Source organism: Catharus ustulatus, chromosome 33, assembly GCF_009819885.2.
Source record: "Catharus ustulatus isolate bCatUst1 chromosome 33, bCatUst1.pri.v2, whole genome shotgun sequence".
Taxonomy (NCBI): domain Eukaryota; kingdom Metazoa; phylum Chordata; class Aves; order Passeriformes; family Turdidae; genus Catharus; species Catharus ustulatus.
In genome coordinates, this window is record NC_046253.1 from 1 (window position 1) to 264,604 (window position 264,604).

At 64.2% G+C, this 264,604-nt stretch overlaps 23 protein-coding genes and 2 long non-coding RNA genes across 34 annotated transcripts in view; 10 read left to right on the top strand and 15 right to left on the bottom strand.

The window, feature by feature from the left end:
* Positions 1-2,102: 2,102 nt before the first annotated feature.
* LOC117009422 lies at positions 2,103-4,891 on the bottom strand. Its single transcript, XM_033083661.1, has 2 exons — positions 2,497-4,891; positions 2,103-2,151 (listed from the first exon to the last, which is right to left on the bottom strand). Exon 1 carries the CDS (start codon positions 3,911-3,913, stop codon positions 2,789-2,791), a length of 1,125 nt encoding a protein of 374 aa, XP_032939552.1. The 5' UTR covers positions 3,914-4,891; the 3' UTR covers positions 2,103-2,151; positions 2,497-2,788.
* Positions 4,892-5,608: 717 nt separating this feature from the next.
* Positions 5,609-8,924, bottom strand: LOC117009423. 3 transcript variants are annotated; one of them, XR_004420483.2, is made up of 6 exons: positions 8,014-8,924; positions 7,871-7,912; positions 7,609-7,776; positions 7,449-7,525; positions 6,186-6,302; positions 5,609-5,714 (listed from the first exon to the last, which is right to left on the bottom strand). It is a non-coding gene; the product is annotated as an uncharacterized LOC117009423 (long non-coding RNA). The 3 variants fall into 3 exon arrangements; XR_004420484.2 differs by having other exon boundaries at positions 5,792-6,302; XR_004420482.1 differs by lacking the exons at positions 5,609-5,714; positions 6,186-6,302 and adding an exon at positions 6,309-7,371.
* A 6-nt stretch (positions 8,925-8,930) lies between these two features.
* Positions 8,931-14,282, bottom strand: LOC117009425. The gene is made up of 11 exons (XR_004420485.1): positions 14,195-14,282; positions 13,500-13,615; positions 12,749-13,313; positions 11,378-11,520; positions 10,917-11,034; positions 10,731-10,808; positions 9,657-10,653; positions 9,528-9,555; positions 9,266-9,429; positions 9,103-9,182; positions 8,931-9,032 (listed from the first exon to the last, which is right to left on the bottom strand). It is a non-coding gene; the product is annotated as an uncharacterized LOC117009425 (long non-coding RNA).
* Positions 14,283-15,774: 1,492 nt separating this feature from the next.
* On the top strand, positions 15,775-38,556 carry SMARCA4 (SWI/SNF related, matrix associated, actin dependent regulator of chromatin, subfamily a, member 4). 4 transcript variants are annotated; one of them, XM_033083657.1, is made up of 36 exons: positions 15,775-15,915; positions 17,253-17,305; positions 18,456-18,683; positions 19,245-19,377; positions 19,681-20,055; positions 20,608-20,706; positions 21,236-21,476; positions 21,987-22,113; positions 22,207-22,380; positions 22,676-22,849; positions 23,028-23,195; positions 23,512-23,562; positions 23,786-23,916; positions 24,102-24,159; positions 24,673-24,791; positions 25,379-25,529; positions 25,924-26,087; positions 26,169-26,235; positions 26,491-26,601; positions 27,180-27,422; positions 27,971-28,084; positions 28,473-28,580; positions 28,995-29,081; positions 29,475-29,521; positions 29,709-29,875; positions 31,222-31,385; positions 32,661-32,888; positions 33,106-33,192; positions 34,505-34,582; positions 35,756-35,974; positions 36,308-36,558; positions 36,750-36,858; positions 36,940-37,041; positions 37,223-37,355; positions 37,455-37,594; positions 37,908-38,556. In XM_033083657.1, exons 3-36 carry the CDS (start codon positions 18,495-18,497, stop codon positions 37,938-37,940), a joined length of 4,842 nt encoding a protein of 1,613 aa, XP_032939548.1. In that variant the 5' UTR covers positions 15,775-15,915; positions 17,253-17,305; positions 18,456-18,494; the 3' UTR covers positions 37,941-38,556. The 4 variants fall into 4 exon arrangements, with proteins under 4 accessions (XP_032939548.1, XP_032939549.1, XP_032939550.1 ...); XM_033083658.1 differs by having other exon boundaries at positions 36,753-36,858; XM_033083659.1 differs by lacking the exon at positions 33,106-33,192.
* Positions 38,557-39,195: 639 nt separating this feature from the next.
* Positions 39,196-46,578, top strand: LOC117009589 (low-density lipoprotein receptor-like). Of its 3 annotated transcripts, XM_033083852.1 has the most exons (15): positions 39,196-39,744; positions 40,884-41,258; positions 41,382-41,507; positions 41,858-41,980; positions 42,319-42,441; positions 42,800-42,965; positions 43,117-43,335; positions 43,997-44,115; positions 44,201-44,340; positions 44,497-44,641; positions 44,725-44,868; positions 45,031-45,093; positions 45,181-45,255; positions 45,715-45,860; positions 46,000-46,578. In XM_033083852.1, the coding sequence occupies exons 1-15, from the start codon at positions 39,588-39,590 to the stop codon at positions 46,030-46,032; spliced, it is 2,154 nt and encodes a 717-aa protein (XP_032939743.1). In that variant the 5' UTR covers positions 39,196-39,587; the 3' UTR covers positions 46,033-46,578. The 3 variants fall into 3 exon arrangements, with proteins under 3 accessions (XP_032939743.1, XP_032939742.1, XP_032939744.1); XM_033083851.1 differs by having other exon boundaries at positions 45,031-45,255; XM_033083853.1 differs by lacking the exon at positions 45,031-45,093.
* A 907-nt stretch (positions 46,579-47,485) lies between these two features.
* LOC117009574 (KH-type splicing regulatory protein) lies at positions 47,486-56,217 on the top strand (the record flags this gene model as incomplete). Its single annotated transcript, XM_033083827.1, has 20 exons — positions 47,486-47,578; positions 48,710-48,818; positions 48,938-48,976; positions 49,424-49,463; positions 49,797-49,846; positions 49,941-50,012; positions 50,125-50,182; positions 50,568-50,739; positions 50,934-51,032; positions 51,126-51,224; positions 51,789-51,891; positions 51,984-52,084; positions 52,771-52,912; positions 53,461-53,621; positions 53,822-53,940; positions 54,018-54,106; positions 54,654-54,845; positions 55,142-55,219; positions 55,299-55,459; positions 55,653-56,217. Coding segments are annotated over 20 exons (1,986 nt in total), but the record flags the coding sequence as incomplete, so codon positions are not given.
* Positions 56,218-56,603: 386 nt separating this feature from the next.
* GTF2F1 (general transcription factor IIF subunit 1) lies at positions 56,604-63,334 on the top strand. Of its 2 annotated transcripts, none has more exons than XM_033083793.2 (14): positions 56,604-56,719; positions 56,853-56,913; positions 57,131-57,177; positions 57,531-57,603; positions 57,689-57,882; positions 59,999-60,169; positions 60,594-60,778; positions 61,077-61,227; positions 61,556-61,620; positions 61,723-61,839; positions 61,923-61,996; positions 62,091-62,226; positions 62,490-62,613; positions 62,712-63,334. In XM_033083793.2, the coding sequence occupies exons 1-14, from the start codon at positions 56,616-56,618 to the stop codon at positions 62,914-62,916; spliced, it is 1,707 nt and encodes a 568-aa protein (XP_032939684.2). In that variant the 5' UTR covers positions 56,604-56,615; the 3' UTR covers positions 62,917-63,334. The 2 variants fall into 2 exon arrangements, with proteins under 2 accessions (XP_032939684.2, XP_032939685.2); XM_033083794.2 differs by having other exon boundaries at positions 61,559-61,620.
* Positions 63,335-63,768: 434 nt separating this feature from the next.
* On the top strand, positions 63,769-64,511 carry PSPN (persephin). The gene has a single exon (XM_033083796.1). It carries the CDS (start codon positions 63,831-63,833, stop codon positions 64,206-64,208), a length of 378 nt encoding a protein of 125 aa, XP_032939687.1. The 5' UTR covers positions 63,769-63,830; the 3' UTR covers positions 64,209-64,511.
* Positions 64,426-65,837, bottom strand: ALKBH7 (alkB homolog 7). The gene is made up of 5 exons (XM_033083662.1): positions 65,523-65,837; positions 65,234-65,404; positions 64,998-65,122; positions 64,787-64,905; positions 64,426-64,529 (listed from the first exon to the last, which is right to left on the bottom strand). Exons 1-5 carry the CDS (start codon positions 65,835-65,837, stop codon positions 64,456-64,458), a joined length of 804 nt encoding a protein of 267 aa, XP_032939553.1. The 3' UTR covers positions 64,426-64,455.
* Positions 65,838-66,335: 498 nt separating this feature from the next.
* On the bottom strand, positions 66,336-68,629 carry LOC117009550 (caseinolytic mitochondrial matrix peptidase proteolytic subunit). Its single transcript, XM_033083795.2, has 7 exons — positions 68,609-68,629; positions 68,208-68,306; positions 67,856-67,927; positions 67,674-67,770; positions 67,151-67,338; positions 66,683-66,788; positions 66,336-66,607 (listed from the first exon to the last, which is right to left on the bottom strand). Exons 1-7 carry the CDS (start codon positions 68,624-68,626, stop codon positions 66,435-66,437), a joined length of 753 nt encoding a protein of 250 aa, XP_032939686.1. The 5' UTR covers positions 68,627-68,629; the 3' UTR covers positions 66,336-66,434.
* A 1,772-nt stretch (positions 68,630-70,401) lies between these two features.
* LOC117009427 (MHC class II regulatory factor RFX1-like) lies at positions 70,402-71,219 on the top strand (the record flags this gene model as incomplete). Its single annotated transcript, XM_033083663.1, has 3 exons — positions 70,402-70,796; positions 70,883-70,971; positions 71,072-71,219. Coding segments are annotated over exons 1-3 (411 nt in total), but the record flags the coding sequence as incomplete, so codon positions are not given.
* Positions 71,220-71,228: 9 nt separating this feature from the next.
* RFX1 (regulatory factor X1) lies at positions 71,229-76,865 on the top strand. Its single transcript, XM_033083792.1, is given in 14 exon segments — positions 71,229-71,270; positions 71,272-71,400; positions 73,373-73,554; positions 73,652-73,771; positions 73,846-73,961; positions 74,049-74,167; positions 74,246-74,334; positions 74,611-74,762; positions 75,009-75,106; positions 75,302-75,451; positions 75,641-75,849; positions 75,959-76,112; positions 76,274-76,319; positions 76,517-76,865. Coding segments are annotated over 14 exon segments (1,791 nt in total). The 3' UTR covers positions 76,702-76,865.
* A 545-nt stretch (positions 76,866-77,410) lies between these two features.
* DCAF15 (DDB1 and CUL4 associated factor 15) lies at positions 77,411-81,617 on the bottom strand. The gene is made up of 13 exons (XM_033083664.1): positions 81,489-81,617; positions 80,754-80,851; positions 80,448-80,583; positions 80,251-80,357; positions 80,052-80,173; positions 79,789-79,959; positions 79,260-79,700; positions 79,067-79,158; positions 78,854-78,982; positions 78,692-78,777; positions 78,520-78,624; positions 77,943-78,058; positions 77,411-77,685 (listed from the first exon to the last, which is right to left on the bottom strand). The coding sequence occupies exons 1-13, from the start codon at positions 81,615-81,617 to the stop codon at positions 77,630-77,632; spliced, it is 1,788 nt and encodes a 595-aa protein (XP_032939555.1). The 3' UTR covers positions 77,411-77,629.
* Positions 81,618-81,943: 326 nt separating this feature from the next.
* Positions 81,944-97,759, bottom strand: CC2D1A (coiled-coil and C2 domain containing 1A). The gene is made up of 29 exons (XM_033083826.2): positions 97,607-97,759; positions 97,234-97,298; positions 96,995-97,124; positions 96,813-96,916; positions 96,668-96,730; positions 95,143-95,265; positions 94,421-94,759; positions 94,278-94,332; positions 94,110-94,190; positions 93,899-94,029; positions 90,808-90,880; positions 90,582-90,724; positions 90,402-90,495; positions 90,159-90,331; positions 89,947-90,069; positions 88,149-88,207; positions 87,922-88,038; positions 87,774-87,847; positions 87,632-87,690; positions 85,831-85,882; positions 85,658-85,757; positions 85,130-85,220; positions 84,054-84,188; positions 83,924-83,973; positions 83,693-83,756; positions 83,481-83,607; positions 83,315-83,391; positions 82,583-82,630; positions 81,944-82,494 (listed from the first exon to the last, which is right to left on the bottom strand). Exons 2-29 carry the CDS (start codon positions 97,282-97,284, stop codon positions 82,474-82,476), a joined length of 2,757 nt encoding a protein of 918 aa, XP_032939717.1. The 5' UTR covers positions 97,285-97,298; positions 97,607-97,759; the 3' UTR covers positions 81,944-82,473.
* Positions 97,760-100,243: 2,484 nt separating this feature from the next.
* On the top strand, positions 100,244-103,612 carry BRME1 (break repair meiotic recombinase recruitment factor 1). The gene is made up of 4 exons (XM_042780100.1): positions 100,244-100,300; positions 101,416-101,507; positions 101,598-101,669; positions 101,747-103,612. The coding sequence occupies exons 1-4, from the start codon at positions 100,244-100,246 to the stop codon at positions 101,850-101,852; spliced, it is 327 nt and encodes a 108-aa protein (XP_042636034.1). The 3' UTR covers positions 101,853-103,612.
* Positions 103,613-103,637: 25 nt separating this feature from the next.
* Positions 103,638-113,316, bottom strand: NANOS3 (nanos C2HC-type zinc finger 3). Its single transcript, XM_033083665.1, has 4 exons — positions 113,173-113,316; positions 111,049-111,193; positions 104,548-104,994; positions 103,638-104,090 (listed from the first exon to the last, which is right to left on the bottom strand). Exons 1-3 carry the CDS (start codon positions 113,314-113,316, stop codon positions 104,582-104,584), a joined length of 702 nt encoding a protein of 233 aa, XP_032939556.1. The 3' UTR covers positions 103,638-104,090; positions 104,548-104,581.
* A 5,478-nt stretch (positions 113,317-118,794) lies between these two features.
* Positions 118,795-119,546, bottom strand: C33H19orf53 (chromosome 33 C19orf53 homolog). Its single transcript, XM_033083797.2, has 3 exons — positions 119,360-119,546; positions 119,129-119,184; positions 118,795-119,028 (listed from the first exon to the last, which is right to left on the bottom strand). Exons 1-3 carry the CDS (start codon positions 119,442-119,444, stop codon positions 118,897-118,899), a joined length of 273 nt encoding a protein of 90 aa, XP_032939688.1. The 5' UTR covers positions 119,445-119,546; the 3' UTR covers positions 118,795-118,896.
* Positions 119,547-120,717: 1,171 nt separating this feature from the next.
* On the bottom strand, positions 120,718-124,726 carry MRI1 (methylthioribose-1-phosphate isomerase 1). Its single transcript, XM_033083765.1, has 6 exons — positions 124,542-124,726; positions 123,425-123,666; positions 122,582-122,754; positions 121,518-121,694; positions 121,167-121,391; positions 120,718-120,927 (listed from the first exon to the last, which is right to left on the bottom strand). Exons 1-6 carry the CDS (start codon positions 124,671-124,673, stop codon positions 120,797-120,799), a joined length of 1,080 nt encoding a protein of 359 aa, XP_032939656.1. The 5' UTR covers positions 124,674-124,726; the 3' UTR covers positions 120,718-120,796.
* Positions 124,727-124,918: 192 nt separating this feature from the next.
* YJU2B (YJU2 splicing factor homolog B) lies at positions 124,919-131,071 on the bottom strand. The gene is made up of 9 exons (XM_033083666.1): positions 130,991-131,071; positions 129,614-129,667; positions 128,508-128,590; positions 128,347-128,402; positions 128,144-128,204; positions 127,902-128,044; positions 125,773-125,945; positions 125,407-125,545; positions 124,919-125,322 (listed from the first exon to the last, which is right to left on the bottom strand). Exons 1-9 carry the CDS (start codon positions 130,991-130,993, stop codon positions 124,919-124,921), a joined length of 1,116 nt encoding a protein of 371 aa, XP_032939557.1. The 5' UTR covers positions 130,994-131,071.
* LOC117009431 lies at positions 131,012-132,872 on the bottom strand. Its single transcript, XM_033083667.1, has 3 exons — positions 132,236-132,872; positions 132,069-132,144; positions 131,012-131,035 (listed from the first exon to the last, which is right to left on the bottom strand). Exons 1-3 carry the CDS (start codon positions 132,793-132,795, stop codon positions 131,012-131,014), a joined length of 660 nt encoding a protein of 219 aa, XP_032939558.1. The 5' UTR covers positions 132,796-132,872.
* Positions 132,873-139,656: 6,784 nt separating this feature from the next.
* Positions 139,657-213,492, top strand: CACNA1A (calcium voltage-gated channel subunit alpha1 A). Its single transcript, XM_033083753.2, is given in 47 exon segments — positions 139,657-140,102; positions 145,825-145,930; positions 147,019-147,158; positions 150,769-150,860; positions 151,802-151,954; positions 153,323-153,510; positions 156,921-157,024; positions 157,101-157,216; positions 158,367-158,423; positions 158,549-158,641; positions 161,740-161,949; positions 163,924-164,036; positions 166,720-166,832; positions 169,588-169,719; positions 169,811-169,883; positions 169,977-170,094; positions 170,184-170,251; positions 170,345-170,451; positions 172,253-172,966; positions 173,054-173,415; positions 176,568-176,709; positions 177,508-177,637; positions 178,820-178,879; positions 178,959-179,065; positions 183,782-183,881; positions 183,967-184,127; positions 184,197-184,337; positions 184,413-184,614; positions 186,124-186,288; positions 188,638-188,748; positions 189,425-189,508; positions 189,603-189,719; positions 189,805-189,870; positions 191,080-191,180; positions 193,084-193,234; positions 194,866-194,993; positions 201,783-201,879; positions 203,700-203,805; positions 205,000-205,107; positions 205,188-205,288; positions 207,116-207,207; positions 207,291-207,429; positions 207,511-207,621; positions 208,062-208,097; positions 210,546-210,644; positions 210,646-210,745; positions 213,096-213,492. Coding segments are annotated over 47 exon segments (6,612 nt in total). The 5' UTR covers positions 139,657-139,815; the 3' UTR covers positions 213,407-213,492.
* Positions 213,493-219,455: 5,963 nt separating this feature from the next.
* On the bottom strand, positions 219,456-220,664 carry IER2 (immediate early response 2). The gene has a single exon (XM_033083668.1). The coding sequence runs from the start codon at positions 220,632-220,634 to the stop codon at positions 219,456-219,458; it is 1,179 nt and encodes a 392-aa protein (XP_032939559.1). The 5' UTR covers positions 220,635-220,664.
* Positions 220,665-226,431: 5,767 nt separating this feature from the next.
* Positions 226,432-238,776, bottom strand: NACC1 (nucleus accumbens associated 1). The gene is made up of 6 exons (XM_033083756.1): positions 238,757-238,776; positions 234,668-235,620; positions 232,670-232,846; positions 230,651-230,756; positions 230,468-230,565; positions 226,432-226,726 (listed from the first exon to the last, which is right to left on the bottom strand). The coding sequence occupies exons 2-6, from the start codon at positions 235,599-235,601 to the stop codon at positions 226,461-226,463; spliced, it is 1,581 nt and encodes a 526-aa protein (XP_032939647.1). The 5' UTR covers positions 235,602-235,620; positions 238,757-238,776; the 3' UTR covers positions 226,432-226,460.
* Positions 238,777-238,917: 141 nt separating this feature from the next.
* On the top strand, positions 238,918-250,194 carry TRMT1 (tRNA methyltransferase 1). 2 transcript variants are annotated; one of them, XM_033083807.1, is made up of 17 exons: positions 238,918-238,988; positions 240,191-240,485; positions 241,537-241,592; positions 241,698-241,783; positions 243,002-243,189; positions 244,735-244,850; positions 244,929-245,041; positions 245,116-245,264; positions 245,699-245,782; positions 245,913-245,982; positions 246,468-246,602; positions 247,533-247,618; positions 248,636-248,744; positions 248,848-248,924; positions 249,032-249,151; positions 249,363-249,459; positions 250,126-250,194. In XM_033083807.1, exons 2-17 carry the CDS (start codon positions 240,229-240,231, stop codon positions 250,174-250,176), a joined length of 1,794 nt encoding a protein of 597 aa, XP_032939698.1. In that variant the 5' UTR covers positions 238,918-238,988; positions 240,191-240,228; the 3' UTR covers positions 250,177-250,194. The 2 variants fall into 2 exon arrangements, with proteins under 2 accessions (XP_032939698.1, XP_032939697.1); XM_033083806.2 differs by lacking the exon at positions 238,918-238,988 and adding an exon at positions 239,671-239,824.
* A 9-nt stretch (positions 250,195-250,203) lies between these two features.
* MAN2B1 (mannosidase alpha class 2B member 1) overlaps positions 250,204-264,604 on the bottom strand; it is a 23,578-nt gene continuing 9,177 nt past the window's right edge. The window contains exons 13-24 of the mRNA XM_033083669.1: positions 263,769-263,885; positions 262,614-262,865; positions 260,841-260,938; positions 260,650-260,767; positions 260,461-260,579; positions 260,274-260,375; positions 260,100-260,187; positions 258,409-258,489; positions 257,090-257,305; positions 254,933-255,082; positions 250,448-250,550; positions 250,204-250,364 (exon numbers count right to left, since the gene is read on the bottom strand). Of these exons, the coding sequence (XP_032939560.1) occupies positions 250,267-250,364; positions 250,448-250,550; positions 254,933-255,082; positions 257,090-257,305; positions 258,409-258,489; positions 260,100-260,187; positions 260,274-260,375; positions 260,461-260,579; positions 260,650-260,767; positions 260,841-260,938; positions 262,614-262,865; positions 263,769-263,885 (1,542 nt within the window). The 3' untranslated portion in view covers positions 250,204-250,266. The remainder of the gene's footprint in view (positions 250,365-250,447; positions 250,551-254,932; positions 255,083-257,089; positions 257,306-258,408; positions 258,490-260,099; positions 260,188-260,273; positions 260,376-260,460; positions 260,580-260,649; positions 260,768-260,840; positions 260,939-262,613; positions 262,866-263,768; positions 263,886-264,604) is intronic.

A 264,604-nucleotide genomic window follows, 5' to 3' on the forward strand; every position in this document is an offset into this window, starting at 1 on the left:
GGGACAGGAGTGGGGACACGAGTGGGGACAGGAGAGGGGACAGGAGAGGGGACAGGAGTGGGGACACGAGAGGGGACACGAGTGGGGACACGAGTGGGGACAGGAGAGGGGACAGGAGAGGGGACACGAGTGGGGACAGGAGAGGGGACACGAGTGGGGACAGGAGTGGGGACACGAGTGGGAACACGAGAGGGGACAGGAGTGGGGACAGGAGTGGGGACAGGAGAGGGGACACGAAAGGGGACAGGAGTGGGGACAGGAGAGGGGACAGGAGAGGGGACAGGAGTGGGGACAGGAGAGGGGACAGGAGTGGGGACAGGAGAGGGGGACACGAGTGGGGACAGGAGAGGGGACAGGAGAGGGGACAGGAGTGGGGACAGGAGTGGGGACAGGAGAGGGGACAGGAGTGGGGACAGGAGAGGGGACACGAGTGGGGACAGGAGAGGGGACACGAAAGGGGACAGGAGAGGGGACACGAGAGGGGGACAGGAGTGGGGACAGGAGAGGGGACAGGAGTGGGGACAGGAGAGGGGACACGAGTGGGGACACGAGTGGGGACAGGAGAGGAGACAGGAGTGGGGACACGAGAGGGGACACGAGTGGGGACACGAGTGGGGACAGGAGAGGGGACAGGAGAGGGGACACGAGTGGGGACAGGAGAGGGGACACGAGTGGGGACAGGAGTGGGGACAGGAGTGGGAACACGAGAGGGGACAGGAGTGGGGACAGGAGTGGGGACAGGAGTGGGGACACGAAAGGGGACAGGAGTGGGGACAGGAGAGGGGACAGGAGAGGGGACAGGAGTGGGGACAGGAGAGGGGACAGGAGTGGGGACAGGAGAGGGGGACACGAGTGGGGACAGGAGAGGGGACAGGAGAGGGGACAGGAGTGGGGACAGGAGTGGGGACAGGAGAGGGGACAGGAGTGGGGACAGGAGAGGGGACACGAGTGGGGACAGGAGAGGAGACACGAAAGGGGACAGGAGAGGGGACACGAGAGGGGGACAGGAGTGGGGACAGGAGAGGGGACAGGAGTGGGGACAGGAGAGGGGACACGAGTGGGGACACGAGTGGGGACAGGAGAGGGGACAGGAGTGGGGACACGAGAGGGGACAGGAGTGGAGACAGGAGAGGGGACACGAAAGGGGACAGGAGTGGGGACAGGAGAGGGGACAGGAGTGGGGACAGGAGAGGGGACAGGAGTGGGGACAGGAGAGGGGGACACGAGTGGGGACAGGAGAGGGGACAGGAGAGGAGACAGGAGTGGGGACACGAGAGGGGACAGGAGTGGGGACAGGAGTGGGGACAGGAGAGGGGACACGAGTGGGGACAGGAGAGGGGACAGGAGAGGGGACACGAGTGGGGACACGAGTGGGGACAGGAGAGGGGACAGGTTGTTCACACCTGGGTGGTTCACACGTGGGTTGTTCACGCGTGGGTTGTTCACGCCTGGGTTGTTCACGCCTGGGTGGTTCAAGCGTGGTTTTTTCACACGTGGGTGATCCACACGTGGGTTTTCCTCGAGTGGGTTTTCCACGCGAGTTTTTTTCCACGCGAGTTTTTTCCACGCTTGGGAAACCCACGCGAGTTTTCCCCGCGAGTTTTTCCACGCGAGTTTTTTTCCACGCGAGTTTTTTCCACGCGTGGAAAACCCACGCGAGTTTTTCCACGCGAGTTTTTTCCACGCGTGGAAAACCCACGCGAGTTTTTTCCACGCGAGTTTTTCCACGCGTGGAAAACCCACGCGAGTTTTTTCCACGCGAGTTTTTTCCACGCGTGGAAAACCCACGCGAGTTTTTTCCACGCGAGTTTTTTCCACGCGTGGAAAACCCACGCGAGTTTTTTCCACGCGAGTTTTTTCCACGCGTGGAAAACCCACGCGAGTTTTTTCCACGCGAGTTTTTTCCACGCGTGGAAAACCCACGCGAGTTTTTTCCACGCGAGTTTTTTCCACGCGTGGAAAACCCACGCGAGTTTTTTCCACGCGAGTTTTTTCCACGCGAGTTTTTTTTCCACCCGAGTTTTTTCACATGTGTGGGTGGTTCACACATGGGTGGCTCACCCGTGGGCAGCTCACCCGTGGGTGGTTCACCCGTGGGCAGCTCACCTGTGGGCGGTTCACCCGTGGGCAGCTCACCTGTGGGTGGCTCACCTGTGGGTGGTTCACACGTGGGCAGCTCACCTGTGGGCGGCTCACCTGTGGGTGGCTCACCTGTGGGCGGCTCACCTGCGTGCAGCTCACCTGTGGGTGGCTCACCCGTGGGCGGTTCACCCGTGGGCAGCTCACACGTGGGTCGCTCACCTGCGTGCAGCTCACCCGTGGGCAGCTCACCTGTGGGCAGCTCACCCGTGGGTGGTTCACCCGTGGGCGGCTCACACCTGGGCAGCTCACCTGTGGGTGGTTCACCCGTGGGCGGCTCACCCGTGGGCACCTCACCCGTGGGTGGTTCACCTGTGGGCAGCTCACCTGTGGGTGGCTCACCTGTGGGCGGCTCACCTGTGGGTGGTTCACGCGTGGGCGGGGCATTGCTGGAAAAGCGCCCGAGTTCCCGGCAGCCCCATCCCCTCCTCCTGCTGCCAGCGCCTGCCAGCTTTGTCTTGCCGACGCTGCCGAGCCAGCGCGGAGCTCTCCCTGAACGCTGGGGATCGCTGTCCGGACACCCCAGGGTGCCAGAACAAAGCACACCCCCAAAATCCCCCATCCCCAGCGCTGGCTGCTGCCAGAAACTTCCCCAGTAACCCCAGAGACCCCCAGGCACAGCCGAGGGGTTCAGCCCCTTCCCCGAAGTTCACCCAGGGCGGAGCATTACCCAGAGGATCCCGGCTGGATGCTCTGCCCGCCCCCGCCCTGGCCAGGTGGGCACCGGGACACGCTGGGTGCCGTGGACAGGATCTCCCTGCAGCTTCCTCACCGCACCGGCAGTGTCACCTCCCAGCACAGCACCAGCCCCAAACCTGCCTCGGGTGTGGCTGCAGCCTCGGGCTCCTCCTGGCAGCCAGGGATGAGCTGGGTCAGGGCAGGTGAGCAGCGCCTGGGCTGTCCCAAAGCGCACACAGATCCCTCGCGGATGGGATCCAGGGCTGCATGCCCCCATTCCCAGGATGGGAGATGTGTCTGAGCTCACAGCCCTCAGCCAGGGATCGGCCCCGACACCAGGAGCCTGCCTGGCACACGGAATGTCCCTTGCACGGGTGCCATCCCTTGCACAAGGAGCATTCCTTGCTCTGGGAACTCCCCTGTGCTGCTTAACTCCCCCGAGCTGCTCTGCCCCGTGTCTCCGGCCGCTCCGTGTCCCAGCCCCGAGGGAGGAAGGTCCCTCTTGCACAAGCAGGGATGGCTGGGGCTGCAGTTGTGCTGCACACGAGGAGCAGGGTTTGTCCAGCCAGGCACAGAATCCCCTCTGTGCCCGTGAGTGGGGTCTGGGGGCTCCCCAGGAGGGGACGGCAGCCCTGGGTGCTGTGCTGCCCAGGTGCGTCAGAGGAGTCACCCACCTGCAGTGCCAGCTGCTCTGGGGACACTGTGAGGGGTCAGAGAGTGACTGTGGCTCAGCAGCAAGGCCACCAGTGCAGCCCAACCCTCCCAGTGCAAGGGGGAGCGGCAGGGACCCCAAAACCTGCACAACGCTCCCCTGGCAGCCCCTGGCCTGGGATGTGGCTCCCAGGTGCTGTGACAGGGACTGTGCAGCCCCTGGCACTGACCTGGTGTTGTGCTGAGCCCTCCCCACCCCCAGCCCCAGCTGGTGAAACCTGAACGCCTCACCTGGATTTTCCTGCCAGGCCTGAAGGGCAGAGCAGGAGAGGGCGGCTGTGACCCAGCCCAGGAGAATCCCCAGTGCCAGGGCTGCTGCTGGCAGGGCTGTCCTGTCCCACCCCCCATTTCCCAGCAGCTCCAGCCCCCTCTGCGACGGGGACATGCAGGACACGGCCAGCACAGCTCCCTGCACCCTTCTGGGCTCCACCCAGCACCTCTGGCACCCCAGGTCCTTCCCTGGTGCCACAGGGCTGCCACGAGCCCAGTGGGGCAGCAGGACACACGGACACGGGGCACTGGCCCTTTCTGGGGCAGAGCAAGGTGACAGAGAGGGGACACTCTTGTCCTCAGGATGGTCATTGGCATCTCCCTCGGCTCAGGCCGGGTGCCACGGCCCTGCCAGGCTGGTGCTGGCTCACCCATAGGCACTGTGGGGGCTGTGCTGTGCAGAAACCCCAAAATGGCCACGGACCACCCCGGGCATCCACACCCCCGAATGCCCTCAGGCCTCTGCACAAAACCCCACTGAAAACCCCCAAACCCCCAGAAACGCCAAGGGGAGGCTCCAATTGCTTCATCCGAGTCCTCCCCAGAGCCCCCGAGGTGCAAAGTCAGAGGGGATGAGCACCACGTGCACCCACTGGGGCTCTTGGGGGTTTCAGTCCTGGGTTCTCCTGGGGGGGCTGTGCTGGGCCAGGCACCAAGGAGGGGGGGAATGAATTGTGCCCTGGGATCCTTCCCCCAAAGGCTGTGGGGGTGCCAAGTGCAGGGTTCAAGTCCAGAGGTTTGAGATCAGCAGAGTTCCTCTCGCCCTCTTTAGTTTGGGGTCTCTGTGTCACCGCTTGTCCCCATGTCCTGGGGGAGCCACGAGTGGAGGGGCCGAGGTTTGGCACGGCAGGAGCCCCTCACCCAGCCCCCAGCACCCACTGGAGTCCAGCAGCAGGTCCGGGGTGGCCCCCATGGGTGCCAAGGGTGATGTCAGCACAGCCCGAGCCCCCCCCGAGGAGTCTGTGACACTTTGGCCAAGGAGGGGACCTGACCTTGGCATCCAGCTCCGGTGCTGCCCAGAAAGCAGAAAACCCCTGGGGCTGCTCCCCTTCCTCCTCCTTGCTGCTTTTTCCTTTTCTCTTACTTTCTTGGGGTTTTTTGTTTCTTTTTTTTCCCTAATTTTTCCCCCCTCTCCTGTTGTTTTTTTTTTTCCCCTTCTGTTTAAATATCAAACGAAAGAGGAAAACCCAGTGAGGGGAGCTCTGGAGCCAGGGGCCAGGCTGCTGGGAGGGCGGTACAGGGTCCCGGGCTGGCTGCTGGGGGCGTTGCCGGGGGTCTGGGGGGTGGGAGTCCTGCTGGCTTTGGGGCGGAACAGGCTGCCCTGCTGCGTGGAGGTGCTGTTGGAGAGCGGGGTGTGCTCGGGCTCGCCCGAATCGCTCGCGGTGTAGCTGTAAGCCTGTGCCCGGGAGATGCCCTTCTGGTGCCCCGGGTCCACCTCGTACTCACTGTCACTGCCCTGAAAAGCAGGATGGAGGATATGGTGACAGCCCCAAAATTCAATAGGGTCAGGCTCTGATCCAGCAATGGGATGGGAGCTGGACCAGGGGAGTTCGGGAGGAATTCCCACATGAAAAGGGAGGCCGGGCACTGGAAGGGGCTGCCCGGGGAGGTTTGGGGTCCCTGGAGCTGTCCTGGACTCAGGGCTCTGGGCTGGGGACAAGGTGGGGATGGGCACAGCTTGGATTCGGTGATGTCAGAGCTCTTTTCCAGCCTAAACGGTTCTGTGATTTCCTGGTGCTTTCCCAGTGCTCTTTCAGGAATGCTGGCAAGCACATCCCCAAAGTATTTAAAGGCAGGGACGGCTGCAGCATCACTGGGGGGTTTCTGCCTCTTGCTAACACAAAATAAAACCTCATACATAGTAACAGAACATAATCGTCCTTCTGGACCACAACAGTTGATGACAGTTCGATTTCCTGCATAAATAAAATGAGAAGAAAATCAGAACCCATAAAACATAACCCTTATCCACTGCACACAACTTTCGGCTCACCTGCCACCGCTCTTGTCTCGAGCGCCCAATTACACCACAGCTCTCTGTGCTCCCCAGGACCCTCAAACATCGCCCTGCCTGACGAAAACCCCGGTCCCTGGCCGTTCTGCGCCCAAACTTTGGTGATGAACTTCACCGCGCAGACCGGCCGGGACCCGGGAAAAAAAACTCCAGCCAGGGAGGAAATTTAAAAAAAAAAACCCTGGCTGGGGAATTTTTATTCTAAATTTAAAATTGGTTGAAAAGCCTGGAAGGCAAAACACACTCGCACAAAATTACAACTGGTCACCACGCACACTCGCACAGGCATACGCTAGCGGTGGCAGACGGACACAAACTCTCACACACAGACGGTCACACAATCTTCAGCTGGTAAGCGGACTGCAACCCTTACCTGAAACGGTACGCTGAATGGGATGCTTGACCGCATCCTCTGGCTGCTGGTCCTCAACATCGAGGGATAGGTTCCGTGAAAGGTGGCAGCTGAGAACTGGAAATCTGCCTCGGGGACCTGCGAGACAGAAGCGGGAGGTCAGTGAGTGGTTACCTGAGAGCCAAGAGACATCCCCACACATTTTCTACCCAAAACCCCAGGTAAACTGCAGGTAAAAAGAACTTAGAACAAAATTTAAAGCCCAGCACAATAGCTGGGCAGCCCCAGACATCTTGAGTGAATCTGCAGATCTCATCTAGAGTCCAACACCACCCCACATTACAAAACCCAAGTCCCTGCACACCTTGTCCTATCTTTACTAGGCATCAGGGCAGAGCAGCTCCAGACCAAATGCGTGCAGGCACCCGTGACACAGGACATGACAAACGAGGGGAGGACAGGGGGACAAAAAAAAACCTGGCGAGAAGGAACCACGAGGACTGAGAGAATGCAAAATGAGATGACTGAGGGAAGACTGACAGCAAGCTGACAAGGCTGGAAAAAGATGCCAGCAGAATGATTTGCTTCAAGAACTGCAGAGATGGATGCCTGAGAATCCTCTTCTTATCTTCCATTCTTCCAAGCTCCAATCTGAGATAAGGGATCCTTCAAGTGCACAGCTCAGAAGAAGACCTTAAAAGACATCAGAATGGATGCTTTCCAAAAGAGAAGAGAGTCAGATGCCTGCCCAAGTGCCTGAGACCAAGGTTTGATGGCACCAGAGCCAGGCTGAGGAATGCAGAGAGCACAAGATGCTATGGATGACCTAAGGGTTTCTGACAGGCCCCTCAAAGGGCTAAGGCAAGAGACATACAACACACACAGAAGACACACACAGCACAAGAGACAAGTGACATGACACCCAGAGGAACTGCTCTGCCCTGTGCAACTCAGCATTGAGATCAAATTGAGACTTTTCCTTTTATGGGGCCTGAGGGGCTGCTTCTTGGACACCCCCAGCTCCAAAGCTGCCTCAAAAATCCCTCCTGACAATTCCAGATCCAGCATCCCGCTCCCATCCCCTCTGTGGGTTAGAGCCCAGCACTTATCTGTCAGAGATCCAGGTCTGAGAATCCATGACACATGAGGAGTAAAAAAGCTTAGTCCTCTGGGAAATTCCTGCCATTATGAGGCTGTTGTCTCTTAACTACAATAAAAAGAGCCAAACATCAGTGCATGCTCTCGGTAGGATACAGGCCAAAACCTGATAATTTCACTACTCACCATCTCCCAGGAATGCCCAGTGCCTCAGTCACACACTTCAGCTGCACTCAGTCTGATGCCATCGTCACAAAATAGACCTGGTTTAAGAAGATACAAGGTGATGTGGCATGGCTGAAACTTGACTGGACCCAAACTCCATCTCCCAAACTCCCAGACTCACCCCAACTGCTTGGCTCTCACCAAAGGTCACCCTGCTGGCATCTCCAAATAGGAGAAGGTGAAGGCTTCATCAGAGTCCTGTACTGCTGCTGCAGGGCTCACAGGAGCAGTGAACTGGGTCTCTTGGTCAGCTGGGCAGAGCCACCTCAGGGTAGTTCAAGGGCACTGCCTAAAAAACACAAAGAACAACAAATGCTGAGAGTAGCACCACAGATTGAGACCTGAGCAATAACAACTGATTCAGACCATCAGAAACTGCTCACCTGGCCTGCTTCCCCTTGACTGTGGATATCCTGCTTCATTTCCTAAAAATAAAAGGCAAAGAAAAGTGTTGTAACACAGTCACCATTAACACATCCCCTGCAAAGGCAAACTGTGACTGACATGCTCAGAGCAAAACCCTTACCTAGGATGGGCCCACAGCCTCAGATTTGATCCATCTGCATCTGAAAGGAAGATAGGACAGAAGTCAAATGTGCTGCAGGATAACTTTATACCTCCAGATTTCATCTAGGGTCCAACACCACCCCACATTACAAAAAGCAAGTCCCCAGGACTGGTCCTAGCACACCTATGCCCAGACTACACAGTAGGGCAGAGCAGCTCCGACCCAAATGCATGCAGGCACCCGTGACACAGGACATGACAAATGAGGGGATGACAAGAGAGGGGAAAAAAATATCTCAGCAAGAGGAAGGACCACAAGGACTGAGGGAATGCAAAATGAGATGACCGAGGGAAGTCTGAGAGCAAGCTGACAAGGCTGGAAAAAGATGCTAGGAGAATGATTTGCTCCAAGAACTGCAGAGATGGATGCCTGGGAATCCTCTTCTTATCTTCCATTCTTCCAAGCTCCAATCTGACATAATGGATCCTTCAGGTGCACAGCTCTGAACAAGACCTTAATAGAGACCAGACTGGATGCTTTCCAAAAGAGAAGAGATTCAGATGCCTGTCCAAGCTCCTGAGACCAAGGTTTGATGGCACCAGAGCCAGGCTGAGGAATGCAGAGATCACAAGATGCTATGGATGACCTCAGGGTTTCTGACAGGCCCCTCAAAGGGCTAAAGGTAAGAGACATGCAATGCAACACACACAGAAGACACACACAGCACAAGAGACAAGTGACATGACACCCAGAGGAACTGCTCTGCCCTGTGCAAATCAGCATTGAGATCAAATTGAGACTCTTCCCCTTATGCGGCCTGAGGGGCTGCTTCTTGGACATCCCCAGCTCCAAAGCTGCCTCAAAAATCCCTCCTGACAATTCCAGACACAGCATCCCGCTCCCGTCCCCTCTGTGGGTTGGAGCCCTGCACTTATCTGTCAGAGATCCAGGTATGAGAATCCATGCCAGGTGTGCAGTAAAAAAGCTTCAACATCTGGGAAATTCCTGCCATCGCTGGGCTGTTGTCCCTTAGTCACCTACAATAAAGAAAACCAAACATCAGTGCATGTAGCATACAGAGCAAAACCTGATAATTTCACTACTCACCATCTCCCAGGAATGCCCAGGAGCTCAGGTCACAGGCTTTGGCCACACTCAGAAGCTGACACTGTTGTAGCAGGGCATGCCTGGTTTAAGAAGAGATAAAGTGATGTGGCATAGCTGAAACTTGACTGCACTCACATACCTTCTCCCAAACTCCCAGACTCACCCCAACTCCTTGGCTCTCACCAAAGGCTGCCCAGCTGGCATCTTCAAATAGGAGAAGGTGAAGGCTTCATCAGAGTCCTGGAATACTGCTGGAGGGCTCACAGGAGCAGTGAACTGGGTCTCTTGGCCAGCTGGGCAGAGCCATCTCAGGGCAATTCAAGGGTACTGCAAAAAACACACAAAAAACAATGAATGCTGACAGTCGCACCAGAGATTGAGACCTGAGCAAAAACAACTGATTCAGACCACCAGAAACTGCTCACCTGGCTTGCTGATATCCTGCTTCATTTCCTAAAAGCAAAAGGCAAAGAAAAGTGTTGTAACACAGTCACCATTAACACATCCCCTGCAAAGGCAAACTGTGACTGACATGCTCAGAGCAAAACCCTTACCTAGGATGGGCCCACAGCCTCCGATTTGATCCATCTGCATCTGAAAGGAAGATAGGACAGAAGTCAAATGTGCTGCAGAATAACTTTATACCTCCAGATTTCATCTAGGGTCCAAAACCACCCCACATTACAAAAAGCAAGTCCCCAGGACTGGTCCTAGCACACCTATGCCCAGACTACACAGCAGGGCAGAGCAGCTCCGACCCAAATGCATGCAGGCACCCGTGACACAAGATGTGACAAATGAGGGGATGACAAGAGAGGGAAAAAATATCTCAGCAAGAGGAAGGACAACAAGGACTGAGGGAAGTCTTAGAGCAAGCTAACAAGGTGGGAAAAAAGATGCTAGCAGAATGATTTCCTTCAAGAAGATGCTGCAGAGATGGATGCCTGAGAATCTCTTCTTATCTTCTATTATTCCAAGTTCCAGACTGATGTAAGAGATCTTTCAGGTACACAGCTCAGAAGAAGACCTTGAAAGAGATCAGAATGGATGTTTTCCAAAAGAGAAGAGAGTCAGATGCCTGTCCAAGCTCCTGAGACCAAGGTTTGATGGCACCAGAGCCAGGCTGAGGAATGCAGAGATCACAAGATGCTATGGATGACCTCAGGGTTTCTGACAGGCCCCTCAAAGGGCTAAAGGTAAGAGACATACAATACAACACACACAGAAGACACAGACTGCACAAGAGACAAGTGACATGACACCCAGAGGAACTGCTCTGCCCTGTGCAACTCAGCATTGAGATCAAATTGAGACTCTTCCCCTTATGCGGCCTGAGGGGCTGCTTCTTGGACATCCCCAGCTCCAAAGCTGCCTCAAAAATCCCTCCTGACAATTCCAGACACAGCATCCCACTCCCATCCCCTCTGTGGGTTGGAGCCCAGCACTTATCTGTCAGAGATCCAGGTATGAGAATCCATGCCAGGTGTGCAGTAAAAAAGCTTTACCCTCGGGGAAATTCCTGCCACCACTGAGCTGTTGTCCCTTAGTCACCTACAATAAAGAAAACCAAACATCAGTGCATGCTCTGAGCAGCAAACAGGGCACACCCTGATAATTTCACTACTCACCATCTCCCAGGAATGCCCAGGGGCTCAGGTCACTCATTCCAGCTGCACTCCGTCTGATGCCATCATCGCAAAATAGACCTGAGACAAGATGAAACAGCCTCAGTATTGAAATGAGAGGAGAACCCTTATCCCAGCTGATTCCAGAGAGGGAATAGAGGCCCTTGGCAAAGGCTGCGGTTAATATACCCGTGATTGGGACCACCCCTCATTTGCAGGAAAAGGAGGAGCAAATCCAAGGTATAAAAGGCCTCAGAATAACTGTGGCTGTTTGGCTCCTCAGACTTGAATTTGAGGTGAGGAAATTCTGCAAGAGAAAGGTGAGTCATTTTTCAATACAAAAAATTTTATACGAAATGCAAATACTTCCCTTTTTGCAATAAGTGTGTTCAGAAAAAGGGGCAAAAATTGCATCAGAAATAAAACTTTGTGTTTCAGCAGCATAGCTAGATAACAGAGAGAATTTATTAGGTGATCTAATTAGTCTTTAGTAAATGCAAAAACTTACTATGTGTGTAACTAACTAGGATGGACGAGAATAGGAATGAGAACAACGGTATAAGTGTCACAGAGACCTCTATTCAGGGCTATCTATGTTTTAAAAAAAACAAGGAAAAGAGTAAATTCTCTGTGAAGTAATTCTCACCCACCCAGTTCTGTGACATCAGTAGGGAAGAGCTGTTTTGCACTGCAAAGGCAGCCGGGGTTCCAAGTGCTAGCAGCTTGTGTCTGGGATAAATCCTGATCTGTCTGGCGTTGTAGCAGATGGAAGCCCCGTCTGGGGAACAGGACCCTGGACAAGAACATTGGCACTTTGCCCTCTAAACCAAAACTCCCCCTCCCAGAAGCATAATAGCAGTTTAAAAGAGGTATTTGGTACTGCAAAGGCAGTCAGGACTCTATATGGAGCCCGCTTGAAGCCGCGATAAATCCTGATCCGTTTGAAATTACAGCGGGTAGAGCACAGTCACCGTGACAGGGCCCTAGATGCAAAAGGTGGCCTCTTTCCCTGTGAATGAAAATTCACCCTTCCAGTGTCCTGATATCATTTTGAATGAGGTATTTGGCACTCCAAAGGCAGTCAGAATTCTAAGTGCTGGCAGGTTGGATCCGGGAGAAATCCCGATCCGTTTGGACTTGTAGCAGGCGGAAACTTGGTCTAAGGCCTGGGACACTGGATCCAAAAGGTAGCCAAATTTGTCCTGAAAGAAAAGTTGCCTGCCCAGTTTCCTGACAGTAGTTTAAATGAGGCATTTTGCACTCCAAAGGCAGTCAGGGTTCTAAGTGGTGGCAGCTTGCGTCTGGGAGAAATCCTGATCCGTTCGGAACTCCGGCAGGCAGAAGCTCGGTCCCAGGCATGGGGCTGTGGGTGAGAACATTGGCCCTTTTTCCCTTAGAAAAAAACCTCGACTTTCCAGTTTCCTAACAGCAGTCTGTCACTCCAAAGGTAGTCAGAGTTCTTAGTGGTGGCAGCATGGGTGCGGAAGAAATCCTAATCCGTTTGGAATTTTAGCGAGCCGAAGCCCGCTCCTAGGACACAGACTGTGACCTATTTCCTTGTGAAACAAAACTCAACTCCCCTGGTATATACATAGAAATTTGGAGGAGGCATTTGTCACTCCAAAGACAGCCAGGGTTGTAAATGGCGGCAGCTTGGATCTGGGAGATATCCTGATACATTCTGAATTTTAGCAGGCAGAAGCCAGCTCCTGGCTACTGACCTCGAAACACAAACTTTGGCCCTTTCACAGGTGAAACAAAACTCACTGTCCCAGTTTCCAGATAATCACTTTGGAGGAGGCCTTTGTAGCTCCAAAGGTACCCAGGACTTGTGAAGTCAGTAAAGAGCAGGTGTTTGCAAATCAGGAAGCAGCCAGGGTCCTAAGTGGCGACACACTGGGTCTGGGAGATATCCTGATCCATTTGGAATTTTAGCATGCAGAGCCCAAGTCCCAGGCACAGGGCTATGGACACGAAAGGTGGCCCTTTTCCCTCTAAAAAAATGCTCACTCCCCACTTACCTGATACCCGGTTGGAGAAGGCAGTTGTCACTCCAAGGGCACCCAGGGTTCTAAGTCGTGGCAGCTTGTGTCCGGCAGAAATCCTGAGCCGTTTGGCATTTTAGCAGGTAGAATCCCAGTCCCAGGGCCCTGGACAAGAACATTGGCCCTTTTCCCTTGTATAATCCTCACCCCTCTTAGTCTCCTGATAGCAGTTTGCAGGAAGTGTTTGTTACCCCAAAGGCCGCCAGGGATCTGGGAGATATCCTGCCGCATTCTGAATTTTAGGAGGCAGAAGCCGTCGCCAGCTACGGACCCCAAAACACAAACATTGGCCCTTTCACAGGTGAAACAAAAGTCACCCTTCCAGTTTCCAGATCATCAGTTTGAAGGAGGCCTTGGTCACTCCAAAGGCACGAGGGCTCCTAATGTCAGTTTAAAGCGTGTGTTTGGCACTCAGAGAACAGCCAGGGTTCCAAGTGGTGGCAGATTGGGTCTGGGAGCAATCCCGATCCCTTTGCAATTGGGGCAGGCAGAAGCCACGTCTCAGGTCCAGGGCACTGGACACGAATAGTGGTCCTTTAACCTGTGAAACAGAAATCCTGTCCCCACTTTCCTAATGTCAGTTTAGAGGAGGCAATGGCACTCCGTGCTCCCAGTCCCGGTGGGGCGGGCAGGGCGCGTCCCCCCGCAGCTGCGGAGGGCAGGACTGGCAGCTGCGGCGGCCCAGGTGGGAGAGGGATGGAGGAGGGACCCCCCCCCAGCCGCTCACCTGTGGCTCGGCGGGGTGTCCGGAGGTGGCAGGCTGGTCGGGGAACAGCGGCAGGGCGGCGGCGAACGTGGCTCCCCGCTCTGGGCTGGCCAAGGGTCACAGCCCCGCGCATCTTCCTTCCCCGAGCACCGAGAGAGAGCGAGAGGTTCCCCAGGGCAATTCGTTCTCCCCGTCCCTCCCCCACCTCGCCCCTGCTCTCCGGTGTCCTCCCCGCCTCTCTTTGTGTCATTAAGCACCGTCCTAGGGTGTAGCCAACGACTTTCTTAACATTACAATGGGGACGATTGCTCAGAGAAAGGAAGAGGACAACCCAACCCCCAAGACCCTGACTTCTGAGGACCCAGGGGCACTCATACGCACTGCTAGTGCAGACATCTTTATAGTCCATCTTTGACCAAACCAACCCCAGGATATTTCTGCCTTCCTGAGAGACTGGGTCAATTTCATTCCCGTTTATGAAGGCAAACGACCCTGTATGGCTCTGGGGTCAGAGCCCCTCTGGCACAGGAACCTGAGAGAAGAATCCAAGAGCAAGCTGAAATCCCAGCAATACTTTAAAAAGCAACTCCCACCCCCTTCCATCTTCCGTTTTAAGAGTCCTGTTAAGAACATGTTAAAGAAAGGAGCTTCCCCTCCTGCCTCATTCTCCCCTCTCTGCCTTTCCGCGGCTCCTGCACGCACAGTCTGAAACTCACCAGGCGTCCTCCAGCGCTCCGGGGCCGGCGCCGCTCCGCGCTGCAGAGGGGCCGGGGGAACCACGGCAGCAGCGCCGCTCGGAGCCCGGCACGGCCGGCGGGGCTCGGCGGGCGGGGCGGCAGCAGCGGGGCGGTGGCAGAGGGCGGGACGGGGCGGGGCGGCAGCGGGCGGGGCTCGGAGAGCGGGGCAGGAGCGGGCGGGGCAGGAGCGGGCGGGGCAGGAGCGAGCGGGGCAGGAGCGGGCGGGGCTCGGAGAGCGGGGCAGGAGCGGGCGGGGACCCGACGCACTAACCCTAACCCAAGTCCTCACTCTGACCCGAACCTAACCCTAAGCCTGCCCTTCTTTTGTGACATTACAGTGATGTGGTGGGAGTGGGGTTAGGGGTGAGATTTGGGGCTGGGAGAGGGGCTAGGGTTAGGTGTGGTTCTGGGCGGTGGTGCTGCAGTTGGTGGGGGGAGCTTCATGATGGCATTGGGGAAACAGGGGTTTTCCTCACTTTAAATCTCCCAATGATGGAAAAATGGGGATTGCTTCCCCTCAACTCATACTGTTAAAAAGGGTAAACTGGGCTTCCCCCTCAATTGAAACCGTAGGTTGATGAAAATGCAGGAGTTATCTTCAATTCAAACCCATAAAAGAGCATTTTTAAGATTCTCTTCCATTTGAACTGGAAAAGCATGGAAAATGAGGATTCCCCTTTAGTTGATACCCCTGACATCATGGAAAAAGTAGGATTTTCTTCAATTGGTACCGTTAAAATGGTAGGAAGGAGGTTCCCTTTCAATTTAAACACAGAAAATTATGGAAAATATTTTTTTTCCCTCAGCATAAAATTATTTACTCCAAATAATGCAGGTCAATTCCCAGACCAGCCTGCCACCACTCAGAAACCTGGCTGCTGTTTGAGTGCCAACTGCCTCCTACAAACTACCGTAAGGAAACCGGGAGGGTGAGTTTTGTTTCACAGGGAAAAGGGCCACTGTTCGTGTCCAGGGACTGGGCTCCTGCCTGCTAAAATTCCGAACAGATCAGGATTTCTCCCAGACCCAAGCTGCCTTCAGAGTGCCAAACACCTCCTCCAAACTGATCTCTCAGCCAATGGGGAAAGCGAGAAGGAAAAGCGGTTGGGATTTTAGGATGAAAAGGGGCGAACCTCCGAACCCCGCCCCGCGCCGCAGTGCCGCGCGCTCCGCGCACGCGCGGCCTCCACGCCCTGCCGACCCCGCCTCCCCGGTCCCTTCCCCGCTATCTCATTGGCCGCGGCGGAAGAACGCTGTGCTGATTGGTAGGGAGGGGGAATGACTGACAGGTCAGTCAGGACAGGGACGGGGAGACATCGGCGAACGCGCCTGCTATTGGCTGCTGCGCCGCGGGTGGGCGCGGCCTCTCCCCATCCCCCGCCTTCCCTCATTGGGGCAGCGCGCCGCCTTCCCATTGGCTGCTTTGGCGGGGGGCGCGGGCGGGGCCGCCGCGCGCGCTCCCCTCTGGTCGCCTGTCATTGGCAGCGCTGGCGCTGGGGCGCCGCGCCATTGGCCGAGCGCGCGCAGTGGTCGGGGCTCGGCGCGGGGCGGGGCGCGCAGGCGCGGGCCCGGCGCTCCCTGAGGCGGCGGCGGCGGCTCCGGCGGCTCCTTTGTTCCCCCGCTGGGACCGGGATCGGGATCGCGTCTGGATCGGGCCAGGATGAGCCCCGAGAAGGGCTCCGGGAAGTGCCCTGGCCCCGGTAAGCCCGGCCGGGGGGGACGTGAGGCGGGTACGGCGGCCCTCGAGGGTCACGGGCCCTTTGTTCGGGACCGGTGGCGACCTCAGCCCGGGCTGCTCGGCCTTGGGGATCCACCTCTCCCCCAGGATCGGTCCCCCATTCAACCCCCACAGGATCGATCGTCCCTCAGCATTTCTCCCCTCCATATCCTCCCATTTCTGCTTTTTGTGTCCATATCCCCGCATATCCACTTTTTCCACACCCCCTATATCCCCCTTTCCCTTCTTTTCCCACTATTATCCCAAATATCTCCCTTTCCCCCTCCAAATCCTCCCGATTATTTCCGTCTTTGTCCTTCCCGAGCGCACCAGGCCCCCCCCGGCCCCCCACCCATCCGATCCCGGGGGTTTTTCCCGCCCCCCCCGCCAGGCCCTCCCGGTTCTGTGGGAATCCCGTTTTTCACACCCCCGCTTTTCCAGCCTCCTTTTCCCCGTCCTTTCCCATCTCACTCTCTCCCCCAAATTACCCGAATTTTCCCCGTTTTTGAGGGGAGGGTCGCGCGATTCCGAGTCTCCTCGGATGAGCTCCCTGATTTCTCGCTAGGAATTTGGCCCCTTCCTGGAGGATTCTGTGCGGATCCGGTGGGGGGGGCGGGTGGAGTTGGAAATCAGGTCGCAGCAAGACCCCCGATTTTGGAGGAAGGGGGGGGATTTATCCCGATCCATTTATTCCCCGTTTCAGCCCCGCCTCCTTTTCACCTCCGCGAATTCCCACTGCTGGAATTGCCCGTTTTCCTCCTCCGGAGGTGGAAGAAGACGGGAAGAGGAGGATAAGCAAGGCATTTAATTAAAATCAAAGAGCTGCACCCGCAGCCCATTTCCATTTACTCTCCCCCTTCCCGGCTTATTTTCCACTCCACTAAATGTCTCCCCAGTTCGCTTCAAAAATGGGGCAAAAAAACTCAGGAATGGGAAAACCCTCCCTGCACCTCTGCTGTTCTTTCAGTAATCCAGAGGTTTCTTTCCTGGATTTCAGGATTTAATGACATTTCCCCACCTAGAATCCAGAGGGTTTTAATAAAAAATCCAGGAAAAATCAAATTGTGCTGTGGGAATGATTTTTGTGGCTGGAGCAGGTGGAACCCACTGCCTCCAGGAATTATTAAGAGGAATTTTTTAATGGATTTTGGAATGTTTCCTCACTGGAAGTCAGCAAATTCCCCAAACATACACCGAATTGGGCTCATCCATGAGAAAATCGCTATTTTTTAGGAGTCTTGTGCTCTGTTAATGCTCCGGTGCTGCTGAATAATGGCATTTCCGACTGAATTCCCAGTTACTTCCCTGTTTCTTCCCCAGCCCAGCATTAGGAGCTCGTCCCTCCAGAGCATCGAAGAATACCATGCCCGTAGGTAGGTGCCGGAATTTCTGGAACCCCCTCTCCCCAGGTTCTGGGAATTGACATCCCATGGGAATATTTCCCTTGGAAATGACAGGTTTCCTTGGAATTATGCATAAAATTCCTGTGGGTGGGAGGGAATGATGGTAACAGGACTGGAAAAGAGCAGTAATAGAGCTTAATTAAAAATTCATTCCCCGGTTTCCCTGGAATAGCAGTGGATTTCCTGGGTGAATTGCCAGATCCAGCAGAAATTAATCCCTCTCTTTCCTGGAAAACCACTTTTTCAATCCCTGTTTCCTGGTCAGAAGAGGGGCAGGAACAGCTCTGCCTATGGGAGGTGAGAGATTCCCAAGGCCTGGAATGACTTAAATTGGGATAAATCCCTTCATGTAGGGGGAAGCAGATGCTGGGAAATTTGAGTTTTTCACTGTGCCAGAGCAACCTGAAAGAGTGATATGCCTGGGAAAAGGGATTTTTTCTGGAAAATTAATTTTTTTCTCTCAAAAGAGAAGGGATTTACCTGGAAAAGGAACATCTCCCATAAGAATTCTGGTGGCTTTGGGTGGAATCTCTCCCTCTTTGGGACTGGAGAGTGAGCATCCCAACTCTTCATGGACCTTCTGAATTACCAGAAATTCCCAGATCTTGTGCAAGAGCGGTACTTATCCCTCTGCAGCCATCTAGGGTGGATCAGGATGGGGCATTCCCCTTCCTCGTTCCTTGATAATGGATTTGGAAGCAGATTCCATGTTCTTCCTTCCTCAGCAGTGGACTGGGAAGGGGATTCCCTGTTTTTGAGACCTTGGTGATGGATTGCAAAAGGGGTTTCCTATTCCTTATCCGTCCGTGATGGTTTGGGAAGCAGATTTCCCATCCCTCCTGCTTCGAGGACAGATTGGGAATCAGATTCCCATTGTTTGTTCCCAAATTATGGATTGGGAAGGGGATTCCTTGCTCCTTATTCCTGGCTAACAGGTTTGGAAGCGGATTTTCCATTCCAATGGCCCCAAGAATGGATTGGGAAGAGAACTCCTCGTGCCTGAGCATGCACTGTGGACAGGGTTTCTTGCTCATTCCTCGATCGTGGGCTGGAAAGGGTGTTTCCCACCTGGTGGTCCGTCAGGTTCATTCTGAGAATTAACCCGGGTCCCCCATTCCAGGTGCAACTCCAGGCACCCATTCCCAGCTCCTGATGTGAGATGGCGACTCCGGAGCCTCCGCTGGGAGGGACGCCCCGGCCCGGCCCCTCTCCCGGTCCTGGCCCTTCCCCAGGGTCCATGCTGGGCCCCTCTCCTGGCCCTTCGCCCGGGTCCGGACACTCGGGACACTCGGGACATGCGCTCCCGACGCCAGGATACGCCCCGGACACCATCCACCCCCTGCACAAGGTGAGGCATCCATCTTGTCACCTCTGCAAATTCCCCCTGCTGGAATGATCCATTGTCTTCCTCTAGCGTCAGAAGGAGATGGGGAGAGGGGAGTAACTACTAAGGGATTTATATCAAGTCCATGAACTGCACCTGCAGCCCCTTCCCATTCCTCTCTTCTCTCCCTTTTCAACTTATTTCACCTCCCCTCCCACCCAAATCCTTCCTGAACTTTCCCAGTTCAAAAATGCATTGAAAAATCTCAGGAATGGGAAAATCCCCCGCCCCAGCCCCATTAATTAATTCATTAATTGAGAGGTTTTTTTCTCCTGGATTTTGGGCTTTAACAACAATTCCTCGCCTGTAATCCGGGGAGGTTTTAATCAAAAAATTCAGGAAATGGTGCTGCAGGGAGGATTCTCGTGGTCAGAAGAGGTGGAATCTGGCATCTCTGGGAATAATGAAATGGAGCTTCAGCTCCAATCCCTGGGAACTCTGTAGGCTGGGTGGGTTGGGAGCATCACAGTTATCTTCAGGAATACTCTGCCAGTGTCTGATTTCCTGGGATGTTTCTTCCTCCAGCCCCTTGATCCGATGCACGAGAAGGGAATGTCAGAGGATCCGCGCTACGGGCAGATGAAGGGAATGGGAATGCGGCCAGGGGGGCATGCTGGAATGGGCCCCCCTCCCAGCCCCATGGATCAGCATTCCCAAGGTTGGGAGCATGGCAAGAGACATGATGGAGGGAAGGGGAGGAGCTGTGTCTAAATCCTGGATTTGGAGCGGGGGAGAGTTCCATTATTCCGTGCTTAAATCCTGGATACCAGGGTATAAATCCTGGATTCCGGTAGCATTCCCGGTTATTTCCAGGTCCACATGCTGGATTTTGGGGAGGAATGATAAAATCCTGTGGGGTTTAAAGAGATAATCCTTAATTTTGAGGGCAGACACAGCTCTCCAGGGATTGGAATTCAACCCCTTGCACCGCTCCCAAGCGCATCCCTCTGTTCTCTGGCAGGCTATCCATCCCCTCTGGGCGGCTCAGAGCACGCCTCCAGCCCAGTGCCGTCCAACGGCCCCTCCAGTGGCTCCGCGGGTGGCTCTGGCGCGGCGCTGGATGGCTCCGGCTCGGACTCGCCGGCGCTGGGCCGGGGCCCGTCCCCGTTCAACGCGGCCCAGCTGCACCAGCTCCGCGCCCAGATCATGGCCTACAAGCTGCTGGCGCGGGGGCAGCCGCTCCCAGAGCACCTCCAGGTCGCTGTCCAGGGAAAGCGGCCCCTGCCCGGGATGCAACCGCAGATTCCTGCTCTACCTCCGCCCGCCGGCGCCGCGCAGGGCCCGGGACAAGCACCCGGAGCAGGGCCAGCGCCGCCCGGGTATTCCAGACCTCACGGTGAGGAGGGGCTGGGGAGAAGGGGGGGCCTGGGACCACCTGTCCGGTTGTGTCCTGGGGAATCCAAGGGGAGCTCATCCTATTCCATCCTGAAAAATCTGTGGGGAGCTTGTCCCATTCTGTCCTGGGATCTGTGGGGAACTTACCCGATTCCATCTCACGCTGTCCTGGAAAATCCAGGGGAGCTTGTCTTGAGATACTCATGGAGAGCTTGTCCCATTCTATCCCAGGGGTTCCTTCGAAAGGGGCCACATCCCATTCCTTCCTGGATGATCCGTGGGAATCATTTGGTCCCAGTTTGCCCCAGTATCCCCCAGCTGTTTGGGTTTCCCACATTTCTCCCATCCGTGTCTGTGGGTGTTCCAGCGGCTGGGATTTTGGATCCATCCAGACTCTGGCAGTTCAGGGCAAAGGGGGCTGTACTTGCAGATTCTCATCTTCAGCCAGAGCAGGCCAGCCTTTCTACTGGGACTCTCCCACAGGAGTCAGCATCCTCATGAGATTTCCCTCTTTTTTTTTTCCCTTTTCTGCCTGATTTTGGGGAAATCCCAGGAATTGGAGGGCCCAACATGCCCCCTCCCGGACCCTCAGGAGTTCCCCCTGGCATGCCAGGACAGCCCCCCGGGGGCCCCCCCAAGCCCTGGCCAGAAGGTAAGACCTGGATCACAAAATTTCTGGGAATTCATCCCAGATCTATGAACAAGGGATGCTTTGGGGGGTTGGAATGGAAGAAAGTTACTAGTTAAAATCCTGGAATTGGGGCTGGGGTTCTGTGAATGGCTGGTTTAACTCCTGTACTGGAGCTTTGCAGGGATGCCTGTACTTGTTCCAATACAGATACTTGGAGTTTCTTCAGGAATTGTAGTTAACTTTCCATTACACAGCTGGAGTTTTGGGGGATTTGTGGCTGATATCCACCGAAACAATTGGACTTTTTTGGGGATTTAGGGTTGATTTCCAGGTAAATAATAGGAGTTTTAGGGGGAATCAGCATGAATTTCCCTTTAAATCTCTGCAGTTAGTTCACGAGCTCATTCTGAGTCAGATATTCAAGTTTTTAGGGAATTTAACTTCATTTCAGGCCAAATAATTAGGGGTTTTTGTGGGAATTGAGATCCACTTCCCCTGCGAAGCTGCGCTCATGCCTGGACCAGTATTCCCAGACTCCCTGTTCCCACAGGGCCGCTGTCGGCGGCGGCTCCAGGCGGGGCCCCCCAGAAGCTGCTGCCGCCTCCTCCTGCGGGCCGGCCCTCCCCTGTGCCCCCGGCCGTGCCCCCGGCGTCCCCTGGGCCTCCCCCGCCCTCGCCGGGGCAGCCGGCACCACCCGCGCTCCCGATCCATCCCAAACAGAACCGGATCACCCCCATCCAGAAACCCCGCGGCCTCGATCCTGTTGAGATCCTGCAGGAGCGCGAGTACAGGTATAGCCCCACCTGGATTTCCTGGGAATTCGTGGGGTTCCCCACAGTCCCGGATGCCCACGTCCCATGTTCCTTCTTCCTGTGACCCCTCTGGATGAGCAAGAGGACACATTCCTTGGAATTCCCAAGGCTACCTCCAACCCCAACTTCCCCCCATCCTCTTTTCTCGCTTCCCGATGTCCAGAGGTTCAGAGGGGTGAGTGGGAGCATGTTTTCCTTGGAGACCCCCAGGGTTTCTCCCATCCCCAACTGCCTGCATCCCATTTTTCCTCTTTCCAAGATCCAGAGGGATGAGCTGGAGAACATTCTCCTTGGAGATTCTTCCTGACCCTTCCCAGCTCCGTCGCCCTTCCCTGGCCACACTGTGTCCTTGTTCCCATGGGGGTCCCCAAAAATTGTCCCAGGATTGTGGAAGCGACTTCCCAATGCCCTTGCCCTGCTCCCATGCTCTTCCCAATGGGAGCTAGCTTGGGAGTGAGCTGAACTCGTCCTGAAATCCCTCCTCTGCAGACTCCAAGCCCGCATTGCCCACCGCATCCAAGAGCTGGAGAACCTTCCTGGCTCTTTGGCCGGAGACCTGCGGACCAAAGCAACCATCGAGCTCAAGGCTCTGCGGCTGCTCAACTTCCAGCGCCAGGTGAGTGCTGGGAACACCAGGATTTGGGAGCAGGAACGTTGCGGGGTCGCGTTTCCCAGGGGCTGATTGCACGCGGTTTTTCCGGGATCGCAGCTGCGGCAGGAGGTGGTGGTGTGCATGCGGCGGGACACGGCGCTGGAGACGGCGCTCAACGCCAAGGCCTACAAGCGCAGCAAGCGGCAGTCGCTGCGTGAGGCCCGGATCACGGAGAAACTGGAGAAGCAGCAGAAGATCGAGCAGGAGCGGAAGCGCCGGCAGAAGCACCAGGTCAGGGAATTCCCAGGAACTGGACAAGGAGGTGACAGGGATGGAAGTTTTAAGGGAGTCACCTGGTTTGGGGATTGGGGGAGGTTGACTCTGGATCATGGTGTCCAAGGGTTTGGTGATGGCTGCTGAGATGACTCAATGGCCCTTGGGACACCTCGATGGCCATTGGGACCCTTCAATTCCCATTGCTCTCTTCCAACGACCACCAATCCCTCCCAACTCCACCATTCCAACTTCCCGTGAAATCCCTGCACACCGAGCCCTGCGATCTGACGGCTGTGTTCTGTTCCCACAGGAATACCTCAACAGCATCCTGCAGCATGCCAAGGACTTCAAGGAATACCACCGTAGCGTGAGTGGGAAGATCCAGAAGCTGACCAAGGCAGTGGCCACGTACCACGCCAACACTGAACGTGAGCAGAAGAAGGAGAACGAGCGCATCGAGAAGGAGCGGATGCGCCGGCTCATGGTGAGCCAGATGCAGGAAAAAGACGGCCAAGAGACAGGAGGGGCGGGATGGGAGTGGATGCAGTGGGATTTTTGTCCTCACTGAGGGTGAGGAGGGGCACTGAGGGCTGTGTGGGGTGGGGTCAGGGTGTTCCCAGCTGCCCCCAGGTGATCCCAAGTGTGTTGTTCACCCCGGGCAGGCAGAGGATGAGGAAGGCTACCGGAAGCTCATCGACCAGAAGAAGGACAAGCGCCTGGCCTACCTGCTGCAGCAGACGGACGAGTACGTGGCCAACCTAACAGAGCTCGTGCGGCAGCACAAGGCAGCCCAGGTGGCCAAGGAGAAGAAGAAGAAAAAAAAGAAGAAGGTGGGAGAGAGGAGAAATTCCAGGAATGGCACTGGGAATGGATCATGGAGGGAGTGCCAGGGCTGGACTGCCCAGGCTCACTCGCGTCTCCTTCCACCTGCTCCTCTTCTCCCTTTCTCTCTTTCCTCCCCTTCTTTTCACTCTCTTTCTCTTGCTGTCTTCTCTTTCATTTTCTCCTCTCCTTTTCTTGCTTCCCAACCTTCGTCTCCTTCCCTTTCTTCTTCTCCTTCCTATCCTTTTCTTCCTCTTCCTTTTTTCCTCCCTACTCCTTCCTCTCTTTCCTTTTCCTTCTCCTCCTGCCCTGTTGCTCCTGCAGAAGGCGGAGAACGCTGAAGGACAGGCTCCAGCCATCGGCCCCGATGGGGAGGTGAGTCCAGGCTCATCCCATGGATTTTGGGATGGCTGGGAAGGGGCCACAGGGATCATCCCACTCCAGCCCACTGGAGAGCCACTGGGCAAAGAGCGCAGGCCATGTCCCACTGGGTCCATCAGGATTCTCCCTCCAACCCTTTCCCCCAACTTTTCCCAGTGGGTTCAGGGGGTGTTGGGGCCGAGAATTCCCAATCCTGATCCATGGGCTCCTCCCACAGCCACTGGACGAGACAAGTCAGATGAGTGACCTCCCGGTGAAGGTGATCCATGTGGAGAGTGGGAAGATCCTCACTGGCACCGATGCACCTAAAGCTGGGCAGCTCGAGGCCTGGCTGGAAATGAACCCTGGGTATGTCAGAAATAGTGGGAATGGGGGCTGGGAATGCTGCAACTGGGCATACCAGCGCTGGGAGTGGAGGACTGGGAATGGCAATGGACAGCTCAGACCCGGGAGGAAATCGGAGGCTGGGAATGAGAGGAGCCAGGAGGGAACAGGGAGCACTGGAATTCCTTGTTCCTCTGTTTTCCCCCCAGGTACGAGGTGGCTCCACGCTCTGACAGCGAGGAGAGTGGCTCCGAGGAGGAGGAGGAGGTGAGAGAGGTCCCGCCACATTTCCACTGAGAATGTGGTGGGCAGAGCAGGAAAGGGCTGACCTTGGCAATGGCTGTTTGTCAGATCAGAAAAAATGGGATAAAAGGGAATGAAACAGGAGGAAAACATGGATTAAAATGAGACAGAGTAGTAGGACAACATGAAATAAAGGTATAGGGCAAAATAGGACAAAACAATAGGATAAAGCAGGATAAAATTACTTGGAATAGAATAAAAAATATGGGGAAAAGGTATTTTAAAATGGGATAAACTAATATTTAACAAAATGGTGAGATAAAATGGAATCTCTGTGTTGAACAAGCACTGGGAAGCTGGGAACACTTGGAAAATTCCCTTTTGGAGACCTCAGTTTTCATCCTGAATAATCCCGGCATGTTTCCAAACGGAATGGCAGGGAGTCTCCCATCTCTGGGAGCTGTGGGTGGGAGGGGGTGGGTGCTTCCCAGGTTGTTCCTGAGGGTGTTTACCCTGGAATTCCTGGGAATCCCGCAGGAGGAGGAGGAGGAGCAGCCACAGCCGGCGCAGCCAGCACTGCCTGTGGAGGAGAAGAAGAAGATTCCAGATCCGGACAGTGATGATGTCTCAGAAGTGGACGCCCGACACATCATCGAGTGAGCCCTTCCCTCCCTCTTCCCATTTTCCTGTTCCAGCTTCGTCTTCCCAATCACTTCCGTGCCCCAGGAGTGGGGCTTCACAAGCAGCATTCCTCCAAGTGCATTTGTATTTCCAAATCTTCCCAAAATGAGCCATAACATGATATTTTATCTGTAAATTCAGTGGGAAAACCACCTTGTACCGGACTAAAAGTGCTTCCCAGGAATTCCCCCAACAGCATCATCCTTCATACATACCTTTTTCCACCCCAAAAGTGCAAATCGTCTCCCTTTTTCCTCCTTTATTTTCCCATTTCTGCCCATGAGGAACAGGGAAACCCCTGTCATCCATGTTTGTCCATTTCAAGATCATTCACTCTTCTGTTATTCCTTGTTTTCTCTCCAGTTTCCTCCTCTCCCCCTGTTTATCCAATATTTTCCTCCATATCCCTCCCCTCACCCATTATTCCAGTTTTCCCCCCATTTCCCCCTCTCACCCCATTTATTCCCCCCATACTCCCTCCCACCCCGTTCCCCGGTCTTTATCCCCGCTCTGATCCCATTCCCTGGTGTGGCGTGACACGTTATCCCGGTTCTTGGGGCAGGAACGCCAAGCAGGATGTGGATGACGAGTACGGGGTGTCGCAGGCGCTGGCGCGGGGGCTCCAGTCCTACTACGCCGTGGCTCACGCTGTGACCGAGCGCGTGGACAAGCAGTCAGCCCTGATGGTCAACGGAGTCCTCAAGCAGTACCAGGTCTGGGAACGTTAGAGAAACGGGGGTGCCAGGGGAGGTAACGGAGATTGTGCTGGTCTGGGAATGGGATAGTGGGATAAGGAGCTGGATGCGGTGTGGGATGGAGACCTGCGTTGGGATAATGGCTGTAGCAGGATAAGGAGCCAGAGCTGAGAAGGAATAAGGAGATGGGGAAGGATAATGAATCTGAGGTGGTGTGGGATAATACATGGAATGGTGTAGGTTAATGAGGTGAAGCCAGAGCAGGATAATGAGCTGGATTCACTCCCTGCTGAAAGCCAAACCCATAGAGTTCAGTGTGAATCCATGGAATATCCCAATTCCTTCAACTGTCTCTGAATTAATAACCTGACCTCGTTATCCCCCATTCCCACCCCCATCCACATTCCTGCAGATCAAAGGCCTGGAATGGCTCGTGTCCCTGTACAACAACAACCTCAATGGGATTCTGGCGGATGAGATGGGTTTGGGGAAAACCATCCAGACCATCGCCCTCATCACGTACCTCATGGAGCATAAGCGGATCAACGGCCCCTTCCTCATCATCGTCCCACTGTCGTGAGTGCTGGAGCACCTCACCCAGCTGCCGCTCCAGCCCCACATTCCCAGATTCCCACCCTTTCTGTGTCTTTCCTGCAGGACTTTGTCCAACTGGGCCTACGAGTTCGACAAATGGGCTCCTTCCGTGGTCAAGGTCTCCTACAAGGTAAGTACCGCATTCCTTGGATTCCAGCTTCCATTTTGCTCTTCCCGCTCTGTTACCATTATGCTGAGGAAGCTGCGCTAGGTCCCAGCTCCAGATCCGTGAAAATCCATCAAATCCCGTCTTTGGTTGTTCCTCAGCAGCAGGAAACCCCAAACCTCCTCACTTTGCTGTTCCCTGTGGATAACAGCCCCTCCTGTCCCCTCTTCTGGGAATTCCCTCCTCACCTGACATGTCGGGTTGGAATTCTCCCTGCAGGGCTCTCCAGCGGCACGACGCGCCTTCGTCCCTCAGCTCCGGAGCGGGAAATTCAACGTCCTGCTCACAACGTACGAGTACATCATCAAGGACAAGCACATCCTGGCCAAGGTGAGGCGAGGAAGCACTGGAGGTTTTCACAGTCTCACCACAAATGCTACAGACAGGAAAATCCCTGCCTTGTTAATACCAAAACCTGGTGTTTTATTCCCTGGAGCCTCTGCACGAGCTGCTCCCCCTCGGCGTCCGAAGCTGAGGTGGAATCCCTTCTCCTGATTTTTGGTGATGTGTCCCATGATCCATCAGATACGTGGTTCCATTTTCATGAAAAGTTCCTTACATAATTGATATTAATTCGATCCCTACAAGACCCTTGTAGCCACAGGGGGAGGATAAGTGAGGTGGAGCATTGTGCCAATGGAACAACACTTGGATAATGCTCCAAATCCCAGATTTTGGGATTGACGGATTAGGGCCTTCTCTTTAGTGGAGCTGGAATCAACCATCCTGGCAGGGATCCCCTGGACTCCCATCCCACTGCAGGTCTCCTGGTGTGGGGGAACACTCTCACCATATTCCCCTCTCAGAACCTCTTTGAGCTGCTCCAGCATCACGGAGCCATTGCAGGCTGCTCTGGGCACATCCACACCCCCTAGTTCCCACCATCCCTGCCCTTCCTGCTCCCTCAGATCCGCTGGAAGTACATGATCGTGGACGAGGGGCACCGGATGAAGAACCACCACTGCAAACTGACGCAGGTGCTCAACACCCACTACGTGGCCCCGCGGCGGCTGCTCCTCACTGGTACCCCGCTCCAGAACAAGCTCCCGGAGCTCTGGGCTCTCCTCAACTTCCTGCTCCCAACCATCTTCAAGAGCTGCAGCACCTTTGAGCAGTGGTTCAACGCGCCATTTGCCATGACTGGGGAGAAGGTGCAGGAAAGGGGAAATGCAGGAGCGGGTGGCGGGCTGTTGGCAGTGGGGATGGGCTTGGGGTCAATGTTAATGGATAGGGAGAGGTTGGAAGTGTCCCTGGAGCTCTGGGATGTAGATCAGTGTCTTAAATGGATCTGGAAAAATTTGAAGTGGCTCTGTAACTGTAGACGTGCTGTCACCACGCATGGCTCCAGAGGGATAGAATTGACTCTGGAGCTGTGGCATGTGGTTTAGTGTCACTGTTGATGGCTCCTGAGGGGTTGGGAGTGTCCCTGGGTCTGTGGGAGGTGACTCAGTGAGGGCTCTGTTCCCTTCACTGGTGACAATTCTCTGCCTTCCCCCATCCTGGGGTGCACTCGTGGAGCTTCATCCCACTCCGGACTCGCTGTTGGGTCGAGCAGGCAACTTGATCAATCCCACCAGGAGTGGAGGGTCAGGGGGTTCTTGAAGCAGAGGGACCTGGTGTTTTGGGATGTTGGGGGTCCATCCAGTTCCATTTCAGATGACAATTCCTGTTCCTGGTGACAATTCTCTTCCCTGGCCAGGTGGACTTGAACGAGGAGGAGACGATCCTCATTATCCGCCGCCTGCACAAGGTGCTCCGGCCCTTCCTGCTCCGGCGCCTCAAGAAGGAGGTGGAAGCTCAGCTCCCAGAAAAGGTGACACTGGAGGGCCCCCTCACCTTTCCCCATTCCAGGATATGGCTGGGGGGTGGTCCATTCTGCTCTTACCCATCCTGGAGCTTCGTTCCCACTCCAGAATCATTGCTGGGTTGGGTTGAACAGGTGTTTGGGTTGATCCTTCTGGGAACTGAGGACTTGGGGAGTTCTTAGAGTGGGGTTTTGGGGTCCATCCCAGTCTTCTCAATCCTGGACTACACTTGGAGGGCTACACCTGCTCTTCCCCATCCTGCAATGTGCAGGTGGAGTTTCATCCTGCTCCGCAGTCGTTGCTGGGTTGGTTTGAGCAGGTTGTTGGGTTTGATTCCTCTGGGAATTGGTGGCTTCCCAGAGGGGCTGGGTGTGACTCCCCGTTGGGTCCTGGCAGGTCGAGTATGTGATCAAGTGCGACATGTCGGCGCTGCAGCGGGTCCTGTACCGGCACATGCAGGCCAAGGGTGTCCTCCTCACGGATGGCTCCGAGAAGGACAAGAAGGTCTGGATTTGGGAATCGGTGCTGGGAGTGCTGGGCATGGGCGAGTTGTCTCCCCTACAGGGTGGGTTGAGCTTGGGGCCCCAGCATATTTGGGTGATCCACAGAGGCTCCTCAAAGCCATCAGTGGGTCTGTGAGTAGAATAATAACACGAAATAATTGGAAAAAGACACTTTTATCCCGGCTAAAAGCTGGGGGTGAGAGATTCCCTGTTTTCCAGCTCCATTTCCCCGAAACAGCCAGGTAGGCGCGGCCTTGCCTCAAGTGGACTTGGAGCTTCCTTAGAACCTTTAATTTATTTTAATGTCTCTGAGCCCCTTTTTCAGGGGAAACATTCCTGGGAATGCTGGACTGATGAATAAAGATGGAACCCGGCATTAATATGGGTTTTTAACCTCCTGGATGGTTCCTGGCAGGGCAAAGGCGGCACGAAGACGCTGATGAACACAATCATGCAGCTGCGCAAGATCTGCAACCACCCCTACATGTTCCAGCACATCGAGGTGGGGCTGACCGGCAGAAATGGAGATAAATCCTGGGGGATGAGCCCCAGCAGGCATAAACTGAACAGGGTTAAACCCAGGAAAGCCAGGGATGAGCCAAAAAAAGGGATAAGCCCAGCAAAACCAGGATAAACCAAAACCGGGGTAACTCCAATGGGGATAAACCAAAACAGGGATAAACCAAAACAGAGATAAACCCAACAAGAAGGAGCCAAATCAGGTCATCAGGCCCACCCACCTTCCATCACTGTTTTCCACCCAAACCAATCCATTCCCTCCCCGGCTTCCTGAGGGAATTGGGGAAGTACAAGGGGCTTGGTTCTTTAAGGCAGATCCAGATTTTTTGGGCCACTTTGTGCTGGTTTCTGACACTATTTTTTCTCTTGATTTCAGGAATCCTTCTCAGAGCACTTGGGGTTCACTGGCGGGATTGTGCAGGGGTGAGTCACTAATTTTGGGTTTTCCAGTGGAGAAATTTGAGAATTTACAAACTCAAATGGTTTCTAGGGGTGAAGGATGAACCACCTTCATCCCAGGAAGCCAGATGATCCCACAAGGGGAAGGCAGCACACTTTTGGCCTCAAATCCCGGTTTTCCTCTCATTGTGCCCATTTTTATCCATCCCAGGCTGGATTTATACCGTGCCTCCGGGAAGTTTGAGCTCCTGGACCGGATCCTGCCCAAGCTGCGGGCCACCAACCACAAGGTGCTGCTCTTCTGCCAGATGACCTCCCTGATGACCATCATGGAGGACTATTTTGCTTACCGTGGCTTCAAATACCTCAGGCTGGATGGTGAGTGCCCCTGGCGGGGTGAGGGGTCAGTGGTGCCCCCAGGAGGTGGGGGGACAGTGGGTGCCCTGGCCAAGGGGGAGCTCAAGGTCAAGACATCAAGGAAGATACCAAGATGTAAAGAAATGAAGATATTGGGCTTGACAGAAAGATACTGGGGAATATCAAGATGCAAAAATACAAAACCATCAAGATACAAAGATAAATCTCTTAGGTAAAGCTGTGAAGATAACAAAATAGATGTAAAGATGTGGAGATCAATTTTACTGTGTCAAAACAGGTATCAAGGGAGAAAGTGACATAAGATATCAAAAAATGTAAAGACCAATGTCTTGATGTCCTGATTGTGTAAGACTGATATCAAGGTTTATATCAGGATTGGCATCAAGATTTTAAATATCAGTATCTTGATATCCAGATTGCAAGAGCAATATCAAGACATTGAGATAGCAAGATTGATATCAGTATTTATATAAAGATTAACATCAGAGACATCCATATTGATATCGAGATTGATAACAAGATACCAAGATTGATAATTTGATATGCATGTTGCAAGATGCATATTGAGACATTGATATTGACATACCAATAGAAGGATCAATATCAAGGTTTGTATCAAGATCAGCATTAAACATTAACAAGATCAAGGTTTTTATCAAGACTGATATGAAGATATCAGAGATTGATATCAATATCTTTTCTTTTGATATCAAGATATTGAAGATTATATCAATATATCAAAGATTAATATCAAGTTGTAGAAGATTAATGTCAAGTTGCCAAATATCCATGTCAAGCTCGATATCAAGATACCAGAGATGGATATCAAGACATCATGCCCTCAGTGCCTGCTGCTGTTTTTCCCATTTATTCCAGCTGATCTCCTGATTAATCCCGGGATCCTGTCGGGTTGGGTGAGGGCCCTGGGGACTCCCATGTGACTAAAACAAATATGCATTAATTGGTTGAGATTGCATGGTTGAATCAGAGCAGGATGGGCTTTAAGGTCCCTCCCAACCCAATTGTTCCGTGATTCTGAAATGAACACAAATTAAGAGCACAACATGTGACCCGTGGCCCCCACATATCCCTGATAATTGTCCCAAAATGGCCTCAACGCTGCCAGAATTCTGGCTGCTGTGATCCCAACTTCTGGGAGACCTCCCACCCCACCTCGGAGCAGGATTCACCCCTTTTCCCCTACTTTTCCCAGTCTTTCTACCAAAATCAGCCCAGCCTTTCACAGGATCCCCGTCCAGGGGGAAAGGGCTCCCCATTCCCAATGAAACCACCCTCTGGGCCCCCCAGTGCTGGGGGTCAGGAATGACGCCCGTGTGGGATTCCAGGGACCACGAAGGCAGAGGACCGGGGAATGTTGCTGAAGACATTCAATGAGCCGGGCTCTGAGTATTTCATCTTCCTGCTGAGCACACGGGCCGGGGGGCTGGGCCTCAACCTCCAGTCAGCCGACACCGTCATCATCTTCGACAGCGACTGGAACCCGCACCAGGTATGGCCAGGATCCACCCGCCCGGAGACCCGGAGAGAGCTGCGGAACGGATCCATGGTGTCAAAAATTGACCCGAAAATCAACTTAAAAATTGGCCTATTGATCCAAAAAAGCACCCAAACCCCACTCCATTGACCAGAAAATCAACCCAAAACCCACTGTCTGACCCAGAGGGCAACCCAAAAGCCAACAACCCCAAAGCAGCTGGCTAACCCAAAGCCCAACCAACCGACCTAAAATTCAATCAGACAAAAATCCAGGCAACATCATTGATGTGACCCAAAACCCAATGAACCAGTCCCAAACCCAACTGACCCAAAGAGGAGCCGTGGGGTTGGACTTCTGTCATTCTCTGAGTCCCACCAGTGCTGTCCTGGAGAGCCACCCCCAAATCCCAGGGCTGCAGCTGGGTTTTCCCTGCACCCTCTGTCTCCAAAGGAAAGAGCAGTCAATGATCCCACTCTGGAATTCCTGTAATCCTCTGGGATTGCTGAGGGCACATCCCGTGTCTTTGGGGATAAAAAGGTGGTTTTCAGGACCCCTCATCTAATGCTCCTCCTTCCCACAAGAATCCTGTTCCTGGGGTCCTGGTGATCCCGTTACCCAAATTCCTGTAATCCTTGGGGATCCCTGAACTCCTCATGGTGCATCCCACATCTCTCTGGTTAATACCAGGTTTTTTGGCACCTCTTGGCCAATGTGGCCATTTCCTCCAGGACCTACATGGTCCCAACAATCCCATTACCCAAATTCCCGTAATCATTCGGGATCTTTGAGAGCCCTTGTGGTGCATCCCATGTTTTCCCCAGTAAGGCTAAAAGTGGAGTTTGGCACCTTTTGGCCAACATTGCCCCTTCCCACAGGACCTCCATAATCCCATTATGGAATCCCTGTGATCCTTGGGGATCCCTGAGCTCTCTCAGGGCTCATCCCACATCTTCCCCATGGATTTGGAAGACAAAAGTTGGATGTTTGGCACTCCTCTTGCAACACTTGCCCTATCCCACAGGACTTACACAGTCCTGGTGATCCCATTCCCACATCCACATCATCCTTGGGAATCCCTGCAGATCTGGAGGACAAAACCAGGGGTTATGGGACCCTTTGGCCAACGTGGCCCCATCCCACAGGACTTACACAGTCCTGGTGATCCTGTTGCCACATCCCAGTCATCCTGAATCCCTGAATGCCCTCATCCCGCATCTCCCCTCCCATGGATTTTGAGGACAAGTGGGATTTTTTGGGAGCCCGGTGCTATCACTGCCCCTTCCCCAGGACCTGCAGGCCCAGGACCGGGCCCACCGCATCGGGCAGCAGAACGAGGTTCGCGTGCTCCGGCTCTGCACCGTCAACAGCGTGGAGGAGAAGATCCTGGCGGCCGCCAAGTACAAGCTCAACGTGGACCAGAAGGTGATCCAGGCCGGAATGTTCGACCAGAAATCCTCCAGCCACGAGCGCCGGGCGTTCCTTCAGGCCATCCTGGAGCACGAGGAGCAGGATGAGGTGAGGGCCGGAGCGGAGTTCCCGTGGGAATTTGGGGGTCAGGAGCCAGAGAGAAGTGAAGTTTAAAAAAAAAAAAAAAAAAGGAAAAAAAAAGAAACAACAAACCAACCCCAGAGCAGGAGCATGGCGGCTTGTTTGGAATTTTTTGGGAGTAGCATCGGGAACAAAGGCGCCGGATTGACAGCCCTGGAGACTGAATCCCTGTGTTTATCCACAGAGCAGACAGAGCGCGGGCAGTGGCAGCTTCCCCCACGCTGCCTCCTCCCTGTGCCTGGGCGCTGAGTCGGAGGAAGCACCTCTAAAGGTGAGCGGGGTCGTTCAGTCTCCACTGCCCATTCAATCCTCCCGCCAGCACTGCCCGGCACCGCCGCGCCACAGGCAGGGATCGGCCCGTCAGGAGCCTCAGTCGGTCAGGGAGGGACAGAACCCAGAGAGAAATGGGCTGGGTAGAGCCAGAAATGAGATAGAAATGGCTTGGAAGGGCCAAATGTCAGACTTAAATGGCCTGAGAGTGCCAAAAATGAGACTTAAATGGCCTGAAACAGCCAAAAGGGTGTTAGGACTGGCCTGAAAATGCCAAAAAGTAAATGGTAATGGCCTGAAAAAGTCAAAAACTAGTTAAAACCAGCCTGAAAGTGCCAAAAATAAGATGAAAATGGCTTGAAAGTGTCAGAACTGGGGAAAAAAACAGCCTGAAGACAGCCAAAAATGAGCTAAAACTGGCATGAAAGTGCCAGAAGAGAGTGCTAGAGTTAGTTAGAGGGAGCCGGAAAACAGCCAAATATGAGTTTAAATCCTCCTGAAAAGGCCAAAAGCGAGAAAACACGGCCTGAAAGTTCCAAAAGTGAGTGAAAACGTGACTGAAAGGGCTGAAAGTGAGGGAAAACCAGCCTGAAAGTGCCAGAAGTGAGTTAAAAGCAGCCTGAAAGTGCCAAAGGTGAGACAAACTGCCCCAAAACGAGGCAAAATGAGCTAGACAGCACAAAAACAGCCACAAAAGACTTACAATGGCCTGAATTGAGCCAAAAATGAGAAGAAACTGCCTGAAAGCCAAAATGAGCTGAAAACAAAAATGAATAAACACGAAAATGAGAAAACTTTAAAAACAAAACACACTGAAACCCCCCAAATGAACTAAAAACCGCCTAAAACCACCCTGAAAACAGCGAAAAGTTGAGTTGAAACCACCCAAAGATGAGGGAAAACAACACAGAAACATCGAAAATCCAGCTAAAAATGCCCCAAACTGAGCTAGAACCACCCTGAAATGAGCTGAACTACCAAAAAATGAGCAAATAGATATTAAAACACCCCAAAATGAGCAAAAACACAGGAACAGCCCACAACCAAGCAGAACACACTGAAACCACCCAAAAGCAAGAAAAATAAAAAAAAAACAGAAAACAAACAAAGATTGAAACCACCAAACAATGAGCAAAACGAGCCTGAAGTGCCCCAAAACGGGGTCAAACGCCAGCGAAAAATCCAAAGGGGAGCGCAAGCCCCCGAACCCTGAGGAAGGTCCCCGATCCGTGGGAAGCCAACGAGCGTCGGAGGGGTCTCGGGAGGGCGGCGCTGGGGACAGCGGCTGAATCCCTGGATTTGGGTTTTCCCAGGAGGAAGACGAGGTGCCCGACGACGAGACCGTGAACCAGATGATCGCCCGGCACGAGGAGGAGTTCGATCTGTTCATGGTGAGGAGGAGGAGGAGGGGGAGAGGGAGAGGGAGGAGGGGCAGGACAGAAAGAGGAGGAGGAAGGAGAGGAGGAGATTGGGAAAAGTCTCACAAGGAAGAAAAAGGAGCAGGGGGAGAAGGAGGAGGAAGAAGAGCAGGAGATGAGGATCTTGTGAGGAAGGAGAGGAGGGAAAGAGGAAGAGCTCACAAGGAGGGAGCAGGACAGAAGGAGGGGGAGGAGGAGGAAGATCTCACAAGGAGGAAGCAGGACAGAAGGAGGGGGAGGAGGAGGGAGATCTCACAAGGAGGAAGAAAAAGCAGGGAGGAAGCAGAGAGCAAGAGACAAGGAGAGAAAGATCCCCCACAGAAGAGGAGGAGAGAGGAGAGAAGAGAAAAAGGAGTGGCAAGAGGGCTTGGGGTCTCCATGAGGGAGAGAGAAGAGTGAGGAATTGAGGTATCAATGAGCAGGAGGAGGGAGAGGAAGAGGATGAAGGGGGAGGAGGATGAAGGAGGGCAGGAGTCTCCCAACTCGGGTACGGGGTGAGCTCAGGAGGAGGAGGAGATGTGGCCAGGAGTGTGGTAAAAGCAGCCTGCGTTTTCCTGCAGCCCAGGGAAGGGAGGGGGATGAAGAGTGAGAGCTTGTCCTGGTACAGAAGCCTTGATGCCAGCGACATTCCCAGTCTGGGGACCCCCTCAGGGACCCTGTCCCAGTGTTTAGGGAGTGTCCATGCCTGGAATGCCAGCGATGCTGGACCCGTGGCTCCTGGAACATCCCTAATTCCCCAAACTCTTCTCAGTTCCCAAAACTCTTCCCGATGCTTCAGCTGTGCAGCCTGTGCTGTTCCAAGGCTTCCTCTGGGAGTTCACAAATCACTCCCAGTTCCTGAAACACCCCCAGCTCCCAGTGTGGCTCCTCCAGGTCCCGATTCCCAGCTCATGATGTGCTTCCTGCAGTTCCCAGAGTTGTTTCCTTCAACTCCCAAAATGTTTTCCATTCCAAAGTTCCTCCAGTTCCCAAAGCTGCCCCTGGCTCTGAGCGTGGCTCCTCTGTCCGTGTTCTCCAGCAGCATCCCCTCATCCCATCCCACCTCAGATCCCCCTGATCCCCTTTGCATCCATCCCTCATCCCCATCCCGGCTGTGACCCCCAGGACCCCTGCCCAGATCCCCTGTGACCATTTCTGCCCTGGCAGCGCATGGACCTGGACCGGCGGCGGGAGGAGGCGCGGAACCCCAAGCGGAAGCCGCGGCTGATGGAGGAGGACGAGCTCCCATCCTGGATCCTGAAGGACGACGCCGAGGTGGAGCGGCTCACCTGTGAGGAAGAGGAGGAGAAGATGTTCGGCCGCGGCTCCCGGCACCGCAAGGAAGTGGATTACAGTGATTCCCTCACGGAAAAACAATGGCTTAAGGTATTCCCAGGGTGTGAGGGCTGGGAATGAGCCTCTGGGGGCTGGAAAAGGTCTGAGGTCCTGGAAAATCTCTAGGATCTCTGCAAAAACACCTGCAGGACCTGAAAAATGCCTGTGGGATATGGAAAAACACTCACAGGTCCTGGCAAAATGTCCACAAGTGCCAGGAAAAGACCCACAGATCCCAGAAAAACACCCCTGGAAGGGTCCCTGGAAATGGGAGCCCTGGTCCGTTTGTAAATCCCCATCTTTCCAGGACCCCCCAGTCCCTGTGGGCCCACCCCATCCCTGAGGATCCCCAATCCCAAGGATCTCCACCCCCATTTCCTGCAGGCCATCGAGGAGGGGACGCTGGAGGAGATCGAGGAGGAAGTCCGGCAGAAGAAATCCTCTCGGAAGCGGAAGCGGGAGCCCGAGGGTCCCGCAGGGCCCCCCCCAAGTGCCCGGAGCCGGGACAAGGACGAGGAGAGCAGGAAGCAGAAGAAACGAGGACGGCCCCCAGCTGAAAAACTGTCCCCAAATCCACCCCCCCTCACCCGGAAAATGCGGAAAATCGTGGATGCTGTCATCAAGTACAAGGACAGGTGAGGGGGGCCAGGTGCTGCTGGGGGTTCCTGGCACTCCAGGCATTCCCAGGGAACCGCGTTCCCATGGGTGATGCAGCGTGGCTGGGATGGCATGAGATTGGGATGAGGTGGGGATGAGGAGGATGAGGATGATGGGATGAAGAGGATGAGGAAGGTGTGGATGAGGAAGGCCATTTTCCCCCCCGCAGCAGCAGCGGGCGACAGCTGAGCGAGGTTTTCATCCAGCTCCCATCCCGCAAGGAGCTGCCAGAGTACTACGAGCTCATCCGGAAACCTGTGGACTTCAAGAAGATCAAGGTACTGGGACCCACTGGGATCTGTTGGCATCCACTGGGATCCACCCTCTGGGCTCCCCCTCATCCCTTTTCCCGCTTCCAGGAGCGGATCCGAAACCACAAGTACCGGAGCCTCAATGACCTGGAGAAGGACGTGATGCTGCTGTGCCAGAACGCCCAGACCTTCAACCTGGAGGGGTCCCTGGTACGAAAAACCAGGACAGTGCCCAGCATACCCAGGAATGGCCTGGAATGGTGCCTGGGAAGGGCTGGGAATGGCCAGAAGTGGCCTGGAACAGCTTGGAATAACAGCCACGATGGCTTGGGATGGCCTGGCGTGACCAGGAATGTCCAGGAATGACCTTGAATGCCCTGTTTTCCCTCAGATCTATGAGGATTCCATTGTGCTCCAATCTGTGTTCACCAGCGTCCGGCAGAAGGTGGAAAAGGAGGAGGAAAGCGATGGAGAGGAGAGCGAGGAGGAGGAGGAGGGAGAGGAGGAAGGATCTGAGTCCGAGGGTGGGCACTGGGGGAGAGGGGATGGGAGGGGAAGGGAGGGAAGGGAAGGGGAGGGGAGGAGAGGGTCAGGATCATCTGGAGGGTCTGTATTCCCCCCAGCTCGCTCAGTGAAGGTGAAGATCCGTCTGGGCCGAAAGGAGAAGGTTCCGGAGCGTGGCAAGGGCCGGCGCAGGGGGGGAAGGGGGGGACGCCCCAAACCCCTCCTGAGCGACGATGAGAGCGAGGACGAGCAGGAGGAGGTGAGAGAACCTGGGAATGGCACCAGATCCTTGAAAGAGCCTGGACCCTGAGAGAGACCCCCAAATCCGGGGGGTGACTCCTGACCCTTCACCCTTACCCTGAATCCAGATCTGAATTCCCCAAATCCCAGGAGTGACCTTGGATCCTGGCAGTGACACCAAATCCTTTGTCCTGATCCCAAAATCCTGGGAATGTCCCTAAATCCCTCATTCTGATGTCTGAATTCTGGGCTGGACCCCCAGATCCTATTCTGGACCTCCCAAATGCCTCATCCTGGCCTCCAGTTCCTCACCCCTTTTCCCCCCTTTCCAGGATCGCTCCGGCAGCGGCACTGAGGATGACTGACCCCAGCATTCCACGGCTCCAGAATTCTGCGAAACCCCAGAGCCCCCCACCCCCTTTCCCCCCTGTAGCTCCAACGGCAGCGACACCGGAATTCCCAAAGTCCTGAAAATCCCCAAAAACCACGTCCAACCTTGTCCGTATTTATACCAGAATCGGCACTGCCACAGCCACCAGAGCTCCTGGACCATCCCAGATCTGGGTGGCCCTGGATGATCCAACTGGGTTTATCCTAGGTTATTTCAGATAGTCCCAAGTTGTCCCTGCTCATCCCAGATCCAGATTATCCTGAGTTGTCCTGGACCGTCCCAAGTGGTCCTGGAGTATCCCAGATTCAGATGGTCCTAGATTGTCCAGGGTGATCCAGACCATCCTGGCTAGTCTTGGATCCTCGTGGATCATCTGAGATCAGCCCAGGTTGTCCTTGGATTGTCCTGGATCATCCCAGCCTGTCCTGAGTGGTCCCAGTCTGGATCTTCCTGGTTGGTCGCAGGTTGTCCCAGACCACCTTCCATCCCTTGGGATCCTCCTGGCCAATCCCAATCCCATCCCCCTGTGCTGTCGCTGTCCCTGGATTCCCAGCAGTCGATAATTAATTAATAAATTAATCCAACGGGAACTGAGTCGCCTCCAGGGGAGAGCTGGGGAGGTCCTGGGGAGGAATTGGTGGCTTCCAGAGAAGTCTGGGGGAGGTATTGTTGGGGTGACTCTGGGATTGGGGCTCTCTGGGGGCATTGGGGAAGTCCCTGGGGGATTGGGGTGTCCCCGGGGTGACCCAGTGGGGCATCTCAGAGGGTCCCGCAGTGGAATTCATGTCATTGCCAGCGGCGCCGAAGCAACGACCCCTCCCCTGGGAATTGGGAGGGTGGGGAGGGGGGGAGAGTTGAACCCCCTTGTGCCCCCTTACCCCCTGATCCGGCTCCAACCTCCCTGGGAATCACCTCCAGTAGAAAATCTACGATTAATCCCATGTGAAAAGAGGGAAAACACTTCAAAAGCGGCTTTTGGAAGGGAGAATGGACCCCCGCGCCGCGCCCTTTCTCCTTCCTGCTTTCCCCTCCTTCCCTCACGGATTTCCTGTCTTTTTCCTGGTTTTCCTCCCTCCCTCCTGGTTTCCCTGCCCCATGCGATCGTCTACCCCGATCCTGCATTTTCCCTCCCTCATTCCCGGTTTTCCCGCCCCACCCTCCACCTTTTTGAACGCCCCGAGCTCCTCCCCCGCCCGTTAAATGGGGCTCGACGGGACCCGCGGCCACGGGCGGCGCCGCCGGGAACGCCAGGACGGACCGGGGTCAGCACCGGGGCTAGCACAGGCACTGGGATCAACTCCGGGACTGACCGGTACCGGGATCGGCACCGGGGCTAGCACAGGCACTGGGATCAACTCCGGGACTGACCGGTACCGGGATCGGCACCGCGGCTAGCACAGGCACTGGGATCAACTCCGGGACTGACCGGTACCGGGATCGGCACCGCGGCTAGCACAGGCACTGGGATCAACTCCGGGACTGACCGGTACCGGGATCGGCACAGAGCGCTCGGATCCCTCCAAGCCCCGGCTCCGCTCCCGGGCAGCTCCAGGAGACGAACCCCGATTGGAAAACCGGGATAGAGCCCAAGACAGAGCCCAGAGCCAACGGAAACACCGGCATGGGACCCGGCAGCACCGGGATAAGAGCGGGAACAGCCGGGAGCGGATCTGGGACCACCGGGCGTAGACCGGGAAGCACCGGGACGAGCTCTGGAAACACTGGGATTCTCCTGCTCCTACTGGGAGCGGCGACGGTGACGGCGACACCGACCACAGGTGGGGGATCCCCCCCAAGCCCAGACCCACTTTGGGGGCGGGGGAGGGCACCGGGAATCACGGAGAGGGTTGGGAAGGGGGTGAAGGAAACCGGGAGGGACTTGGGGGACACCGGGGGTCGTCCCCCGGCGCGCTATTTGTTCCCACCGAAGCCGGGACGCCCTCCCCGCCCTCACGGGGGTGTCCCACGGGTGGGGAAGCCGGGGCAGGGTCGGTTTCGGGGCTCGCCCGTGACCTCCTCGTGGGGCCCCAAGACCCCTGAAGCCCCTCCGGGCCCCCCCACGTGTCACGCCCCGCCCCACGGGCGGGGAGGCCCCGCCCCCCGGACCGAGCTTGACCTATCAGCGCGCGAGGCCCGGCCCGCCCCGCGACGGACGCGGCTCCCATTGGCTGAGCCCAGACTGGCCACCCGCAGGGGCGGGGCCTGTCCAGCCAATCAGAGCGCGGCGCGCGGGGAGGGCGCGCCCGGGTGGGGCCGGGGAGGAAGTTGGGACCCTCCAAAATGGGGCTAAACCAGACAAAAATGGGACCAAAACAGACAAAAATGGGACCAGGACCCTCCGAAATGGGACCGGGAGCCCCAAAAATATGATCGGGACCCAAAAAACGGGACTAAAGCTCGCCGAAAATGTGACCGGAGCGTCCGCAAATGGGATCAGAACGCCCCCAAAGTGGGGTCAAACTCCAAAATGGGATCGGAACTCTCAGTGTTGGAGCGGAACCCTTAAAGTGGCGCTAAAACACGCCTAAATGGGGCTCAAACCTTCCAAAACGGGACAAGACCCCACGAAATGGGACTGGAAGCCAGAAAATTAAAATAAAAATGGGACACCCCCCCCGGATTAACACCCCCCTGCCTCACTCCGGGCTGGAACTTTTCCCGCTTGGGCCCCCGAGTTCTGGGAGGGTTTGGAGGGTCCCTGAGGATGTTTGGGGGTCCTTGCGGAACGGGGGAAGCTGTGAGGGTCTCTGGGGGGTTTGGGGGGGAACCTGGGTGGGGGAATGGGGACCTGGGGGAGGTCAGAGGTCCCAGGGGACATTTTGTCTTCCTGGCGGTATTTTGGGGGCTCCTGGGGGTGTTTTGTGCTCTTTTTAAGGCTGTTTTGCGGGTCCCTGACTCGGTTCTCTCCCGTCCCCAGCGCCCTCGCCGTGCGCCTCGGACCAGCTGCGCTGCGGAGACGGATCGTGCCTATCGCGATCCTTCGCCTGCGACGGGGACCGCGACTGTCCCGACGGCGAGGACGAGCTGGGCTGCCCCTCCCCGCCCCCGTCGTGGCCCTGCGACCCCTCCTTCTTCACCTGTCGCGACGGGAGCTGCATCGCGTGGCTCTGGCGCTGCGACGGCGATCCCGACTGTCGCGATGGGAACGATGAAGAGAATTGCGGAACCCCCCCGCCCCCCCGCCCCTGCCCCTCCCTGCAGTTCCCCTGCGGGTCCGGCGAGTGCGTCCACAGGCGGTGGCGCTGCGACGGGACCCCCGACTGTCGCGACGGCTCCGACGAGGAGGGGTGTGGTGCGTGCGATGGGAGGGACTGGGAGGGCACTGGGATGGACTGGGAGGGCACTGGAGGGGGCTGGGACAGTTTGGGACGTCCGCGGGGGTCGCTGCCCCGCTGACGCCCCCGCGTCCCCCCAGGCACGGCCCCCCCGTGCCCCTCCGGGCAGCTCCGCTGTCGCGACGGGCGCTGCATCCCCGGGGCCCGGGCCTGTGACGGGACCCCCGACTGTCGCGATGGTGACGACGAGGAGGAGTGTCCCGACGGTATGGGGAGGAGGCGCTGGGGAAGGGGGTGGTTGAGGCGGTCTGGCGGGGTTTGGGGGTGTTTGAGGGGGCTCAGAGGAGTCTGGGGGGGGGTCGAAGGAGGGTCTCGGGGGATCTGCAGAGGTTTGAGGGGATTTTGAGCGAGGTTCGAGGCCGTTTGGGGGACTTGAGGGGGTCTGGAAGGGCTTGGGGAGGTTTAGGGAGAGTTTTGGGGCAGGTTTAGGGGTGGTTGGGGCCGTGCGAGGGGGTTTTGAGAGGATGTGGGGGAGGTCCGGGGGGTATTTAAGGGACCTTGGGGGGGAGTTTTGGGGATGTTTCACAGCGATCTCAGTCTCTGAACGCCCCCGCAGCACCGTCGTGTTCCCCCCCGCACCGGTTCCGCTGCCGCTCGGGCGAGTGTATCGCGACAGCGCAGGTCTGCGACGGGCAGCGCCACTGTCGCGACTGGTCCGACGAGCCGCTCAAGGAGTGTGGTGAGGAGGGGCCCCAAAACCGCCCCGTGAGACCCCCAAAACCCCCCAGTCCCCTCCCAGAACCTTCTAACACCCCCCCACCCTGAGCAGCCCAAACCCCCCCACGCCCCCTGCAATTCCCTGGAAACCCCCAGAAAAATCAAATCCCCCCAATACTCCCAACCCCAAACACTCTAAAACCCCTCAAGACCCCTCAGACCATCCCAAAACCTCCCTGAGCCCCCAGCCCCCGCTTGTACACACCCCCCCCACCCCAGCTCCTCCTCCCTGGGACTCTGGGGGTATCCACCACTTTCGGGGGGCATTTTGGGGTGTCTGACTCCCCTCGTGCCTCCCAGGGGTCAATGAGTGCCTGGCGGGGAACGGGGGCTGCTCCCACGGCTGCCGGGACCTGCGAGTGGGCTTCGAGTGTCTGTGCCCCCCTGGATTCAGCCTGAACCCCGACAACCGGACGTGCCACAGTGGGTGACATCCCCCAAATACCTGAGCATCCTCCCTGGGCCCCTCAAAATACCCCAAAATACCCCAACCCCCACTGGGACACCACAGGAGAACCCTGACACCCCCAAATCTGCCCCAGGGGAGGTGTTGGGGTCTTTAAGAGGGAAATGGGGGTCCTGGGGGAATTTTGGAGGGTCTCAGAGGGGTTGGGGGTCAGAGGGGTGGTGGACCAGGGGGTTCCTGAGTGGAGGTCAAGGGGAATTTGGGGGTCCAGAGGGTTTGAGAGTGTCAAGGGTTTCAGGGGCCGTGTGGGGATTTTGAGTGTTTTGGGGGGCTGGGGGGCTCCCTGCCAGGTGGTGACTGCCATGCTCCCCCCAGGCCCCCCCGGGACCCTCCTGGTGAGCACCAGGCACGAGGTGCTGGCGCTGGGGGGCCCCGAACCCCAAACCCTGCAGAGGTCCCTCAAGCACGTGGCTGCACTGGACATTGGCGTCGAGGAGGGGTCTCTGTTCTGGGGGGACCCCAGCGAGGGGCTCATCTACAGGTAAGGAGCCCTCTGGGGCTTCCCAGGACCCCCCAGTGACCCTCCCATGTCCCAGCAGGACCCCAATCCTCCCCCAGTCTCCATCAAACCTAACCCCCAACTCCCCCCAAGGACCCCCCCAGTTCCCCCCACTGACCCCAGTGCCCCGCAGAGCCCCCCTGGCCCCGGGCCCAGCGGTGCCCCTGGGGGTGGTCCCAGGGCCGGGGTCCCCAGCTGGGATCGCCCTGGACTGGATCCACCGGCTCCTGTACTGGACCGAGCCCGGCTCCGGCCGCGTGGCCGTCAGTGACCGCTCGGGGACGCGCCACCGGACCCTGCACCGGGACCCCGACGCACGGCCCTGGGGAGTGGTCGTGGACCCGCTGAACGGGTACGGGGGACACGGAGGGGACAGGGGGAAGGACACGGGGGTGAGGAGGGACACGGAGGGGACAGGGGGGACAGGGGGAGGGACACGGGGGTGAGGGGGGACATGGGGGGACAGGGGGGACGTGGGGAGGGACACGGGGGTGAGAGGGGACACGGAGGGGACAGGGGATGTGGGGGCAGGGGGGATGTGGGGAGGGACACGGGGGTGAGGGGGGACATGGGGGGACAGGGGGGACAGGGGGAGGGACACGGGGGTGAGGGGGGACACGGAGGGGACAGGGGGGACGTGGGGAGGGACACGGGGGTGAGGGGGGACATGGGGGGACAGGGGGAGGGACACGGGGGTGAGGGGGGACACGGAGGGGACAGGGGGACGTGGGGAGGGACACGGGGGTGAGGGGGGACACGGAGGGGACAGGGGGAGGGACACGGGGGTGAGGGGGGACACGGAGGGGACAGGGGATGTGGGGGCAGGGGGGATGTGGGGAGGGACACGGGGGTGAGGGCAGACATGGGGGGACAGGGGGAGGGACACGGGGGTGACAGGGGACAGGGCGGGACAGGGGGATTGGGGCAGTGATGGTGACACAGAATGGGATGGACAGGGGAGCATGGGGGGAACAGGAGACACCAGTGGCACTGGTGACACTGGTGTCCCCCAGGTACCTGTACTGGTCGGACTGGGGATCCCGCCCCCACATCGCCCAGGGGGCCCAGGATGGAGCCCCCCCCAAACTCCTGGTGACCGAGGACATGGAGCGGCCCCAGGGGCTGGCCCTGGGTGAGGGTCCCACACCTGTCCCCAAACGTGTCCCCCACGTTCTCCCAGACCCCCAATGCCCCTCTGACCCCTCCGTGCCCCACAGACCAGTCCTCCCAGCGCCTGTACTGGACCGATGGCCGCCTCCACACCGTGTCCAGCGTGGCCCTGGATGGGAGCGGCCGCCGGACGCACCTGAGGGACCCCCAGCACCTGGCGCAGCCCTTTGGCCTCGCTGTCTTCCAGGTGAGACCCCCAGACCTCCCCCAGCGTGCCACCCACGGCCCCTCCTGTCCCTGTCCCCCTTGACCTTCCCTGTGTCCCTCAGGACCACTCAGTGTCCCCCAGGACCACTCAGTATCCCCCTCGTGTCCCTCTGACTGTCCCCATGTCACCCCCCAGGACTGGGCCTTCTGGACCGACCCCCACCAGGGCTCCCTGGTGGCCGCACGGCTCCAGGGGGGCTCCCCCACGCCCCAGGTGGTGGCCCAGGAGCTCTTCAGCCCCGAGGCCGTTGTGGTTCTGCATCCGGGGAGGCAGCCGGCAGGTAAAACCCCCAAAACACCCCTGGGACCCCCGGTAGCCCCAAATTCCCCCGGGGACCCCCCCTCATCTGTGCGGTGCCCCCAGGCCCCAACCTCTGTGAGGGTCCCGGAGGTCTCTGCTCCTTCCTGTGCCTCCCCTCCCCTGCCCGCGGCCCCGGCTCCCCCCGGTTCAGATGCGCCTGCCCAGACGGGGAGCACCTGGACACTGACGGACACACCTGTGTCACAGGTAAGCCCCGAGACCCCCCTGAACCCCCCAGACCCCTCCGGACACAGGTGTCCCACAGGTCACCGTGAGGTCACCCCCAGCTCCCCTGAGACACCCCGAAACTCCCCCAAACCCCTCCCCGGGTTCACCTTTGCCCAGGTGACTCTCCCTACATCTCCCCAGAGCCCCCCGGGACCCCTGAGCTCCTCCCCCGGAACTTCAGCAGGGAGGGAAATGCCTCGAGAGGTAACGGCGCTGCTCCCGACCACGCCCACCGGCCACACCCATCGACCACACCCACTGGACACACGCTGACCACTCCTGTCCCCACAGGTGCCCTCGGCCAGACGGGGGGACCTGGGGGGGCCCGGCCAGGAGTGACAGCACTTGGGGTCCTGCTGCCACTCGGTACGGGCCTGGCTGGGGGGAGGCCGGGGTCGAAATTCGGGGGCTTGGGGCGCCCAAAGGGAGGGTGGGGCAGTGGCTGAGAGGGGGGCAGAATGAGAGTCCAAAGGTGGGGGGGCGGGGGGAGATTCAAAACAGGGGTGCCAGAAATGGTGGGGTGGAGGCCCAGAATGGGGTGGAGGCGGAATTCGGGAGGAGCCGGGATGGGCGGGGTCCCAAAGTGGGGGCCTCAAAGTTGGGGGGGGGGGGTCCCAAAGTGGGGGCCCCAAACTTGGGGGGGTCCCAAAGAGAGGGGTCCCCATTCCATCCTGCAGTTCCCGCCTGTGGCCACCAGGGGGCTCCGGGGTTGGTCGCATTGGGGTCCGGCCGTTGGGGGGGGGGCGATTTTGGGGGTGAAGTCACTTTGAGGGGGTGTCCCGGATTTGGAGACCCCCCCATGACCCACCCCCTCATGCCTCCTAGGGCTGGTGCTGTGCCTGGGGGTGGCAGCAAGGGCGCTGTGGCAGGGATGGCACCGTCGCAACACCAAGAGCATCAGCTTCACCAATGCCACCTTCCGGAAAGGGCCCGCGGACCCCCTTGATGGGGGGGGGCTCGGGGACCCCCTGGTGAGTGAAAGGGGGGCGGGGGGAGGCTCTGGGACAGCCTGGATGGGGGGGCAGGTATAGGGGACCCCTGGTTGAGGGGGGCTCTGAGGCAGGAGGGGTTCAGGGCCCCCCATCACTGACTCCCCCTTCCCTCCCACAGCGGCCGCTGACATCAGAGGACGACGAGCCCTGAGGATCTGGGGAGCCAAGACCCCCCCAGAGCCCCCTGGGGTGGGGGGGCTGCAGGCCTGAGAGCCGGGCTGGGGGCGGCCACACCTGGGAGCAGCTGTGTGCGTGTGGACGCACGTGGGCAGACATCTGGATGCACCTGGACACAGCTGGGAATAGCTGTGCACACCCAGACACGAGTACAGGCACACCTGGGAACACCTGTCAATGCCCAGACACACCTGGACACATCTGTGCACACCTGGACACAGGTGCAGACACACCCATGCACACCTGTGCACACCTGGACATGGCTGTGCACACCCGGACATACCTATGCAGACACACCTGGACATACCTATGCAGACACAGGTGCAGACACACCTGGACTTACCTATGCAGTGCTGTCCATGCTTGTTCACGGCTGTCCAGGTGTGCTGAGTGACACCTGTACAAGTCTGGGGTTTTTTTACCAAAATACTGTGAATTTCGCCCAGATTGAGGCCCTGGGAATCGGGCGGGGCTGAGGGGACCGGACGCCTGCCCTTGGCAATAAAGTTTTATTTATTGATCCCCGAGTACCGGACTGAGGGAACTGGGAGGGACTGGGAGGGGCTGGGAGCGCGGGGGCGGGGCGCGGGGAACCCGCCAGGCCCGCGATTGGCCGGAGCACAGAGCCTTGTCCCCGCCCCCGCCGCCCCTGCTGATTGGTCACCGTTTCCCTCCAAAACTGCTGCTGGATGCTCATTGGACGCAGCGCGCGCAGAGACGCACGCCATTGGCTGGGCGCAATGAGCAGCCCGCCCTACCCCCGACCCCGGCTGTGATTGGCCTCCTCCTTTCCCGCCGTCGATTGATTCCCGCGCCTGTCAGTCTAACAGAGTTCCGCCCCTCCCTCTGCCTGTGCTCCATTGGCTGGGCTCGCTGTCAGTCTACCGCATCCTCCAATCACTGTGCATCGTGGGTGGGAGGGAAGCGCGCGGCAAGCTATTGGTCGTAGCCAACGTCATTCCCTCCTCGCCCCGCCGTTTCCGTGATTTCCGCTTCCTAGACCAATCGCGACGTCTCGCGGGGCTGCCTTGGCGCGGCGCGCAGCGCGATTGGCTGCGCACCCCGCAGTCCCGCCCACGCACGGCGGCCAATCGACGCGCTCCCATTGGCCCGCCCCGCTGCCACTCACGCCAACAGGCCTCAATCGCTGCGCGCCGGCGCCTTCCCTTCTCCCATTGGCCGCTGCGTGCTGCCTGCAGCCGCTGAGTGGCCGAAAAATCCGTCACTCAGGGCGCTCCGGCGCGGCGATTGGTCGCCTAGCGCCGGTGGGGGCGGGCCTTCCGCCGCGCTCCCAGCGTGCCCCGCGCGGCCCGAGGCGAGCGCGGCCCGTGCCCGTCGCCGCCTCCGCCATGTCCGAGTTCGGCCCCGCGCCGCCCCCGCCCCCCCAGCCCGGGGCCGCCCCCGCCGCCCCCCCCTCGGCCGGGCCCGGGGGGGGCCCGGGGGGCGGCGGCGGTGGCGGCGGCGGCGGCGGGACGGGGCGCAAGGACGCGTTCGCCGACGCGGTGCAGCGCGCGCGGCAGGTGAGGGGCGCGGCGGGGCGGCGGGAAGCGGCGGGAGGGGTCGGGGACCCCCCGCGACCCCCCCTGGGGCGCCGCGGCCCCGCCCCCACGTTCCCGGTAAGGCCCCGCCCCCCTGGGGGTCGTGGGAGGGGAGGTGGCCCCGCCCCCGGGACCCCCCCCCGCGCGTTCCCCCCCGGTCCCGCCGCCCCCCCCCGCCACGGCGGAGCCCCGCATCCCTCCCGGGTGTTTTCCCCCGGTTCCGGGAGCTGCGCGCGCTGTAATTACGGTAGTTACGGCACTTTACCGTAATTCCCCACAAGCCCCGGGGTGTCCCCGGCTCTCGCGCCCGCTTTGGCGCCGCAGTTACGGTAATTACCGTAATTAACAGCCCGGTTAACGGCGAGGTGGTTCGGAGGTGCTCCGCTGCCCCCGACTCTCGCAATTGGCCGCTGCTGGCGGCGCTCCGGGCGCGATTCCGAGCGGGTCCCAAAATCTGGGAGTCTTGGCGGGAGCTTTGGGGAGCCCAGGACGATGTGAAGAGATTTGGGGGTTCGGCGTGAAGAGATTTGGGGGTTCGGCGTGAAGAGATTTGGGGGTTCAGAGAGAGGTTTCGGAGGGTCCTGGGGGGCTCAGTCATGGCTTTGGGATGGGCTCTGGCGGGTCCCGGTCTCGTGGGGGCGTTTTCAGGAGGTTTCTCGGTGTTTGATCACCCCTTCTGGGAGATTTTGGGGGGCTCCTGCTCGTGCTGTGGTGGTGGGGGAGTCTTTACTTTGGGGTGGCCCCACCGGGCATTTTTGGGAGTTCCCTGCGAGTTCTCAGGGGGGGGCTGATTGTCCCTGGGGGGGTCTCGGGGAGCACCTGCAGGACTTTGGGGGCTCCTGGGTGGTTTGGGGGGCTCCCTGAGAGGTTTGGGTGGTCCTTGGGGCGTTTGGGGAGCCTCGGCGTGAGTTTGGGGGGATCATTTTTCAGGGTGGTCAGTCGGGGTTTGGGGGCGCCTTGGAGTGTTTGGTACCCCCTGTGTGCGTTCGGGGGGCTCTGGGCTCTTTGGGGGTCCCGTGGGGACGGATTTCAGGAGTCCATGGTGGGATTTGAGGCTCTGTGGGGCCTTGAGGCCCCCGAGTTTTGCGGTGACCCCCTTCCCTGCCCCCCCAGATTGCAGCCAAGATCGGGGGGGACGCAGCGCCGCCGGTGCCCAACAACAACCCCCCGCCCCCCGACTTCGGGGGCTTTGGGGGGCAGAAACGGCAGCTGGAGGATGGCGGTAAGACGGCCACGGGACCCCCAAACCTGGGGAGAACCCCCCAGACCGCAGGGGGGCTCCCAAAACCTTGGGGGGACAATTGAGGGGTCCCTAACACGGCGTCGTTCACCCCTCCTCAGACCAGCCTGAGAGCAAGAAACTGGCAGCACAGGGGGAAGGTGAGTGGGGTTTGGGGGTCCCCAGGGTGGGCTGGGGGGGCTCGGGGAGGGGGGCACTCCTGGAGCACCGGGGTCCCCAGGAGGGGGGTGCTGTGGAATGTCCGGGAGAGATGTGAGGGGTCCCAGGGGCAGCTTGGGGGTCCCCAAGGGGTGTTTGGGGGTCCCAGGGTTGTCTGGGGTGGCCAAAGGGGGGTCCTGGAGGGGTTTCAGGAGGTCCTGGGGGAGGCTTGAGGAGAGTCCAAGGGGAGATTGGGGGTCCTGGGGCAGTTCTGGGGTCTCCAGGTTTCAGGGGTCTCCATGGGGTGCCTTGGGGGATTCTGGAGGGGTTTGGGGGCTGGGAGAGGTTTGGGGTTGGGGGATGGGGGGAAGTTGGGAGGTCTTGGGGGGATGTTGGGGCCCTCCCCAAATCGGGGGGACCCCAAAAGACAGGTCAGGTTCCCCCCCCAGCGCTGCCGGCACCGATGGGGCCCATCCACCCCCCACCCAGGTATGGGGGCCCACGGGCTCTGGGGGGTGTTTGGGGTGGAAGGGGTTCTCTTGGGGGTTCCTGGGGGGAGTTTGTTACGGGCCAGGAAGGAGGGGGGTGGTTCTTGGGGAGGTCAACGGGATTTGAGGGTTTTTTAGGGGAGTGCTGAAGGTTTTGGAGGGAGGTTTGAGGGGTCCTGGGGAGGGGGAGTTGGAGGTTTCAGCGAGTGTTGCGGGGTCTTGGGGTGGTTTTACAACATCCTTGGGCAGTTAGGGGGGTGCTGGTGGGTCCTGGGGGATTTTGGGGTGCTCATGGGGTGTTTTGGGGTCCCCATGACCCCTTGGTGCCCCCCAGGACGACGGTGACGGAGGAGTACCGGGTCCCTGACGGGATGGTCGGCCTCAGTGAGTCTGGGGGAGCTTTGGTGGTCCCAGGGGCTCGGGGACCGTGTGGGGAGCTTTGGGGACATCCCCAAACCCCTCTGTCCTCCCCATGCAGTCATCGGACGCGGGGGGGAGCAGATCAACAAGATCCAGCAGGATTCGGGGTGCAAAGTGCAGATCTCCCCAGGTACGGGGGGCTGAGGCCCCAAAACCCTCCTGGGCCCCCCAGATTATGGGGGCCAACCCCCAGGCTCCCCCCAAGGCGGGAGGACCCCGCTGACCCCCCCGTGCCCCCCCAGACAGCGGCGGGTTACCGGAGCGCAGCGTGTCCCTGACGGGGTCCCCGGAGTCCGTGCAGTGAGTGACCTGAAAATACCCTGGGGATGCTGAAACACCCCTGGGAACCCTGAAACCCCCCCAGAACCCCCTTAGGGACCCCAGAATAACCCTTGGGGACCCAAAATGCCTCCTGGGACCCCTTAGGGACCCTCAGACCCACCCCAAGACCCCCAAAGTCTCGCCAGGAACCCCAACCACCCCCTGGGTCTCCCCCACACCCCCTCGGTGACCTCTCAAATCCCCCCAGGGAGCCCCCAAATCCCACCCAGGCTCCCCAAACCCCTCCAAGTCTCTCCTAAACCCCCAGATGACCCTCTCACCGCCCCCATGTGACTCCAAAACCCTCCCAAACGTCCCCGAAACCTCCCCAAATCCCCCCAGTGATGCCCCAACCCCTCCCCAGGAAGGCGAAGGCGCTGCTGGACGACATCGTGTCCCGGGGCCGGGGGGGCCCCCCGGGACCCTTCCCCGACGCCACCAACGGCCAGAACGGAACCGTCCAGGAGCTGATGATCCCGGCCGGAAAAGCGGGATTGGTCATCGGGAAGGGTGGGGAGACCATCAAGCAGCTCCAGGTGCCCCCAGAAATCCCTCGTGGTGGGGCTTGGGGAGATCCGGGAGGGTTTTGGAGTCACCGGGGGGAGTTTGGCGGTCTCAGATGGGATTGGGAAGGGGGGAGGAGCATTCGGCAGCTCCAGGAACCCCAAAAGTGCCCTGGGGGGGTTTGATGGGGGGGGTTCAGCGCTGAGGGGTCCCGGTGCCCCCCCAGGAACGGGCGGGGGTGAAGATGATCCTGATCCAAGACGGTTCCCAAAACACCAACGTGGACAAACCCCTGCGGATCATCGGGGAGCCCTACAAGGTGCAGGTGAGTGAGAGGTACCCAACACCCACCTTGAAATGACCCAAACTCACCTGAAATGACCCCAAACTGACCCCCCCCAAACCCCCCCGTCCCCAGCAAGCCTGTGAGATGGTGCTGGACATCCTTCGGGAGCGTGACCAGGGCGGCTTCGGGGACCGCTCGGACTACGGCGCCCGCCTGGGCGGGGGCATCGACGTGAGTGTGCCCCAGCATCCCCTTTTGGCACTGAAAAATCCCATCTTTCCTCCCAAAATCTCAACGTTTCACCCCGAAAAACCCCATTTCTCCAACCAAACCACCCCATGTTTCACCCCAGGCATCCCCTTTCCCCCCCTCAGTTTTTGTGTGAGTTTTCACACAGAAATGCCAACCCAAGCCCCCATTTTCTCACGCTAAAAAAATGATGTTTTCCAGAACAAATTCATTGTTCTTCATTCCCAAACACATATTTTTCAAAGAAATCCCATTTTCCATTCTGGAAGGTTTTAACTTTCAGTCAAAAACCAGTCTTTACTTTTGAATTTTTAAAAATCCAGTTTTCCAATAAAAACACTTCCGTTTCAGTCAAACAATCTCATTCTTCAGCATGAAAAATCCCAGTTTCAAGGCAAAAATTGTCATTTTCACCCTAAAACTCACATTCCTTTATCCAAAACCCCCCATTTTTCACTCAAAAAAAAAGAAACGCCAAACCCTTCTCCACCCCAACCACTTTTTCCCGAGGGGGTGCAGACCCTCAGATCCCCCACCCTCCCCCAGGTGCCGGTGCCGCGACACTCGGTCGGGGTCGTCATCGGCCGCAGCGGGGAGATGATCAAAAAGATCCAGAATGACGCCGGGGTGCGGATCCAGTTCAAGCAAGGTTCGGGGAGCCCCTTCCCGCCCCAAGAAAGACCCCTCCCCATTGACCCAGGGGTGCGGGGACCCCCCTGTGACCCCCCCCAAACCCCACAGATGATGGGACGGGGCCGGAGAAAATCGCCCACATCATGGGACCCCCCGAGCGCTGCGAGCACGCGGCCAGGATCATCAACGACCTGCTGCAGAGCCTGCGGGTATTTGGGGAGGGGGGATCAGTGACCTGCTGCAGAGCCTGCGGGTATTTGGGGAGGGGGGATTAGCGACCTGCTGCAGAGCCTGCGGGTATTTGGGGAGGGGGGATCAGTAACCTGCTGCAGAGCCTGCGGGTATTTGGGGAGGGGGGATCATCAACGACCTGCTGCAGAGCCTGCGGGTATTTGGGGAGGGGGGATTGTCAGTGACCTACTGCAGAGCCTGCGGGTATTTGGGGAGGGGGGATTAGCGACCTGCTGCAGAGCCTGCGGGTGTTTGGGGAGGGGGGATCATCAGGGACCTGCTGCAGAGCCTGCGGGTATTTGGGGAGGGGGGATCATCAGCGGCCTGCTGCAGAGCCTGCGGGTATTTGGGGAGGGGGGATCATCAGTGACCTGCTGCAGAGCCTGCGGGTATTTGGGGAGGGGGGATCATCAGCGGCCTGCTGCAGAGCCTGCGGGTATTTGGGGAGGGGGATCATCAGCGGCCTGCTGCAGAGCCTGCGGGTATTTGGGGAGGGGGCTGCACCTTGTGGGGCTGACAGGAGCTGTTCTGGGGGAAGGTCAGGAGTGGATTTGGGGCTCTGTTTTGGGAGGGGTCAGGAGCTGTTTTGGGGCAGGGATGTTTCTCGGGGTGTGTCCCCCCTGTTTTGGGGGCCGTGCCCACCCCTGACTCTCTCTCCCTGCAGAGCGGCCCCCCGGGACCCCCCGGGCCGGGGCTGCCGCCAGGGGGGCGCGGCCGGGGCCGGGGTCAGGGCAGCTGGGGCCCCCCCGGGGGAGAGATGACCTTCTCCATCCCCACCCACAAGTGCGGGCTGGTCATCGGCAGAGGTGAGGGGGGGTCAACCCCTGGGACCCCCCATCCCTCCCCTGCACCTCCCAAGTTCATCCCAAAATTCATCCCCAAATGCCCACAAATACACTGGAAATCCCTTCCTAGACTCCCCAAAACCCCCTAGATCCCCCTAGTTCTCTCCTGGACCCCCAAATTCCTGCAAGGAATCATAAGCCCCACCACAAACCACCCGTAAGACCCCCTTGAATTCATCCCCACCACCCAAAAACCCCTTCTCCTCCTTTATAGAGGGGGTGCTCGTTGGGGGGCAAGTCAGGGGTCTACACGTTGGGGTTTGGGGTTTCCCAGAGGGAGTTGGGGGTCCTGGGAAGAGTTTGGGGGTCCTGGGAACGGTTTGGGGGTCCTGAGAAGAGTTTGGGGGTCCTGGGAGGGTTTGGGGGTCCTGGGAGGGTTTCAGTGTTCTCCGGGGAAGGTTTTGGGGGGTCCCAGGAGGGTTTGCTGGTCCCAGGGAGTACTGGGGGCTCCTGGGGAGCTTGGGGAGTTTTGGGGCGTCCTGTCTGACCCCGGGGGTGTTGGGGTGCAGGGGGGGAGAACGTCAAGGCCATCAACCAGCAGACGGGGGCGTTCGTGGAGATCTCGCGGCAGCTCCCCCCCAACGGGGACCCCAACTTCAAACTGTTCGTGATCCGCGGGACCCCCCAGCAGATCGACCACGCCAAGCAGCTCATCGAGGAGAAGATTGAGGTGGGGGCACCCCAAAAGAATTTCCAGGGGAGCCCAGAACTCCCCCAAATCCCCAGAAAATCCTGAAACTCGTCTGGTGGGGAGCGTGTGGTGCTGCCGGGCTGCCCAAACCTCCCCCCAGCCCCAAATCCCACTGAGGGACCCCAGAACCCTGCGGGGCTCCCCCCAAACCTCCCCTGAGCCCCGTTTTTCCCCCCCAGGGCCCGCTGTGCCCCGTTGGCCCCGGTCCTGGCCCAGGGGGTCCCCCCGGCCCCGCTGGCCCCATGGGCCCCTTCAACCCTGGACCCTTCAACCAGGGTCCCCCCGGAGCGCCCCCGCAGTGAGTACCGCCCTTTCTGGGGGCAGGTTCTCGGGGTATCCCCGAAATCCGGCCTCCCTGACCCCCCTTTTCCGCAGCCCGGGGGGGCCTCCCCCCCACCAGTACCCCCCCCAGGGCTGGGGCAACACGTACCCCCAGTGGCAGCCGCCAGCCCCCCACGACCCCAGTGAGTACCGCGGCTCCTCGGCACTTGGGGCTGGGGGGGCTGCGTTTTGGGGGGTCCCAGGGGTTTGGGGAACCTCCCTGGGGCTCACCAGCTGGGTTTTGGGGGTTTGGGGGGGGCAGAGTGGGGGTACACACCAACGGTGGGTGGGATGTGGCGCCTTGGTTCTGGGAGTGCTCTGGGATGTTGAGGGGGGGTCACAGAATTTAGGGCTCCCTCCCTCTTCTGGGGGTCTCCCGTGACTCACACTGGAATTTTTGGGCCCCCCCGGTGTGATTTTGGGACAATGTCAGACCCCAGGCTGTGACCCCTTGGGTTATGGGGGCTCCCTGAGTTTGGGGCTCCTCCGCTGACCTCAGGGCCGCCCCCACCTCACCCTGGTTCTTTTGGGGTTTGGGGGCTCCCCGTGCCAGGATGGCAGAGCCAGATCCCACCCTCGACTCGGGAGCCCCCTGTGTTTGGTGGGGGGGGAGTCCCAAACTTGGGGCTGCCCCCCCGCCGGATTTGGGGCCCCCCCCGGCTGACACCGTGGGTTTGGGGCCCCCCCCAGGCAAGGCGCCCGCCCCGGACCCCAACGCGGCCTGGGCCGCCTACTACTCGCACTACTACCAGCAGCCCCCCGGGCCGGTGCCGGCGCAGCCCCCGCCCGCCGCGCCCCCCGTGCAGGGGGAGCCCCCCCAGCCCCCCCCCACCGGCCAGGCCGACTACACCAAGGCCTGGGAGGAGTACTACAAGAAACTAGGTGAGCGCCCCGAATTCGGAGGGGAAAACTGGGCGGGGGGGGGGTCGGTCCAGGAGCCCCCCAAGCCCCCCTGGGACTCCCCAGAATCTGCTTGGACCCCCCCCCGTGCCTCTGGAGGGAGGGGACTGCAGGGGTTCCCCAGCAGCTCCTGGCTCCCCAAAACTCCCCCAGAAGGCACAAACCCCCCCAAAGGGACCCTCCAGACAGCTCCTGGGGACCCCAGACCCCCCCTTCTGTGCCCTGTGACCCCGCTGGGGAGCCCCCAAAGCCCCCCTGACCCCCCCGTGCCCCCCCAGGCCAGCAGCCGCAGCAGCCAGGGGCCCCCCCGCAGCAGGATTACACCAAGGCCTGGGAGGAATATTACAAGAAACAAGGTAAACCCCCCCAGAAATCCCACCCGGGGAGCTCGGGGATGTCCCCCCGTACCCTGACCGCCCCCCCGTGTCCCCACAGCAGCACAGGTGGCCTCGGGGGGCGGTCCCGGGGCCCCCCCCGGCCCCCAGCCCGACTACAGCGCGGCCTGGGCCGAGTACTACCGGCAGCAAGCGGCGTACTACGGGCAGACCCCCGGGGGGGCTGGGCCCGCGCCCCCCCCCGCGCAGCAGGGACAGCAGGTACGGCTCCCCCGGGACCCCCAGAACCCCCTGGAAACCCCCGGGGCCGCTGCACACCCCAGCTCCAGGGGGAGGGTCTGGGACTGCACAATCTGACCCCCCCCCCCAGAACCCCAAAACCCCCCAGGGACCCCCCAGAATCCCCCCCGGGGGCTCTGGGGTTCCCTGCACCCACCCTGCTTCCCCCCCACAGGCTCAGTGACCCCATCGTGCCCCCTCGTCTGTGACCCCCTTTTGTTTTGGGCGAGCGGCCGCGGCCGGATGGGGCGAGCGGCCCCCCACGACCCCCCAAAACCCCCCTGGAGGGGGGTCTGCCCCAATTCCCCCGCCCCCTTTCCCCCCCCAATTCCCCCCCAGAGCCGCTCGAACATTCCTGGGAGCTTCTGGGGACCCCCCACACACCCCTGGGGACCCGAAAATCCCCCCGGGACCCCCAATCACCTGGGGAACCCCAAACCCCCTCCCCAAACCCCCCCATCCCCTCGTGGGGACCCCCAGACGCCCCCCGGGGAGCCCAGGACTCACCCAAGGGCCCCCAACTCCCCTTTGGGGACCCCCGAAGCCCTCCCCAAACCCCCTGGGGGTCCCCAAATCCTCCCCGGATCCCCCCCGGGGGTCCCCGAGTCCCCCCGGCCGCCCCCCCCCCCGCCGTGTCCGTGTCGTTCCAGAGCATCTGGAAAACTCCGACCACCGAAGGCTGAAAGTTTTTACTTTTTACCGCTTGTTTTTAACTTCACAAATAAACGGAATAAAAACCACTCTGGCTTTTTGATGAAAAGCGGGAAAACCCCATTATGGGGGGAATTAGAGGGGGCTTGGGGATTAAAAAAAGTGTCTTGGAGGGAATGCTGGAATGAAAAAGGTGCTTCGGGGATGAAATCTGCGGGGTTTGGGGTGAAAATCGGTGATTTGAAGTGAAATCTGCGGAGTTTGGGGCGCAAAAAGTGATTAGAATTGAGAACTGCGGGGTTTGGGGTGAAATCGGTGATTTGAAATGAAATCTGTGGAGTTTGGGGCGCAAAAAGTGACTAGAATTGAGAACTGCGGGGTGTGGGGTGAAATCGGTGATTTGAAATGAAATCTGTGGAGTTTGGGGCGCAAAAAGCGATTAGAATTGAGAACTGCGGGTTTTGGGGCCCGGGCCTCCGCGGTTGCCATGGTGACGCATCGGCAGACCTGGCGGTCACGTGGGGTCGCGTGCCGTGGCGCGGTTTCCGGTCACGTGCCGCTGATTTCCGGCGGGAGCCGGGGCCGGAGGCGGTGAGGGCGGCGGGGCCCGGGGCGGGCTGGGGGGTCCTGGGGATCCCTGGAAATGTGTTCCGGGATTCCCGCTTTGGAGGAGTCCCAGCTCTGGGGTCCCCAGGCCCTGACTCGCCCTCTGCTTCCCGTCCAGGATTCCCCCTGAGCCGGATCTGGGGGTGCGCCCCACTCTCACTCCCGTGATGGCCGCACTGGTGAGTGAGGGAGGCTCCCAAAAACCCTCCCCGGCCTGCCTCAAACTCCTCAGGAACCCCCTGGGTGACCCCTGCCCCCCGCTCCGAGATCCTAAACTTTTCACCCTAAACCCTTAACCCCTCAAAAAACCTCCTGGGGACCCCCAGGGCCTCCCCAAGTGCCTGTGGGACCCCCAGGCATCCTCGGGGACTCCCCCAAACCCCCCTTATCCCGCAGGGCAGCAGCTCCCAGGTGGTCACCGAGTACGTGGTCAGGGTGCCCAAGTGAGTGGGGGTCTGCGGGGCGTTTGGGGGATTGGGGGGGCTCGAGGATGGTTTGGGGATACCCGGGGGAAAATAGGGGGCTCGAAGAGATTTAGGGGATTTGGGGGCCTCAGATTTGGGGAGTTCTCCGCTGCTTTAGGGGGGTCTTGGGGGCTGGGGTGTTGTTTTGAGCATCTCGGCGGAGGGGAATTCAGGGGTGTGAGGTGTGGGAGGTTTGAGGGGGTTTGGGGCTGTCAGGGCAAGTTTGGGAGCGGTCTCAGATGGTTTGGAGGGGCCGGAGGGGCTCAGGGCGGGTCTGGGGGCGTCGCTGGGATTGTCAGCGGGACTCTGAGGGGTCTTTTTGTCCCCGCCAGGAACACCCCAAAACGCTACAACATCATGGCCTTCAACAGCGCCGACAGAGTGACCCTGAGCACCTGGGCACAGGTGAGGGGGCGTTTGGGGTCTGGGGTCTGCATCAATCCCTGTCCGGGGGATCTGGGGATCGGGACCCACCCTGCCCCGCCCGCAGGCGCGCATGGAGCGGGACATGAGCAACAAGCGCATCTACGCCGAGGAGGAGCTGCCCGAGTCCGGCGCCGGCAGCGAGTTCCACCGCAAGCTGCGCGAGGAGGCGCGGAGGAAGAAATACGGGATCGTGCTGAAGGAATTCCGGGCTGAGGACCAGCCCTGGCTGCTGAGAGTCAACGGGAAAACCGGCAGGAAGTGAGAGGGGAGCGGGGTTTGGGGTTTGGGGTGGGAAAGGGAACGGGATCGGGATGGGATGGAAAAGGGAATCAGGTGAGAAGAGCAGTTCGGGGGAATTGTGGGGTGTTTTAGGGTGCTGATCCCCCTGTTGTAGGATTTCAGGGAATTGTGGGGTGTTTTGGGGTGCTGATCCCCCTCTTGCAGGAGTCTGGGGGAATTGTGGGGTGTTTTGGGATGCTGATCCCCCTGTTGTAGGATTCCAGGGAATTGTGGGGTGTTTTGGGGTGCTGGAGTTTGGGGAATTGTGGGGTGTTTTGGGGTGCTGATCCCCATCTAGCAGGTTCTGGGGGAATTGTGGGGTGTTTTGGGGTGCTGATCCGCCTCTTGCAGGTTCTGGGGGTGTTTTGGGGTGCTGATCCCCCTCTTGCAGGAGTTCAGGGAATTGTGGGGTGTTTTGGGGTGCTGATCCCGCTCTTGCAGGTTCTGGGGGGTGTTTTGGGGTGCTGATCCCCCTCTTGCAGGTTCTGTGGGGTGTTTTGGGGTGCTGATCCCCCTCTTGCAGGTTCTGTGGGGTGTTTTGGGGTGCTGATCCCGCTCTTGCAGGTTCCAGGGGGTGTTTTGGGGTGCTGATCCCGCTCTTGCAGGTTCCAGGGGGTGTTTTGGGGTGCTGATCCCGCTCTTGCAGGTTCTGGGGGGTGTTTTGGGGTGCTGATCCCGCTCTTGCAGGTTCTGTGGGGTGTTTTGGGGTGCTGATCCTGCTCTTGCAGGTTCTGTGGGGTGTTTTGGGGTGCTGATCCCCCTCTTGCAGGAGTTGTGGGGTGTTTTGGGGTGCTGATCCCCCTCTTGCAGGAGTTGTGGGGTGTTTTGGGGTGCTGATCCCCCTCTTGCAGGTTCTGTGGGGTGTTTTGGGGTGCTGATCCCGCTCTTGCAGGTTCTGTGGGGTGTTTTGGGGTGCTGATCCCGCTCTTGCAGGTTCTGTGGGGTGTTTTGGGGTGCTGATCCCGCTCTTGCAGGTTCTGTGGGGTGTTTTGGGGTGCTGATCCCCCTCTTGCAGGACTTGTGGGGTGTTTTGGGGTGCTGATCCCGCTCTTGCAGGAGTTGTGGGGTGTTTTGGGGTGCTGATCCCCCTCTTGCAGGTTCTGTGGGGTGTTTTGGGGTGCTGATCCCGCTCTTGCAGGTTCTGTGGGGTGTTTTGGGGTGCTGATCCCTGTCTTGCAGGAGTTCTGGGGTGTTTTGGGGTGCTGATGCCCCTCTTGCAGGTTCTGGGGCGTGTTTTGGGATGCTGATCCCCCTCTTGCAGGAGTTGTGGGGTGTTTTGGGGTGTTTTGGGGTGCTGATCCCCCTCTTGCAGGAGTTGTGGGGTGTTTTGGGGTGCTGATCCCGCTCTTGCAGGAGTTGTGGGGTGTTTTGGGGTGTTTTGGGGTGCTGATCCCCCTCTTGCAGGAGTTGTGGGGTGTTTTGGGGTGCTGATCCCCCTCTTGCCGGTTCTGGGGGGTGTTTTGGGGTGCTGATCCCGCTCTTGCAGGTTCTGTGGGGTGTTTTGGGGTGCTGATCCCGCTCTTGCAGGAGTTTGGGGAATTGTGGGGTGTTCTGGGGTGCTGGAGTTTGGGGAATTGTGGGGTGTTTTGGGGTGCTGATCCCGCTCTTGCAGGTTCTGTGGGGTGTTTTGGGGTGCTGATCCCTCTCTTGCAGGTTCTGGGGGGTGTTTTGGGGTGCTGATCCCGCTCTTGCAGGAGTTTGGGGAATTGTGGGGTGTTCTGGGGTGCTGGAGTTTGGGGAATTGTGGGGTGTTTTGGGGTGCTGATCCCGCTCTTGCAGGTTCTGTGGGGTGTTTTGGGGTGCTGATCCCTCTCTTGCAGGTTCTGGGGGGTGTTTTGGGGTGCTGATCCCCCTCTTGCAGGATTTCAGGGAATTGTGGGGTGTTTTGGGGTGCTGATCCCGCTCTTGCAGGAGTTGTGGGGTGTTTTGGGGTGCTGATCCCGCTCTTGCAGGAGTTGTGGGGTGTTTTTGGGTGTTTTGGGGTGCTGATCCCGCTCTCGCAGGTTCTGGGGGGTGTTTTGGGGTGCTGATCCCGCTCTTGCAGGAGTTGTGGGGTGTTTTGGGGTGTTTTGGGGTGCTGATCCCCCTCTCGCAGGTTCCGGGGGGTGAAGAAGGGCGGCGTCACGGAGAACGCCTCCTACTACGTGTTCACCCAGTGCCCCGACGGCGCCTTCGAGGCCTTCCCGGTCAGGAACTGGTACAACTTCACCCCCCTGGCCCGGCACCGCACCCTGACAGCCGAGGAGGCCGAGGAGGAGTGGGAGAGGTGATCCCCGAGCCTGGGGGGGCCCCAAAATCCATGGGGGAGACCCAAAATCCCCTCCCAGACATTCAGAATCCTCTCCCAGCCCCCTAAATCCTCTCCCAGCCCCCCAGATTCTCTCCCAGCCCCCCAGATCCTCTTCTAGACCCCCTGAACCCCCCCCCACAATCCTTTCCAAGACTTTCCCAAATCCCCTCAGAGCCCACTCAGCTTCCCCCCAGGCCCTTCAGAGCCCCTGCAAATCCCGTCCAAGGCTGCTGAAATTCCCCCCAAATATTCTCCCAGATCCCCAAATCCCTTTGAAGACCCCCCAAGACCCCTCCCTGGCCCCCTAAATCCACTCTTGGGTGCCCTCAAAGCCTCCCCAGGTGACCTGGCACACACCCCAGCCCCTCCCAGCCCTGCTGAGCCCCCTCCCCTCCCCCAGGAGGAACAAGGTGCTGAACCACTTCAGCATCATGCAGCAGCGGCGCCTGCGGGACCAGGACGAGGAGGAGGAGGACAAGGACAAGGGGAGGAAGGCCCCAGGCAAGGGTGGAGGGCTCCGGATCCATGACCTGGAGGAGGATCTGGAGCTCAGCTCGGAGGAGAGCGAGGGCAGCGAGGCTGAGGGTGAGAGGGGAAATCCCAAAATCCCGCAGAATCCTCCTCACATCTCTCCAAAATCCCCCTAAATCCACCCAAAGTTCTCCTGTTCCAAGAAAAGCCAAGCCAGGGGTGAGGAGAGAAGCCCCAAAAACCCCACCCAAATCCTCCCTAAAGCCCACAAATCCTCTCTAAACCCCCCAAAGCTTTCCAGATCCTCCCAGAATCACACCTTGAATGCCCCAAAGCCGCAGAATCCTCCCCAAATCCCCCTGAAATCCCCCCAAACGCCCCTGAAATCCCCCCAAACACCCGGCATTGCCAGGGGAGAAGGCAGCGAGGCCAAAGGCGGCCGGGGGGCGGCCGAGGAAGAAGAAGAGGAAGGGCAGGAAGGGCTCTGAGGACGAAGCCCTTGAGGACAGCGACGACGGCGACTTTGAGGGCCAGGAGGTGGATTACATGTCCGATGGCTCCAGGTGGGACTGGGGGCGTGCTGGGGTCCCTGGAAGGGTTGGGGGGAGACTGGGGAGGAATTTTGGGAGTTCCTGGGGAGATTTGAGGGTTCCTGGGAGGATTTTAGGGACCACGGTGAGGGCTTGTGGCTCTCCTGGGGGGAACTTGGGAGGATTTTGGGGTGTTCTGTGGCCCCTGAGGGGGCGAGCATGGGGGTCCCTGTGATGCCCTCAGCCACACTGGCCACCAAAAGTGTCCCCCCCAAAGCACCCCAGGGATGCTGGAATCCTCCCTGGGACCCCCAAATCCCCCCAGCCCCTCCTGACCTCCCCCTCCCCCTCGGTCCTGCAGCAGCTCCGGTGAGGAAGAGACCGGCAAAGCCAAAGCGCCCAAGGAGGAGGAGGAAGGCCCGAAAGGTGGGGCTGGGGAGGGGGGTTGGGACCCCCCCCCTCCTGGTTCTGAGGGGGAACTGGGGGGATTTTGGGAGTCCCAGATCCTGAGGGTTCTCCCCCACAAAGGCATCGATGAGGCGAGCGAGAGCAGTGAGGAGAGCGAGGAGGAGAAGGCAGAGGAGAAGGAGGAGGAAGAGGAGGGAAAAGCGACCCCCACCCCCCAGGAGAAGAAGAAAAAGAGGGGTAAGACCTCCCTCAACAACCCCCCCAGCAGGAACTGGGGGAAACCCCCACAAATTCGGGTTTATGAAGTGACCAACCCCCAGAAAGCAGCGATGAGTCGCAGACATCGGAGGAGAGCGACATCGACAGCGAGACGTCCTCGGCGCTGTTCATGGCGGTGAGGGGGGGTCCCGGGATCCCACCCCTCCAGGGAGCCTCTGGGGGTGCAACTGGACACCCCCTGACCCCTCCCTGTTTCTCTCCTCGCTCAGAAGAAGAAAACCCCCCCCAAGCGGGAGCGCAGGGCCTCAGGGAGCAGCTCCAGGGGGGGCTCCCGGCCCGGGACCCCCACGGACTCGGGGGGCACTGGGGGGACCCTCCGGGCTGCGGCTGCCAGGCTGGAGCAAGGTGGGGCTGCTGGGGAATTTGGGGAGGGGGGTTCAGGGGCTTGGGGGGGAATGTTGGGAGGTCTGGGACAAAGCTGGGGTTGCAGGGAGGGGTTTTGGAGGGGGTCCAGGAGTGTCGGGGGGGTGTTGAGGGGTCTCGGAATGAAGTTTTGAGGGGCTGGGGGACACTTGGGGTGGGGTCACAGGACACTGTGGAGCGGGGGCGATTCCCAGCTCCCTCCTGGGCACCCCCCAAAGAGCCCCTTCCCTTCTTATCTCCCCCAGGCCGCCGGGCAGCCCCAGGGGGGTCGGAGCCCCCTCCCCAGAAGCGGCTGAAGACGGAGCCAGGGCCCCCCTCTGGCAAATCCACGCCCCAGCCCCACTCCGGGAAATCGACCCCGAGCAGCGGGTGAGTCTGGGGGCTTCAGGGCTTGTGGGACCCCGGCCCTGCTGACCCCCCTGGCCCCGCTGACCCCCCCTGGCCCTGCTGACCCCCCGGCCCCGCAGGGAGGTGCAGCTGACCGAGGAGGCCGTGCGCCGGTACCTGTCCCGCAAGCCGATGACCACCAAGGACCTGCTCAAGAAGTTCCAGACCAAGCGCACGGGGCTGAGCAGCGACGCCACCGTCAACGCCCTGGCCCAGCTGCTCAAGCGCCTCGACCCCGAGCGCAAACTCATCGCGGACAAGATGCACTTCTTCCTCAAGGAGTAGGGACCCCGGAGCCACGGGAGCGCCCCAGATCCACACAGACCCACCCCAAACCCACAGGGATCCCCCAGAGCCATCCCCAGATTCCTTTAGAGGCATCTCCTGGACAGGAACCCCAAAAATCCAGAAGGATTCCCCCCACAAATCCCACGGGACCTCCCCATTTTCCCAACCTCCAGCCACCACTCCAGATACCCCCCTTTCCCCACAACCTGCCCTCTCAGCCTTCTTCCCAAATTCTCGTGAACAAACTCATTGCTTCCCCGCCCCCTCCCCAGGAATTTGGGGGGCCGTGGAATTTCCCTGGGATGGGGAAGGGAAGATTCCCCCCCACCCTCCGTGTCTTTTTTTGGGCCAGAATCGGGATGTTTTGCTATTTTTAGGCTTTTTTTTCCTCTACTTTGTGCCAGGCCCACACCCCCCACAGCGCTGGAATGTTGGAGCCCCCCCCAAAATCCCCCATGACCCCCCTTCCTTTGGGGGCAGGGGAAATTCCCTCCCTCTCCGGGGGGTTTCAGCCCAGAACGGCCGTGGGGGCTTGTGCAGATTTTTGGGGGGCTCCATTTATTTGGGGGCTCCTGGGGGCGTGGATTGTTTTTCTGGTGGGGGTCTCCATCACACCACCGCAGTCTGGGGGTCCCCTTTCGGTATGGGAGGGTCTCCACCATCCAAATGCCTCCCCCAGACCCCTGGGTGGGGTCCTGGGGGGGTCTCACATACCCCAGTTTTTGGGGTGATGGGGTCCCCACTGACTTTCCCTCCCCAAATTTCCGCTGGCAAGGGGAGTCGGTGCCCCCCAAACCCCCTGGGGGGGGGGGTCAGAGTTAATCCCCTCCTCCTCCCCCGCCCCCAGCCCCTCCCCCTGCGCCCCCCATAAATCCCCCTGGCCCCCCTGGATTGTCCGGAGGGGACTCAGGATGGCGAGGCCGGGACTCTCTTGGTGCTTCCTCCTCCTCCTCCTCCTCCTCCTCCTGCTGCTCGGGCCCTGCCGCGCCCCCCCCGCCGCGCCCCCCGCCGCCCCCTGCGGGCTCCGCAGCGTCTCGGTTGGGGTGGGGGCGCTGGGGCTGGGGTACCCCTCCCCCGAGACCGTCGTGTTCCGCTACTGCGGGGGGGGCTGCCCCGCGCCCCCCACCCTGCACGGGCTGGCGCTGGGGGCCGTGCTGGGCCCGGGGGGGCCCGCGGGGGGGCCCTGCTGCCGCCCCACCCGCTACGAGGACGTGGTGTTCCTGGACTCGGGGCTGCGCTGGCAGCGGCTGCCGCAGCTCTCGGCGGGGGCCTGCGCCTGCCTGGGGTGAGACCCCCCCCCAAAAAAAAAACCTCAATCCCCTCCTGGCCGGTCAGAAGTGCTTCCCTTCAAAACTACCCCCCCCCGCCCCCAAAACTCCTCCCCATGTGTCGGGGGGAGGTTTGGGGGTCCCTCCAAGCACCCCCAAAAGCACCCCCTGGCTGTCAGCTCGGGGGGGTTTGGGAGCTCCCCAAAGGCTCCCCCAAAACAGCCCCCCAAGAGCCGAGTGCAGGGGCATCGCTGTTTATTGGGGGAGCTCATTTCGGGGCTGGGGGCTCGCGGGGGTCCTCAATAAACGCTGGGAGGTCGCTGAGAGGGTCCGGAGGTGTCTCTGCGGCGAGGGGGAAACGGAGACTGTCAGGGGCGGATTTCAGGGCTCTCTGGGGGGAGGTCTGGGGGGATGTTTAGCAGGTGTGGGGGGGATTTTAAGGGACTCCCAGATGGGTTTTGGGGGGTCCCCGGGGGGGTTTGGGGTCTTAGGGGAAACTTGAGCAGCTCAGGACATGCTGGGGGGGCTCTTACAGTCCCCTGCTCGCCCCAGAAGGGTCCCAGCCTGGGGGTCCCGGGGGGCTTTTGGAGGGTTCTCACCAGGGGGGTCGTTGCGGAAGATCAGGGCGACCCGGCGCCCCCGCGGCACCCGGAGCCCCCCAAAAAACGATTTCTCGTCCGGGAGGATCTCGTGGGTGAACTCGTACCTGGCAGCACCCCTGGAGGGGATCGGGGGTCAGGGGGTTTCCAGCTCCCCAACAGGGGTCCCCAAACCCCCATGGGGAGTTCCCCAGGGCTCCCCCAAACCCACCGGAGGATGTAGAGGGACCCTGGCTCCAGCAGCAGCTCCACCCAGTCCTGGGGGTCCCGGAGGCTCTGGAGCCGCAGGACACTGGGGGACAGCAGCGACACCCCCGCGATGGTGCAGCCACAGAACTGGGGGGGGGCGGACACACCTGAGACCCCCTCAAACCGCTCCAGGACCCCCAAAACTTCCTCACCCAAACCCTCCGGGGACCCCAGCCCGGGGAGCCCCCCCGGCCCCACCTTGACGCTGTCCACGTGCGGCCCCACGGCCCCCCCCGGCAGCAGGTCCAGGACGTGCGCGCTGGGCCGGGGGGGGCTGCGGGGAGGGAACGCGGGGGTCACCCGGAGCAGCAGCGCCCGCCCCGCGCCCCCCCGCAGGCCCCGCTCCGTCTCCCGGTACCCGGTGATGGCCTGGCGGGACAAACCGCGGGGTTAACTCTGACCTCTGACCTTTGACCTCAGAACAACGCCGTGACCTTCTGTGCTGCCCCAACCTCCTGTGACCTCCTCCTCCCCCCCGGCCCCTCACCCGGTCCCAGTGGTCGTTCTGGTACCGGCCCCGCCGCAGCCCCGGCTCCACCTCCCGCAGCAGCTCCGCCGCCTCCCCCTCGCTCACGAAACCGCCCCGGACCAGCGCGAGCCCGCGGAGCCGCCGGGCCAGCTCGGGGCTGCTGGCGCGGAGCAGCGCCGGGTCCGCCTCGGCCTCGGGGCCCAGCCCTCCCCCGGGACCCCCCGAACCGGCCCCGGGAGCCCCCGAACCGGCCCCGGGAGGCCCCGAGAGCGCCCGGGACCCCCCGAGGGTGGCGGCGACCCCCGCCCGCCACAGGCCGCGCGCGCGCTGCATGAGGGAGTGCGGCCGGCGCCGCCTGGCGGCTCGGAGGACCCCGGGCTGAGCCGCGCGGAGGGCGCCGCCTGGCGGCCGGGAGGACTCGGGTGCAGCTCACCATGTCGCCGATGTCGCTCGCTCCAAAATCCCCTCTCGCAAACCCAGACTCCCTCCTGGGCCCCCAGTCCATTCACAGACCCCAGAAACTCTCCCATGTCCCCCAAACCCTGTCTCTTCACCCCCAAAGTGCCTCCTTGCCCCCCCTCAACAGCCCCTCCCAGCCCCCAGCACGGCCCTGAATCCCCCCAAAATCCCTCCAGACTCACTCGGGTTCCACAGCCCTGAATCCCCCCGAAATCCCTCCAGGACTCACTCGGGTTCCACAGCCCTGAATCCCCCCAAAATCCCTCCAGGACTCCCTTGGGTTCCACAGCCCTGAATCCCCCCAAAATCCCTCCAGGACTCACTCGGGTTCCACAGCCCTGAATCCCCCCAAAATCCCTCCAGGACTCCCTTGGGTTCCACAGCCCTTTATTTCCACACAGGAATACAGCAGGGAAAGGGGATCCCAGAGCTCCCCCACTCCAAAGTGTGCCCCAACACTGCCGGGGGGTCTCAGCATGCCGGGGGGACTTGGGGGGGCCCGGAGGGGCTGTTGGGGGGCTCCTTCTGCACCAGCCGGGGCTCATCCTCGCCACGTGGTGGGGGATGCACCAGCACCTGGTCCAGGAGCCCGAATTCCTGCGCCTCCACCGGGCTCATGTACCGGTCCCGCTCCATGGCGGCCTCTGGGGAGGAGCAGGGGGGTCAGGGGAATCTCCAGTGGAAACTGGGGGGTACTGGGGGCTCTGGGGGTACCTCACCGATGACGGGCAGTGGCTGCCCCGTGTGTTTGGAATAGAGCCCGTTGATCTGGCGCTTCAGCTTCAGGATTTCCTCAGCCTGGATGGCGATGTCAGTGGCCTGGCCCTGGGTGGGGGGTTTTGGGGGGCTCAGGAGGGTCTGGGGGAGTTTGGGGCATCTCCAGCCCTGCCCCACAGCCTTGGGAGGGGGGGATGTCCCATGGCCACCCACCCCCCAGTATCCCCTGGGGGGTCCCAGCGTGTCTCCCTCCACCCAGGGTCCCCCTTTCTCCCTTCCAGGCACTGCCCTCCCTCCTTCAGAGCCCCCTCCCCACAGAAACACGGGGAACACACCCCTCCCCACATTTCAGGGTCTCCCCAAGCCCTTCCCCACCCTCCCCAAATTTCTCCTCCACCTTCCAGCGCCACCCGCTGCCCCCCGAGCCCCTGCCCAGCCCCTCCCCGGCCCCGTGGGGCAGGGGGCCATACCCGGGCCCCCCCCGAGGGCTGGTGCACCATGATGCGGGCGTTGGGCAGCGCGTGGCGCATGCCGGGCGCGCCGGCCGCCAGCAGCAGCGAGCCCATGCTGGCCGCCTGCCCCACGCACCACGTGCACACCGGGGTCAGCACGTACTGCATCGTGTCGTAGATGGCCAGCCCCGAGGTCACCGAGCCCCCTGGGCGGGAAAACCCCGTTAGGGACACCCCAAAACCCGCCCTGGGCGTTCACACCCCGTCAGAGATCCCAAAGAGCCACAGCAGCCCCGTTTGGGGTGGTCAAGGCAGGGTCACCAAGCCCCTGGTGGGGGTGGACACCCCCCTGGACACCCCCAAACCCTCCTTGACCCCGCAGATTCCCCCAATGCCCCCAACCCCCCTTTTCTGGCCCCAGGGAGGGGGGTTAGGGGTCTGCAACCTTCTCCAGGTGGTCCCATCTCCCCTTTCAGACCCCTAGCCCTCCCCCAAACGCCCCCCAGCCCCTCCCCAGCCTCCTAGAGCCCCCCAGCCTCACCGGGGCTGTTGATGTACATGTGGATGGGTTTCTTGTTGCTCTCGGACTGCAGGAACAGCAGCTGGGCGATCACCAGGCTGGCCAGGCTGTCATCGATCTGTGGGGAGTGGGGGGCACACGGAGGGGTCAGGGGGTCCCCGGGACCCTCAGGGGGTTCCCGAGCCCCCCCCGGGGGTACCCACCGGCCCCATGACACAAACGATTCGCTCCCGCAGCAGCCGCGAGTAGATGTCGTAGGCTCGCTCCCCCCGGCCCTGGCAGCGAAAAGAGGGGTCAGGGGGCTGGAGAGGGGTCAGGGGGCTGGAGAGGGGTCAGGGGGCTTTGGGGGCTCAGAGGTCTGGGGGTGGGTCCGGACAAAAAGAGGAGGGGGGAGCTGGGATGGGGCTGGAGTTTGGAGGATTGAGGGAACGAGGAGGGGAAGGCGGGAAGGGGGTCGGAGCAATCGAGGGGGCTCGGAGGTGTTTTCGGCGGGCTTGTGGGGGTCCGAAGGAGGCCGAGGGGGTTTGGGGGTCACAGGGGCCGCCCCCTACTCACAGTCTGCTCCACCACGATGGGGATGAGCGGGGGGGCGCGGGCGGGGACCGTCCTGTGCAGGCAGCGCCGGGCGCCGGCCCAGGCCCGGCGGAGGGAGCGCTGGGGGGGGAAAAGGGGGAGTCACCGAGACCCCCGAGAGCCGCCCCCAAAACCAAGAACCCCCCCCCAAAACCCCTCCAGAGCCGGGACCCTCCCCCCGAAACTGAGACCAAACTGGGACATCCCAGCACCAGGACTCCCCCCGAGCCGGGACCCCGGGACAGCCGCGCCCCCCGGGACAGCCGCGCCCCCCGCCCCTCACCGCCGCCCCCCGCCCCTCACCGCCGCCCCCGGCCCCTCACCGCCGCCCCCCGCCCCTCACCGCCACCCCCCGCCCCTCACCGCCACCCCCCGCCCCTCACCGCCACCCCCGGCCCCATGGCGCCCCGGAAGCGCTCGGGGCTCACGTGACACGCCGGCACGTGACATCCTTTCAGCCAACCACGCCCCTCCGCTGAGACCCCGCCTACCGTGGGCGGTGCCGCCGGCCTCACGTGACGCACCCCGGGACTACGTTTCCCGTCGTGCTTCACGGCGCGGCCGCCATGACACTGCCGGAAGCTGAGCTGGGGTCCCCCTCGCACCTGCGCCCCATCCTGACCCGGCGCAGCTCTGTAGAATAATTGTAGCTGTTTAAAGGACCGATAGCGCCCCGCGGAAAGCACGGCCTTAGGAATGCTCGCAGGCGCAGGCTGCGCCTCTAGGTCCTAAGATCCCTACGGCTGAACCCCCGTTTTATTCCTCGATTAAACCGCCCGTTCTCCCGGCCACAGCGTTAATTAAACCCCTCGGCAGCGCCACTTAGGGAGGAACGCCGTGAAAACAGTCCGGCAATGGCGTCACGCTTCCGTGACGTCACGAGGCACCTCTGCCGCCAGGGACCACATCTCCCGGCAGCCCCCGCTGCCCGCGGCGCGCTCACCCCTCGTGTTGATCGGCAGCCAGGCTGGCCAATAGCTTTGCGCCAGCTCCCCGCGTGGCCCCGCCCTCCACACCTCCCTCAGGAAGCGCTGATAGACGCACGGACTAACCAATGAGACGAGCGAGGGGTGGGGCTTGCGCGGAGCGACGCGTGGCTTGACCAACCAACGCGGGTCAGCGGAGAATGATAGCCAATAGGAGTGATGGGCGGGACCTATGCGGCGGGCCCCGCCCGCCGCCGAGGCGGGTAGCAACAGTTGCCCCGGTGAGGGACCAGGGAGGCCGCCATAGCCACGGTCACCGTGGCGACCGCGCTCCGGCCCGGCCCGGCCCCTGCCGCCGCTGCCCCCAGCTCCGTCGGGCCCCGCCGGCAGCAGCAGCCGCGGCACCGGGGGCAGGCGGAGCCCGCGCGGGGCCCCGGCGGCGGCCGCGGGCAGGTGGGTCCGAGCGGCGCCGCCAAAATGGCGGCGGGGGGGTGAAGGGGGGAGCGGGGGGGGGGCAGCGGGCCTGGGCGGGGAGGGCGGGGCTTGAGCGCGCGGCGCGATTGGCGGGCGGGCCGGCCAATGGGGAGGCGGGGCGGGGGGCGGGAGCCAATGTGGGCGCGCGGGTCGCGGCTGAACACGCCCCCTCCCGCGCGGTGATGTCACGGGCGAGTCGTGACGTCACTCGTGGGCATCCCTGGGGCAGCGCTTTGTCGTGACGTCACGCGGGATGTCACGTGCGGGGGGTAGCACGGCCCTTTTTTTCCCGCGGTGACGTCAATCCTACCCTGACGTCACCCGTCACTATGACGTCACTGCCCTAGACGTCGCCATGGCGACCCAACCCTCCTTCGTCACCGAGCTGACGGCGACGACGTCACAGCAGCAGCAGCCGCCGCCCTCGGCACCGCCTCCCGCCGGCACCGCCCCCTTTGGGGCGGAGCTTCCGGGAGGCACCGCCCCCGGCGCGCCCCCCCCGGCGCCCCCCGCGCCCGCGCCCCCTCCCCAGCAGTTCATCGTGGTCACCGTGGCCGGTGAGCGCCCCGAAACCGCCGCGGTCTGCCCCAAAATCCCGCCCGTGGGGGTGACCCCGGGACTGGGGAGAGGGGAGAGTCTGACCCGAATGTGCCGTTTTTGTCCCCAAAGCAGAGGGGCTGCGGCCCCCGGAGGGCGCCGAGGGCAGCCCAGCCCCGCCCGCGCCGCCCCAGCCCGGGCCCAGCCCGGGGGCGCAGCAGGTGCGAAAAACCGGGGAGAACTGGGTGGAAATTGGGACTGGAGCGGGGCGAAGTGTGGTTAAAATGGGCTGGGAGGGGATAACATTTGACTAAAGTTGCCCAAAATGGGCAGGAATGGGGTAAAATGGGGTGGGAGTGGGTTTAAAATGGGTTTGGAATGGGGTGAATTGGGATGAAGCTGGGGTGGAATGGGGCAAAATGGGGTGAGAAGGGCGGAACTGGAATAAAACTGGAGTGAAATGGGGTGGGGTGGAATGGTCGGAGTGGGTGTTCCGCGGGCTCAGGCGGTGCTGGAAGGGTTAAACCGGGGCTGCCGAGCGCCCCGAGCTGAGCCGGGGGTGCCCCCCCTGTGCCCCCAGCGCTCCCCAGCCCCCAGCGCCACGGCCGCCCCCAAGCCCGGCACCCCGCAGGAGGTGAGCGGGGGCCGTTCGGGGGGGACGGGGGGTGTTGGGGGGTGCCCCCCGCTGACCCCCCCGCCCGCCGCGTGTGTCCCCCCCAGGTGCAGCAGCTGCCCCCGGTGCAGCACGTGTTCCCCACCCCCGTGTCCTACGTGGAGGGGGGGGATGGCTCGTACCCCCCCGGTGCCATGTGAGTGACCCCCGTGTCCCCCTGTCACCCCTGCAGCCCCTCGGGGGGGTCTCCAGGCCGGTCTGACCCCCCCCCATCACCCTGTACTTTCCCCCCGCAGCCGCTCGGGCTCGTTCCCGTTCGCCGAGACGCCGCTGTTCGGGCAGAACTCGGGGGGCTACTTCGAGGGGGCCGGGGGGGCCGCGGTGCAGCCCAGCCCCCCCCCGCCGCCCCCCCCGGCCAGCTCGCAGGCCCCCCCCGCCAGCACCCCCGTGCCCATGTACGTGGCGGGGGGGCAGATCCTGGGGAGCCCCCCCGCGCCCCCCCCCCCCCCAGAGCGGCACCGCCACCCCCGGGACCCCCGGCGGGGGCACCTACGTGATCCAGGGGGGGTACATGGGGGGCGGCGGGGCGGCCTACGCCCACACCACCCGCGCCTCGCCCGCCACGGTGAGCGGACGGGGGGGGACGGGGGGGACAGGGGGGGACAGGAGGGGACAGGAGGGGACACGGCCCTCGGGGGGAAGCCAGGAGGGGACAGGAGAGGGGACACGGCCCTCGGGGGGGCTGGGGGGGCATGGGGGACAGGAGGGGACACAGCCCTGGGGGGGGCTGGGGGGGCATCAGGGACAGGAGGGGACACAGCCCTGGGGGGGGCCAGGGGGGCATCGGGGACAGGAGGGGACAGGAGGGGACACAGCCCTGGGGGGGGCTGGGGGGGCATCGGGGACAGGAGGGGACACAGCCCTTGGGGGGGCATCAGGGACAGGAGGGGACAGGAGGGGATGGGGGGGGGACAGGAGGGGACACGGTCCTCGGGGGGGGCTGGGGGGGCATCGGGGACAGGAGGGGACAGGAGGGGACAGGAGGGGACAGGAGGGGGGACAGCCCTGGGGGGGCCAGGGGGGCATCGGGGACAGGAGAGGGGACAGGAGGGGACACGGCCCTCGGGGGGGCATCGGGGACAGGAGGGGACAGGAGAGGGGACATGGCCCTGGGGGGGGCCAGGGGGGCATCAGGGACAGGAGGGGACAGGAGAGGGGACAGGAGGGGACACGGTCCTTGGGAGGGCTGGGGGGCATCGGGGACAGGAGGGGACAGGAGGGGACACAGCCCTCAGAGGGGCCAGGGGGGCATCGGGGACAGGAGGGGACAGGAGGGGACACGGCCCTCGGGGGGCCAGGGGGGCATCGGGGACAGGAGGGGACAGGAGGGGACACGGCCCTCGAGGGGGCATAGGGGACAGGAGGGGACAGGAGGGGGGACAGGAGGGGACACGGCCCTGGGGGGGGCCAGGGGAGCATCGGGGACAGGAGGGGACAGGAGGGGACACGGCCCTCGGGGGGTGTCCAGGGGGGCATCGGGGACAGGAGGGGACAAGGCCCTCGGGGGGGCATCGGGGACAAGAGGGGGGACAGGAGGGGACACGGCCCTCGGGGGGGGGCCAGGGGGGCATCGGGGACAGGAGGGGACACAACCCTTGGGAGAGCTGGGGGGCATCAGGGACAGGAGGGGACAGTGGGGGACAGGAGGGGGGACAGGAGGGGACACGGCCCTTGGGAGGGCTGGGGGGCATCGGGGACAGGAGGGGACAGGAGGGGACACAGCCCTGGGGAGGACTGGAGGGGACAGGAGGGGACACAGTCCTCTGGGGGGGCCAGGGGGCATCAGGGACAGGAGGGGACAGGAGGGGACACAGCCCTCGGGGGGGCCAGGGGGGCATCAGGGACAGGAGGGGACACAGCCCTCGGAGGGGCCAGGGGGGCATCAGGGACAGGAGGGGACAGGAGGGGACACAGCCCTCGGGGGGGCCAGGGGGGCATCGGGGACAGGAGGGGACAGGAGGGGACACAGCCCTAGGGAGGGCATAGGGGACAGGAGGGGACACGGCCCTTGGGAGGGCCAGGGGGGCATCGGGGACAGGAGGGGACAGGAGGGGACACAGCCCTCGGGGGGGGGCGGGGGCTTTGCTGTAGGGTCTGGGGGGATCCAGGAGGTTTGGGATGGGAAAGGGGGCAGAAATGTGGAGGGTTGGGGGTGAATTGTAGAGTTGGGGCAAAGTGGGAGATGTGGGGAAATGCAGTCTAGAGAAAGAGGAAAGGTTTGGAATGAAATGCTTGGGGGTGGAATGGGAGGTTTAGGGGGGAAAATGGAGATGCACAAGGGAAATGCTGAGATTTTGGGAAGGAAACTCTGTGAGCTTTGGGCACAGGGACATCCCTTCCCCACAGATAACACCGTGACTCCTTACCCCAACCCTCCCACCCCTCAGAATTTGGGGCAAAGCCCGTGAGGAGAGGGGCTCTGGGGCAGGTTTGGTGCTGGGGACGGGGTTGGGCGGCCTTGGCGGGGCACAGGTGGGGACAGAGGGGTCGAGGGCAGTTTTGGGGTGCGGATAACCCCCCTTTGACCCCCCCCACAGGTGCAGTGGCTGCTGGACAACTACGAGACGGCGGAGGGGGTGAGCCTGCCCCGCAGCGCGCTGTACTGCCACTACCTGCTGCACTGCCAGGGCCACAAGCTGGAGCCCGTCAACGCCGCCTCCTTCGGGAAGCTGATCCGCTCCGTGTTCATGGGGCTGCGCACGCGGCGCCTCGGCACCAGGTCAGGGCCCCCAAAACCGCCAGGACATCCTCATTGCAGCACCCCTGAGCTGCCCAGGGGGGTCCCAGCCCCCCCAAACCCCCCTGCTCTCTTCCAGGGGGAACTCCAAGTACCACTACTACGGGCTGCGCATCAAGGCGGGGTCGCCGCTGCTGCGGCTGGTGGAGGACCAGCAGCACCTGGCCATGCGCCAGCAGCCCTTCGCCCAGAAACAGCGGTGAGGGGCACCCCAAATCCCCTCTCCACACCCCCAAAACCCCGCTGATCCTCACCCTCCTCCTGCCCCCGCAGCCTCAAACCCGTGCAGAAGATGGAGGGGGGGGTCACCAACGGGGTGTCCTCGGGGCCGGCCCCTCCCAGCGTCCCCGACATCAGCGCCCAGGTGCAGCAGTACCAGCAGTTCCTGGGTGAGCCCCCCCGCAGCCGTGCCCCCCACAAACACCCCTCCCTCCCCGATTTTGGGGAGCCCCCCCTGACCCCCCAGATCCCTGCAGATGCCTCCCGCACGCTGCCGGAGTTCCCCGAGATCAACGTGCAGGGGAAGGGGCTCCCCGAGGGCGCGGGGCCCGAGGACCTGCGCGTGTTCCAGCAGCTCTACCGCGAGCACTGCGAGGTAGGAACCCCCCCGGACCCCAAAACCGCCCCGTGCCCGCATCCAGGGGCCCCCCTGACTGCACTGTGCCCCACGAAGGCCATCGTGGATGTGATGATCAACCTCCAGTTCTCGCTGGTGGAGATGCTCTGGAAAAGCTTCTGGCGCTGCAGCGGCGAGACCGACGCGTGAGTGGAGAGTGGAGGGGGCCTCCAACTGGGGGGTTCTGCAGGGGGGACACTGGGGGACATGGGGGGACAGCAGGATTGGGGGGTCCCATGGGTGTGGGGGTGCTGAGGACCTGGGGGTTCCTCCCGGCACGGGGTGTTCTGAGACCCCAGGACGTCGGGTGCACACGGCTTTGGGGTGGGATGTGGGGGTGCTGGGGGGGATGTGGGGGTGCTCTGGGGCTGCAGGGGCTCGCCCCAGGTGTTGGGGTGACCCCGGCTCCCCCCGTTCCGCAGGCAGGAGGAGGCGGAGCGGCGCCTGCCCCGGCGGCGGCTGCTGCTGCTGGCGCGGCACGAGCCCGTCCTGCGCTGGGTGCGCGACTGTGACCACGCCCTGTACCAGGGGCTGGTGGAGATCCTGGTGCCCGACGTGCTGCGCCCCATCCCCAGTGAGCCCCCAAATCCCCCGGACCCCCCAGAACCCCCTAAACCTCGCATGGACCCCCCCAAAACCCGCAAACCTCCCTAAGCCAAAACATTGTCCAGCAGGACTCAGCTTTCCTCAAACGCTTCCAGGGAGAATCGACACCCCCAAACCCTCACCCACACCCCCCAAATTTCGCTGTGGCCCCTCAAAGGCCCCCCAGGTGAGCCGCCCCCGGCGCCCCCACTCTCTCTCTTGCCTCCCCTTCCAGGTGCCTTGACCCAGGCGATCCGGAACTTCGCCAAGAGCCTGGAGAGCTGGTTGGGGAACGCCATGGTCAGCATGCCCGAGGAGATGGTCCGGGTCAAGGTGGGCTCTGGGGGGCCTGGGGGCTTTGCTGGGGGGGTTACGGATCTTGCAGAGTGGGGAGAAACTGGGGAGAACACAGTGAGGGGTCTGTGGAGGGGGGTGGAGAGGTCTGGGGGGTGGCGCTGTGGGCCCTGCGGGGCTTTGGGGGGTTCTGGGGGTCCCAGTGCCCCCCTGAGCCCGCGGCTTGCCCCGCAGGCGGCAGCAGCCGGGGCCTTCGCGCAGACCCTGCGGCGCTACACGTCCCTGAACCACCTGGCGCAGGCGGCGCGGGCCGTGCTCCAGAACACGGCCCAGATCAGCCAAATGCTCAGCGACCTCAACCGCGTCGACTTCGCCAACGTGCAGGTGGGAGGGGAGCCCAAACGGGGCTGGGGCGGCCGAGCCAGGTCTGGCCCTAGAGCTGGGGCTTTGTCCCTGGATCCAGAGGGCCCTGCCTGGATCCCGCCCTGGCTGGGCCGTGCCTGGATCCCACCCTGGCTGGGCCGTGCCTGGGCCGGGGGTCCCGCCAGGCTCCATCGCTGTCCCGCCCCGCAGGAGCAGGCGGCCTGGGTGTGCCGCTGCGAGGCGCGGGTGGTGCAGCGCCTGGAGCAGGATTTCAAGGCCACGCTGGGGCAGCAGCACTCGCTGGAGCAGTGGGCGGCCTGGCTGGACGCCGTGGTGGGCCGCGTCCTGCGCCCGCACCTGGGCACGCCCGGCCTGCCCCGCGCCGCCAAGCTCTTCCTGCTCAAGTGGTCCTTCTACAGGTGAGGGCCCCCAAAACCCCACAACCCTCCCCTGACCATCCAGGACCCCCCTACCCCATGCTGCGCCCCGGCCCCCAGACCCACTGACCCCCCCTCCGTGCCCCCCCAGCTCGATGGTGATCCGGGACCTGACCCTGCGGAGCGCCGCCAGCTTCGGCTCCTTCCACCTGATCCGGCTGCTCTACGACGAGTACATGTACTACCTGGTGGAGCAGCGCGTGGCGCGCGCCCGGGGCACCTGCCCCATCGCCGTCATGGGCGAGGTGGGCGCGCTGCGGGGCCCGGCCCTCACTCGGGGTCCCGTCACTGCTGTGGGTGTGGGGGGCGTTCAGAGGGGTCCCGGGGGGGTGTTTAGGGGGGGCTGATCCCCAGTGCCCCCCCCAGACATCCCCAAATTTGAACCTTTCCTCCCCGCTCCCCCCAGTTTGCGAACCTGACCAGCTCCCTGAACTCGCAGGACCCCGACAAAGGTGGGTGAGACCCCCGTCCCTGCACGCCCCCACCCCGGGCGGTGAGGGGGGCAGGTACCTGGGGGGAGGGTAATTAATTAATTTTGGGGTGATGTGTTAATTGAACCTGCTGATGGCAGCCCCCCGCCACCAGCACTGGTTTTGGGTGGGGCTGGGGGGCACTGGGGGGGTCATCCCGCATTGTTCCTCCCCCCCAGACGAGGAGGAGGAGGAAGAGGAGGAGAGCGATGAAGAGCTGCCGGCAGAGCTGGGGCTGGGAGGGGGCGAGGGGCCCCCCGATGCCCTGGAGCCCCCCCTGGAGCCCCCCCTGGAGCCGCCCCCGGCCAAGCTGCCCCGGGCCGACCCCCGCGGGCTCTTCGTGCAGGCCCTGCCCTCGAGCTGAGCCCCCCCGCGCCCCCCCGGGGGGGACAATGTGCCTTAAGCAACGCCGGGACCGTGCCAAAGCCCCCCCGGCCCCCCCGGGGGGGGGGAAAAGGGACCCGCAGGACTTGGGGATGGCCCCTGCCCCGGGGGGGGCGGGGACCCTCGGGGGGGAGGACGGGGACGCCGGGGGCGGGGGGGGGAGGTGAACAAAAACCGCGGGGACCCCTGGCCGCTGCCCCCTCCCCCCCCGCAGTGCCAACCCCCCCTCCCCCGCTGCCTTACGCCCCCTCCCCTCCCCCGCATGTCGGGGCCCCCCGCCCCCCCCCGCGCTTTGCCCCTCCCCCCGTATTAGATTTTGGCGTTTTCGATCATTTTGTGCTTTGTGCCCCCCCGGGGGGAGGGGCCGTGTCCGTGGCCGCCTGTGTGGAAATTAAGCCAAACCTGGAATTTGGGGGGGGCTCCGGGGGTGGGTTGGGATCCCCCCGCCCCCCCCCCGCGCCCCCCCCCCGCCCCTCCCCCTCCTTGCAGACGCTGTTTTTTACCTTTTGTAGCTTCTTTGTAAAAGGAATAAAAACCAACTGCGGTGTTTGCCCGGCCCTGCCTGCGCCGGGGGGCGAATCCCGGATCCCCCACAGCAAACGGGGCACCCCAAAGTGCAGGAGTCACCCAAACCCTGCCCTGAGAACCCCAGAACGAGCCCCAAATCCCACTGAACCAAACGGCCAAAGTGTGGAAATGGAAATTTTATTTTGGGGAGAGGGATTGGAGTGACCCTTCCCCACCCCTGACAAAACACTGAATGGCAAAAAGAGAAAAAAAACAAAAAACAAAACAAAAAAAAGTCAAAAAAAGAGGAAACAAATGGCCCCGAACAAGGGGGCGGTTGGGGCTGTGTCCGTGTCCCAGGTGTCCCAGCACGATCCAGGTGTCCCAGCACGATCCCGGTGTCACAGCACGATCCAGGTGTAGCGCTCGTTGTCCGCCAGAACCTTCAGGGAACAGCCTGGAGGGGGAGAAAAGCAACCATGGGGAGGGGCAGACCCCAGACCCAGGCACAAACCCCCCAGCTCAGCCAGGACCCCTCCCCAAATGTCCCCAAACTCCCTCTGGGAACTCTCAGATCCCCCCCACGCCTCCCCTGGGGCAGCCCCAGGAACACCCAAACCCCCCTGGGACCCCCCTGCACCGCCAGACCCCTCCAGAACCCTCCTCTGCCCCCCCCGCGATGCCCCCCGCCCCTGCAGGGACCCCAGACCCCACCCTTGTGCAGGGCCTCGTTGGTCATCCTGTGCACGCCGCGGCCGGGCCCCTCGGGGACGAGCCAGCGCATCACGGTGTCCACGCAGCCCTTGCGGTACGAGCTCCACACGCTGCCACTGCCACGGCAGGACGGGGGGGCTGGGGGGACCCCCGGGCCCCCCCACGGCGCCCCCAGACCCCCCACGGCACCCCCAGACCCCCCCAAGGGGAGCCCGGGGTGCCCAGAGCAGCTGCTGCCCAAGGGGGGCTCGGGGAGGTTTGGGGGAGGGTCCAGGGGGGGCACAGCGGATTTGGGGAGGGTCCCTGAGCCCCCCCAGTACCACAAACTGCTCCAGGGGTTCCCCAGAATGGAACCAGCTCCCCCCAGCCCACCTGAGCACCACAAATCACCCCAAAATCACCGCCCAGAAACTCCAAATCCTCCTCAAGGCACCAAATTCACCCACGGCCCACCCAGATCCCCCCCAGCTCTCCAAAACCGCCTGCAATTCCCCCAAATCCCCCCAGATCCCCCCCACCTCAGCTCCCCAAATCCCCCCCAGCTGCTCAGAGCACCCCGAAATCCCGTCCTGCTCACCTGGTCTGCCCCTTGACCTCGGTGAGGTCCCCCACACCCACCGTGGTGAAGGTGCCGCTGTTGAGGTCCCAGGCCACCTTGAGGCTCGTGTGGTACGTCCTGGGGCTGGGGAGGGGGGGGTCAGCACCGGGGGGGCTCCGAGGGAGCGCCGGGACCCCCTCACCCCTCTCACCGGAGCTGCCCCTCCTCGTCGGGGGACGGGAAGGCCAGCAGCAGCAGCCCGATGTTGATCACCACCTGGTTGGTCTCAGGGCACACCTGGGGGTGCAGGGAAGGGTGAGGGGGATCCCCCCATTCGAGGGGGGGTCCGGAAAGCCCTGGGGGGTCCCAGCACCTCGAGGATGACGATGTCGTAGTCGCTGAAGGAGCAGAACTGGCGGGACCAGGCGGCGTCGTTGCGAATCACCTCGTTAATGACGTACTCGAAGTCCAGCGTGAGCTGCTCCACCGTCAGGTACTGCCCCTGGGGGGGCCGGGGGGGTCACCGGGGCTCTGCCCGCCCCCCCACGGGGCTGCCCTGGGGGTCTGGGGGGTCCCCTGAGCCCACCTGGGCCGTGGCTCGGTCCTGCAGGAGCCTCAGGCTGCGGCCGCTCAGGTCGGTCACCACGAAGGGCAGCGAGATTTTATCGTCCTCCAGGTCTGGGGGCAGGCAGGGGTCAGGGGGCACCCCAAAAACGGGGAGGGGGGGGCAGACCCCCTTGGGGGGCACCCCAGACCCCCTTGGGGGGCTCCCCACTCACCCACGGGGGGCTCCCCGGGCTCCAGCACGTAGCGCAGTTTGGTGTAGTTGACGTAGCCGGGCTCGGGGGAGCTCCCGGGGGGCTGCGGCTCCCCCGGGGGGCTGCCGGGCACTGTGGGGGGGGTCTCGGGGGGCGGCCCGCGGGGGGAGGGCGGGGGGTCGTCCCCCCCTTCCCCGTGAGCCCCCCCAGACCCCCCCCCAGCGCCCTGAGCCCTCCGGAACAGGTCGGCCACGAACTCCTTGGCCTTGGCCACGGCGGGGGACGGGGGCGCGGGGGGCAGCTCTGGGGGGTGGGGGGCGCCTGGGGGGGGCTGCGCGGCCGGGGGGGCGCCCCCAGCCCCCTCCAGCTCCTCGGGGAGTTGTGGGGGGGCGTTCTCCCCCCTCCGGTTGGGACCCGGAACGTTGCGGCGCTCGTAGAGGATCTGCTGGGAGCTGCTGTCACCTGCGGGGGCGCAGGGGTCAGGGGGGGTCAGGGGGGGTTTGGGGGTTTTCTGGGGGGGCTCTGGGGGTGTCGGGGAGTCCCGGGGTACCCGCGGGGTGCACGGTGATGGCGCAGGCCACGAGGGAGAAGCTGGTGTTGAGCAGCACGACGTGGTCCTTGCGCAGCTGGAACGCCGGCTGGAAGGTGGGGAAGGGATAGACCACCTGGAACTTGGTGTGCAGCAGGAAGCCGTGGCGCAGGCAGGCGGCGGGGGGCTCACCTGCGGGCGGGGAGGGGGTCAGAGGGCACACCCCGCACTGGGGAGACCCCCCAAAAAAACCCCAAGTGCCTCCCGGGGGGTCGGGGTCTCACCGGGGGCCGCGGTGGCGCGGCGGCAGGCGCGGCAGTGCCACGGCGGGGGCATGGCCACGGTGCTCACGTACACGTCCCGGTGGTTCTCGTCGCTCATCAGCATCATGTTCACCTGCAGCGTGCTGGGGACAGCGCGGGGACAGCGGGGTCACCGTGGGGACAGCGGGGACAGCGGGGCGGGGACAGCGGGGACACCCACTTGAAGCCGAAGACGATGACCTTGTCGCTGTCCCCCGGCCACTCGCACACGATCAGGTAAAGGTCGCTGTAGATCTCCTCGTCCTGGAACAGCCGCACCTGGCGCACCTGGGGGGCCGTGAGCGGGCAGGGAGACCCGGTGGTGACCCCAGCGCTGTCCCCACGCTGTCCCCGTGCTGTCCCCAGTGCCACCCCTACCAGGCGCATCTTGCTGTGCACGTTGAACTCCCACCAGTACAGGTGGTACAGGTAGAAGGAGAAGTCGTCATCCCCCGAGCTCCTGGTGTAGGACAGGACGTAGCGGCCACACTTGGAGAAGCCCAGGAAGATGTGTCTGAGGGGACAGGAGGGGACATGGGGACACGTGGGGACACGGAGATGCCGAGGAGACACAGAATGGGAGGAGAGTGGACAGGGCAGGAACGCAGGAATGAGTGGGGGGCACACAGTGGGGTCCCCCCGCAGGTCTGGGGTCCCCCCGCAGGGTTGGGGACCCCTCCTCACCCTGCCCACAGAAACTCGTCGTCCACGATGCTCTTGAGGCTGACGCAGGCGCGCGGCGGAAGCTTCCGGAACAGCCGTGGGGAGAGCTGCCCACTGAGCTGGGGGGCACGGGGGGGTCAGCGACCCCCCAGCACCCCCCCAGGTGGGCGGAGAGCTGAGCTGGGGGGGCACGGCAGGGTCAGGGACCCCCCTAACCCTCCCCACAGACCCGCACAGCCAGGAGGAGCTGTACACCGAGCTGGGGAGGCACAGGGGGGCCGGGACCCTCGAACGCCCCCCAAGAGCCGGGGCAGAGCTGGGCTGGGGGCACCGGCGGGTCGGGACACCCCAACAGCCGGGGCAGTCTCTGTGAGGGCCCTCTGAGCTGAGGGAGGATGGAGAGGGTCCCACACCGCCCCCCGCAGCCCCTCAGCCCGCGACCTTCGATCCCCCAGAGAACCCCCCCGGGTCAGGGCTGCCCCCGCACCTCCAGCCCCTCAGCCCCCCACACAGGACACCTCCAGCTCAGGGCACCCACAAAAACTCTCCACCGTGTCGGCAACCCCCTCAGGGCCTCCTCAGAGTGGGCCCTTCGTCCTGCAGGGCCCCCCGCCATGTCCTGGATCAGCGTCCCCTCAGGTCCCCCGTCCCTCCCTCAGGGTCCCCTCACAGAGACCCCCCGCACCCGCCGCTTCAGGGCTCCCTCAGAACCTCCTCCCTCAGTCCTCCACCGCCCCCTCAGCCGCTCCCGCTCACCCGGACGCGGTCGAGCTGCCTCACGAGGTGGTCGCGGCAGCCTCGGGGTGCGGCCCCGGCCCCGGTTCCCCCCGCCGCCCCCCGTTTCCCCCCGGGGCCGCCCCGCTCCGCTTTCGAGCTCGGCGCCATTTTCCCGGACCGGCCGCTTCCGGCGCGCCGCACGCCGCCGCCGCCCCGCCCACACCGCGCTCCCAGTGGCTACTGACGCACAGCCCGCGCATCTCATTGGCTGAACCACCCGTCAATCCCCAGCGCGCTCCGCCCCCACGCGGCGATGCGACCAATGGCAACGCAGCAGGCGCAATCAGATTGGCTGCTGCCCACGCCTGTCCGTTCTGGCGGGGTTGCCATGGAAACGGGGCAGCGGCGGGGGCGGTCCCTGGGGTGGGCGGGGCCGATCCCCTGAGTGGGCGGAGCCATTGTCATGATTGACAACTCGGGGACGCGACGAGGACGGGGCGCAACGGGAGTCACCAAAATCCGCGTTTTCCTTCTTAAAAACTTTATAATTTGTGAGAGCGTCCGGAACAGCCCCTCCCCTACAGGCACTTGGGGGGGATCCGCTTTGGTGGGGGGGGTCGAGGGGGGTGGGGAAAAAGTGCTTTGGGGGGGACACGTGGACCCAGGCGGGGAGGAGTCCGTGTCACCCTGTGATTTGGGGGGGCAATGTCACCCTGTCATTGGGGGGGGGATCGGTGTCACCCTGTCATTGGGGGGATTGGAATCACCCTGTGATGGGGGGGGGGGGATTAGTGTCACCCTGTCACTGGGGGGGGATTAGTGTCACCCTGTCCTTGGGGGCCACAGTGTCACCCTGTCCCCCCCTGTCACCCCTGGGGGATTGGGGGGGGGTTTAGCAGCTCTGATCCCTGTGATTGTCACAGTGGGCATGGGGGGGTGTTCCCAGAGCCCCCCCAAAGCAGGGGGGGCGTCCTCTGAGCCTCCCTGGAACCCCACATGGTCCCAGCCCCGGGACTGGGGGGACTCATCCACGGAGCTTTTGGAGCTGGAAGAGAAGAGGGCAGTGAGGGAGGGGCGAGGGGGGGCAGGGAGGGCCGGGGGACCCCCAAATTCCACCCCCTCGGGGTCCTCACCTCGCTCTCCACCAGGTTCCGCTTGTAAAGAGCCTCCTTGGCTGCCTCCTGTGGGGAGGGGGATCAGTGGGACCCCAAAACTGCCCCACGGGGTTGGGGGAACAGCAGGAATTTGGGGGGCATCAGGGTTGGGTGGACAGCAGGAATTTGGGGGTCACACTGGGAATTCGGGGGTCACATCGGGAATTTGGGGGTCATATCGGGAATTTGGGGGTCACATCAGGAATTTGGGGGTCACATCGGGAATTTGGGGGTCATATCAGGAATTTGGGGGTTACATCGGGAATTTGGGGGGCACACCAGGAATTTGGGCGGCATCAGGGTTGGGTGGACAGCAGGAATTTGGGGGTCATATCGGGAATTTGGGGGTCTCATCAGGAATTTGGGGGTCACCAGTGTTGGGGAGGAATCAGGAATTGGGGAACGGGAACACAAACTGTGAGGGCACCAAGATTTGGGGGTTGCCACCAGAATTGGGGGTCTCCAGGGTCTGGGGGAGCCCCGGATTCTGAAAGGGGCAGCAGGATTTGGGGGGGCTGAGGAGGGTTTGGGGGGCACCAGGAATTTGAGGGGGACATCAGGTTTTGGGGGGCAGCAGGGATTTAGAGGGCACCGGGAATTGGGAGGTGCCAAGATCTGGAGGTAGCCCAGGATTTCTGGGGCGGATTTGGGGGTGCTGAGGAGGGTCTGGGGGTGTCCCCCCGGCTCGGGGGTGCCGGGCCCGGGTCTCACCCGCTCTCCCTGGGTGCCGAGGCGCCGCGCAGCTTCCGTGTAGAGCCGCAGGTGCCGCTCCAGGTGCTCCGCGTACTCTGCAACGGGGAAAAACCGGGATACACCAGGGAATAAAACAAGGAAAAGAGGATTTTTGGGGCTCAGGGCAGCCCAAGCCCCCTCTCACCCTTGCGGAACTGGGGGTCCCCCGCCTGCAGCCGGGTCCGCAGCCCCTGGATGCGCCGGAGCAGGTCCTGGTGCTGCTGCCGCAGCTCGGGGGGCACCGGGCGCCCGGCGCGGCCGAACGGAACCATCTGGGGAGGGGGACGGCGACAATCGGGGGGTCAGGGGCACCCCCGGGGCTGCCCGCCCTCCCCCGCTCCCCGAAGCGCCGCTCACCTTCCGCTCCAGGCGCTCCCGGTCAAACAGCAGCAGGTTGAGGCTCGGGAAGGTCGGGGCGGATCTGGGAAAAGGGATCGGGGTGGGCACAAAAGAGGGGGGGGAACCCCTGGAAAACCCAGAGCGGCTCCGGGACATCGGCGGAGGGGAGTGGGGAGGGGTCCCAGAGCTTCCCAGCCACATCCGCACCCCAATTCTGCCCCCGGAACCCCGGCACCCCGCACCCCTCACCTGCCGCTCCCGTCCTTCGGGGCCGCCACGCTCGGTTTGGGAACGGCGACCTGAGCAGGACGAGCGCCGGGTTAGCCCCGGTTAGCCCCGGTTAGCCCCGGGGGGGGTCCCGGGGGGTCCCCGCACTCACCGTGGGCTCGGCCCTCGGCTCCAGCACCAGCCAGCGCTCGGAGCGCGGCTCCAGCTGCCGCTGCGCGCCCAGCGGCTCCCGGATCCGCACCCACACCTCGAGCCGCCCGCCCGTGCGGCGCCGCCCGTCCAGCAGCTGCGGGGGACACGGGAACGGCACCGGCGGTGGTGGGGACGGGAACGGGGGGAACGACCGGGAACGGGGGGAAACTAGGGTGGGACACGGGAACGGCAACGGCGGTGGGCGCGGGAACGACCGGGAACGACCGGGAACGGGGGGAGCGCTGCGGACACGGGAACGGCAACGGCGGTGGGAGCGGGAACGACCGGGAACCACCGGGAACGACCGGGAACGGGGGGAAACTGGGGTGGGACACGGGAACGGGGGAAAGCTGGGGATGGGAGCGCTGCGGACACGGGAACGGCGGCGCCGGTGGGAGCGGGAACGGGGGGAACGACCGGGAACGGGGGGAAAGCTGGGGGGGGGACACGGGAACGGGGGAAAGCTGGGGATGGGAGCGCTGCGGACACGGGAACGGCGGCGCCGGTGGGGACGGGAACGGGGGGAACGACCGGGAACGGGGGGAAAGCTGGGGTGGGACACGGGAACGGCACAGGCGGTGGGAGCGGGAACGGGGGGAACGACCGGGAACGGGGGGAAACTAGGGTGGGACACGGGAACGGCACAGGCGGTGGGGACGGGAACGAGGGGGAACGGGGGGAAAAGCTGGGGATGGGAGCGCTGCGGACACGGGAACGGCACAGGCGGTGGGGACGGGAACGGGGGGAAACGGGGGGGAAACGGGGGTGGGACACGGGAACGGGGGAAAGCTGGGGATGGGGGAAAGCTGCGGACACGGGAACGGCGGCGCCGGTGGGAGCGGGAACGGGGGAAACGGGGGGAAAGCTGGGGATGGGAAACGGGAACGGCGGCGCCGGTGGGAGCGGGGAACGATCGGGAACGGGAGAAAGCTGCGGGGGAAGCGCTGGGAGCAGGAAGGAGCTGCCGCGGAACCGCCGGGACTCGCCGGGACCGAGGCACGGGGGATGCCAGGGAAGCGCGGAGCGTCCCCTCACCTCCAGCTGCTCCCGCAGCTCGCACGCCCCTTCCAGCCCCTCCAGCCGCAGCTGCGCCGAGCCCAGAGCCCGCTCCGGCCGGAACAGACCCCTGCGAACCGAGCCAGGGTCGGCACCGCCGGACAGCAGCGGGGAGCGAACCCCTGCCCCACCAACATCCCGGGAAATCGGGAATTGCTGCGCTCCAGAGGCGCTGTCCAGCCCCTCTGGCACCGCTTTGCGTGTGGATTTTCCAGCTCGAGTTCCGTGTTTTCTATGCTTTTCTCTGTATTTTCTCTTCCCTGTGCTATTTTCAGTGTTACTTTCCATACGTTGTGTATTTCCAATTGTATTTTTCGCAGCTCCTGCGCCGTTTTCTTTCCCTGTTTTCTGCACTTTCCACGTTTCCTCTGCCACTTTTCCCATTCCCTGCATCTCCCACATTTCCCACCTCATTCCCCCCGTTATTTCCCACATTTCCCGTATTTCCCACGGGGTTTTCCCTGCGGTTTTCCCGTGTCATTCCCTCCCCCCGGACTCGCCCCGTACCCTTTCTGGGTCACCTCGAACTTGATCCCGCGGGAGCTCAGGAGCCTCCGCAGCCCCCGGTGCCCGCGGAGCAGCCGCAGCCGGAACCGCGCCCGGAATTCTGGGGAGGGGGGAGCACAGTGGGGTGACAGCCCCGGGGACACCCCCGCACCCCCCCCATTCCCAGGATTTACCGGGACAATCCGTGCTTTTGACCACACCGGTCTTGTCCCGCTGCGCCTCCTCCTGCGGGGGGGGCAGGGACAATGAGGGGGGGTCACTGGGGACACGGGGCAGGGGACAGGGGGTGGGAGGGGGACCCGAGGGGACACAGAGCAGGGGACACGGGGTGGGAGGGGTCCCAGGGAACCCGAGGGGACACAGAGGAGGGGACACAGGGCGGGGGACATGGGGTGGGGGGGTCACTGGGGACACAGAGCAGGGGACACGGGGTGGGAGGGGGTCACTGGGGTCCCGAGGGGACACAGAGAAGGGGACACGGGGTGGGGGGGGTCCCAGGGGTCACTGGGGACACAGAGCAGGGGACAGGGGGTGGGGGGGTCACTGGGGACACAGAGCAGGGGACAGGGGCCGGGGGGTCACTGGGGACACAGAGAAGGGGTCAGGGACAATGAGGGGGGGACCCGAGGGGACACAGAGCAGGGGACAGGGGGTAGGAGGGGTCACTGGGGTCCCAGGGGACACAGAACAGGGGACAGGGGGCGGGAGGGTCACTGGGGTCTCAGGGGACACAGAGCAGGGGACAGGGGCCGGGGGGTCACTGGGGACACAGAGCAGGGGACACAGAGCAGGGGACAGGGGGTGGGAGGGACCCGAGGGGACACAGAGCAGGGGACATGGGGCACGGGGGTCCCAGGGGACCCGAGGGGACACAGAGCAGGGGACAGGGGGGGTCCCAGAGGACACAGAGCAGGGGACAGGGGTCGGGGGGTCACTGGGGACACAGAGCAGGGGACAGGGGGGGTCCCAGGGGACACAGAGCAGGAGACACGGGGTGGGAGGGGGTCCCAGGGGACACAGAGTAGGGGACAGGGGGCGGGAGGGTCCCAGGGGACACAAAGCAGGGGACAGGGGGCGGGGGGGTCACTGGGGACACAGAGCAGGGGACAGGGGTCTCAGGGGACCCGAGGGGACATAGAGCAGGGGACACGGGGTGGGGGCGGGTCCCAGGGGACACAGAGCAGGGGACACGGGGTGGGGGGGTCACTGGGGACACAGAGCAGGGGACACAGAGCAGGGGACACGGGGTGGGAGGGGTCCCGAGGGGACACACAGAGCAGGGGACAGGGGGTGGGGCGGTCACTGGGGTCACTGGGGACACAGAGCAGGGGACAGGGGTCTCAGGGGACCCGAGGGGACATAGAGCAGGGGACACGGGGTGGGGGGGGGTCCCAGGGGACACAGAGCAGGGGACACGGGGTGGGGGGGTCACTGGGGACACAGAGTAGGGGACAGGGACAATGAGGGGGGGTCACTGGGGACACAGAGTAGGGGACAGGGGCCGGGGGGTCACGGGGGACACAGAGCAGGGGACACAGAGCAGGGGACAGGGGCCGGGGGGTCCCGAGGGGACACAGAGCAGGGGACACGGGGTGGGGGGGGGGTCCCAGGGGACACAGAGCAGGGGACACGGGGTGGGGGGGGGGTCCCAGGGGACACAGAGCAGGGGACACGGGGCAGGGGGGTCCTGAGGGGACACGGGGCAGGGGACACGGGGTGAGGGGGTCACGGGGGACACAGAGCAAGGGACAGGGGGTGGGGGGGGGTCCCAGGGGACACAGAGCAGGGGACAGGGGGGGTCCCAGAGGACACAGAGCAGGGGACAGGGGCCGGGGGGTCCCAGGGGACACAGAGCAGGGGACAGGGGCGGGAGGGGTCCCAGGGGACACAGAGCAGGGGACAGGGGGTGGGGGGGTCCCGAGGGGACACAGAGCAGGGGACAGGGCCCGGGGGGGTCACTGGGGCTCTGCTCACCGCACTGGGGTGGGGGAACTCGAAGCGCACGAAGGTGTCCAGGTCAGCAGCGGTCACACCTGGGGGGACACGGGGCGCTGGGTGGGCGCCTGCCCCCGGCCACACTCCCAGCTGGACACTCCCAGTCCCCCCAGCCTCTCACCTGCGGGCACTGGGAAGCCGATCCCTCTCTCAATCCCCAGCTCCAGGTCGCTGCTGCTGAGCTCTGGGAACATCCTGCAGGGGAGGGGGGACGTGTCAGACGCCCCCCAGGTTAAATATCACCCCCCCCAGGTGAGACCCCCCCTCACTTGATGACGCTGAAGGTTCTCTGCTCGTAGCGGGGCTTTGGGGGCGGCGCCCCCCGGCCGTGCTCCCTCCGGAGCGTCTCCATGTGCCGCCGGCATTCCTCGGCCAGCGCCTCGCACCTGGGGGGACACACCTGGACAGGTGACCCCCCCCACACCGGCATGGGGACTCCCCGCCCCCAGGATCAGCTCCTCCTCCTCTCCAAAGCAGGAGGAAGATCCCCCCTCACCTGGTGGTCTCGGAGATGTTCCCCAGCTGAGCAAATTGTCGGCAGTAGGTGAGACACATCTGGGGGGAGAGGAGGAGAGGAGCAGGAGTGAGGGAGAAGGCGGAAAAAAAGGAAGTAAAAGGAGAAAAAAGGAAAGGAAGGAAAAAAGGAAAAGAGAAAAAGGAAAAAGAGAAACGAAAAACAGAAAAATGAAAAAGAGAATAATGAAAAAGAGAGAAACGAAAAAGAGAAAAAGGAAAAAGAGAAAAATGAAAAAGAGAAAAATGAAAAAGAGAAAAGGAAGAAGACAAAAATGAAAAAGAGAAAAATGAAAAAGAGAAAAATGAAAAAGAGAAAAGGAAAAAGAGAAAAATGAAAAAGAGAAAAGGAAAAAGAGAAAAAGGAAAAAGAGAAAAATGAAAAAGAGAAAAATGAAAAAAGAGAAAAATGAAAAAGAGAAAAGGAAAAAGAGAAAAATGAAAAAGAGAAAAATGAAAAAGAGAGAAATGAAAAAGAGAGAAACAAAAAAGAGAAAAGGAAAAAGAGAAAAATGAAAAAGAGAAAAAGGAAAAAGAGAAAAATGAAAAAGAGAAAAATGAAAAAGAGAGAAACAAAAAAGAGAAAAGGAAAAAGAGAAAAACGAAAAAGAGAAAAAGGAAAAAGAGAAAAATGAAAAAGAGAAAAATGAAAAAGAGAAAAATGAAAAAGAGAATAATGAAAAAGAGAAAAAGGAAAAAGAGAAAAAGGAAAAAGAGAAAAATGAAAAAGAGAAAAATGAAAAAGAGAAAAGGAAGAAGAGAAAAAGGAAAAAGAGAAAAATGAAAAAGAGAAAAATGAAAAAGAGAAAGGAAAAAGAGAAAAGGAAAAAGAGAAAAATGAAAAAGAGAAAAAGGAAAAAGAGAAAAATGAAAAAGAGAAAAATGAAAAAGAGAAAAATGAAAAAGAGAAAAGGAAGAAGAGAAAAAGGAAAAAGAGAAAAATGAAAAAGAGAAAAATGAAAAAGAGAAAGGAAAAAGAGAAAAGGAAAAAGAGAAAAATGAAAAAGAGAAAAAGGAAAAAGAGAAAAATGAAAAAGAGAAAAATGAAAAAGAGAAAAGGAAAAAGAGAAAAATGAAAAAGAGAAAAACGAAAAAGAGAAAAACGAAAAAGAGAAAAACGAAAAAGAGAAAAATGAAAAAGAGAAGAAGGAAAAAGAGAAAAATGAAAAAGAGAAAAATGAAAAAGAGAAAATGAAAAAGAGAGAAACGAAAAAGAGAAAAGGAAAAAGAGAAAAACGGAAAAGAAAAAAACGAAAAAGAGAAAAACAAAAAAGAGAAAAACGAAAAAGAGAAAAATGAAAAAGAGAAAAATGAAAAAGAGAAAAAGGAAAAAGAGAAAAATGAAAAAGAGAAAAATGAAAAAGAGAAAAGGAAAAAGAGAATAATGAAAAAGAGAAAAAGGAAAAAGAGGAAAGGAAAAAGAGAAAAATGAAAAAGAGAAAAATGAAAAAGAGAAAAATGAAAAAGAGAAAAATGAAAAAGAGAAAAATGAAAAAGAGAAAAGGAAAAAGAGAAAAATGAAAAAGCAAGAGGAATAAGGAGGAAAAGGAAGAAAAAGAGGGAAAAGGAGACAAGGAAGAGGGACAAGAGGAAAAGGAAGGAGAGAAATAAGTTTTCCACATCCATCTAATGTCCTGGAGTGCCCCTCTTTAGCGTGATCCCCCAGTCCCCTCAATTCCTGGGGATACTCCCCTGGTTTTTGGGATACTGCCCTGGTTTTTGGGACACCGCCCTGGTTTTTGGGGTTGTCCCCCTCCCCAATTTTTGGGGTTTCCCCTCACCTGGTGCTGCTTCCTCAGGGCCCCCGCCAGCTGCAGGAAGGCCTTGGCAGCCTCGGGGGGCAGGGGACGCCCCTGGCCCGGCCCCAGCTCGAACTCAGCCCCGTCCAGGGGCACCTCGGGGACCTGTGACGGGATTTGGGATGGCGAGGGATTCCAGCAGCGCGACCCCGAGGGGACAGGGATGCTGGGCCGGGCACAGACAGCCCCCTCACCTGGGCAATGTCCACGGGGAGCCCCCCACGAGCGGCCCCGATGAGCCCCTCGATGCCCTTGGCCCGGCGCAGCAGCAGCTTGGCTCCCTCCAGGTCGTTGCGGCGCTTGGCGCGCAGCGCGGCCTGCGCCAGCTGCCTCCGCCGCAGCTCCAGGAACTCCAGCTGCTGCTGGGCTGGGAGGGGGGCTCGGGGGTCAGCACGCTGCCCTCACCCTGCCCTCCCTGCCCTCAGTCCCCCCTGTACCTTTTCCAGTGGGTTTGGGAGCTGGTTGGGAATTCCGCGGGGGCGGCGGCTGCTTGGGAGGGGGCGCGGGGGGAGCGCTGGGCTGCACCTGGAGCTGTGGGATGGTGTTGGGAACAATCACTGGAAATGTTCCACCTGGGAACTGCCCCTGACAAACTCCCTGGGCCCCCCAAACCCCACCTCGGCCGCCTTGCTGTTCCCCTCCTCCTCTGCCTCCTCCTCCTCCTCCTCCTGCTCCGGCCCTGCCAGCTTCAAGGCCGCCTCCAGCATCCCAGAAATGCTCGGCTCCAGCGGGATCTCCGCGCCCTGGATGGGGGGGAAGCCTGGAAAAGGGGGAATTCTGGTGGCAACGGGAGCTTCCCACCCCCACTGTCCCCCCTCCATGGGTCAGGGAGGCAGAACGAACCTGGGGGAACGGGCAGCTCCGAGAGATCCACGGCTTTGCCGGCGCTGTGGGCACGGAGGGCAGCCTGGTATTGCTGGGGGGGCACAGAGGGGTCAGGGGGACCACGGGGGAACTGGGAGCACTGGGGTCAGACTGGGATCACTGTTCTGGGATCGGGAGCAGCCACAGCAGGACTGGGCTCCCCCCAGGGCAGGACTGGGATCGCTGTTCTGGGATTGGGATCGCTGTTCTGGGACTGGGATCGCTGTTCTGGGACTGGGATTGCTGTTCTGGGACTGGGATCATTGCTCTGGGATTGGGATCACAGTTCTGGGATTGGGATCACTGCTCTGGGATTGGGATCGCTGTTCTGGGATTGGGATCGCTGTTCTGGGATTGGGATCACTGTTCTGGGATTGGGATCGCTGCTCTGGGACTGGGATCACTGTTCTGGGATTGGGATCGCTGTTCTGGGACTGGGATCGCTGCTCTGGGATCGGGATCGCTGTTCTGGGATTGGGAGCACTGTTCTGGGATTGGGATCATTGTTCTGGGATTGGGATCGCTGCTCTGGGACTGGGAGCACTGGGGTCGGACTGGGATCGTCAGGATGCTGTTCTGGGATCGGGAGCAGCCACAGCAGGACTGGGCTCCCCCCAGGGCAGGACTGGGATCGCTGCTCTGGGACTGGGATCGCTGTTCTGGGATTGGGATCGCTGTTCTGGGATTGGGATCGCTGTTCTGGGACTGGGATCGCTGTTCTGGGACTGGGATCGCTGTTCTGGGATTGGGATCGCTGTTCTGGGATTGGGATCGCTGCTCTGGGATTGGGATCACTGTTCTGGGATTGGGATCGCTGTTCTGGGGTTGGGATAACTGTTCTGGGATTGGGATCACTGCTCTGGGATTGGGAGCACTGCTCTGGGATTGGGATCGCTGCTCTGGGATTGGGATCGCTGTTCTGGGATTGGGATCATTGTTCTGGGATTGGGATCGCTGCTCTGGGATTGGGATCACTGTTCTGGGACTGGGATCGCTGCTCTGGGACTGGGATCATTGTTCTGGGACTGGGATCGCTGCTCTGGGATTTGGATCGCTGTTCTGGGACTGGGATCTCTGCTCTGGGATTGGGATCGCTGCTCTGGGATTGGGATCACTGTTCTGGGACTGGGATCACTGTTCTGGGACTGGGATCATTGCTCTGGGACTGGGATCACTGCTCTAGGATTGGGATCGCTGCTCTAGGATTGGGATCGCTGTTCTGGGATTGGGATCACTGTTCTGGGATTGGGATCGCTGCTCTGGGAATGGGATCGCTGTTCTGGGATTGGGATCGCTGTTCTGGGATTGGAATCGCTGCTCTGGGACTGGGATCGCTGTTCTGGGATTGGGAGCACTGCTCTGGGACTGGGATCGCTGCTCTGGGATTGGGATCACTGCTCTGGGACTGGGATCTCTGCTCTGGGACTGGGATCGCTGTTCTGGGATTGGGATCGCTGTTCTGGGATTGGGATCGCTGCTCTGGGATTGGGATCACTGCTCTGGGACTGGGATCACTGCTCTGGGATTGGGATCACTGCTCTGGGATTGGGATCACTGTTCTGGGATTGGGATCACTGCTCTGGGATTGGGATCACTGCTCTGGGATTGGGATCGCTGCTCTGGGATTGGGATCACTGTTCTGGGATTGGGATCGCTGTTCTGGGACTGGGATCACTGTTCTGGGATTGGGATCGCTGTTCTGGGACTGGGATCGCTGTTCTGGGACTGGGATCGCTGTTCTGGGATTGGGATCGCTGTTCTGGGATTGGGATCACTGCTCTGGGATTGGGATCGCTGTTCTGGGACTGGGATCACTGCTCTGGGACTGGGATCGCTGTTCTGGGATTGGGATCGCTGTTCTGGGATTGGGATCATTGCTCTGGGATTGGGATCGCTGTTCTGGGATTGGGATCACTGCTCTGGGACTGGGATCGCTGTTCTGGGATTGGGATCGCTGTTCTGGGATTGGGATCATTGCTCTGGGACTGGGATCGCTGTTCTGGGACTGGGATCACTGCTCTGGGATTGGGATCGCTGTTCTGGGATTGGGATCGCTGTTCTGGGACTGGGATCACTGCTCTGGGATTGGGAGCACTGTACTGGGATTGGGATCATTGTTCTGGGATTGGGATCATTGTTCTGGGATTGGGATCATCATTCTGGGATTGGGATCATCATTCTGGGATTGGGATCACTGTTCTAGGACTGCGATCACTGTACTGGGATTGGGATCGCTGTTCTGGGATTGGGATCGCTGTTCTGGGATTGGGATCATTGCTCTGGGACTGGGATCGCTGTTCTGGGATTGGGATCATTGCTCTGGGATTGGGATCGCTGTTCTGGGACTGGGATCGCTGTTCTGGGACTGAGGTCCCCGTTCTGGGATTGGGATCATTGTTCTGGGACTGGGAGCACTGGGGCCAGACTGGGATCGTCTGGATGCTGTTCTGGGATCGGGAGCAGCCACAGCAGGACTGGGCTCCCCCCAGGGCAGGACTGGGATCGCTGTTCTGGGATTGGGATCGTTGTTCTGGGATTGGGATCACTGCTCTGGGATTGGGATCACTGTTCTGGGACTGGGATCACTGCTCTGGGACTGGGATCACTGTTCTGGGATTGGGATCGCTGCTCTGGGACTGGGATCGCTGTTCTGGGATTGGGATCATTGTTCTGGGATTGGGATCATTGTTCTGGGATTGGGATCGCTGCTCTGGGATTGGGATCGCTGTTATGGGATTGGGATGGCTGTTATGGGATTGGGATCATTGTTCTGGGATTGGGATCACTGTTCTGGGATTGGGATCATTGCTCTGGGATTGGAATCGCTGTTCTGGGATTGGGATCGCTGTTCTGGGATTGGGATCATTGCTCTGGGATTGGGATCGCCGTTCTGGGATTGGGATCGCTGCTCTGGGATTGGGATCATTGTTCTGGGATTTGGATCGCTGCTCTGGGACTGGGATCATTGCTCTGGGATTGGGATCACTGCTCTGGGATTGGGATCACTGCTCTGGGATTGGGATCTCTGCTCTGGGACTGAGGTCCCCGTTCTGGGCTGTGTCTCTCCCACCTTGACGATCCTCTCGTGCATCCGCGCCTTCCTGCCGTCCCCGCTGTCCTTGGCCTGGGCCGCGGCCGCCCGGTACCGCTCCATGCGCTGCTCCAGCGCCTCCCGCACGTCCCGCGGCGCCCGCGGCGCCTCTGGGCCAGGAAAACGGGAAAATCCCAACAAATCCCCCTTTTCCTCCCCGTCCCCCTCCCCAGGGAGTGACCAGGCTGACCGGTGGCTGGGCTGGTGGCCGGTGGATCCCTCGCCGGTGAATCCCTCGGGAGCGGAGCCTTCGGCTCCTCTGGCTGTGGATCTGCAGGAAGGGAGAGTCAGATCCCACAGAACCTGCAGGACCCCAAAACGGGGGCTCAAACTCTCTCTGTCGGGACTGGGGTCTCACCAGGGGCTGGCGGAGCACGGCCTTGCCCCAGCGCCTCCAGCTGCACCTCCAGCCTCTGGAAAACCACAGGAAAACAGGAATTCTGGCACGGCAGGGCCCAGAAACAGAGAGATCCAGGGGGATCCTGGGAATCCTGGGGGTACCTTGGCTGCCCTGAAGTGCTCGAGGGCCACGGCCGTGTCCCCGCGGCGTTTGGCCGCCAGCGCTTCCTTCTGCAGCTCCTGGAGCCGGACCCGGAGCGCCGGCGCCGAGCCGGGATCTGGGCTGGGATCTGGGCTGGGATCTGGGCTGGGATTTGGGGCTGGGGGGGTCTGTGGGGCTGGGGGGGTCTGTGGGGCTGGGGGCTGCTCTGGGGCCGCAGGGCTCACGGGGGGAGGTGGCCCAGGGGCTCCCCCCGCCTTCCCCACGGCCACCGGCGGCGGAATCTCGGCCTCGTCGATCGGCTTCCCGCTGCGGACGGAGTCCAGCATCTGCTCCAGGGTCTGGGGGCAAAGGGGGAGGGGGGAAACCGTGAAAACCTGGAGGAACGGGGTGAAACGGGGGCAGAGATGGGGAGGGTGGGGTGAAACGGGGATCTGCAGTCAGAAAATGGGACAGCACGGGGCTCAGAACTGAGGGGAAGAGAACAAAATAAGTGAACGGAATGAAATGTAATTTCATCGGAATGAAACTGGGAAAAGTGAGATAAAGCTGGGCTCAGGACTGGAAAAAACAGGGTAAAACCACCCACACTCAGGCAAAGCTGGATAAAACACGTTCAGAACTGAGACAAGCTGCTCAGCACCGGGAAAAGCAGCACGAAACCAAGGAAATTCCGGGAGTTTTAAGGGCAGAGGGATCAGGCGTGGTTCCTGTTCGGACCCACCTTGAGGCCCCGCTGGAGGCGCCGGAGCCGGGCCCCGCTCCCGTTCTCGCTCCCGATGGCCGCCCGGTACAGCTCCGCCCGCTCCGACAGCTCGGCCAGCAGCGCCCCGGCAGCCGCGGGCTCCTGCGGGGACACCGGGAGCACCGGAGCACCGGGAGCACCGGATCACCGGGAGCACCGGATCACCGGGAACACCGGATCACCGGGAGCACCGGGTCACCGGGAGCACCGGAGCACCGGGAGCACCGGATCACCGGGAGCACCGGATCACCGGGAGCACCGGATCACCGGGAACACCGGATCACCGGATCACCGGGAGCACCGGATCACCGGGAACACCGGATCACCGGGAACACCGGATCACCGGGAGCACCGGATCACCGGGAACACCGGAGCACCGGGAGCACTGGATCACCGGGAGCACCGGGTCACCGGATCACCGGGAACACCGGATCACCGGGAACACCGGATCACCGGGAGCACCGGATCACCGGGAACACCGGAGCACCGGGAGCACCGGATCACCGGGAACACTGGAGCACCGGGAGCACCGGATCACCGGGAACACCGGGTCACCGGGAGCACCGGATCACCGGGAACACCGGATCACCGGGAACACCGGATCATCGGGAACACCGGATCACCAGGAACACCGGAGCACCGGGAGCACCGGATCACCGGGAACACCGGATCACCGGGAGCACCGGGTCACTGGGAGCACCGGATCACCGGGAGCACCGGAGCACCGGGAGCACCGGGTCACCGGGAACACCGGATCACCGGGAGCACCGGATCACCGGGAGCACCGGAGCACCGGGAGCACCGGATCACCGGGAGCACCGGGAACACCGGATCACTGGGAGCACCGGATCACCGGGAGCACCGGATCACCGGGAACACCGGAGCACCGGGAACACCGGATCACCGGGAGCACCGGGTCACCGGGAACACCGGGTCACCGGGAGCACCGGACCACCGGGAACACCGGATCACCGGGAGCACCGGGTCACCGGGAGCACCGGATCACCGGGAACACCGGATCACTGGGAGCACTGGATCACCGGGAGCACCGGATCACCGGGAGCACCGGATCACCGGGAGCACCGGGTCACCGGGAGCACCGGATCACCGGGAGCACCGGATCACTGGGACCCTGCTGGGATCACCGGGAACACTGGATCACCGGGACTCGCTGGGATCCACCCTGGGATTGATCGGGACTGGGATCTCCCTGGGCTGGGATCACCCAGGGCTGGGATCACCCAGGACCGGGATCACCCCGGGGCTGGGATCACCCCGGGCTGGGATTCCCCGGGGCTGGGATCATCCGGGGCTGGGATCACCCCGGGCTGGGATTCCCCGGGGCTGGGATCATCCGGGGCTGGGATCCCCCGGGGCTGGGATCCCCCGGGGCCGGGATCCCCTGGGCTGGGATCACCCGGGCTGGGATCACCCAGGCTGGGATCACCCAGGCTGGGATCACCCGGGCTGGGATCCCCCAAAACCGGGATCCCCCGGGCTGTACCTGCGGGGTCTCTGCAGCGCCTCCGTTCCCGGACCCCTCCTCCAGCACCTCCTGCAGCTCTGCCTGCTTGGACATCCTGGCAATCAGCCCTTGCCTGGGGCAGGGATCCCCTTTTCCAGGCTCAGGACCCCCCTGTCCCCCTCACCAGCAGCTCCTCCTCGTTCTCCAGATCTTCCTCCCCTTCCTCCTCCTCCTCCTCCGGGGGGTCCCGCAGGCAGAGCTTGGCCAGAGCCTCCACTGCTGCCAGATCTGCGGGAGAACAGGGGGGTCACAAACCCATTTGGGGGAGGCTGATCCCGTTCAGGGGGTCCAGGGAAGGGGATTTACCTTGCTGGGGGGGCGGTTCCCCCCCGTCCGGCGCCTCCCGGCCCCCCAGCAGCAGCAGCAGCTCAGCCTCCAGCGCCGCGTCCCCATCCCCATCCCCGCCGCCATCCCCGGGATCCGCCAGCAGCCCCATCTGAGGGGGGGTGACACTGCTGAGGGGGCAGCGAGGGGATCCCGGGACCCGGAGGAGGCGACAATTCCCCCCCCGGATCCGGAGCAGGGGTCGCGGGGGTCGCACGCACCTGCCTGGCCACGGCGGCCCCGCGGCCCGGGACCCTCCTGGCTCGGCTCATGGCTCGGGGTCCGGCTGGGGAACAGGGGGTGACCCGGCCGTGAGCACACCCCCCGTAAAGCCCCAGCCACCCTCCGAGCCCCCCGTAAAACCCCAGCCACCCTCAGAGCCCCCACAGCATCCCGGTGTCCCCTCACTCGGTCCCCCCGCCCCTCCCCGGTCGGACCCCGCAAGGCCAAACCGCCCTTTCCCCGCTCCCGGGGCACCCACAAGGCACCGTCACCCCGCACCCCTCCGCGGGCGCTCTGCCGCGCCTCACCCCCGACCCCGGTTATCCCGGTTATCCCGGTTATCCCGGTTTATCCCGGTTTATCCCCACTCACTTCCTGCTCCGCCGGCCGCTGTCAACACCCCGCGCTTTACTGCGCCCACGTCGCAAAAGCCGCTGTCGCAAAAACCGCCGCCGTTCCGCCTCGCTTGGCGGCGCGGCAGAACTACAACTCCCGGCGTGCCCCGCGGGCAGGGAAAAGGCGGGAAAAACGTGAGGGGAGCGGTGGGGACATTGTCCCGAGGTGGAAAATGCGGTGGAAATCGGCGGAAATGCCACGGTTTTCACCTTTGGCCCTGAGGGCTTGAGGGGATTGCTGCTGCTGTTGCGCCTTTGGGGGAGATGGGGGATATTTTTGGGCAGACGGGGTGGAGGGCTCGGGGCGAAAATGGCGGCTGGGCCCTGAGGGGAAATGGGGGGCTCTGAGGGGAGTGGGAGCAATGGGGAGCTGGGGTAATTCGGAGCTGCTCCTTGTCCCTCCTCAGGTAGCGTCGGGATGGGGAAGCGCAGAACACAACCCTCAGGTAACAGAAAAACGCCGAAATGTCCCAGTTTGGGTCCCACGATGACCCTTCCCACCCAACCGGGATCTCCCCACACCCAAACCGAGACTCCCTTCTCCCCCCACAGCAGGCGACAGGAAATTCCACGCTCCCAAAGCCAAGCGGATCCTGAAGGAGGAACCGGGAGCTGCTGGCTCGGCCGTGCCCGTTCCTTCCCAGAGCAGCGATCCTAAGGAAGATCCTGCCGGGATGGACGAGGCGAGGTAACGGGAGGGAGCTGGGAGCGACCTGGGCTGGATCCCCCCGGATCCAACCCCACGGAATTTCCTGGCTCCAACAGTGAGAACAGCAGGGGCCAGGCAGATCCAGGCAGAATCCTTGTGGGAGAGGCTGGACCCGGATCCCCACAGGTACGGAAAAACTCCAGCATGGTGTGAACACCCAGCAGAGGGAAAAACTTCCCAAACTGGGGTTTAATGTGTTTTTTCAGGAAGGGAGAGATGAGGAAAATGGAGGCAGCAGAGCACTGGGATCACCAAAACAGGAAATTTCCAAAGGGATAGAAGAGAACCATCTGGAATTGCCCCAGCTGGGAATTTTGGAAGCGGATAGGACAGGAAAGGATAATCTGGAGTCACCAAAACCAGGAATTTTGAATGGGGCAGGAGAGAATCGTCCAGAATCACCAAAACCAGCAGTTCTGGAGGTGGATGGGACAGGAGAGGAGCCCCCAGAGTCAGTAAAACACGAAATTTTGGATGGAATGGGACAGAATCATCTGGAATCATCTCAGCTGGGAGTCTTGGAGGGGGATGGAGCAGGAGAGGAACAGCTGGAGTCACCACAGCTGAGAATTCCAGGGGCAGATGGGGCAGGAGAGGAACAGCTGGAGTCAGTAAAACTGGAAATTTTGGATGGGAGAGGAGAGGAAAAATTGGAGTCAGTCAAACTGGGAATTTTGGATGGGGCAGGAGAGGAACAGTTGGAGTCAGTGAGACTGGAAATTTTGGATGGGAGAGGAGAGGAAACATTGGAGTCAATGAAACTGGAAATTTTGGATGGGACAGGAGAGGAACAGCTGGAGTCAGTGGAACTGGAAATTTTGGATGAGGCAGGAGAGGAAAAATTGGAGTCAGTAAAACTGGGAATTTTGGATGGGAGAGGAGAGGAAAAACTGGAGTCAGTAAAACTGGAAATTTTGGATGGGAGAGGAGAGGAACAGTCAGAGTCAGTGAGAATGGAAATTTTGGATGGGAGAGGAGAGGAAAAATTGGAGTCAGTAAAACTGGAAATTTTGGATGGGAGAGGAGAGGAACAGCTGGAGTCAGTAAAACTGGAAATTGTGGATAGGAGAGGAGAGGAAAAATTGGAGTCAGTAAAACTGGAAATTTCAGATGGGGCAGGAGAGGATCAGCTGGAGTCAGTGAAACTGAAAATTCTGGATGGAACAGGAGAGGAAAAATTGGAGTCAGTGAAACTGGAAATTTTGGATGGAACAGGAGAGGAAAAATTGGAGTCAGTGAAACTGGAAATTTTGGATGGGAGAGGAGAGGAACAGCTGGAGTCAGTAAAACTGGAAATTTTGGATGGGAGAGGAGAGGAGCAGTTAGAATCAGTGAAATTGGAAATTTTGGATGGAACAGGAGAGGATCAGCTGGAGTCAGTGAGAATGGAAATTTTGGATGGGGCAGGAGAGGAACAGTTGGAGTCAGTGAGAATGGAAATTTTGGATGGGACAGGAGAGGAACAGTTAGAGACAGTGAGAATGGAAATTTTGGAGGGATCAGGAGAGGATCAGCTGGAATCATCAGGAATTGGAATTTTGGAGGTGGCTGGGGCAGCAGAGCAGCAGCTGGAAACACCAACACACAGAATTTCGGATGGGGCAGGAGAGGAGTCAGTGAAACCTGGAATTCCAGAGGCAGAGGGGGAAGGAGAGGAGCACCCAGAGTCAGTGAAACCTGGAATTCCAGAGGCAGAGGGGGAAGGAGAGGAGCAGCTGGAGCCGCTGAAATTTGGGAATGGGGCAGGGGAGAACCAGCTGGAATCACCGGAACAGGGGGAATCTGGAGCGCACGGCCCTGGGGACGCGGTGACAAACACGGAGAGCCCAGAGGGGCTGGATGTGGGACAGGGGGAGGAGGGATGGGGCGCTGGGATTGTCCCCAGCAGGGACACGGGGTCCCCGGATGGTCCCAGAGAGCCTCGGAGCGGCGGAGGGGACGCAGAGAGCGGGAATTCCCAGAGTGGGAATTCCACCGTGGCAACGCCGGCGCCGGATCCAGCGGCCACCGGCACCCGGGAGCACCGGGAGCACCGGGAGGGGACCGGCCCAGAGCCCCCAGCGGAGAAGGTACAACTGGGATGGCCCCTCCCAAACTGGGATTGAGGGACCCTCCCCATCCTAAACTGGGGCCCAGAGACCCCTCCCCATTCTAAACTGGGACCAGAGACCCCTCCCCATTCTAAACTGGGATCAAGGGACCCCTCCTCATCCTAAACTGGGATCGAGGAACTCCTCCCCACCCAAACTGGGATGACCTCTCCCCGTCCCAAACTGGGATCAAGGGACCCCTCCCCATCTTAAACTGGGACCCAGAGACCCCTCCCCACCCAAACTGGGACCCAGAGACCCCTCCCCACCCAAACTGGGACCCAGGGACCCCTCTGGGGCCCAGGGACTCCTCCCCATTCTAAACTGGGACCCAGGGACTCCTCCCCATTCTAAACTGGGACCCAGAGACCCCTCCCTACCCAAACTGGGACCAGAGAACCCTCCCCATTCTAAACTGGGACCCAGAGACCCCTCCCCATTCTAAACTGGGACCCAGAGACCCTTCCCCATCCTAAACTGGGACCAGAGAACCCTCCCCACCCAAACTGGGACCCAGGGACTCCTCCCCATTCTAAACTGGGACCCAGGGACTCCTCCCCATTCTAAACTGGGACCCAGACACCCCTCCCCATTCTAAACTGGGACCCAGACACCCCTCCCCATTCTAAACTGGCACCCAGAGACCCCTCCCCATTCTAAACTGGCACCCAGAGACCCCTCCCCATTCTAAACTGGGACCCAGAGACCCCTCCCCATTCTAAACTGGGACCCAGAGACCCCTCCCCATTCTAAACTGGGATCAAGGGACCCCTCCCCACCCAAACTGGGACCCAGAGACCCCTCCCCATTCTAAACTGGGGCCCAGGGACCCCTCCCCATTCTAAACTGGGACCCAGAGACCCCTCCCCACCCAAACTGGGACCCAGGGACCCCTCCCCACCCAAACTGGGACCCAGACACCCCTCCCCACCCAAACTGGGACCCAGAGACCCCTCCCCACCTCGCCTGGACCCCTCCCCATCCCAGCTCCAGCTCTTTCCTCGCCTGCAGCCGTGGGACACCGCAGGCCAGACCCACACCGGCTCCGTGGGGAGCAGCCCAGCTCAGGCACGGGAAAGGTGGGTGGATCCAGGACTGAAATCCTGGTTTTCACTAAAATTCCCGACTTGGGAGCGGGCAGTTCCTGATCCTGCTCCTCCTCCCAGCAGCGCCAGAGCCGCGGAGCCGGCGGACGCGAGCGACATCATCCGCGGGCTGATCCGGGAGCTCTCGGACCTCAAGTGAGTCCCAAATCCGCAGGGATGTCCCTGGGATCGGGGCCCGGCTCCCCGTGGGTGACACCCCTGTCCCCCCACAGCCGCCTGGCCATGGGCGCCCGCCGGGGACTGGAGCTGCTCCGGAGGCCGAAGCCGCGGCGCGGCCGGAGGGCAGTGCCTGGTGGGAGCCACTGGAAGGAAGGGTAGGGACGTCAGGAATAACCATTTATTGATGGGAACAACGGGAATAAACCTCCCTTGGTCTGGAGAACGGCTCCAGCGCTGAGTGCCGCGCTCTTCCCGCCGTCACGGGTGAACAAATCCCAAAAACCCACCCAAAACAGCTCCAGAGATGGGATAAAGGCTCCAACACCTGGAGCACCAGCCCCCTCCAGTCCCTTTCTGGCCTGGGATTAACCAAAACTCAACTCAGAACATCCATAACGGGTCCAGCATGGAGCACCGGGCCCTTCCCAGTCTGGGATTAACCCAGGTTTAACAATCTGACCCAGAACATCCATAACAGCTCCAGCAGCAGGAGCATCGACCCCCTCCCAGTCCTTTTCTGGCCTGGGATTAACCCAGGTTTAACAATCTGACCCAGAACATCCATAACAGCTCCAGCAGCAGGAGCATCGACCCCTTCCCAGCCTGGGATTAACCCAGGTTTAACAATCTCATTAACCAGAGTTTAACAGCTCCAAAGCAGGAGCACCGGGCCCTTCCCAGCCTGGGATTAACCCAGGTTTAACAATCTCATTAACCAGAGTTTAACAGCTCCAGCAGCAGGAGCATCGACCCCCTCCCAGTCCCTTCCCAGGCTGGGATTAACCAAAACTCGACTCAGAACATCCATAACAGCCCCACCATGGAGCACCGGGCCCTTCCCAGTCTGGGATTAACCCAGGTTTAACAATCTGACCCAGAACATCCATAACAGCTCCAGCAGCAGGAGCATCGACCCCCTCCCAGTCCTTTTCTGGCCTGGGATTAACCCAGGTTTAACAATCTGACCCAGAACATCCATAACAGCTCCAGCAGCAGGAGCATCGACCCCTTCCCAGCCTGGGATTAACCCAGGTTTAACAATCTCATTAACCAGAGTTTAACAGCTCCAGCATGGAGCACTGGGCATTCCCAGCCTGGGATTAACCCAGGTTTAACAATCTGATTAACCAGAGTTTAACAGCTCCAGCAGCAGGAGCATCGACCCCCTCCCAGTCCCTTTCTGGCCTGGGATTAACCAAAACTCAACTCAGAACATCCATAACAGCTCCAGCATGGAGCACTGGGCATTCCCAGCCTGGGATTAACCCAGGTTTAACAATCTGATTAACCAGAGTTTAACAGCTCCAGCAGCAGGAGCATCGACCCCCTCCCAGTCCTTTTCTGGCCTGGGATTAACCCAGGTTTAACAATCTGACCCAGAACATCCATAACAGCTCCAGCATGGAGCACTGGGCATTCCCAGCCTGGGATTAACCCAGGTTTAACCATCTGATTAACCAGAGTTTAACAGCTCCAGCAGCAGGAGCATCAACCCCCTCCCAGTCCCTTCCCAGCCTGGGATTAACCAAAACTCAACTCAGAACATCCATAACGGGTCCAGCATGGAGCACTGGGCATTCCCAGCCTGGGATTAACCCAGGTTTAACAATCTGATTAACCAGAGTTTAACAGCTCCAGCAGCAGGAGCATGAACCCCCTCCCAGTCCCTTTCTGGCCTGGGATTAACCAAAACTCAACTCAGAACATCCATAAAAGCCCCAGCACATGGAGCACCGGGCCCTTCCCGGCCTGGGATTAACCCAGGTTTAACAATCTGACCCAGAACATCCATAACAGCCCCAGCACATGGAGCACCGGGCCCTTCCCAACCTGGGATTAACCCAGGTTTAACAATCTCATTAACCAGAGTTTAACAGCTCCAGCACCAGGAGCATCGACCCCCTTCCCAGTCCCTTTCTGGCCTGGGATTATCGAAAACTCGACTCAGAACATCCATAACGGGTCCAGCATGGAGCACTGGGCCCTTCCCAACCTGGGATTAACCCAGGTTTAACAATCTCATTAACCAGAGTTTAACAGCTCCAGAGCAGGAGCACCAGACCCTTCCCAGCCTGGGATTAACCCAGGTTTAACAATCTGATTAACCAGAGTTTAACAGCTCCAGCAGCAGGAGCATCGACCCCCTCCCAGTCCCTTCCCAGGCTGGGATTAACCAAAACTCAACTCAGAACATCCATAACAGCTCCACCATGGAGCACTGACCCCTTCCCATCCAAAACTCAGAACTCCAAACTCAAACATAACGCAGAACGCAGAACTGGCCCCGGCGGCAGCGCCCAAATCCGGCCACGGCGACTCTCCCAGGGTCCCACGAGGTCAGGAGTCGGCACAAACTGGGCAGACTGGTCCCAGGGGTCTCATCCTCTGAGGAAATCCCTGGAAGAGAAGCCGGGAGAGATGGGAGCACTGGGAACACCAGTGTGCACCCCGTGATCAGTGCCAAACCCCTGATGGGATTCCTCTCTGGATAAATCCACACTCCAGCCACGACCCCTTCCTTGTGTATCTGTTTCCCAACGCCCTCCTTCCCTCAACTCTTGGGTGAGATTCCCTCATGAGATTCCCGATCCTGGCTAAATCTGGGCTTGGATCCAAAATCCCTCAGCACCTGCATGGGGACCTGGAGCCTCCCACCCTTTGGCTGCTTCCCAATGTTCCCTGGTGCTCTCCCTTTGGTGTCTCTGACTCCCTGACGAGATTCCTCATGGGAATCCGGCCCAAACCCAGGTTTCCATGGTGGGATCCTCCCAGGAACCCCAACCCGGGACGAACCCAGGCTGAGCCGCGCCACATCCGCGGCGGCATCGCCGTCACACCTCACACATGGCGGTACCTGCACGGTTCCACGGGGTCCTCCATCCCCCCAGCTACTTCCTGGGGCTCTCCTGCCTCCTCCCGGCGCTCCCGGCGCGCGCCGGGCGCGAGTAGACGGACGTGTACCCGCGGTGCGTGCGCGGGCAGAAGCGCCGCGTGTGCGCCTGGTCCTGCGTGGCGCCGCACTGGGGGCACACGTAGCTGCGCAGCACCGGGCACTGCAGGCGGCCCTGGGCGTCCCGCAGGCTGTGGCTCTCGTACATGCTCGGCGCTTCGCCGTTGTGCTGGCAGAAGGAGCACGGGACCGGCCTGGCACGTGGAGCCGGCCTGGCACGCGGGGCCGGCCTGGCACGTGGAGCCGGCCTGGCACGCGGGGCCGGCCTGGCACGCGGGGCTGGCCTGGCACGAGGGGCTGGCCTGGCACGTGGAGCTGGCCCCACTCGTGGAGCCGGTCCGGCACACGGAGACAGGAGACCCGGTGGCACCACGGGGACACCAGCAGGGTCACGGAGCAGCGCGGCCACGGTGGCCGCCAGCCCCAGGTAGTCCCGCCACATGTCGAAGTGTCCAGAGGGTTCCACGCCTGGCAGTGGTTCTGGCATCCCAGTGCTCCCAGTGCTCCCAGTGCTGGGATGCAGCGCGGTGCCTCCAGAGAGAGGCTGGGCAGCACAGCCTTGAGGCCCTCCTGGTGTGGCTTGGGGACAGGTGCCACCTCTGGTGTCCCCAGTGCTCCCCACGTGGCTCATGGTGCTCCTGGCGTGGCGTGGGGCAGCTCCGGGCAGTGCTGCTGGTGGCGTGGGGCCGGACACCGCCGCGCTCTCCCCCAAGGCCGCTCTGCCGCCGCTTCGGGCCTGGACGCGGTTCGCAGTGGTCAGTCCCCGCTCCCTCCGGCCGCCGCACGTGGTCAGTGTGGCCGCGGTGGCCGCAGTTCCGCGGAGGGGTGTCTGCGCCGGCCCCTCCCGACAAGAAGGCGCCGGAACGCGGGCAAATCCCGGCCATTTGGGCTCGGGCTTAATGGCCACACTTTGGGTAAATGGCCGTGCCTAAGGAACTCCCAGCCCCGGGGCGTCCCGGCAGAGTCCACTCCCAGCCCCCGGGGCAGAGCCGGGATTTGGGAGCCGCAGGATCCGCGCTCGGGGGCTCCATGGCTGCTCCAGCCGCGGGAAAATCCGCGGGTTTGGGAAATTCCTGCCTGGTGAAAATCACCGGGATGCTCCAGTGGGGCACACTCGAAGCTCGGTTTTGTCCCAAACCCTCCGGCAGCCTCTACAGGGATTCCCTGGCAGGATCGGGGTCTGGCACTGTCCCCATCCCTTGGGGACCGATCCAGCGCCGCCCGCCGTTCGCCAGGACCGGGGCGTGCCCTCCGTCCCCTCTGGAATCCCAGAGCCAGCGGGATCCGGGATCGTTCCCTGTCCCCCCGTGAGGATCCAGCGGGACCGGGGATCCGGACCGGATCCGACCCGATCCCGGCAATCCCTGGATCCCACCAGGACCCCTCCCCAACCAGGAGAATTCCCGCCTCGCCAAATCCCAGCAGCCCCGGTGGAGCAGGAAAATCCCCCCGGAGGGAGAAATGGGAAAATGGAATAAACTGGGCGGTCTGGGGGCGCCATTCGCCGGCTGAACCCCAATTCCCCCGGATTTGACCCCAAAGCGGGATGCCCCGGAGCTGGGGGAACCCTGAGACCCCCGGTGTGGGTGGGGTGTCCCGGGGTGTCCCCAGGTGTCCCCAGTGTCCCCCAGTGTCCCCAGGTGTCCCCAGCTGTCCTCAAGTGACCCCCGGTGTCCCCAGGTGTGGGTGGGGTGTCCCCAGCTGTCCCCAGGTGTCCCCCGGGTGTCCCCAATGTCCCCAGGTGTCCCCCGAGTGTCCCCAGGTGTCCCCAGTGTCCCCCCGCTGTCCCCAGCTGTCCCAGGGTGTCCCCAGGTGTCCCCAGCTGTCCCCAGGTGTCCCCCGGGTGTCCCCAGGTGTCCCCCGGCTGTCCCAGGGTGTCCCCAGGTATCCCCAGGTGTCCCCTGGGTGTCCCCGGGTGTCCCCCAGGTGTCCCCGGGTGTCCCCAGGTGTCCCCCAGGTGTCCCCAGATGTCCCCAGCTGTCCCCAGGTGTCCCTGGGTGTTCTCAGGGTCCCCAGGTGTCCCCCAGTGTCCCCAGGTGTGCCGAGGTGTCCCCGGGTGTCCCCAGTGTCCCCAGGTGTCCCCCGGGTGTCGCCGGGTGTCCCCCGGTGTCCCCAGGTGTCCCCAGCTGTCCCCAGCTGTCCCCAGGTGTCCTCAGTGTCCCCAGGTGTCCCCCAGGTGTTCCCCGGTGTCCCCAAAGTCCCCAAGTGTCCCCCAGGTGTCCCCAGCTGTCCCCAGGTGTCCCCAGGTGTGGGTGGGGTGTCCCCAGGTGTTCCCCGGTGTCCCCCAAGTGTCCCCCAGGTGTCCCCAGTGTCCCCCCGGGTGTCCCCGGTGTCCCCAGGTGTCCCCCAGTGTCCCCAGGTGTCCCCCAGTGTCCCCAGTGTCCCCAGGTGTCCCCCCAGTGTCCTCAGGTGTCCCCCGGGTGTCCCCAATGTCCCCAGGTGTCCCCCAGTGTCCCCAGTGTCCCCCCAGTGTCCCCAATGTCCCCCGGTGTCCCCAGGTGTCCCCTAGGTGTCCCCAGGTGTCCCCAGGTGTCCCCCGGTGTCCCCTAGGTGTCCCCAGGTGTCCCCAGGTGTCCCCAGGTGTCCCCCAGGTGTGGGTGAGGTGTCCCCAGGTGTCCCCCAGCTGTCCCCAGATGTCCCCCGGTGTCCCCAGGTATCCCCCGGTGTCCCCAGGTGTCCCCAGGTGTTCCCCGGTGTCCCCAGGTGTGCTCCCAGGTGTCCCCAGGTGTCCCCCGGTCTCCCCCGGCTCTGCTGGGGGGGGCTCAGCGCAGCCCTGGCCCCGCCCATTGCCCGCACGCCCCGCCCCCTTGGCGCTGATTGGCCACCAGGCCCCGCCCCCCGCGTGCCCCGCCTCCAGCCCCGCCCCGCCCCTTTAAAGGGGCCGCGGCCGCCGTTAACCCCTGCGAGCCCGGCCGGGGGTCCGCGGGGGGTCTGGACGGGGGGAACCCCCTGTTCCCCCCAGCGGACCCCAACCAGCGCCGCAGCCGCCCCCCGAGAGAGCTGTGGGGCTTCGTGGCAGGCCACAATGCGGCACGATGTGAGAGGGGAAACTGAGGCACGGGAAGCGGGGGTTGGAGGTGGGGGTGGCCGGTAGAGCCACTCGTCGCACGTGCGGTGGCACACGGTGACACACGGTGGCACACGGTGGCACACGGTGGCACATGCTCGCCGCCGCTGCATCCCGGGGCCACCCCAGCGCCACTGCCTTGGTGGTCCCGTTGTCCCGTCCTGGCGGTCCCGGGGGTCCCGATGGCCCCGAGTCCTGTCCCGGGGGTCCTGCTGGCCCCTCCCGGTGCTCCCAGCGGTGCCACCATTCCCGGCTGCCGTGAATCACCGGCCCCTACAAGCCGGGGCTTGACGCCGGCACCGGGGTGGGTACACGGGGAGAGAGCGCTGCCCCCCCAAACACCCCTAAGGGTGCCCTGAGGTTTGGGGGGGGGGGGTCCGCGGGGGTGTCGGGGGGGCCGTTCCCGTGAAAGCGCCTTTGTCCGCACCCGCCGATCCCACCCCAGGGTGACTCACGGGCGCGTGGCTGGGCCCTGAGTCACCCCCCGAACCCCCACCCGCCGCACCGGGGGCCCCCGGGGCCTCCTCCCGCTCTTCCCCCGGGCCCCCCGACCGCAGCGGGGACACAAAGAGTCGGGGGGGACACAAAGAGTCGGGGGGGGACACAAAGATTTGGGGGGGACACAAAGATTCGGGGGGAAGGCGGATCTGGGGGTGCCGGGAGGGCACCTCGGGGTGCAGGGGGGGTTTGGGGGGTGCTCATCTCCTCCTCTCCCCGGGGAACACCCCCGCTGGGGGGGACACCTCCCCGGGGGGACGCTCCCCCGGGCAAGCCCCGGCCCCCGCAGGGCCGCCCCCGGTGGCCCCGCCCGGCGGTGCCGGTCCCGGGGCTGCCGGTGACTCACGGCCGTGACTCAGCCCCGCCAAAACAGCGTCGCGCAGCAACGCCGGGACCCGCGGCGGGGACACGGCGGGACCCACCGACCCCCCAGCTCTGCCCCGCACCGACCCCCAGCCCCAGCAGAGGCACCGCGGGGTCCCCGGAGCGGGGACGGACGCCGGAGGGGGCTGGGGGTGCTGGGGGGGTCGGGGGGTCCCCCGCGGTCTGAGGGGATCTGGGGGTGCTGCGGGGGTCGGGGGTTCCCCCGCGGTCTGAGGGGATCCGGGGGATCTGGGGCGTCCCCGCACGGCCCGGGCTGAGGAAGGAAGGAGCCGGGAGGGAGCGTCGGGGGGAGGAAAGGGAAATCCCGGCCCAGTGCCCCCCCGCCGGCGCTCCCGGACACGGCAGTGCCCGAAACCGGGGCTGGCAGGCCCGGCGGTGCCCTGAGACCAGTGCTCCCAGTGTTCCCAGTGCCCCCAGTGCCCCCAGTGCCCTGAGACCAGTGCCCCCAGTGCTCCCAGTGCTCCCAGTGCCCCCAGTGCTCCCAGTGCCCTGAGACCAGTGCTCCCAGTTCTCCCAGTGCTCCCAGTGCCCTGAGACCAGTGCTCCCAGTTCTCCCAGTGCTCCCAGTGCCCCGAGCCCAGTGCTCCCAGTGCTCCCAGTGCCCCCAGTGCCCTGAGCCCAGTGCTCCCAGTGCTCCCAGTGCCCCAGTGCTCCCAGTGCCCTGAGACCAGTGCTCCCAGTGCCCCCAGTGCTCCCAGTGCTCCCAGTGCTCCCAGTGCCCCCAGTGCCCCGAGACCAGTGCTCCCAGTGCTCCCAGTGCCCTGAGACCAGTGCTCCCAGTGCTCCCAGTGCCCCCAGTGCCCTGAGCCCAGTGCCCCGAGACCAGTGCTCCCAGTGCCCCCAGTGCCCTGAGCCCAGTGCTCCCAGTGCCCCGAGCCCAGTGCTCCCAGTGCCCCGAGCCCAGTGCTCCCAGTGCCCCCAGTGCTCTGAGCCCAGTGCTCCCAGTTCTCCCTGAGTGTGGTGCCAAGTCTGTGCCGTGTCAGTGACACACACGAGCCATGCTGGTCTGTGTCCATACCATGCCAGTGACACGCATGTTGGCGCCATGCTGTGCCCTGCAGTTCCATGGCAGTGACACACATGTCAGTGCCATGCTGTGCCCTGCAGTTCCATGCAGTGACACGCGTGTCAGTGCCATGCTGTGCCCTGCAGTTCCATGCAGTGACACGTGTGTCAGTGCCATGCCATGCCCTGCAGTTCCACAGCAGTGACACCCATGTCAGTGCCATGCTGTCCCCTGCAGTTCCATGGCAATGACACGTGTGTCAGAGCCATCCTGTGCCCTGCAGTTCCATGCAGTGACATGCATGCCGGTGCCCTCCTGTGCTCTGCAGTTCTATAGCAGTGACACGCGTGTCTGTGCCATGCTGTGCTCTGCAATTCCCTGTCAGTGACACCCGTGCCATGCTGTCCCCTGCAGTTCCATGGCAGTTCCATGTGTGTTGGTGCCATGCTGTGCCCTGCAGTTCCACGGCAATGACACGTGTGTCAGTGCCATGCTGTGCCCTGCTGTGCTGTGCCCTGCAGTTCCATGCAGTGACACGCGTGTTGGTGCCACGCTGTGCTCTGCAATTCCCTGTCAGTGACACCCATGTCCATGCCATGCCGTGCCCTGCCGTGCCGTGCCCTGCCGTGCTGTGCTCTGCAATTCCCTGTCAGTGACACACATGTCCATGCCATGCCGTGCCCTGCCGTGCCGTGCCGTGCCGTGCCGTGCCCGGGCCGGGCCGGCCCCGCCGCCGCTCCCGCTCCTCCCGGCCGGGCTGGGGCTGACTCAGGCGGGAGGAATGTGCCGGCGGCGCGTGGGCGCTGGCCCGGCTGCTGCCATTGCCTAGAAAGGGCATCGCCGAGCCCTGGGCCACAGCGAGCCCGCAGCGAGCCCGCACGGCCACCGGGGCTGCGCGGGCACCCGGCAGGGCCACCAGGGCCACCAGGGCCACCAGGGCCACCGCGGGACTCACAGCGAGCCAGCCTGGCCTCCACGGCCACTCGTGACACGCACGAACCTGGCACGGCCACCTTGGTTCCAGCACGGCCACGGTGGGGGTGACAAAACCTGACACGGCCCTGTGTGAGCGTGAACACGCGTGAACATGCGTGTAAATCCGTGCAGGTGTGCACGGCCACGCGTGGGCACACGCGTGCGCTGCGTGTTGGCGCTGTGTGTGCTGTGGCCAGCATCCCGTGTGCCCCGTGCCACGTTTCCCGTGTTCCACGCTCTGGGCCCGACCCTGAGGGGGCCGGGGGCCCGCGGGAGGCCGGGGGGGGGTCCCGTGTTTAAAATTAGCAGCTGGCGAAGGAAGAGGGGAGGGGAGAGGGCTGCTCTGTCCCAGATGTGCAGCCACTGCCAGATGTGCGGTGGGACCAGGAAGGGCCTGGGGGACTCTGGGCGGCACTGGGGGACACTGGGTGCCCGTCCTGCCCCACTGCTGGGGGGGCAGGTGGGTCGGGGGGCTGTGGGGCAGTCCGTGGGGCAGGGGGGGCTGTGGGACAGCCCCTCGAGCAGGGGCTGGGCTGGGCTGTGGGGCAGGGCCGTGGGGCAGGGCCGCGGGGTGTGGGGCAGGGCTGGCGCCGCGGCAGCGGTGACGCGTTGTGGTTTCGCTACTTCCGATATAAAACTCTGTTTAGTGTCTGTGTGTGCAGCATCGCCATGGTGACCCCCCGGCCCCCCCGGCCCCGCCAGCGCCGGTGGCGCCCCACGGACACGGGGCACCCGCGCGCTGTGGGGTGCCCGGCCCCAGCCGTGGGGCACAGGGGCTGCTCTCTGTGGGGACAAGGATCCTCTGCTGTGGGGCACTGAACCCCTTTTTGTGGGGCAGAGTCCCTGTGCCATGGGGCACCGAACCGCCTTTTGTGGGGCACTGAACCCCCTTTTGTGGGGCACTGAACCCCCTTTTGGGGGGCACAGAGTCCCTGTGCCATGGGGCACACATCGCTCTCCCACCAGGCTCCGATCCCCCCTCCCCATGGGTTCTGAAGCCCCCTCCCATGGGCTCTGTACCCCCCTCCCCATGGGCTCTGAAGCCCCCCGCTCTGGGCTCTGAAGCCCCCTCCCCATGGGTTCTGAAGCCCCCTCCCCATGGGCTCTGTACCCCCCTCCCACGGGCTCTGAAGCCCCCCTGCTCTGGGCTCTGAAGCCCCCTCCCCATGGGCTCTGTACCCCCCTCCCCATGGGCTCTGAAGCCCCCTCCCATGGGCTCTGAAGCCCCCTCCCCATGGGCTCTGAAGCCCCCCCGCTCTGGGGCTCTGAAGCCCCCTCCCCATGGGCTCTGAAGCCCCCCCGCTCTGGGCTCTGTACCCCCCTCCCCACGGGCTCTGCAGCCCCCCCGCTCTGGGCTCTGAAGCCCCCTCCCACGGGCTCTGAAGCCCCCTCCCCACGGGCTCTGAAGCCCCCTCCCCACGGGCTCTGTACCCCCCTCCCCACGGGCTCTGCAGCCCCCTCCCCATGGGCTCTGAAGCCCCCTCCCCATGGGCTCTGAAGCCCCCTCCCCATGGGGCTCTGAAGCCCCCTCCCCATGGGTTCTGAAGCCCCCTGCTCTGGGCTCTGAAGCCCCCTCCCCACGGGCTCTGAAGCCCCCTGCTCTGGGCTGTGAAGCCCCCTCCTCATGGGCTCTGAAGCCCCCTCCCCACGGGCTCTGAAGCCCCCTCCCATGGGTTCTGACGCCCCCTCCCCACGGGCTCTGAAGCCCCCTCCCCATGGGCTCTGAAGCCCCCCCGCTCTGGGGCTCTGAAGCCCCCTCCCCATGGGCTCTGAAGCCCCCGGCTCTGGGTTCTGAAGCCCCCCGCTCTGGGCTCTGAAGCCCCCTCCCCACGGGCTCTGAAGCCCCCTCCCCACGGGCTCTGAAGCCCCCTCCCCATGGGCTCTGTACCCCCGTCTCTGGGCTCTGTATCCCCCTCCCCACGGGCTCTGGAGCCCCCTCCCCACGGGTTCTGTACCCCCCTCCCCACGGGCTCTGAAGCCCCCCGGCTCTGGGCTCTGAAGCCCCCTCCCCATGGGGCTCTGAAGCCCCCCCGCTCTGGGCTGTGAAGCCCCCTCCCCACGGGCTCTGTACCCCCCTCCCCACGGGCTCTGAAGCCCCCTCCCCACGGGCTCTGAAGCCCCCCCGTTCTGGGCTCTGTACCCCCTCCCCACGGGCTCTGAAGCCCCCCGTCTCTGGGCTCTGAAGCCCCCTCCCACGGGCTCTGACGCCCCCCGGCCCGGCCGCACGTGGCTCCTCGCCACCGGCGCTCTTTGCCCGCCCGGGCTCGTCGCGGCGCCGCCGCGGGGCCGTGCGGTGCTCGGGGCCGGTGCGGGTTCGGTGCGGGGGGTGCGGGCTCGGGGCGGGCCGGGGCGGTCCCGGGGCGGGCGGAGGCGGCCCCGGGCCCTCCCCCAGCCCCCCCCCTCCCCTCCGCCGCCGCGGCCTCGTCGCTCCCGGGGCGGAGCGAAGCGTTTAAAAGCGTTTCCCTTCTTGGAGTAAAAGTCAGAGACTTGGGGAGCCCCCGGGAGCCCCCGGAGCCCCCCCCCCCGGCCCGGCCTCCCCTCCCGGAGCCCCCCCGGGACCCCCGGCCGCCGCTCCCGGTGAGTACCGGCCCCGCGGGACCCCTGGAAGGTTCCGGGGCGGCGGGAGAGGGGCCGCGGCCGTGGCCTCGTGCCCGGCGATGGCGGGAAGGGCCGCGGGGTCCCGCCAGATCCCACCGGATCCCGCGCGTCCCCCCGGGGGTGGCGGCGGCCCCGGCGCGGCCATCGACGGCCCGAGGCTGGCGAGGGGCGGGCAGGGGGGTGCGCGGTGTCCGAGGGGTGTCCGGGGGGTCCCGGGGGGGGGGGTCTGGGGGCTCCGGGCCTGCCGGCGGGGCGGGGGCCGGGGGGGGGGCCGGGGGGGCGGTGGCGCCGGGCGGTGATTCATCCTTTCCCCCCGGCGCCGACGGGCGCGGACGGGGCGGCCCCTTCCCGCCCCCGCCCCCGCTTGGCCCGCGCGACGCCGGAGCCGCCCCGGCCTGGGAACCCCAAATCCCGGACACCCCCCGGCCTGAGAAACCCCCCCAGACCCACAGATCCCCCCCCCCTCAATCCCGGCCTGGGAACCCCAAATCTCAGACATCCCCTCCCTGGCCTGGGAACGCTGAAACCCACGGAGCCCCTCCGGGCTGGGAACTCCAAAATCACCTGGCATCACACCCCCAAATCTGAGACCCCTCCCGGCCTGGGACCCCCCAAACTCACAGCCCCCCCCCCCCGGGCCTGGAACCCCCCAAATCCACTCGGCGTTGGCTCTGCCCAGACCCGCAGCAGCCTCTGCCTTTGGACCCCCAGCCCCGCGGGTCCCCGCAGCACCGGAGCCCCCAGACCCGCTGCACCCCAGCCCTGGGACCCCCGGAGCCCACGGGACCCCCGGCCTCAACCCTCGGGCCTGGGGACCCCCAACACTCAGAGCCCCCCGCCCCACCACACACCCAGCTGGAGACCCCCTCAGCCCCCCAAACGCTCGGCCCTGCCCACATCGGACCCCCCGAAACGCCCCCGGTGCAGCCCCCCGACCCCCAGCCCCCCGACCCAAAACCCCCCGCTCCCCCATCCCACCCTTGCTCTGCATTCCGCAGGCGCCGGGCGGCGCCGCTGCCTTTTCCCTCTCCCGTTTTGGGGACGAAGGTGGGAATTTTGGCACCGGCCACCCCCCGCCCCCCCCCGCCGGGGCCGCCCCCGCCCGGGGCCGCGGGAGCCGGTCGGGGCGGCCGGGCCGGCACCGCCCTGGCGCCGGGGGGGCACCGGGAGGGGCCCCCAAAGAACCGGGGGGGCCCCCAGAGAACGGGGGGATACACCCCAGAACCCGAGGGGGGGGGGGTCCCAAACCTCGGCCGCCCCCAGACCCGAGGTCACCCCCCCCCCCCCCGCCCCACACTTGGGGGGCTCCGGGCTGTGCCAGCGGGGCTGGCGGCACCGAGGGGCTGCTGCTGTCACGGCCACCGCGACCCCTGCCCAGGGACCCCCGGGCTGGGCACCCCCCAGGACCCCCGAGCCTCCCCCGGCCCCTCCCGGCCTCGTGTCGCTGCTGCCACCGTTGGCACCGGGGGAGCGTCACCGTCGCGACTGTCGCGATCCCCCCCGCGGGGACCCGGGATCGGGGGACCCTTGAAGCCCCCCCCCGAGTCCCCCCGGGCCCCCCGGCCCCGTGTCGGTGCCGCTGCCGCTGTTTACCCCCATTTTTTGGGCCGGTTCCACCCGATTCCCTTTGAAGTCGCCCCGTTGTCGTGACGACGCTGATGTCACGACCGGGCGGGGCCTCGTGGGTCCCACATGGCGCCTGCAGAGCCCCGGGGACACCAGGGGACACCAGGGGACACCAGTGCCACCAGTGCCGGGGCCACCGCGGCCACCAGCCCCAGCGCCACCGCGGCCACCAGTGCTGGGGACAGCGGGGCCGGGACAGGGTGACCCCGGCCGTGGCCTGGGGGGTCCCACAGGGACTGAGGGGACACGGTGACACTGGTGGCACCGGGGGACACGGGGCCCGGCCCATGAGGGAGCGCCCGTCTCGCCGTGGGGACACCGAGGGGACACTGGGGACGTGGCACGGCCGGGGACACGTTTCACACCCTGGACTGGATTGGGGACGGCCACCAGAGCCGTGTCCCAGTGCCGTGTCCCCAATCCCAGCCCCGTGTCCCCAGCCCAGTCCCGTGTCCCCAATCCCAGTCCCGTGTCCCCAGCCCAGTCCTGTGTCCCCCTGCCATGTCCCTGTCCCCGTCCCCCCGTCCCTCCTGTGTCCCCCCCGCTGCCACCACGTTCCCATCCCGCCTCCAAAGAAACTCCCCTGCCCCAAGACCCCCCTGGATCCCCCCCAAAACCCCTGAGCCCCCCCCAAGGTGTGACCCTCCAGCGGTGACAACTCCCCCCTTTCTCGCAGGTGGCACCTGGACGCAGAGATGGCACCGCGGGAGCACCGGGATTGTCACCGGGGTGTGCGACCCCCGCCCACCGGGGTGTGCGACCCCCGCCCACCGGGGTGTGCGACCCCCCCCCACCGCTGCCGCCCGCCGGGGTTCCTGGCGATGGGATTTTTTACCGTTTTTGCCCAAAATCACATTGCCAGGGATTTCCAACGGGCCCCAGCCCCCGCCACAGTGCCTGGGGGGGCCGGGGGAGGGGGTTTGGGGGGTCCTGGAGCCGTGGGAGGGGGGTTTGGGTGGGGTGCGGGCGGTGCCGGTGCTCTGGGGGTGTTTTTTGGGGCGCTGGGGCGGTTCTGGGGGCCGGGGGCAGGGCTTAGCCCACCTGTGAACAGAGTCCAGCCGCGCCGTGTTCACAGTGGCTAAGTTCCGCCTCCCGCCCCCCTCGCCCGGACAGCGGGGCCCCCCAAACCTTCGGGACCCCCCAAACCTTCGGGGCTCCCCAAAACCCTCCCTGGGATCCCCCTGAGACCCCCAACCCCCCGAGTGCCGAACCCCCCCGAGGACCGCGGACCCCTCCGACGCTCTGGGGCTCCCCCAGGACTCCCCAAACCCCCTCGCCCCCCGCCCCGGGCGCTGCCCCCGGTGCCCGCTGAGCTGATTTGCAGTTGCTTTGGATAAACTGGCTCAGTTCAGCAGGAACAGGGGTCGGGCCCCCGCACCCCGAGACCCCCGTGGGGGTCCCCAACTCGCCCTGAACCCTCCAACCCCCCCCACAAGGGACCCCCCGAACCCTCCGGTCCCGCGTGTCTGCCGCTGTCCCCGAGCCCACCGGGACCCGCGGGATCTTCCACAGCACCGAGACCCCAAAACGCGCGGAGGGGTTACCCAAAAATGAGGGGAGAGGGGGTGGGAGCGCTCCAGCACGGAGCTGGCGGGGGGGGCTGGGGGGTCCGGAGGGGTTTTGGGGGGTTTTGGGGGGGGTCTCTGCAGGGTCCCGGGGGGGTTGCGGGGCGTGGCTGCTGCTCCCCGCTCCCCACCCGTTCCCCCCCGGTCCCGGGCGAGCCCCGGCAGCGGCGGCCGCGGCCCCGCCGGCGGCGGGTGAGTCACGGGGGGGGTCCGGGGGGGCCCCGCCCCACGCGAGGCCCCCGGGGGGGGCTCCGGCGTGCAGCCCCTCCCCCAACCGTTCCCTGTTTGTTTCCCAAAATAAACCCGGCGGCGCCGATTCCAGGGAATTTCCCTGACGTCATTGGGGCGGGGCTTTGCGGGCCGGCCACGCCCACTGCGGCCACGCCCAGGGTGGGGGAGGGGAGGCACCCACGTGTCTGTGCCCGCCCAAAAGGGGCGTGGCGCCCTGAGGGGCTGGCCACGCCCACACCGCGCTCCCATTGGCTGCCGCGGCTTCCTCCGCTGTCAATCAGCGCGGGGCGGGGCGAGCTGCCAGTCAGACCGCCGCTCACCAATCAGCGTGCGGTGGGGGCGGAGCCACGGGGAAAGGGGCAGGGCTCAGCCATCCATTCATAAACTTGTGGCGGCGCCGGGAAACGGGGACGGGACGGGAGACCCCGAGATTCCCGGGAATCCACCGAGACCCCCCCCGAGACACCGGGACCCCTCTGGGAGCACCCCAGAGACACCGGGACCCCCCCAGAGACACCGGGACCCCTCTGGAGCCCCCCCAGAGACACCGGGACCCCTCTGGAGCCCCCCCAGAGACACCGGGACCCCTCTGGAGCCACCCCAGACACACGGGGACCCCTCTGGAGACCCTCCAGACACACCAGGACTCCTCCTGGAGCCCCCCAGACACACCGGGACCCCTCTGGAGCCCCCCAGAGACACCGGGACCCCTCTGGGAGCCCCCCAGAGACACCGGGACCCCTCTGGGAGCCCCCCCAGAGACACCAGGACCCCTCTGGGAGCCCCCCAGAGACACCGGGACCCCTCTGGAGCCCCCCAGACACACCGGGGACCCCTCTGGAGCCCCCCCAGAGACACCGGGACCCCTCTGGAGCCCCCCCAGAGACACCGGGACCCCTCTGAGAGCCCCCCAGAGACACCAGGACCCCTCTGGAGCCCCCCCAGAGACACCGGGACCCCTCTGGAGCCCCCCAGAGACACCGGGACCCCTCTGAGAGCCCCCCAGAGACACCAGGACCCCTCTGGGAGCCCCCAGACACACGGGGACCCCTCTGGGAGCCCCCAGAGACACCGGGACCCCTCTGGGAGCCCCCCCAGACACACCAGGACCCCTCTGGAGCCCCCCAGACACACGGGGACCCCTCTGGGAGCCCCCCCGAGACACCGGGACCCCTCTGGGAGCCCCCCCAGACACCAGGACCCCTCTGGGAGCCCCCCAGACACACCGAGACCCCTCTGGAGCCCCCCAGAGACACCGGGACCCCTCTGGAGCCCCCCAGAGACACCGGGACCCCTCTGGGAGCCACCGGGACCCCTCTGGGAGCCCCCCCAGAGACACGGGGACCCCTCTGGAGCCCCCCCAGACACACGGGGACCCCTCTGGAGCCACCCCAGACACACCGAGACCCCTCTGGAGCCCCCCAGAGACACCGGGACCCCTCTGGAGCCCCCCAGAGACACCGGGACCCCTCTGGAGCCCCCCAGACACACCGGGACCCCTCTGGGAGCACCCCCAGACACACCGGGACCCCTCTGGGAGCCCCCCCAGACACACCGGGACCCCTCTGGGAGCCCCCCAGAGACACAGGGACCCCTCTGGGAGCCCCCCCAGAGACACCAGGACCCCTCTGGGAGCCCCCCAGACACACCGGGACCCCTCTGGAGCCCCCCAGAGACACCGGGACCCCTCTGGGAGCCCCCCAGAGACACCAGGACCCCTCTGGAGCCCCCCCAGACACACCGGGACCCCTCTGGGAGCCACCGGGACCCCTCTGGAGCCCCCCAGACACACCAGGACCCCTCTGGGAGCCCCCCAGAGACACCAGGACCCCTCTGGGAGCCCCCCCAGAGACACCAGGACCCCTCTGGGAGCCCCCCCAGACACACAGGGACCCCTCTGGGAGCCCCCAGAGACACCGGGACCCCTCTGGGAGCCCCCCAGAGACACCGGGACCCCTCTGGAGCCCCCCCAGAGACACCGGGACCCCCCCCAATAAATGCAAGGACACCCCTGGGGGGGACAGTGCGACCTCCTTGAGACCCCCGGGACCTCCAACCCTCCTTGAGACCCCCGGGAACACCTCACCCACCCCCCAAACCCCTCCCGGGGGTACCGGGACAGCCTCAGGGCACCCCCGATGTCTCCTCCCGGAGCTCCCCGAGCCCTGCGCGGCCACATCCCCGCAAACCAGACACCAGCCTTGCGGGTGCGGGGGGACACCGCCCGCAAATCCCTTTTATTAAAGAACGTCGGGGGCTCAGAGCAGCTCCCCAGACCCTCGCGGAGGTCGCTGCAGGGGGGTTCAGCTGCGGCCCTTCTTGGCTTTTTTCTCCTTGTTGGGCGCCGTGACCAGGGCCAGCTTTTTGGGCAGGCTGCCCTGCGCTCGCTGCACCGTCTCCTGCTCGATCCGCATCCGGATCCCGACCTCCAGGCGCTGGGGACAGCACGGGGGGGGTCAGGGGGGCTCGGCTGGGCCCTCCTGAACCCCTCCGGACCCCTCCGGACCCCGCCAACCCCGCCACGCCGCCCCTCACCTTCTTCAGCTTCTGCTGCTGGATCACCCGGAGCTTCTTGGGGGCGATGGTGCGGCCTGGGGAGAGCGGGGAGGGTGAGACCCGAGAGACGCGGGGACACCGCCGGTGACACCGCCGGTGACACCCCCGGAGCCGTGTGTGCCCACAGAGAACCCGCACGGCTCCCGTGAACGACCCCCGCTCCCCCGAGCCCGCCGTAACGCCACACCGGGCCCCCGGCACACACCTCACCTCCCTTACGCGGGCCCCGGGTCCCGCGAGCCGCCGCCGCCGCTTTGGGGCGCTTGGCCGCCGCTTTGGGCCGGCCCTGAGCCATGGCGGGAGCGCCGTGAGGGAGCGCGCGGGGCACGCCGGGATACACCGGGGCAGTACAGCCGCAAAGGCTGCTGGGATACACCGGGGCACTATTGCCGCAAGGGCTGCAGGGATACACCGGGGCAGTACAGCCGCAAAGGCTGCAGGGATACACCGGGGCAGTACTGCCGCAAGGGCTGCAGGGATACACCGGGGCACTAGTGCCGCAAAGGCTGCAGGGATACACCGGGGCACTACTGCCGCAAAGGCTGCAGGGATACACCGGGGCACTATTGCCGCAAGGGCTGCAGGGATACACCGGGGCACTAGTGCCGCAAGGGCTGCAGGGATACACCGGGGCACTAGTGCCGCAAGGGCTGCAGGGATACACCGGGGCAGTACAGCCGCAAAGGCTGCAGGGATACACCGGGGCAGTACAGCCGCAAGGGCTGCAGGGATACACCGGGGCAGTACAGCCGCAAAGGCTGCAGGGATACACCGGGGCAGTGCAGCCGCAAAGGCTGCAGGGATACACCGGGGCACTACTGCCGCAAGGGCTGCAGGGATACACCGGGGCACTACTGCCGCAAAGGCTGCAGGGATACACCGGGGCAGTTCAGCCGCAAAGGCTGCAGGGATACACCGGGGCAGTACAGCCGCAAAGGCTGCAGGGATACACCGGGGCACTATTGCCGCAAAGGCTGCAGGGATACACCGGGGCCGTACAGCCGCAAAGGCTGCTGGGATACACCGGGGCACTATTGCCGCAAAGGCTGCAGGGATACACCGGGGCAGTACAGCCGCAAGGGCTGCAGGGATACACCGGGGCACTATTGCCGCAAAGGCTGCAGGGATACACCGGGGCAGTACAGCCGCAAAGGCTGCAGGGATACACCGGGGCAGTACAGCCGCAAAGGCTGCAGGGATACACCGGGGCAGTACAGCCGCAAAGGCTGCAGGGATACACCGGGGCACTATTGCCGCAAGGGCTGCAGGGATACACCGGGGCACTATTGCCGCAAGGGCTGCAGGGATACACCGAGGCAGTACAGCCGCAAAGGCTGCAGGGATACACCGGGGCAGTACAGCCGCAAGGGCTGCAGGGATACACCGGGGCCGTACAGCGGCAAAGGCTGCAGGGATACACCGGGGCAGTACAGCCGCAAGGGCTGCAGGGATACACCGGGGCAGTACAGCCGCAAGGGCTGCAGGGATACACCGGGGCACTATTGCCGCAAAGGCTGCAGGGATACATTGGGGCGTTACTGCCACAAGGCCGCAGGTGTACACTGGGGTTTATTGCCACAAAGGCTGCAGGGATACACCAGGGTTTATTGCCGCAAAGGCTGCTGGGATACACCGAGGCCGGAGCCGTCACTGCTCCCCCCGCTCCGCCAGCGCCTGGCACAGCTCAGAGGGCGCGAAGACCCCCCACTCCGTGATGATGCCCCCCGTGATGAGCTCATGCGGCGTGACGTCGAAGGACGGGTTCCACACGTCGACCTCTGCAGGAGGAGGAGGGGGCACAGGGGGTCAGAGGGTCTGGCAGTGACCGCAGGGATGGGTTGGGCCCCCCCAACCCAAATGGGACCTCACACAGGACCCCCTGACCCACAGGGCACCCCCTGACCCATCAGGGAACCCCAAACCCCACACACCGACCTTCTACAGCGCCTGTGCCGGGCTCTGAGCCGCCCTGACCCACCCAAAGGGACCCCAGACCCCTCCCACGCACGGCACCCACCGGGGTCAGCCAGCAGGACGCCCCCGAGCTGGGTGAGCTCCGTTCCCGGCCGCTCCTCGATGGGGATCAGGCGTCCCGAGGCCAGCGTGGGGTCGCAGGTGCTGCTGGGGGCCGCCACGTAGAAGGGGATCCCCATGTGCCGCGCCGCCACCGCCAGCTGGAACGTCCCGATCTTGTTGGCCACGTCCCCGTTGGCGGTCACGCGGTCAGCGCCCACCACCACGGCTGGGGACAGAGCGGGGTCAGTGTCACCTGTGTCACCTGTCCCCCATCTCATCCCCTCCCTGTGTCCCCCTCTCTGTCCCACTCCTGTCCCCACCCCGTGTCACCCCCGGCCCCGCCACCGCTCACCCTGCACCCCGCGCTCCCTCATGGCCGCGGCGGCCGCGCTGTCGGCGATCAGCGTGACGGGGACGCCGTCGTGGCGCAGCTCCAGCGCCGAGAGCCGCGAGCCCTGGTTGTAGGGCCGGGTCTCGGTGCAGAACACGCGCGACAGGGACCCGCGCTGGTGCAGCGCCCGCACGACACCTGGGGACAGGCGGGACGCGTCAGGGGCGCCGCGACGGGCAGCCCCTGTCGTGACAGAGAAAACTCCTGGGGGGAAAACGGGGGCGCTGAGCCCACCAGAGCCCCCCCACCAGTGCCCAGGGTGGTCCCGGAGCCCCCCAGGGCCAGCACAGGACCCCTGGAGCCCCCCAGGGCCAGCACAGGATCCCCGGAGCCCCCCAGAGCCCCCCAGGGCCAGCACAAGACCCCCAGAGCCCCCCAGGGCCAGCACAGGACCCCCAGAGCCCCCAGGGCCAGCACAAGACCCCCGGAGCCCCCCAGGGCCAGCACAAGACCCCCGGAGCCCCCCAGGGCCAGCACAGGATCCCCGGAGCCCCCCAGTGCCCAGGGTGGTCCCGGAGCCCCCCAGGGCCAGCACAGGACCCCCGAAGCCCCCCAGGGCCAGCACAGGACCCCCGGAGCCCCCCAGGGCCAGCACAAGACCCCCGGAGCCCCCCAGGACCAGCACAGGACCCCCGGAGCCCCCCAGGGCCAGCACAGGACCCCCAGAGCCCCCCAGGACCAGTACAGGACCCCCGGAGCCCCCCAGGGCCAGCACAGGACCCCCGGAGCCCCCCAAGGCCAGCACAGGACCCCCAGAGCCCCCCAGGGCCAGCACAGGACCCCCAGAGCCAGCGCAGGACCCCCAGAGCCCCCCAAGGCCAGCACAGGACCCCCAGAGCCCCCCAGGGTCAGCACAGGACCCCCAGAGCCAGCGCAGGACCCCCAGAGCCCCCCAGTGCCAGCACAGGACCCCCAGAGCCCCCCAGTGCCAGCACAGGATCCCCAGAGCCCCCCAGGGCCCAGGGTAGTCCCCAGAGCCCCCAGGGTCAGCACAGGACCCTCGGAGCCCCCCGGTGCCCCCGTACCCAGCGCGGTGCCGTAGCCCGCCGTCGCCAGGGTCCCGGTGTTGCAGTGGGTCAGGAGGGTGACGGGGCCGCCCCCCGGGACCCTCCCCAGGATGTGACTCGCCCCGTGCGCCCCGATGCTCCGGTTGTCCCTCCGGTCCTTCTCCAGGAGCCCCTCGATGTGCTCGATGATGCTGGGGAGGAGTGGGGGGGGGAGAACGGGGGTGTGGCCCCCCCCAATTCTAACCCCAAACCCACCCCAGGGGATCTCGAGACCCCTCCTCAATGCCCAATTCCCCCCAGCGGGAGCTGGAACCCCAAACCCACCCCAGGGGGGCCCGAGACCCCCCCCTCAATGCCCAACCCCCCCCAGCGGGAGCTGGAACCCCAAACCCACCCCAGCAGCACCTCAGGACCCCAATTCCCCAACTGGGAGACCCCCGGGACTCCCCCCAACACCCCAAACCCACCCCAGGGGATCCCGAGACCCCCCCTCAGCTCTCAACCCCCCCCAGCAGGAGCTGGAACCCCAAACCCACCCCAGGGGAGCCCGAGACCCCCCCTCAGCTCTCAACCCCCCCCAGCAGGAGCTGGAACCCCAAACCCACCCCAGGGGATCCCGAGACCCCCCCTCAATGCCCAACCCCCCCCAGCGGGAGCTGGAACCCCAAACCCACCCCAGCAGCACCTCAGGACCCCAATTCCCCAACTGGGAGACCCCCGGGACTCCCCCCAACACCCCAAACCCACCCCAGGACCCCTCCCACCCCCAAACTCCCGCCGGGGGATCCCCAATACCGACCCCAACACCCCCCACACCCCTCCCAGCCCACCCCCAAATCCCCCCCATCCCGCCCCCGTTACCTCTCCCGCAGCTGCTGGGGGGTGACCCCGGGGGTCTCCACCCGCTGCCGGACGAACGCCCGGAGCCGCTCGGCCTCGCGGCCCAGGTTGGCGGCCGTGGGGCGCGCCGTGAGCAGGAACCCCAATTTCTGCCCCACGAACTCCTCCAGGGCCCCCAAATCCTCGGAGGGGCCCGCGCCCCCCGCCAGCTCCACGGCCAGGCTCAGGCAGCCCAGCAGGGCGATGGCCGGAGCCCCCCGCACCTGGGGGGGCGCAGAGCAGCCCTGAGACCCCCGGCAGGGTCTGGGGGTCCCCCACTCAAGTTCCCCCCACACCTGGGGGGGGGCGCAGAGCAGCCCTGAGACCCCCGAGTGGGTCTGGGGGTCCCCCACTCAAGGTGGGGGGGTGCAGAGCAGCCCTGAGACCCCCGGGTGAGTCTGGGGGTCCCCGACTGAAGCCCCCCGCACCTGGCGGGGCGCAGAGCAGCCCTGAGACCCCCGGGTGAGTCTGGGGGTCCCCGACTGAAGCCCCTCGCACCTGGGGGGGCGCAGAGCAGCCCTGAGACCCCCGGGTGGGTCTGGGGGTCCCCCACTCAAGCCCCCGCACCTGGGGGGGCGCAGAGCAGCCCTGAGACCCCCGGCAGGGTCTGGGGGTCCCCAACTCAAGCCCCCCGCACTTGGGGGGGCGCAGAGCAGCCCTGAGACCCCCGGCAGGGTCTGGGGGTCTCCCACTCAAGCCCCCCGCACCTGGGGGGGGCGCAGAGCAGCCCTGAGACCCCCCGCAGGGTCTGGGGGGGTCCCCCACTCAAGTTCCCCCCACTTGTGGGGCGCAGAGCAGCCCTGAGACCCCCGGGTGAGTCTGGGGGTCCCCCACTCAAACCCCCCGCACCCTGAGACCCCCGGCAGGGTCTGGGGGTCCCCCACTCAAGCCCCCCCGCACCCTGAGACCCCCGGCAGGGTCTGGGGGTCCCCCACTCAAGCCCCCCGCACCTGGGGGGTGCAGAGCAGCCCTGAGACCCCCGGCAGGGTCTGGGGGTCCCCCACTCAAGAGGGGGGGGGAAGGAAGGTGCGGAGGTTTTGGGGGTGGTCCGGGGGGCTCAGGGGGGTTCAGGGGGGTTCAGGGGGAGGGGTCCCCTCACCTCCATGTCGCGGATCGCCCCCCAGGCGCGCTCCACGCCCCCCACCCGCTCGTAGCGGAGCTGCCCCGGCAGCAGCCGCTGGTTCAGGACCTCGAGGGAGCCGCGCCGGTACCGCAGCGACTCGAGCGCCATCGCGACAGCGCGACAGACGGACGGACCGCGCGGCAGGAGGACAGACAGACGGACACCGCCTCTTCCGGGGGCAGCGCCCGTCCCCGCCGGGACCGCCCAGGGGCGGCGCGGCAGCTCCGGAGCGCGACAGCGACACGCGACAATCGCGACATGCCACCGACAGCTTTTAATTCTGAGCTGCTCGGAGCTATAAATTACAGGAGGGGGGGTTTTTTGGGGAGGGGTCCCGACCCCCAAATCCCCGCTCAGGGGCTCTCGGAGCCCGAGTCCGAGTAGTCGGCGACCAAGGACGGGGCGGGGGCGGCCCCGGGGGGGTCCTGGGGGGCTCCCCCAGGTTGGGGGGCGGCCTCGGGGGGGTCCGGGGGGGCTCCCCCAGGTTGGGGGGCGGCCCCGGGGGGGTCCTGGGGGGCTCCCCCAGGTTGGGGGGTCCCGCGGTGCCCCTCCGCGCCCCCTCCCTCCTCCCCCGCTCTCCGCCGCACGATCCCGAGCCCGGCGGGGGTCGGGGGGGGGCCCGGGGGTGCTTTGGGCGTTCGTGCCGCCCCCAGACCCAATTTCTGCAGGGCCCCCGCGGGCGATCGGGCGGTGCCGGGGGAGAACCAGGAGCGCTGGGAGATCTCGGAGCGCTTCAGCCGCTGCTTCTCCTCGTAGGCTGTGGGGGGACAGCGGGGGGGGTCAGGGCGGGGTCCTGACCCCCGGGACCCCCCGAACGCCCCCAGACCCCCCGAGCACGCACAGTCGGGGGCTCGCAGGCTGAGCAGCGCGGCCAGGCGCCGATCCTCCTCCTCCTCGCGGAGCAGCGGGATGCTGAGCCCGGCCCGCGCCCGCAGCGCCGCCGCCTCCTCCTCCTCCTCCCGCAGCGTCTTCTTCTCCTCCTGGGGTGAAAAAACGGGGCTGGGGGCGCGGCATGGAGACCCCCGGGCGGGCAGGAGACCCTGCTGGGGGTTTTGTGTGTCCTGGAGTCCCCCCATGGGAACTGGGGGTTCTAATGGGAACTGGGGGGTCCCAATGGGAACTGGGAGGTCCCAGTGGGATTTGGGGGTCCCAGTGGGATTTGGGGGGTCCCAACGGAATTGGGGGGGGTCCCGCAGCCCCCACTGACCCGGAACCGCCTGCGGAGGCGGCTGTTGAGGCCGAAGTCGTCCTTCCAGGCGTGCTGGGCCTCCTGCAGCCGGGTCAGCGTGGGGGCGGCGCGCTCCAGGACCCCCCGGTCCGACACGCCGTGCTCCAGGCGGAACATGGGGTCCAGCGCCAGGCGCTCCCGCTGCTCCGCGGCTGCGGGGACGGGGAACTGGGGGGACTGGGACAGACTGGGACAGACTGGGAGGGACTGGGGGGACTGGGACAGGCTGGGGACACAGGACTGGGGGGAACTGGGGGGGACTGGGACGGGCTGGGGGCACTGCTGGGGCTGTGCCCAGTGCTGCTACTGGGGGAACTGGGGGGACTGGGGGGGACTGGGGGGGACTGGGGGGAACTGGGGGGACTGGGAGGGACTGGGAGAACTGGGGGCACTGGGGGAACTGGGAGGGACTGGGGCCTGGGGGAACTGGGAGGGACTGGGGGGGACTGGGGGGACTGGGGGAACTGGGAGGGACTGGGGGGACTGGGGGCACTGGGGGAACTGGGAGGGACTGGGGGCCTGGGGGAACTGGGAGGGACTGGGGGGGACTGGGGGGACTGGGGGAACTGGGAGGGACTGGGGGGACTGGGGGCACTGGGACGGGTTGGGGACACTGCTGGGGCTGTGCCCAGTGCTGCTACTGGAAGGACTGGGAGGGACTGGGGGGGACTGGGACGGACTGGGGGGACTGGGGGGGACTGGGACGGACTGGGGGCACTGCTGGGGCTGTGCCCAGTGCCGTTACTGGGAGCACTGGGAGGGACTGGGGGAACTGGGGGCACTGGGGGGACTGGGGGAACTGGGAGGGACTGGGATGGACTGGGAGGGACTGGGAGGGACTGGGAGGGACTGGGGGGACTGGGGGAACTGGGGGGGACTGGGGGCACTGGGAGGGACTGGGACAGACTGGGGTGAACTGGGACAGACTGGGACTCACAGTTGGGCAGCACCTGGCCGCTGTCCCCGGGCTCCCAGCGCTCCTCCTTGCGCCGCGGGACTGGGGGCACTGGGAGGGACTGGGGGGGACTGGGGGCACTGGGAGGGACTGGGACAGACTGGAAGGGACTGGGAGGGACTGGGAGCACTGGGAGGGACTGGGACAGACTGGGACTCACAGTTGGGCAGCACCTGGCCGCTGTCCCCCAGCTCCCAGCGCTCCTCCTTGTGCTGAGGGACTGGGGGCACTGGGGGGGACTGGGGGGCACTGGGATGGACTGGGATGAACTGGGAGGGACTGGGAGGGACTGGGACAGACTGGAACAGACTGGGACTCACTGTTGGGCAGCACCTGGCCGCTGTCCCCGGGCTCCCAGCGCTCCTCCTTGCGCCGCGGGACTGGGAGCACTGGGAGGGACTGGGGGGGACTGGGGGCACTGGGAGGGACTGGGACAGACTGGAAGGGACTGGGAGGGACTGGGGGGACTGGGAGGGACTGGGACAGACTGGGACTCACAGTTGGGCAGCACCTGGCCGCTGTCCCCGGGCTCCCAGCGCTCCTCCTTGTGCTGAGGGACTGGGGGCACTGGGAGGGGCTGGGATGGACTGGGGACACTGGGATGGACTGGGATGGACTGGGATGAACTGGGACAGACTGGGCCATACTGGGACTCACAGTTGGGCAGCACCTGGCCGCTGTCCCCCGGCTCCCAGCGCTCCTCCTTGTGCTGAGGGACTGGGGGAACTGGGGGCACTGGGCCATACTGGGATGGACTGGGAGCACTGGGAGGGACTGGGATGGACTGGGCCAGACTGGGACTCACAGTTGGGCAGCACCTGGCCGCTGTCCCCGGGCTCCCAGCGCTCCTCCTTGCGCCGCGGGACTGGGAGCACTGGGGGCACTGGGCCATACTGGGAGGGACTGGGGGCACTGGGATGGACTGGGACAGACTGGGAGGGACTGGGATGGACTGGGAGGGACTGGGAGGGACTGGGACAGACTGGGAGGGACTGGGAGGGACTGGGACTCACAGTTGGGCAGCACCTGGCCGCTGTCCCCCGGCTCCCAGCGCTCCTCCTTGTGCTGAGGGACTGGGGGCACTGGGGTGAACTGGGAGGGACTGGGATGGACTGGGATGAACTGGGATGGACTGGGACAGACTGGGACTCACAGTTGGGCAGCACCTGGCCGCTGTCCCCCGGCTCCCAGCGCTCCTCCTTGCGCCGCGCCCCGCTGACGATCACGTAGTCGCAGTTCCCGGGGTCCGTCTGCAGCTCGATGTAGTTGACGCACAGGTGGCACTTCATCCTGAACCTGGAGGGTCCCCACAATGTCCCCAAGGTCCCCACAGTGTCCCCAAGGTCCCCACGATGTCCCCAAGGTCCCCCCAGGTGAGGGAGGGGCGCTGCTCACCTGTACACAGGTGTGGTGTAGTACGACCCCACCTTCTTCTTCTCCGCGTTGTACCTGACACCTGTGGCGGTGTGAGGGTTAAAACGACCCCCCAGGAGATTGGGGGACCCCTTTAGGACCCCTCCCCAAATTGGAGACCCCCCCAGACCCCCCCAGACCCCCCCAGACCCCCCCAGAATCCCCCAGACCCAGCAGTCGCTCACCCATCCCGATGTGGTTCTGGCAGCCGTCGCACCAGATGTTGAAGGGCATCTCGAACCTGGGGGGATTTTGGGGGGTTTTTGGGGGGTCAGGGGGGGTCTGGGGGGGTCGGCCCTGCCCCCCCCCAGCTCGGGGGGCGCGGTTTGGGGCGCCCCCTCCTCACCTGATGACCAGGATGCCCTGGGAGAGTTTTCGGGCGCGCTCGCGCAGGGGGTGGCTGCGGTGGTATTTGTTGAGGGAGCCATGCTGTGGGGGGGGAAAAAGGGGGGTCGGGGGGGGGTCCCAAAATCACCACGAGACCCCCAGAGCTGCCCTGCCATCTGCACGAGACACCCTGCAGCCCCCAGACCCAAAAAACCACACCAGCCCCACAAAATCCCCCCAAAAATCTCCCCAAAATTCCCCCCAGAACCACCCAAAATCCCCCAAAAATCCCCCCAAACCCCACAAAAAAACCCCAAAAGCCCCCAAAATCCCCCCAGACCCCCTGGCCATGCCCAAGCCCCCTCCCCAGGCTCCCCCAGACCCAAAAAACCGCGCCCTGCACACAACCCCAGCCCCAAAAAATCCCCTAAATCCCCCAAATCCCCCCAAACCCCCCCCCCAAAATTCCCCCAAAAAAACCCCAAATCCCCCCCAAAACTCCCCCCAAGACCCCCCCCAAACCCTGGCCCAGCACCCCCAGACCCCCCGGCCATACCCAAGCCCCCTCCCCAGGCTCCCCCAGACCCCCAAAATCCCTGCCAGCCCCCTAAATCCCCCCAAAAATCCCCCCAAAATCCCCCAAAAATCCCCCCCAAAATCCCCCAAAAATCCCCCCCAAAATCCCCCAAAACCCACCCAAAAAACCCCCAGATCCCCCCAAACCCCTGCCCAGCCCCCCCAGACCCCTGGCCATGCCCAAGCCCCCTCCCCAGGCTCCCTCAGCCCCCCAAAATCCCGCCTTGCCCACCACCTGGTGCTCCCCCAGCCCCCAAAATCTCTGCCAGCCCCCCAAAATCCCCAAAAAATCCCCCAAAAATCCCCCCCAAAAAAAACCCTAAAACCCCCCAAACCCCTGCCCAGCCCCCCCAGACCCCCTGGCCATGCCCAAGCCCCCTCCCCAGGCTCCCCCAGCCCCCCAAAATCCCCCAAAATTCCCCCCAAAATCCCCCCTAAGCCCCTTCCCCAGCCCCCCCAGACCCCCCGGCCATGCCCAAGCCCCCTCCCCAAGCCCCCCCCCCAGCCCCCCAAAACCCCCCCAAGCCCCCCCCCCAGCCCCCAGCCCACCTTGGCAGGGTCGAAGTCCGGCGGGTAGTACTTGTTGGTGCCCTTGCGCTCACCCTGGGGGGAGACCGCGGAGTGACCACGGAGTGACCACGGAGTGACCACAGAGTGACCACGGAGTGACCAGAGTGACCACAGAGTGACCACGGAGTGACCAGAGTGACCACAGAGTGACCACAGAGTGACCACAGAGTGACCACAGTGAGCAGAGTGACCAGAGTGACCACAGAGTGACCACAGAGTGACCACAGAGTGACCACAGAGTGACCAGAGTGACCACAGAGTGACCAGAGTGACCAGAGTGAGTAGAGTGAGCAGAGTGAGCAGAGTGACCACAGAGTGACCACAGAGTGACCACAGTGACCAGAGTGAGCAGAGTGACCACAGAGTGACCACAGAGTGACCAGAGTGACCACGGAGTGACCACAGAGTGACCACAGAGTGACCACAGAGTGACCATAATGTGGCCATGGTGTGGCCATGGTGTGACCACAGAGTGACCACAGAGTGACCACAGAGTGACCACGGAGTGACCACGGAGTGACCACAGAGTGACCATGATGTGGCCATGGTGTGACCACGGAGTGACCACAGAGTGACCACAGAGTGACCACGGAGTGACTGCGGAGTGACCACAGAGTGACCATGGAGTGACCACAGAGTGACCACGGAGTGACCACAGAGTGACCGCAGAGTGACCACAGAGTGACCACAGAGTGACCACAGAGTGACCGCGGTGTGACCACAGAGTGACCGCGGTGTGACCACAGAGTGACCACAGAGTGACCGCGGAGTGACCAGAGTGACCACAGAGTGACCACGGAGTGACCACAGAGTGACCACGGAGTGACCACGGAGTGACCACAGAGTGACCACAGAGTGACCACGGAGTGACCACGGAGTGACCACAGAGTGACCGCAGAGTGACCATGGAGTGACCACAGAGTGACCACAGAGTGACCACGGAGTGACCACAGAGTGACCACAGAGTGACCACAGAGTGACCACAGAGTGACCATGGTGTGACCACAGAGTGACCACGGAGTGACCACAGAGTGACCGCGGAGTGACCGCGGAGTGACCAGACAGTGACCACAGAGTGACCACAGAGTGACCACGGAGTGACCACAGAGTGACCACAGAGTGACCACGGAGTGACCACGGTGTGGCCATGGTATGACCGTGGTGTGGCCATGGAGTGACCACAGAGTGACCGCGGAGTGAACCACAGAGTGACCACAGAGTGACCAGAGTGACCACAGAGTGACCACAGAGTGCCCACAGAGTGACCATGGTGTGACCGCGGAGTGACCGCGGAGTGACCACGGAGTGACCACAGACTGACCACAGGGTGACCGCCGTGTGCCCCTCCCCACTCACCATGGCCGGGGGTCTCTGCAGTCACGGGACCGGCACGGGCAGGACCTGGGGGGATCAGGAGGTCACTGGGGTTACTGGGAGCACTGGGGTCACTGGGACAGGCTGTACTGGGGTCACTGGGAGCACTGGGAGCACTGGGAGAACTGGGCTGTACTGGGGGCTGTACTGGGAGCACTGGGGGCTGTACTGGGGTCACTGGGGTCACTGGGAGCACTGGGAGCACTGGGGCTGTACTGGGGTTACTGAGCTGTACTGGGGTCACTGGGGGCTGTACTGGGAGCACTGGGCTGTACTGGGGTTACTGAGCTGTACTGGGGTCACCGGGCTGTACTGGGAGCACTGGGCTGTACTGGGGTTACTGAGCTGTACTGGGGTCACTGGGGGCTGTACTGGGAGCACTGGGCTGTACTGGGCTGTACTGGGCTGTACTGGGAGCTGTACTGGGGTCACTGGGAGCACTGGGGGCTGTACTGGGGTCACTGGGGCTGTACTGGGGTCACTGGGAGCACTGGGGGCTGTACTGGGATCACTGGGGGCTGTACTGGGACTGGCTGCCCCCCCAGTTCGGGGTCACTGGGCTGTACTGGGATCACTGGGCTGTACTGGGGTCACTGGGCTGTACTGGGATCACTGGGGGCTGTACTGGGGTCACTGGGCTGTACTGGGGTCACTGGGCTGTACTGGGCTGTACTGGGAGCACTGGGGGCTGTACTGGGAGCACTGGGGGCTGTACTGGGAGCACTGGGGGCTGTACTGGGAAAGGTTGCCCCCCCAGTTTGAGGTCACCGGGCTGTACTGGGACCGGCTCCCGGCTCCAGTACCGGGGTCCCTGTTCCGAACCGGGGCTGTACCTGTCAGTACCGGGCCGAACCGGGGTCCCGGGGCCGTACCGGGGCCGTACCGGGGCCGTACCGGGCTGTACCTGTCAGTACCGGGGTGCTTGTTCCGTCCCGGGGTCCCGGTTCCGTCCCGGTGTCCCTGTTCAGTACCGATGTCCCTGTTCGGTCCCGGTTCCGTCCCCCTGTCCCGGTTCCGCCCCGGTGTCCCTGGGCCGTACCGAGGCTGTACCTGTCAGTACCGGTGTCCCTGTTCCGTCCCGGGGTCCCTGTTCGATCCCGGTGTCCCTGTTCGGTCCCGGTTCCGTCCCGGGGTCCCTGTTCAGTACCGATGTCCCTGTTCGGTCCCGGTGTCCCTGGGCCGTACCGAGGCTGTACCTGTCAGTACCGGGGCTGTACCTGTCAGTACCTGTCAGTACCGGTGTCCCGGTTCGGTCCCGGGGTCCCTGTTCGGTCCCTGTTCGGTCCCGGTTCCGTCCCGGTCCCGTCCCGGGGTCGCTCCCGCGCTCCCCCCGCTCCCCACGAACCGCTTCCGGCTGCGCTCCCCAGGCCCCGCCCCTTCCGCTCCTCCCTGCGCGCTGATTGGCCCAGCCGCGGCGAGGGGGCGGAAACCTCCCCGCGGCCCCGCCCCTCGCGGCGGCGTTCGCGACGTGTGGCGGCGCCGCAGCGCGGTGACTTACGGCAGCCCATAGCAACGGGAGCTCCATAGCAACGGGGGTCCGTAGCAACGCGTTTCCACAGCAACGGGGCACACTGCAGCGAGGGCTCCATAGCAACGGGGTCCATAGCAACGGGGTCCATAGCAACGGGGTGCACAGCATCGGGGTGCCCCATAGCGATGGGCTCCATGGCAACAGCGTTCATAGCGTCCGTCTCCATAGCAACGGGCTTCAACCAGCGGGGTCCATAGCGGGGGGGGTCTTGGCAACCGGCTCCATAGCAACGGGCTTCATAGCAACGGGATTCCATAGCAACCGGCTGTTCCCCTAAGCCTCACCCCCCCCACGGCTCCCCACCGTTACCCGTGTCCCCATGGCGGTGGCGGTGTCCCCATGGCAGTGTCCCCATCCCTGTCCCCATGGAAGTGTCCCCATGGCAGTGTCCCCATGGCGGTGTCCCCATCCCTGTCCCCATGGCGGTGTCCCCACGGCAGTGTCCCCGTCCCTGTCCCCATGGCAGTGTCCCCATGGCGGTGGCAGTGTCCCTGTCCCCATCACCCCGTGTCCCCATGGCAGTGTCCCCATCCCTGTCCCCATCCCTGTCCCCATCCCCCCGTGTCCCCATGGCGGTGGCATTGTCCCCATGCCTGTCCCCATGGCAGTGTCCCCATGGCAGTGTCCCCATGGCAGTGTCCCCATCCGTGTCCCCACGGCAGTGTCCCCATCACCCCGTGTCCCCATGGCAGTGTCCCCATCCCTGTCCCCATCCCTGTCCCATCACCCTGTCCCCATGGCGGTGGCAGTGTCCCCATCCGTGTCCCCATGGCGGTGTCCCCATGGCAGTGTCCCCATCCGTGTCCCCATGGCAGTGTCCCCATCCCTGTGCCACCCCTGTCCCCATCCTGTCCCCATCCTGTCCCCATCCCTGTCGCATCCCTGTCCCCATGGTGGTGGCAGTGTCCTCATCCCTGTCCCCATGGCAATGTCCCTATGGTGGTGGCAGTGTCCCTGTCCCCATCACGCCGTGTCCCCATGGCAGTGTCCCCACGGCAGTGTCCCCACGGCAGTGTCCCCATGGCAGTGTCCCCATCCCTGTCCTGTCCCCATCCCTGTCCCCTCCCTGTCCCCATCCCTGTCCCCATGGCGGTGGCAGTGTCCCCATCCCTGTCCCCATCCCTGTCCCCATCCTGTCCCCATCCCTGTCCCCATGGCAGTGTCCCCATCCCTGTCCCCACGGCAGTGTCCCCACCCCTGTCCCATCCCTGTCCCCATCCCTGTCCCCATCCCTGTCCCATCCCTGTCCCCATGGCGGTGGCAGTGTCCCCCTCCCTGTCCCCATCCTGTCCCTGTCCCTGTCCCCGTCCCTGTCCCCATCCCTGTCCCCATCCTGTCCCCATGGCAGTGTCCCCATCCCCGTCCCCATCCCTGTCCCCCTCCCTGTCCCCTCCCTGTCCCCATCCCTGTCCCCATCCTGTCCCCATGGCAGTGTCCCCATCCCCGTCCCCATCCCTGTCCCCCTCCCTGTCCCCTCCCTGTCCCCATCCCTGTCCCCATCCTGTCCCTGTCCCTGTCCCCGTCCCTGTCCCTGTCCCTGTCCCTGTCCCCATCCCTGTCCCTGTCCCTGTCCCTGTCCCCATCCCTGTCCCTGTCCCTGTCCCCCTCCCTGTCCCCATGGCGGTGGCAGTGTCCCCATCCTGTCCCCTCCCTGTCCCCATCCCTGTCCCCGTCCCTGTCCCCATGGCTGTGGCAGTGTCCCCATCCCTGTCCCATCCCTGTCCCATCCCTGTCCCCATCCCTGTCCCTGTCCCTGTCCCCATCCCTGTCCCATCCCTGTCCCCATCCCTGTCCCCATCCCTGTCCCCTCCCTGTCCCCATCCCTGTCCCTCCCTGTCCCCATCCCTGTCCCTCCCTGTCCCCATCCTGTCCCCATCCTGTCCCCATCCTGTCCCCATCCTGTCCCCATCCCTGTCCCTCCCCCCCGCCCTCCCCGCCGTCCCTGCGGGTGTCACCGCGGTGCCCCGGTGGCCTCAGATCCGTCCCTGCGGGTGGCACCGCCTGATCACAGGGACGCGCTAATGAAGCCACCGCGGTGCCACCGCGTCCCCAGCGCCACGGCAGAGTGGCGGTGTCCCCAGCGCCACGGCAGTGTCCCCAGCGCCACGGCAGTGTCCCCAGCGCCACGGCAGAGTGGCGGTGTCCCCAGCGCCACGGCGGTGTGGCAGTGTCCCCATCGCCACGGCAGTGTCCCCAGAGCCATGGCGGTGTCCCCAGCGCCACGGCGGTGTGGCGGTGTCCCCAACGCCACGGCAGTGTGGCAGTGTCCCCAGCACCATGGCAGTGTCCCCAGAGCCACGGCGGTGTGGCAGTGTCCCCAGAGCCACGGCAGTGTCCCCAGAGCCATGGCAGTGTCCCCAGCACCATGGCGGTGTCCCCAGAGCCATGGCAGTGTCCCCAGCACCACGGCAGTGTCCCCAGCGCCACGGCAGTGTCCCCAGCGCCATGGCAGTGTCCCCAGCACCACGGCGGTGTCCCCAGCACCAGGGCAGTGTCCCCAGAGCCACGGCAGTGTGACAGTGTCCCCAGCACCAGGGCAGTGTCCCCAGAGCCACGGCGGTGTGGCAGTGTCCCCAGCGCCATGGCAGTGTCCCCAGAGCCACGGCAGTGTCCCCAGTGCCACGGCAGTGTCCCCAGCGCCACGGCGGTGTCCCCAGCGCCACGGCAGTGTCCCCAGTGCCACAGTAGTGTCCCCAGCACCACGGCAGTGTCCCCAGCACCATGGCAGTGTCCCCAGAGCCACGGCAGTGTCCCCAGCGCCACGGCAGTGTCCCCAGCGCCACGGCAGTGTGGCAGTGTCCCCAGCGCCACGGCGGTGTGGCAGTGTTCCCAGCACCACGACAGTGTCCCCAGAGCCACGGCGGTGTCCCCAGCGCCACGGCAGTGTCCCCAGAGCCATGGCAGTGTGGCAGTGTCCCCAGTGCCACGGCGGTGTCCCCAGTGCCACGGCAGTGTCCCCAGCGCCACGGCAGTGTCCCCAGAGCCAGGGCAGTGTCCCCAGTGCCACGGCGGTGTCCCCAGCGCCACGACAGTGTCCCCGGCGCCACGGCAGTGTCCCCAGAGCCAGGGCAGTGTCCCCAGCACCATGGCAGTGTCCCCAGAGCCACGGCAGTGTCCCCAGCGCCATGGCAGTGTCCCCAGAGCCACGGCGGTGTCCCCAGCGCCACGGCGGTGTCCCCAGAGCCACGACAGTGTCCCCAGCACCATGGCAGTGTCCCCAGAGCCATGGCAGTGTCCCCAGAGCCATGGCAGTGTCCCCAGCACCATGGCAGTGTCCCCAGCACCACGGCAGTGTCCCCAGCACCATGGCAGTGTCCCCAGAGCCACGACAGTGTCCCCAGTGTCACGGCAGTGTCCCCACGGCCGCAACTGCCACCGGCATGTCCCGCTGCCACCCCGCGGGACACCGGGCCAGGCCGGACACGGGGACACGGGGACATGGGGACATGGGGGACACGGGGGACAAGGGGACACAGGGGACACCAGGACATGGGGACAGGGGGGACATGGACACGGGGGCCACGGTGTGTGACACGATGTGGGGACAGTGGGGACACGGTGTGTGACACGGTGTGTGACACAAGTGACAGCCGGGCTGGCCCCACTCCGGGGCAGTTTCGGTGTCCCCACCGCTGGCAGTGTCACTCCGTGTCCTCGTTGGGGACAGTCCCGGTTTGGGGACACAGCCCCGATTTGGGGACAGAGCCCCGGTTTGGGGACAGTCCCGGTTTGGGGACACAGCCCCGGTTTGGGGACAGTCCCGGTTTGGGGACACAGTCCCAGTTTGGGGACACAGCCCCGGTTTGGGGACACAGTCCCGATTTGGGGACAGAGCCCCGGTTTGGGGACACAGTCCCGGTTTGGGGACACAGTCCCGGTTTGGGGACAGAGCCCCGGTTTGGGGACAGTCCCGGTTTGGGGACACAGCCCCGGTTTGGGGACACAGTCCCGGTTTGGGGACACAGTCCCGGTTTGGGGACAGAGCCCCGGTTTGGGGACAGAGCCCCGATTTGGGGACAGTCCCGGTTTGGGGACACAGCCCCGGTTTGGGGACACAGTCCCGATTTGGGGACACAGCCCCGGTTTGGTGACACAGCCCCGGTTTGGGGACAGTCCCGGTTTGGGGACACAGCCCCGGTTTGGGGACAGCCCCGGTTTGGGGACCGAGCCCCGGTTTGGGGACAGCCCCGGTTTGGGGACACAGCCCCGGTTTGGGGACACAGTCCCGGTTTGGGGACACAGCCCCGGTTTGGGGACACAGCCCCGATTTGGGGACACAGTCCCGGTTTGGGGACAAGGCCCCGATTTGGGGACACAGCCCCGGTTTGGGGACACAGTCCCGGTTTGGGGACAGTCCCGGTTTGGGGACAGCCCCGGTTTGGGGACACAGTCCCGGTTTGGGGACACAGCCCCGGTTTGGGGACACAGCCCCGATTTGGGGACACAGTCCCGGTTTGGGAACACAGTCCCGGTTTGGTGACCCAGCCCCGGTTTGGGGACAGAGTCACGGTTTGGTGACAGTCCCGGTTTGGTGACACAGTCCCGGTTTGGGGACAGTCCCGGTTTGGGGACACAGCCCCGGTTTGGGGACAGTCCCGGTTTGGGGACACAGCCCCGGTTTGGGGACACAGTCCCGGTTTGGGGACACAGCCCTGGTTTGGGGACAAGGCCCCGGTTTGGGGACAGTCCCAATTTGGGGACACAGTCCCGGTTTGGGGACACAGTCCCGGTTTGGGGACAGTCCCGGTTTGGGGACACAGCCCCGGTTTGGGGACAGAGCCCCGATTTGGGGACACAGCCCCGATTTGGGGACAGTCCCGATTTGGGGACACAGTCCCGGTTTGGGGACACAGCCCCGGTTTGGGGACACAGCCCCGGTTTGGGGACAGTCCCGGTTTGGGGACACAGCCCCGGTTTGGGGACACAGCCCCGGTTTGGGGACAGTCCCGGTTTGGGGACACAGCCCCGGTTTGGGGACACAGTCCCGGTTTGGGGACACAGTCCCGATTTGGGGACAGTCCCGGTTTGGGGACACAGCCCCGGTTTGGGGACACAGCCCCGGTTTGGGGACAGTCCCGGTTTGGGGACACAGCCCCGGTTTGGGGACACAGCCCCGGTTTGGGGACCGAGCCCCGGTTTGGGGACACAGCCCCGGTTTGGGGACACAGTCCCGGTTTGGGGACACAGCCCCGGTTTGGGGACACAGCCCCGGTTTGGGGACCGAGCCCCGGTTTGGGGACAGTCCCGGTTTGGGGACACAGTCCCGGTTTGGGGACAGTCCCGGTTTGGGGACACAGTCCCGGTTTGGGGACACAGCCCCGGTTTGGGGACAGTCCCGGTTTGGGGACACAGTCCCGATTTGGGGACACAGCCCCGGTTTGGGGACACAGTCCCGGTTTGGGGACAGAGCCCCGGTTTGGGGACAGTCCCGGTTTGGGGACAGAGCCCCGGTTTGGGGACACAGCCCCGGTTTGGGGACACAGCCCCGGTTTGGGGACACAGCTCCGGTTTGGGGACAGTCCCGGTGACCCAGCCCCGGTACCGGCCGAGCTCCGAGCCCCCCCCATCCCCCCCCACCGGGTGTCGCGGGGTCCCGGTGGCCCCGGGGGGTGACACTGGCAGCGCCACGTGCGGTGGCTGCGGCGCTGGGGACAAAAGCGGCGCTGGGGACAAAGGGCCGTGACGTCAGCGGGGGCTGGGGGGCACCGCTGACCCAGTTCGGCCCTTTTGGGGGGTCACGGCGGGGGGGGGGACACGGGGACACCCTGGGGACAGGCCCAGTGTCCCCCAGTGTGTCCCCACGGGCGGTGACACCGGGGAAACTGAGGCAGCGTCGGGGTAATTAAAACCCGTTCAGTAATTAACGGGAGTTAAAGGAGGAGGAGAAGTCCCAGGAATTTTTTTGGGGGGGCAGGAGGAGGAAGAGGAGGGAGAAGAGGAAGGTCCCGAGCACTGGGGGGGCAGCAGGAGGAGGAGGAGGAGGAGGAGGAAGGTCTCGGGAATTGAGGGGCAGGAGGAGGAGGAGGAGGAGGAGGAAGGTCTCGGGAATTGAGGGGCAGGAGGAGGAGGAGGAGGAGGAGGAGGAAGGTCTCGGGAATTGAGGGGCAGGAGGAGGAGGAGGAGGAGGAGGAAGGTCTCGGGAATTGAGGGGCAGGAGGAGGAGGAGGAGGAGGAGGAGGAAAAGGAGGAGGAGGAGGAGGAAGGTCCCGGGCACTGGGAGGGGGGGAAGGAGAGGGGGAGTAGGAGTAGGAGGAGGAGGAGGAGCAGCAGCAGCAGCAGCGCGATCTCTGCCGCAGCCCGGCCCGATGGGCCCCGCCACCCCGCTGCTGCCGGGGGGCTGACGGCGACCCCCGCCCGGCCCCGCCGCCCCGACCGGGCCCGCCGACCCCCGACCCCCGCCCCCTTTTTTTTGATTTTCTACCCTTTGGATTTTGTGGCCGTTCGGGGATTTTTTCGGGGGGCGTTTTTTTTTTTTTTTACCGTTCCCCCCTCTCGCCGATGCTCCGGGCCGGGGGCGCCGGGATGCGCTGAGCGAGCCCCCCCCGGGATTTCCGGCGCTTCTCCCCCTCCTCCCCCCCGCCCCAAATTACCGCAACCCCCTCCGGGGGGGGGGGAACAGCGAGAGCCGCAGCGCCGGGACCCCCGCACCCCGCTCCGGGGCACCGCGAGCCGCAGCGGAGGGACCCCCCCACCCCAAACCGGGGCACCGGGACCCGCAGCGGGGGGGGGCTCGGCCCTCCCCACACCGACACACCGGGACCCCCCCCCACCCAACGAAACCGGGGCACCGCGAGCTGCAGCGCCAGGACCCCCGCAACCCCCTCCGGGGCACCGGGACCCCCCCGCGCCGGGAACCGCAGCGCCGGAGACCCCCGTTCGCACCGGGGGGGCCCCCCCACCCCCTCCGCACCGGATTGCGGGGGGGGCACCGCCAGAGAGAAGAACCCCCCCCCCCGATCCTCGGGGGCACCGCAGCGGAGAGAGAGACCCCCCCCAACTTTGGGGCACCGCGATCCGCAGCGGAGGGACCCCCCCCCCCCCCCAAAAAAAAAACCGTGCCGGGGGTCCCCCCCCGCCGCACCGGCTCGCAGGGGGGGGGGCGCGGCGCCGCACCGGAGGATGCTCGGGATGCCGGCACCGCTGCCGTCCGCCGCCTGAGCGCCCGGTCGGGACGGACCCCGCCGCTGCCCCCCGGGAATTTGGGGGGGCCCATGGGATGTGATGAGCCCCTCGGCGGTGCCGGCCTCAGCAGCGTGACCCCCCCCGCGGCGGCGGGATGGCTCGGTTCGGAGAGGAGGTGGCGGCCCGCTACGGGCCCGGCGGCGGCGGCGGGAGCGGCCCCGGGGCGGCGGCGGGGGGCCGGGGAGCGGGGGGGGGTCCTCGGCAGGGCCCCCCCGGGGCACAGCGGCTCTACAAGCAGTCCATGGCCCAGCGCGCCCGCACCATGGCCCTGTACAACCCCATCCCGGTGCGGCAGAACTGCCTCACCGTCAACCGCTCGCTCTTCCTCTTCAGCGAGGACAACGTGGTGAGGAAATACGCCAAAAAGATCACCGAATGGCCATATCCTTTTTTTGGGGAGGGGGATCCCAGCCCCTGCGCCGCGCCCCCCGGCAGAGGGGACCCGGTTCTGGCACCCCCAGTTGGGGCTGGGACCCGGGACTAGAGGGAACAGCGCGGCCCCAGCGCTCAGCCCCGACCTCGCTGGGGTCACCGTGTCCTGCTCGGGGGTCCCCAGCCCCGCGTGGGGGTCTCCGTGTCCTGCATGAGCCCTTCAGCCCCGCGGTGGGACCCCCCCGTGCTCGTTTTGGGGTCCCAAGGCCGTGGCTCCGTCCCCTGACCCGCATGGGGGTCCCCACGCCCTGACCCCCAGCGAGGACCCCGCTCCCCTGCCCTGCACGGGGGTCCCCGTTCGGGTCGTGCCTCAGCTCCCCGTCCCCGTATCGGGGTCACCGTCCCCGTATCGGGGTCACCGCGTCCTGCTCTGGGGTCCCCATCCCGGGTCCTGCATTGGGATCCCCCTTTTGGGGTCCTCAGTCCCCTTTTTGGGGTCCCCATTCCCTGTCCTACATCGGGATCCCCCTTTTGGGGTCTCCAGTCCCCTTTTGGGATCCCCGGTCCCTTTTGGGGTCCTCAATCCCCGTCCTGCATTGGGATCCCCCTTTTGGGGTCCCCAGTCCCCTTTTGGGGTCTCCATTCCCTGTCCTACATTGGATCCCCGGCCCCTTTTTGGGGTCCCCATTCCCTTTTGGGATCCCCAGACCCCTTTTGGGATCCCCGGCCCCTTTTTGGGGTCCCCAATTCCTGTCCTGCATTGGGATCCCTCTGTTGGGGTCCCCAGACCCCTTTTGGGATCCCCATTCCTCTTTTTGGGGTCCCCAGTCCCCTTTTTAGGGTCCTCGGCCCCTTTTTGGGGTTCCCAACCCCTTTTGGGGTCCCCAGTCCCCGTTTTGGAGTCCCCATTCCCTGTCCTAAATTGGGATCCCCTTTTTGGGGTCCCCAGTCCCCTTTTTGGGGTCCCCATTCCCTGTCCTACTTTGGGACCCCCGACCCCTTTTTGGGGTCCCCAATTACTGCCCTACATTGGGGTCCTCGGCCCCTTTTGGGATCCCCAGACCCCTTTTTAGGGTCCCCAGTCCCTGTCCTGCATTGGGATCCCCCTTTTGGGGTCCTCAGTCCCCTTTTGGGGTCCCCATTCCCTGTCCTACATTGGGATCCCCGGACTCCTTTTTGGGGTCCCCAATTCCTGTCCTGCATTGGGGTCCCTGGCCCCTTTTGGGATCCCGGCCCCTTTTTGGGGTCCCCATTCCCTGTGACCTACATTGGGATCCCCCTTTTGGGGTCTCCAGTCCCTTTTGGGGTCCCCATTCCCCTTTTGGGGTCCCCATTCCCTGTCCTACTTTGGGACCCCTGGCCCCTTTTTGGGATCCCCAGACCCCTTTTTAGGGTCCCCAGTCCCTGTCCTGCATTGGGATCCCCCTGTCGGGGTCCCCAGACCCCTTTTTGGATCCCCAGCCCCTTTTCGGGGTCCCCATTCCCTGTCCTGCATTGGGGTCCCCATTCCCCTTTTTAGGGTCCCATCCTGGGGGTCCGGCTCGTCCCGGGGGGGTCAGGGGGACCCCCCTGCACCAGCAGCTCCCGGTGCCCCAATTTTGGGGACAATGTGTCATTTGTCACCCCCGAGCTCCTGCCCCCCTCATTTCCACCCCTCGAGGCGTCCCCAGATCCATCCCCGTCCCCAGATGGGTTTTTTTTGGGGGGTCAGAGCTATTTTGGGTAATTTTGGGTTATTTTTGGCTATTTTGGGCCATTTTGGGGCGGTGCAGTCCCGGCCGTGCTGCCCTTGGGGTTCCTCCCCCCTTTTTCTGCCCCCCAAACCGGCAACAGCACCCCAAAAAATGCCCACCACCCCAAAAAGGACCCCCACCACTCCAAAGGGACCCCCGCCACCCCAAAGGGACCCCCACCACCCCAAAGGGAACCCCACCACCCCAAAGGGACACCCACCACCCCAAAAAGGCCCCACCACCCCAAAGGGACCCCCACCACCCCAAAAAGTCCCCATGACCCCAAAAGGGACCCCCACCACCCCTAAAGGACCCCCACCACCCCAAAAGGGACCCCCACCACCCCAAAAAAACCCCATGACCCCAAAAGGACCCCCGCCACCCCAAAAGGGACCCCCACCACCCCAAAGGGACCCCCACCACCCCAAAAACTCCCCCGGGGGCTGGGGGGGTCCCCGCGCGGTTTTGGGGGGCTCTGACTCCACCAAGAGATTTTGGGGACCCCTCCCAGACAGTGGGGGGGGGGATTTTGGGGTCTCCCCAAGGGCGGGGGTCGCGGGGGGGGGTCGCGGGGGGGGGAGGGGCGCGGGGGTCGCGGGGAGCGGCGGAGGGGCCGTGCGGGGGTCTGGGGGTGTCGGGGGGGTCTGGGGGTGTCGGGGGGGTCTGGGGGGGTCTGGGGGGGTCTGGGGGGGTTTGGGGGGGTCTGGGGGGGTCTGGGGGGGTCTGAGGGGGTCTGGGGGGGTTTGGGGGGGGGGTGATGCGTCGCCCCCCGCCCCCCCTGCGGGTCCCATCCTGCGGCACCGGAGCCTCCCACGCCGGGCCCGGGGGAGGGGGCGGCGGCGGGGCCGGGGGCGGCGATCCCGGAGCCCCAAAATCCGTCCCGGGGGGATCCCGGGGGGAGGGGAGAGGAGGGGAGGGGAGGGGAGGGGAGACCCCCGAGAGAGAGAGGGGGGCGCGGAGAGTCACGGCTGGGGGGCCGTGCCGTGCTGGGTCAGGGCTGGATCTGTCCTGGATCCGTGCTGGGTCAGTTCCGGATCCGTGCTGATTCTGTGCCGTGCTGGGTCAGGGCTAATTCTGGGCTGGATCCGTGCTGGGTCAGGGCTGGATCCGTGCTGGACCCGTGCTACATCCGTGCTGGGTCAGGGCTAATTCTGGGCTGGATCTGTGCTAATTTTGTGCTGGTTCTGTGCTGGTTCTGGGCCGGTTCTGTGCTGGTTCTGTGCTGGGTCAGGGCTGTATCTGTGCTGGATCTGTGCTGATTCTGGGCTGGATCCATGCTAATTCTGGGCTGGATCCGTGCTGGGTCAGGGCTGGATCCGTGCTGATTCTGTGCTGGATCTGTGCTAATTCTGTGCTGGTTCTGTGCTGGTTCTGTGCTGATTCTGTGCCGGTTCTGTGCCGTGCTGGGTCAGGGCTGGATCCGTGCTGGGTCAGGGCTAATTCTGGGCTGGATCCGTGCTAATTTGGTGCTGGTTCTGTGCTGGATCCGTGCTAATTCTGGGCTGGATCTGTGCTAATTTTGTGCGGGTTCTGTGCTGGATCTGTGCTGGACCCGTGCTACATCCGTGCTGGGTCAGGGCTGGATCCGTGCTGATTCTATGCTGGTTCTGTGCTGGATCCGTGCTGGGTCAGCGCTGGATCTGTGCTGGGTCAGCACTGGATCCATTCTGGGTCAACTCTGGATCCGTGCTGGTTCTGTGCTGGATCCGTGCTAATTTTGTGCTGGTTCTGTGCTGGTTCTGTACTGGATCCGTGCTGGTTCTGTACTGGACCCGTGCTGGGTCCATTCTGGGTCAGTTCTGGACCCGTGCTGGGTCCGTGCCGCTCCGCTGCCCTGGATAACCGGGCCGGGCCGTGCCAGGAGCCGTGCCGGGCCGGATCCGGCACCGGGATTAATCCTGGATCCCCGGGCCGTGCCAGGAGCCGTGCCGGGCCAGATCCGGCACCGGATACCCCGAGCCGCGCCAGGAGCGGGGCCGGATCCCGGCTCTGGGAGCCGTGCCGTGCCACGAGCCGTGCCGGGCCAGGGAGCCGTGCCGGGCCAGATCCCGGTACCGGGATTAATCCTGGATCCCCGTGCCGTGCCAGGGAGCCGTGCCGGGCCAGATCCCGGTACCGGGACTCGTTCTGGATCCCCGTGCCGTGCCAGGGAGCTGTACCGGGCCAGATCCCGGTACCGGGATTAATCCTGGATCCCCGTGCCGTGCCAGGGAGCCGTGCCGGGCCAGATCCCGGTACCGGGACTCGTTCTGGATCCCCGTGCCGTGCCAGGGAGCTGTACCGGGCCAGATCCCGGTACCGGGATTAATCCTGGATCCCCGGGCCGTGCCAGGGAGCCGTGCCGGGCCAGATCCCGGTACCGGGAGCTGTTCTGCGCCAGGGAGCCGTGCTGGGCAAGCCGTGCCGTGCCAGGAGCCGCGCTGGCTCCGATACCGGCACCGGGGGACAGATCGTGCTGGGAAGAGGGGCCAGAAAACCGAACCGTGCCAGGGCCGTGCCCGGTGCCCGTGCCAGGTCCCGGAGCCGTGCCGGAGCCGTGCCGGGATGGTGGCCCGGTTGTGCCAGGCTGTGCTGTACAGCCGTGCCGTGCCGTGCCGTGCCGTGCCGTGCCAGGGAGCTGCTGGCGCAGCCGTGCCAGAACGCCGGGTGGCCGTGCCGTGCCGGGCCAGCTGTCCCGTGCCAGCGAGCCATGTTGGAGATCCGCGTGGGGCACTCGGGCCGTGCCAGGCCGTACCGGGCCGTGCCAGCGGGGCCGCCCCCGGCCTCATTTCTGTGCCCACCGTGGGCAGCGCTGGGGGGGCGGGATGTGGGGCGGGGGACACGGGGACATGGGGACACGGGACAGGACACGGGACAGGACACGGGACAGGGCACTGGACAGGGCACGGGGACACGGGGACACGGGGACAAGGGACAGGACACGGGGACACGGGACAGGACCCAGGACAGGACACGGGGACACGGGACAGGACACGGGGACACGGGGACACGGGAGAGGACACGGGGACACGGGGACACGGGACAGGGCACGGGGACACGGGACAGGACACGGGGACACGGGGACACGGGGACAGGACCCGGGACAGGACACGGGGACACGGGACAGGACACGGGGACACGGGGACACGGGGACACGGGACAGGACCCGGGACAGGACACGGGGACACGGGGACACGGGACAGGACACGGGGACACGGAACAGGACACGGGGACACGGGGACACGGGGACACGGGACAGGACCCGGGACAGGACACGGGACAGGACAGGGGACAGGACACGGGGACACGGGACAGGACACGGGACAGGACCCGGGGACACGGGACAGGACACGGGACAGGACCCGGGACAGGACACGGGGACACGGGGACACAGGACAGGACACGGGACACGGGGACACGGGGACACGGGACAGGACCCGGGACAGGACACGGGACAGGCACGGGACAGGACACGGGGACACAGGACAGGACCCGGGACAGGACACGGGACAGGACACGGGGACACGGGACAGGATCCGGGACAGGACACGGGGACACGGGACAGGACCCGGGACAGGACACGGGACACGGGACAGGGCACAGGACACGGGGACACGGGACAGGGCACGGGACAGGACACGGGGACACGGGACAGGACACGGGGACATGGGGACACGGGGACGCAGGACAGGGCACAGCCGCGTCCCCGCCGCCCCGGGGGTGGCCCTGCCCGGTGCCCGCGCCGCTCGCGGCGGGTCCCGCTGTCCCCGGGGGTGGCCCTGCCCGGTGCCCGCGCCGCTCGCGGCGGGTCCCGCTGTCCCCGGGGCGCTTTGATCGCTCCGCTTTGATGAGGGAATTAATTACCGAACCGCCCAACACGCGGCCGCCGACCCCGGGGCACGCCGAGCGCCCCGACCGCGATCCTGCCTCAGTTTCCCTCCCCACACCGGCGCCGTTTGGAGGGAGGGGGGGTCCCCCAGCCCCGTTTTTTTTTTTTTTTTCCTTGACTCGCCCCCCACTCCTTTTGAATACATGATTTTAGCCACCATCATCGCCAACTGCATCGTCCTGGCGCTGGAGCAGCACCTGCCCGACGAGGACAAGACCCCCATGTCGGAGCGGCTGGTGGGTGGGGGGCGGCTCCGGGGGGGTCCGGGGGGTCTTGGGGGTTCTGGGGAGGGTCCTGGCGGCTCCGGGGGTCTTGGGGAGGGTCCTGGGGGCTCCTGGGGGCTCCGGGGGGCTCCTGGGGAGGGTCCCGGGGGGGTCCTGAGGGTCCTGGGGGTTCTGGGGGCTCCGGGGGAGGGTCCTGGGGGCTCTGGGGGGCTCCTGGGGAGGGTCCTGGGGGTTCCTGGGGGGTCCTGGGGGCTCCGGGGGGGTCCTGGGGGGTCCTGGGGAGGGTCCTGGAGGCTCCGGGGGTCTTGGGGAGGGTCCTGGGGAGGGTCCTGGGGGGTCCTGGGGGTTCCGGGGGGGTCCGAGGGGCTCCTGGGGGCTCCTGGGGGGTCCTGGGGAGGGTCCGGGGGGCTCCTGGGGGCTCCTGGGGGTCCTGGGGGGGCTCCGGGGGGGTCCTGGGGGGTCTTGGGGAGGGTCCTGGGGGCTCCTGGGGGCTCCTGGGGAGGGTCTTGGGGAAGGTCCTGGGGGCTCCTGGGGGTCCTGGGGAGGGTTCTGGGGGCTCCGAGGGGCTCCGGGGGGCTCCGGGGGTCTTGGGGAGGGTCCTGGGGGCTCCGGGCGGCTCCGGGGGGGTCTTGGGGAGGGTCCTGGAGGCTCCGGGGGGCTCCTGGGGAGGGTCCTGGGGGCTCCTGGGGGTTCCTGGGGAGGGTCCTGAGGGTCCTGGGGAGGGTCCTGGGGGGTCCTGGGGGCTCCTGGGGAGGGTCCTGGGGGCTCCTGGGGGCTTCGGGGGCTCCTGGGGAGGGTCCCCACCCCCGGGGGTCTCCACCAAGGGGTCCTGGTCACTCCTGGCCCTCCGGCGAGGTTCTGAGTGACCACCCGGGGGTCCCCAGCCCACCGCGGGGTCCCCGCCGTGTCCCCCCCTCCCCTCCCCACCCCCTCCCCCACTCCCAGTTCCCCCCGGACCCGCCCCCGTCCCAGTTTCCTCCTTACTGGGAATCTGGGCCACGGCGGGGGGGGGCTGGAGGCGACCGGGGGGGGACAGCGCTGACCCCGGGGGGTGTCCGGAGGTGGGGGTGGCACCTGTCCCCACGCTGTCCCCTCGGCAGGACGACACGGAGCCGTACTTCATCGGCATCTTCTGCTTCGAGGCGGGGATCAAGATCATCGCGCTGGGCTTCGCCTTCCACAAGGGCTCCTACCTGCGCAACGGCTGGAACGTCATGGACTTCGTGGTGGTGCTCACGGGGTGAGGGGACACCGCGCGGACCCCTCCCCACCTCGCGTCCCCACCGCGTGTCGCCGTCCCCGCGTCCCCCGGGGGCCCCGCGGGACACAGAGACCCCTCCCTGGGTCACAGAGACCCCTCCCCAGAGATCCCCGGGTCACAGAGACCCCCCAGAGACCCCCCCGGGACACAGAGACCCCCCAGAGACCCCTCCCCACCTCGCGTCCCCACCGCGTGTCGCTGTCCCCGCGTCCCCCGGGGGCCCCGCGGGACACAGAGACCCCCCAGAGACTCCCCAGGTCACAGAGACCCCTCCCCGGGTCACAGAGACCCCTCCCCAGAGATCCCCGGGTCACAGAGACCCCACAGAGACCCCCCCGGGACCCCCCGGGACCCCCCCGGGTCACAGAGACCCCCCAGAGACCCCCCCGGGACACACAGACCCCTCTCTGGGTCACAGAGACCCCTCCCCAGAGACCTCTGGGACACAGAGATGCCCCAGAGACCCCCCCTGGGTCACAGAGACCCCCCCAGAGACCCCTCCCTGGGTCACAGAGACCCCTCCCCAGAGACCCCCGGGTCACAGAGACCCCCCAGAGCCCCCCCAGAGACCCCCAGGTCACAGAGACCCTCTAGGGAACCCCGGATCACGAAGACCCCCACCTGGGTGACAGAGACCCCCCCCCCCAGGTCACAGAGACCCCCCCAGGTCACAGAGACCCCCCAGAACCCTCCCAGAGACCCTTCCCCGGGTCACAGACCCCCCCCCCTCCCCGGTGTTTCCTCAGTGGGGAAACTGAGGCGCGAGTTTTTGGGGGGCTTTTTTGGGGGGGGGTCTGTTGCGTCCTCTTCCCCTCCCCCCCACCTGTCTGCACCCCCCTGGCGCCCCCCACCCCCCGTTCTGGACATTGGTCCCCCCGTTAATCGGGGTGCGTTAATTGGGGTGCGTTAATCGGGGTGCGTTAATCGGGGTGCATTAATCGGGGTGCGTTAATTGGGGTGCGTTAATCGGGGAGCATTAATTGGGGTGCATTAATTGGGGTGCATTAATTGGTGTGCATTAATTGGGGTGCATTAATTGGGGTGCATTAATTGGGGTGCGTTAATCGGGGTGCGTTAATCGGGGTGCATTAATCGGGGTGCATTAATTGGTGTGCATTAATTGCGGTGCGTTAATTGGGGTGCATTAATTGGGGTGCATTAATCGGGGTGCATTAATCGGGGTGCGTTAATTGGGGGTCTCGGGGGTCTCGGGGGTCTCGGGGGGGGTCAGCTCTGACCGCCATGCCGGGGGCCGATGGATGATGGACCAGCATCGCCATCCTGTTACCATGGCAACGGGGGGGGGACCCTCGGCAACCCCGGGGTCCCCCCACGACCCTCAGGGTCCCCCCGCGACCCCCCCCCGGCTCCCCAGACCCCCCCTCCGGGCCCCGGGGCCGCTGCTGGCCGGTGGCCGCGACCCCCGGGCTGGGAGCAGCGCTGGCAGCGGAGCCGCCACCGGCAGCGCCACCGGAAAAAGATAAAAATATCCCCGAGCTGCCGCCCGCGCTGGCGGCACCGGCTGCGGCACGTGGCCCTGCGGCGGGGACACGGGGGCTGGCGGGGGACAGCGGCTGGTGGCCGTGTGACAGGGACACGGGGGCTGGCGGTGGCCGGCGGCTGGTGGCCGTGTGACAGGGACACGGGGGCTGGCGGGGGACAGCGGCTGGTGGCCGTGTGACAGGGACACGGGGGCTGGCGGGGGACAGCGGCTGGTGGCCGTGTGACAGGGACACGGGGGCTCGTGGTGGCCACAGGCTGGTGACCGTGTGACAGGGACACGAGGGCTTGTGGTGGCCGCGGGCTGGTGGCCGTGTGACAGGGACACGAGGGCTTGTGGTGGCCAGGCCTTTGTGGCCATGTGACAAAGATCTGTGGGCTCATGGTGGCCAAGGGCTGGCGACCGTGTGATGAAGATTTGGGGGCTCGCAGGGGCCAGGGGCTGGTGGCCATGTGACAGGGACCTGGGGGCTTGTGGTGGCCACAGGCTAGCAGCCGTGTGACAGGGATGTAGAGGGCTCGTGGTGGCCACGGGCTGGTGGCCGTGTGACAGGGGTGTGGGGCTCTACAGTGGCCAGGGGCTCGTGGGCATGTGACAAAGATTTGTGGGCTCATGGTGGCCAAGGGCTGGTGGCCGTGTGACAAAGATTTGTGGACTCACAGTGGCCAGGAGTTTGTGGCCGTGTGACAGGGACATGGGGGCTTGTGGTGGCCAAGGGCTCGTGGCCGTGTGATGAAGATTTGGGGTCTCATGGTGGCCAGGGGCTAGCGGCCCTACTCTGGGGGCTCACAGTGGCTCGTGACAGCTGTGACAGGGTGGCCACGGGCTCACCGTGGGGGCCGTGCTGGCTCTTGGCAGCCGCGGGGCCAGCGGTCACTCTGTGTCCCGGTTGTGGCGATCCCTGGTCACTGTGGGTGGCCCGGCCGGGGGTCTCCAGGCCCGCTGACCCCTCTGTCCCCTCTGTCCCCTCTGCCCCTCTGTCCCCGCTGTCCCCGCTGTCCCCTCTGTCCCCTCTGTCCCTCTGTCCCCTCTGTCCCCTCTGACCCCACTGTCCCCGCTGTCCCCTCTGTCCCCTCTGACCCCTCTGTCCCCTCTGACCCCTCTGTCCCCTCTGTCCCCTCTGTCCCTCTGTCCCCTCTGTCCCCTCTGTCCCCTCTGTCCCTCTGTCCCCGCTGTCCCCTCTGTCCCCTCTGACCCCTCTGTCCCTGTTGTCCCCTCTGTCCCCTCTGTCCCTGCTGTCCCCGCTGTCCCCTCTGTCCCCTCTGTCCCCTCTGTCCCCGCTGTCCCCTCTGTCCCCTCTGACCCCTCTGTCCCTGTTGTCCCCTCTGACCCCTCTGTCCCCTCTGTCCCCTCTGTCCCCTCTGTCCCTGCTGTCCCCGCTGTCCCCGCTGTCCCTCTGTCCCTGTTGTCCCCTCTGTCCCCTCTGTCCCCTCTGTCCCTCTGTCCCCTCTGTCCCCTCTGTCCCCTCTGTCCCTCTGTCCCTCTGTCCCCTCTGTCCCCGTGTCCCTGTGTCCCCTCTGTCCCCTCTGTCCCTCTGTCCCCTCTGTCCCCTCTGTCCCCTCTGTCCCCGCTGTCCCCGCTGTCCCTCTGTCCCTGTTGTCCCCTCTGTCCCCTCTGACCCCTCTGTCCCCTCTGTCCCTCTGTCCCCGCTGTCCCCGCTGTCCCCTCTGACCCCTCTGTCCCCTCTGTCCCCTCTGTCCCCTCTGTCCCCGCTGTCCCCTCTGTCCCCTCTGACCCCTCTGTCCCCTCTGTCCCTCTGTCCCCGCTGTCCCCGCTGTCCCCTCTGACCCCTCTGTCCCCTCTGTCCCTCTGTCCCCGCTGTCCCCGCTGTCCCCTCTGACCCCTCTGTCCCCTCTGTCCCCTCTGTCCCCTCTGTCCCCGCTGTCCCCTCTGTCCCCGCTGTCCCCTCTGTCCCGCTGTCCCCTCTGTCCCTCTGTCCCCTCTGTCCCCACTGTCCCCTCTGTCCCCTCTGTCCCCTCTGTCCCGCTGTCCCCTCTGTCCCCTCTGTCCCCTCTGACCCCGCTGTCCCCTCTGACCCCGCTGTCCCCTCTGTCCCCTCTGTCCCCGCTGTCCCCGCTGTCCCCGCAGCATCCTGGCCTCGGTGGGCTCCCAGTTTGACCTGCGGACACTCCGGGCCGTGCGCGTCCTGCGGCCCCTCAAGCTGGTCTCGGGGATCCCCAGTGAGCGCTGGGGGGGTTTGGGGGGTCCCGGGGGGTTTGGGGAGGGGTCTCGGGGGGGATCCGGGGGTCCCGGGGGTTTGGGGAGGGGTCTCGGGGATCCCCAGTGAGCGCTGGGGGGGGACCCGGGGGTCCCGGGGGTTTGGGGAGGGGTCCCGGGGGGGATCCGGGGGTCCCGGGGGGTTTGGGGAGGGGTCCCGGGGGGTTTGGGGAGGGGTCTCGGGGATCCCCAGTGAGCGCTGGGGGGTTTGGGGGGTCCCGGGGGTTTGGGGAGGGGTCTCGGGGATCCCCAGTGAGCGCTGGGGGGAAATCCGGGGGTCCCGGGGGGGTTGGGGAGGGGTCTCGGGGGTTGGAGAGGGGTCCCGGGGGGTTGGGGAGGGGTCTCGGGGGAAATCCGGGGGTCCCGGGGGGTTTGGGGAGGGGTCCCGGTGATTTGGGGAGGGGTCCCGGGGGGTTTGGGGAGGGGTCTCGGGGGGGATCCGGGGGGGTTTGGGGAGGGGTCCCGGGGGTTTGGGGAGGGGTCCCGGGGTTTTGGGGGGGGTCTCGGGGGTTGGGGAGGGGTCTCAGAGGGGATCCGGGGGTCCCGGGGGGTTTGGGGAGGGGTCTCGGGGATCCCAAGTGAGCGCTGGGGGGGTCCGGGGGTCCCGGGGGGGTTGGGGAGGGGTCTCAGGGGTTTGGGGAGGGGTCTCGGGAGGGATCCGGGGGTCCGGGGGGGATCCGGGGGTCCCGGGGGGTTGGGGAGGGGTCTCGGGGGGTTTGGGGAGGGGTCTCGGGAGGGATCCGGGGGTCCGGGGGGGATCCGGGGGTCCCAGGGGGATCCGGGGGTCCCTGTGATTTGGGGAGGGGTCTCGGGGGGGTCCCTGTGATTTGGGGAGGGGTCCCGGGGGGGGATCCGGGGGTCCCTGTGATTTGGGGAGGGGTCTCAGCCGCCGCCGCCCCCGCAGGTCTGCAGGTGGTGCTCAAGTCCATCATGAAGGCGATGATCCCGCTGCTGCAGATCGGGCTCCTGCTCTTCTTCGCCATCCTCATCTTCGCCATCATCGGGCTGGAGTTCTACATGGGCAAATTCCACACCACCTGCTTCGACCTGGTCACGGGTACGGCTGGGACCCCCGGGTGTGCCCCCAAATCACCTCCAACCCACAAAACCCCCTGAATCCCCTCAAACCCCTGAATCCCCTCAAATCCACAAAATCCCCTGAACACCCCCGAAAATCCCCTCAAACCTCCCTAAATCTCCCCCAAACCTTTCTAAATCTCCTCCAACCCCTCAAACTCCCTCCAACCCACAAAACCACCCCAAAATCCCCCTCAAACCTCCCTAAATCTCCCCCAAACCCCCCTAAATCCCTCCAAGACCCCCTAAACCCCTCAAATCCCCTCTAACACCCCAAAATCCCCCCAAATCCCCCTCAAACCCCCCCAAAATCCCCTCAACCCCCCCAAATCCCCCTCCAATCCCCCTCCAATCCCCCCAAATCCCCTCAAACCCCCCCGAACTCCCTCCAACCCCTCAAACCCCCTCCAAACCCCCAAATCCCCCTGAATCCCCTCCAACCTCCCCGAATCCCCTCCAATCCCCCAAACCCCCCCAAATCCCCTCAACCCCCCCAAAATCCCCCTCAAACCCCCCTAAATCTCCCCTCAAACCTCTCTAAATCTCCCCCAAACCCCCCAAAATCCCCTCCAACCCTCTAAACCCCCCCGAATCCCCCTCCAATCCCCCTCCAACCCCCCCAAATCCCCTCAAACCCCCCTAAATCCCTCCCAGCCCCTCAAACCCGCCCCAAACCCCACCGACCCCCCCCCCCAGCACCTCCCCATCCCCTCCAGCCCCCCAAATCCCCTCCAGCCCCTCCAAACCCTCTCAATCCCCCCAAACCCCCTCAATCCCCCCCTAACTCCCTCCAACCCCTCAAACCCACAAAACCACCCCAAAATCCCCTCCAACCCCTCCAAACCCCCCCGAATCCCCCTCCAATCCCCTCCAACCCCTCAAACCTCCCCAAATCCCCCCTAACACCCCAAACCCCCTCCAACCCCCCAAAATCCCCCCAAATCCCCCTCAAACCCCCCTAAATCTCCCCCAAAGCTCCCCAAATCTCCTCCAACCCCTCAAACCCCCTCCAACCCACAAAACCACCCCAAAATCCCCTCAAACTCCCCAGACCCCCTCAATCCCCCCAAATCCTCTCCAACCTCCCCAAATCCCCCTCCCCTCCCTGCCTCAGTTTCCCCCCGGGCTGGGCGGGGGTCCCGGGGCTGCCGGACCGGATCCTTCCCGACCCAAACCCCCCCCCCCAAATCTCCCCGGGCCGGGGCCAGCGCTGGATTCGGAACGCGCTAATTGCGGCTGTCCCTTGATGAAGCCGTTAATTGGCCGCGGTTATTTCTGTCCCGCCGCGGGGCGGGGGGAGCTGGGGAGGGGTCCCGGGGGTTCAGACGGCGGGACGCCCCCTCCCCAGACGAGATCAAGGTGGAGGTCCCGTGCGGGACGGACGAGCCGGCCCGGATCTGCCCGAACGGCACCAAGTGCAAGAAGTACTGGGAAGGGCCCAACTACGGCATCACGCAGTTCGACAACATCCTCTTCGCCGTGCTCACCGTCTTCCAGTGCATCACCATGGAAGGGTGGACCGACCTCCTCTACTATGTGAGGGCTGCCGCCGCTCCGTGCCTCCCGGTGCTGCTCGGTGCTCCCCCGGTGCCGTTCGGTGCCGTTCGGTGCTGCTCGGTGCCGCCCAGTGCTACTCAGTGCCCTCCCGGTGCCACCCAGTGCCCGCCCAGTGCTGTCCGGTGTCCTCCCGGTGCTGCCCGGTGCTGCCCGGTGCCACCCAGTGCCCTCCCGGTGCCTCCCGGTGGTGCTCGGTGCCCTCCTGGTGTCGTTCGGTGCCCGTTCGGTGCCGCCCGGTGCTGCCCGGTGCTGCCCGGTGTCCTCCCGGTGCCCTCCGGATGCTGTCCGGTGCCCTCCCGGTTCTGCCCGGTGCCACCCGGTGCTGCTGGGTGCTGCCCGGTGCCGCCCGGTGCCCTCCCTGTGCCCTCCTTTCCCCGCTCGGTGCCGCCTGGTGCCCTCCTTTCCCTCCCCGGTGCCACCCAGTGCCCTCCCGGTGCCGCCCGGTGCTTCTCGGTGCTGTCCGGCGCCCTCCTTTCCCCGCCCGGTGCTTCCCGGTGCCACCCAGTACCCTCTCGGTGCCCTCGTTTCCCTACCCGGTGCCCTCCCGGTGCTTCTCGGTGCCGCCCAGTGATGCTCAGTGCCGCCTGGTGCCTTCCTTTCCCCGCCCGGTGCCGCCCAGTGCCCTCCCGGTGTCACCCAGTGCCCTCCTTTCCCCGCCTGGTGCCGTTCGGTGCCGTCCCGGTGCTACTCGGTGCTGCCCGGTGCCCTCCTTTCTCAGCCCGGTGCCCTCCCGGTGCTGTCCGGTACCACCCAGTGCCCTCCTGGTGCCGCCCAGTGCTGCCCGGTGCCCTCCCGGTGCTGCCCGGTGTCCTCCCAGTGCTGCTCGGTGCCGCCCAGTGCTGCCCGGTGCCTTCCTGTCCCCTCCCGGTGCTGCCCGGTGTCCTCCGGGTGCCCTCCGGATGCTGTCCGGTGCCCTCCCGGCGCTGCTCGGTGCCGCCCGGTGCCGCTCGGTGCCACCCAGTGCCTTCCCGGTGCCGCCCGGTGCTGCCCGGTGCCCTCCTTTCCCCGCCCGGTGCCCTCCCAGTGCTGCCCGGTGTTGTCCGGTGCCGCCCAATGCCCTCCCGGTGCCGCTCGGTGCCCTCCCGGTGCCCTCCTGTCCTCCCCCGGTGCCCACCCGGTCCTTCTCGGTGCTGTCCGGTGCCCTCCCGGTGCTGCTCAGTGCCCTCCCGGTGCCACCCAGTGCCCTCTTTTCCCCGCCCGGTGCCGCCCGGTGCTGTCCGGTGTCACCCAGTGCCGCCCGGTGCCCTCCTTTCCCTGCCCGGTGCCGTTCGGTGCCCTCCCGGTGCTGCCCGGTGCCCTCCCGGTGTCCTCCCGGTGCTGTCCGGTGACCCTCGGTGCTGCCCGGTGCCCTCCTTTCCCCGCGCGGTGCCTCCCGGTGCTGTTCGGTGTTGTCCGGTGGTGCTCGGTGCTGTCCGGTGCCACCCAATACCCTCCCGGTGCCCTCTTTTCCCCGCCCAGTGCCCTCGCGGTGTCCTCCCGGTGCCTCCCGGTGCCGTTCGGTGCTGTCCGGTGCCGCCCAGTGCCCTCCCGGTGCTTCTCGGTGCTGTCCGGTGCTGCTCGGTGCCGCCCAGTGTCGCTCGGTGCCATCCGGTGCCCTCCTTTCCCTGCCCAGTGCCCTCCCAGCGCCCTCCCAGTGCCTTCCCGGTGCTTTTCGGTGCTGATCGGTGCCGCCCAGTGCCCTCCTTTCCCTGCCCGGTACCCTCATGGCGCTGCTCGGTGCTGCCCGGTGCTCTCCCGGTGCCCTCCTGTCCTCTCCCAGTGCCCTCCCGGTGCTGCCCGGTGTTGTCCGGTGCCGTCCGATGCTGCTCGGTGCTACTCGGTGCCCTCCCGGTGCTGTCCGGTGCCGCCCAGTGCTGCTCAGTGCCCTCCCGGTGCCACCCAGTGCCCTCTTTTCCCCGCCCGGTGCCCTCCCGGTGCCACTCGGTGTCCACCCGGTGCCCTCCCGGTGCTGTTCAGTGCTGTTCGGTGCCCTCCCGGTTCTGCCCGGTGCCCGTTCGGTGCCGTTCGGTGCTGTTCGGTGCCAACCAATACCCTCCCGGTGCCCTCCTTTCCCTGCTCGGTGCCCTCCCGGTGCTGTCTGGTGACCCTCGGTGCCACCCAGCGCCCTCCCGGTGTCCTCCCGGTGCCGCTCGGTGCCGCCCAGTGCCGCCCGGTGCCCTCCCGGTGTCGTTCGGTGCCACCCGGTGCCCTCCTGTCCCCCTCATGGGACCCCTCCCCAGCTCAGGGAACCCCCGGGACCCCCCCAAATTCACAGGATCCCCCGGGACCCTCCCCAGCTCACGGGACCCCCCCAAATTCACGGGACCCCCGGGAATTCCCCAAATTCTCGGGAATTCCCCAAATTCACGGGACCCCCGGGAATTCCTCAAATTCTCGGGAATTCCCCAAATTCACGGGACCCCTCCCCAACTCACGGGACCCCCCAGGACCCCCCCAAATTCACGGGACCCCCCCAAGCTCAGGGGACCCCCGGGACCCCCCCAAATTCACGGGACCCCCGGGAATCCCCCAAATTCACGGGACCCCCCCAAATTCACGGGACCCCCGGGACCCCCCCAAATTCAAGGGACCCCCCGGAATCCCCCAAACTCACGGGACCCCCGGGACCCTCCCCAACTCACGGGACCCTCCAGAAATCCCCCAAATTCACGGGACCCCCGGAAATTCTCCAAATTCACGGGACCCCCCAAATTCAAGGGACCCCCCGGGAATTCCCCAAATTCTCGGGAATTCCCGAAATTCACGGGACCCCCCAGGACCCCCCCAAGCTCAGGGGACCCCCCAGGAATCCCCCAAATTCACGGGACCCCCCGGGATCCCCCCAAATTCATGGAACCCCCCCCAAATTCAAGGGACCCCCGGGAATTCCCCAAATTCACGGGACCCCCCAGGATCCCCCAAATTCACGAGACTCTCCAGAAATCCCCCAAATTAACGGGACCCCCCGGAAATTCCCCAAATTCACGGGACCCCCGGAAATTCCCTAAATTCTCGGGAATTCCCCAAATTCATGGGACCCCCCCGGGACCCCTCCAAATTCACGGGACCCCCCCATCCCCGCCCCCTCCCCAAATTCACAGGACCCCCGGGACCTCCCCAAATTTACGAGACCCCCGGGACCCTCCCCAAATTCACGGGACCACCCGGAAATTCCCCAAATTAACGGGAATTCCCCAAATTCACGGGACCCCCGGAAATTCCCCAAATTCACGGGACCCCCCGGGACCCCCCCAAACTCACGGGACCCCCCCAAATTCACGGGACCCCTCGGAAATTCCCCAAATTCACGGGACCCCCTCAGCTCCCGGGACCCCCCAGGACCCCCCCAAATTAACGGGACCCCCCCAAACTCACGGGACCCCTCCCCAAATTCACGGCCCCCTCCCCAGAGCAACGACGCCTCAGGGAACACTTGGAACTGGCTCTACTTCATCCCCCTCATCATCATCGGCTCCTTTTTTATGCTCAACCTCGTGCTGGGGGTCCTGTCCGGGTAAGCGGGGTGCGGGGGATTTGGGGAGGGGTCCGGGGGTCGCTCCGGCCGGCGCTGAGTGGGGAGGGGTCCGCAGGGAGTTTGCCAAAGAGCGGGAGCGGGTGGAGAATCGCCGCGCCTTCCTCAAGCTGCGGCGGCAGCAGCAGATCGAGCGGGAGCTCAACGGATACATGGAGTGGATCTCCAAGGCGGGTGAGGGTCGCGACCACCCCCCAAAATCCCCCCCGAGCCCCCCGGAGCCGCCCCCTCCCCAGTTTCATAACCCAGCGTTGGCACGCCCCAAAATCCCGACCCAAAGTGCCCCAAATTCCGTCAAATCTTCCCCAAAATCCTCCTCAAATCCTCCCCAAAATCCGCCCCGACCCCCTGGGACCCCCCAAAATCCCCCCGAGCCCCCCGGAGCCGCCCCCTCCCCAGTTTCATAACCCGGCCCTTGGTACGCCCCCAAATCCCTCCCAGGACCCCCAAATTTTCCCCAAATCCTCCCCAAAATCCTCCTCAAAATCCTCCCCAAATCCCCCCCAGACCCTCCCCAAATCCTCCCCGACCCCCTGGGACCCCCCAAATCCTCCCCAAATCCTCCCCGACCCCCCAAATCCCCCCCAGCCCCTCCCAAATCTCCCCAAATCTCCCCGATCCCCCCCAGGGGGTTTCTGGGGTCCCCCCCCCAAACACCCCCGAGCCCCCTCCCAGTGCGTTCCCCCCTCCCCAAATCCTCTCCAACCCCTCCGAACCCTCCCCGACCCCCTGGGACCCCCGGGACCCCCAAATCCTCCCCAAATCCTCTCCAGCCCCTCCCAGCATCTCCGGCCGCCCCCTCGGGACCCCCGGGACCCCCTGAGCCCCCTCTCAACCATCTCCAAACCCTTTCAGTGCTCCCGAACACCCCAAAATCTCCCCCAGAGCCCCCTTGAGCCCCCCTAGACCTGATCCCCGAGCCCCCCCGATCCCCTCTGAACCCCCAGACCCCCGAGACCCCCCCCAGACCCCCCCCTGAGCCCCCCTGAGCCCCCCGCTTTCCCTCAGAAGAGGTGATCCTGGCCGAGGACGAGCCCCCCTGAGACCCCAGACCCCCCCAGACCCCCCCTGAGCCCCCTCTAGACCTGACCCCCGATCCCCCCAAATCCCCCTGAACCCCCAGCCCCCCAATCCCCCCCCGACCCCCCCCCAGCCCCCCTGAGCCCCCCGCTTTCCCTCAGAAGAGGCGATCCTGGCCGAGGACGAGCCCCCCTGAGACCCCCCTAAACCTGATCCCTGAACCCCCCCGAGCCCCCCAGACCCCCCCAGCCCCCCAGACCCCCCCAGCCCCCCCGATCCCCCTGAGCCCCCCGCTTTCCCTCAGAAGAGGTGATCCTGGCCGAGGACGAGCCCGAGGCCGAGCCCCGCCGCCCCTTCGATGGTAAGTGCGCAGCCCCCTCCCCTCCCCCCCTCCCCCCGCCCCGGGGGCGACCCCCGGGACCCCCCGCGACCCCCGCGGGACCCCCCCGGGTGACGGCCGCCCCCCTGTGCCCCCCCCCCCTGCGGGAGCTCTCCGGAGGGCCACCAGCAAGAGGAGCAAGACGGACCTGCTGAGCCCCGAGGAGGGCGAGGAGCAGCTGGGGGACATCGCGGCCATGGGTGGGTGACAATGAGGGGTGACACTGGGGGGACATCGCGGCCATGGGTGGGTGACAATGAGGGGTGACACTGGGGGGACATCGCGGCCATGGGTGGGTGACAATGAGGGGACACGGGGGGGACATCGCGGCCATGGGTGGGTGACAATGGGGGGACATCGCGGCCATGGGTGGGTGACAATGAGGGGACAGCTGGGGGGGACATCGCGGCCATGGGTGGGTGACAATGAGGGGACATCGCGGCCATGGGTGGGTGACACCGGGGGGGGACACCGGGGGGACATCGCGGCCATGGGTGGGTGACAATGAGGGGACATCGGGGTGTGACAGCTGGGGGACATCGCGGCCATGGGTGGGTGACAATGAGGGGACATCGCGGCCATGGGTGGGTGACAATGAGGGGACAGCTGGGGGACATCGCGGCCATGGGTGGGTGACAATGAGGGGACATCGCGGCCATGGGTGGGTGACAATGAGGGGACATCGCGGCCATGGGTGGGTGACAATGAGGGGTGACAGCTGGGGGACATCGCGGCCATGGGTGGGTGACAATGAGGGGGACAGCTGGGGGACATCGAGGGGTGACACCGGGGGGACATCGCGGCCATGGGTGGGTGACACCGGGGGGACAGCTGGGGGACATCGCGGCCATGGGTGGGTGACAATGAGGGGACAGCTGGGGGACATCGAGGGGTGACAACTGGGGGACATCGCGGCCATGGGTGGGTGACAATGAGGGGACATCGCGGCCATGGGTGGGTGACAAGGGGGGGGACACGGGGGGGACATCGCGGCCATGGGTGGGTGACAATGAGGGGACAGCTGGGGGACATCGCGGCCATGGGTGGGTGACAATGGGTGACATCGGGGTGTGACAGCTGGGGGACATCGCGGCCATGGGTGGGTGACAATGAGGGGACATCGCGGCCATGGGTGGGTGACAATGAGGGGGACATCGGGGGGGTGACAGCTGGGGGACATCGCGGCCATGGGTGGGTGACAATGAGGGGACATCGCGGCCATGGGTGGGTGACAATGAGGGGGACACCGGGGGGGTGACAGCTGGGGGACATCGCGGCCATGGGTGGGTGACAATGAGGGGACATCGCGGCCATGGGTGGGTGACAATGGGGGGTGACACCGGGGGGGGACAGCTGGGGGACATCGCGGCCATGGGTGGGTGACAATGAGGGGACATCGCGGCCATGGGTGGGTGACACCGGGGGTGACACCGGGGGGGTGACACTGGGGGGGACATCGGGGTGACATCGCGGCCATGGGTGGGTGACAATGAGGGGTGACAGCTGGGGGACATCGAGGGGTGACAGCTGGGGGACATCGCGGCCATGGGTGGGTGACAATGAGGGGACATCGCGGCCATGGGTGGGTGACAATGGGGGGACATCGCGGCCATGGGTGGGTGACAATGAGGGGACATCGCGGCCATGGGTGGGTGACACCGGGGGGGACATCGCGGCCATGGGTGGGTGACAATGAGGGGACATCGCGGCCATGGGTGGGTGACACCGGGGGGGACATCGCGGCCATGGGTGGGTGACACGGGGGGGACACGGGGGGGGACACGGCGGGGGGAATGGCTGGGGGCTGGGGGGTGGCCCAGGGATGGTTTGGGGTGACAATCCAGGGGTCTGGGTGTGCACCAATGGCGGTTTGGGGACAGTGGGTGGCACAGGTGACACAGTGACGGTTTGGGGGCGGTGGGTGACACAGGGACAGCCTGAGGTGACAGTGCAGTGATGGTTTGGTGGCGATGGGTGTCACAGGTGACACAGGGACAGCCTGAGAGGACACTGGGATGGCTGGAGTGACAATCCAGGGGTCAAGGGTCACCCCAGGGATGGTTTGGAGTGACACAGGGATCCGTGGGATGACAATCCAGGGGTCTAGGGGTGTCCCAGGGACGGTATGGGGACACGGGGACTGCCCGGGGTGACACAGGGATGGTTTGGTGTTGATGGGTGGCACAGGTGACACAGGAATTGTCTGGGGTGACAATCCAGGGGTCCAGGGGCACCCAGGGATGGTTTGGAGTGACACAGGGACAGCTTGGGGTGTCCCAGGGCTGGTTTGGTGGCAGTGGGTGACACAGGTGACACAGAGACATCCTGGGGTGGCACAGGTGACACAGGGACAGTGTGGGGTGGCACAGGTGACACAGGGATGGTTTGGTGACACGGTGACACCCCGGTGTGACCCTCAGGGCTGGTTTGGTGGCAGTGGGTGGCACAGGTGACACAGGGTTGGTTTGGGGACACGGTGACACCCCGGTGTGACCCTCAGGGATGGTTTGGTGACACGGTGACACCCCGGTGTGACACAGTGACACCCCGGTGTGACACAGGGACAGCCCGGGGTGGCACAGGTGACACAGGGATGGTTTGGTGACACGGTGACATCCCGGTGTGACCCTCAGGGATGGTTTGGTGACACGGTGACACCCCGGTGTGACCCTCGGGGATGGTTTGGTGGCAGTGGGTGGCACAGGTGACACGGTGACACCCCGGTGTGACTCTCGGGGATGGTTTGGTGGCAGTGGGTGGCACAGGTGACACGGTGACACCCCGGTGTGACTCTCGGGGATGGTTTGGGGACACAGGGATGGTTTGGTGACACGGTGACACCCCGGTGTGACACAGGGACAGTGTGGGGTGGCACAGGGACAGTCTGAGGGACACGGTGACACCCCGGTGTGACCCTCGGGGACAGCCTGGGGACACGGTGACACCCCGGTGTGACTCTCAGGGCTGGTTTGGGGGCAGTGGGTGACACAGGTGACACAGGGATGGTTTGGTGACACGGTGACACCCCGGTGTGACCCTCAGGGATGGTTTGGGGTGGCACAGGTGACACGGTGACAGTGTGGGGTGGCACAGGTGACACGGGGATGGTTTGGGGTGACACAGGTAACACGGGGACATCCCGGTGTGACACGGTGACCCCCCGGTGTGACCCTGGTGACACGGTGACCCCCCTGTGTGACCCTCAGGGATGGTTTGGGGTGGCACAGGTGACACAGGGATGCCTGAGGTGACACAGTGACCCCCCGGTGTGACCCTGCCGTCCCTCTGTCCCCGCCAGGCTCGCCGTTCGCCCGCGCCAGCCTCAGGAGCGCCAAGCTGGAGAACGCCACCGTGTTCCACCGGCGCGAGCGCCGCGTGCGCTTCCACATCCGGCGCGTGGTGAAAACTCAGGCCTTCTACTGGACCGTGCTCGGCCTGGTAGCGCTCAACACCCTGTGTGTTGCTATCGTTCACTACGACCAGCCAGATTGGCTTTCCGACTTCCTCTGTGAGTCTGAGACCCCCGGGACCCCTCCCAAAAAAACCCCGGGACCCCCAAACCCAACAGAGACCCCCAAACCCAACAGAGACCCCCCAAATCTCCCCCTGTGTGTTGCTATCGTTCACTACGACCAGCCAGATTGGCTTTCCGACTTCCTCTGTGAGTCTGGGGGCTGCGACCCCCGAGACCCCCCCAGAGACCCCCTCCGGGACCCCCAAACCCGACAGAGATCCCCAGGGACCCCCAAATCCCCCCCCGTGTGTTGCTATCGTTCACTACGACCAGCCAGATTGGCTTTCCGACTTCCTCTGTGAGTCCGGGACCCCCGGGACCCCCCCCAAAAAAAACCCGAGATCCCCAAACCCGACAGAGACCCCCAAACCCTGCCAGGGACCCCCAAACCCGACAGGGACCCCCCAAATCTCCCCCTGTGTGTTGCTATCGTTCACTACGACCAGCCAGATTGGCTTTCCGACTTCCTCTGTGAGTCTGGGACCCCCGGGACCCCCCCCAAAAAAAACCCGGGACCCCCCCAAACAACCCCGAGATTCCCAAACCACATAGAGATCCCTAAACCCAACAGAGACCCCCCCAAACCCCCCCTGTGTGTTGCTATCGTTCACTACGACCAGCCAGATTGGCTTTCCGACTTCCTCTGTGAGTCCGGGACCCCCGGGACCCCCCCCAAAAAAAACCCGGGACCCCCAAACCCCACAGAGATCCACAAACCCTGCCAGGGACCCCCAAACCCCCCTGTGTGTTGCTATCGTTCACTACGACCAGCCAGATTGGCTTTCCGACTTCCTCTGTGAGTCTGGGGGCTGCGACCCCCCCCAAATAACCCCGGGACCCCCAAACCACATAGAGATCCCTAAACCTTCCCGGGACCCCCAAACCCGACAGAGACCCCCAAACCCTGCCAGAGATCCCCAGGGACCCCCAAACCCCCCTGTGTGTTGCTATCGTTCACTACGACCAGCCAGATTGGCTTTCCGACTTCCTCTGTGAGTCTGGGACCCCCGGGACCCCCGGGACCCCCCCCAAAAAAAACCCGGGACCCCCAGAGATCCACAACCCCCATCAGAGACCCCCCAACCCAACAGAGACCCCAAACCCCCCCCGTGTGTTGCTATCGTTCACTACGACCAGCCAGATTGGCTTTCCGACTTCCTCTGTGAGTCCGGGACCCCCGGGACCCCCCCAAAAAAAACCCGGGACCCCCAAACCCCACAGAGATCCCCAAACCCCTCAGAGACCCCCCAAACCCGACAGAGACCCCCCCCAGAGATCCCCAACCCCTCCCAGAGGCCCCTGGGACCCCCAAAGCCCCCCTGACATCCCCGGGACCCCCCCCTAAATCCCCAAACCCCTCAGAGACCCCCAAACCCTGCCAGAGACCCCTAAACCTTCCCGGGACCCCCAAACCACCCCCGGGACCCCCAAACACCCCCAGAGACCCCCAAATCCACTGCAGCCCCCCAGACCCCCCAGAGCCCCCCAGAACCCCCCCCAAGACCCCCCAATTCCCCCCGACCCCCCCCGGCTCACAGGACCCCTCCCCGAGTTTTTGGGGTCCCCCCTCACGGCTGTGTCCCCCCCCAGAGTTTTTTGGGGTCCCCCCCCGAATTTCGGGGTCCCCTCACGGCTGTGTCCCCCCCCCCAGAGTTTTTTGGGGTCCCCATTGAGTTTTTTGGGGTCCCCTCACGGCTGTGTCCCCCCCCCCCGAATTTTGGGGTCCCCCCCCGAGTTTTTGGGGTCCCCTCACGGCTGTGTCCCCCCCCCCCCAGAGTTTTTTGGGGTCCCCCACTGAGTTTTTGGGGTCCCCTCACCGAATTTCGGGGTCCCCTCACGGCTGTGTCCCCCCCCCGAATTTTGGGGTCCCCCCCGAATTTCGGGGTCCCCTCACGGCTGTGTCCCCCCCCCGAATTTTGGGGTCCCCCCCGAATTTTGGGGTCCCCTCACGGCTGTGTCCCCCCCCAGACTATGCAGAATTCATTTTCTTGGGACTCTTTATGTCCGAAATGTTTATAAAGATGTACGGGCTGGGGACGCGGCCTTACTTCCACTCGTCCTTCAACTGCTTCGACTGCGCCGTGAGCATTTGGGATTTCGGGTTTGGGATTGGGATTGGGGTGGGATCAATGGGATTTGGGGTTTGGGATTTCAGGGATTTGGGGTTTGGGGTTTGGGGTTTGGGACGCGGCCTTACTTCCACTCGTCCTTCAACTGCTTCGACTGCGCCGTGAGTGACGGGATTTGGGATTTGGGGTTTGGGATTTGGGATTTGGGATTGAGAATTTGGGGATTTGGGGGTTTGGGGTTTGGGATTTCAGGGATTTGGGATTTGGGGTTTGGGATTTTGGGATTTGGGGTGGGATCAATGGGATTTGGGGTTTGGGGTTTGGGGTTTGGGGTTTGGGGTTTGGGACGCGGCCTTACTTCCACTCGTCCTTCAACTGCTTCGACTGCGCCGTGAGCGACGGGATTTGGGTTGGGATTTGGGATTTGGGGTGGGATCAATGGGATTGGGGTTTGGGATTGGGATTTCAGGGGTTTGGGATTTGGGGTTTGGGGTTTGGGACGCGGCCTTACTTCCACTCGTCCTTCAACTGCTTCGACTGCGCCGTGAGTGACGGGATTTGGGATTGGGATTGGGGTGGGATCAATGGGATTTGGGGTTTGGGATTGGGATTTCAGGGATTTGGGGTTTGGGATTTGGGGTTTGGGGTTTGGGGTTTGGGACGCGGCCTTACTTCCACTCGTCCTTCAACTGCTTCGACTGCGCCGTGAGCGACGGGATTGGGATTGGGATTTGGGATTTTGGGGTTTGGAATTGAGAATTTGGGGATTTGGGGGTTTGGGGTTTGGGGTTTGCGATTTGGGGTTTGGGGATTTGGGGTTTGGGGTTTGGGGATTTGGGATTTGGGGTTTGGGACGCGGCCTTACTTCCACTCGTCCTTCAACTGCTTCGACTGCGCCGTGAGCAGCGGGATTTGGGATTGGGATTGGGGATTGGGATTGGGATTGGGATTTGGGGTTTGGGATTGGGGTGGGATCAATGGGATTTGGGGTTTGGGGTTTGGGATTTCAGGGATTTGGGGTTTGGGGTTTGGGACACGGCCTTACTTCCACTCGTCCTTCAACTGCTTCGACTGCGCCGTGAGCGACGGGAACGGGATTGGGATTTGGGATTTGGGATTTGGGGTTTTGGGGTTTGGGATTTGGGGTTTGGGGATTTGGGGTTTGGGATTGGGGGTTTGGGATTTGGAATTCAGAATTTGGGGGTTTGGGATTTGGGATCTAGATTTGGGATTTGGCGTGGGATCAGGGGGATGGAATCAATGGGATGAGATTTTGGGCTGGGATTTTAGGACAGGATTTCGAGCTGGGATTTCGGGCTGGGATTTCGGGCTGGGATTTTAGGATGGGATTTTGGGCTGTGATTTTGAGCTGGGATTTTGGGATGGAATCAATGGGATGTGATTTCGGGCTGCGATTTTATTTTGGGCTGGGATTTTGGACCGGAATTTTGGGCTGTGATTTTAGGTTGAGATTTTAGGTTGGGATTTCGGGCTGTGATTTTGGGACGGGATCAGTGGGATGGGATTTTAGGATGGGATTTTAGGGCGAGATTTTGAGCTGTGGTTTCGGGATGTGATTTTAGGACGGGATTTTGAGCTGAGATTTTGTGCTGGGATTTTGGAATGGGCTGGGATTTTAGGTTGGGATTTTGGGCTGGGATTTTAGGACGGGATTTTGAGCTGTGATTTCGGGCTGTGATTTTGGGATGGGATCAATGGGATGTGATTTTGGGCTGGGATTTTATTTTGGGCTGGGATTTCGGACTGGGATTTTGTGCTGGGATTTTATTTTAGGTTGGGATTTTGGGCTGTGATTTTGGGCTGGGATTTTGGGATGGGATCAATAGGATGTGATTTTGGGCTGGGGTTTTATTTTGGGCTGGGATTTTGGACCGGAATTTTGGGCTGTGATTTTAGGTTGGGATTTTAGGTTGGGATTTCGGGTTGGGATTTTGGGACAGGATCAGTGGGATGGGATTTTAGGATGGGATTTTAGGGCGAGATTTTGAGCTGTGGTTTCGGGATGAGATTTTAGGACGGGATTTTGAGTTGTGATTTTGTGCTGGGATTTTGGAATGGGATGGGATTTTTGGATGGGATTTCAGGCCGGGATTTGGGCTGGGATTTTGTGCTGGGATTTCGGGCTGGGATTTGGGCTGGGATTTCGGGATGGGATGGGATTTTGGACTGTGATTTTGGGATGGGATTTTGGGCTGGGCTGGGATTTTAGGACGGGATTTCGGGCTGTGATTTCGGCTGGGATTTCGGACTGGGATTTTGTGCTGGGATTTTGTGCTGGGATTTTGTGCTGGGATTTTAGGTTGGGATTTTGGGACGGGATCAGTGGGATGGGATTTTAGGATGGGATTTTAGGGCGAGATTTTGATCTGAGATTTTTGACTGGGATTTTGTGCTGGGATTTTGGAATGGGATGGGATTTTAGGACGGGATTTTGGGATGGGATTTTGGGCTGTGATTTCGTGCTGGGATTTCGGGATGGGATGGGATTTTGGGATGGAATCAGTGGGATGGGATGGAATTTTGTGCTGGGATTTTGTGCTGGGATTTCGGGATGGGATTTGGGCTGGGATTTTGGGATGAGATTTTGGGACGAGATTTTGGGATTTCGGGCTGGGACGGGATTCCGGGCTGTGATTTTGGCTGCCTCCATCTCGGGACGCCGCTCCCTCCCCAGGTCATCATCGGAAGCATCTTCGAGGTGATCTGGGCTGTTGTGAAGCCGGGAACTTCCTTCGGCATCAGCGTGCTGCGAGCTCTCAGGTTACTGCGCATCTTCAAAGTCACCAAGTGAGCCCCGGGTCCCCCGATGTCCCCTGATGTCACCCGGTGTCCCCTGATGTCACCCGGTGTCCCCTGTGTCCCCTGATGTCCCCCCAGTGTCCCCAGTGTCCCCCTGCTGTCCCTGCTGTTCCCAGTGTCCCCAGTGTCCCCAGTGTCCCCCCAGTGTCCCCCAGTGTCCCCTGCTGTCCCCAGTGTCCCTCCGTCCCTGCTGTCACCTGCTGTCCCCCAGTGTCCCCCCAGTGTCCCCCCAGTGTCCTCAGTGTCCCCAGTGTCCCCCCAGTGTCCCCAGTGTCCCCTGCCATCCCTGCTGTCCCCTGCTGTCCCCTGCTGTCCCCAGTGTCCCCTGCTGTCCCCGCTGTCCCTGTTGTCCCCCAGTGTCCCCCCTGCTGTCCCCCACTGTCCCCCCAGTGTCCCCAGTGTCCCCTGCTGTCCCCGCTGTCCCCCCAGTGTCCCCTGCTGTCCCCTGCTGTGTCCCCAGTGTCCTTGCTGTCCCCTGCTGTCCCCCAGTGTCCCCCCAGTGTCCCCAGTGTCCCCCGCGCCCCACAGCCGCGCTCTCCCCTGCTGTCCCCTGCTGTCCCCCCAGTGTCCCCAGTGTCCCCTGCTGTCCCCTGCTGTCCCCTCCTGTCCCTGCTGTCCCCCCACGCCCCCACAGCCGCGCTGTCCCCTGTTGTCCCCAGTGTCCCCTGCTGTCCCCGGTCCCCCCAGTATCCCCAGTGTCCCCCCAGTGTCCCCAGTGTCCCCCACGCCCCACAGCCGCGCTGTCCCCTGCTGTCCCCTGCTGTCCCTGCTGTCCCTGCTGTCCCCCAGTGTCCCCCAGTGTCCCCCCGAGCCCCCACAGCCGCGCTGTCCCCGCTGTCCCCAGTGTCCCCTGGTGTCCCTGCTGTGCCCTGCTGTCCCCCAGTGTCCCCCCAGTGTCCCCCAGTGTCCCCAGTGTCCCCCAGTGTCCCCTGCTGTCCCCTGATGTCCCTGCTGTCCCTGCTGTCCCCTGCTGTCCCCAGTGTCCCCAGTGTCCCCCCAGTGTCCTCTCAGTGTCCCCAGTGTCCCCAATGTCCCCAGTGTCCCCAGTGTCCCCCAGTGTCCCCACTGTCCCCCCAGTGTCCCCCCAGTGTCCCCTGCTATCCCCCCAGTGTCCCCCCAGTGTCCCCAGTGTCCCCCGTGCCCCCACAGCCCTGCTGTCCCCTGCTGTCCCCTGCTGTCCCCCCAGTGTCCCCCCAGTGTCCCCAGTGTCCCCCACGCCCCACAGCCGCGCTGTCCCCTGCTGTCCCCCCAGTGTCCCCAGTGTCCCCAGTGTCCCCCCAGTGTCCCCAGTGTCCCCCCAGTGTCCCCCAGTGTCCCCAGTGTCCCCCCACGCCCCACAGCCGCGCTGTCCCCTCCTGTCCCCTCCTGTCCCCTGCTGTCCCCAGTGTCCCCAGTGTCCCCAGTGTCCCCAGTGTCCCCCGCTGTCCCCCCAGTGTCCCCAGTGTCCCCAGTGTCCCCAGTGTCCCCCGCTGTCCCCCCAGTGTCCCCAGTGTCCCCAGTGTCCCCCAGTGTCCCCAGTGTCCCCAGTGTCCCCCAGTGTCCCCCCAGTGTCCCCCCAATGTCCCCCCAGTGTCCCCAGTGTCCCCAGTGTCCCCCCAGTGTCCCCCAGTGTCCCCAGTGTCCCCAGTGTCCCCCAGTGTCCCCAGTGTCCCCCCAGTGTCCCTCAGTGTCCCCAGTGTCCCCAGTGTCCCCTGCCATCCCTGATGTCCCCTGCTGTCCCTGCTGTCCCCAGTGTCCCCCCAGTGTCCCCAGTGTCCCCTGGTGTCCCCAGTGTCCCCCCAGTGTCCCCCCAGTGTCCCCCCAGTGTCCCCTGATGTCACCCGGTGTCACCCGGTGTCACCCGGTGTCCCCACAGCCCTGCTGTCCCTGCTGTCCCCCGCTGTCCCCAGTGTCCCCTGCCATCCCTGCTGTCCCCCAGTGTCCCCTGCTGTCCCCCCAGTGTCCCCCAGTGTCCCCAGTGTCCCCAGTGTCCCCAGTGCCCCCCAGTGTCCCCAGTGTCCCCGCGCCCCACAGCTGCGCTGTCCCCCAGTGTCCCCAGTGTCCCCTGCTGTCCCTGCAGTCCCCCCAGTGTCCCCCAGTGTCCCCCAGTGTCCCCCCAGTGTCCCCAGTGTCCCCAGTGTCCCCTGCTGTCCCTGCTCTCCCCCCAGTGTCCCCAGTGTCCCCAGTGTCCCCAGTGTCCCCTGCTGTCCCTGCTGTCCCCTGCTGTCCCTGCTCTCCCCCCAATGTCCCCAGTGTCCCCAGTGTCCCCCCGCGCCCCACAGCCGCGCTGTCCCCTGCTGTCCCCCAGTGTCCCCAGTGTCCCCAGTGTCCCCAGTGTCCCCCCAGTGTCCCCAGTGTCCCCAGTGTCCCCCCAGTGTCCCCCAGTGTCCCCCCAGTGTCCCCAGTGTCCCCAGTGTCCCCCCAGTGTCCCCAGTGTCCCCCCAGTGTCCCCAGTGTCCCCAGTGTCCCCCCAGTGTCCCCCAGTGTCCCCCCAGTGTCCCCAGTGTCCCCAGTGTCCCCGCGCCCCACAGCCGCGCTGTCCCCTGCTGTCCCTGCTGTCCCCTGCTGTCCCCAGTGTCCCCTGCTGTCCCCCCAGTGTCCCCAGTGTCCCCCAGTGTCCCCCCAGTGTCCCCAGTGTCCCCCCACTGTCCCCAGTGTCCCCCTGCGCCCCACAGCCGCGCTGTCCCCGCTGTCCCCAGTGTCCCCCGCTGTCCCCCCAGTGTCCCCAGTGTCCCCGCGCCCCACAGCCGCGCTGTCCCCGCAGGTACTGGGCTTCCCTGCGGAACCTGGTGGTGTCCCTGCTCAACTCCATGAAATCCATCATCAGCCTCCTCTTCCTCCTCTTCCTCTTCATCGTCGTCTTCGCCCTTTTGGGGATGCAGCTCTTCGGGGGACAGTGAGTGACCGGCCGGGGAGGGGCGGGGGTCCCCGGGGGGGGTCTCTGTGCCCCCCAAATCCCACCGCTGCCCCCTCCCCAACCCCCCCAGGTTCAATTTCGACGACGGGACCCCTCCCACCAATTTCGACACTTTCCCAGCAGCAATAATGACGGTGTTTCAGGTAAACCCCACCCCGGGGAGGGGAGGAGAGGGGGGGTCCTGGCGGGGCGGGGGGGGGTCCCCGCTGCCCCCAGGGCTGCTCGCTCCCCCCCAGATCCTGACGGGAGAAGACTGGAACGCGGTGATGTACGACGGGATCAAATCTCAGGGCGGCGTCAAGGGCGGGATGGTTTTCTCCGTCTACTTCATTGTGCTCACCCTCTTCGGAAATTGTATCCTGGGGGTCCTGGGGGGGCTCTGGGGGGGCTCTGGGCGGGGAGGGGCTGCCCTGGACCCCGCTTTGCCTTGACGGGACCCCCAGACACCCTCCTGAACGTCTTCTTGGCCATCGCCGTGGACAACTTGGCCAACGCGCAGGAGCTCACCAAGGTCGGGGTCCGGGGGGCTCGGGGGGTCTGGGGGGGCTCGGAGGGTCCTGGGGGGGCTCGGGGCAGGGCTGGACGTGGCGCTGGGGCGTTGCAGGACGAGCAGGAGGAGGAGGAAGCCGCCAACCAGAAGCTGGCGCTGCAGAAGGCGAAGGAGGTGGCCGAGGTCAGCCCGCTGTCCGCAGCCAACATGTCGGTCAGCATGTGAGTGTCCGGAGCCCGCGGGATCGCCCGGGACTCACCCGGGATACACCCGGGATACACCTGGGATACACCCGGGATACACCCCTGGAACCACCTCGGGATCCATCCCGGCTCCATCCCTGAATCCATCCCTGAATCCATCCCTGAATCCATCCCGGCTCCATCCCGGCTCCATCCCTGAATCCATCCCGGCTCCATCCCTGAATCCATCCCGGCTCCATCCCGGCTCCATCCCTGAATCCATCCCGGCTCCATCCCTGAATCCATCCCTGAATCCATCCCAGCTCTATCCCCGGCTCCATCCCGGCTCCATCCCTGAATCCATCCCTGAATCCATCCCGGCTCCATCCCGGCTCCATCCCTGAATCCATCCCGGCTCCATCCCTGAATCCATCCCGGCTCCATCCCGGCTCCATCCCTGAATCCATCCCGGCTCCATCCCTGAATCCATCCCTGAATCCATCCCAGCTCTATCCCCGGCTCCATCCCGGCTCCATCCCTGAATCCATCCCTGAATCCATCCCGGCTCCATCCCGGCTCCATCCCTGAATCCATCCCTGAATCCATCCCGGCTCCATCCCTGAATCCATCCCGGCTCCATCCCTGAATCCATCCCCGGCTCAATCCCGGCTCCATCCCTGAATCCATCCCTGAATCCATCCCTGAATCCATCCCGGCTCCATCCCTGAATCCATCCCCTGAATCCATCCCTGAATCCATCCCGGCTCCATCCCTGAATCCATCCCTGAATCCATCCCTGAATCCATCCCGGCTCCATCCCTGAATCCATCCCAGCTCCATCCCGGCTCCATCCCGGCTCCATCCCTGAATCCATCCCGGCTCCATCCCGGCTCCATCCCGAATCCATCCCGGCTCCATCCCTGAATCCATCCCCAGCTCCATCCCGGCTCCATCCCGGCTCCATCCCTGAATCCATCCCTGAATCCATCCCGGCTCCATCCCGGCTCCATCCCGGCTCCATCCCTGAATCCATCCCTGGCTCCATCCCTGAATCCATGCCGGCTCCATCCCTGAATCCATCCCGGCCCCATCCCGGCTCCATCCCGGCTCCATCCCTGAATCCATCCCCGGCTCCATCCCTGAATCCATCCCGGCTCCATCCCTGAATCCATCCCTGAATCCATCCCTGAATCCATCCCTGAATCCATCCCGGCTCCATCCCGGCTCCATCCCTGAATCCATCCCGGCTCCATCCCGGCTCCATCCCCGAATCCATCCCTGAATCCATCCCGGCTCCATCCCTGAATCCATCCCTGAATCCATCCCTGAATCCATCCCTGAATCCATCCCGGCTCCATCCCTGAATCCATCCCGGCTCCATCCCTGAATCCATCCCGGCTCCATCCCTGAATCCATCCCGGCTCCATCCCGGCTCCATCCCGGCTCCATCCCTGAATCCATCCCGGCTCCATCCCTGAATCCATCCCGGCTCCATCCCTGAATCCATCCCTGAATCCATCCCTGAATCCATCCCTGAATCCATCCCTGAATCCATCCCGGCTCCATCCCTGAATCCATCCCGGCTCCATCCCCGGTTCCATCCCATTCCCATCCTCTCCTCCATCCCGGATCCACCCCAGATCCACCCGGGATCCACCCGAGATCCATCCCGGCTCCATCCCAGCTCCATCCCGAATCGATCCCGGTTCCATTCACCCATCGATCTCGGTTCCATCCCATCCCCATCCTCTCCTCCACCCCACCCCTCCCGACCCCATCCCACCCCCGTCCCCTCCCCACCCCGACCCCTCCCGACCCAATCCCACCCCCGGGGCCGCAGGAAGGAGCAGCAGAAGAACCAGAAAAGCTCCAAGTCGGTGTGGGAGCAGCGCACCAGCGAGCTGCGCAAGCAGAACCTGCTGGCGAGCCGCGAGGCGCTCTACAGCGAGCTGGACCCCGAGGAGCGCTGGAAGGTTCCCTACGCCCGCCACCTCCGCCCGGACATGAAGACACACCTGGACCGTCCCCTCGTGGTGGACCCGCAGGAGAACCGCAACAACAACACCAACAAAACGCGTCCCGGCGAACCCCCGCCCGACCCCCGGTTCGGTCCGTTCCGCCCCGAGGAGCTGCGGCGGCAGCAGCCGCGCTACCCCGAGCACGGAGCGCGGCCCGGGGAGCCCCCGGCACCCCCCGGCAGCCGCCGGCCCCGCAGCAGCAGCCGCGAACCCGAGCGGGAGCCCAGCCAGGAGCGCGGCTACGCCGAGGGCGAGCGGCCCAAGGGGCGGCACCGGAGCCGCGCCGCGTCCCCGCCGGGAGAACGGGAGCACCGGAGGCACCGCGGGCACCGCCGCGGGCCCGAGGAGGGCGAGGAGGGGGCCAGACCGGAGAGGAGACAGCGACACCGAGAAGGGGGGAGGCCCCCGAGGGGAGAGGGCGACGGGGAGCACGGGGATGGCGAGCAGCGGAGGCGGCGGCACCGGCACGGAGCCCCGCCCGGGTACGACGGCGAGGGCAGGAGGGAGGACAAGGAGCGGCGGCACCGGAGGAGGAGGTGAGAGCGGTGAGAACCGGGAGGGACCCGGCCTGGAGCGGGTCTGGGGGTCCCCTCCGAGCCCCCCCTCGCCTGTGCCGCCCGCAGGGAGCCGCAGCCGCCGCCGCCGCCGCCGTCGGGCCCCACGCTCTCCACCACCCGCCCCATCCAGCAGGACCCGGCGCGCCGGGAGCCGCCCGTGGCCGAGGACATCGACAACATGAAGAACAACAAGCTGGCCACCGGCGAGCCCCCCGCGCCGCCCCCCGTGGGCAACCACACCCCCTGCCCCCTCCCTTCCGGACCCCCCCGCCGCCCCCCGCCCGCCGCCAACCCCCCGCCCCCCGAAAACAGCCTGGGGGTCACCAACCCCCCGAACAACCCCGCCAAGGCCGGGGGCAAACCCGAGCACACGGCCGTGGACATCCCGCCGCCCTTCCCGCCGCCCCCCAGCAACGCGCTGGTCCAAGGTGGGGGGGGCTGGGGGGGCTGGGGGGGGTTTGGGGGTTTGGGGGGGTCGGGGGTGTGCGGGTGATCTGGGGGATCGGGGATGTGGGGGTGATCAGGGGGGTCCCGGGGAGTTTGGGGGGGACCAGGGATGATCTGAGGGGGATCGGGGGTGGTCTGGGGGGTTCTGGGGGTGATCCGGGGGGTCCCGGGGGATTTGGGAGGGATCGGGGGTGGTCTGGGGGTCCTGGAGGGTTGGGGGATCGGGGGTGATTCGGGAGATCCCGAGGAGTTTGGGGGGATCGGGGGTGGTCTGGGGGGTCCCGAGGTGATCTGGGGGGTCCCGGGGGGTTTGGAGGGGTCGGGGGTGTGCGGGTGATCTGGGGGATCGGGGATGTGGGGGTGATCTGGGGGGTCCCAGGGTGATCTGGGGGGTCCCGGGGGGTTTGGAGGGGATTGGGGATGGTCTACGGGGTCCCAGGGTGATCTGGGGGGGATTGGTGGTGGTCTGGGGGTCCTGGAGGGTTGGGGGGATCGGGCGTGGTCTGGGGGGTCCCGGAGTGATCCGAGGGATCCTGGAGGAGTTGGGGGGATCGGGGGTGATCTGGTGTTCCCAGGGGTTTGGGGGGGATCGGGGGTGGTCTGGGGGGTCCCGGGGAATTTGGGGGGATCGAAGGTGTTGGGGTGATCTGGGGGATCGGGGATTTGGGGATGATCTGGGGGGTCCCGGGGATTTGGGAGGAATTGGGGATTTGGGGATGATCTGGGGGGTCCCGGGGCGTTTGCGGGGATCAGGGGTGATCTGGTGTTCCCAGGGGATTGGGGGGGAAATGGGGGTGATCTGGGGGGTCCCGGGTTAATCCGGGGGGTCCCGAGGGGTTTGGGGGGGATCGGGGGTTTGGGGGTGGTCTGGGGGATCGGGGTGATCTGGGGGGTCCCGGGGGATTTGCGGGGTTCAAGGGTAATGTGGTGTTCCCAGGGGTTTGGGGGGAGATTGGGGGTGGTCTGGGGGGTCCCGGGGTGGCCTGGGGGGTCCGGGGGGTTTGAGGGGGATTGGGGGTGGTCTGCGGGGTCCCAGGGTGGTCTGGGGGGTCCCGGTGTGATCTGGGGGGTCCCGGAGGGTTTGGGGGGTCCCGGGGGGTCTGGGGGGGATTGGGGGTGGTCTGGGGGGTCCGGGAGGTTTGAGGGGGTCGGGGGTGTGCGGGTGATCTGGGGGATCCGGGATATGGGGATGCTCTGGGGGGTCCCGGGGGGGTTTGGGGAGGATCAGGGGTGATCTGGTGTTCCCAGGGGTTTGGACGGGATTGGGGATGGTCTGAGGGGTCCCGGGGGTTTGGGAGGAATTGGGGATTTGGGGATGATCTGGGGGGGATCGGGGGATTTGCGGGGATCAGGGGTGATCTGGTGTTCCCAGGGGATTGGGGGGGAAATGGGGGTGATCTGGGGGGTCCCAGGGTGATCTGGGGGATCAGGGATGTGGGGATGATCTGGGGGGTCCCGGGGGTTTTGGGGGGTCGGGGGTGTGCGGATGATCTGGGGGGATCAGGGGTTTGGGGGTGATCTGGGGGGTCCTGGAGGAGTTGGGGGGATCAGGGGTGATCTGGTGTTCCCAGGGGTTTGGGGGGGGATTGGGGGTGGTCTGGGGGGTCCCGGGGTGATCTGGGGGTCCCGGGGGGTTTGGGGGGATCGGGGGTGTGCGGGTGTTTTGGGGGATCGGGGGGTTTGGGGGTGATTTGAGGGGTCCCGGGGGATTTGGGGGGATCAGGGATGTGCGGATGATCTGGGAGGGATTGGGGGTGATCCGGGAGATCCCGAGGAGTTTGGGGGGGATCGGGAGTGGTCTGGGGGATCAGGGACGTGGGGATGATCTGGAGGGTCCCGGGGGTTTGGGAGGAATTGGGGATTTGGGGATGATCTGGGGGGTCTCGGGGGATTTGCGGGGATCAGGGGTGATCTGGTGTTCCCAGGGGTTTGAGGGGGATTGGGGGTGATCTGGGGGGTCCCAGGGTGATCTGGGGGATCAGGGATTTGGGGATGATCCGGGGGATCCCGAGGAGTTTGGGGGGGATCGGGGGTGGTCTGGGGGATCAGGGATGTGGGGGCGATCTGGGGGGTCCCGGGGTGATCTGGGGGGTCCGGGGGATTTGGGGGGGATTGGGGGTGGTCTGGGGGTCCTGGAGGGTTGGGGGGATCGGGCGTGGTCTGGGGGGTCCCGAGGTGATCCGAGGGATCCTGGAGGAGTTGGGGGAATCAGGGGTGATCTGGTGTTCCCAGGGGTTTGAGGGGGATTGGGGGTGATCTGGGGGGTCCCAGGGTGATCTGGGGGATCGGGGATTTGGGGATGATCCGGGGGATCCCGAGGAGTTTGGGGGGGATCGGGGGTGGTCTGGGGGATCAGGGATGTGGGGGCGATCTGGGAGGTCCCGGGGTGATCTGGGGGGTCCCGGGGTGATCTGGGAGGTCCCGGGGTGATCTGGGGGGTCCCGGGGGGTTTGGGGGGGATCGGGGGTGTGGGGGCGATCTGGGGGATCGGGGATTTGGGGGTGGTCTGGGGGGTCCCGGGGGGTTTGGGAGGGATCGGGGGTTTGGGGGTGGTCTGGGGGGATCGGGGGTGATCTGGGGGGTCCCGAGGAGTTTGGGGGGGATCGGGGGTGGTCTGGGGGATCAGGGATGTGGGGATGCTCTGGGGGGTCCAGGGGGTTTGGGGAGGATCGGGGGTGGTCTGGGGGGTCCCAGGGTGATCTGGGGGGTCCCGGGGAGTTTGGGAGGGATCGGGGGTGGTCTGGGGGTCCTGGAGGGTTTGGGGGATCGGGGGTGATGTGGGGGGGATCAGGAGTGGTCTGGGGGGTCCCGGGGTGATCCGTGGGGTCCTGGAGGAGTTGGGGGGATCAGGGGTGATCTGGGGGGGATCAGGGACGTGGGGATGATCTGGGGGGTCCCGGGGGTTTGGGAGGAATTGGGGATGTGGGGATGATCTGGGGGGGATCGGGGGTGATCAGGGGGGGTCTGGGGGGATCAGGGGTTTGGGGATGATCTGGGGGGTCCCGGGTTGATCCAGGGGGTCCCGGGTTGATCTGGGAGGTCCCGGGGGTTTGGGGAGGATCGGGGCTGGTCTGGGGGGTCCCGGGTTGATCCGGGTTAATCCCGGGGGTCCCTGACGGCGCCGCCCCCGCAGTGAACAGGAACGCCAACCCCGAGCCGCTGCCCCGCAAGGAGGAGGAGGAGAAGAAGGAGGAGGAAGGCGCCGGGCAGGACGAGAACGGCCCCAAGCCCATGGTGCCCTACAGCTCCATGTTCATCCTGTCCACCACCAACCCGTGAGCGCGGGGGGGCGCGGGGGGGCTGGGGAGGGGGCTTGGGGAGGGTCTGGGGGTCTCGGCCGGGCTGGGGAGGGGGCTCGGGAGGGTCTGGGGGCTCGGGGCGGGTCTGGGGGGGGGCTTGGGGAGGGTCCGGGGGGCTCGGCTGGGCTGGGGAGGGGGCTCGGGAGGGTCTGGGGGGCTCGGGGAGGGTCTGGGGGGGCTTGGGGAGGGTCTGGGGGGCTCGGGGAGAGTCTGGGGAGGGGGCTCGGGAGGGTCTGGGGGGCTCGGGTGGGCTGGGGAGGGGGCTCGGGAGGGTCTGGGGGCTCGGCTGGGCTGGGGAGGGGGCTCGGGGGGCGGCCGGGCTGGGGGGGGGCTTGGGGAGGGTCTGGGGGGCTCGGGGCGGGTCTGGAGAGGGGCTTGGGGAGGGTCTGGGGGCGCGGCCGGGCTGGGGAGGGGGCTTGGGAGGGTCTGGGGGTCAGGGGGGCTCGGGGAGGGTCTGGGGGCTCGGGGCGGGTCTGGGGGGCTCGGGGCGGGTCTGGGGAGGGGGCTTGGGGAGGTTCTGGGGGTCAGGGGGGCTCGGGGAGGGTCTGGGGGCTCGGGGTGGATTTGGGGGGCTCGGCCGTGCCGTGGGGGTCTCGGGGCGGGTCTGGGGGCTCGGGGCGGGTCTGGGGGTCTCGGCCGTGCCGTGGGGGTCTCGGGGCGGATCTGGGGGTCTCGGGGCGGGTCTGGGGTCTCGGGGCGGGTCTGGGGGGCTCGGGGCGGGTCTGGGGTCCCGGGTTGGGTCTGGGGTCTCGCCCCTCACCGCGCCCCCCCCAGGTTCCGGCGGCTGTGCCACTACATCGTGAACCTGCGCTACTTCGAGATGTGCATCCTGCTGGTGATCGCCATGAGCAGCATCGCGCTGGCCGCCGAGGACCCCGTGCAGCCCAACGCCCCCCGCAACAACGTGAGACCCCCGGCACCCCCGGGACCCCCCGGGACCCCCCGGGACCCCCCGGGCCGGGGCCGCGCTGCTCTGGGGCGGGGGGACCCCGAAATGAGGCTGGAGTGGGTGGGGGGGCTTCGCACTCGGCGTGTGCTGGGTCTGAGAGGGGGGTCTGGGGTGGTGGGGGGGTTTGGGGGGATCTGGGGGGGATTTGGGGGGCTCTGGGAGGGTCCTGGGGGGGCTCTGGGGGTCCTGGGAGGCTCTGGGGAGGTCCCGGGGGGCTCTAGGGAGGCTCTGGGGGGTCCTGGGAGGCTCTGAGGGGCTCTGGGGTCTCTGGGGGGCTCTGAGGGGGCTCTGGGGGTCCCCTGAGGGGTCCTGGGGGGCTCTGGGGGGACCCCGAAATGGGTCTGGAGTGGGTGGGGGGGGATCTGCACTCGGCGTGTGCTGGGTCTGAGAGGGGGGCCTGGGGTGGTGGGGGGATTTGGGGGGGTCTGGGGGGATTTGGGGGTCTCCTGGGGTCTCCTGGGTGGTCCAGGGGGCTCTGGGGGGTCCCTGGGGGGTTCCGGAGGGATCTGGGGGGCTCTGGGGGGCTCTGAGGGGTCCCGAGGGTCTCTGGGGGGGTCCCGAGGGGCTCTGGGGGACTCTGAGGGGTCCCGGGGGGTCCCGGGGGTCTCCTGGGGGGTCCCGGGGGCTCTGAGGGGGATCTGGGGGTGGCTCTGGGGGGTCCTGGGGGTCTCCTGGGGGTCCTGAGGGTCCCTGAGGGGGTCCCGGCGGTCTCCTGGGGGGGCTCTGAGGGGCTCTGGGGGGGCTCTGGGGGATGTCGGAGGGGTCCTGGGGGGCTCTGGGAGTCCCGGGAGGCTCTGAGGGGTCCCTGAGGGGTCCTGGGAGGCTCTGAGGGGGATCTGGGGGGTTCTGGGGGGTCCCGGAGGCTCTGGGGGGATTCTGGGGGTCCGGGAGGGTCTCCTGGGGGCTCTGGGGGTCCCTGAGGGGTCCTGGGGGGCTCTGGGAGGGTCCTGGGGGGCTCTGGGGGTCCCGGGGGGCTCTGGGGGGGTTCTGGAAGATGTCGGGGGGGTCCTGGGGGTCCCGGGGGTCTCCTGGTGGTCCCGGGGGTCTCCTGGGGGTCCTGGGGGGTCTCCCGGGGGTCTCCTGGGGGTCTCCCGTCTCTCCCAGCCCCCCCCACCCTCGCCCCCTCCCCTCCCGCAGGTGCTGCGCTACTTCGACTACGTCTTCACGGGGGTCTTCACCTTCGAGATGGTGATCAAGGTGGGCGCGTGGGGAGGGGTCCGCGGGTCCGGCCGAGCCCCCCTGACGCCCCCTGACCCATTTCACCCCCCCCCCTCAGATGGTGGACCTGGGGCTGGTGCTGCACCAGGGCTCCTACTTCCGGGACCTGTGGAACATTCTGGACTTCATCGTGGTCAGCGGGGCGCTGGTGGCCTTCGCCTTCACGTGAGTGACCACAGGGACCCCCGGGACCCCCCCCAAAACCCCCCAGGACCCCCGAGCCCCCCCCCAAAACCCCCCGAGACCCCCGAGACCCCCGAGACCCCCCCAAAACCCCCCGAGACCCCCGAGACCCCCCCAGGACCCCCGAGACCCCCCCGAGACCCCCCGGGACCCCCCGGGCTCCCCCCGAGACCCCTGAGACCCCCGAGACCCCCCCCAAAACCCCCCGAGATCCCCGGGACCCCCGAGACCCCCCCGAGACCCCCCGAGACCCCCCCCGAGACCCCCCGAGACCCCCGAGACCCCCGGGACCCCCCCCCAAGACCCCCGGGACCCCGAGACCCCCCCCCAAAACCCCCCGAGACCCCCCCCAAAACCCCCCGAGATCCCCGAGACCACCCCGAGACCCCTGAGACCCCCCGAAGACCCCCCCCAAAAACCCCCGAGACCCCCCGAGACCCCCGAGACCCCCCCAAAACCCCCCAAGACCCCCCAAGACCCCCGAGACCCCCGAGACCCCCCCGAGACCCCCCCAAGACCCCCCCCAAAACCCCCCAAGACCCCCGAGACCCCCCGAGACCCCCCCCCAAAACCCCCCGAGACCCCGAGACCCCCCTGAGACCCCCGGGACCCCCCCCGAGACCTCTGAGACCCCCCGAGACCCCCGGGACCCCCGGGACCCCCCCCGAGACCCCCGAGACCCCCCCGAGACCCCCGGGACCCCCCGAGACCCCCGAGCCCCCCCGGGACCCCCGAGACCCCCCCCAAAACCCCCCGAGACCCCCCAAGACCCTCCTGAGACCCCCGAGCCCCCCCCGAGACCCCCCCCGGATCCCCCGGGACCCCCCCGAGACCCCCCCGAGACCCCCGAGACCCCCCCCAAAACTCCCCGGGACCCCCGAGACCCCCCCGAGACCCCCGAGACCCCCGAGACCCCCCCCCAAAACCCCCCGGGACCCCCGAGACCCCCCCCCAAAACCCCCCGAGACCCCCGAGACCCCCGAGACCCCCCTCAAAACCCCCTGAGACCCCCCCGAGACCCCCGGGACCCCCCCAAAACCCCCCGAGACCCCCCCGAGCCCCCCCCCGCTCTCTGTCGTGGCTTTGCCGTCTGTCCCCCCGTCCGTGTCCGTCTGTCCCCGTGTCGGTGTCCGGGGGAGGAGGAACCCGCTAGGAAAGGGGGAGTAAACCTGGAGAGAGGTCTGAGTAAAGGGGGAGGGTCCTCTGAGTAAAGGGGGAGGATCCTCTGAGTAAAGGGTGAGGGTCCCCCGAGTAAAGGGTGAGGGTCCTCTGAGTAAAGGGTGAGGGTCCCACGAGTAACTGAGTACCCCTAAAATAACGGCTGAGTATCCTCTGAGTAAAGGATGAGGATCGCCCGAGTGTTGGAGCAGCCCTAAAATAAAGGATGAGCATCCCCTGAGTAAAGGGTGAGCATCCTCTGAGTAAAGGGTGAGGATCCCCTGAGTAAAGGGTGAGCATCCTCTGAGTAAAGGGTGAGGATCCCCTGAGGGTCGGAGCGGTCCTGAAGTAAAACTGAGCATCCTCTGAGTAAAGGATGAGAATCCCCTGAGTAAAGGGTGAGGAACCTCTGAGTAAAGGGTGAGGGTCCTCTGAGTAAAGGGTGAGGGTCCCACGAGTAAAGGGTGAGGATCCTCTGAGTAAAGGGTGAGGGTCCTCTGAGTAAAGGGTGAGGGTCCTCTGAGTAAAGGGTGAGGATCCTCTGAGTAAAGGGGGAGGGAGGATCCCACGAGTAACTGAGCAGGCCTAAAGTAAAACTGAACATCCTCTGAGTAAAGGATGAGCATCCCCCGAGTAAAGGCTGAGCATCCTCTGAGTAAAGGATGAGCATCTTCTGAGTAAAGGGTGAGGATCCTCTGAGTAAAGGGTGAGGATCCCCCTGAGGGTCGGAGTGGTCCTGAAGTAAAACTGAGCATCCTCTGAGTAAAGGGTGAGCATCCTCTGAGTAACTGAGCACCCCTAAAATAAAGGATGGGCATCCCCTGAGTAAAGGCTGAGCATCCTCTGAGTAAAGGATGAGCATCCCCCGAGTAACTGAGCGGCCTCAAAATAACGACTGAACATCCCCTGAGTAAAGGATGAGCATCCTCTGAGTAAAGGCTGAGGATCGCCCGAGTGTCGGAGCGACCCTGGAATAAAACTGAGCATCCTCTGAGTAAAGGCTGAGCATCCCCTGAGTAAAGAATGAGCATCCCCTGAGTAAAGGATGAGCATCCCCTGAGTAAAGGGTGAGGATCCCCCGAGGGTCGGAGCAGTCCCTGAGTAACTGAGCACCCCTAAAATAACGGCTGAGCATCCTCTGAGTAAAGGCTGAGCATCCTCTGAGTAAAGGATGAGCGTCCCCCGAGTAACTGAATAGCCCTAAAATAACGACTGAGCATCCTCTGAGTAAAGGGTGAACATCCTCTGAGTAAAGGCTGAGCATCCTCTGAGTAAAGGATGAACATCCTCTGAGTAAAGGGTGAGCATCCTCTGAGTAACTGAGCACCCCTAAAATAAAGGATGAGCATCCTCTGAGTAAAGACTGAGCGTCCTCTGAGTAAAGGATGAGCATCCTCTGAGTAAGGGCTGAGCATCCTCTGAGTAAAGGATGAGCATCCCCCGAGTAACTGAGCAGCCCTAAAGTAAAACTGATTATCCTCTGAGTAAAGGATGAGCATCCCCCGAGTGTCAGAGCAACCCTGAAGTGAAGGCTGAGCATCCTCTGAGTAAAGGTTGAGCATCCTCTGAGTAACTGAGCAGCCCCAAAATAACAGCTGAGCATCCCCTGAGTAAAGGGTGAGCATCCTCTGAGTAAAGGATGAGGATCCCCTGAGTAACTGAGCAGCCCTGAAGTAAAACTGAGCATCCTCTGAGTAAAGGATGAGCATCCTCTGAGTAACTGAGCACCCTTAAAATAAGGGCTGAGCATCCTCTCAGTAAAGGCTGAGCATCCCCTGAGTAAAGGCTGAGCATCCCCTGAATAATGGCTGAGCATCCCCTGAGTAACTGAGCAGCCCTAAAATAATGGCTGAGCATCCTCTGAGTAAAGGATGAGCATCCCCCGAGTAACTGAGCGGCCTCAAAATAACGACTGAACATCCCCTGAGTAAAGGATGAGCATCCTCTGAGTAAAGGATGAGCATCCTCTGAGTAAAGGCTGAGCATCCTCTGAGTAAGGGCTGAGCATCCTCTGAGTAAAGGCTGAGCATCCTCTGAGTAAAGGCTGAGCATCCTCTGAGTAACTGAGTACCCCTAAAATAACGGCTGAGCATCCCCAGAGTAAAGGGTGAGGATCCCCTGAGTAACTGAGTAGCCCCAAAATAACGGCTGAGCATCCTCTGAGTAACGGCTGAGCATCCCCTGAGTAACTGAGCACCCCTAAAATAACAGCTGAGCATCCCCAGAGTAAAGGGTGAGGATCCCCTGAGTAACTGAGTAGCCCCAAAATAACGGCTGAGCATCCTCTGAGTAACGGCTGAGCATCCCCTGAGTAACTGAGCACCCCTAAAATAACGGCTGAGCATCCTCTGAGTAACGGCTGAGCATCCTCTGAGTAACTGAGCGGCCCCAAAATAACGACTGAGCATCCTCTGAGTAAAGGATGAGCATCCTCTGAGTAAAGGCTGAGCATCCCCCGAGTAACTGAGCACCCCTAAAATAAAGGATGAGCATCCTCTGAGTAACTGAGCAGCCCTGAAGTAAAGGATGAGCATCCCCCGAGTAACTCAGCCGCCCTAAAATAAAGGATGAGCATCCTCTGAGTAAAGGATGAGCATCCTCTGAGTAACTGAGCAGCCCTAAAGTGAAGGCTGAGCATCCCCTGAGTAAAGGATGAGAATCCCCCGAGTGTCAGAGCGACCCTGGAGTAAAACTGAGCATCCTCTGAGTAAAGGCTGAGCATCCTCTGAGTAAAGGCTGAGCATCCTCTGAGTAAGGGTGAGCATCCCCTGAATAACTGAGCAGCCCTAAAATAACGGCTGAGCATCCTCTGAGTAAGAGTTGAGCATCCCCCCGAGTGTCTGAGCATCCTCTGAGTAACTGAGCAGCCCTAAAATAAAGGATGAGCATCCCCTGAGTAAAGGATGAGCATCCTCTGAGTAACTGAGCAGCCCTAAAGTAACAGCTGAGCATCCCCTGAGTAAAGGCTGAGCATCCCCTGAGTAAGTGAACGGCCTCAAAATAACGACTGAACATCCCCTGAGTAAAGGCTGAGCATCCCCTGAGTAACTGAGCAGCCTCCAGCTCTGGGCTGAGCCCCTCCCACGAGTCCGAGCACCCCTGAGTAAACCAGGAGTAAAGGCGGAGCAGACCCCACGGCGGGGTCCGCCCCGAGGGTCCCGGGGGGGGTCCGGGGGTGCCGGGGGGGGGCTCTGACCGTTCCTTGTCTCTCCGCTTCCTCTGCCCGCGCCGCAGGAGCAGCTCACGGTAAATCCTTCTGCCTTCGTCTCCGTCCTCGTCCTCTCCTCGTGCTCTTGGTCGTGCCTCGCTCCCCCCTCCCCAAATTCCCGCCCCCTCCCCAAATTCCCACCCCAGACCCCCTCCCCAAAAAAACGGCAAACTGGGATGGGGGCGGGACGGGGGGGTTGAGATGGGAGGGAGGGAGGGGAGGGGGTGGGACCGGGTGGGACCCCCCCCCTCTGGTCCTGCCGGGGGTCTGGGGGTGTCCCGGTCACTCCAGGGGTCCCACACGCCCCCTCCCCACCGTGCGCCCCCCCCCAGCGGCAGCAGCAAAGGCAAGGACATCAACACCATCAAATCCCTGCGCGTCCTCCGCGTGCTGCGGCCCCTCAAGACCATCAAGAGGCTGCCCAAGCTCAAGGTGGGTTCCGGGGGGGGGAGCTCAGCACCCACCGAGGTGAGGGGGGGGGATTCAGGGGGTGCTGACCCCTCCCCACCCCGCCCAGGCCGTGTTTGACTGCGTGGTGAACTCGCTCAAGAACGTGCTCAACATCCTCATCGTCTACATGCTCTTCATGTTCATCTTCGCCGTGGTGGCCGTGCAGCTCTTCAAGGGGAAGTTCTTCTACTGCACCGACGAGTCCAAGGAGTTCGAGAAGGACTGCAGGTACGGCCCGGCCCGGGAGGGGCTCGCCCGGCCCCCCCGGCGCCCGCCCACCGCCCCCTCCCCGGGCAGGGGCGAGTACCTGGTCTACGAGAAGGACAACGAGGTGAAGGCGCAGAAGCGCGAGTGGAAGAAGTACGAGTTCCACTACGACAACGTGCTCTGGGCGCTGCTCACCCTCTTCACCGTCTCCACCGGCGAGGGGTGGCCGCAGTAAGGCCGTGGTGGTTTGGGGGTGGGGGTTCTGGGGGGGCTCAGCGGGACCCCCACCCCAAATCGCCGCCGCAGGGTCCTGAAGCACTCGGTGGACGCCACGTACGAGAACCAGGGCCCGAGCCCCGGGTACCGCATGGAGATGTCCATCTTCTACGTCGTCTACTTCGTCGTCTTCCCCTTCTTCTTCGTCAACATCTTCGTGGCCTTGATCATCATCACCTTCCAGGAGCAGGGCGACAAGATGATGGAGGAGTACAGCCTGGAGAAGAACGAGGTGAGACCTCGGGGGGGCTGAGGGGGCCGGGCAGGGTGACCCTGAGGTGTGGAAAGTCGCTCTATAACTCACAAAAATAATTTATAAAAGTAGATATGTATTTATTTAGCGCTGGGGGTAACTCCTCCTAAAACACGCGCACCTTTGGCAACTTCACCTCGCCTTTTATTCTCTAAAAACCAGGAATATACAATTCACCTGATACATATTCATTGCCCATCCCTGCTTCACATGGAAATTAGTTTCACGCCTCTTTTCGGCTGAACATTGTTCCTTTTTGGGTCGTTCTGGTGGTCTTGGGGGTCTTCAGATGAAGTAAAGTCGTCTTCTTCTCAGTTTGAAGTTTTCACCTTGTATTCTTTTTAGTCCTTTGGTCATTTAGTCCTTTCTCTCTTTTCAGTCCTTTGGTAATTTTCTGGACTTTGCTATCAGTTTTCTCTTCCCAGGGACCCCCTCATCCTGTGGGTGTTTGTTCTTTTATTTTAATTTACCAACTTTAGTCCTTTCTTTCTTTTCAGTCCTTTGGTCATTTAGTCCTTTGGTCATTTAGTCCTTTGGTCATTTAGTCCTTTCTCTCTTTTCAGTCCTTTGGTGATTTTCCTGACTTTGGTATCAGTTTTCTCTTCCCTCATCCCGTGGGTCTTTATTCTTTTATTTTAATTTACCAACTTTAGTCCTTTCTCTCTTCTTAGTCCTTTGGTCATTTAGTCCTTTCTCTCTTCTTAGTCCTTTGGTCATTTAGTCCTTTCTCTCTTTTTAGTCCTTTGGTCATTTAGTCCTTTGGTCATTTAGTCCTTTCTCTCTTTTCAGTCCTTTGGTCATTCAGTCCTTTCTCTTTTCAGTCCTTTGGTCATTTAGTCCTTTGGTCATTTTCTGGACTTTGCTATCAGTTTTCTCTTCCCTCATCCTGTGGGTGTTTATTCTTTTATTTTAATTTACCAACTTTAGTCCTTTCTCTCTTTTCAGTCCTTTGGTCATTTAGTCCTTTGGTCATTTAGTCCTTTGGTCATTTAGTCCTTTCTCTTTTTAGTCCTTTGGTCATTTTCCTGACTTTGCTATCAGTTTTCTCTTCCCGGGGACCCCCTCATCCTGTGGGTGTTTGTTCTTTTATTTTAATTTACCAACTTTGGTCCTTTCTCTCTTTTTAATCCTTTGGTCATTTAGTCCTTTGGTCATTTAGTCCTTTGGTCATTTAGTCCTTTCTCTCTTTTTAGTCCTTTGGTCATTTAGTCCTTTGGTCATTTAGTCCTTTTTCTCTTTTCAGTCCTTCGGTCATTTTCCTGACTTTGGTATCAGTTTTCTCTTCCCTCATCCCGCGGGTCTTTATTCTTTTATTTTCATTTTTAATTTTTTTTAAATTTTAATTTTAATTTTTTAATTTACCAACTCCATCCTTCAGCTCGACTTCTCCTCCTGTTCTTCCAACACTACAAATTACAGCCGACCCTACAGTTTTACCTTTTCAACCAAAATATTTTTAAACATTTGGTCCTTGATTCCGAATTTCAGAGAGCGTGCATCGACTTCGCCATCAGCGCCAAGCCGCTGACCCGGCACATGCCCCAGAACCGCCAGAGCTTCCAGTACCGCATGTGGCAGTTCGTGGTGTCGCCGCCCTTCGAGTACACCATCATGGCCATGATCGCGCTCAACACCATCGTGCTCATGATGAAGGTGGGCGGGGGCGGCGCTGGGGGGCTGGGGGTGTTCTCAGAGCCCCCCTGCACGCCCCCGGGGTTTGTCCCCTCTGTCCCCTCTGTGCTGTCCCCTCTGTGCTGTCCCCTCTGTGCTGTCCCCTCTGGGCTGTCCCCAGCTTGGTCCTGCGGCTCGGTCCCCGTGGGAATTGTCCTTGTCCCACCCAGCGGCACCCCCGGGATCAGGGAACCCCAGGAAAGACCTTTGTGTCCCCAGGGACCTGTCCTTGTCCCCTGGGACCTGTCCCTGTCCCCGTCTCTGTCCCTGTCCCCATCCCCTTGCCCCTGTCCCCTCTGTCTCCTCTGTCCCCTCTGTGCCCTCTGTGCTGTCCCCTCTGTGCTGTCCCCTCTGTGCCCTCTGTGCCCTCTGTGCTGTCCCCTCTGTGCTGTCCCCTCTGTCCCCTCTGTCCCCTCTGTGCTGTCCCCTCTGTGCTGTCCCCAGCTTGGTCCTGCGGCTCTGTCCCCGTGGGAATTGTCCTTGTCCCACCCAGCGGCACCCCCGGGATCAGGGAACCCCGGGAAAGACCCTTGTGTCCCCCAGGGACCTGTCCCTGTCCCCTAGGATCTGTCCCTGTGCTCCCCAGGAGCTGTCCCTGTCCCTGTCCCCTTGTCCCCGTCCCCCTGTCCCTATCTCTGTCCCTGTCCCTGTCCCTGTGTCCCTGTCCTCCTGTCCCTGTCCCCCTGTCCCTGTGTCCCTGTCCCTGTCCCCCTGTCCCTGTGTCCCTGTCCCCGTCCCCCTGTCCCTGTCCCCCTGTGCCTGTCCCTGTCCCTGTCCCCGCCCCACCCCGCAATGTCCCCCTGTCCCCGTCCCCCTGTCCCTGTCCCTGTCCCTGTCCCTGTGTCCCTGTGTCCCTGTCCCAGTCCCTGTCCCTGTCCCTGTCCCTGTTCCTGTCCCTGTGCTCCCCAGGGACCTGTCCCTGTCCCCCTGTCCCAGTCCCTGTCCCTGTCCCTGTGTCCCTGTGTCCCTGTCCCAGTCCCTGTCCCTGTCCCTGTGTCCCTGTGTCCCTGTCCCAGTCCCTGTCCCTGTCCCTGTCCCTGTTCCTGTCCCTGTTCCCCAGTCCCTGTCCCTGTCCCTGTCTCTGTCCCTGTCCCTGTCCCTGTCCCCATCCCCTTGTCCCTGTCCCCTCTGTGCTGTCCCCTCTGTGCTGTCCCCTCTGTGCTGTCCCCAGCTTGGTCCTGCGGCTCGGTCCCCGTGGGAATTGTCCTTGTCCCACCCAGCGGCACCCCCGGGATCAGGGAACCCCAGGAAAGGCCTTTGTGTCCCCCAGGGACCTGTCCTTGTCCCCCAGGACCTGTCCCTGTCCCTGTCCCCTAGGATCTGTCCCTGTGCTCCCCAGGACTTGTCCCTGTCCCTGCCCCCGGGACCTGTCCCTGTGTCCCTGTCCCTGTCCCCGTCCCCCAGGACCTGTCCCTGTCCCCAGGACCTGTCCCTGTCCCCCTGTCCCTCTGTCCCTGCCAGGACCTGTTCTTGCCCCCCAGGACCTGTCCATGTCCCCCTGTCCCTGTCCCTTTCCCTATCCCTGTCCCCCTGTCCCTGTCCCTGTTCCCCAGTCCCTGTCCCTGTCCCCTCCAGGACCTGTCCTGTCCCTCTGTCCCTGTCCCTTTCCCTATCCCTGTCCCTGTCCCTGTCCCTGTCCCCCTGTCTCCCTGTCCCTGTCCCCCTGTCCCTGTCCCCCTGTCCCCCTGTCCCCCTGTCCCTGTCCTGTCCCTGTGTCCCCGCCCCACCCCGCAATGTCCCCCTGTCCCTGTCCCTGTGTCCCTGTCCCCTTGTCCCTGTCCCTGTCCCTGTCCCCCTGTCCCTGTCCCTGTCCCTGTGTCCCCACCCCACCCCACAACGTCCCCCTGTCCCTGTCCCCCTGTCCCTGTCCCTGTCCCCCTGTCCCTGTGTCCCCCTGTCCCCCTGTCCCCACCCCACCCCACCCCACAACGTCCCCCTGTCCCCGCCCCACCCCACAACGTCCCCCTGTCCCTGTCCCCCTGTCCCTGTCCCCCTGTCCCTGTCCCCCTGTCCCTGTCCCTGTCCCTGTGTCCCTGTCCCCTGTCCCTGTGTCCCCACCCCACCCCGCAATGTCCCCCTGTCCCTGTCCCCATCCCTATCCCCCTGTCCCTGTCCCCTCCCCATCCCACAACGTCCCCCTGTCCCTGTCCCCCTGTCCCTGTGTCCCTGTCCCCCTGTCCCTGTCCCCCTGTCTCTGTGTCCCCACCCCGCCCCACCCCACAATGTCCCCTGTCCCTGTCCCCCTGTCCCTGTCCCTGTCCCCCTCCCGCGCTGTCCCCGCCCCACCCCACAATGTCCCCTGTCCCTGTCCCCCTGTCCCTGTCCCCGCAGTTCTACGACGCCTCCGACACCTACGAGAACGTTCTCAAGATGTTCAACAACGTCTTCACCTCCCTCTTCTCGCTCGAGTGTCTCCTCAAGATCATGGCCTTCGGTGTCCTGGTACGGGGGGACACGGGCTTGGGGACACGGGGGGGACAGGGGACCTCGGGGACCCCAAAACCGCGGGGGACGAGAGCCCCAGGTTGTCACCGGGCACAGGGATCCAGCACGGGGCCAGCCCGGGTTTGGGGACAGTACGGGTTTGGGGACAGCACGGGTTTGGGGACAGCACGGGGTCACCCCCGGGGTCTGGGGACAGCACAGGGACACTCCCAGGTTTGGGGACACCCCGGGGTCACCCTGGGTTTGGGGACAGCACGGGGTCACCCGGGTTTGGGGACAGCACAGGGACACCCCGGGTTTGGGGCCACCCTGGGTTTGGGGACAGCACGGGGCCACCCTGGGTTTGGGGACACCCCGGGGCCACCCCCAGGTTTGGGGACAGCACAGGGCCACCCCCAGATTTGGGGACACCACCCGGGGTCACCCCCAGGTTTGGGGACAGCACGGGGTCACCCCCGGGTTTGGGGACAGCACGGGGCCACCCCCAGGTTTGGGGACACCCCGGGTTTGGGGACACCCCGGGACCACCCTCAGGTCTGGGGCCACCCCGGGGCCACGCCCAGGTTTGGGGACACCCCGAGGTCATCCCCAGATCTGGGGACACCCCGGGGTCACCCCCAGATTTGGGGACACCCCCCGGGACCCCCTTTTTCCGCCCCCTCCCCTCCCCCAGAATTATTTCCGCGACGCCTGGAACATTTTCGACTTCGTGACGGTGCTGGGCAGCATCACCGACATCCTGGTGACAGAATTCGGGGTAGGTGGGCTCTGCCAGCCCCCTCCCCACCCCCTGACCCCATTCCCGGGGTCCCCTCCCCCCTCCTCACCCCCTTTTTGCGCCCCCTCCCCAGAACAATTTCATCAACCTGAGCTTCCTGCGCCTGTTCCGCGCCGCCCGCCTCATCAAGCTGCTGCGCCAGGGCTACACCATCCGCATCCTGCTCTGGACCTTCGTGCAGTCCTTCAAGGTGCCCCCAGACCCAAACCCAGACCCCCCCCCAGCGCCCCCAGCCCCAGCGCGGCCCCCCCTGACCGGCCCCGCTGCGCCCCCAGGCCCTGCCCTACGTGTGCCTGCTGATCGCCATGCTCTTCTTCATCTACGCCATCATCGGCATGCAGGTGAGACCCCCGGGGGGGTGAGACCCCCTGGGACAGGTGAGACCCCCTGGGGAAAGGTGAGACCCTCTGGGGAAAGGTGAGACCCCCGGGGGAAAGGTGAGACCCCCTGGGGAAAGGTGAGACCCCCGGGGAAAGGTGAGACCCCCGGGGGGGGTGAGACCCCCTGGGGACAGGTGAGACCCTCTGGGGACAGGTGAGACCCTCTGGGGACAGCTGAGACCCCCGGGGGGGTGAGACCCCCGGGGAAAGGTGAGACCACCTAGGGAAAGGTGAGACCCCAGGGGGAAAGGTGAGACCCTCTGGGGGGGGTGAGACCCCCTGGGGAAAGGTGAGACCCCCGGGGGGGTGAGACCCCCTGGGGAAAGGTGAGACCCCCAGTTCAGGTGAATCCCCCAGGCTCAGGTGAGACCCCCAGGTGATGCCCCCGCCCCCCGAGCTGTCCCCACCCCCCGTCAGGTGACGCCCCCAGGTGTAGGTGAGACCCCCAGACTCAGGTGACAGCCCCAGGCTCAGGTGACGCCCCCCGAGCTCAGGTGACCCCCCCCAGGTGACGCCCCCACCCCCGAGCTGTCCCAACCCCCCCTCAGGTGATGTTCCCAGGTTCAGGTGATGTCCCCAAGCTCAGGTGACGCCCCCAGACTCAGGTGACGCCCCCCGAGCTGCCCCTCTCCCCCTCAGGTGAGACCCCAGGTGTAGGCGACGCCCCCAGGCTCAGGTGACCCCCCCGGGCTGTCCCACCCCCCCAGGTGATGTCCCCAGGTTCAGGTGACACCTGCAGGCTCAGGTGACGCCCCCAGGTGTAGGTGACCCCCCCAGGTGACCCCCCGAGCTGTCCCACCCCCCCCCAGGTGATGTCCCCAGGTGTAGGTGACCCCCCCAGGTGACCCCTCCAGTTCAGGTGACCCCCTCAGGCTCAGGTGACCCCCCCAGGTGTAGGTGACCCCCCCAGCTGACCCCCCCGGGCTGTCCTACCCCCCCAGGTGATGTCCCCAGGTTCAGGTGACCCCCCCAGTTCAGGTGACATCCCCAGACTCAGGTGAGACCCCCGAGCTGCCCCCACCCCCCCCAGGTGATGTCCCCAGGTGTAGGTGACCCCCCCCAGGCTCAGGTGACCCCCCCCAGGCTCAGGTGACCCCCCCGGGCTGTCCCCAGATGTCCCCAGTTCAGGTGACCCCCCCAGGTGACCCCCCGCGCTGTCCCCCCCCCCAGGTGTTCGGGAACATCGGCATCGAGGAGGAGGATGAGGAGTCGGCGATCACCCAGCACAACAACTTCCGCACCTTCTTCCAGGCGCTGATGCTGCTCTTCAGGTGAGGCCGCCTCACCTGGGACACCCCAGTGTCACCTGGGCCACCTCCTCAGTGTCACTGGGGCACTCAGTGCCACCCCAGTGTAACCTGGCCAGCCCCAGTGCCACCCGGGGCCACCTGTGCCACCCGCGGTCACCTCAGTGTCACTCCAGTGTCACCTGTGCCACCTCCTCAGTGTCACCCCAGTGTCACCTGGGCCACCTGCTGTCACCCCAGTGTCACCCCAGTGTCACCTGGGCCACCCGGGGCCACCTCAGTGTCACCTGGGCCACCTCAGTGTCACCTGGGCCACCCGGGGCCACCTCAGTGTCACCTCAGTGTCACCTGGGCCACCCCAGTGTCACCTCAGTGTCACCTGGGCCACCTGCTGTCACCCCAGTGTCACCCCAGTGTCACCTGGGCCACCCGGGGCCACCTCAGTGTCACCTGTGCCACCTGCTGTCACCCCAGTGTCACCCCAGTGTCACCTGTGCCACCTCAGTGTCACCCAGTGTCACCTGGGCCACCCGGGGCCACCTCAGTGTCACCTGTGCCACCCACTGTCACCCCAGTGTCACCCCAGTGCCACCTGGGCACACGGCACCACCTGTGCCACCTCCTCAGTGTCACCTGTGCCACCTCAGTGTCACCTGTGTACCCGGTGCCACCCCAGTGTTACCCCAGTGTCACTCCAGTGCCACCCCAGTGTCACCTGTGCCACCTCCTCAGTGTCACCTGTGCCACTCCAGTGTCACCTGGGCAGCCCCAGCGTCACCTGGGTACCCAGTGCCACCTCAGTGTCCCCCAGCACAGTCCCAGTATCACCCCAGTGTCACCTCGGTGTCACCTGGGCAGCCAGTGCCACCTCAATGTCCCCCAGCACAGTCCCAGTGTCACCCCAGTGTCATCTGGGCACCCAGTGTCACCCCAGGGCCACTCCAGTGTCACCTGGGCACCCGGTGCCACCTGTGCCACCTCCTCAGTGTCACCTGGGCACCCAGTACCACCCCAGCACAGTCCCAGTGTCACCCCAGTGCCACACTGGTGCCACCCGCTCTCTGAGACCGGTTCTGCCGTGTCCCCACCGTGTCCCCCTCGTGTCCCTGCCGTGTCCCCGTGCCGGTGACGTTCCTGTCACCGTGTCGGTGACCGGCCTGTCCCCGCGTCCCCGCCGTGTCCCGCCGTGTCCCCTCCGTGTCACCGTGTCCGTGTCCGTCCTGTCCCCATGTCTGTGACCGTCCTGTCCCCGTGTCCCCGTGTCCGTGACCGGCCTGTCCCCGTGTCCCCGCCGTGTCGGTGACTGTCCTGTCCCCGCCGTGTCCCCACCGTGTCCCGCCCGTGTCCCCGCCGTGTCCCCCCCGTGTCCCCGTGTCCGTGTCCCCGCCGTGTCGGTGATGGTCCTGTCGCCGTGTCGGTGACCCCGCCGTGTCCCCCCGTGTCACCGTGTCCGTGACCGGCCTGTCACCGTGTCCCCGTGTCGGTGACGGTTCTGTCCCCGTGTCGGTGACGGTCCTGTCGCCGTGTCCCCGCCGTGTCCCGCCCATGTCCCCCCCGTGTCCCCGCCGTGTCGGTGACCGTGCTGTCCCCGTGTCGGTGACGTTCCTGTCGCCGTGTCGGTGACCGGCCTGTCCCCGCCGTGTCCCCTCCGTGTCCCGCCGTGTCCCCCCCGTGTCGCCGTGTCCGTGTCTGTCCTGTCCCCATGTCTGTGACCGTCCTGTCCCCGTGTCCGTGACCGTGCTGTCCCCGTGTCTGTGACCGTGCTGTCCCCGTGTCCCCCCGTGTCCCCGTGTCGGTGACGGTTCTGTCCCCATATCGGTGACCGGCCTGTCCCCACCGCGTCCCGCCCGTGTCCCCGCCGTGTCCCCGCCGTGTCGGTGACCGGCCTGTCCCTGCCGTGTCGGTGACCGTGCTGTCACTGTCGCAGGAGCGCCACCGGGGAGGCGTGGCACGAGATCATGCTGTCGTGCCTGAGCGGGAAGCCGTGCGACGAGAACTCGGGCATCAAGGAGGACGAGTGCGGCAACGAGTTCGCCTACTTCTACTTCGTGTCCTTCATCTTCCTCTGCTCCTTCCTGGTGAGCCACGGGGGTCCCGGACCCCGAACAGCCCCGCGAAAACACCCCCGGAGACCCCTCCCCAAAATCTCACCGGAGCCCCCTCCCCACATCCCGCATCACCTTCATCACCTCGCTTCTTCATCTCCTTCCTTCATCTCCTTCCTTCATCTTCCTCTGCTCCTTCCTGGTGAGGGACGGGGGTCCCGGACCCCGAACAGCCCCCCGAAAACACCCCCGGAGACCCCTCCCCAAAATACCCCAGAGCCCCGTCCTCACATCCCGCTCCTTCCTTCATCTCCTTCCTTCATCTCCTTCATCTCCTTCATCTTCCTCTGCTCCTTCCTGGTGAGCGCCGAACAGCCCCCCGAACCCCGAACAGCCCCCCGAAAACACCCCCGGAGACCCCTCCCCAAAATCCCCCCGGAGCCCCCTCCCCACATCCCGCTCCTTCCTTCATCTCCTTCCTTCATCTCCTTCCTTCATCTCCTTCATCTTCATCTTCTTCATCTTCCTCTGCTCCTTCCTGGTGAGCCACGGGGGTCCCGGACCCCGAACAGCCCCTCAAAAACACGTCCGGAGCCCCCTCCCCAAAATACCCCAGAGCCAGCAGAGCCCCGTCCTCACATCCCGCATCACCTTCATCACCTCGCTTCTTCATCTCCTTCCTTCATCTCCTTCATCTTCCTCTGCTCCTTCCTGGTGAGTGACGGGGGTCCTGAACCCAGAACAGCCCCTCAAAAACACCCCCGGAGCCCCCTCCCCAAAAACATCCCCAGACCCAGCAGAGTCCCGTCCCCACATCCCGCTCCTTCCTTCATCTCCTTCCTTCATCTCCTTCATCTTCCTCATCTTCCTCTGCTCCTTCCTGGTGAGCGCCGGGGGTCCCGAACCCAGAACAGGCCCCCGAAAACACCCCCGGAGCCCCCTCCCCAAAATACCCCCGGAGCCCCGTCCTCACATCCCGCATCACCTTCATCACCTCGTTTCTTCATCTCCTTCCTTCATCACCTTCCTCACCTTCCTCACCTTCCTCTCCCTCTACTGAGCACGGGAAGGCTCCGGGGGGGTCCCCAAACCCAAAACAGCCCCCCCAAAACACCCCCAGAGCCCCCTCCCCACATTACACAGCACTTTCATCACCTTCCTCACCTTCCTCACCTTCCTCACCTTCCTCACCTTCCTCTCCCTCTGCTGAACCCGGGGCGGCTCCGGGGGGGTCCCCAAACCCAAAACAACCCCCCCAAAAAAATCCCCGTGCTCCCCAGAGCCCCCTCCCCACATTACACAGCACCTTCATCTCCTTCATCACCTTCATCACCTTCCTCACCTTCATCACCTTCATCACCTTCATCACCTTCCTCACCTTCCTCACCTTCCTCAACCTCTGCTGAACCCGGGGAGGCTCCGGGGGGGTCCCCAAACCCAAAACAATCCCCCCAAAAACATCCCCGTGCTCCCCAGAGCCCCCTCCCCACATTACACATCACTTTCCTCACCTTCATCACCTTCATCTCCTTCATCACCTTCATCACCTTCCTCACCTTCCTCTCCCTCTGCTGAGCCCGGGGCGGCTCCGGGGGTCTCTGGCGGGGGGGGGACACCTCCCATGACCCCCCTGACCCTCCCGACCCCCCCGACCCCTCCCCAAGATGCTGAACCTCTTCGTCGCCGTCATCATGGACAACTTCGAGTACCTGACGCGCGACTCGTCCATCCTGGGCCCGCACCACCTGGACGAGTACGTGCGGGTCTGGGCCGAGTACGACCCCGCCGCCTGGTAAGGACCGGGGGAGACCCCTGGAATTGGGGAGAGACCACCGGGATGGGGGAGAGACCACCGGGATGGGGGAGAGACCACCGGGATGGGGGGACAGAAACACCCGGGGGAGACAGAGACCACCGGGATGGGGGGAGAGACCACCGGGATGGGGGAGAGACCACCGGGATGGGGGAGAGACCACCGGGATGGGGAGAGACCACCGGGATGGGGGAGAGACCACCGGGATGGGGGGAGAGACCCCCGGGAGTGGGAGAGACCCCTGGGGTGGGGGAGAGACCACCGGGATGGGGAGAGAGACCCCTGGAATCGGGGAGAGACCACCGGGATGGGGGAGAGACCACCGGGGAGGGAGAGACCACCGGGTTGGGGAGAGACCACCGGGATTGGGGGGAGAGACCACCGGGATGGGGGAGAGACCCTCGAGGGGCGCAGAGACCACCGGGGGGTACAGAGACCACCGGAGAGGGGAGAAAGGACCGAGACCCCCGGGGAGGGGCACAGAGACCACTGGGGAGGGGGGGGAGACCACCGGGATGGGGGCAGAGAGACCCCCGGGATGGGGGGAGAAGGGAGCGAGACCCCCGCGGGTCCGGGGTGTCCCCGCGAGGAGTCCTGGGGGTCCCAGGAGGGTCCCGGGTGGTCCCGGGTGTGTCAGGGGTGGTTTCGGGTGGTCCCGGTCTGTCCCGGGTGGTCGCGGTGGGCGTCCCGTGGATTTCCCAGTTTGTCCCGGTGGTCCCGGTTGGTTTGGGCGGTCCCAGTTTGTCCCGGGTGGTTCCGGGCAGTGTCCTGGTGGTCCCGGTCTGTCCCGGGTGGTTCCGGGTGGTTCCGGGTGGTTCCAGTTGATGTCCCAGTTTGTCCCGGGTGGTCCCGGTTTGTCCTGGTCTGTCCCGGGCAGTCCCGGGTGGGGTGCCGGTGGGGGTCCCATGGATTTCCCGGTCTGTCCCGGGCAGTCCCGGGTGGGGTCCCGGTGGGGGTCCCGTGGATTTCCCGGTCTGTCCCAGGCGGTCCCGGCAGGGGTCCCACTTTGTCCCGAGGATGTCCCAGTTTGTCCCGGGCGGTTCCGGGTGGTCTTGGCCTGTCCCGGTCTGTCCCGAGTGGTTCCAGGTGATGTCCTGGTCTATCCCGGTTTATCCTAGTCTGTCCTGGGCAGTCCCGGGTTATGTCCCGGTTTATCCCGGGCAGTCGCAGGTGATGTCCTGGTCCATCCCGGTCTGTCTCGGGTGGTCCCGGGTGATGTCCCAGTTTATCCCGGTTTATCCCAGGCAGTCCCGGGTTATGTCCCGGTGTATCCCAGTTTATCCCGGTCTGGTTCTGGGTGATGTCCCAGGCAGTCCCGGGTCATGTCCCGGTTTATCCCGGTCTATCCCGGTCTATCCCGGTCTGTGCCGGGTGATGTCCCGGGCAGTCCCGGTTTATCCCGGTCTATCCCGGTTTATCCCGGGTGATGTCCTGGTCTATCCCGGTTTATCCCGGGTGATGTCCCAGTCTATCCCGATTTATCCCGGTCTGTCCCGGTCTGTCCCGGTCTGTCCCGGGCAGTCCCGGGTGGTTCTGGGTGATGTCCCAGGCAGTCCCGGGTGATGTCCCGGTTTATCCCGGTCTGTCCCGGTCTGTCCCGGCGGCCCCGGGCGGCCCCGCGCGCACTAACGTGTGTCTCTTGCAGCGGGCGCATCCACTATCGCGACATGTACAGTTTGTTGCGCGTCATCTCCCCGCCCCTGGGGCTGGGCAAGAAATGTCCCCATAGGGTGGCCTGCAAGGTTCGGCCCCGCCCACAACGCCACCTAAACTCTGCATATGGCTGCCAGGATGTATAGGATCCATCCATGGATGGTCTATAGGCTCCATCGATGGATGGTGTATGGATATCGATCGATGGATGGTGTATCGATATCGATCAATGGATGTATAGGCTCCATTGATGGATGGTGTACAGAGTCTATTGATGGATGATGTATAGATGTCAATCGATGGATGTTAATGTATAGGATCCATCCATGGATGGTCTATAGGCTCCATCGATGGATGGTGATGTATAGGGTCCATCGATGGATGGCGTATCGATATCGATCGATGGATGGTGTACAGAGTCCATTGATGGATGATAATGTATAGACTCCATTGATGGATGGTGTATAGGGTCCATCGATGGATGTTAATGTATAGGATCCATCCATGGATGGTCTATAGGGTCCATTGATGGATGATAATGTATAGATATCGATCGATGGATGGTGTATAGATATCGATCGATGGGTGTATAGGCTCCATTGATGGATGGTGTACAGAGTCTATTGATGGATGATGTATAGATATCGACTGATGGATGGTGTATAGGGTCCATTGATGGATGTTAATGTATAGGATCCATCCATGGATGGTCTATAGGCTCCATCGATGGATGGTGTACAGATATCGATTGATGGATGGTGTATAGATATCGATCGATGGGTGTATAGGCTCCATTGATGGATGGTGTACAGAGTCTATTGATGGATGGTCTATAGGGTCCATCGATGGATGATAATGTATAGATATCAATCGATGGATGATGTATAGGGTCCATTGATGGATAATATATAGGATCCATCCATGGATGGTCTATAGGGTCCATTGATGGATGATGTATAGAATTGATCGATGGATGGTGTATAGGGTCCATTGATGGATGATAACGTATAGAATCTATCAATGGATAATGTACAGAGTCTATCGATGGATAATGTATAGGGTTCATCGACGGATGATAATGTATGGATATCGATGGATGGATGATGTATAGAGTCCATTGATGGATGGTGTATAGGGTCCATTGATGGATGATAATGCATAGATATCGATTGATGGATGGTGTATAGGGTCTATCAGTGGATGGTGTATAGGCTCCATCGATGGATAATGTATAGATGTCGATCGATGGATGATGTATAGATATTGATTGATGGATGGTGTATAGGGTCTATTGATGGATGATGTATAGAGTCCATTGATGGATGGTGTATAGGGTCCATTGATGGATGATAATGTATAGATATCGATTGATGGATGGTGTATAGGGTCTATCAGTGGATGGTGTATAGGCTCCATCGATGGATGATAATGTATGGGGTCCATTGATGGATGATGTATAGAATCTATCAATGGATAATGTACAGAGTCTATCAATGGATAATGTATAGGGTCCATCAATGGATGGTGTATAGGGTCCATCGATGGATGATAATGTATAGAATTGATCGATGGATAACGTACAGAGTCTATTGATGGATGGTGTATAGGGTCCATTGATGGATGGTGTATAGGGTCCATTGATGGATGATAATGTATGGGGTTCATTGATGGATGGTGTATAGGGTCCATTGATGGATGATAATATATAGATATTGATTGATGGATGACATATAGGGTCCATCGATGAATGATGTACAGAGTCTACCGATGGATGATGATGTATAGAGTCCATCTATGGATGATGTATAGGGTCCATCGATGGATGATAATGTATAGATATTGATCGATGGATAATGTATAGGGTCCATTGATGGATGATATATAGAATCTATTGATGGATGATGTGTAGAATCCATCTATGGATAATGTACAGAGTCCATCAGTGGATGATGTATAGCTATCGATGGATGGATAATGTATAGAGCCTATCAATGGATGATGTATAGAGTCTATCGATGGGTGATAATTTATGGAATCTATCGATGGATAATGTATAGAGTCCATTGATGGATAATGTATAGAGTCCATTGATGGATAATGTATAGGGTCCATTGAGGGATGATAATGTATAGAATCTATTGATGGATAATGTATAGGGTCTATCAATGGATGATAATGTATAGGGTCCATCCAGGGATAATGTATAGAATCTATCGATGAGTGATAATGTATAGATATCGATTGATGGATGATGTACAGACTTCTATGGATAAGGTATAGAATCTATCGATGGATAATTTATCTAATCTGTTGATGGATGATAATGTATAGATATCGATCGGTGGATAATGTATAGACATCTGTGGATAACGTATAGAATCCATCTATGGATAATGTATGGAATCTATCTATGGATAATGCACACACATCCATCGATGGACAATGTACATCTATCAATGGACAATGTATAGAATCTATCAATGGATAATGTATAGAATCCATCGATTGACAATGTACAGAATCCACCAATGGACAATGTACATCTATCAATGGATAATGTATAGAATCTATCAATGGATAATGTATAGAATCCATCTATGGATAATGTATGGAATCTATCTATGGATAATGCACACACATCCATCGATGGACAATGTACATCTATCAATGGACAATGTATAGAATCTATCAATGGATAATGTATAGAATCCATCGATTGACAATGTACAGAATCCACCAATGGACAATGTACATCTATCAATGGATAATGTATAGAATCTATCAATGGATAATGTATAGAATCCATCGATTGACAATGTACAAAATCCATCAATGGACAATGTATAGAATCCATCCATGGACAATGTACATCTATCAATGGATAATGTATAGAATCTATCAATGGATAATGTATAGAATCCACCAATGGACAATGTACAGAATCCATCTATGGATAATGTATAGAATCTATCAATTGATAACGTACAGAATCCATCGATGGATGACGTATACATGGCACACGTCCATCTATGGACAATGTATAGAATCCATCGATGGACAATGTATAGAATCCATCGATGGACAATGTATAGAATCCATCCATGGACAATGTATACACCGCCCCGCCCCCCCGGCCGCGGCATGGAGCCCCTCCCCCCCCCCGGCATGGGACCCCCCCCAAACCCACCCGGGAAATTCTGCTCTGGTTCATTGATTATCGGTTATTCATTGATTATCGGTTATTCATTGATTATCGGTTATTCATTGATTATCGGTTATTGCCGGTTATCGATTGCTTCGCATCGCTCCGTTATCCTCCTTGTTCACTTGGTTTGGTTATTGATTATTTCATATTATTATATTATTTCATATCATTACATTATTTCATGTTTATTACATTATTTCATATTTATTAAATTATTTTGTAGTATTACATTATTTTATATAATTACATTATTTCATATTTATTACAGTATTTTATATTATTACATTATTTTATATCATTACATTATTTCATATTTATTACAGTATTTTATATTATTACATTGTTTTCGTCATTAAATTATTTTCATCATCATTTTCGTCATTGAACTGTTTCCATTATTTAATTATTTCCATTATTTAATTATTTTCGTTGTTTAATTATTTTCAGTCCTTAATTATTTATATTATTAGATTATTTTATATCATTAAATTATTTTATATTGTTAAATTGTTTCCGTCATTAAAATATTTTCGTTATTTAATTGTTTTATTTATAATCCCCCCATTTTCAATTTCCGTTCTGCATATTTATTTAATTTTTATTTATTATTTCTTATTCTAATTTTCCCCACTCATTTTTAGTTTCCTTTCTATATATACACATATATATATTCTTTTAAATTTAATTTTATTTTTAATTTTTTCCTGCCCATTTTCAATTTCCTTTCTGTATATTTATTTATTTATTTGTCTTTATTTTATTTTATTTTATTTTATTTTATTTTATTTTATTTTATTTTATTTTTCCCGCCCATTTTCAGTTTCCTTTCTGCACAGACACATATATATATACAATTTATTTTTATTTTTATTTTTAATTCTTTTACTGCCCATTTTCAATTTCCTTTCTGCATATATACATATATATATATTTTTAATTTATTTCTGCATATATACATACATATATTTTTTTAAATTTAATTTTATTTTTCATTTATTTCCCGCCCATTTTCAACTTCCTTTCTGCATATATACACATATATATATACACTTTTAAATTTAATTTTATTTTTAATTTATTTCCCGCCCATTTTCAGTTTCCTTTCTGCATATATACATATATATTTAAACGAAATTTAATTTCTGCATTTATATATTTTTTTAATTTTATTTTATTTTTATTTTTTTCCCCGCCCATTTTCAACTTCCTTTCTGCATATATACACATATATATATACTTTTAAATTTTATTTTATTTTATTTTTTCCCTGCCCATTTTCAATTTCCTTTCTCCATATATACACATATATATATTTAAACTAAATTTAATTTCTGCATTTATTTTATTTTATTTTATTTTATTTTATTTTATTTTATTTTTAATTCTTTTCCCCGCCCATTTCCAACTTCCTTTCTGCATATATACACATACATATATTTAAACTAAATTTAATTTCTGCATATATATTTTTTTAAAATTTAATTTAATTTTTAATTTTTTTCCTGCCCATTTCCAACTTCCTTTCTGCATATATACACACATATATATATACTTTTAAATTTAATTTTATTTTATTTTTTCCCTGCCCATTTTCAATTTCCTTTCTGCATATATACACATATACATATTTAAACTAAATTTAATTTCTGCATTTATTTTATTTTATTTTATTTTATTTTATTTTATTTTATTTTATTTTATTTTTAATTTTTTTCCCCGCCCATTTCCAACTTCCTTTCTGCATATATATATATATACACACACACATATATATATATATATATAAACAAATAATTTTTATAAATCATTCCGCATCCCACCCACCCATCCATCCCCACCACCCATCCATTAACCCCTTCATCCCCGGGATTTCGGTGCGTGCCCCGTAACCCCCCGTGTGTCCCCCCCAGGGGCCGCCTGACCCTCGCGGACATGTACGAAATGCTGCGGCACATGTCGCCGCCGCTGGGGCTGGGGGCCAGCTGCCCCCCCCGCGTGGCCTATAAGGTAGAAACCCCCCAGGACCCCCGGCCCGCGCGCCCCGGGCTCTCCCCGCTTTTGGGTTTTTTTTTGGGATTTTTTTTGGGGTGTTTTTTCAGGGTTTTTGGGGATTTTTGGGATTTTTTTTGGGGTGTTTTTTCAGGTTTTTTGGGGATTTTTGGGATTTTTTTTTTGTTTTTTAGCGGTTTTTTTGGGGTTTTTTTGGGGTGTTTTTTCAGGTTTTTTGGGGTTTTTTTGGATTTTTTTTGGTTTTTTGGTGTTTTCTTTGGGGTTTTTGGGGATATTTTTTGGTTATTTGGATTTTTTTTTTTGGTTTTTTGTGGGTTTTTGGGATTTTTTTTTGTTTTTCTGGGGATTCTGTTTTGTTTTGTTTTTTTGGGGGTTTTTTGGATTTTTTTTGGTTTTTTGGGATTTTTTTGTTGTTTTTTGGGGTTTTTTTGGGATTTTTTTTTGGTTTTTGGGGCTTTTTGGGATTTTTTTTGTTTTTTGGGATTTTTTTTTTGTTTGTTTGTTTGTTGGGGTTTTTTTGGGATTTTTTTTGGTTTTTTGGGATTTTTTGGGGATTTTTTTTGTGTTTTTTTGGGGTTTTTTGGGATTTTTTTTTTTGTTATTTGGGGATTTTTGGGATTTTTTGGGGGGTTTTTTTGGTTTTTTTGGGATTTTTTTTGTTTTTTGGTGGTTTTTTGGGGTTTTTTGGGGGTTTTTTGGGGATTTTTTGGGGTTTTTTTGGGGGTGTTTTTTGCCCTCCTGCGGCCACCGGGCCCTGCTGAGCCTGGGTAAGATGCGCCCCCTTCCCAAAATAAAACAGCAGCGGGCACCCCACCCCGCCGTGAACCCCAAAAAGGGGGTTGGGGTCTCCTTGGGGGTCGGAAAGACCCCCGAGATTTCATTTTGGGGTTTCCCAAAGGGGTTGAGACCCCCCCAGACCCAATTTGGGGTCCCCTAAAGGGGCTGAGACCCCCGCCCCAATTTGGGGACCCCTTTCAAGAATTCCATTTCGGGCCCCCCCCCCAAATTTCCTTTTGGGGTCCCCCTCGGGATTTGGCCCCGCCCCAATTTGGGGTCTCCCCACGGGCTCAGCGCCCCCCGCCCCAATTTGGGGTCCCTTTGGGGGGCTCAGCGCCTCCCCCAGCCCCAATTTCAGGCCCCCCCAAAATTTCATTTTGGGGTCTCCCCCACCTTTCCCCTCCCCAATTTGGGGGTCCCTCCCCCATATCGGGGGTCCCCCAGCGCTCCCCATTTTTAGGGACCCCCCCCCTCCCCCAGCCCCTCCCCCCCGGCTGCTGCACGACCCCTCCCCACCCGCGGGGGCTCCGGAGCTGCATCGTGGGGGGGGGTCGGGGGGTCCTGCATGGTTGGGGGGGGGGGTCGGGCATGGAGGGGGGGGGGGTCCGTGCCTCAGTTTCCCCCCGGCATCGCTCGTTCTGCATGGGGGGGGAGGGGGTGCTTTTTTTGGGGAGGGGGGAGGGGCTGAGACCTGGCAAACTCATCGCTGCCCCCTCCCCAGCATGTGTGACCCCCCCCCAAAAAAAAAAACCCGGAATGGGATTGGGAATGACCCCCCCCCCCCGCATGAGCCGCATGCGCCGCCCTCTCACCCCCCCCACCCCAAAATAAATAAAATAAAAAATTTTGGGGAGGGGTCCCCGCTTGGCCGCGCGGGAAATCCCGTGGGGAGAAGGCGGGGGGGGGGGGGTGGGGAGGGGTTTTTTTTGGGTCTGGGGTCGTGCCCCCGCCTTCTCCTCACCCCCTCCCTTAGGGAGGGGTTCCGGGGGTCCCGGGTGACGCCCCCCACCCCAAATTAAATCGGTGTCCCCCCCCCCCAGCGGCTGCTGCGCATGGACCTGCCCGTGGCCGATGACAACACGGTGCACTTCAACTCCACCCTGATGGCGCTGATCCGCACCGCGCTCGACATCAAGATCGCCAAAGGCACGGACACGGGGACAGGGGGACAGTGGGGACAGTGGGGACAGTGGGGACAATGGGGATAATGGGGATAATGGGGACAATGGGGACAATGGGGACATGGGGACATGGGGATAATGGGGACACGGGGACAGTGGGGATAATGGGGATAATGGGGATAATGGGGACAATGGGGATAGTGAGGACATGGGGATAATGGGGATAATGGGGACAGTGGGGACAGTGGGGACAGTGGGGACAATGGGGACAATTGGGACAATGGGGATAATTGGGATAATGGGGACAATGGGGACAATTGGGACAATGGGGATAATGGGGACAATGGGGACAATGGAGACATGGGGATAATGGGGATAATGGGGACATGGGGACAGAGATGGGACAGGGACAGGGGGACAGTGGGGACAGTGGGGATAATGGGGATAATGGGGACAGTGGGGACAGAGACAGCGACAGGGACAGGGGGACAGTGGGGACAGTGGGGATAATGGGGATAATGGGGGCAATGGGGACATGGGGACAATGGGGACAGTGGGGACAATGGGGACAATGGGGACAGGTATGGGACAGGGAGAGGGGGACAATGGGGACAGGGGGACACAGGGACAGGGACGGGGACACAGGGACAGAGGGACAGGGATGGGACAGGGATGGGACAATGGGGACAGGGGGACAGGGATGGGACAGGGATGGGGATGGGGGGACAGCGATAGGGACAGGGATGGAGACAGGAGGACACAGGGGGACAGGGACAGGGGGACACGGGGACAGAGACAGGGATAGGGACAGGGGGACAGGGGGACAAGGATGGGACAGGAACAGGGATGGGGACGGGGACAGGGACAGGGGGGACGCAGGGACATGGGGACAGGGGGATATGGTGACACGGAGAACATTGGGGACATGAGCGGCACAAGGAGACACGGGGACATGAGGGGACACGTGGACAAAAGCGATATGGGGACACGGGGGACACGGGGGGACACAGGGGGACACGGGGACAAAAGGAACACGGGGGACACGGGGACACGGCAGGACACGGGGACACGGGGACACGGCAGGACACGGGGACACGGGGACACGACACGGCTCCCCACGGCGCTGGCGAGGCCGGGGAGTCCCCGGGGACACCCAGAGCCACCCGTGTCACCCTCGTGTCACCCTCGTGTCCCCGCGTGTCCCCGCGTGTCCCCGCAGGCGGCGCCGACAAGCAGCAGATGGACGCGGAGCTGCGCAAGGAGATGATCGCCATCTGGCCCAACCTGTCCCCCAAAAACCTGGACCTGCTCGTCACCCCGCACAAGTGTAAGGTCCCCTCCCTGTCCCCGCTGTCCCCTCCCTGTCCCCGCCGTCCCCGCTGAGCCGTGTCCCCGCTGTCCCCGCAGCCACCGACCTGACGGTGGGGAAGATCTACGCGGCGATGATGATCATGGAGTATTACCGGCAGAGCAAGGCCAAGAAGCTGCAGGCCATGCGCGAGGAGCAGGTGGGGACACGCCGCTGTCCCCTCCCTGCCACCCCGCGCTGTCCCCGCAGCGCCCGAGGGCAGCCCCGTCCTCTCCTGTGCCACCTCCGGTGTCCCCAGTGCTGTCCCGTCCCCGTAACCCCAACCCCGCCCTGACCCCCCAGCCACGTCCCCTCCGTCCCCGTGTCCCAATGTCCCCATGTCCCGCTGTCCCTATGTCCTTGCTGTCCCCATATCCCGCTGTCCTCCTGTCCCTGCTGTCCCCATGTCCCCCTGTCCCTGCTGTCCCCATGTCCTGCTGTCCCCGTGTCCAGCCGCCCGTGTCCCCACTGTCCCCATGTCCCCGAGTCCCGCTGTCCCTCTGTCCCCATGTCCCGTTGTCCCCGTGTCCCCGCAGAACCGGACCCCGCTGTCCCCATATCCCCACTGTCCCCCTGTCCCCGTGTCCCGCTGTCCCCATATCCCCATGTCCCCGTGTCCCGCTGTCCCCGTGTCCCTCTGTCCCCATGTCCCGCTGTCCCCGTGTCCCCGCAGAACCGCACCCCGCTGTCCCCATATCCCCACTGTCCCCATATCCCGCTGTCCCCATGTCCCGCTGTCCCCATGTCCCGCTGTCCCCATGTCCCCATGTTCCCTGTCCCCGCAGAACCGCACCCCGCTGTCCCCGTGTCCCTCTGTCCCTGCTGTCCCCATATCCCCACTGTCCCCATGTCCCCACTGTCCCCATGTCCCGTGTCCCCGTGTCCCCGCAGAACCGGACCCCGCTGTCCCCATATCCCCACTGTCCCCATGTCCCGTGTCCCCGTGTCCCGCTGTCCCCATGTCCCCGTGTCCCTGCTGTCCCCACGTCCCCACTGTCCCCATGTCCCGCTGTCCCACTGTCCCCATGTCCCCGTGTCCCCATGTCCCCTGTCCCCGCAGAACCGGACCCCGCTGTCCCCATGTCCCCGCTGTCCGGCTGTCCCCGTGTCCCCGCTGTCCCGTGTCCCCATGTCCCCTGTCCCCGCAGAACCGCACCCCGCTGTCCCTGCTGTCCCCGTGTCCCGCTGTCCCCATGTCCCCGTGTCCCGCTGTCCCTGCTGTCCCCATGTCCCGCTGTCCCCATGTCCCCATGTCCCCTGTCCCCGCAGAACCGGACCCCGCTGTCCCCATATCCCCACTGTCCCCATGTCCCCGCTGTCCGGCTGTCCCCGTGTCCCTCTGTCCCGTGTCCCCATGTCCCGCTGTCCCCTGTCCCCGCAGAACCGGACCCCGCTGTCCCCATATCCCCACTGTCCCCATGTCCCGCTGTCCCCGTGTCCCTCTGTCCCCGTGTCCCTCTGTCCCCGTGTCCCTCTGTCCCTGCTGTCCCCATGTCCCCATGTCCCCTGTCCCCGCAGAACCGCACCCCGCTGTCCCCATATCCCCACTGTCCCCATGTCCCGCTGTCCCCATGTCCCTCTGTCCCTGCTGTCCCTACTGTCCCCGTGTCCCCATATCCCCACTGTCCCCATGTCCCCCTGTCCCCGTGTCCCCATATCCCCACTGTCCCCATGTCCCCATGTCCCCATGTCCCCTGTCCCCGCAGAACCGCACCCCGCTGTCCGGCTGTCCCCATGTCCCCGCTGTCCCCATGTCCCCATGTCCCCCTGTCCCCATGTCCCGCTGTCCCCATATCCCCATGTCCCCATGTCCCCATGTCCCCATGTCCCCTGTCACCGCAGAACCGCACCCCGCTGTCCCCATATCCCCACTGTCCCCATGTCCCGCTGTCCCCTGTCCCCGCAGAACCGGACCCCGCTGTCCCCACATCCCCACTGTCCCTGCTGTCCCCCTGTCCCCATGTCCCGCTGTCCCCTGTCCCCGCAGAACCGCACCCCGCTGATGTTCCAGCGCATGGAGCCGCCGTCCCCCACCCAGGAGGGACCCCCGGGACCGGACACGACCCCCGCGGTAGAGCCGTAAGTGCCACCCGATGTCCCCTCGATGTCCCCCCGATGTCCCCCGGTGTCCCCGGGCCGCTCCGAGCGCCGCTGTCGCGCAGGGCCGCGCGGGACGGGGACATGAAGGAGAGCCACTCGTGGGTGACACAGCGCGCCCAGGAGATGTTCCAGAGGACGGGCACGTGGAGCCCCGAGCGCGGCCACCCCGACGATGTCCCCAACAGCCGCCCCAACTCCCAGGTGAGCGCCGCGCCACCTCCCGCGTGTCCCCACGCGTCCCCTCCCCGCGGGGCCGTGCCTCAGTTTCCCCAGTTTCCGCAGCTGGTGGAGATGCGGGAGATGCCCAAGGATGGACACTCGGACAGCGATTACCTGCCCATGGAGGGGCACGGCCGAGCCGCCTCCATGCCGCGGCTGCCCGGCGACACCCAGGTGAGGGGACAGCGCCGGGGACACGGCGACAGCGGCGAGGGGGTGGCTCCGGTGTCACCCGCAGGGCCCCGATCCCCGTTTGGCTGCAGCGCTGCGCTGGGGGGGCTCGGGGAGGGGGGGGGGGGGCATGAGCTTGGCAGCAGCTTCGGGGGGCGGGGGGCGACACCCGGGGTGGCCCGGTGGTCACCGGTCCCCGCGTGGGGACACTCGGTGCCACTCCGGGGCTCAGCATGCGCGGGCTGGGGACAGCGACAGGGACGGGGACAGGGACGGGGACAGGGACGGGGACAGGGACGCTCTGGCTGCTCTGCTCATTGCTGCCGCTGCTTGGCTGCTCCGCCCCCTCCCCACGCCCCCTCCCCGCGCCCCCCGCGCCCCCCGGGCCGGGGTCTCAGCGCTCTCTGTCTCTCCTGCGGCACCGCCTGGGCCGGCTCTGGCAGCGGAGGAAGGTGCGACCCCGAGGCAATAACCTCAGTGTAGGTACCGCGGGGACCCCCCCGCCAGAGCCCCCCACCCCTCGGACCCCCCCGCCAGAGCCCCCCACCCCTCGGACCCCCCCTGGACCCCCCCGCCAGAGCCCCCCACCCCTCGGACCCCCCCGCCAGAGCCCCCCACCCCTCGGACCCCCCCTGACCCCACAGTGTCCCCACAGACCCCCCTGGACCCCCCTGTACCCCCCCACTCCCCTGCAGAGCCTCCCACGGACACCCCCAGGACCCCACGGACACCCCCCCCAGGACCCCACGGACACCCCCCCCAGGACCCCACACCCCCCCCCCGACTGTCCCCGTGTCCCCCCCGCACCTTGTCCCCTCTGTGTCACCCCCTGCGCCACCCCCGGACAGCCGGACCCTCAGCAGCGAGGAGCAGCGCCCTGTCCTGTCCCTTGTCCTTCTGTCCCTCTGTCCCTCTGTCCCTTGTCCCTCTGTCCCTGTGTCCTCTGTCCCTGTCCCTCTGTCCCGTTCCTGTCCCTCTGTCCCCCTGTCCTGTCCCTCTGTCCTGTTCCTGTCCTGTCCCTCTGTCCCCTGTCCCCCTGTCCCGTTCCTGTCCCTCTGTCCCTTGTCCCTCTGTTTCCTGTCCACCTGTCCTCCTATCCCTCTGTCCTGTCCCTCTGTCCCCTTGACCCCTTGTCCCTCTGTCCTTCTGTCCCCTTGTCCCCCTGTCCCTCTGTCGCTCTGTCCCATTCTTGTCCCTCCGTCCCCTTGTCCCCCTGTCCTGTCCCTCTGTCCACCTCTCCCCTTGTCCTTCTGTCCCTCTGTCCCGTTCCTGTCCTTCTGTCCCCTGTCCCTCTGTCCCTGTCCCTCGGTCCCTTGTCCCCTGTCCCCCTGTCCTGTTCCCTGTCCCCTTGTCCCTCTGTCCCTCTGTCCCGTTCCTGTCCCCCTGTCCCTCTGTCCCCCTGTCCCTCTGTCCCTCTGTCCCCCTGTCCTATCCCTCTGTCCCTCTGTCCTTCTGTCCCCCTGTCCCGTTCCTGTCCTTCTGTTCCTTGTCCTCCTGTCCCTCTGTCCCCTTGACCCCTTGTCCCTCTGTCCCATTCCTGTCCCTCTGTCCCTCTGTCCAGTTCCCTTGTCCTCTCTCCCCCTGTCCTCTGTCCCCTGTCCACTGTCCCTCCATCCCCTTGTCCCTCTGTCCCTCTGTCCCCCTGTCCCTCTGTCCCCCTGTCCCTCTGTCCCGTTCCTGTCCCTCTGTCCTGTCCCCTGTCCCCCTGTCCTGTCCCTCTGTCCCCCTGTCCCGTTCTTGTCCCTCTGTCCCATTCCTGTCCCTCTGTCCCCCTGTCCTGTCCCTCTGTCCCATCTGTCCCTCTGTCCTGTCCCCTGTCCCCTCAGGGTCCCCGGCAGCAGCAGTTCAATGCTTAGAGCAGCGGGGGGGGGGGGGGGATCTGTCCCGGGGGCCCCCCCAGGGCCGTGGGGACAGCGGGGACAGCGGGGACAGCGGGGACACGATGGCGGTGGGGACACGGTGACAAACACGGTGACAACGGCGGGACACGGAGCGTGGCGGGGGTCGGCACCCACGGGGGTCGTGGGGTCACACCCAGGGGTCGTGGTGACACTCCGAGGGGTCGTGGGGACACACTGGGGGTCGTGGGGACACTCCGAGGGGTCGTGGGGACACACCTGGGGTCGTGGGGACACACCTGAGGGTCGTGGGGACACACCTGGGATTGTGGGGACACAGCCAGGGGTCGTGGGGACACTCCTGGGGGGTCGTGGGGACACTCCCGGGGGTCATGGGGACACAGCCGGGGGTCGTGGGGACAGTCCTGGGGGTCATGGTGACACATCTGAGGGTCGTGGGGACACTCCTGGGGGTCGTGGGGACACACCTGGGGGGTCGTGGGGACACATCGAGGGTCGTGGTGACACTCCGAGGGGTCGTGGGGACACACTGGGGGTCGTGGGGACACTCCGAGGGGTCGTGGGGACACACCTGGGGGGTCGTGGGGACACTCCCGGGGGTCATGGGGACACACTGGGGGTCGTGGGGACACACCTGAGGGTCGTGGGGACAGTCCCGGGGGTCGTGGGGACAATCCTGGGTGTCGTGGGGACACACGCGGGGGGTCATGGGGACACACCTGGGGGTCGTGGGGACACACCTGGGGGTCATGGGGACAGTCCTGGGGGTCATGGGGTCACACCGGGGGTCATGGGGTCACTCCTGGGGGGTCATGGGGACACACTGGGGGTCATGGGGACACACCGGGGGTCATGGGGACAGTCCGGGGGGTCATGGGGACACACCTGGAGGGGACAGCGACCCACGCCGTGTCCGGAGGAGGGAGGGGCAGGACGGACGCACGGACGGACAGACGGACAGGGGGGGTCTGGAGCACAGCGGTGACCCCGCCCTGGAGCCGGCCAGCCCCGGTGACCCCCCCGGTGACCCCCGGTGACCCCCGGTGACCCCCCCGCCCTGTCCCCCAGACCATCGCGGACTCGAGCCCCATCAAGCGCTCGGCGTCGCTGCTCGGCCACCCCCGGCCCCGCGGGGTCCGCCTGGACGATTTCTCCTTGGAGCGCGTCCCCCCCCCCCGAGGACGGGCAGCGCCACCACCCCCGCCGGGGACACCGCGGCCACCGCGCCTCCGAGCGCTCCCTCAGCCGCTACACGGACGGCGACACAGGTGCGACACCGGGGACATGGCGCTGGGCTGTCCCCAAGGGCACCGGGTCACTTTGGTGTCCCCAAGGGCACCCGGTCACTCCCGGTTCTGGTGTCCCCAAGGGCATCAGTGGCCAGGTCACTTTGGCTCTGGTGTCCCCAAGGCCACCAGGTCACTTTGTCTCCCGGTTCTGGTGTCCCCAAGGCCACCGGTGGCCAGGTCACTTTGGTTCTGGTGTCCCCAGGGCCACCAGGTCACTCCCGGCTCTGGTGTCCCCAGGGTCACCATCTCCTGTCCCCAAATTCCCTGGGTCACCCCAACTCCTGCCCCTCTGTCCCCCCTGCCACACCTCGGGTGTCCCCTCAATGTCCCCACACCCCGGGGCCAGCCCCGTCCTGTCCCCCCGCACCCCCCAGGTCCCCCCAGTGTCCCCAGGGTCACCATCTCCTGTCCCCAAATTCCCTGGGTCACCCCAATTCCTGCCCCTGTGTCCCCACCCCTAGGTGTCCCCTCAGTGTCCCCACACCCTGGGTGTCCCCTCACTGTCCCCTCCTGACCCCCCCATGTCCCCCCCCCAGGACTGGGCACAGACCTCAGTGTCCCCACACCCCGAGTGTCCCCTGAGTGTCCCCAGGGTCACCATCCCCGTCCCCCCCTGACCCCCCCGTGTCCCCCCCAGGGCTGGGCACGGACCTCAGTGTCACCAACCCCGGGTGTCCCCTCAGTGTCCCCAATCCCGGGTGTCCCCTCAGTGTCCCCAATCCCGGGTGTCCCCTCACTGTCCCCACACCCTGGGTGTCCCCTCAGTGTCCCCGTGTCCCCCCCCATGTCCCCCCCTGACCCCCCTGTGTCCCCCCAGGGCTGGGCACGGACCTCACTGTCCCCATCCCCTGGGTGTCCCCTCAGTGTCCCCAGGGTCAACATCCCCGTCCCCAAATCCTCTGGGTCACCCCAAGTCCTGCCCCTCTGTCACCTCTGCCACCCCCCGGGTGTCCCCTCAGTGTCCCCCAACCCCTCAGGTGTCCCCTCAGTGTCACCGCCCCCCCGGTGTCCCCTCACTGTCCCCCCCCGTGTCCCCCCCAGGGCTGGGCACGGACCTCAGTGTCCCCATCCCCTGGATGTCCCCTCAATGTCCCCACCCCTCGTGTCCCCCCCTGACCCCCCCGTGTGCCCCCCTGTCCCCCCCGTGTCCCCCCAGGGCTGGGCACGGACCTCAGTATCCCCAATCCCGAGTGTCCCCTCACTGTCCCCACCCCCAGGTGTCCCCTCACTGTCCCCACCCCCCCCGTGTCCCCCCCTGACCCCCCGTGTCCCCCCAGGGCTGGGCACGGAGCTCAGTGTCACCAGGGTCACCATCCCCGTGTCCCCCCAAATCCTTTGGGTCACCCCAACTCCTGCCCCTGTGTCCCCAACCCCCCAGGTGTCCCCTCAATGTCCCCAGGGTCACCATGCCCGTCCCCTCACTGTCCCCACCGTGTCCCCCCAGGGCTGGGCACGGACCTCAGTGTCACCACCCCCCGGGTGTCCCCTCACTGTCCCCACCCCCGGGTGTCCCCTCAGTGTCCCCAACCCCCCGGGTGTCCCCCCCGTGTCCCCCCCGACCCCCCACACCCCCCCTGACCCTCCATGTCCTCCCCTGACCCCCCGTGTCCCCCCAGGGCTGGGCACGGACCTCAGTGTCCCCACACCCCCGGTGTCCCTCAGTGTCCCCAATCCCGAGTGTCCCCTCAGTGTCCCCTCAGTGTCCCCTCAGTGTCCCCCCCTGACCCCCCCGCGTCCCCCCCCAGGGCTGGGCACGGACCTCAGTGTCACCACCCCCCGGGTGTCCCCTTAATGTCCCCAGGGTCACCATCCCCGTCCCCTCAGTGTCCCCGTGTCCCCCCAGGGCTGGGCACGGACCTCAGTGTCACCACCCCCCGGGTGTCCCCTCACTGTCCCCCCCTGACCCCCCCGTGTCCCCCCAGGGCTGGGCACGGACCTCAGTGTCACCACACCCTGGATGTCCCCTCAGTGTCCCCACACCCTGGATGTCCCCTCACTGTCCCCCCCATGTCCCCCCCCCCCAGGGCTGGGCACGGACCTCAGTGTCCCCATACCCTGGATGTCCCCTCAGTGTCCCCACACCCCGAGTGTCCCCTCAGTGTCCCCCCCGTGTCCCCCCAGGGCTGGGCACGGACCTCAGTGTCCCCACCCCCTGGATGTCCCCTCAGTGTCCCCACCCCCAGGTGTCCCCTCAGTGTCCCCGTGTCCCCTCACTGTCCCCCCGTGTCCCCCCAGGGCTGGGCACGGACCTCAGTGTCCCCAATCCCGAGTGTCCCCTCAGTGTCCCCACCCCCGGATGTCCCCTCAGTGTCCCCCCGTGTCCCCCCAGGGCTGGGCACGGACCTCAGTGTCACCACGCAGTCCGGGGACGCCCCCGGCAAGGAGCGGGACCCCGAGCGGGGCCGGCCCAAGGACCGGCGGCACCGGCACCACCATCACCATCATCATCATCACCACCACGGGGGGGGCGCGGGGGCGGGGGGCGATCGCTGCGCGCCCCCTCCCCAGGATCGCCACGACCTCGGGCGGCCGCGCTCCCGGGAGCGCCGCTGGTCGCGCTCCCCCAGCGAGGGCCGGGACCGCGCGGGCCCCCCCCGCCAGGTGGGTGCCCCCCTCCGCTCGCCCCCCCTCCGCCTCTAGGACCCCTCCCCAAAACGGGGGGGGGGCCACAAGGGCTGCACCTTCAACCAAAGACCCCTCCCCACCTCACCCCGCTGTCCCCACCCGTGGGTGCTGTTCAGGTTTGGGGGGGTAGGGGGGGGCTGTGGGACCCCCCCCCAAAATTCCGAGGGTCTGTCTGGGTGTGGGGGGGGGGGTCCCAGCGCTGCCCCCGCCCCGCCCCGCCCGTTCTGCCGGGCCCAGTTCGGTACTGGGGGGGTCCCAGTGACACCAGCAGAGCCCCCCCCTCAGCGCTCCCACCTTGGGGGGGGTCCGGCCCTGATTTTGGGGGTCCAGCCCCGATTTTGGGGGTCCAGCCCCGATTTTGGGGGTCCCAGCCCCGATTTTGGGGGTCCAGCCCCTCCCTCATCACCTTGGGGGGGGGTCCAGCCCCGATTTTGGGGTCCCAGCCCCGATTTTGGGGTCCCAGCCCCTCCCTCCATCACCTTGGGGGGGTCCAGCCCCAATTTTGGGGGTCCCAGCCCCCTCCCACCTTGGGGGTCCAGCCCCGATTTTGGGGTCCAGCCCCGATTTTGGGGGTCCCAGCCCCTCCCCTCATCACCTTGGGGGGGGTCCAGCCCCCTCCCACCTTGGGGGTCCAGCCCCGATTTTGGGGACCCAGCCCCCCCTCATCACCTTGGGGGGGTCCAGCCCCGATTTTGGGGACCCAGCCCCCCCCCATCACCTTGGGGGGGTCCAGCCCCCTCCCACCTTGGGGGTCCAGCCCCGATTTTGGGGGTCCAGCCCCTCCCTCATCACCTGGGGGGGGGTCCAGCCCCGATTTTGGGGTCCCAGCCCCGATTTTGGGGGTCCAGCCCCTCCCTCATCACCTTGGGGGGGTCCAGCCCCCTCCCACCTTGGGGTCCAACCCCGATTTTGGGGTCCCAGCCCCTCCCTCATCACCTTGGGGGGGGGTCCAGCCCCGATTTTGGGGTCCCAGCCCCGATTTTGGGGACCCAGCCCCCCCTTATCATCTGGGGGGGTCCAGCCCCCTCCCACCTTGGGGGTCCAGCCCCGATTTTGGGGACCCAGCCCCGATTTTGGGGGTCCAGCCCCTCCCTCATCACCTTGGGGGGGTCCAGCCCCGATTTTGGGGTCCCAGCCCCCCCCCCAGGAGGGGCAGCACCCACTGGGAGGGCGATGGGGGGGGGGGGAGCGCCCCCCACCCCCGAAGGGATTTCTTTTTTTTTTTTGGGGGGGGGTGGCGGCGACGCTTCGACCCCTCCGGACGCGCCCCCTCCCCTGTCCCTGCTCTCGGCCCCCCCCGCGCCCCCCCTGCCCGCACAGAGCCCCCCTCGCTTGGCCCCCCCGGCCCCCCCCGGCTGCTTGGGGGGGCCCTGCCTTGATTCACCTCTCTGTTTCCCCATCGCTCTGCTTTGGCTGCGCTGTCACGGCGAGGGGTGGCCCAGGTAAGCGGCTCGGGGCCCCCCAAAATCTGCTCCGGCCCCCCCAGGCTCCGGCCACCCTGGAAAGTTTGGAATGAAGCTGCCCCCTCCCCAAAAAAAAAAAAAACAACCCAAAAAAACCCAAAAAAAACCCCAAAAAAACCCAAAAAAATGCTGCGACTCCAGGAGGAGCCGCTCTGGAATATTTTGGGGTGCCCCCCATTTATTCCCCCCCCAGAACTCCCCCAGACCCAAATTGGGCTGCAGGGACCCCCCCTCAATTCCTATTCTGGGGTGCCCCCCTTTATCGGGGGTCCCCAGCTGGGTCTGGGGGCTCCCCCACAATCTGGGGAGGGGGCGCAGAGCCCGTGCTGAGGTTTGGGGCCGCACGCGCCCCCTCCCGCCCTGAGATGGGTCTGGGGTCCTCACCGGACTCCCCCAAACAATTTGGGGCTCACCCCCAGCGCCCCTCCCCACAATTAGGGGTGGGATAACGCCCCCCAAATTTGGGGGTCCCCCCCCGCCCGGGGCTGACTCTTCCAAACTTCTCCAGCTCCCGCTTCCCCCCCGACCCCCGACCCCCGACCCCTCCTCGCTGCTCCCCCCGACCCCCGACCCCCGACCCCCGACCCCTCCCCGCTGCTCCCCCCGACCCCCGACCCCCGACCCCCGACCCCCGACCCCTCCCCGCTGCTCCCCACGACCCCCGACCCCTCCCCGCTGCTCCCCTCGCCCCCCGACCCCTCCTCGCTGCTCCCCACGACCCCCGACCCCTCCTCGCTGCTCCCCCCGACCCCCGCTGCTCCCCTCGACCCCCGACCCCTCCTCGCTGCTCCCCACGACCCCCGACCCCTCCCCGCTGCTCCCCCCGACCCCCGACCCCTCCTCGCTGCTCCCCACGACCCCCGACCCCTCCCCGCTGCTGCCCCCGACCCCCGCTGCTCCCCACGACCCCCGCCCCCCGCCCCCAGACCCCTCCTCGCTGCTCCCCTCGACCCCAGACCCCTCCCCGCTGCTCCCCACGACCCCCGCTGCTCCCCCGACCCCCGCTGCTCCCCCCGACCCCCGACCCCTCCTCGCTGCTCCCCCCGACCCCCGACCCCTCCTCGCTGCTCCCCACGACCCCAGACCCCTCCTCGCTGCTCCCCCCGACCCCCGCTGCTCCCCCGACCCCCGCTGCTCCCCCCGACCCCCGACCCCTCCTCGCTGCTCCCCCCGACCCCCGACCCCTCCTCGCTGCTCCCCCCGACCCCCGACCCCTCCTCGCTGCTCCCCTCGACCCCAGACCCCTCCCCGCTGCTCCCCACGACCCCCGCTGCTCCCCCGACCCCCGCTGCTCCCCCCGACCCCCCGACCCCTCCTCGCTGCTCCCCCCGACCCCCGACCCCTCCTCGCTGCTCCCCACGACCCCAGACCCCTCCCCGCTGCTCCCCACGACCCCCGCTGCTCCCCCCGACCCCAGACCCCTCCTCGCTGCTCCCCCCGACCCCCGCTGCTCCCCTCGCCCCCCCGACCCCTCCCCGCTGCTCTCCCCGACCCCCGACCCCTCCCCGCTGCTCTCCCCGACCCCCGACCCCTCCCCGCTGCTCTCCCCGCCCCCAGACCCCTCCTCGCTGCTCCCCCCGACCCCCGCTGCTCCCCTCGACCCCCGACCCCTCCCCGCTGCTCCCCCCCACCCCCGACCCTTCCTCGTTGCTCTCCCCGACCCCCGCTGCTCCCCACGACCCCTGACCCCTCCCCGCTGCTCCCCACGACCCCCGACCCCCGCCCCCAGACCCCTCCCCAAGCTTTGCCTTGCGACAGCTTTGGGGGGGACGCGCCACCCCCCGTGTCACTCCCGTCCCTTCTGTTTGTCCCCCCCGTGCCTGCATGGCCCGTGGCTGTGTCCCCCTCCCCTCCCGCGGCTACGACCCCCCCTCTCCGTGTCCGGTGTCCCCCCCCGTGTCCCCCCCGCCGCCACCCCGTGTCGCTGTTGTCGCTGCAGGGCAGCAGCTCGGTCAGCGGCTCCCCGGTGCTCTCCACGTCCGGGACCAGCACTCCCCGCCGCGCCCGCCGCCAGCTGCCGCCGACCCCCGCCACGCCGCGCCCCCACGTCTCGTACTCGCCCGCCGCCCGCCGCCCCCCGCCCGCCGCGCCGCCCCCCGCCCGCGGGCCCCGCCGCCCGCCGCCGCCCGCCGACCCCCGCCCCAACAACGCCGCCGCCGCCGCCTCCCGCTGGCCCGAACCCCCCCGAGGGACCCCCCGGGACCCCGAACTGGACGGACGCGCCCCCCGCGCCCCCCGCCCGCCCGGAGGGACCGGCCCGTCGCCCCCCCGGAGGTTGCCCAATGGTTACTACCCCGGGCACGGAGCGGGGAAGGGGCGGCCGGGGCTGCGCGACCCCTACAGCGAGACGGACGATGATTGCTGCTAGCGGCGCGGCCTCGATCGACCGCCGACATATCGCGACAGACAGCGGCGTGTCGCGGCTCGCGGGGGGCTATGGATGAGTTTTATCATCTGGAGGAGCCGCCGCCGCTCGGGGGGGCGGTACCGGGGACCCCCGAGAGCCCCCCCGGGACCCCCCCGAACCTCCCCGTGCCCGGGAGGAGCCGCCGGGGCGGGAGCGGAGCCCGGGAGGCTCCGGGATGGGCCCCCCCCCCGGGAACGGCGGGACCGGGAACGGAACCGGAACCGGAACCGATACCGGAACCGGGAACCGCCACCGGGAACGGGCACCGGGAACCGGGAACGGCACCAGGAACCGGCACCGGAACCGGGAACGGGCACCGGGAACGGGCACCGGGAACCGAAACCGATACCGGAACCGGGAATGCCACCGGGAACCGGCACCGGGAATGGCACCGGGAACGGGCACCGAGAACCGGAACCGATACCGGAACCGGGAACGGCACCGGGAACCGGCACCGGGAATGGCACCGGGAACGGGCACCGAGAACCGGAACCGATACCGGAACCGGGAATGCCACCGGGAACCGGCACCGGAACCGGGAACCGCCACCGGGAACCGGCACCGGAACCGGGAACCGCCACCGGGAACGGGCACCGGTACCGGAACCGGGAACGGGCACCGGCCCCCCCCCGCCCGAGGCACGGAGGCGGCGGAACCGGGGCCGCCGCCATTGCATGAACCGAGTTACCGAAACCAGAAATAAAAAGATCAAAGACAAAAAAAGGCAAAAAAAAGAAAAAAAAGTAAAAAATTAAAAAGAATTTAAAAAAAAAAAAAAAAAAAAAAGAAAAGAAAGAACCAAACCGAACCCGAACCCGAAAAAAAGTCCCCAGAACCAGAATCATTAAAAAAAAAAGGAATTTTGGATCGAGCCCGTCTCGCTCCTTCCCGGGATTGGGGCGGGGGGCGCTGGGGGGGGTGAGGGGTGGGGGGGACACGAACCCACGCGGGCCCGAACCCCCCCGGGACCCCCGGAATCCCCCCGGGACACCCCGAACTCACCCCGGGATCCCCAGAACTCCCCTCAGGACACCCAGAGCCCCCCCGGGACCCCCAGAACCCCCCCGGGACCCCCCCAGGACAGCCCAGAACCCCCCGGGACCCCCGGAATCCCCCTGGGACCCCCAGAACCCCCCCGGGACCCCCCCGGGACACCCCGAACCCCCCCCGGGACACCCAGAACCCCCCCGGGACCCCCGGAATCCCCCCGCCCGTGCAGCTTCCCGGAGCCGGGGGGGTTTCCTGGGGGGGTTTCCCGGGGGGGTTCCCGGGGGGGGTTCCCGGGGGGGGTTCCCGGGGGCCGCCCCCACCCCCGCAGCAGGTGCCGGATGTTTCCCCCCCCTCCCCGCCCCCGCTCGGGCGGGAAACTGAGGCAGGAAACGGCGGGGGGGGGGGGGGGGGGGGCAGAGCTCCGAAATCCCCCCCGGTTTGGACCGAACCGCCCCGACCCAGCGGACACCCCCAAACCCCTCCGACCCCCCCCCAAATTAACTCCCCGCGAGGCAGCGGCTGCACAGAACTCAGTTTAATTCGATTAACGAAATAATAATTAAACACAATTAAGGGATTGGGGGGGGGGGGCAGGGCCAGCCTGGAGCCCCCCCGAGAGTCCGCGGGTCCCGGTTCCGATCCACCGGGGGGGTCCGCACCGGTCCGGGGAGTCCCCGCTCCGGTTCCGCGTGTTCGGGGGTTCCGGAACCGGTTCCGAGGGTCGGGGAAATTCCGGAACCGGTTCCGAGGGTCGGGGAAATTCCGGAACCGGTTCCGAGGGTCGGGGAAATTCCGGAACCGGTTCCGAGGGTCCAAAAGGGATCCCCGTTAATTTCTGTGTGCCCGGGGGGGTTCCGGAACCGGTTCCGAGTGTCCGGGGGGGTGTTCCAGACCCGGTTCCGAGTGTCTAAGGGGAATCCCCGTTAATTTCCGTGTTTCCGGCGGGATTCTATTCCCGGTTCCGAGTGTCAGGGGGATTCCAGACCCGGTTCCGAGTGTCCGGGGGGATCCCCGTTAATTTCCGTGTTTCCGGCGGGATTCCAGACCCGGTTCCGAGTGTCCAAAGGGGATCCCCGTTAAGTTCCGTGTTTCCAGGTGGATGTTCCATTCCCGGTTCCGAGTGTCGGGGGATGTTCCATTCCCGGTTCCGAGTGTCCGGCGCGATTCCATTCCCGGTTCCGAGTGTCGGGGGGTCCCGGCGGGCTCAGCACGCCCCCACGGCCCGGACCAGGAGCCCGAACGCGGCCGCGGGCGGTCCCGAGCAGCGCCCGGGCGGCCCCGGGGGCAGCGGCGGCGCCTCCGCCTCCAGCCGGGCCCGTTTGCTCGGAACCGGCCCCGGGCCCGGCCCCGCCGAGCCGCTGCTCCGCCGCTTCTGCCCGGCCCGGGGGGCTCCGGCGGGCCGGACCGGGCCGGGGGCAGCGCTGGGGGGGTCCCGGTTCCGGTTCGTGGGGTCCGGGCCGGGCTGTGGGGCCGGGATTGGGGGGCTCGGGGGGTCCCGGTTCCGGTTCGCGGGGTCCGGGGGAATCTGGGTCGGTCGGTCAGGGGGGTTCCCCCGGTCCCGTTCACTCCCGGGGCTCGCTCGGTTCGGGTTCAGCCCGGTCCAATCCATTTGGGGGTTCTCCCGTTCCTGCCCGGTTCCGGGGCTCGCTCGGTTCGGGCTCTCCCCGGTCCGGTCCATTGCGTGGTTCCCCCGTTCCTGCCCGGTTCCGGCGGGGCTCGCTCGGTTCGGGTTCAGCCCGGTCCGGTCCATTTGGAGGTTCCCCCGTTCACCCCCGGGGCTCGCTCGGTTCGGGTTCAGCCCGGTCCAATCCATTGCGTGGTTCTCCCGTTCCTGCCCGGTTCCGGGACTCGCTCGGTTCGGGTTTTCCCCGGTCCGGTCCATTTGGAGGTTCCCTCGTTCCTGCCCGGTCCCGGGGCTCGCTCGGTTCGGGTTCAGCCCGGTCCGGTCCATTTGGGGGTTCTCCCGTTCCTGCCCGGTTCCGGTGCTCGCTCGGTTCGGGCTCTCCCCGGTCCGGTCCATTGCGTGGTTCCCCCGTTCCCGTTCACTCCCGAGGTTCGCTCGGTTCGGGTTCAGCCCGGTCCGGTCCATTTGGGGGTTCCCCCGGTGCCGTTCACTCCCGGGACTCGCTCGGTTCGGGCTCTCCGCGTTCGGTTCGTTCGGTCCCGGGACGTTCCGGGTGTCGCCGCTCGGGTCCCTCCGCGGTTCGGGCGCCGGTACCGGGAGGGTCTCGGCGGCGGCGCGGGCGCTCAGGTACCGGTTCCGAGCGGCGCGGACGAGCAGCGAGAGCTGCAGGCTCCGGTGCAGGCGGAGCCCGCCCCGCCGGAACCGGCACCGGTAAAGCTTCCACACCGACACCGTCAGCAGCCGCTGCGCCTCCTCCATGGCCGCGACTGCCCCGGGGCGGCCCCGCCGCGGTTCTTGTACCGGGCCGGGCCCCCCGAACCGCCCCCCGAACCCCCCCCGGGCCCCGCATCCGGCCCCGGTACCGCCCCCAGCCCCCCCGGTACCGCCCCCGGCCCCCCCGGTACCGCCCCGGGCCCCCCCGGTACCGCCCCCGGGCCCCCCCGGTACCGCCCCCAGCCCCCCGAACCCCCCCCCGGGCCCCGCATCCGGCCCCGGTACCGCCCCGGGCCCCCCCGGTACCGCCCCGGGCCCCCCGGTACCGCCCCCAGCCCCCCCGGTACCGCCCCCAGCCCCCCCGGTACCGCCCCCGCTCCGCCACCGCATCCGGTTCGGGGACGGAAACGGGGGCGGAAACGGGGGCGAGACCGGGGGGGGGGAGAGGAATTTGGGGAGGGGGGCGGTGAAATTCCCGTTAAATTGGGGAGGGGGGCGGCGGAATTTCCATTAAATTGGGGAGGGGGGCGCTGAAATTCCTGTGAATTTTGGGAGGGGGGCGGCGGAATTCCCGTTAATTTGGGGAGGGGGGCGGTGAAAGTCCCGTGAATTTGGGGAGGGGGCGGTGAAATTCCCGTGAATTTGGGGAGGGGGAGAGGAATTATCGTGAATTTGGGGAGGGGGGCGGCGGAATTCCTGTGAATTTTGGGAGGGGGCGGCGGAATTCCCGTTAAATTGGGGAGGGGGGCTCCCTGTGCCCCCCCCGTGTCCTGAGGAGGGGTCCCAGTGGCCCCCCCGTGTCCTGAGGGGGTCCCCGAGTTTTTTTTGGGGGGTTTTTTGCGCCCCCTCCCCAGATTTTTGGGGTTTTTTTTGCCCCCCCCCCCCGCGGTTCCCGGGGATCCCCGGCCCCGCCCCCTCGCCGTTTCCATGCCCATATAAGGAAGCGGTGACGCCACGCGTGGAAGGGCGGGGCCACGCGTGGGGGCGCGGGAAATCGCCGCTTCCGCCTGCCCAAATAAGGGCGGGGAGGGGCGGGGCCAGCCCTGCGCCCCTCCCCCGGCATGCCCCACCCCCCAGGGGCCGTTTTTGGGGCCGTTTTTGGGGTCCCTGCCCGTTTTTTGGGGGTCCCGTTCCGTTTCTGGGGGTCCCAGGCCGGTTTTTTTGGGGTCCCGGCCCGTTTTTTGAAGGTCCCGGTCCCTTTTTGGGGCCGTTTCTGGGGTCCCGGTCCATTTCTGGGTGTCCCTGGTCCGTTTTTTTGGGGTCCCGGGCCGTTTTTGTGGTCTCTAACCGATTTTTTTTGGGTCCCAGTCCGTTTTTGGGGGTCCCTGGTCCGTTTTTGGGGGTCCTAGGCCGGGTTTTTGGGGCCGTTTCTGGGTGTCCCCGGTCCGGTTTTTTTTGGGGCGGGGGTCCCGGTCCGGTTTTTGGGGCCGTTTCTGGATGGTCCTGTCCGGTTTTTCTGGGGGGGTCCCGGTCCGGTTATTTTGGGATCCCGGGCCGTTTTTGGGGTCTCTAACCGATTTTTTTGGGTCCCAGTCCGGTTTTTGGGGGTCCTAGGCCGGGTTTTTGTGGCCGTTTCTGGGGGTCCCGGTTCCTTTTTTGGGGGTCCTGGTCCTTTTTTGGGTCCCGGTCCGGTTTTTTTGGGTCCCAGTCCGGTTTTATGGGGTCCCGGCCCGTTTTTGGGGGTCGCAGGCCGGTTTTTGGGGTCCCGGGTCGGGTTTTTGTGGCCGTTTCTGGATATCCCGGTCCGGTTTTTTGGGGGGGGGTCCCGCTCCATTTTTGGGGAGGGGTCCCGATCCATTTCGGGGAGGGGTCCCTGCCCATTCCGGGGGTCCCGGTCCGGTTATTTTGGGATCCCGGGCCGTTTTTGGGGGTCCCGGTCCGGGTTTTTGTGGCCGTTTCTGGCTGTCCCCGGTCCGGTTTTTTTGGGGAGGGTCCCGCTCCATTTCTGAGGAGGGTCCCGATCCATTTCGGGGAGGGGTCCCTGCCCATTCCGGGGGTCCCGGGCTGTTACAAACTCTGTGTTTATTTTCACTATTCACACGCTCCCTCGCGCCCAACAGCAGTTCATGTGCAACCTCCAGCCTCGGGGGTGGGGAGGGGTCCCGCTGGGTCTGGGGGGTCCCGGTCCGTTTTTTGGGGTGTCCCGGTCCGGTTCTGGGGGTCCTGGTCCGTTTTTTGGGGTCCCGGTCCGGTTTTTTGGGTCCCAGTTCGGTTTTTGGGGGTCCCAGTCCGTTTTTTGGGGCCGTTTCTGGCTGTCCCCGGTCCGGTTTTTTGGGGAGGGTCCCGGCCCGTTTCTGAGGTGGTCCCGTTCCATTTTTGGGGTCTCTAACCGATTTTTTTTGGGTCCCAGTCCGTTTCTGGGTGTCCCCGGTCCGTTTTTGGGGGTCCCAGACCGGTTTTTTTGGGTCCCAGTCCGGTTTTGGGGGTCCCAGGCCGGGTTTTTGGGGCCGTTTCTGGGGTCCCGGTCCGTTTTCTGCGGGTCCCAGTTTGATTCTGGTTATTCCCGGTCCGTTTTTTGGGGGTCCCGGGTCGTTTTTTGGGGGTCCCGGGTCGTTTTTGGGGCCGTTTCTGGGTGTCGCCGGTCCGGTTCTGGGTGTCCCCGGTCCGGTTTTTTTTTGGGGGGGTCCCGTTCCGTCCCTAACCGATTTTTTTTGGGTCCCAGTCCGGTTTTTGGGGGTCCCAGTCCGGGTTTTTGTGGCCGTTTCTGGATATCCCGGTCCGGTTTTTTGGGGAGGGTCCCGCTCCATTTCTGGGGGGGGTCCCGCTCCATTTTGGGGAGGGTCCCGATCCATTTCGGGGAGGGGTCCCTGCCCATTCCGGGGGTCCCGGGCTGTTACAAACTCTGTGTTTATTTTCACTATTCACACGCTCCCTCGCGCCCAACAGCAGTTCATGTGCAACCTCCAGCCTCGGGGGTGGGGAGGGGTCCCGCTGGGTCTGGGGGGTCCCGTTCCGTTTTTTGGGGTGTCCCGGTCCGTTTTTTGGGGTCCCGGGCCGGTTTTTGGGGTCCCGGTCCGTTTTTTGGGTGTCCCCGGTCCGTTTTTGGGGGTCCCAGTCCGGTTTTTTGGGTCCCAGTCCGGTTTTTGTGGCCGTTTCTGGGTGTCCCCGGTCCGGTTTTTTTTGGGGCGGGGGTCCCGGTCCGGTTTCTGGGATCCCAGGCTAGTTTTGGGGCCGTTTCTGGGGGTCCCAGTTCTTTTTTTGGGGGTCCTGGTCCTTTTTTGGGGTCCCGGTCCGGTTTTTGGGGGTCCTGGGCCGGGTTTTTGGGGCCGTTTCTGGGGGTCCCAGTCTGATTCTGGTTATTCCCGGTCCGTTTTTGGGGGGTCTCGGTCCGTTTTTGGGGCCGTTTCTGGGTGTCCCCGGTCGGGTTTTTTGGGGGGGGGTCCCGGTCCATTTTTGGGGCCGTTTTTCGGGGTCCCCGCCCGTTTTTTGGGGTCCCTAACCGATTTTTTTTGGGTCCCAGTCCGGTTTTTGGGGGTCCCAGGCCGGGTTTTTGTGGCCGTTTCTGGATATCCCGGTCGGGTTTTTTGGGGGAGGGTCCCGCTCCATTTCTGGGGGGGGTCCCGATCCATTTCGGGGAGGGGTCCCCGCCCATTTTGGGGTCCCGGGCTGTTACAAACTCTGTGTTTATTTTCACTATTCACACGCTCCCTCGCGCCCAACAGCAGTTCATGTGCAACCTCCAGCCTCGGGGGTGGGGAGGGGTCCCGCTGGGTCTGGGGGCGTCCAGAGCGGCCCCTGGGGGTCTCCGGGGTGGGGAGGGGGAGGGGAGGGGGGAGGGGGCGGTCTTGGCACTTCATTACACGGGACAGACACTGGGGTGGGGGGAGGGGGAGCCAAGCACGATGGGGGGAGGGGTCCATGCTGCCGAGCCGCCCCCTCCCCACAATTCTGTACAGCAAAGAGAGGGGCTGGACCCCCGATTTGGGGGGGGGGGGGTGGAGGGGAGGGGGGAGGGGGGAGGGGACGCGCCCCCAACCCAACCCCCACCCCCATCACGGGTGGGGGAAAAAGGGAAACTGAGGCACGGTGGGGGAGGGGGGGGAGGGGATGGGGGGGGGTGGGGAGGGGTCTCTGTGTTGGGGGGGGGGGTGGGGGAGACGCGGAGGGAGCCCGGGGTGGGGGGATGGGTAAGGCACTTGACCAAACGTCAGGAGACCTGGGGGGGGGAGGGGCTTGGGGACATTTGGGGACACCTGGGGGGGGCTTGGGGACACCTGGGGACGCCCCCCACCCCCCCGCGCTCCTGCTGACCCCCCCCCACTCCACGGGACGGGATTTGGGGGGAGGGGTCACCAAACCGTGCCTCAGTTTCCCCTCTGGGGGGGTGGGGAGGGGTCCCCGTGCGCCCCTCCCCCCAAAAAACACAGGTGAGACCCCCACCCCACCCTGCCCCCCCCCCAATGTCACACCTGTCCCCCCCCCCCAATAAAACCCCCAATCAGGGAGACCCCTCCCCACAATTTGGCTCCTTTTTTTGGGGGGGGGTCCTGGCTCCTTTTTTTGGGGGGGGGGTCGTGGCTCTTTTTTGGGGAGGGGGACACAGGTGACGCCCCCATTGTGGGGGAGGGGACACGCACACACCTGGGGACACACACGGACCTGGGGGGGGGAGGGGCACAGGTGACACATGCGGGGGGGGGGAGGGGAGGGGTCCCTGGGGGGGGGTCCAGGGGGGGTCACACATGCGGGGGGGGTGGGGGAGGGGGTGGGGGGAGGGGCAGAGCACCCCAAACTGAGCCCCCCCCCCTCCACTTTTCCAGCCCCCTCCCCAATTTGAGGGGGGGGCTGCGCTTGTGCCGAGACGCTGCCGACCCCCCCCCAAAATAAAAAAAACAAATTTTTTTTTTTTTTTTGGGGGGAGGGGGATGGGACAGGACCCTCCTGGGTGGGGGAGGGGCTTCACCGGGGGGGGGTCCCTGCCCCATTTTTGGGGGGGTGGGGGGAGGGGTCCCTAAACCACGTGGGTCCCTTGCTGGTGGGGGAGGGGTCCCTGTCCCATGGGGGGGTCACTGCAGCCCCTCCCCCACAATGAGGGGGTCACTGCAGCCCCTCCCCCAGCACGGGGGGGGGTCACCGCAGCCCCTCCCCCACAATGAGGGGGTCACTGCAGCCCCTCCCCCACCCTGGGGGGTCACTGCAGCCCCTCCCCCACCACGGGGGGGTCACTGCAGCCCCTCCCCCACTATGAGGGGGTCACTGCAGCCCCTCCCCCACAATGGGGGGGTCACTGCAGCCCCTCCCCCACCACGGGGGGGTCACTGCAGCCCCTCCCCCACCCTGGGGGGTCACTGCAGCCCCTCCCCCACCACGGGGGGGTCACTGCAGCCCCTCCCCCACAATGGGGGGGTCACTGCAGCCCCTCCCCCACAATGAGGGGGTCACTGCAGCCCCTCCCCCACCCTGGGGGGTCACTGCAGCCCCTCCCCCATCACGGGGGGTCACTGCAGCCCCTCCCCCACCACGGGGGGGTCACTGCAGCCCCTCCCCCATTACAGGGGGGTCACTGCAGCCCCTCCCCCACCACGGGGATGTCACTGCAGCCCCTCTCCCACAATGAGGGGGTCACTGCAGCCCCTCCCCCAGCACGGGGGGGTCACTGCAGCCCCTCCCCCACAATGAGGGGGTCACTGCAGCCCCTCCCCCATTACAGGGGGGTCACTGCAGCCCCTCCCCCACCCTGGGGGGGTCACTGCAGCCCCTCCCCCACCAAGGAGGATTCACTGCAGCCCCTCCCCCACCCTGGGGGGGTCACTGCAGCCCCTCCCCCACCCTGGGGGGGTCACTGCAGCCCCTCCCCCACCACGGGGGGGTCACTGCAGCCCCTCCCCCAGCACGGGGGGATCACTGCAGCCCCTCCCCCATTACAGGGGGTCACTGCAGCCCCTCCCCCGGCGCGGGGGGGTTCCCCTCGGGCTCGGCGCCCCCCGGCTCGAAGGGGGGCTCGGCTCCCATCACGTCGGGCTCCAGCTTGCCCGTGTCGTTGATGAAGGAGGTGTAGGAGTCGCCCTCGGCCATGAGCAGCTTCAGCTTGGGGATCCAGCTCTTGCGCACCACGCGCCGCGCGTTCGTGCACATGTCGGCCGCGATGGCGTTCATCTCGCTCTCCTTGAAGTTGGGCGCGAAGTTCTGGCAGTAAACTGGGGAGGGGGGCGTGGGAGAGGCTCTGTGTCACCTCTGTGTCACCTCTTTGTCACCTGTGTCCTCTCTGTGTCCCTCATTTCACAATTTCCCCTGTCCCCCCCAATCCTGATCCCCCCACCTAGACCATCGGGGGTCCCCTCTGTGTCCCCTGTGTGTCTCCTGTGACCCCTGCTGTGTCCCCTCTGTGTCCCCTGCTGTGTCCCCTGCTGTGTCACCTCTGTGACCCCTCTGTGTCCCTGCTCTGGTCCCGTCCTGTGCTCCAGTGTCCCCATTTCTCTCTGTCCCTTGTCCCCCCAATCCTGATCCCCCCACCTAGACCATCAGGGGTCCCTTCTGTGACCCCTGTGTCACCTGTGTGTCCCCTCTGTGACCCCTGTGTGTCTCCTGTGTCCCCTCTGTGTCCCCTCTGTGTCCCCTCTGTGTCCCCTCTGTGTCACCTGTGTCCCCCGTGTCCCCTCTGTGACCCCTGTGTGTCTCCTGTGTCCCCTCTGTGTCCCCTCTGTGTCCCTCATTTCACAATTTCCCCTGTCCCCCCAGTCCTGATCCCCTCCCTGGATCATCGGGGATCCCCTCTGTGTCCCCTCTGTGTCCCTGCTCTGGTCCTGTCCCTGCTCCAGTGTCCCCATTTCGTAATTTCCCCTCTCCTCCCAATCCTGATCCGCCCCCCTAGACCCCTGGGGATCCCCTCTGTGTCCTCTCTGTGTCCCCTCTGTGTCACCTCTGTGTCCCCTCTGTGACCCCTCTGTGTCCCTGCTCTTGTCCTGTGCTCCCGTGTCCCCATTTCGTAATTTCCCCTGTCCCCCCAATCCTGATCTCCCCCTAGACCATCGGGGTCCCCTCTGTGTCCCCTCTGTGTCCCCTCTGTGTCCCCTCTGTGTCACCTGTGTGTCCCTGCTCCTGTGTCCCCTCTGTGTCCCTGCTCCTGTGTCCCCATTTCTCTTTGTCCCCTGTCCCCCCAATTCTGATCCCCCCCTAGACCATCAGGGGTCCTCTCTGTCTCCCCTCTGTGTCCCTGCTCTGGTCCTGTCCTGTGCTCCAGTGTCCCCAATTCTCTCTGTCCCCTCTCCCCCCAATCCTGATCCCCCCCCCAGACCCCTGTGTGTCCCCTGTGTCCCCCTCTGTGTCACCCCTCTGTGACCCCTTTGTGTCACCTCTGTGACCCCTGTGTAACCCCTGTGTGTCCCTGCTCTGGTCCTGTCCTGTGCTCCTGTGTCCCCATTTCACAATTTCCCCTGTCCCCTCAATCCTGATCCCCCTCCCTAGACCCCTGGGATCCCCTCTTTGTCCCCTCTGTGTCCCTGCTCAGTGTCCCCATTTCTCTCTGTCCCCTCTCCTCCCAATCCTGATCCGCCCCCAGACCACTGGGGGTCCCCTCTGTGTCACCTCTGTGTCACCTGTGTGTCCCCTCTGTGTCACCTCTGTGTCACCTGTGTGTCCCCTCTGTGTCACCTCTGTGTCCCCTCTGTGTCACCTCTGTGTCACCTGTGTCCTCTCTGTGTCCCTGCTCAGTGTCCCCATTTCTCTCTGTCCCCTCTTCTCCCAATCCTGATCCCCTGATCCCAATCCTGTGCCCTCTCTGTGTCTCCTGTGTCCCCTGTGTGTCACCTCTGTGTCCCTGCTCCAGTCCTGTCCTGTGCTCCAGTGTCCCCATTTCGTAATTTCCCCTGTCCTCCCAATCCTGATCCGCCCCCCTAGACCATCGGGGGTCCCCTCTGTGTCACCTCTGTGTCCCTCTGTGTCACCTCTGTGTCCCCTGTGTGTCTCCTGTGACCCCTCTGTGTCCCCTCTGTGTCACCTCTGTGTCACCTGTGTCCCCCGTGTCCTCTCTGCGTCCCCTGTGTGTCTCCAGTGTCCCCATTTCTCTTTGTCCCCTGTCCCCCCAATTCTGATCCCCCCCCCTAGACCATCGGGGGTCCCTTCTGTGACCCCTCTGTGTCCTCTGTGTCCCCTCTGTGTCCCCCCTGTGTCCCCTGTGTGTCCCCCGTGTCCTCTCTGTGTCCCTGCTCCTGTGTCCCCATTTCTCTCTGTGCCCTTGTCCCCCCAATCCTGATCCCCCCCTAGACTATTGGGGGTCCCCTCTGTGACCCCTCTGTGTCCCCTGTGTCACCTGTGTGTCCCTGCTCCGGTCCCATGCTGTGCTCCAGTGTCCTCATTTCTCACTGTCCCCTGTCCCCCCAATCCTGTTCTGTCCCCCTAGACCTCTGGGGATCCCCTGTGTGTCCCCTCTGTGTCCCGATTTCTCTCTGTCCCCTCTCCTCCCATCCCTGATCCCCTCCCCAGACCCCTCTGTGTCCTCTGTGTGTCCCCTCTGTGTCACCTCTCTGTGACCCCTCTGTGTCCCCTCTGTGTCACCTCTGTGTCCCTGCTCCTGTGTCCCCCATTTCTCTCTGTCCCCTGTCCCCCAATTCTGATCCCCCACCCAGACCATTGGGGGTCCCCTGTGTGTCCCCTGTGTGTCTCCTGTGACCCCTGCTGTGTCCTCTCTGTGTCCCTGCTCTGGTCCCGTCCTGTGCTCCAGTGTCCCCAATTCTCTCTGGCCCCTGTCCCCCCAATCCTGATCCCCCCTGTGTCCCCCATTTCTCTCTCTGTCCCCTCTTGCCCACCCCTGAGCCCCCTCCCAACCCTTGAATTTCCCCCTCTGGCCCCCAGGAACCGCCCCCTGTGCCCCCCAGGGACCCCCCCTGTGCCCCCCACTTCTCTCTACCCCCTCTCCCCCACCCCTGACCCCCTCCAGACCCCCAGGAATCCCCCCAGACCCCCAGGGGTGTCCCCATTTCTCTCTGTCCCCTCTCCCCCACCCCTAATCCCCCCCAGACCCCCAGGAATCCCCCCCAGACCCCCGGGACCCCTCCCCACGCCCCCCATTTCTCTCTCTCCCCTCTCCCCCATCCCTAATCCCAACCCCTGGATTTCCCCCTGTGCCCCCCAGGGATCCCCCCTGTGCCCCCCATTTCTCTCTCTCCCCTTTCTCCCACCCCTGATCCCCCCTCCAGACCCCCGGGGATCCCCCCCTGAGCCCCCCCCGTGCCCCCCATCCCTCTCTACCTCCTCTCCCCCACCCCTAACCCCCTCCCACCCCTCCCACACCCTCCCCAGACCCCCGGGCCCCCTCCCCACGCCCCCCATCTCTCTCTGCCCCCTCTATCCCCTCTCCTCCATCCCTGATCCCCTCCCACACCCCCCCCCTAGACCCCCCAGGGATCCCCCTGTACCCCCAATTCTCTCTGTCCCCTCTCCCCCACCCCTGATCCCCTCCAGACCCCCAGGAATCCCCCCCAGACCCCCGGGACCCCTCCCCACGCCCCCCATTTCTCTCTCTCCCCTCTCCCCCACCCCTGATCCCCTCCCCACCCCCCCCACACCCCCCCCAGACCCCCAGGAATCCCCCCAGACCCCCAGGGGTGTCCCCATTTCTCTCTCTCCCCCACCCCTAATCCCAACCTCTGTATTTCCCCCTGTGCCCCCCATTTCTCACTGCCCCCTCTCCCCCACCCCTAACCCCCTCCCCACCCTCCCACCCCCCCAGACCCTCAGGGACCCCCCCTGTGCCCCCCATCTCTCTCTGTCCCCTCTCCCCCACCCCTGATCCCAACCCCTGGATTTCCCCCTGTGCCCCCCAGGGATCCCCCCTGTGCCCTCCAATTCTCTCTACCCCCTCTCCCCCACCCCTAACCCCCTCCCCACCCCCCCACACCCCCCCCAGACCCCCGGGCCCCCTCCCCACGCCCCCCACTCACACTTGACCGCGTGCAGCACCCGGCTGTCCAGCGGTTTCCTGCTGGGGTCGTTGGTGGACGAGCGGATCCCGGTGCCGCAGCTGTTGGCCAGCGTGTTCCTGGCGGGGAGCAGAGCCCGTGCTGAGCCCCCCAGACCCCCCCAGACCCCCCTGGGGACCCCCAGGAGCCGCGGGGGGCGCTCACCTGTCGAAGAAGGAGGCGAGCAGGCGGCGCAGCAGCACCTTGTGCCGCGTGCCCGCGCTGACGTGGCAGTTCATCAGCTGCGCCCTGGTGATGTACACGTTGGTGCCTGGGGGGTGGGGGGCACGGGGGGGGGTCAGTGGGACCCCCAGGACACCAGGGGTGGCTGGTTCTGGCTCACGGTCATCGTCAGGGACTGAGAGCTTGAGAGCTTTGAGATCCTGTGACCCCTGAGAGCCTGAGAGCTGAGACCCCTGAGAGCCTGAGACCCCTGAGACCCCTGAGATCCCCACCACTCGCTCCAGGCCGGAGCTGCTGAGCTGTGAATGGGCTGGGTTTGGTTATTTGCAGAACTGTCACGGTGTGCTGTGCCTTCCCCTTCTCTCTCTCTCTGTCTTTCTGTCTCTGTCTCTCTCTCCCTCACTCTCTCTGTCCCTCTGTTTCAGTCTCTGTCCCTCTGTGTATCTCCCTCTCTCTCTGTGTCTATCTCTGTTTCACTGTCTCTATCCCTCTTTCTCTGTCCCTCTGTCTCTGTGTCCCTTTGTCCCTCCATCCCTCTGGTCTCTCTGTTTCACTGTCTCTGTTCCTCTTCCTCTGTCTCTGTCTCTCTCTGTATCTCTCTCCTTCTCTCTCTCTCTGTGTTCCTCTGTCCCTGTCTCTCTGTCCCTCTTTCTCTGTCTCTCTGTGTCTCTCTCTGTCTTTGTCTCTCTGTGTCTCTCTTTATCTCTCTCTCTCTCTCTGTCCCTCTGTCCCTCTCTCTGTCCCTCTGTCTCGCTGTTTCACTGTCTCTGTCCCTCTTTCTCTGTCTCTGTCCCTCTTTCTCTGTCTCTGTCCCTCTTTCTCTGTCTCTGTCCCTCTTTCTCTGTCTCTGTCTCTCTCTGTCTCTCTCTTTCTCTTTCTCTCTGTCCCTCTGATTCTCTGTCCCTCTGTCCTTCTGTCTCTCTGTCCCTCTGTCTCTGTGTGTATCTCTCTCTCTCCCTCTCTCTCTGTCCCTGTTTCACTGTCTCTGTCTCTGTCTCTCTCTCTTGCTCTCTGTCCCTCTGTGTCTGTTTCAGTCTCTCTCCCTCTCTCTCTCTGTCTATCTCTCTGTTTCACTGTCTCTATCCCTCCTTTTCTGTCCCTCTGTCTCTCTGTCCCTCTGTCCCTGTGTCCCTCTGTCTGTGTATCTCTCTCCTTCTCTCTCTCTCTCCCTCTCTGTCTCTCTGACTCTCTGCCCGTCTGTTTCACTGTCTCTGTTCCTCTTTCTCTGTCTCTGTCTTTCTCTCTGTCCCTGTGTCTGTCTCTCTCTCTCTCTCTCTCTGTCCCTCTGTCTCTGTCTTTGTCTCTCCCTCTCTCCCTCCCTACCTCATCACCTTTCCCCCCCTCTCCCCTCCCCACCACCCCAAAACCGAATCATTACCCCCCAACAAATCCCTTCACTGCTCCTTGCTGAACCAAACCTCAACCCCTGCTGCTCTCCTCCCCACCCGGGGTCAAACCAACCCCCAGGACCCCCGAGACCCCCCCAGGACCCCCCCGAGACCCCCCCAGGACCCCCCCAGGGACCCCCGAGACCCCCCCGAGACCCCCCCAGGACCCCCGAGACCCCCCCAGGACCCCCGAGACCCCCCCAGGGACCCCCCCAGGGACCCCCGAGACCCCCCCAGGACCCCCGAGACCCCCCCAGGGACCCCGAGACCCCCCCAGGACCCCCGAGACCCCCCCAGGACCCCCTCAGGACACCCCCAGGACCCCCCCAGGACCCCCGAGATCCCCCAGGACCCCCCCAGGACCCCCGTGACCCCCCCAGGGCCCCCCCCGAGACCCCCCCCAGGACCCCCGAGACCCCCCCAGGGCCCCCCCCAGGACCCTCGAGACCCCCCCAGGACCCCCGAGATTCCCCCAGGACCCCCGAGATCCCCCCAGGACCCCCCCCAGGACCCTCCAGACCCCCCCAGGACCCTCCAGACCCCCCCAGGACCCCCGAGATTCCCCCAGGACCCCCGAGATCCCCCCAGGACCCCCCCAGACCCCCCCCAGTACCAGTGACCAGCTCCAGTTTCTCAGCAGGGTCTCCCTCGTCGTAGAGCTTGGGGTGGCAGCGGTTCCCGATCTGGGTGACGAGCTCGGCCGGCAGCGACGCCAGGTCCTGGCGCAGGCGGGCGCGGGCCCGGGGCTCCGGGGGGGGCTGCTCGGGCAGGGCCTCCACCTTCTCTGCGGCTGGGGGGGCACGGGGGGGGCTTAGGAGGGGCTTTGGGTACGTTTGGAGCCCACCCTGAGTGGGGATACTTTGAAATTTGGAGGGTATGGAGCCCCATAGACCACGCCCACACATCCTGACCACACCCAAACAGGGCGTGGCTCTCGGGGGGGCACGGGGGGCACGAGGGGGCTCAGGGAGGGGTCTGGGCAGGTTTGGAGCCCCCCTGAGTGGGGATGATTTGAAATTTGGGGGGTGACACAGAGGAAGGGAGGGGCACAGAGCCCCACAAGCCACACCCACACCTCCTGACCACACCCCAAACAGGGCGTGGCTCTCAGGGTGGGGGTCTGGGTGGGCTCTGGGCAGGTTTGGAGCCCCCCTGAGCGAGGATGGTTTGAAATTTGGGGGTGACACAGAGGAAGGGAGTGGCACAGAGCCCCACAGACCACGCCCACACCTGCTGACCACACCCCAAACAGGGCGTGGCTCTCAGGGGGGGCTCAGGGTGGGGGTCTGGGCTGGTTTGGAGCCCACCCTGAGCACGGACAAGGGGTCTGGGGAGGGTTTGGAGCCCACCCTGAGTGAGGATACTTTGAAATTTGGAGGGTATGGAGCCCCACAGACCACGCCCACACACCCTGACCACACCCAAACAGGGCGTGGCTCTCGGGGGGCCTCAGGGTGGGGGTCTGGGCAGGTTTGGAGCCCCCCTGAGCGAGGATGCTTTGAAATTTCGGTGTGACACAGAGGAAGGGAGGGGCACAGAGCCCCACAAGCCACGCCCACACCTGCTGACCACACCCAAACAGGGCGTGGCTCTCAGGGGGGGCTCAGGGTGGGGGTCTGGGCAGGTTTGGAGCCCCCCTGAGTGGGGATGCTTTGAAATTTGGGGGGTGACACAGAGGAAGGGAGGGGCACAGAGCCTCACAGGCTACGCCCACACATCCTGACCACACCCCAAACAGGGCGTGGCTCTCGGGGGGGCTCAGGGTGGGGCTCTGGGGAGGGTTTGGAGCCCACCCTGAGTGAGGATGCTTTGAAATTTGGAGGAAGGGAGGGGCACAGAGCCCCACAAGCCACGCCCACACACTGTGACCACACCCCAAACAGGGCGTGGCTCTCAGGGGGGGCTCTGGGCAGGTTTGGAGCCCACCCTGAGCACGGACAAGGGTGGTGGGGAGGGTTTGGAGCCCACCCTGAGTGGGGACACTTTGAAATTTGGAGGGTATGGAGCCCCACAAGCCACACCCACACACTGTGACCACACCCAAACAGGGCGTGGCTCTCAGGGGGGGGCTCTGGGCGGGGGTCTGGGCAGGTTTGGAGCCCACCCTGAGTGGGGATGCTTTGAAATTTGGGGGGTGACACAGAGGAAGGGAGGGGCACAGAGCCCCACAAGCCACGCCCACACCTGCTGACCACACCCAAACAGGGCGTGGCTCTCAGGGTGGGGGTCTGGGCAGGTTTGGAGCCCACCCTGAGTGGGGACACTTGGAACCTCTGGGGCTCTGAGCAGGTTTGGAGCCCACCCTGAGCGAGGATACTTTGAAATTTGGAGGAAGGGAGGGGCACAGAGCCTCACAGACCACACCCACACGCTGTGACCACACCCAAAAAGGGCGTGGCTCTCGGGGGGGGCTCAGGGAGGGGCTCTGGGCAGGTTTGGAGCCCCCCCTGAGCATGGACAAGGGTGGTGGGGAGGGTTTGGAGCCCCCCTGAGTGGGGACACTTTGAAATTTGGAGGGTATGGAGCCCCACAAGCCACGCCCACACCTCCGACCACACCCCAAACAGGGCGTGGCCCCTCGTGGCCACACCCCAGCCCCACCCAGCCTCACCTGCAGGCCCCACGTTCATCATGCTGTACATGGTGTACATGTTGCAGATCTGCCGGTACTGCTCGTCCGAGCCTTCCTCGCCCGCGTCCTCCTCCTCATCCTCCTCGTTGTGGAAGGAGCCGGGGCTGTCGCTGGTGTAGGCGCTGGAGGTGCCCCCGGGGCTGGTCTGGTCAGCGCTGGCCGCAGGGGTGACCGCAGCACTGACCACACCGGCGGCGTTGGCGTTGGCGTTACCGGGCGGGCGCGGCGCCGCGTCGGAAAACTTCGCCATCTTCCTGCTGCCGTTGCCGCCCCCTCCATCCTTGCTGCCGCCGTCCCAGAGCCGCTTCACCACGAAGGTGCACTGCACCCCGTCGGGCTCGCCCTGCTCCGTCTTCACCCGCGACACCAGCGGCAGCGCCCACCCCTGCTGCTGCTGCTGCTGCTGCTGCTGCTGCTGCTGCTGCTGCTGCTGCTGCTGCTGCTGCTGCTGCGCCGCCGCCTGCGCCGCCGCCACCGGGCTCTGCGGCTCCGAGCCCGGCGTGTCGTCGCCGTGCAGCCCCTGCGAGTCGCAGCTGGGCGAGCTGACCTTGAGGAAGAACTCGGTGCCCTTCTCCATGATCTCCTGGATCTGCAGGAAGCCCGCCGTGTACATCAGCAGGAACTGGTCGCCCACGTTCATGCTCAGGCGGCCGGTGTAGCAGAAGCTGAGGATCTGCTGGAAGGATTGCGGCTGCACGGCGGCCGGCAGCTCCACCACGGCGCTCTTGGAGCTGTGGAACAGGTCTCGGAAGTAGGAGCTGCTGGCGGCCAGCACGGCGCGGTGGGCCTTGAAGGCGTGGCCCTTGACCACCACCGAGACGTCGCAGAAGAGCCCCTGCAGGCGCTGCTCGTTCAGGCACTCCAGGATGCTGTTGCCGAAGTTGGGGATCTCCATCTGCAGCGTCTGCGCCATGGCGGGGGGCCGCGGGGGCCTGGGGGGACAGGGGGACGGGGGGGGACAGGGGGGTCAGCAGGGGACAGCAGGGGACAGGGGGGGACAGGGGGGTCAGCAGGGGACAGCAGGGGACAGGGGGGTCAGCAGGGGACAGCAGGGGACAGGACATGGAAGGGACAGCAGGGGACAAGGGGGGACAGCAGGGGACAGGGAATAGGGGCACAGGATAGCAGGGGACATGGGGGGACAGGGAATAGGGGACAGGGAACATGGGGGGACAGCGGGAGACATGGGGATTCAGGGACAGGGACATGAGGACATGAGAATGTGGGGACAGGGACATGAGGGGGACAGGAGGGACAGGCAGGGACAGGGGATGGGGGCACAGGACAGGGGGGGACAGCAGGGGACAGCAGGGGACAGGGGGGGACAGGGGGGACATGGTGGGGAGAGTAGGGGACAGCAGGGGACAGGGAATGGGGGGACAGGGAATGAGGTGACAGGAGGGGACAGGTGGGGACAGGGGGGGTCAGCAGGGGACAGGGGGGATGTGAGACAGCAGGGGACAGGGAACAGGGGTACAGGACAGGGGGGGACAGGGAATGGGGGGACGGGGGGGACAGCAGGGGACAGCAGGGGACAGGGGTACAGGACGGGGGGGGCGTGAGACAGCGGGGGACAGGGGGGACAGGACATGGGGGGACAGGGAATGGGGGACAGCAGGGGACAGCAGGGGACAGAAAAAGGGGGGACGGGACAGGGTGGGACATGAAATGGGGGGACAGGACATGGGGGCACAGGACGTGGAGGGACAGCAGGGGAGAGCAGGGGACGGGGGGAGATGGGAGGACAGGACATGGGGTGACAGCAGGGGACAGGGGATGGAGGCACAGGACATGGGGGGACATGGAATGGGGGGACAGGACAGGGGGGACATGGCGGGGACAGCAGGGGACAGGGGTGGACAGGGGTGGACGGGGGGGACATGGGGGGACAGGGGATGGGGACACAGGAGAGGGGGGGACAGCAGGGGACAGGGAACAGGGGTACAGGACAGGAGTGGGACATGGAGGGACAGCAGGGGACATGGGGGGACAGCAGGGGACAGGGGATGGGTGCACAGGACAGGGGGGGACAGGGGATAGGGGACATGGGGGGACAGGGAATGGGGTCACAGGACATGGCGGGGACAGCAGGGACAGGAAAAGGGGGGACAGGGAATGGGGTGACAGCAGGGGACAGCAGGGGACAGGGAACAGGGGTACAGGACATGGGGGGACATGGAATAGGGGGACATGGAAGGACAGCAGGGGACAGGGGGACAGGGACACAGGGGACATGGGGGGACATGGAGGGATAGGGAATGGGGGCACAGGACATGGGGGACAGCAGCAGGGGACAGGAGGTACAGGGAACAGGTGCACAGTTTGGGGGGGACAGCAGGGGACAGCAGGGACAGGGAACAGGGGTACAGGACAGGGTGGGACATGGAATGGGGGGACAGGACATGGGGGCACAGGACATGGAGGGACAGCAGGGGACAGCAGGGGACAGGAGGGACATGGGAGGACAGGACATGGGGGGACAGCAGGGGATGGTGGGGACAGGGGATGGAGGCACAGGACAGAGGGGGACATGGCGGGGACAGGGATGGGGTCACAGGACATGGGGGGACATGGAATGGGGGGACAGGACAGGGGGGACATGGCGGGGACAGCAGGGGACAGGGAATGGGGACAGAGAATGGAGGGACAGCAGGGGACGGGGGGGACAGGGAATGGGGACACAGGACATGGGGGGACATTGGGGGACAGCAGGGGACAGAAAAAGGGGGGACAGGACAGGGGGGGACAGGGAATGGGGCCACAGGACATGGGGTGACAGCAGGGGACAGCAGGGGACAGGGGATGGGGGGACATGAGGGGGACAGGAAGGACAGACAGGGACAAGGGATGGGGGCACAGGACATGCGGGGACATGGGGGACATGGAAGGACAGGACATGGGGGGACAGCAGGGGACAGGAGACAGCGGGGGACAGGACATGGGGGGACATGAGAGGGACAGGAGGGGACAGCAGGGGACAGAAAAAGGGGGGGATGGGACAGGGGGAGACAGGGGATGGGGACACAGGACAGGGGGGGACAGCAGGGGACAGGGGATGGGGGCACAGGACATGGCAGGGACAGCAGGGACAGGAAAAGGGGGGACAGGGAATGGGTGACAGCAGGGGACAGGGGATGGGGGCACAGGACATGGGGGAACAGCAGGGGACAGGAGGGGACAGCAGGGGACAAGGAATGGGGACAGGGACAGGGGACAGGGAATGGGGGGACACGTGGGGACAGGGGACAGGGCCAGGGTAAAGGGACAGGGGACAGGGAATGGGGGGACACAGGGGACAGGGACAGGGGACAGCGGTGACAGAGCAGGGACGCGCCGAGGGACAGCACACGGGGGCACAGAGCAGAGACAGGGTCAGACAAAGCCCCCAGCCCCAAATCCCCCTCCCAGAACAGGGGGGGGGTCCCTGGCCAGGCCGGGGGGGCTCTGAGGGGTCCCCAACCCCAAATCCCCCCCAGGGACGAGGGACCCTCAGCATTGTGGGGAGGGGGACATGGGGACATCCCCCCGGTTTGGGGGAGGGAGGAGCCCCAAGCCTCACCTGGGGGACCCCCGAGGGAAACGGGCGGGACCCCCGGCCCGGGGACCCCCAAATTCGGGGGTCGGGGGGGTCAATCCCCCAGCTGGGGGGGGGGGGGGAGAGGGGCAGAGGGACCCCAAAACACGGGGGGGGGGTGACCCAAAGCGACCCCACTGCCCGGCCCGGGGACAGACGAGACCCCCGGACCCCGAACCTCACCGGTAACACCGGGGGGGACCCCAAATTTTGGGTGGGGGGGCTCATTAAACCCCCAACCCAGGGGGGCTGCACCAGAGGGGGGACCCCCATCCCCGCAGCACAGACACGGACACAGCAGCCCCCTCATCCCACCGAGCAGCACCGGCGGCATCCCGGTACAACCGGAGCATCCCCAGCGCGGGGGGGGGGAGCAGGCCCGGGATAACCGGAGTGGGGGGGGGGGTTCACCGGGCCCGGCGCGGGGAGGAAGCGGCGGCGCGGAGGGGCCGGGGGGCGGGTTTGGGGCGGGCCCGGGGGGGTCCCCGCCTTACCGGGGGCCGGGGGCGCTGCGCTGGGGCCGCGGCCGCTCCCGGAGCCGCTCCCGGTGCCGCCGCGCTCAGCGGCCATTCATTGTGCGGCAGGCGCGACCAGCCGAGCGCCGAGCGCGCAGCGCGCCTGCGCGACCAGCCGAGCGCCGAATCATCGACCCGCCGCCTCCCGGGGAGGAGCGAGGCGGACGAAACACGCGTGGATCGCGAAAGAAACGGGCGGGTTCCTGACCGGGTGGGTTCGGTGGGATCGGTGCCTTCCCGGTGCTGCAAGGAGGCTCCGGAGCGCGGTCGCGTTTTGGTGAAGCGCGCGGGGGTTTTAAGACCCTGCGCGGCCGCCGTCGTCACGTGAGCGGCGCAAAGATGGCGGCGCCCATGTGAGGGGAGGCGCGGGGGATGCGCGGGGCGGGGACACGGCGGGCGACACGAGGGGACACGGACAGGGCCGGAGCACACGGTGGGGACACGGTGGGATCGGCGCCTCCGCGGCGCTGTCGGGAGGCTCCGGAGCGCGGTCGCGTTTTGGGCGGAGGTTTTGCGACCCTGCGCGGCCGCCGTCGTCACGTGAGCGGCGCAAAGATGGCGGCGCCCATGTGAGGGGAGGCGCGGGGGATGCGCGGGGCGGGGACACGGCGGGCGACACGGGGGGACACGAGGGGACACGGAGAGAGCCGGAGCACACGGGGTGGGTTCGGTGGGATCGGCGCCTTCCCGGTGCTGCGGGGAGGCTCCGGAGCGCGGTCGCGTTTTGGGCGGAGGTTTTCGGACCCTGCGCGGCCGCCGTCGTCACGTGACGGGTGCAAGATGGCGGCGCCCATGTGAGGGGAGGCGCGGGGGATGCGCGGGGCGGGGACACGGGGGCGACCCGGGGGGATACGGACAGGGCCGGGGCACACGGAGGGGACACGGTGGGATCGGCGCCTTCCCGGTGCTGCAGGGAGGCTCCGGAGCGCGGTCGCGTTTTGGTGAAGCGCGCGGAGGTTTTCAGACCCTGCGCGGCCGCCGTCGTCACGTGAGCGGCGCAAAGATGGCGGCGCCCATGTGAGGGGATGCGCGGGGCGGCGCGCGCGGGTGAGCGGGGAGGGGACACGGAGGGGACACGGGGGGACACGAGGGGACACGGGGGGACACGGACAGGGCCGGGGCACACGGAGGGGACACCGCGGTGCCACCCACGGGGGGCGCGGTTTGGCCCCCCCGGGCCTTGTCCCGCGCCACGTGCTGGGCACCGGGGGCGGGGGGCGCCGTGTCCCGTTTTTTGGGGGGGCTCCCCCTTCCCACCGGGGTTCTGCCAGCGGTGGGGGCTCATCCCCTCCCTCTCCCCGCCCCTCCCTCCCCTTTTCCGGGGGTGTCTCCTCCCCTTTCCCCTCCCTCCGGGGGCGAACCCAAACCTCCCCGTTTTTACCCCAAAACGGCTCCGTTCCTTCCCCGCCGCAGCTGCCGCTCTCAGGACCCTCTGCAGGAGCCCCCCGGTCATGGACGGCGCTTCCCACAACGGCTCCGCTGCCCTGGAGGGCTCGGAGGGACCCCCGGAGGGCTCGGAGGGACCCCCGGGGGGCTCGGTGGGACCCCCGGTGGGCTCGGAGGGACCCCCGGAGGGCTCGGTGGGACCCCCGGAGGGACCCCCCGGCCCCGAGGAGTCGCTGATCACCGAGGGCCGCGCCACCATCGTGTTCCCCAACGCCAACGAGGTGTTCTACAACCCCGTGCAGGCCTTCAACCGCGACCTGACGTGAGACTGGGGGATCCTGGGGGGTCGTGGGGGGTTCAGGGGGGTCCTGGGGGATGCTGGGAGGGTCCGAGGGGGCTCTGGGAGGGGTCCTGGCTGGTTCTGGAGGGTCCTGGGGGGTTCAGGGGGGTCCTGGGGGGATCCTGAGGGGTCCTGGGGGGGGTCTTTGAGGGTTCAGGGGGGTCCTGGGGGGGGTTCTGGGGGACCTGAGAGGGTTCAGGGGGGTCCTGGGGGATGCTGGAGGGTCCGGGGGGGTCCTGGGGTGTTCTGGGAGGGTCCAGGAGGGTCCTGGAGGCTCCTTGGGGGGGTTCAGGGGGATCCTGGGGGGTCCTGGGAGGGTCTCAGGGGGTCCTGGGGTGTCCTGGGGTGATCCCAGGGGGGTTTCTGGGGTGCTCTGGAGGGTCTGGGGGGTCGTGGGGGGTCCTGGGTGGCCTTGGGAGGGTCCTGGAAGGGTTCAGGGGTCTTCTGGGGGGTCTTTGGGGGGTTCAGGGTGGTCTTGGAGGGTCTAGGGGGTCCTGGGAGGGTTCAGGGAGGTTCTGGGGGGGTCCTGGGGTCTCCTGGGAGGGTCCTGGGAGGGTTCTGCGGGGGTCTTGGGGGGTCCTGGGGGGTCCTGATGGGTTCTGGGAGGATTCAGGGAGGTCCTGGGTGGGTTCTGGGGGGTCCTGAGGGCTCCTGGGGGGTCTTTGGGAGTCCAAGGGGGTGCTGGGGGGGTTCAGGGGGGTCCCGGGGCACTCTGGGGGTCTCAGAGTTGCCACAGGAGAATTTGGGGGTGTCCTGGGGGGTCCTGGGAGGGTCCAGGGAGGTCCTGGGAGGGTTCAGGGGAGTCCTGGGTGGTCTTGGGAGGGTCCTGGGGGGTCCAGGGGTGTCGTGGGGGGTCCTGGAGACGTTCAGGGGGGTCGTGGGGTGATCCCAGGGGGGTTTCTGGGGTGCCCTGGCGGGTCTGGGGGGATTTTTTTGGGGTTTTTTGGTTGTTTTGGGGCGGTTTTGGAGTTTTTTGGGGGGATTTTGGGGTTTTCTGGGGGGTTTTTGGGGTCTCACCCCCCCGCCCCCCCAGCTGCGCCGTCCTGACGGAATTCGCTCGGCTCCGGCTGCGCCCCAAAGGAATTCGGGGTACGGCTCTGGGGGGCTCCCCCATCCCCCCCCATCCCCCCTGCCCCCTCCCCACCCCCCCCAGCCCCATTCCTGCCCCCCCTCACGCCCCCTCCTCATTTCCAGTCGTCCTCCCCGGCGAGGAGGAGCCCGAGGAGCCCCCCGAGGGGGGGGAGCCCCCCAGGACGGCGCGGCCGGGAGAGCGCTGTGAGGTGGGGGGGGGGGCTGGGGAGGGGGCTGTGCACCCCCCTGAGACCCCCTGAGACCCCCTGAGACCCCCTGAGACCCCCTGAGACCCCCTGAGCCCCCCCTGAGACCCTCTGAGCCCCTCTGAGACCCCCTGAGCCCCCCCTGAGACCCCCTGAGACCCCCTGAGACCCTGAGCCCCCCTGACCCCTGGGCTGTGTCCCTGAGCCCCCTGACCGTGTCCCTGACCCCTGGGCTTTGTCCTGCTGACCCTTAGGTGTGTCCCTGACCGCTCCCTGACCCCTTGGCTGTGTCACTGACCCCCCTGACCGTGTCCCTGACCCCTTGGCCCTGTCCCTGAGCCCCCCTGACCCCCTGGCCGTGTCCCCAACCCCCTGGGCTGTGTCCCTGACCCCTGGCTCTGTCCCCTGACCCCCCTGACCCCTAGCTGTGTCCCTGACCCACCCTGAGCCCCCCTGACCCCTCCTGACCCCCTGACCATGTCCCTGAGTCCCCTGACCCCCCCTGACCCCTGGGCTGTGTCTGACCCCCCCTGACCGTGTCCCTGACCCCTGGGCTGTGTCCCCTGAACCCCTTGACACCCCCTGACTGTGTCCCTGACCCCCCCTGGCCCCTCCTGACCCCCTGGCCGTGTCCCTGACCCCCCCTGACCCTCGGGCTGTGTCTGTGACCCCCTGACCGTGTCCCTGACCCCCCCTGACCACTCGCTGACCCTCTGGATGTGTCCCTGACCCCTGGGCTGTGTCTGTGACCCCTCCTGACCCTCTGACTGTGTCCCTGACCCCCCCGACCCCAGGGCTGTGTCCCCTGACCTCCCTGACCCCCTGGCTGTGTCCCTGACCCCCGGGTTGTGTCCCACTGACCCCTGGGTGTGTCTGTGACCCCACCTGACCCCTGGGCTGTGTCCCTGACCCCCTGGCTCTGTCCCCTGACCCCTCCTGACCCCCCTTGACCCCCCAAGCCCCCCCTGACCCCCTGACCATGTCCCTGACCCCTGGGCTGTGTCCTGCTGACCCCTGGCTGTGTCCCTGAGCCCCCCTGACCCCCTGACCATGTCCCCTGACCCCTGGGCTGTGTCTGTGACCCCCTGGCTGTGTCCCGCTGACCTCTGGGTGTGTCCCTGACCCCCTGACCGTGTCCCTGACCCCCTGGCTGTGTCTGTGACCCCTGGGCTGTGTCTGTGACCCCAGGCTGACCCCCTGACCCCTGCCCCTCGCCCCCAGGGCGGTCTCCGTGTGCTGGAGGCTCTGGCGGCCTCGGGGCTGCGCTCGGTGCGCTTTGCCCGGGAGGTGCCGGGGCTGGGGGCCGTGCTGGCCTCGGACCTGTCCCCGCGCGCGGCCGCGCTCATGGCCCGCAACGTGGCGCTCAACGGCGTCGGGGACACGGTGACACCGCGCCTGGCCGACGCCAGGTGACCCCCGGAGGGTGCATGGGGGGACCCGGGGGGGGTGCACGGGGATGGGGGGGGCAAAGGGTCACTGTGGGAGGGGGGGTGGGGGTCTCTGGTCTGGTCTGGGGTCTCCAATTGGGTCTGGGGGTCCCCAGCACCTTCTGGTCTGGTTTGGGGTTTTGAGGAGGGGTCTGGAGGGGGGGTTCTTGACCTCTCCTGGCCCGGTTTGGGGTTTGGAGGGGGGTCTGGGGGTCTCCAGGGCAGTCTGGGGGTCCCTGGTCTGGTTTGGGGTCTCCAGGGGGGTTTGGGGGTCTCTCAACATTTCCTACCCCGGTTTGGGGTTTGGAGGGGGGTCTGGGAGGGAGTCCCAACACTTCCTGGCCCTGTTTGGGGTCTCCAGGGGGGTCTGGGGGTCTCTGGGCACCTCCTGGACTGGTTTGGGGTCTCTAGAGGTGTCTGGGGGTCTCCCGACAATTCCTACCCCAACTTGGGGTTTTGAGGGGGGGTCTGGGTGTCCCTGGTACCTCCTGGTCCGGTTTGGGGTTTTGAGAGGGGTCTGTGGGGTCCCCTGAGACTTCCTACCCCGGTTTGGGGTCTCCAGTGGGGTCTGGGGGTCCCCAGCACATTCTGGTCCGGTTTGGGGTTTTGAGGAGGGGTCTGGAGGGGGGGTTCTTGACCTCTCCTGGCCCGGTTTGGGGTTTGGAGGGGGGTCTGGGGGTCTCCAGGGGAGTCTGGGGGTCCCCTGGTCTGGTCTGGGGTCTCCAGTGGGGTCTGGGGGTCCCCAGCACGTCCTGGCGCAGTTTGAGGTTTTGAGGGGGGTCTGGGGGGTCTCTCAACATTTCTTGGCCTGGTTTTGGGTTTTGAGGGGGGGTTTGGGGGTCTCCAGGGGGGTCTGGGGGTCCCTGGTGTGTCCTGGCTCAGTTTGGGGTTTTGAGGGGGGTCTGGGGGTCTCCAGGGGAGTCTCGGGGTCCCTGGTCTGGTCTGGGGTCTCCAGTGGGGTCTGGGGGTCCCCAGCACCTCCTGGTCCAGTTTGGGGTTTTGAGGGGCGGCTGAGGGGGTCCCAACACGGGTTTGGGGCCTCCAGGGGGGTCTGGGTGTCCCTGGTGTGTCCTGGACTGGTTTGGGGTTTTGAGGGGGATCTGGGGGGGTCTCCTGAGACCTCTCAGTCCAGTTTGGGGTTTTGAGGAGGGGTCTGAAGGTCTCCAGGGGGATCTGGGGGTCTCTGGTGTGTCCTGGACTGGTTTGGGGTTTTGAGGAGGGTCTGGGGGTCCCTGGTCTGGTCTGGGGTTTCCAATTGGGTCTGGGGGTCCCCAGCACGTCCTGCCCCAGTTTGGGGTTTTGAGGGGGGTCTGGGGGTCCCCCAGCCCCTCCTGCCCCCATTTGGGGTCTCCATGGAGCCCTGGGTGTCCCCACCACCCCTCTGTCCCCAAGTGCCACCAGGGCCCCTCCTGCCCCCCAAACCAGGACCCCATCCGGGCTGGGCGGGCAGGGAGGGGCTCACAGACCCTGGGGGGGGTCCTGGGGTTGGTGCTGAGTGTCCGGGGGGTCTCGGGGACCCCTCCCCAGGATGTTGATGTACCAGAGCCGAGCCGAGCGCGCCCCCTTCGACGTCATCGACCTGGACCCCTACGGGAGCCCCGCGCCCTTCCTGGACGCGGCCGTGCAGGCTGTCAGCGAGGGGGGTGAGCCCTGCGGGACCCCCCACCCCTTCAGGACCCCCCTGGGACCCCCCAAAACCCCCCTGACCCCCCTTTCCCCAGGGCTGCTCTGCGTGACCTGCACGGACATGGCGGTGATGGCCGGCAACAGCGCCGAGACCTGCTACAGCAAATACGGCGCCGTGTCCCTCAAGGGCCGCTTCTGCCACGAGATGGTCGGTGCTGGGGGGCTGCTCTGCCTTGGGGAGGGGTCTCCAGGGATGTTCCAACCCCCTCCCACCCCCTGCAGGCGCTGAGGATCGTCCTGCACAGCCTGGACCTGCGCGCCAACTGCTACCAGCGCTTCGTGGTGCCGCTGCTCTCGGTCAGCGCCGACTTCTACATCCGCGTCTTTGTGCGGGTCTTCAGCGGCCAGGCCAAGGTCAAGGCCTCGGCCAGGTGGGTGGGGGTCTCTCGGGGTGGGTGGGGGTCTCTCGGGGTGGGTTTGGGGGTCTCAGAGCCGCCCTGAGCTCGGTTTTCCCCGCAGCAAACAGGCGCTGGTGTTTCATTGTGTGGGGTGCGGCTCGCACCGTGGGTGGGGGTCTCTCAGGGTGGGTGGGTGGGGGTCTCTCGGGGTGGGTGGGGGTCTCTCGGGGTGGGTGGGGGTCTCTCGGGGTGGGTTTGGGGGTCTCAGAGCTCGTTTTTCCCGCAGCAAACAGGCGCTGGTGTTCCACTGCGTGGGGTGCGGCTCGCACCGTGGGTGGGGGTCTCTCAGGGTGGGTGGGGGTCTCTCGGGGTGGGTGGGGGTCTCTCGGGGTGGGTGGGGGTCTCTCAGGGTGGGTGGGGGTCTCTCAGGGTGGGTTTGGGGGTCTCAGAGCTCGTTTTTCCCGCAGCAAACAGGCGCTGGTGTTCCATTGTGTGGGGTGCGGCTCGCACCGCCTGCAGCGCCTGGGCAGGGCCACGAGCCACGGCAGCGGGTAGGGACCCCAGACCCCCGCCCAGACCCCCGCCCAGACCCCCACCCAGACCCCCACCCACCCCCCCCGAGGGGGGTCGGGGGTCCCTGGGACCCTCAGGGGGGGCTCTGAGCCCGTGGGTGCCCGGCAGGTTCAAGTACAGCGCGGCCACAGGGCCGCCCGTGGGGCCCAGCTGCGAGTTCTGCCAGCACCGGCACCAGGTGGGTGCGGACCCCTCCTCAAATTCGGGCTCTGAGACCCCTACTCCCCCTCCCCAGCACCCCTGAGCCCCTGCTGCCCCCTCCCCAAATTCGGGCCCTGAGCCCCCTGCTGCCCCCTCCCCAAATTCGGGCTGAGCCCCCTTTTCTGCCCCCCAAATTTGGGCCCTGAACCCCATGCTGCCCCCTCCCCAAATTTGGGCTCTGAGCCCCCTGCTCCCCCTCCCCAAATTCGGGCTCTGAGCCCCCAGCCCCCCTGAACCCCCTTTTCTCCCCCCCAGCCCCCCAAATCCAGGCTGAGCCCCCTTTTCTGCCCCCCAGCCCCCCAAATTCAGGCTGAGCCCCCTGCTTCCCCCTCCCCAAATTCAGGCTGAATCCCCTGCTCCCTCCCCAGCACCCCTGAGCCCCCTGCTCCCCTCCCCAGCCCCCCCAAATTCGTTCCCTGAGCCCCCAGCCCCCCAAATTCGGGCTGAGCCCCCTTTTCTCAGGTGGGGGGCCCGGTGTGGGCCGAGCCCCTGCACGACCCCCCCTTCGTGGAGTCGCTGCTGGCGGCGCTGGAGCGGAGCCCGGGGCGCTTCGGGAGCGAGGCGCGGATGCGCGGGGTGCTGAGCGTCATCCAAGAGGTGAGGGGACAGAGGGGACACCGGGAGGGGACAGAGGGGAGGGGACAGGGACAGCCAGAGGGGCTGGGGACACGGGGAGGGGACAGCGGGATGGGGATGCTGAGCGTCATCCAAGAGGTGACAGCGACAGCGACACCGGGAGGGGACAGGGACAGAGGGGAGGGGACAGCGGGAGGGGTGGGGACAGCGGGATGGGGACAGCGGGATGGGGATGCTGAGCGTCATCGCAGAGGTGACAGGGACAGAGGGGAGGGGACATTGGGATGGGGACACGGGGAGGGGACAGCCAGAGGGGAGGGGACAGAGGGGACACCGGGAGGGGACACAGGGAGGGGACAGGGACAGAGGGGACAGCCAGAGGGACTGGGGACATGGGGAGGGGATGCTGAGCGTCATCGCCGATGTGACAGCGACAGAGGGGACACGGGGAGGGGACACGAGGAGGGGACAACGGGATGGGACGCCCAAAGGGACTGGGGACACCCCAGAGGGGTTGGAGACACCCAGAGGGGACATTGGGGTGGGGACACCGGGGTGGGGACATCCCAGAGAGGCAGGGGACACCGGAGTGGGGACATTGGGGTGGGGACATTGGGGTGGAGACACCGGGGTGGGCACACTGGGGAGGGGACACCCAGAGGAGTTGGGGACACTAGGCTGGGGACACTGGGGAGGGGACACCCCAGAGGGGCAGGGGACACCCCAAAGGTGGCGCTGGCAGTGGCTGTGGGTCCGGCTGTGACCCTGGGTGGGGCTCGCAGTGACTCTGGGGCTGGCTGTGGGGCTGGGGCTGGCAGTGACACTGACTGTGGGTCCAGCTGTGGGGCTGGCAGTCACTGTGACCCTGGGGCTGACTGTGACCCTGGGGCTGGCTGTGGGGCTGGCTGTAACTCTGGGGCTGGCTGTCACTGTGACTGTACCCTGGGGCAGGAGCTGAGCGATGTCCCCCTGTATTACACCCTGGACGGGCTGAGCAGCACCATCCACAGCAACACCCCGTCCCTGCTGCAGCTCAGGTGGGGACCCCAAAATCCTGGGGACCCCAAATCCCTGGGGAGCCCCAAAACCCCTCAGGGACCCCAAACCCTGGGGATCCCAAATCCCCTGTGGGACCCCAAACCCTGGGAGCCCCCAAACCCTCAGGGAACCCAAATCCTGGGAACCACAAATCCCTGGGGAGCCCCAAAACCTCCTCGGGGAGCCACAAACCACCTCAGGACTCCCCCCAGGCTCTTTCAGGGTCCCCCAAACCCCTCAGGGACCCCCGTAAATACCTCAGGACCCCCTCCAGACCCTGTTCTGGCCCCCAAAACCCCTCCTGGCCCCCAAAACCCCATCCTGGCCCCTCCAAACCCCTTTAGAGCCCCCTCAGAACCACCCCAAACCCCCTCAGGCCCCCCCAGACCCCTCAGGACCCCCCAAACCCCTTCAGAGCCCCCTCAGGATCCCCCCAAACCCCCTCAAAACCACCTCTGGACCCCCCCCAAACCCTTCAGGACCCCCCAAACCCTTCAGGATCCCCCCCAAACCCCCTCAGAACCCCCTGAACCCCCCTCAGGACCCCCCAAACTCTTTCAGAGCCCACTCAGGACCCCCCCAAACCCTTCAGGACCCCCCAAATCCCCTCAAAACCTCCTCAGGATCCCCCCAAACCCTTCCTGGTTCCCCCAAACCCCTTCAAAGCCCCCTCAAGATGCCCTCAACCCCCCTCAAAACCCCCTCAGGACCCCCTCAGGATCCCCCCAAACCCTTTAGGACTCTCTAAACCCTTCAGGTTTCCCCCCAAACCCCCTCAGGACCCCCTTAGGACCCCCCAAACCCCTCAGGACCCCCCAAACACCCCAGGATCCGCCCCCAAACCCCCTCAAAACCCCCTCTGGATCCCCTCAAACCCCCTCAGGACCCCCTCAGGCATCCCCCAGACCCCTCAGGACCCCCCAAAACCCCTCAGGGACCCCCCCAAACCCCCTTAGGGACCCCCCCAACCCCCTCAGGACCCCCCAAACCCCCTGAGCCCCCTCCCCTCTGCCCAGGTCGGCGCTGCTGCACGCCGGGTTCCGCGTCTCGCTGTCCCACGCCTGCCGCAACGCCGTCAAGACGGACGCGCCGCCGGCCGCGCTCTGGGACATCATGCGCTGCTGGGTGGGTGGGGAGGGGGCTCGGGGACCCCTCCCCAGCCTCAGCACCTCATTCCCACCCCGATTTTCCCCATTTTTCCCTCATTTTCCCCGTTTTTTTCCCCCAGGCCAAGCTGCACCCGGTGAAGCTCGAGCGGCTCCCGGAGTCCAGCCCGGCCGCCCGGATCCTCTCGGTGGAGCCCACGTAGGACCCGGGCCGGGCCGGGCCGGGCTGGGCCGGGTTAGGGGGACCCCAGACCCCCCAAATTCCCTCCCCAGACCCCCCCAAACCCCCTCTTTACCCCCTCCCAGGCTCCAGGCTTCCTTCGCCCTCCACGAGGACGCCAACCCGCGCTCGCGGCAGCGCGGCCTGAAGCGATTCCCCGAGAACCCCGAAGCGTTTTGGGGTCCCAAGGCCCGGGCCAGGCCGGGGTGAGCGCGGGGGGGGCCGGGCTGGGGGCTTCGGGAGCCCCCCACCCTCCTCAAGGGGGGTGTTCCCCCTTTTTCTGCTCGGGGTGGGGCGTGAACCCCCTAAAATGGGGAAGGGGCGAACGCCTGGCTCTGGTTTTTTTGGGGGAGCTGCCCCCCCCGTCCTCTCCTCTTTTTTGGGGAGGGGTCTCCGGCTCATTCCCGGCCTTTCCAGGGGGAGCATCGCCCCCTCCCTGCAGGAGAAGCGGGAGCGGCTCCAGAACAAACGCTCGAAACAATCGAAACAATTCCCCAGCAAGCGCCTCAAGGAGGTGGGAGGGGCCCCAAAATTCGGGGGAGGGTCCCAAAATTCGGGGGAGGGGTCCCAGAATCCGGGGGAGGGGCTCCAAAATCCGGGGGAGGGGTCCCAAAATTCGGGGGAGGGGACCCAAAATATCGGGGAGGGGTCCCAAAATTCGGGGGAGGAGTCCCAAAATACGAGGGAGGGGTCCCAAAATTCGGGGGAGGGGTCTCAAAATTCGGGGGAGGAGTCCCAAAATACCGGGGAGGGCTCCAAAATTCGGGGGAGGGGTCCCAAAATTCGGGGGAGGGGTCTCCAAATTCGGGGGAGGGGCTCCAAAATTCGGGGGAGGAGTCCCAAAATACCGGGGAGGGCTCCAAAATTCGGGGGAGGGGCTCCAAAATATGAGGGAGGGGTCCCAAAATTCGGGGGAGGGGCTCCAAAGTTCGGGGCAGGGGCCCCAAAATTCGGGGGGGGATCCCTAAAATATGGAGGGGGGGTCTGGGGATGGGAGGGGGGTCAGGAAATGAAGGGAAAAAATAAAAATAAAATTGAGGAGTTGGGAATGAAGGGGCTGGGAATTTGGGGAGGGGGTCTGGGAATTTGGGGAGGGGGTCTCTGTGAATTTGGGGAGGGGTCTGTGAGCACAGAGGGGGGGTCCTGGGGCAGATCCCACCCCCCCTTGTCCCCTCCACAGGACGAGCAGTGCTGCGACTCCCACGAGCCCCCCCCGGCCTCCCCCCATTAAAAACCAGTTCTGACCCAATGGGGGGTTCGATGCTCTTTTATTTGGGTCTGGGGGCGCGGGGGGGGCGGCTCGGGACCCCCCCCCAGCCCCTCAGTGCCGCAGCGAGGCCAGGAAGGTTCGGATCTCCATCGGCTCCAGCCGCACGCGCCGCGGGTCCGGCCGGGGCTCCGGCCGCGGTTTGGGGGTCCCTGGGGGGGTTCGGGGGGTCTCAGGGGGGGCGGGGAGACCCCCAGGACCCCTCCCCAAATTCCCCCGAGCCCCCCCCCCGTACCTGAGGGGGTCCTCCAGAGCAGGCGGGACACGCCCTGCAGGGGCACGTCCCCCCCCAGCGCCAGCTCCTCCAGCGAGGTGATGTTGAAGGATGAGAAAAGGGTCTGGGGGCGAGGGGGGGGGGGGTCAGAGACCCCCGGAGCCGCCCCCAGACCCCCCAGAGCCCAGCCCGGGATGGGGGGGGGGGTCAGAGACCCCCAGAGCCGCCCCAGGAGAAGCCCCCAGACCCCCGGAGCCGCCCCCAGACCCCCCCAGAGCCCAGCCTGGGATGGGGCGGGGTCAGAGACCCCCGGAGCCGCCCCGGGAGAAGCCCCCAGACCCCTGAAATGGGGCTGGGACCCCCTGGATCAATCCCAGGACCCTCGAAATGGGGCTGGGACCCCCAAATTGGGGCTGAGACCCCCTGGAGCAGCCCCCAGACCCCCAAATTGGGGCTGGGACCCCTGAAATGGGGCTGAGCCCACCCTGGAGCAGGCTCAGGACCCCCGAAATGGGGACAGGACCCCCTGGATCAATCCCAGGACCCCCGAATTGGGGCTGAGACCCCCCTGGATCAATCCCAGGACCCCCGAATTGGGGCCGAGATCCCCTGGAGCAGCCCCCAGACCCCTGAAATGGGGCTGGGACCCCTTGGAGCAGCCCCCAGACTCCTGGAGCAGCCTTGGGACCCCCAAAATGGGGTTGGGACCCCCTGGATCAATCTCAGGATCACCGAAATGGGGCTGAGACTCCCCCTGGAGCAGCCCCCAGACCCCCAAAATGAAGCTCAGATCCCCCAGCAGTGGCCCCCAGACCCCCAAAATGGGGACAGGACCCCCTGGAGCAGGCCCCCAGACCCCTGAAATGGGGCTGGGACCCCCAAAATGGGGCTGGGACCCCCTGGATCAATCTCAGGATCACCAAAATGGGGCTGAGACCCCCCCTGGAGCAGCCCCCAGACCCCCAAAATGTGGCTCAGATCCCCCAACAGTGGCCCCCAGACCCCCGAAATGGGGCTGAGACCCCCCCTGGAGCAGCCCCCAGACCCCTGAAATGGGGCTGAGACCCCCAAAATGGGGCTGGGACCCCCTGGATCAATCCCAGGACCACCAAAATGGGGACAGGACCCTCCAGAGCAGCTCCAAGACCCTAAAAATGGGGGTGGGACCCCTGAACCAGCCCCCAGACCCATTCCTGTCCCTATTCCCAAGCCCCCAGCCCCATTTCCCAGCCCCCAGACCCATTTCCCAGCCCCCAGCCCCATTTCCAGCCCCCAGACCCACCGTTAGATCCACAGTTACAGGTGTGGATCGGTTCCTGCTCTCCCCCCGCCCGTACAGGTGCTCCAGGCGCAGCAGCAGCGCCCCGGCCCCCAGACCCATTTCCAGCCCCCAGACCCATTTCCAGCCCCATTTCCCAGCCCCCAGACCCATTCCCAGCCCCCAGCCCCATTCCCAGCCCCCAGACCCATTTCCAGACCCATTCCCGGACCCCTCCTCACCGTTAGATCCACAGTTACAGGTGTGGATCCGTTCTGGCTCTCCCCCCGCCCGTACAGGTGCTCCAGGCGCAGCAGCAGCCCCCCGGCCCCCAGACCCATTTCCAGCCCCCAGCCCCATTTCCCAGCCCCCAGACCCATTTCTCAGCCCCCAGACCCATTTCCAGCCCCCAGACCCATTTCTCAGCCCCCAGACCCACCGTTAGGTCCACGCTGACAGGTGTGGATCCGTTCCTGCTCTCCCCCCGCCCGTACAGGTGCTCCAGGTGAACCCCAGCCCCCAGACCCATTTCCCAGCCCCCAGCCCCATTTCCAGCCCCCAGACCCATTTCCCAGCCCCCAGACCCACCGTCAGGTCCACGCTGACAGGTGTGGATCCGTTCCTGCTCTCCCCCTGCCCGTACAGGTGCTCCAGGTGAACCCCAGCCCCCAGCCCCATTTCTGTCCCTATTCCCAAGCCCCCAGAGCCATTTCCAGCCCCATTTCTGGACCCCTCCTCACCGTTAGATCCACAGTTACAGGTGTGGAGCAGTTCTGGCTCTCCCCCCGCCCGTACAGGTGCTCCAGGCGCAGCAGCAGCGCCCCGGACCCCAGCCCCATTTCCCAGCCCCCAGACCCATTTCCCAGCCCCCAGACCCATTTCCCAGCCCCCAGACTCACGGTCAGGTCCACAGTAACAGGTGTGGATTGGTTCCTGCTCTCCCCCCGCCCGTACAGGTGCTCCAGGCGCAGCAGCAGCGCCCCGGCCCCCAGACCCATTTCCCAGCCCCCAGACCCATTTCCCGGACCCCAGACCCATTTCCAGCCCCCAGCCCCATTTCCCAGCCCCCAGACCCATTTCCAGTCCCCAGCCCCATTCCCAGCCCCCAGACCCATTTCCAGCCCCATTCCCGGACCCCTCCTCACCGTCAGGTCCACAGTTACAGGTGTGGATCCGTTCCTGCTCTCCCCCCGCCCGTACAGGTGCTCCAGGTGAACCCCAGCCCCCAGCCCCATTTCCCAGCCCCCAGCCCCATTTCCAGCCCCCAGACCCATTTCCCAGCCCCATTCCCGGACCCCAGACCCACCGTTAGATCCACGCTGACAGGTGTGGATCGGTTCTGGCTCTCCCCCCGCCCGTACAGGTGCTCCAGGTGAACCCCGGCCCCCAGACCCATTTACAGCCCCCAGACCCATTTCCCAGCCCCCAGACCCACCGTTAGATCCACAGTAACAGGTGTGGATCGGTTCCTGCTCTCCCCCCGCCCGTACAGGTGCTCCAGGTGAACCCCAGCCCCCAGCCCCATTCCCAGCCCCCAGACCCATTTCCAGCCCCCAGCCCCATTCCCAGCCCCCAGCCCCATTTCCCAGCCCCCAGCCCCATTCCCAGCCCCCAGCCCCATTTCCAGCCCCCAGCCCCATTCCCAGCCCCCAGCCCCATTTCCCAGCCCCCAGCCCCATTTCCCAGCCCCCAGACCCATTTCCAGCCCCCAGCCCCATTTCCCAGCCCCCAGACCCATTTCCCAGCCCCCAGCCCCATTTCCCAGCCCCCAGACCCATTCCCAGCCCCCAGCCCCATTTCCCAGCCCCCAGACCCATTTCCCAGCCCCCAGCCCCATTTCCCAGCCCCCAGACCCATTTCCCAGCCCCCTCCTCACCGTTAGATCCACAGTAACAGGTGTGGATCCGTTCTGACTCTCTCCCATCTCGTACAGGTGCTCCAGGCGCAGCAGCAGCCCCCCGGCCCCCAGACCCATTTCCAGCCCCCCGGCCCCATTTCCCAGCCCCCAGACTCATTTCCCAGCCCCCAGACTCACGGTCAGATCCACAGTTACAGGTGTGGATTGGTTCCTGCTCTCCCCCCGCCCGTACAGGTGCTCCAGGCGCAGCAGCAGCGCCCCGGCCCCCAGCCCCATTTCCAGCCCCCAGCCCCATTTCCAGCCCCCAGACCCATTTCCAGCCCCCAGACCCATTTCCCAGCCCCCAGACCCATTTCCAGCCCTATTTCTGGACCCCTCCTCACCGTCAGGTCCACGCTGACAGGTGTGGATCCATTCCTGCTCTCCCCCCGCCCGTACAGGTGCTCCAGGTGTATCCCAGCCCCCAGACCCATTTCTGTCCCTATTCCCAAGCCCCCAGACCCATTTCCCAGCCCCCAGACCCATTTCCCAGCCCCCAGACCCACCGTCAGATCCACAGTTACAGGTGTGGATCGGTTCTGGCTCTCCCCCCGCCCGTACAGGTGCTCCAGGCGCAGCAGCAGCGCCCCGGCCCCCAGCCCCATTTCCAGCCCCCAGACCCATTTCTGTCCCTATTCCCAAGCCCCCAGACCCATTTCCAGCCCCCAGCCCCATTTCCCAGCCCCCAGACCCACCGTTAGATCCACGCTGACAGGTGTGGATCCGTTCCTGCTCTCCCCCCGCCCGTACAGGTGCTCCAGGTGTATCCCAGCCCCCAGACCCATTTCCAGCCCCATTCCCGGCCCCCAGCCCCATTCCCAGCCCCCAGACCCATTTCCAGCCCCATTCCCGGACCCCTCCTCACCGTCAGGTCCACAGTAACAGGTGTGGAGCAGTTCCTGCTCTCCCCCCGCCCGTACAGGTGCTCCAGGTGAACCCCGGCCCCCAGACCCATTTCCAGCCCCCAGACCCATTTCCCAGCCCCCAGCCCCATTTCCCAGCCCCCAGACCCACCGTCAGATCCACAGTTACAGGTGTGGATCGGTTCTGGCTCTCCCCCCGCCCGTACAGGTGCTCCAGGCGCAGCAGCAGCGCCCCGGCCCCCAGCCCCATTTCCAGCCCCCAGACCCATTCCTGTCCCTATTCCCAAGCCCCCAGACCCATTTCCAGCCCCCAGCCCCATTTCCCAGCCCCCAGACCCACCGTTAGATCCACGCTGACAGGTGTGGATCCGTTCCTGCTCTCCCCCCGCCCGTACAGGTGCTCCAGGCGCAGCAGCAGCGCCCCGGCCCCCAGCCCCATTTCCAGCCCCCAGCCCCATTTCCAGCCCCATTCCCGGACCCCTCCTCACGGTCAGATCCACGCTGACAGGTGTGGATCGGTTCCTGCTCTCCCCCAGCCCGTACAGGTGCTCCAGGCGCAGCAGCAGCGCCCCGGCCCCGCGCGGCTCCAGCGACAGCAGGTGAACGTTGGGGGGCAGCGCCCGGCGCAGCCCCGACCACTGCGGGGACAGGTGTGGGTGACACTGCTCACCTGGGCAGGTGTGGGGCTGGGACAGGTGTGGGTGACACTGCTCACCTGGGACAGGTGTGAGAGCACCCTGCTCACCTGGGGCAGGTGTGGGTGTGACACTGCTCACCTGGGCAGGTGTGGGGCTGGGACAGGTGTGGGTGAGCGTGGGACAGGTGTGGGTGACACTGCTCACCTGGGACAGGTGGGGGTGACACTGCTCACCTGGGACAGGTGTGGGTGTGACACTGCTCACCTGGGACAGGTGTGACTGCCCTGCTCACCTGGGACAGGTGTGAGCCCACCCTGATCACCTGGGCAGGTGTGGGGCTGGGACAGGTGTGTGTGAGCCTGCTCACCTGGGACAGGTGTGGGTGAGCCTGGGACAGGTGTGGGTGACACTGCTCACCTGGGCAGGTGTGGGGCTGGGACAGGTGTGGGTGTGACACTGCTCACCTGGACAGGTGTGACCCACACTGCTCACCTGGGTAGGTGTGTGTGACCCTGCTCACCTGGACAGGTGTGGGTGTGACCCTGCTCACCTGGGACAGGTGTGGGCCTGGGACAGGTGTGGGTGACACTGCTCACCTGGACAGGTGTGAGCCTGGGACAGGTGTGGGTGAGCCTGCCCTGATCACCTGGGCAGGTGTGGGTGACACTGCTCACCTGGACAGGTGTGGGGCTGGGACAGGTGTGGGTGAGCATGGGACAGCTGTGGGTGACACTGCTCACCTGGGCAGGTGTGGGTGACACTGATCACCTGGGGCAGGTGTGACCCCACCCTGCTCATGTGACACAGCTAGCCCCGCCCCCAGTCATGTGACACAGGTCACCCCACCCCAGTCATGTGATAGAGGTAACCCCGCCCCCAATCATGTGACACAGCTAGCCCCGCCCCCAATCATGTGACACAGGTAGCCCCGCCCCAATCATGTGACACAGGTAGCCCCGCCCCCAATCATGTGACACAGGTAACCCCGCCCCCAATCATGTGATACAGGTAACCCCGCCCCCAATCATGTGACACAGGTGACCCCCACAGCCCCACCCCCTCACCTGCCCCAGGTGTGTCCCCTCCCCCCTCACAGGTGTGTCCCCACCCCCTCCCCCCTCACAGGTGTGTCCCCACCCCTCACCTGCCCCAGGTGTGTCCCCATCCCCTCACCTGCCCCAGGTGTGTCCCCTCACCTACCCCAGGTGTGTCCCCCCCTCACCTTTCACAGGTGTGTCCCCACCCCCTCCCCCCTCACAGGTGTGTCCCCACCCCTCACCTGCCCCAGGTGTGTCCCCATCCCCTCACCTGCCCCAGGTGTGTCCCCTCACCTGTCCCAGGTGTGTCCCCACCCCTCACCTGCCCCAGGTGTGTCCCCCCCTCACCTTTCACAGGTGTGTCCCCACCCCCTCCCCCCTCACAGGTGTGTCCCCCCCCTCACCTGTCCCAGGTGTGTCCCCTCCCCCTCACCTGTCCCAGGTGTGTCCCTCCCCCCTCACAGGTGTGTCCCCTCCCCCTCACCTGTCCCAGGTGTGTCCCCTCCCCTCACCTGTCTCAGGTGTGTCCCCACCCCTCACAGGTGTGTCCCCACCCTCACCTGTCTCAGGTGTGTCCCCTCCCCCCTCACAGGTGTGTCCCCTCCCTCTCACCTGTCCCAGGTGTGTCCCCACCCCCTCACCTGTCCCAGGTGTGTCCCCACCCCCTCACAGGTGTGTCCCCTCCCCCTTACAGGTGCGTCCCCCACCCCTCACCTTTCACAGGTGCGTCCCCACCCCCCTCACAGGTGTGTCCCCACCCCTCACCTGTCACAGGTGTGTCCCTCCCTCTCACAGGTGTGTCCCCACCCCTCACCTGTCTCAGGTGTGTCCCCTACCCCTCACAGGTGTGTCCCCACCCCTCACCTGTCCCAGGTGTGTCCCCACCCCTCACCTGTCCCAGGTGTGTCCCCTCCCCTCACCTGCCCCAGGTGTGTCCCACCCCTCACCTGTCCCAGGTGTGTCCCCTCACCTGTCTCAGTCGCGGCCCCGCCCCGGCCGCCAGCACCACCTGTGGGGGCGTGGCCATCTCCTGGGCCAGTGGCCGGTGTCCCTCGGCCGCGGTGGCCGCAGGGTCCAGCAGCACCAGGTGCCGGCCCCGAACCGCCAGGCCCCGCCCGGCCACGCCCGGCTCGTCCAGCGCCTCCCCCAGGCCACGCCCGTCGTCCCGCAGCAGTCGCCGGTGCACCTGGGGACAGGTGGGGGACAGGGGGGGGACAGGTGGGGTCACAGGTGGGGTCACAGGTGAGGGACAGGTGAGGGCACAGGGGGGTCACAGGTGAGGAAACAGGTGAGGTCACAGGTGGGGGCACAGGTGAGATCCCAGGTGTTTTCCCCCCAGGTGATGTCCCAGGTGAGGGCCCAGGTGAGGTCACAGGTGGGGGCCCAGGTGTTCCCCCAGGTATTTTCCCCCCAGGTAATGTCCCAGGTGAAGTCCCAGGTGTTCCTCCCACCCAGGTGTTGTTCCAGGTGCTATCCCAGGTGAGATCCCAGGTGTTTTCCCCCCAGGTGAAGTCCCAGGTGTTCCACACACCCAGGTGTTGTCTCAGGTGAGTTCCCAGGTGTTCCCCCCTCAGGTGAGGTCCCAGGTGCTCCCCCAGGTGTTATCCCAGGTGTTTTCCACCAGGTGAGATCCCAGGTGTTATCTCAGGTGTTATCCCAGGTATTTTCCCCCCAGGTGTTCCCCGCCAGGTAATATCCCAGGTGTTGTCCCAGGTGTTCCTCTGCCAGGTGATGTCCCAGGTCTTCCCCCAGGTGTTGTCCCAGGTGTTATCCCAGATATTTTCCCCCCAGGTGATGTCCCAGGTGTTGTCTCAGGTGTTCCCCCCCCAGGTGATGTCACAGGTGTTCCCCTCAGGTATTTTCCCCCCAGGTGATGTCCCAGGTGAAGTCCCAGGTGCTCCCCCCAGGTGTTCCTCTCACCAAGTGATGTCCCAGGTGTTCCCCTGCCAGGTGTTGTACCAGGTGATGTCCCAGGTGTTTTCCCCCCAGATGATGTCACAGGTGTTCCCCCCAGGTATCTCGTCCCCCAGGTGATGTCCCAGGTGAAGTCCCAGGCGTTCCCCCCACCCAGGTGCTGTTACAGGTGCTCCCCCCAGGTGTTCCCCCCACCCAGGTGTTGTCCCAGGTGTTGTCCCAGGTGCTCCCCCCAGGTGTTTTCCCCCCAGGTGTTCCCCCCACCCAGGTAATGTCCCAGCTAATGTTCCAGGTGTTCCCCCCACCCAGGTGCTCCCCCCAGGTGTTCCCCCCAGGTGATGTCCCAGGTGTCCCCCCCCAGGTGTCCCCGCTGACCATCAGCTCCAGGGACCCGTCCAGGACGCTGCTGCCCCCCTGGGAGCGGTCAGTGAGCACCGTCAGCTGCACCTTCTGGTCCTGCCAGGTGTGGGGACAGGTGTGGGGACAGGGGTGGGGACAGGGGTGGGGACAGGGGTGGGGACAGGTGTGGGGACAGGTGTGAGGACAGGGGTAGGGACAGGTGTGGGGACAGGGGTGGGGACAGGGGTGGGGACAGGGGTGGGGACAGGGGTGGGGACAGGGGTGGGGACAGGTGTGAGGGGCGTGGGACATGGCACGGGTGTGCCACACCCACCCCAGGTGTGTCCATCCTCAGGTGTGCCCAACCAGGTGTGCCACACCCATCCCCAGATGTGCCCCACTCTGCCCAGGTGAGCCCCACCCCCCCAGGTGTGTCCATTCCCAGGTGCCTCCATCCCAGGTGAGCCCTGCCCACTCCAGGTGTTCCCCACCCCCCCAGGTGAGCCCCACCCTGCTCAGGTAAGCCCCACCCACCCCAGGTGTGCCCCACCCACTCCAGGTAAGCCCTGCCCATCCCAGTGTGCCCATCCCAGGTGTGCCATCCCCAGGTGAGCCCCACCCACCCAGGTGAGCCCCACCCACCCAGGTGAGCCCCGCCCATGCAAGGTGTGCCCATCCCAGGTGTGCCACACCCGTCCCCAGGTGTGTCCATCCCCAGGTGTGCCCATCCCAGGTGTGCCCCACCCTCCCCAGGTAAGCCCCACCCACCCAGGTGAGCCCCACCCTGTTCAGGTAAGCCCCGCCCACTCCAGGTGTGCCACACCCACCCCAGTGTGCCCATCCCAGGTGTGCCCCACTCTGCCCAGGTGTGCCCCACCCACCCCAGGTGTGCCCCACCCACCCCAGGTGAGCCCTACCCACTCCAGGTGAGCCCTGCCCATCCCAGTGTGCCCATCCCAGGCGTGTCCATCCCCAGGTGTGCCCAACCAGGTGTGCCACACCCATCCCCAGGTGTGCCCCACCCACCCAGGTGTGCCACACCCATCCCCAGGTGTGTCCATCCCCAGGTGTGTCCATCCCCAGGTGTGCCCAACCAGGTGTGCCACACCCATCCCCAGGTAAGCCCCGCCCACCCAGGTGAGCCCACTCCAGGTGTGTCCATCCCCAGGTGTGCCCACCCCAGGTGTGCCCTGCCCACTCCAGGTGTGCCACACCCACCCCAGGTGTGCCCTGCCCACTCCAGGTGTGCCACACCCACCCCAGGTGTGTCCAGCACTGCCCAGGTGTGCCCCACCCACCCCAGGTGAGCCCCACCCCCCCAGGTGTGCCCCGCCCATCCCAGGTGAGCCCCACCCACCCCAGGTGTGTCCATCCCCAGGTGCCTCCATCCCAGGTGAGCCCTGCCCATCCCCAGGTAAGCCCCACCCACCCCAGGTGAGCCCCACCCACCCCAGTGTGCCCATCCCAGGTGTGCCACACCCATCCCCAGATGTGCCCCACCCATGCAAGGTGTGCCCATCCCAGGTGTGCCCAGCCCAGGTGTGTCCATCCCCAGGTGTGCCCCCCCAGGTAAGCCCTGCCCATCCCAGTGTGCCCATCCCAGGTGTGTCCATCCCCAGGTGAGCCCAACCAGGTGTGCCCCACCTGCCCAAGTGAGCCCCACCCACCCAGGTAAGCCCCGCCCATCCCCAGGTGTGCCCCGCCCCCCAGGTGAGCCCCGCCCGTACCCTGATGAAGATCCGCGTGTTCACCGGGTAATAATTCCCCGCCACGGGCTCGCTCTGGCTCAGGTTCCAGGTGGGCCGGTGGTCACGCCTGGGGGGGGTCCTGGGGGTCACCTGAGCCCTTGGGGGGGGTCCCAGAGCCCACCTGAGCCCACCTGAGCCCACCTGAGCCCTCACCTGCGCTCCAGCACCTGGCGCCCGTTGGAGTCGGTGTAGAAGCGGCCGGCCGTGCGCAGCGGCGTCCGGAAGCGGCTGACCACCTCCTTGCCCAGCCCGTCCCTGGGGTGGGGACAGCGCTGTCACCTGGGGGGTCCCCGCGCAGGTGAGGGGGTCCTGAGGTCCTGAGACCCCTCCCCACGCTCACCCCACGGGCAGGGGTCCCACTGTCCACTCCAGCTCCAGGTAAGGCTGCCCCGGGCGCAGCCGCAGCACCTGCGAGCACCACGGCGAGAAGATCTGGTGCAGCTCCTGCACCACTGCTGTCTGTGGGACACTCAGTGACGTCAGAGACCCCTCCCCAAATTCCCCCAGACCCCCCAGGACCCCCGCCCACCTTGACCAGGCGCGTGGCCGCGCGCTCGGACACCGGGAAGGGCGCGGAGGCGTTGGGGCGGAAGATGTAAGCGCCCGAGGCCTGGGGGCTCTGCCCGTCCCCCGTGCTGGCGTTGTACCTGGGGAGGGGGCTCAGGGGGTCAGGGGGAGCCCCCCCGAGGTGGGACCCCTCCCCAGTATTCCCAGTCTCACCAGTAAAAGCTCTGGGAGACGGGCAGGGAGAGGCCGTGGCGCAGGTTGTGGATCTCGCGGAGGAGGCCGGAGCCGGGGTCGGCGAGGACGCGGAGGTGCTGGGGGGAGGGGGGGGGTGAGAGACCCCTCCTCATTTCGAGAGACCCCTCCTCATTTCAGGGGGGGGGTGAGAGACCCCTCCTCATTTCGAGAGACCCCTCCCCATTTCAGAGCACCCAGGGGGTGGGTGAGAGACCCCTCCCCATTTCAGACCCCTCAGGGGGGGGGTGAGAGACCCCTCCTCATTTCGAGGGGGGTGAGAGACCCCTCCTCATTTCGAGAGACCCCTCCCCATTTCGAGAGACCCCTCCTCATTTCGAGAGACCCCTCCCCATTTCAGAGCACCTGGGGGTGGGTGAGAGACCCCTCCCCATCCAGGGGAGGGGGTGAGAGACCCCTCCTCATTTCAGAGCACCCAGGGGTGGGTGAGAGACCCCTCCCCACCCCAGACTGGTTGAACTGGTTGAACTGGGAGCACCCAGAGCTCCCCAGCTGGTTGAACTGGGAGCTGGCACTCATCCCAGTGCCCCCTCCCCACCCCAGACTGGTTGAACTGGGAGCACCCAGAGCCCCTCCCCACCCCATACTGGTTGAACTGGGAGCACCCAGAGCCCCATAACTGGTTAAACTGGGAGCACCCAGACCCCCCTAACTGGTTAAACCGGGAGCTGGCGCTCACCCCAGCGCCCCCTCCCCACCCCAGACTGGTTAAACTGGTTAAACTGGGAGCACCCAGAACCCCCTAGCTGGTTAAACTGGGAGCTGGTGCCCACCCCAGTGCCCCCTCTCCACCCCAGAGCACCCAGGGGGTGGGTGAGAGACCCCTCCCCACCCCAGACTGGTTGAACTGGTTGAACTGGGAGCACCCAGAGCCCCCTAATTGGTTGAACTGGGAGCACCCAGAGCCCCCTAACTGGTTGAACTGGGGACTGGCACTCACCCCTGCGCTCCCTCCCCACCCCAGACTGGTTGAACTGGGAGTACCCAGAGCCCCCCAGACTGGTTAAACTGGTGAAACTGGGAGCTGGTTCACACCCCAGAGACCCCTCCCCACTCAGAGCACCCAGGGGGGTCACAGAGCTGGGTGAGAGACCCCTCCCCACCCCAGACTGGTTGAACTGGGAGCACCCAGAGCCCCCCAACTGGTTGAACTGGGAGCACCCACAGCCCCTAACTGGTTGAACTGGGAGCACCCAGAGCCCTCAGACTGGTTAAAATGGGAGTTGACGCTCATCCCAGAGCCCCCTCCCCACCCCAGACTGGTGGAACTGGGAGCACCCCAAGTCGCCCAACTGGTTGTACTGGGAGCACCCAGAGCCCCCCACTGGTTGAACTGGGAGCACCCAGAGCCCCCAACTGGTTGAACTGGGAGAACCCAGAGCCCCCTAACTGGTTAAACTGGGAGCTGACACTCATCCCAGAGACCCCTCCCTACCCAAACCACCCGGGGGGGGGTACAGAGCTGGGTGAGAGCCCCCTCCCCACCCCAGACTGGTTGAACTGGGAGCACCCAGAACCCCCCAACTGGTTAAACTGGGAGCACCCCGAGTCACCCAACTGGTTAAACTGGGAGCTGGCACTCACCCCAGAGCCCCCTCCCCACCCCAGACTGGTTGAACTGGGAGCACCCAGAGCCCCCAGACTGGTTAAACTGGGAGCTGATGCCCACCCCAGTGCCCCCTCCCCACCCCATACTGGTTGAACTGGGACCCCCCCAGTCCCGTGTGCCCCCACCTCGTTCTCGATCTGCAGCTCCTCGCTGTCCTGCTGTCCCCTCGGGGTGTCCTGGTGCCCCCCGGGGGTGTCCTGGTGTCCCTGCTGTCCCTGTTGTCCCCCTGGGGGGTCTGGGCCCCCCCCCGGGCGCAGCTGGCGGACCCCGAAGGCGCTGAACCCCACGGGGGGGGCCCAGGCCTGGAACAGGAGCTCGCCCGGAGCCCCCCCGGCCCCGCCCCGGAGCCGCCGCGTCACCGGGGACACTGGGAGCACCTGGGGACATGGACAGGGGTCAGGGGTCACACAGGAGTCACTGGGGACACCGGGACAACCTGGGGGGGACACAGGGGTCATGGGGGGTCACACAGGGGTCACCGGGAGCACCTGGGGACAGGGGAGAGGTCAGGGGGGTCACACAGGGGTCACTGGGGTCACACAGGGTTCACAGGGGTGACCAGGGACACCGGGAGCACCTGGAGGGGATGAACAGGTGAGGGGTCACACAGGGGTCACCGCGGACACCAGGACAACCTGGGGGGGACAGGGGTCACGGGGGTCACAGGCAGGGGATGGACAGGTCAGGGGTCACCGGGGACACTGGGAGCACCTGGGAGGGGGGGACAGGTCAGGGGTCACACAGGGTGACCAGGAGCACCTGGGGACAGGTGAGGGGGGGTCAGGGGTCACCAGGGACACCGGGAGAACCTGGGGGGGACAGGGGTCACACAGGGGTCATGGGGGGGCGATGGACAAGTGAGGGGTCACAGGGGTCACACTGGTCACAGGGGTATCACAGTGGTCACAAGGGTCACACAGGGGTCACAGTGGTCACATGGTGGTCACAGGGTGGTCACAGAGTGGTCACAGAGGGGTCACTGGGGTCACACAGTGGTCATAGGGGGGTCATGGGGGAACACAGACAGGTGAGGGGTCACAGAGTGGCCACTGGGGTCACAGGGGGTCACACAGTGTCCCCAGGCTCACCTGGCTGGCCACGGGCCGGCCCTGGGGGTCACTGGGGGGTCACTGGGGGGTCACTGGGGGGTCACTGGGGGGTCACACAGGGGTCAGTGCCCCAGGCTCACCTGGCTGGCCACGGGCCGGCCCTGGGGGTCACAGTGGGGTCACAGGGGGGTCACACAGGGGTCACAGAGGGGTCAGTGCCCCCAGGCTCACCTGGCTGGCCACGGGCCGGCCCTGGGGGTCACTCACGGCGTAGGAGGCGCCGCTGACCGGGAGCCGCAAGGGCCAGGACACGGCGCGGGCCAGGGGGTTGTACAGGATCACCGTGAACTGGGGAGGGGGCACGGGGGGGGGGGGGGGTCAGAGCCTGGGGACCCTCAGAGCCACTCAGAGCCCCTCAGAGACCCCCCAGAGCCGCCCCAGAACCCACCTGAGCCCCCCCAGACCCACCTGAGCCACCAGACCCACTCTGAGCCTCCTCCCCGAGCCCCCAGACCCATCCTGAGACCCCTCCCCGAGCCCCCAGACCCATCCTGAGAGCCCTCCCCGAGCCCCCAGACCCATCCTGGAGCCCCCAGACCCACTCTGAGCCACCAGAGCTCCCCCCAAAACCCCCTCAGAGCCTCCCAGAACCCTCCAGAGCCCCCTCAGAGCCCCCCAGAGCTCCATTCTGGAGCCCCCAGACCCAATTTGAGCCACCAGACCCATCCTGAGACCCCTCCCTGAGCCCCCAGACCCTCCCAGAACCCCCCAGAGTCCCCCAGATCCCCTCCGAGCCCCTCAGAGCCCCCCAAAACCCCCCAGACCCACCTGAGTCCCCTCAGAGCCCCTCAAAGCTCCCCCCGAGCCCCTCAGAACCCCCCAGACTCAATCTGAGCCCCCAGAGCTCCCCCCAAAACCCCCTCAGAGCCCCCCCAGAACCCCCCAGAGCTCCATTCTGGAGCCCCCAGACCAAATTTGAGCCCCCCAGAACCCTCCAGAACCCCCTAAGAGCCCCCCCAGAGCCTCCCAGAGTCCTCCAGAGCTCCATTCTGGAGCCCCCAGACCCA

Excerpts from the sequence above, each read along its gene's own strand:
- LOC117009422 (XM_033083661.1), bottom strand. The coding sequence starts at position 3,913 with ATGTCCCCGTCGCAGAGGGGGCTGGAGCTGCTGGGAAATGGGGGGTGG.
- SMARCA4 (XM_033083657.1), top strand. The coding sequence starts at position 18,495 with ATGGCGACTCCGGAGCCTCCGCTGGGAGGGACGCCCCGGCCCGGCCCC. Across the intron at positions 22,850-23,027 it reads AGCGGATGCGCCGGCTCATG|GCAGAGGATGAGGAAGGCTA; the intron begins GTGAGCCAGATG and ends CACCCCGGGCAG. Across the intron at positions 28,085-28,472 it reads AAGCTCAGCTCCCAGAAAAG|GTCGAGTATGTGATCAAGTG; the intron begins GTGACACTGGAG and ends GGGTCCTGGCAG.
- LOC117009589 (XM_033083851.1), top strand. The coding sequence starts at position 39,588 with ATGGGACCCGGCAGCACCGGGATAAGAGCGGGAACAGCCGGGAGCGGA. Across the intron at positions 41,259-41,381 it reads CTCCGACGAGGAGGGGTGTG|GCACGGCCCCCCCGTGCCCC; the intron begins GTGCGTGCGATG and ends GCGTCCCCCCAG. Across the intron at positions 44,341-44,496 it reads TTGGCCTCGCTGTCTTCCAG|GACTGGGCCTTCTGGACCGA; the intron begins GTGAGACCCCCA and ends GTCACCCCCCAG.
- GTF2F1 (XM_033083793.2), top strand. The coding sequence starts at position 56,616 with ATGGTGACGCATCGGCAGACCTGGCGGTCACGTGGGGTCGCGTGCCGT. Across the intron at positions 61,621-61,722 it reads GGAGGAGGAAGGCCCGAAAG|GCATCGATGAGGCGAGCGAG; the intron begins GTGGGGCTGGGG and ends TCCCCCACAAAG. Across the intron at positions 62,614-62,711 it reads AAATCGACCCCGAGCAGCGG|GGAGGTGCAGCTGACCGAGG; the intron begins GTGAGTCTGGGG and ends CCGGCCCCGCAG.
- PSPN (XM_033083796.1), top strand. The coding sequence starts at position 63,831 with ATGGCGAGGCCGGGACTCTCTTGGTGCTTCCTCCTCCTCCTCCTCCTC.
- ALKBH7 (XM_033083662.1), bottom strand. The coding sequence starts at position 65,837 with ATGCAGCGCGCGCGCGGCCTGTGGCGGGCGGGGGTCGCCGCCACCCTC. Across the intron at positions 64,906-64,997 it reads GGGTCCCTCTACATCCTCCG|GGGTGCTGCCAGGTACGAGT; the intron begins GTGGGTTTGGGG and ends GATCCCCTCCAG. Across the intron at positions 64,530-64,786 it reads CTTCCGCAACGACCCCCCTG|AGACACCTCCGGACCCTCTC; the intron begins GTGAGAACCCTC and ends CCCTCGCCGCAG.
- LOC117009550 (XM_033083795.2), bottom strand. Across the intron at positions 67,339-67,673 it reads CATGTACATCAACAGCCCCG|GGGGCTCGGTGACCTCGGGG; the intron begins GTGAGGCTGGGG and ends TTTCCCGCCCAG. Across the intron at positions 66,608-66,682 it reads GCAGCCACTGCCCGTCATCG|AGGCCGCCATGGAGCGGGAC; the intron begins GTGAGGTACCCC and ends GCTCCTCCCCAG.
- DCAF15 (XM_033083664.1), bottom strand. The coding sequence starts at position 81,617 with ATGGCGCCGAGCTCGAAAGCGGAGCGGGGCGGCCCCGGGGGGAAACGG. Across the intron at positions 80,852-81,488 it reads GGCAGCTCGACCGCGTCCGG|CTCAGTGGGCAGCTCTCCCC; the intron begins GTGAGCGGGAGC and ends CGTGCCCCCCAG. Across the intron at positions 78,059-78,519 it reads GAGGTCAAGGGGCAGACCAG|TGGCAGCGTGTGGAGCTCGT; the intron begins GTGAGCAGGACG and ends CTGCCGTGGCAG.
- CC2D1A (XM_033083826.2), bottom strand. The coding sequence starts at position 97,284 with ATGAGCCGAGCCAGGAGGGTCCCGGGCCGCGGGGCCGCCGTGGCCAGG. Across the intron at positions 90,332-90,401 it reads TCCCAAACCCACTGGAAAAG|CCCAGCAGCAGCTGGAGTTC; the intron begins GTACAGGGGGGA and ends CCCCCCTCCCAG. Across the intron at positions 85,758-85,830 it reads CAAAAGCACGGATTGTCCCG|AATTCCGGGCGCGGTTCCGG; the intron begins GTAAATCCTGGG and ends CCCCCTCCCCAG.
- BRME1 (XM_042780100.1), top strand. The coding sequence starts at position 100,244 with ATGGTCCCAGAGAGCCTCGGAGCGGCGGAGGGGACGCAGAGAGCGGGA. Across the intron at positions 100,301-101,415 it reads AGAGAGCGGGAATTCCCAGA|CTCCAGCTCTTTCCTCGCCT; the intron begins GTGGGAATTCCA and ends TCCCCATCCCAG. Across the intron at positions 101,508-101,597 it reads CCAGCTCAGGCACGGGAAAG|CGCCAGAGCCGCGGAGCCGG; the intron begins GTGGGTGGATCC and ends TCCTCCCAGCAG.
- NANOS3 (XM_033083665.1), bottom strand. The coding sequence starts at position 113,316 with ATGGCCGCGCCGGGGCCGCCGCCACCCCCGGGGGGACGCGCGGGATCC. Across the intron at positions 111,194-113,172 it reads CGCCCCGGAACCTTCCAGGG|CGAAACCACAACGCGTCACC; the intron begins GTCCCGCGGGGC and ends TATCGGAAGTAG. Across the intron at positions 104,995-111,048 it reads TGCCCCACGGACTGCCCCAC|CTCCGTGTGCCGGACCGGCT; the intron begins AGCCCCCCGACC and ends CGGGTCTCCTGT.
- C33H19orf53 (XM_033083797.2), bottom strand. The coding sequence starts at position 119,444 with ATGGCTCAGGGCCGGCCCAAAGCGGCGGCCAAGCGCCCCAAAGCGGCG. Across the intron at positions 119,185-119,359 it reads CCGGGGCCCGCGTAAGGGAG|GCCGCACCATCGCCCCCAAG; the intron begins GTGAGGTGTGTG and ends CGCTCTCCCCAG. Across the intron at positions 119,029-119,128 it reads AGCAGCAGAAGCTGAAGAAG|CGCCTGGAGGTCGGGATCCG; the intron begins GTGAGGGGCGGC and ends TGCTGTCCCCAG.
- MRI1 (XM_033083765.1), bottom strand. The coding sequence starts at position 124,673 with ATGGCGCTCGAGTCGCTGCGGTACCGGCGCGGCTCCCTCGAGGTCCTG. Across the intron at positions 121,392-121,517 it reads GAGGGAGCGCGGGGTGCAGG|CCGTGGTGGTGGGCGCTGAC; the intron begins GTGAGCGGTGGC and ends CTCTGTCCCCAG. Across the intron at positions 120,928-121,166 it reads CGTCCTGCTGGCTGACCCCG|AGGTCGACGTGTGGAACCCG; the intron begins GTGGGTGCCGTG and ends CTCCTCCTGCAG.
- YJU2B (XM_033083666.1), bottom strand. Across the intron at positions 128,205-128,346 it reads CCAGAACCACATCGGGATGG|GTGTCAGGTACAACGCGGAG; the intron begins GTGAGCGACTGC and ends ACACCGCCACAG. Across the intron at positions 128,045-128,143 it reads TACACCACACCTGTGTACAG|GTTCAGGATGAAGTGCCACC; the intron begins GTGAGCAGCGCC and ends GGGACCCTCCAG.
- LOC117009431 (XM_033083667.1), bottom strand. The coding sequence starts at position 132,795 with ATGGAATCCCGTTGCTATGAAGCCCGTTGCTATGGAGCCGGTTGCCAA. Across the intron at positions 132,145-132,235 it reads CGGGACACCGGTACTGACAG|GGACCCCGGGACGGAACCGG; the intron begins GTACTGACAGGT and ends GGTACTGAACAG. Across the intron at positions 131,036-132,068 it reads GGGACGGAACAGGGACACCG|GTCCTGCCCGTGCCGGTCCC; the intron begins GTACTGACAGGT and ends TGATCCCCCCAG.
- IER2 (XM_033083668.1), bottom strand. The coding sequence starts at position 220,634 with ATGGAGGAGGCGCAGCGGCTGCTGACGGTGTCGGTGTGGAAGCTTTAC.
- NACC1 (XM_033083756.1), bottom strand. The coding sequence starts at position 235,601 with ATGGCGCAGACGCTGCAGATGGAGATCCCCAACTTCGGCAACAGCATC. Across the intron at positions 232,847-234,667 it reads GATGAACGTGGGGCCTGCAG|CCGCAGAGAAGGTGGAGGCC; the intron begins GTGAGGCTGGGT and ends GTGCCCCCCCAG. Across the intron at positions 230,566-230,650 it reads CTCGCCTCCTTCTTCGACAG|GAACACGCTGGCCAACAGCT; the intron begins GTGAGCGCCCCC and ends GCTCCCCGCCAG.
- TRMT1 (XM_033083806.2), top strand. The coding sequence starts at position 239,803 with ATGCGCGGGGCGGCGCGCGCGG. Across the intron at positions 239,825-240,190 it reads GCGCGGGGCGGCGCGCGCGG|CTGCCGCTCTCAGGACCCTC; the intron begins GTGAGCGGGGAG and ends TCCCCGCCGCAG. Across the intron at positions 245,783-245,912 it reads GCCACGAGCCACGGCAGCGG|GTTCAAGTACAGCGCGGCCA; the intron begins GTAGGGACCCCA and ends GGTGCCCGGCAG.